General features: G+C 49.3%; 11 protein-coding genes and 1 long non-coding RNA gene across 23 annotated transcripts; 10 read left to right on the plus strand and 2 right to left on the minus strand.

Moving 5' to 3' along the window:
* The first annotated feature begins 14944 nt into the window (after nucleotides 1-14944).
* Nucleotides 14945-16385, plus strand: LOC146542803 (uncharacterized). The gene is made up of 2 exons (XR_014879574.1): nucleotides 14945-15328; nucleotides 16022-16385. It is a non-coding gene; the product is annotated as an uncharacterized LOC146542803 (long non-coding RNA).
* Nucleotides 16386-24917: 8532 nt separating this feature from the next.
* POU3F1 (POU class 3 homeobox 1) lies at nucleotides 24918-26789 on the plus strand. The gene has a single exon (XM_085208809.1). The coding sequence runs from the start codon at nucleotides 25020-25022 to the stop codon at nucleotides 26142-26144; it is 1125 nt and encodes a 374-aa protein (XP_085064935.1). The 5' UTR covers nucleotides 24918-25019; the 3' UTR covers nucleotides 26145-26789.
* An 18661-nt stretch (nucleotides 26790-45450) lies between these two features.
* Nucleotides 45451-50836, minus strand: UTP11 (UTP11 small subunit processome component). Of its 2 annotated transcripts, XM_003212546.5 has the most exons (8): nucleotides 50436-50836; nucleotides 50280-50341; nucleotides 49143-49245; nucleotides 48783-48896; nucleotides 48219-48312; nucleotides 47781-47911; nucleotides 46294-46404; nucleotides 45451-45725 (listed from the first exon to the last, which is right to left on the minus strand). In XM_003212546.5, exons 1-8 carry the CDS (start codon nucleotides 50496-50498, stop codon nucleotides 45642-45644), a joined length of 762 nt encoding a protein of 253 aa, XP_003212594.1. In that variant the 5' UTR covers nucleotides 50499-50836; the 3' UTR covers nucleotides 45451-45641. The 2 variants fall into 2 exon arrangements, with proteins under 2 accessions (XP_003212594.1, XP_085065139.1); XM_085209013.1 differs by lacking the exon at nucleotides 50436-50836 and having other exon boundaries at nucleotides 50166-50304.
* A 118-nt stretch (nucleotides 50837-50954) lies between these two features.
* FHL3 (four and a half LIM domains 3) lies at nucleotides 50955-76411 on the plus strand. 5 transcript variants are annotated; one of them, XM_085209012.1, is made up of 6 exons: nucleotides 50955-51112; nucleotides 73309-73493; nucleotides 73567-73741; nucleotides 74335-74504; nucleotides 74786-74972; nucleotides 75114-76411. In XM_085209012.1, the coding sequence occupies exons 2-6, from the start codon at nucleotides 73338-73340 to the stop codon at nucleotides 75263-75265; spliced, it is 840 nt and encodes a 279-aa protein (XP_085065138.1). In that variant the 5' UTR covers nucleotides 50955-51112; nucleotides 73309-73337; the 3' UTR covers nucleotides 75266-76411. The 5 variants fall into 5 exon arrangements, with proteins under 5 accessions (XP_085065138.1, XP_085065136.1, XP_010721668.1 ...); XM_085209010.1 differs by having other exon boundaries at nucleotides 50986-51112; nucleotides 73312-73493; XM_010723366.3 differs by lacking the exon at nucleotides 50955-51112 and adding an exon at nucleotides 60195-60381.
* Nucleotides 76412-79517: 3106 nt separating this feature from the next.
* SF3A3 (splicing factor 3a subunit 3) lies at nucleotides 79518-86365 on the plus strand. The gene is made up of 17 exons (XM_010723363.4): nucleotides 79518-79677; nucleotides 79769-79816; nucleotides 79945-79997; nucleotides 80402-80507; nucleotides 80917-80989; nucleotides 81379-81470; nucleotides 81767-81849; nucleotides 82158-82296; nucleotides 82601-82669; nucleotides 83018-83085; nucleotides 83431-83538; nucleotides 83816-83885; nucleotides 84195-84359; nucleotides 84487-84597; nucleotides 85001-85091; nucleotides 85680-85735; nucleotides 86066-86365. The coding sequence occupies exons 1-17, from the start codon at nucleotides 79582-79584 to the stop codon at nucleotides 86141-86143; spliced, it is 1506 nt and encodes a 501-aa protein (XP_010721665.2). The 5' UTR covers nucleotides 79518-79581; the 3' UTR covers nucleotides 86144-86365.
* Nucleotides 86366-86515: 150 nt separating this feature from the next.
* Nucleotides 86516-91259, plus strand: LOC146542804 (uncharacterized). Its single transcript, XM_085209009.1, has 8 exons — nucleotides 86516-88272; nucleotides 88619-89364; nucleotides 89441-89539; nucleotides 89700-89853; nucleotides 89999-90075; nucleotides 90550-90645; nucleotides 90756-91012; nucleotides 91141-91259. The coding sequence occupies exons 1-8, from the start codon at nucleotides 88068-88070 to the stop codon at nucleotides 91142-91144; spliced, it is 1638 nt and encodes a 545-aa protein (XP_085065135.1). The 5' UTR covers nucleotides 86516-88067; the 3' UTR covers nucleotides 91145-91259.
* Nucleotides 91260-92584: 1325 nt separating this feature from the next.
* Nucleotides 92585-108174, plus strand: INPP5B (inositol polyphosphate-5-phosphatase B). Of its 4 annotated transcripts, none has more exons than XM_085209005.1 (22): nucleotides 92585-92931; nucleotides 93047-93127; nucleotides 93238-93335; nucleotides 93696-93725; nucleotides 94308-94418; nucleotides 98336-98429; nucleotides 99610-99780; nucleotides 100250-100351; nucleotides 100703-100817; nucleotides 101429-101545; nucleotides 102322-102509; nucleotides 103025-103136; nucleotides 103295-103404; nucleotides 103591-103726; nucleotides 104281-104391; nucleotides 104954-105116; nucleotides 105272-105507; nucleotides 105961-106074; nucleotides 106469-106553; nucleotides 106946-107073; nucleotides 107302-107413; nucleotides 107744-108174. In XM_085209005.1, the coding sequence occupies exons 1-22, from the start codon at nucleotides 92876-92878 to the stop codon at nucleotides 107866-107868; spliced, it is 2595 nt and encodes an 864-aa protein (XP_085065131.1). In that variant the 5' UTR covers nucleotides 92585-92875; the 3' UTR covers nucleotides 107869-108174. The 4 variants fall into 4 exon arrangements, with proteins under 4 accessions (XP_085065131.1, XP_085065132.1, XP_085065133.1 ...); XM_085209006.1 differs by having other exon boundaries at nucleotides 98339-98429; XM_085209007.1 differs by lacking the exons at nucleotides 92585-92931; nucleotides 93047-93127; nucleotides 93238-93335; nucleotides 93696-93725; nucleotides 94308-94418 and adding an exon at nucleotides 94974-95096.
* A 1122-nt stretch (nucleotides 108175-109296) lies between these two features.
* MTF1 (metal regulatory transcription factor 1) lies at nucleotides 109297-127950 on the plus strand. Of its 2 annotated transcripts, none has more exons than XM_019622814.3 (11): nucleotides 109297-109345; nucleotides 109726-110187; nucleotides 114445-114683; nucleotides 114987-115118; nucleotides 115692-115765; nucleotides 116782-116915; nucleotides 117164-117241; nucleotides 119056-119158; nucleotides 119747-120303; nucleotides 120680-120746; nucleotides 121110-127950. In XM_019622814.3, the coding sequence occupies exons 2-11, from the start codon at nucleotides 109777-109779 to the stop codon at nucleotides 121502-121504; spliced, it is 2190 nt and encodes a 729-aa protein (XP_019478359.1). In that variant the 5' UTR covers nucleotides 109297-109345; nucleotides 109726-109776; the 3' UTR covers nucleotides 121505-127950. The 2 variants fall into 2 exon arrangements, with proteins under 2 accessions (XP_019478359.1, XP_003212596.1); XM_003212548.4 differs by having other exon boundaries at nucleotides 109300-109412.
* A 293-nt stretch (nucleotides 127951-128243) lies between these two features.
* On the plus strand, nucleotides 128244-130862 carry YRDC (yrdC N6-threonylcarbamoyltransferase domain containing). 2 transcript variants are annotated; one of them, XM_085208777.1, is made up of 6 exons: nucleotides 128244-128410; nucleotides 128578-128773; nucleotides 128890-129004; nucleotides 129253-129372; nucleotides 130027-130169; nucleotides 130522-130862. In XM_085208777.1, exons 1-6 carry the CDS (start codon nucleotides 128281-128283, stop codon nucleotides 130583-130585), a joined length of 768 nt encoding a protein of 255 aa, XP_085064903.1. In that variant the 5' UTR covers nucleotides 128244-128280; the 3' UTR covers nucleotides 130586-130862. The 2 variants fall into 2 exon arrangements, with proteins under 2 accessions (XP_085064903.1, XP_010721742.2); XM_010723440.3 differs by lacking the exon at nucleotides 128244-128410 and having other exon boundaries at nucleotides 128419-128773.
* Nucleotides 130863-131986: 1124 nt separating this feature from the next.
* On the minus strand, nucleotides 131987-134918 carry MANEAL (mannosidase endo-alpha like). The gene is made up of 4 exons (XM_085208776.1): nucleotides 134320-134918; nucleotides 133908-134017; nucleotides 133395-133471; nucleotides 131987-132947 (listed from the first exon to the last, which is right to left on the minus strand). Exons 1-4 carry the CDS (start codon nucleotides 134744-134746, stop codon nucleotides 132311-132313), a joined length of 1251 nt encoding a protein of 416 aa, XP_085064902.1. The 5' UTR covers nucleotides 134747-134918; the 3' UTR covers nucleotides 131987-132310.
* Nucleotides 134919-158960: 24042 nt separating this feature from the next.
* On the plus strand, nucleotides 158961-193326 carry EPHA10 (EPH receptor A10). Its single transcript, XM_085208716.1, has 17 exons — nucleotides 158961-159063; nucleotides 159509-159573; nucleotides 160387-161056; nucleotides 172241-172396; nucleotides 172919-173257; nucleotides 178511-178632; nucleotides 180181-180343; nucleotides 181373-181481; nucleotides 181780-181835; nucleotides 182418-182543; nucleotides 184032-184217; nucleotides 186078-186139; nucleotides 186261-186464; nucleotides 187492-187641; nucleotides 187735-187913; nucleotides 187987-188148; nucleotides 188672-193326. Exons 1-17 carry the CDS (start codon nucleotides 158961-158963, stop codon nucleotides 188784-188786), a joined length of 2967 nt encoding a protein of 988 aa, XP_085064842.1. The 3' UTR covers nucleotides 188787-193326.
* A 17913-nt stretch (nucleotides 193327-211239) lies between these two features.
* On the plus strand, nucleotides 211240-212887 carry AIRIM (AFG2 interacting ribosome maturation factor). Of its 2 annotated transcripts, none has more exons than XM_085208706.1 (4): nucleotides 211240-211544; nucleotides 211614-211793; nucleotides 211863-211981; nucleotides 212414-212887. In XM_085208706.1, the coding sequence occupies exons 1-4, from the start codon at nucleotides 211240-211242 to the stop codon at nucleotides 212452-212454; spliced, it is 645 nt and encodes a 214-aa protein (XP_085064832.1). In that variant the 3' UTR covers nucleotides 212455-212887. The 2 variants fall into 2 exon arrangements, with proteins under 2 accessions (XP_085064832.1, XP_085064833.1); XM_085208707.1 differs by having other exon boundaries at nucleotides 211908-211981.
* Nucleotides 212888-264342: the final 51455 nt, after the last annotated feature.

Below are 264342 nucleotides of genomic sequence, written 5' to 3' on the forward strand. Positions count from 1 at the left end.
CTTTGCAACTCTTTTTTTTTTCCCCTTTTCAAGACCAAAAAAAAAAAAAGCAAAAAAAAAAAGCTCAAACACCTAAAACTTATCTTGTTTCTTGGCTATTAGTGAAGGTGGAAGGAAAGCGCTGTAATGCTGGGAACAGAAAGGGAATGCAGTCAGTAAACTATCACTTGTAGGGTTAAAGTCTGTAGGCAGTGTCATCTAGATAGATGTGTCTGTAGGCAGTGTCATCTAGTTAGATATTGCAATTTTTATTGCCCAATTTGTAGAGAGTTGGGAACAAAAGTCTCACAAGTTTTCTACTTGCTGCCTTGTGCACACCCACACCTGCATGGGCTCAGTGCAACAGATTTATCCTTCAGTGCCCCATCTGGCTCAGCCCTGCTGGCTCACAGCCCTCTCCTTCCAGGCAACCTGTGCCTGCCTTGCTGTCATCTTGAAAGCTCTTAGGATTGCTTTCTCTTACAAAAAGTTTTTGTGTTGATAGTGATGATGAGTGCACTCCTACAGAGACAAACATTTCATCAGGAAGATTTCTCAGGGCCGAGGCAGTATTTTTGGGAAAAATGAGACCAGGAACATCAGAAATTGAAGGAGCACTGTCTTAGAATTACCTGAAGAGTAGAGTTCTCTCAAAAGAAGTAGGAAAAAAGGTGGTTTCCCCCACATCCCTGTGCTTCTGTAAAATAAAGGAAAACATCTCACAGGTGAGAGGGAAGTTACCTTAAATCTCTTCTTAACATGCAGAAATCTGTCCTGTATTTGATTTTTACCTGTATGCTCCTGGTCGTTTTTCTAATGCATTCAGCTTTATTCTCTGAGCAATATTCCACTCACAGGCTTGCTGCAGCCATTAGCAACACAGATTTTGCCATCTCCCCATCATATGCAGCTGCACTGATGATAATTGTGCCCACTGCTGTCAGTGCCATTCCATGTTCTCAGATGTGCAGCAAACAAGCATTTTCTTTTTTTTCCTCATGTGGGTGACAGTTCTTCAAATGCTATTATTGTCCCAAAGGCAACAGGGAATTCAGTGGATTATCTGAAAATGTGCCATAGTTCTCCCTCAATTTCTTCACCTTTGCCAAAGGACACGGTGGATTTCCTAACCTCATTTTTATGGAGTATTTCTTTCTTAACCCGATCTGGAAAGTAGAGAAAGTGATGTGTTGTTATGCTTTGCAAGAGGGAGAAGGAATTGCTTTTATTTCTATCATTTGTTTGGATTCCATTAGCAGACAGGTGAGCACAGAGAGTACTTAGGTTGACACCCTTGAAGGACACCAGATTTTAAAACAAATAAGAGAAGATCTACTGTGTGTTATAAGCAATAATCATTAATTAAAAGCCTTGTTAAAGCATTGCTGAAGAGTACTTCAGAAGAAAAGTAGTTATACTGCATTTCATGGTTAATTCAATGTCAATTAGCTGATTGTTAACTTCCCTCCAGCTAAATCTTGTTCAGTGCAGAGAAGAGAAATCAAAAGCATTCTAGCTTTAACAAGCCTAGTGTTTCAATCATTCATCTCTGGCCGCGGGCTCAAAATCAATGTCAACAGACGTTTCATTGCAATTTTATCAGCCATTTCTGCATGTCACTGTTTTCTTGGCTGCCCTGATTGTCCCTGAAAACCGTCTGTGAGAATCAGAAGGACGGACAGGCAGCGTTTGCTCCCCTTCGCTCATGGGTTCCTTGTAGTCAATGATCGCTGCTGGTGTCCGGCGGGCTCCCCTCGTTCCGTTCTCGCCCGGTGCCGCGCTCAGCACCGCTCCGTTCAGCACCACGGACAGCGCCGGGACGCGCCGTCCTGCGGGGAAAGGCTGGGAGGATCACAGAATGGTTGGGTTGGAAGGGACCCCAAGGATCACCAAATTCCAACCCCCTGCCACAGGCAGAATCACCAACCTCCACATTTAATACCAGACCAGGCTGCCCAGGGCTCCATCCAACTTGGTCTTGAACACCTCCAGGAATGGGGCAGCCTGTTCCAGCACCTCACCACTTTCTCTGTAAAGAACTTCCTGACTCTAATCTAAACCTTCCCTCCTTGAGCTGGGTTCAGCCCGCAGGAGGCTCCAGGGAGACCTCATAGCAGCCTTATGGTACCGAGAGGAGGGCTACGGGTACGGTGGGGAGGGGCTTTATCAGACAGTGTAGCAAAAAGACAAGGGATGACTAGAAGAGATTAGATTTAGATCATTTGTCAGGAAGAATTTCTTTACCCAATTCTTTATGCTGCTGCGCAGAGAAGTGTGGGTGCCCCATTCCTGCAGGTGCTCCTGGGCTCTGGGCAGCCTGAGCTGGTGGAGGGGGAACAGCCTACGGCAGGGGTGGGGTTGGGGGCATTTAAGGTCCCTTCCAACACAAGCCATTCTGTGATCCTGTGAAATATGTGCTCGCATTGTTCTTAGAAAAATGTTGTCAAAAATAACAGACGACCCTATAACATTTATAAGACATCACACGTTCCCATTTGCTTCATAATGACAACACTAATTGTGAGATTGGTTTCTGCGAAGAGTATCAAGAGCTAAACTGAAGCTTGAAGTCAGCTGCTGGTGGTGTCTGGGACTTGTCAGGCTGTTGTAGGACTTGAATTGATAACAGGCTGTTTTCCACCTGAAATCACAGAGCATCTGACTGCTGCACTCATACTACGAGCAATGTAGCGTGGCATGTTACACTCAGGAATGACACAGGTGGAATTTCATGCTTCTTGCTGATTCAAGACCTGGTCCATAGTGCTTTAGCTCCATTCCTGAATACAGGAGCACAGACAGTAGATCCACAACAATATTTCTCATCTGCTAAGACTGATAGGGTGATTGATTGCCTCATCACAGCAATCGTTGTGTAGGGATTAAAAGTCCATGGCATTTTCAGCTTTTTCTTGTATAGCAATGGTGTTTCATACCTATACACTTATATATCTATGTACGTATAGATGGTATCAAGCAACTAACTTTCTGGAAGCTTAAAATAATACAGGATGCAGTCGCTGTAGGCAGAGTAGCTGTCCTCACAGGATTTTTTAAGGTTTGCTTTACCATTTCAGATGCTGCTTTCCAGGAGGAGCAAACAGTTAGCATTTGACTTGGAGCTATCTGTATCATTGCATCTCCTGCCTTCAGTCTGTGAGGTAGAATTCTTTCTGGCTCTTTGCATTACACTTTTCCTCATTTAAATTCTGCCTGACAAACCTGCTGTTGTGAAACCCACAGTATGAGATTCAGTAGCACTGCCTGGTCTGCTTTAAAAAGCCATAATTGACAAAAACAGTTTGTATCAGTATGAGTCACTTATGGTCCAGTTGCCACAACTTTTATTTCTTCATTCATTATCAGTCATGACTAATGGTTAGACAGGATGCTCCTGGGTATGTGGATCTCTATGATACACATAGCACACAGAATCAGTTAATTTTAACAAGAGATATGTATAGGTTACCAGAAATAGCATTTAAAAACCTTTTCTCCTCAGCTCTTATACAACTTTTTTCTTAAGCTCATGGACAACGCTATAGGTTTCAGTTTTACTTGTGTGATGAATTTACAGAGTAAATCTTAGCAGCATTATGGTATAGATGCTCAAATATGTGGGTGTGGAATTACCACTCTTGAAATGATCTCTAATTTATATTGACAGGAACCTGCTTTTCAGTGCTATTGTAGATAAGGCTTTAGACTTTAGATTAATTTATAACTCACAGTGACCAAAGCTAATGAATGCTGTATTCCAGTTACTCTTGCCCCACTGGTTCTGTCTGTGTCTCTGTCAATAGTTTTTTTCATAGGAACCAGGAGGCACGAATGAAAAGCTGTGTCATACTAGCGTGCTGCTCATTAATACACTGAATTAATGTGAATTTGTAAGAAGGAGAAACCTTTATCTTCCCATCCTTATTAAAACTGAGGTATCTTCTCTATCACTCTGTGATTCATTCTGTTCTTCACGTTCAGCTTGAAGCCATCATCACACATCCACCGTGCCACCTCGCGGAAGGCTGAAGATAGGGCTGACCTACACACAGCTGTAGAAATCCGTATCAGAAAGTGCAGCAGATTTAACCTGAAAAGGAAAGGAAAGAAATTATTGGCCCTGTAGGATAGAATATACATAGACTCAGTGTGTCTTTATGTATTCCATTTGCACTTTTGAGGGAACTGATTCACCTTTGGGGTCTGTGGCCTTCTGCCTACTTGCATGGCTCCTGATGGGAAGAGAGGAGTCACCGCCATTACCCTTAACACTTGAGTTGGTTCTTCAGCCATTATCCCCATTCACCTTGGATAAAATGACTTCGAGAAGGGATGTGATCTAAATCTGCTGGCCAAGGTGAAGAGAAACTTGGCATCTCTCCAGGCAGCATTTGGTCAATGTTGCTACCAAGGTAAATGGGAGCCAAGCCAGCAAAGCAGAGGTGATTTCCAGCTTCGGAATTGTTTGTTAACACCAGATAAAAGACGTATAAATCAGGTAGAAGTTTTAGGAGTTTGGTGCCTGACAACAGACCCACTTGGTTGCTCCAGTTTGTGTCTTTTAGTTTACTGGATCTCCTCTTAGATGGCATTGTCCTTTCTCCCCGTGTTAGGACTGGAATTAAGCACATGCCATGAGATTTCAGGAACAAGGCAGCTTTATGACTTCAGAATGCAGAATATGTACATCTGTGTACCAATGTCTGACCCTAGAGTCAAGTAGGACTCCAGAATGGGAATAGAAGAGAGACTTCCAATTGCTTCTGTTCCATAAAATCTTTTATAATGGAAATTTTGTTTTAAAATACAGAAAGTACAGAAGACTTCACCTGTATACAGCTAATCTTAAATCTCTAAGCTAAGGCATGATATACAATACTATGGATTAGGATGAAAGCAAGGCATCTGGCTTTCCAAAGGATCTATCCAGCTGGAGCAGATTTCTTGCAGACTACAAGAAGTTTGTCTCCGTGGTGGCATTTCCTTCACACCACGCATCATCTCAGCTGTTGGTTCTGGCCCTTCCATCCATATTTACAGTGGTGGGGGAGGTGGGAGGTGAACTGGAGGTGAACCAGAGGTTGCAATTTCCTACTTAGATTAAAAAAAGATGCGTGACATGGCCCCTCTCTTGGAAAACATGAGTGCACATTAGCGAGGTTGTAGCAGCAGCAATAATGGGGCAGGATTGACAGGTAGGAATGAGTTAAGGAGGCAAAGCTTGGGGGGGGAGGGGGAGAATACAATTTGATCAGATATCACTGTTGTTTTTTCTCGTTGTGAAACACTGCTGTTCACTGGGTCATTTTACAGCTAATCCTTGGCTGGAGCAGTGTAGTACCTTAGCTGGATCCTGCAATCATATGATGCTGCTCATGCTTTTTTCTCAGATCTGTTTTCCAGTGTTTCATCACAGTTCACACTGTGGTTATGAGTTCTTTGTCAGAAGGACGTGCTGCTGGCATTGGTGGAGTTGAGCAGAACCTCGCAGGGTGAGAAATGGCCAGCTGGGGCCTGTAATGCCAGTAGAACCAGCAATAACCAGCAAAGGTGCACAAGTTTCACTGTTGGGGTTCTGTTTCTCCTTGCTTCTGTCTCAGAGACAGCTGCAGTCAAGACTTTTTCCAAAAGCTTATGCTGAGGAAGAGCTCAAAGTGCCACAGTACAAAACCTGAGCATCAGCAGGCTGAAAGTCAGCAGTGGTTTGGTTCAGGAAGATGCCAGTCCTGCTGCTCTCACTGGAGCCAGCAGTTCGCCCTGAACTTGCAATTGCTTCCACCTCTCTGCGGGCAGGTGTCTGTATCAGTACAAGTGAATCAGGACGAATGTTTGTTTTCCTGGCAGGAACTTTAAAAAATGAAGAACAGATCTCCAGCGGAAAGACATTCATGTGAGCTGACAAGAGCCATCTTCTCCTTTGAGGATCTAAGAAGTTTTCAGTGCAGGAAGGCAGCTCCTGTCCCCCAGGATCTCTTTCTCTCAGGGCTACAGGAACAACAGCCGACTTCTTCCCAGCCTAAATTAGCTGAAGATGGAGAGAATAAAACACTGTGGGGAAAATTTTGAGAGAAACAAAAAGAGGGGAAAAAAAAATCAGCCGAATAAACCTGAAACTTTTTAGAACAATATATTCTCCTATTTGGATTTTCCAGTTTCTGGGACTTCTAGACTAAAAAAATAAGTGTCTTTTCCTATTAAGAAAATTGATTTCACATTCCTGCAATGAACAGAGTTTTGTTTCTAATGATGGAAGAAGTTGAGTGCAGCTGCTGAGTAGCTGGAGTGGGGATCCGACTATCAATGCGTCACCAGCTAAATGTGATTTGAGATGCAGTTTGCTTTTCTGTATCTCAGATCTCAGAGCTAAACCACAAACTGTACATGACACAACTAAATTAATATTTAAAAATAATTACTTGCTGCCTGAAGGTAAACAGAAAAAGGGTAAATAATTGATAGCATTGGGACTGCCACACTGTAAGTCTGCTGAGCGTTTATGATGTGCTGCGAAGGTTCAAAGGGATTGCTCGTCTGCTGCCTCTGAAGGAGGGTTTTTGCTAATCATTCCAGGGCTTGTTTTGTCAGCCAGCAATGTTTTCAGAGTTTGAAGCACTGGAATAGAATGCCAGCTTAATTTAGGCGATTCTCTAACTTAATTTACCAACTTTCCTTCCAAGATTTGCATTGTAAATGATAAGGTGATTTTCATACATATGATTTTTTTTTTTTTTTTTTTTTTAAATCCCATCAACATCTGAAGGGAATTTTCATGTGGTCTGCTGCCAAGAATGCAGAGCAGGAGTGTTTACATAACATGCCACCCTGTGACTGTGCCCATCAGCAGAGCTGGGTGATCCCAAGCAGTTGGCTTCACCTGTATCCTTCCAGCACCAGGACAGCCAGCTTTCAAAGACAATGACCATAAAGAGTGTCCAATGGTTTAAAATTATTTTGCCTGCAGTCAGAAATGTTCTTGCTCTGATTATTGCATTGACAGTTGAAGAAGTATTCCAAAAAGGACTTCACATTTTTCTGACCTGCAGCCTCTTTAAGCAGGGTGCCATATGCCCCTATGGGGGCACCGAGCATTAGATGACTTATTTCTTTAAAAGAAAAAAAAAGCAGATGCTAGGATCCGTCAGCAATGCCAGCTGGGCCATGTGATCACATGCTTCTTGATGTTATCAGCAATACAGATTGTGCTGGGCGTGGGGATGTGAACATGGGCTCCTCTCTTTTGTGCCCCATCAGACCTACAGGGCTGGAGGTGCTTTAGTGCCTGGCATTGCGTCACACTCTGGTGCTTGAAAATGCAATCTAAGCTCTCTTTTTTTTTTGTACAAAACCAGTCCAACACCATGCTAAGGTGTACAAACATGTCACTGGAAGATGTGCAGTCATTCTTCCATGCTACTGAACAGCAGCAAAACTTGAAGTGGAATTCGTGAGAGATGTTCTCCAGCTGATGCACGTCTGGAAGTGAACAGTAAGAATGTCTAAATAGAAAGTTAGAAAGCACAGTTTGCAAAGAGGGACTGACAAAAGTGTGTTTGTGTTTTGTTTGGTCCGGAGGAGACAAATAGGCTACAGCAGAGCTGCTGCCACACAAGCAAAATGGTGCAGCGAGGAGGAGAGAGAGCTCCGTTCTCCCACACTCTTCTTATAATGGCTTAAACTGGGCCCTGGAGAGTCAGGGGAAAAAATAGGAAATCCTTCTGATGGTAGAGGTAGGTCACTGCTGGAGCAGATTGCTGGGGGGCTGTGGAGTTTCTGTCACCACAGATTAACAACAAGTCAAACAAAAATTGTCTGTAAGGGAAGAATTGCAGAGACCTGTGGTCCTGTCTCCCTGCCAGACCAGGGCTAAATCATTGAGACAGGAGGAAGCTGGGCACTGAGACTCCTACAGCACACGTGGCTCTGTGTCCATCCGCTCAATGTTTGTGTAGAATATGCTGAAGGGGTGTGAGGTGGCCAGTTCTCTCATTTCTGAACTAAGGTTATGGTATGTGGGTATTTCTGTGTGCTCTAGCTGCAAATGTCCTGGCTGACCTGAGGATCTCCACTCCCATTTGTAAAATAATGGCATTTCTTCTCCTCTGAAACCACGAGGGTGGCATTGAAGATGTGGAATAGAGACTCAGAAGGCAGAAGATGTGGTCCTGTGCGAGTTCCCTTCCAGGATCCCTTCCAGCCTCAGCCCCGCAGTGCTTCTGCTCACCAAGAGGCAGCTCAGCTCTGCGACGCTTTTATTCCATCACAGGTAGGAAAGGGAACTCCTTTAAGTGCTTGGGTTTCCCAGTGCAAGAGAAGGCAAAGCAAAAAAAGTCTGCTCTGAACTCCAACATTCAGGTCAGCCCCCCTTCCCTCCTCCCCACACCCAAAGACCACACACTCGCACCTCCAGGCGTGCACATCTTCTGCCAGCGCAGAGGAGGTTACCGATCCCATCACAGGGCTGGTTATCTTTCAAAGAAAAAAGTCCTAAAAGAAACCCTGAGAGTTCAGTGGCACAGCCCCTCCTGTACCACAGAGCAGGGCTGTGCTGTGCAGGGGAAGCTTTGCTCAGGGGGAAGCTTTCCTAGGAAGAAGAAGCTGGAGGAGAGTAATTGTTGTTAATGTGTTCCTTGTTTAAAGGGAAGGTGAAGCATTGGAGCAGGATGGGCATCCCTGGCCAGTGTAGGAATCGTGGGGGAAACATCATTGTTTCTTGTCTTTCAGAAAGGAGTTTTATGCTCTTTGCAGAAGTGTTTTGTCAGACTCCCTTCTGTATTGTGTCTCCAGCCTGAGGAACTGCAGAGCAGGCCTCTGTGAAGGCTGGTGTGAAGTGGCACAGGGCAGAGCTGCACCCAATGGCAGTGCTGCTGCTGGGCAGAGCCCATGCACTGCTGCTGCTCTGCTGCTCCCCGTGAGAGCCACAGCTCTGGGACAAGGTGCTTGTTAGTGTGGTCAACTTTCCTGGCTGATGGCTGTGGAAGAAAGCAGCTAATGAGGTGCTCAGAGCTGCTGCTGGGCTGAAGCAGAGCTGTCTGCTTTCCCAGGAGGTGCCGGAGCAAAGTCTGCATTTCAAACATCCGTAGCACATATGGCAGACAGCGCTTGGCAGGTACTGCACCAGCTCCAGCTTCCCCGGGTGCCAGGATTACTGCTTATCTTCAGCACCTAATGCATTTTACCTCCCACATGGGCAGACCCCTCCCAGTACTGCTGTTGTGCTGTAGGTGAGTCTTATGAAGTGCTGCAAGCGTGGAGAGCTCACTTGGAAAGAGACATAAGAGCTCTGCTTGGAAAAGAATGCACAAAGCATTGGCTTTCTTAAAATTGCCCCATTTCATTAGAGTGGTAACACTGTTTTGGACAAAAGTAAGATCTCCTTGAATAGCTGGGTTGACCTCTGCAATGATTTGTCTTTAACCAGGAATTGGCTTTTCTACAGACAGGGAACGGTGTTGCTAATGCAGGCTTGGTTTGACAAGCTGGGGTAGGATTTTGGTGCATTATGAGGCTGGTGATGTAGAAAGGACAGGAGCGAAAATAACAAGTGAATGTCAATCGGATCAGAACCTACAGGCTCTCACCTTGAGGAGAGCACAGAGGCTCTCCAAGGCGCAGCAATGAAGGCAGCCCAGGTTCTGCTGGGGAGGGAGTGCAGTAATACATGCAATGAGGAGATTTTGCTGGTGAAATACCCGCTTGAGAACCGTTCATGGGTAGAAGAAAAATGGATCTGAGGTCTTGCCACCTGAATTCCTTCCTCTACCTCGGTAGGTTATCAGCATGAAAACAGGAAATGAATTGGACACCATTAATAAAACATGAAGCCTCCGTGTTCAGGCTGTGTGCTCTGCCGTCGGAGTGTAGAAGCACTGTGAGAAGGAAACAGAGGAGTCAAACCCACAAGTTCATTTACTTTTTAACTGCACAGCAAACTTTGGCTCGGAGTCGGAGCTGAACCTTTCTTTTTTTTCCCCTTGAAATTATAGAAATGCTTTTAAACCTTCATACAGAAGTGGTGAAGGATTGTTGTTGAGCTGTGAGCGTTCTCTGAACATGGAAAATACTTCTAACAGATCTCACCAATAATTAGGTATTGCCAATGATATTTTTAACTCAAAAATGGCTTTCATGATGATTCCAGTATTTAGACCTTGGTTTTGTGCATCTGTTTTCGGAGCCGTTTTGTGGTGCAGTTTCTTCTCTTTGTGATGATCCCCTTTTTTCTTTTTGTAAATTGCCTATATTTGTGAATTTAGGAGCATCCTAAGATATGTACCTTGCTGTATTTTAGGGACTTGCTTTGCTGGAGGGGTTTACTTGTCTCATCAAAATGTGTTTCTACCAATCAAAAAGGATTAGTTTCAAGGAATAGACTGAAAGACCCACCAGCATTCTTTCTCTCTGTATTTTCAGACCATCTCATGAAAGCTTATGGTCACACCAGTTTGCAACCCGAGGATGAGAACTAGCAAAGCAGTTATGAAAAAGCCATGGGAACAAAAGCAGAAGACCCGGTTCAGCCAGAGACAGAGGCCTTCTGCAGCTCTCATAAAGGCTTGTTTTGCTCTCTGGGGGAGTTTAATTGCAAAATGTTTAGCATAGGTGAATCATAAGAAGCCTAACCATAGGAAGAGGTTAACCACAGTTGTAGGAAGGATTCATCTGAGGCTGCAGCAAACAAGTTCTTGGTGGGAAGAAACCAGAAGGCTCCTCAGCTGTGGACAGGCTTGTTCCTGAAACTCAAAGGGGGAGTTGGGCATCCAGGGCAAGAGTCCTCTTCCTGACCTGAGATAGGGCATAGCCAAGCATGAGGTCAGGTGCAGAGATAAGGGGTTGATTGCTAGCAGGGCTTTTGTCAGGCTGCTGTGGCTGCAACCACTGCTCATCTCCCACAGGAGGCATTACAATCTGCCTCAGCTGTGCTGTAACCTGGGGATTAACAGGGCTTCATGGTTTTGAACAAGCTGGTGGGTTTTCTCCTTAAATGTGGAAGATCTGCCTCCTGGGTCCTGTTGGGACCAAGGGGCTCTAATCTCATAAAGATGTTACGCTGGGTCCAAATTCCTTCAGGTATTTCTCATCAGAAAGAACCTGTTTGCTAGAATCTGAAATACAGAATTGAAACCTCAGCTTGGCTGAGTAACCTGGACAGAGACAATCCCCATCCAGCAGAGCTACAAACCCAGTGTCATAATTCACCTCAATTAACCATGATTTTCTTGGCTGCCGTCTGCAAGTTTGACGATAGGAAATTGGATTTGACTCATTACAATACAAAGGGGCAGTTTGGTGAACGTACATTTTCAGCCAAAATCATTAGTCAACCAGCAGAGCAAAATTACCTTTCCATTGAAGTTTACGTTACCGTTTGGTTACTTGTTTTTCTCTCTGGCTCGAACCACAGCAAGCACAGCCAAGTTCTAATTCTCAGCTGTTTGAAGATACTCAGCCAGGCTGACAATTCATAGCACAACACTCAAAGTCTTAGCAAGGTTCGGTCTAATTACACAGAAGGATCTGTATTAATCTGTAATATTAAAACTATCACACAATCAATGCATGTGCCAAAGAACAGATATTATTTTTCTTGGAAGTGTCAAAATACTTTTAGAAAACTTGTGATCCTTCAGAATGACAATCCGAAAAAAAACCCACCCACGTCAAAACCATTCTTTTCCCTTGGAATGCTTTGACAGAAAATGCCCATCTGCTGTGCTCCCATGCAGCTGCTGGCCCTGGTGGCACCCGAAGGCAACTGAGATGCTTGAGTTTGCCCCTCAAGGTGCTGGAATCTGAAACACGTGATTGTGGAGGTCCTTAATGGGATGGAGTGGCTGAGCATCATTTATTGAGTGTTCAGTACTGGAGCAGGAGCAGGATTTGCTGAACTCAGATTAGAATACAGCAGCACTCAGTCCTTGTGCATGTACATTTTCCCAGAGAGATACTGGTAGAAATGGCCCTCACTATTCCTTTAGAGTGTTTCTGACCACCACATTCTGTTCTTTTTGATATAACAGTATGCTAAATGCCCAGATGGTTCCTGCTGACAGTGGTGCTGCTGGTAGATTACTGCTGCCCATCCATTCTCCAGGCACTGCACACCCAGGGCCATTGGGAACAGCAAGGCTGTAAGACCACCAGGTCCCTCTGCTGCCGTCATCATTGCACCTCTCCTGCTCACACTGCACCTGGTTTCCTTGTAAGTGCATCCTGAAATTGAGTTTTCCAGCTCCTCCCTGCAGGATTCTGCTCTATGCCAGTTCTTTATGATTATTTTCTCTGTGTCTGGTGTAAACTTCTCCTTCCTTAGCTTCAGGTCAGTGCTGCTCATCTGATGTCTGCTCTCCCTCCCTCTCCTCACCCAGCTGCTCGTTCACATTAACTGCACGATAATTAGAGACTGATCCTGTCCCCTGAGCCTTTGCTTCCCCAGACTGTGTCTCCAATCCTGCCCTCCCGCAGCAAACCCCACTGAGATCCACAGGTTTGGCACATGTCCATTTGGGGCTGCTCCTGCTTTTCTATCTAGTTCTCAGCACACAGGTCTTTGATATTATAATGCAGGAATGGCAGGAGACCCTGGTTAAGCAAAAACAGAACCGGCCCTCCTTCCCTCCCTCCCTCTGGGGGTTATGGGTTATTAACAGAGCTTTCTTTGCTCAGCTGAGCACCATGGAGCTGCCAGGTCTCTGCCTGCATTCCTGTCTCACAGCTTCAGAATTCTCACCCTATTAAAAAAGGCAGAAACGAGGCAGCTCCTGCAGCTCCCTGTCCTGCTGTGGTCGCTGATCTGAAGGCAGTGGTTTGTGACATCCCACTGCCCACCTCTGCTGGGTGCCCGTGGGTCAGCTCTGCTGAGGAATAGAAACGAGTTCTGTCATTGGCGCCATCAGTGGCTTGAACGAAAGGGTCGTTTGGGCTCGTTAGGCTCAGCTTATATTTAAGAAGCCTCTGTTCCTTGGCTGCTGTTAGGCCTGATTCTCAGGGGCTTCAAGCTCGTTACTCCTCTGTGCTGTCTGGTTGAATGGTTGATAGTTGCAGGCTTCTCCCTTTCCTGGTCATCTCAAGTGAAGTTGCTTTGTGCGCTCGCTGCCAGCGGTTCCCACACGGGTGCTGGGTGTTCCTGTGCTGACCTCCCCCCCCATGCCATCCTCTCTGGCTGCTTTTCTGATCCCACAGACAGAGAGAACAGCTCTGGGACACTCCTCAACCCCACAGTGGGGACACAAAGCAGTGGCAGAGCCAGGTAAAGGCTTGATGCTTTCAAACCAGCTCTTGTTGTTTTGGGATCTTTCCATTTGAAGGCTTCTGGCACGTGAAGAGCCCTCCCCTGAGTTTTTCATCCCCTTTCAAGCTGCTGCAAAAACCCACGAACATCTCTTTCATTTGGCTCCATGGGTGCTGTATGTGGTGGGTCTCCTGCTCTGCACACACTCACGCCCTGAGGCCTGGACCAAGCATCCCAATCCCACTTTGTGATGCCCCGTGTGCAGCTGGCAGCAGCAGCCCAACCCTGTGAGCTGTGTCATGTATGCAACCTGCCCTGCTGCTGACGTGAGGGCTCTGTGCAACACCTGGCATCTGCCTGCAGTGAAACAAACCGTTCAGCAAAGCTCGAGAGCGCATTTTGCATTGCTCACAGCGTACACTGGGCACAGTCCAACGCTTCCTCCTCTGCCATTGTGGCATAACCCAGGGAGGAAATCCAGGAGGTTGCATCTCACTGAGCAACAGCACCGCTTGCAGCCTGGCTGCCAGCCTGGGGAGGAGGCTAAGCACGTCCTGATCCTCGGTGGCATCTTGGGCTGCACTGCTCTGTGCCAACAACAGTCTGTGCTGAAGAGCTCTTTCCTGCCCAAGGGTGTCCACAGGGCTCAGCTCAGGAGGCTGCCAGTGCCCTGGACCAAGCCTGAAAAGCCAAACAAACATTTGGGCTGCTGCTTAAAAACCAGCTCTGTGGAAAGCTCCTATTTGCTGTAGCAAAGCACCCAACTGACAGGAGGAAACAGAACTGCTCATATTTTGGTTTGACACAAATAATCTGGGATACTGGCAACGAGAAAAGCAGCCGCACCTGCTGGCTGTCACCTGGGCATGGTTCCTGGCAAAGAGCAGCAAGCTGGGGCTGAGGGTCAGGCTTCAGCCTCTTCCAGACAAGCCAGAAGCAGAAACTATCTGAAGAATCCCACAGACTCACACCCAATATTCAAGGGCAGCGTTTCTCCCAGCACACACAACCCTGCCCAGGAGGCTAGCAGGGTTGTATTATCTGCAGTTTGAATCTGGACATGAGGAGGCAGGTGCTGCAGCAAACAGGCAGGCACATGAGCAGCTGCAGTCAAAGCAAGAGCAAGCACTCCAGGTCTGCACACTCAGCACATTGCATCCCGTCCCAGCAGAGATGGGGTTGTGGAGTGAGACAGGGAGCAGCTGGGGATGCGTCGCAGAGCTGCTGCCAAATGGAGAGCACAGCAAGGCGAGCGCATGGGCAGTGGGTTTGGTGAGACTGGAGGACGTGTGGCAGCGCAGCGTGTTGCACCATGGCACCATGCTGCAAAGGAAAGAGAACTCCAGACAAGTCCTGGGAGTGCCAGGAGCGCGGCAGCCACGGCTTTGGGGTCTGCAGCCCGCTAGGGCTTTGCTTGTGCATGGGCACTGCTCTTCCAGAGGGTGTGTCACCAAATGGTTAGAGAGAGGTTTGTGATGTAAATGAAAGTTTCAGGGGTTGCTCTGTCCTCAGAAGGGGCTGAGGCCACGACTGATTAAGCATTGGGTGAGCCAGGGCAGAAACAGTGCTCGTGTGGGAAGCATTGCCAACACAAATCTCTTAATAGTCTTTGAGTCTCTGCGAGGCCTTAAAATCAATCAGAGGATTAACTAAGCAAAGCTGTCTTTATGATCCATGATCCAGCTTTGTGCAATTGGATCCGGCTTGCTTTTTGGGCCTTTCTTTGCGGGTGGGCTGTGATGGAGGAGCCCTGCAGGAGATCTGGGAATTGGGCATCTGCAGCACGCACAGAAGGGATACCAGAGAGACACGACACTTTGTCTTCTCCCATCCCTCCCACTGGCTCCTCGTGATCCAGTGTTTCTTTTTACAGAAGCTCACTGAGGAAAAGCCACCAACTGCTCCTGGTGAGATGCCAGCTTTGTGTGGCTGCTGGGACGCCTTCTGCCAGGGGTGCATCACACCTTCCTGTTGTCTTATCCTTCTGGCACCTGGACTTTGGTTTCAGGGCTGGGCTGAAGCCTGGGAGCTGCTGCACCCATCTGCTGCCACATGCAGTAGGAAGCATCACCTCCTGAGATGCACTTTGAGGAATTCACCACTGAAGATGATAAATTTCTGGTAGGCACAAACTGCGGGCTCCTGGTGCATCAGCAGTTGGATGTTAGGAAGTCAGGTTGGATATTAGGAGAAATTTCTTCTTCAAAGAGAGGTGACGCATGGGCTGCCCTGAGAGTGGTGGGTCACTGTTCCTGCAGGTGTTCAGAACCATGGGGATGTGGCCCTTGGGGACATGGTCAGTGTGCATGGTGGGGGTGGGGTGGGTTTGGGCTGGGGGAGCTCACAGGGCTTTTCCAACCTCAGTGATTTTGTGATTCTCTGATTCTATAGTGGTCACTGCTCAAAGCATTTCCCCACTTTGGGTGTTTGCGTGCTCTTGGTTGCCATCAGGTGAAATTCATAGAATCGTAGAATCATTTGAGTTCACAGAATCACAGAATGAATCACAGAATGGCCAGGGTTGGAAGGGACCTCAAGGATCATGAATCTCCAACCCCCCAGCCACATGCAGGACCACCAACCTCCCCATTTGAGTTGGAGGGGACCATTGAAGGTCATCTAGTATTGCCATCAAAGCATCTGTAGACCTTGGGAATGAAGTCGGTCCAGGCTATAGCAACACATCCACTCAAGGGGCAGCTCCACAGACAGATTCCTCAGTGAGGTGTAGGATGAAAGGACAGCAATTGTGAGCAGCGTGAAGAAGCCAACCAGAGGTGATGCACTGATTATTTCTGCTTCCCCAAACACCAGGAGCTGGCCCTCTGTGAAACGTTTCCCTTATCTGCCGCACACCGCCTTGGCTGTCGAAGGCTTCCATGAATTTCAAACAAACAAACTGGACGAAGCTGCGGGAAGAAAAAATAAAACAAACAAAACACCCTAACAGCTATTGAATAACAAACATCACTTCTGCCACGGGAAATCTCTGCAACCTGTCAGAGCAGAGCAGAGCTGCGAGGCGGCATTGCTTGGAGCGCAGTGCTGCTGACAGCCCAGTGCCGGACACAGCTCCTGTGGGCATCTGTCTGCTCTTCTGCCCTCTGCCTCTCCTCCCCATCCTTTCACATTCTAGCACTTTTTTAAATAAAACTCACAGATTTGTGTTACAATTATATCCTGCGCTGAATATATTTTTGCTTTGAGATGAGCCGGGACGATTTTATGTGAAGGCGCCTTCTGGCTGCCCAGGAGAGCTCCTCAGACAGCCCTGAGACAGGCTGGCATGTCACATAAACAGCAAGTACGTGCCTCTGAGAGTAGAAGTTTCCCTGGGAAACCTCAGACTCTCCTTGTGTTATGGCCTGATTATCAAACAGCCGATTTACATCTTTTTAGGTGTTTCCATCTGTTGATAGAAAAATGCCCGATTGCACAACATTCATTTTGCTCCTCATTGGGTTCTCACCGTTGCCAGCAGCACTGGGGCCAGAGCAACCTGCTGAAATGCCCCGGAGCTGGGGGCACTGGGCTGCTGGAGCTGTGGGCAGCACCCACCTGCATTTGGAGCAGTGTCTGCCGACAGCTCTGCAGACCCCCCAGGGCTGGCACCCACTGGGCTGCTGCCACTCACTTCTCCAAGTGCATTTTTCCAAGCTTTCATGCAAATCTCCACTTCTTCATCCGTGCACATGGTTTTATGCAGCTTTGGTGATGCTTGTCTGACAGACAGCCTCTGTCTGCACTGCAGCTGGAGCTCATTGCACAGCTGGAACGTGGCACACAGCTGGAGCTCAGCACACAGCTGGCTGCAAGAGCTGCCACCTGCAGTCACCAAAGGAAAGGAGCAGTGTGGGCAGGGCTGAGCAGGTTGCCGTATTCCTGTGGATGCTGCATCTCTGAGGGCTGAACCGAGAAGGCAGCAGTGCCAAGAGCAATGCATTTGGAAGCAGATGGTCTTTAGGGACCCTTCCTACCCAAGCCATCCTATGATTTGCTCACTGATAAATATTTGTATCGTCAAAGAGCCCTGAGAAATGTAATTACTCCAAAGCAACCCAGGATGTGTTGCTCTGTGGCAGTCACTGGGAGTCGGTTATCCTTGCACCTCAGAGAGCCTGGAAACTGTATTCAACAGGTGAGCAAAGCCAAATATTTTAATCAGCAAAAAACAGAAGAGTGTTGAGATGAGTGAAGAGAGGAAGGAAATCCTGGGCTTGGTGCCTGATTCCTAATCCCTGAACTGTCTCACTGTAGTGCTGTGAAAGCCAGGAGGAATAAGCCTGATACCACAGCATCTTGCCATCAAAAAACTGCATTAATACAGAACTGCAAAGGTAATTAACCAAATCAGACTTGGTCCAGTGCTGAAAAGGATTTCTTCCCCCAGGGATGAGCAGATGTCTCAATCTAATTATACAAGTTATTTAATCAGAACCAGAGGTTGGGTAGCTAATGAAAATATACCTAGAATGGGGGGAAGAGGTGCAGTTGGGGGGGGGGGAGGCATGACTTTGAGCTGGAAGCAATTCTAGAGCTCTTCTGCCCTGTTTGTAAGCACTACAGGAATGGGAATTTGGAAAAACATCAGTAGTGAAAAGAATATGTTCTGGCAAAAGATTGTTTTTGGCATGGAGAGAAAATATTCTGGTCAAAGTTATCAGCGCTTCAGGTCTCCTTTTTCCCAGTGCTTCTCCCTGCTGACTGCAGCAGGCAATGAATCTTAACCACATACTTTGCCCACTCTAAATAAGTTGTTGTGTTTTCTCTGCTGCATACAGTTAGAAGGGGCCACGCACACGGAGAAGGAGCACTCAACCATCTCCCAGATCCTTTGTTCTGCAGCATGGAGCATCTGTTTGTGGCAGCTGAAGTGGAGAAACGCTCTGTTTGTGATCGTGTGGCTGTAGACAAATGGGTTGTGATGTGCTGGGAGACCTCAGTAAAGAGGGGGAGATGCAGTGCAGGAGCCACTTGGGTTAGTGCAGGTATCAACTCCATTCTGCAGGAATCTGCTCTGCTGAGACACATTTGCAAAGCGTGGTTCCTCTTTGTTTGTGTGGAAATCCGCTCTCAAGCCCTTATGCAAAAGTGGTCAGCCTTTCTATGAGCCCCCACCAATGGTAAAACTGCAAACTGAGCGTAGGTTGGGGTGGTTGCATGGTGTTTTTTTTTTTTTTCCCTGTGAACTTTTATAGCTTTGCAGAAACAACTGAAGCTGAGCTGAGGCACTGAGGCCATTGGAAATCTGACCCTGAATATTAAACAACCTGCCTGCGAGGTCGTGCTCAGCCGGGGGATTTAAACAGTTCTGAATTGCCGAACCGAGGTCCCCTGAAAGAGAATTTACCAGGCAATAAGGAATGGATTGACAGAAAAAGGAATAAAGATGAAATGTGATGTCTGCCGAACCCGTTTTTCCTCACTTCGTCGTATATCCTGGCTTCTTTAACCTCCCTGTTAATGAGAGCTCTTCCACTTTTGTACCCCCAGGTGCTCGGAGTGCCACTGAACCCCCTCCCCACCCCTGGAAGGACAGACAGACAGACGGCCGTGCATGTCAGTGGGCAGACCTGCAGCTGCACGGCTCCTCCTGCAGCCTCAACGCGGGGTTGGTGGGGTGCTGGGAGCTGCTGCCCTCAGAAAGCGGGATGGGAAGAGAAGGTGACACATCACTGTGCTGTGACTCAGGAGAAAGGCCGAGCCCTGAGGGCCTGGTGAGTGCAGTGGGTGTTTGCTGCCCACAGCGTGGCTCAATTACAGGAGTGACAAGCTGCAGCACAGCTCACAGCCCTGGTAGACAGTTCTGTCAGCAGCCTGAGCAGTGCTGGGCCACTGCCAGCCAACGACTTGCAGCACAAGAAACAAAGCAAAACTTGACTTTGAACTATGCTGCCCTATATCCAGAATGGTTGCATTGGTTGCACGCTGAGTAAATAATGCACTGCTTTCATTGGTGTCCCTATTCTGCACTGAGAACCTGAGCTACCCGTGAACTAAAAAAACACAGCTGAGCAGTGCTTTCCTAAGGTTCGCCCACTTGCAGGAGCTGTGATTTGGTCCTTGTTTGTGAATATTTCTCTTCTGGGAATGCAGTTGTGAGCTCTGGGAATGAGCCAAAATCTATCACCGAAGATCTGGTCATCACTATTTCAAAGTCCAATTAATTAAGTCCATTAGGCTTGGAAGGTGAGAGGTGTTGAGTCTTCCTTTATGAGGTGAAGAACGATGAGATCCAAGAGGAAGGGTTGGGTGGTGATGGGATGGCTGGGACCAGGAGGAACGGTCACTCCAACAATGCCACCCCCAGGGCAGGGGCTGCATAAGGGACAGCATTGGGAAGGAGGAGCACCAGCTCCCAGTGTGGCCATGCTCCAGGCTGAACGCAGGCGTGGAATCACTGCCTCCTCCCATCCACGTCTGTGGAGAGCTTTTTACTGGCGTCAGTGGCAGCAGGATCAGAGTCGAGTCTTAAGGCTCTTCCCCTGGAGCTCACAGGAGTTTAATAGAAAGAAAAAAAAAAAAAAAAAGCCTAAGTTGTAATTAATCAGCTTCTGCTTCTCCTGCAGGAAAGAGTTAATGAAGGAAAAGCTTGTCTGGCCAAGGAGCTGGTGTGGCTCCAGGAGAGCCGTGACTCAGAGATGGAGCATCCTGCCAGAGCACCGGGCAGGCTCCTCATCCTCAGCTCCTCCTCTCCCAGCACAGCAATGTGAATGTGTCCAGCATCGTGGCTAGGAGGGTTTGTCCCATACAGCACCTGCTCTTCCCACTCAGCTCCACACTCTTGGCTTGCGTAAGAAACTCCTTACCTCATAGTCTGTGGGTAGGACCTGGCACATCTGGCTGTATCGTGTTGGTCAGCGGTGCACAGCCCTTTGTTATCTCATTGGGGCTCTCTACAGGACAGAAAAAGGTTAACAGGACGACTTACAAGTGCAAGGAAAAGGCCAAAAGAAGACAAGAACAGACGGACTGGGTGAGTTATTCAAAGGTTTGACCAGATTGGGCTCAAAATGAAGCGTGGAGCAACGAGATTTGGTGGCAATGTCACAAAGCAGCCCATGCTCAACGACACACAATCCTCTGTCCCAGGTGCATGTTAATAGTTTTGTATAAAATGGATGTTTTCCTTCTCCTCAGTCTCTTGCCCCCTGCCCAATGACCAATGAGGGGTCCCACAAAGACCAACATGAAGGCAGCAGCGGTGCAGCAGAGCAGGGTAGGATGTGTGGTCCTGGCAATAAGTGGAATTACACCGCTTTGAACCCTAGGCTGGCAGAGCATAAACATATGGATTAGCACCAACGCAACAGATCAAAACCCAAGGAGGAGGGCTCAAACAAGTCATAATTTGTAACAATAACAAATCTGCAGGGTTTCATCACTTCAGCTCCCAACCCTCACACCTCAACCTCGCCGCAAGGAAAACAGCTGCCTCCCTTTTCTCCCACATCTGTCCTAAACATCCCATTGGGGCAGCCAGCCTGGGAAGCACTGCCTGTTGGGTGGAACACCGTTGTCTGGAGCTGTGCGTTGTCAGAGCAATCACTGTGGGGTGGGGACAAGAAAAGGACAGGGTGTTCAATGCTGGATCTGTTTGGAGAGTAGAAAACTGTTCCCGTGCAACCCTTCTTTTGCAGCAGCCAGGCTGCAGGGTGCTGCATGCACAGAGCTGCAGGGCCAGCTGCAAATGGCCCAACGTTGCTGTGCTGTTTGGCTGCAGCTGCTGCTGCATCACAGTTGACTGCAGATCGACAAGACAGGGCGACAGCACAACTGTAGGCACCTTCATCCGCTGCATGCATAATCCTCGGTGCTGAACCCACTCCAAACTCATCCCCAGGTCTTATCTTTTCTAACCTGGGTATTTATTCATGTGGTTGTTTTATGTAAACTGCAAAGAGCCTCATTAAATGGAAACCTTCCCTTGTGAGCTTCATTATTAAGGTGGAACGGCACTTGGAACGCGCTGAGCAAAATCCCTGAGCTTTGGGGTTACTTGGGGAAGGAATGCTTGATGCTGGCAGCCCAAGGCTGAGCCCCCTTATCTCGCCCATTCAGGAGCATGCTCTGCTCTGGGATGAGGCACTGCAATGGGCACTGTGTGCAGGAAGCTCCCAGGAGAAGCCCTGAAGAACAAAATGGGAACCTGGGACCTGCCCTGCCCTAGCAGTCCAGCACTGGGCCCTTTGGATTCTGGAGAAGAATGGAGCAGCAGTGAGGCTGACCTGGGCTGTAGCTCCAGGCTTGGGGCTGGCTGACATGGAGCTGTGGAAGGGGATGAGGTTTTGCAGCTAAAATTTTCCATTGCTGGAATGCTGGCCAGATAAATCCCAGTGTTTTTGTGGGTCCCTGTTCTCATTTGTATTATAAATGCTCATGGCAGAGTTCACAGCAGAAGACACATACACATGGTTATGGATGTATGCATCAATCTGAGGCTGGAAATGAATTGGGTTGTGTGTATTTTCCCTTCCTTAGCCCAACTGAACTCAATCCTGTTTTCCCAGGACTGAACACCAATAGGAACCACTGCAGACGAGTTGTTTCCCTTTGGTAGCAGTCACACATGATGAAGCAGTGTGATATTGGGGAACAGGCTGAGAAAGCAGAGAGGGACTGGATGCTCTTGCAGTGCCCAGTGCATGCTGAGCCCTTTGCAGTGGTCACCCCAGTGCCCCACTGGGAGCCGTGCATTGCCTCTGCTGTGCTTGGTGCCTCTCAGCCCCCCCATGCATCTCCAGCTGAAGGACTTGAGAGCTGATAGAGCTTTTTAAAGTGGGGATTATGTAAATGCATATTATGGCACTTTCATAAACAGGGATTATTTGTCGAATGCTTTCGAGTGCTTCCTTCGCAGCGATTAAGGTCTGTTGTGTAAATAGGAATTTAGTGGCTGCTTAGCCTAAGTTCCATTGGTTCAATAAAAGATGAGAGCAGCACTTCTTGCATTCATCTTGGCCTCGTGAGAACATCTTTGGGGCAGTTTTCAGATAATTACATGAACATCTACACCTACTGCCCATTGCAGGCAGCATACCTTGCATGTCCGTATCGACCATTCTCCGTTTCCCTTCCTTGCTACTTTTGTGATTAAATCCGTTGTCTCAGCTGCTATTTTGTTGGTTATCTCTCCCTAAATTAACAATTCTGAAAGTGTGGATGAGCAAAGCAAAACGAGTATTTTGCCATTGTACCATGGATTATCCGTGCTGCAGTCGGGCAGTGTGGTGCTGCCAGTCACACAGAGAATGAATCACATCGAACATCACCCATGGGGCTGTTCATTCCTGGAAGTGGGAACGGACCAGGGGGCCAATATTCCTGATGGGGCTCGATGAGGAAATGAGGTTTTGCTACAAAATTTGAGTGCCCTCCTATTGGGATGTGGCCACATCTCAGCCCCTCATTGCTGAGTGCTTTGGGTCACTGCTCTCTTTTGCATCTCCTTTCAGTTAGAGCAACTTTGCCACTCAGTTCTGCTACCAAAGAAGGCATTACGTGGGAATTTCTCATCTTCCTCCATTCGTTGTTATTTCCAGTCTTTAAATTCAACTTCTATCAAGTTAAGCAAGCCTAGAGCACAATCTGTGCACAATACCTTGCTTTGAGAAGATCATTTGTTTGAGTATAAACCAATATTTCTTTCTAATTCAGCTGTGATGGGGATCGAGTTATCACATAATGCGTTTTCTCCTTTGGTGAATTCTCAAACACATAAACAGGAGTTTGAAAGGAGATCTAATCCTCAGCCTTTGGAAATGATTAATTTCTACTAATGATTTACTGATGTACACACGGCTTATTTTGCATAAAGTTAGAGCTGAGCACATTTATTCATTATGATTCCCTTAAAAATGGATATAAATATCAAGAGCAATTGGCTACCAAAAATTTGAATATTGCAGCACTGCATCATGGGGAGCTGACATGAATACGAGTCGGGCGAGAAAAAAATATACAGAAAATGCTTATCCAAGTGTGATACTTTACAGCATGTCACTGAATCATCAGAAAGGGTTACATTCATTACAAACGTATGCAGTATTTGCAAAGGATTCCTTGGGAAGAAAAAAAAAAAAATAAAGAAAATAAAAGAGCAATATTTTCCTTAGTAAATGTGCTCTGTGATCTATGGAACCCATTTCTCCTGTGAAGTCCAAAGCCTGGGCTCTCTGCAAGGCTGGAGCACCTGCACCATGGGATGGTTCACTGCTGGCACGGAGAAAATGAATGGGATGGGGGGCCTGCATGGGGCAGCGCATCACAGGTGAGGATGCAGCCAAACTGTGCAACAGAGAGCAAAGGGCTGCACACCTTGGAAGGAAAAGCCTTTGAGAGGCGGCTCCCGGTGTCCGTATCCACCAGGAGAGCAAGAGGGCACCTGCATGAGGCCATTGACATGTTGCACTCGTCCCTGTATTGATCTGCTGCTTCGGCGGCCACCCGAGCCCTTGGCAAAGGTCACTGTCTCTGTTCCCGTGTTACAAATGGGAGCAAGGAGGCGAAGAGATTAATTTTCAGAAGTGATTAATGTTCCCGGTGCCCATCCTCATTCACGTTGGGCCTCGAGCCCCAGTGAAGTCTGGAGCTGGGTTAATTAAGGTGTCCCCTGCCCCTCTCCCAGCCCTGCCAGACACGGCCGTTGCTCACTGTCATTGCCTTTTCCCACAAACTCCTCCGCCCTTCATCCCGTGCCAGCCCTCAAACCGGCTCAGGGACTCCCCCAGGGCTGCTCCCTCTCCTCCCTGGCCTCACATGTCCTGTGACACCCAAACACTCACATCCTCTCCGGGCTTTGTCCAATGGCTCAGACAGAGCTCCCACATCCCGATGATTTGGGGCACCTGCTGCCCTTCGTCTCTGCTTCACCACGGGCAGAGCATCATTAAACAACAGTCAGACAAAGCAGCTGCAGGGGAAGTTTCTCCCAGCACCAAATAACTGTTACAGAGCCAAACTGCACTTTGTTTGAGTGCAGCATTAGAACAAAAACGCTTTCTGACAGAGCGAGAGCAGCGAACCATATCTCCAGAACAAGGAGACCCTTCCAACCCTGGGAGCTGCAAAAAGGGGTCGGGGAAGTGGGATGTAAAGTAGACAACAGACAGATGTGCACTGCTAATGTCTGCCAGTGCTGAAAGCAGTAACTGCAGCTCTTGATGCCCCTGCGGCCATACTGTGCCATATGGTGCAGGATGTATACATCTCCACAGTGCCATACAGTGCCATGCACACTGTACTGTACAGGACTGCGCTGGGCTTTATTGGGCTGTACAGTGCCAAACACGACTGTACCACACCACACCATTCTGCACACCACTGTACCATGCCATATAGCACCACACCATGCCATATAGCACCATACTGTGTGCCACACAGTACCATACTGTGCCATATAGCACCGTACTGTGCCATACACCACCGCGCAGTCCCGCCCACGTGCTCCTCTCCCGCCACCGCCCCGGCCCGCGCCCCTCGCCCGCGCCCGGCCCACGTGGACGCCCGCCGCCCGGCATGAATGAAGCGCCCTCCTCCAATCGGCACCCGCCTCGCCGCCGGCCGCACGCGGGCCGCCCCGCCGAGCGCGTCTCCGGCCAATCGTGCGGCGGCGGCTGCCCACCCGCAGCCAATGGGAAAGGCGAGCGCTGGGCGGCGCCCCGGGCCGGCGGCGCCCAATGGCGGAGCGGCGCGGGCCGGCGGTGGCGGCGGGCGGGCCAATGGGACGCGGGGGCGTGGCCGCCGCGCGGCGGCGCGGCACCCGGGCGCGGGGCTCTAAAGCGCGGCGCGGCGCCGCGTCCCGCAGACGGCCATGGCCGCCGCCGCGCAGTACCTGCCGCGCTCCGCCGCGCTGCTGCACCCCGACGGCGACCGCCTGCATCAGGGCACCACGTACCGCGAGGTGCAGAAAATGATGCACCACGAGTACCTGCAGGGCCTGGCCCCCGCCGCCGCCGGGCACGCCGTCGGGTTGGCGCATCACCAGTGGCTGCCCAGCGCCGGTACGGACTGGGGCAGCAGCGGAGGAGGAGGAGGCGGCGCGCACCTCCCGCCGGCGGCCGAGCACGGCAAGGGCGGCCCGGGAGGACCCCGCGAGGAGCTGCCACCCGCCGCCGCCTTCCACCCGCGGCCGCACCTGGTGCCCCAGGCTGGCGGCTGGGCGCAGGGCGCGGGGCCGCCCCCCCACCTGCCCCCCATGTCGCCGCCGTCGGGGCAGCCGCTGCTTTACGGGCAGCCCTACGGCGGCCTCAACGGGATGCTGGGCCCACCCGGCCCCGCGCTGCACCACGGGCACGGGCTGCGCGACCCGCTGGGCGCCGAGGAGGCGGCGGGCCACGAGCTGGCGGCCTCCCCGCCTCCGCCGCTGGGGCCGCCCGAGCCGTCGGACGAGGACGCGCCGAGCTCCGACGACCTGGAGCAGTTCGCCAAGCAGTTCAAGCAGCGGCGGATCAAGCTGGGCTTCACGCAGGCCGACGTGGGGCTGGCGCTCGGTACCCTCTACGGGAACGTCTTCTCGCAGACCACCATCTGCCGCTTCGAGGCGCTGCAGCTGAGCTTCAAGAACATGTGCAAGCTGAAGCCTCTGCTCAACAAGTGGCTGGAGGAGACGGACTCCAGCACGGGCAGCCCCACCAACCTGGACAAGATCGCGGCGCAGGGCAGGAAGCGCAAGAAGCGCACCTCCATCGAGGTGGGCGTCAAGGGCGCCCTGGAGAACCACTTCCTCAAGTGCCCCAAGCCCTCGGCGCACGAGATCACCTCCCTGGCGGACTCCCTGCAGCTGGAGAAGGAGGTGGTGCGGGTCTGGTTCTGCAACCGGCGGCAGAAGGAGAAGCGCATGACGCCGGCCGGGCTCCCGCACCCGCCCATGGAGGACGTTTACGCACAGGCGGACACTTCGCCGCTGCACCACGCGCTGCCCGGCGCCGTGCCGTGACCGCCGGCCCCGCCGCTGGGCCCCGACGGCGGCGGCGGAGCGGGCGCGGGCGGCGGGACGCGCCCCGGTTCCTTCCTTCCTTCCTCGGACTGGCCCGGCCCGGCCGCCCTCCCCAGCCCTATTTATTCGGGCGCCGGAGCCGCTCGCGGCCGCAGCAGAAGTAGCCAAAGGTTTGCGATCTCTAATTTATTCCCTCCCGCGGGGCCCCCGGCTCCGGCCCGGCCGTAGGACGCGGCGCTGCCCGTCCCGGCCCCTTTCTATTTATTTTCTAACCGTTCGCGGAGCTCTCTCCCTCCCGTTGGTAGGTTCGGTTCGGTTCATTCCCCCCCTCCACCCCCTTTTTTCCCCTTTGGTTTCGGTTTTTGTTTGTTGTTTTTTTTGTTTTGTTTTGTTATTTTGTTGTTTTTTTTTTTTCGTTTGTATCTTTATTGCAAAACCAATGTAGACTGCGAGGGTACGTTTCTATTTATGTTATAGTAAATATTTTATTACTTACATAAACCATTTACCCAGGAACCGGTCTCGTGTCGTCTTTCGGGAGCGGGGCGGCCTCGGGCCGGGGTCCATCTGGCCCCCATCCCCCCCCTCTCCCTCAGCATCCCACCCTCGGTGCGCTGCCGTTCGGTCCCACCCCGCGCTCCGGAGCGCCGAAGGAGCGTCCCGCTGTGCCGCGAGTTCGTTACGCTGCGCCGAACTTCTGCTTTGCAGCGCGATTAGGAAAGAAAACTTCTCTCCGCTTCTCGCAGGGATAACAGACGTCCGTGAGCAGAGCTCGAGACGCCGCGTTGTTGTGATTTTTCTTGTCTTGTTTTGTTTTTTTCTTCGCTCCGAGGTGTTCCTCTGTCCCCAGTTCTCACGGCTTCGTGCCCCGATGGGTCGCGGTTGCCGCAAGGAAGGCTGCAAACTGAGTTCTGCCGTGCTGTGTAGAGGGACCGACCCCCATCTCCTAACGCTCTTCTCTTTCAGCACCGCCGGGACTGCGGCGGCCACTGCGTGTCCTTTGGGTCCAGCGGTGTTTTATGCAGAGGGAACTGTGCCATGTGTGCCTGCACTGCTCAGATCCACTGCTCGGATGTGCGGTTGAGAGCTGGGGGTAAAGCATCCAATTTCCTTTTAATTTGGCAGAGAACTTCCCGTGGTTTCAGCTTCTAGCATGGCACTGCTGGAGTTCGGGCACCAATTCCATCCCACGACCCAGCAGCTTCAGATGGGATTTTCTAGGGATAAAGAAGAGATATTCTGGGGGTAGCCCTGCAGGTAAATTCAGATATGTTTTTTTTAATATGTAAAATATAACTTATGCTTGGGAACTCACACGTGAAAACTCTTGCATTTATTGCAGCTTGATTTATTTTTTTTTTTGTTGCGCCTTTGGGGCGCGTATGCGTGCCGTGCTTCCCAAAGCAACACCACAATATTGGCAATATTCACATTATAAATTACCCCATCCCCAACACTTCCGTGTAGGCACTCTATGTTAGCAGATAGAAAAATATCACGGCGTTGCTCATCCCAAATTCCAGCAAGTGGTTTTCTGAGACTTTAAAATAAAGTCACTTGGTGAGGTGCTTTTGCTGCACATTGGAACGGCTCCCAGTGTGTTGCTGGGCTGGGAGTGCTGCAGTGCGGGGCAGTGTTGGCTTCCCCAAATGGAGAGCATTTAGGGGGCTCAGTGTTGGCTTCCCCAAATGGAGAGCATTTAGGGGGCTCAGGTGTGGGGCTGTGTGTTTTCAGGTGTGATAAGGGCTGAGGTGCCTTCATGCTCTTGCAGGCATGACTTGATCTAAAAGCACAGAATGGTGGGGCAGTAAAGTCCTGAATTCCAGAAGTTTTGCTGTATTTACTGAATTGTTCTGTATTTGCTGAATGCACGCTGCAGTTTAGAAATGAGGAAATACGAGGCTGTTCAGATCGTATGCTTTAAAGAAAAAAGTGGAGGAGTATAATGATAAATTCTTGGAAACAGGAGTTTGACTCAATGTGTCATAGAGGAATTTAAATTTATTATCAACTCCGCACTCTCTCCTCTCTGTTCTTTTGTGCCTCTCGCACACACGTACCATTGTGCTCCGCTGCAGCTCTGCTGCCTTCCTCAGGGCTCTCAGGGAGGAGGAAACAAAAGGGGAAACGAACCGACGAAAGCAGAGGTTTGTTTTTTTTTTCTTACTTCTTTAAAAAGCAACTCTTGTTTGCACTGAGCACTTTTAACTGCGCCGCTTTCCCACACCGGGAGCGACTGCAGCATCTCCTGCCCTCCGAGGCAGCGCGGCTGGCAAGCAACCCCGGAGTTGGGGAGGAAGGGGCAACGCTCACATTGCATTGCTGTAATGGATGAGATGCGCTGGGAGGGCGCACGGCCCTGGGTTGTGCGGTGTCAGCTCGGATCAGGCGCCGGCAGCGCTGCTGTGTGAGCTGTGTGAGCCCTCCTGTGCGAAGAGAAACCCTGCTCCGTGCTTCTGATTTCTGCAGCACTCAGCTATGTTGCAAAGCAATGCCACCCCCCCCCCCCCCCCAGGGTCGCCTGGCTGAGGTTTTGTTGTTTTCTTGGTCAGGGATTAAATGGCGATTACTGCAGGCATGGTTACTTTTTTGTTTTGTTTGACTTCTTCCATTTGTTTGTTTGCTTTTTTTCCCCTCAAGTGGGAGCGTGAGCTGCTGTGGTTGTATCAGAGTTCGGCGCAGGGGTGTGGGATGGTGTTGGTGCATGAAGGAGAAGCAGATGTAGAAGTGCCAACAAATGCAGCGGAACATTCAGTGCATGGAGTGCAGATATGGGAAGGGAGGAATTCTGTGCACCCTGGAGCTCTGAGCACAGCGCTGCCCTGTCCACGCTGGCATGGAGCTCTTGGTGTACGGAATGGGGCACTGTCTGTGTGCTGTTCTGTTTCATGCTGGCTGTTGGCAGAGGAAAATTGCTCCTTTCTGTAAGGTGAGCAATATTCAGCAAGCCATCGGTTTTTTTTTGTTGTTGTTGGTTTTTTTCCAAATTATTTTCATTTTTTAGTAGATGAAGGCGGAGGGGTGCTGCTCAGCTTTCTCTGTGCTCGGGATAAGGCTGTGTGGTGCCAATATCCAACTCATTTCTGAGATTTTCTACCTTAGAACATGACTGCTGCCAGTGGGAGAGCACCGAGGTGTGCTTGTCCTGCAGCAGTGTGCCTCTCCAGGCAGGCTTACATGGAGCCACTGGTGCTGTGTCCCTTCATCCTTCCAGCAGAGCCTGTTCTTGTGCTCACCCTGATCCCTGCCCAGCACCTGCTGTGCCCGCAGCCCTTTGCTGCCAAGCACAGCAGCAGAAACAGTCATCGATTTGCATGGAAGTTGGGAGCATTGCTGTTAGCACCTTGCCCATTCCCAGCCTTGCTCTCCTGTAAGGATATTCAGCACCGTCCGGTTGAGCAGATATTTTAATTCTGTGCTAACGCCGCCGTTGTTTGCATGTGTTTTAATTGAGTGCCAGTGCTGCTGTTGTTTGGCTGGAGCTGCTCAGCATCCCCTGTTTTATGTGTGTGTGTCTAAGTGGGAAACGCAGAGCTCGTGAAGTCCTTCGTGCAAACCCCACAGAGCTCTGCAGAGCTGGGGCGCTCGGCGTCGCTCCCATTGCTGCTGCATGCAGCTCTCACCCGCTGCAGTGATGCACACAGCACGCCTGCAGCAGGCATCTGCTTTTGGGGTCCCTGTAATAAACTCATCCGTGAAAGTTTCCCTTCCTTTTAATTAGGACTAAATGTCTCCTGGCAGTGGGAGGTGGGGGCTGCAAAGGCGGGTGGAGATGCAGTGGCACAGAGCTTGTTGTATCTCCTACTACCCACTGCCACGCTGCTGCTGTTGGTTGGGCTGAGTGTCACTTCTGGCTGTGCGGGGAAGGGTTGTTAAGCCCTGATGTACATGGGAGTGCTGTCCGGGCCAAACTTTCAAAGTGCTTTTATTAATTTTCCTCGTTGTTGCTCTTTTCGGAGCACATCAGCCCATTCCTGATCACCTGCCTGCTTCTTACCCCCGGCTCTCTTTGCTTTTATTCCCCACAAGGCCAAAAAGGACAGCAGTCGATGCTCACACAGTGCAGCGTCTTTCTGTGGTGTTTGCAGTCTGGCTGCTCCATCCCTGTGCTCAGGGAGGTCTGCCGGGGGCTGAAGCTTTGCAGCCCGTTCCCTCCTTCATTTCTTTGCGTATTTCTTTGTATGGAAATTCATCCAGTGGTTTTCCTTCACCTGTAGCTCTGTGTGTTGTGCCTCTCAGCTTTCAGATGATGCTGAGCTGTAAATCTGCAGCTGGCCAAAACTCCGGGAGATCAGAGCGGAGTTGTTCTTCTCACATTTGCTGCAAACGCATCGGTTTCACAGAGTCTGGCCACTGCATGAGCTGTCTTTAATTGCATATATGCTTAGTTTGAAAACGGTGAAGGTTAATTTTAAGACAAACCGAGGTAGGGACAGGTGATGGCTTTTCAGACTGGGAACTGCCATGCTGATAGTGGTACGGTGGTGACAGCAGCACATTTTCCTCTAGACCACACTGGAGCTGCAGGGCTTTACTCCTGGTTCTTCTGCTTGCTTCCTTGCAGACAAGAAGAAATGCTATTTTCTGGTGATGTTAATCTCTACGGTGTCATAAATGTTAAGTCACAAAAAGTGAGCTCCCCTGAGTGCTCGAGGGCTGAAGAGCAGGGGAAGCTGCTGGGGCTTTGCATTCCTGTGGAGTGGGGGATTTCTGCTTTGTCTTTCTTTAAACATTATCACAGAGCAGAGCTGGAATGACCGCACAGTGCTGCGCCGAGGAATCCTGCTGCCCTCCCAGGGAGCATCTCCTGCATCCACTTCAGGTGGCCGCAGCGCTGGGTCCCCTCGGTCCCTTCTGCCCCATGTGGAGCAGAGGTAGGTGGGAGAGCTGTGTTCTCGTTCATGGGCGTTGCAGCACAAAGGGGCTTTGCTCCTGGTAGAAGGACTCTTAGCATTTTGTTTTCCGAACATGACTTCACTGACTCTCAGCAGCAGGGTGCAATTTACTTTTTCCAGTGAGAACTTTGTGAGCTGAAGAAATGAGTTTCCCAGCTCTGGAAGCATCCCATCGTTGGCTCTCGTTCCATTGCTCCTTCAGGTTATGGGGCTGTTCTGGCTGCACAGCACCACGCTCTGCTTCACCCAGGGCCCAGCAGCAATCCTATCCCACAGCACAGCATCGCCTCACCAGGTCTGTCAGCTGCATCCCAGAAACCCACCAGAATCACACGACCCAAAACCCTTTCCAACATCACCGAGTTGCTTTTGCTGATCCAATGCTGCGTTACAAGCTCAGCTGTTTCTTTCCAGTGCAGATAGCAGATCCCGTGTGCTCAGCTCCCCTCCGCAGGTCACCTCTGGATGCTGTATTTGGGTGCTGGGGTGCAGCGTGGGGCTGCATTTGGGTGCTGCAGGGACCTGGTGGCTGGACCAACTCCATGGGGGAATGCAGCCCATCCCAGTGCCTGCAGCTCCCAGCTGATGCCAGGGATGGACACAGGGCAACAGCACTGAGAGGGAGAGAATGGGATCGATAGCAGTGGTGCTTGATATTCCGCTTAGCAGAACGCTTGTTATGTCTTTAATTACTATTTCTAAAAGCAGCACGGGATGGTAAGCAAAAGCTAGAAATAAATAGCAAGGGGTGATCAATTGGGCATGAAACCCTTGTTATTGATCACCTTTAACCTCTGCTTAAACTAATGACAGAGCTACCATTTAGCTGTCCCCAGGCACAAAGCACATCAATTGCACGAGTGCCACATAAATCACGGTGGGATGCTGCAGAGGGGGGAGGATGGGGCTCCCTTTGGGGTGCCTGCAGCACCCTTCCTCCCTGCTGCTCCCCCAGGAGGCTCCACCAGCAGACCCCCATCCCATGCACTGGCCATGGCTTCATGGCAGTTCTGCTTTCATAGCAGTCCCTGCCCGCCTCTTTCTCCACAGAGCTACAGCGTGATTTATGCAGTTAGAAACCCTTTTGATGCTCCTTTGCGGGGTTGGGGGTGGTTATGGGGCACGATGAGTTTGCAAGAGGAAAGGCAGATAGGATCCAGGCAATGAAGATCTCAGGGCGTTGCTGGAAGTGTCAGAGCTGGGTGTGATGAGGGTCACCTGTTCCCATCCACCTTTGGTTGCTTCTCCTGAATCATCAGCTGTGCTGGAATTGCTATCAGTTACAAGGGAGGGGAAAAAAATAATCACCATTTGCAATTGGCAGCAGAGTGAAGTCAGCACAGCCTTTCCAGATAACAGCAATAATATTCATTAACGTTCGATCTACAAATTCTCCCTTGGAACCTCAGCCTGGAGTTGTGCCAGATCCCAGCACGGAGCTGCCTGCTGGCTTTCAGGGCTGTGCCCAACATATGGCACTGTGGGGCTGTGGCTGCCCCTCCTGCTGTGCTTGGGGGGTATTCCCCTTTCCTTAGAACAGGGCTGGCTGATGCTCTGTAAACCCAGCCTCCCAGATTAGAAGGTGATGTTCTATGATGTTCTCTATTTTTAATTCTGGTGACTCTGGAAACCATTCAGAGAGGATTCAGGTGGTGAAAATCTCGGAAATTTGGAAGGGTCCCACCAAGCTGTGTGTCACTGTGTGTATCTCTAGGGGTTGTTCCCGACCCCATGAGGACAAGGGGAATGTCTCCTGCCTGCAGTGCAGCACAGTGAGGGCACATCTCTGCGGGACTCTCTCAGGAGCTACAGTTAATCCCAGCTTTGCCCTTACCGTGCCATTTGGAAGGCTTCTCCTGAAACCTTAAACAGTCATTTGGGTGTCCTCATCCATCAGCTCCTGGAAGCTCTATCGATAACGCAATCATTTCCCCTTTGGTTCCTCTGTTTCCCTTTTTCCGTGCTGCAGACTCTGCAATTTGTCACTGCCGTCCCCCTGAAATGCTGGAGGCTGTGCAGGAGCTCCATGGCACAGGGAGGACTCCTGCACCCCCAGCAGCAGGGAATGGCCATGAGCCACCCCAAGCCGTGTGCTGACCAGGTGATGTGACAGGGATGCTGCTGGGCTGTGCTGGGTGAGATGGCTCCTGGGTGGGATGCTCAGGGCACCCCAGATCTGAGCTTCCCAAAGTGCCCATTCCAATGCTGTCCCCGTGTCCTAGTCTGGCTTTGGGCTGACCCCACATCTGCCTCACACTGTGTGGGACAGCACCTTGGAGCACGTTGTCCCCTCGCTGCTCTCAGGCCATATTTTCCCTTCTGCTTCCCATCCGTGGGGCTGGTAGGGACACTGCAGTGCTGCCCCATCCATGGGGACACACAGCCCTGCACGGTGCTCTCTGGATCCCCAGAGCATCCTTAGTCCAATCGCTGCAGGCAGCGCTGCTGCTCCTTTTATGACCGAGGACAAAATAAGCTGCAGCTGTAATTAGCGTTAAGCTGCTAATTAGCTTTCACTCTCCAGGGGCTTCTGTGAGGGCTTTGCCTGCAGTCCCTGCACAGCGAGCAGAGCAGAGGGAACGCGATGCAGCTTTCCCTGTGTTGGTCAGATGGCTCTGCTAGGAGCTCAGTGTGGAATGGCACTGCTGAAGCAGTTCCTCCTGCCCTTCATTCAGCCATGGCAGCGGAATCCAGGCTCCACACAGAGCGCATTCAGCCCTGCTCTGTGCAGATGTCCCTGAGCAATTCCATGAATTGTTGCTCTATAGTCACTACGCTGTTTGGGAAAACATTTCGGATAACTGTCCTACGCATCGGGGTGACTGAATGAATGGCATTTGAATGGTCAAAAAGATAGTGTGAATTGGGAACAATGCTGTCCCTGTGAGGGGTGGCAGGAGAATTCCAGCTGGCATTTTCCTTGTGAAGCAGCGAGCCCAAGGCCGCGCTACCTTGGATGGAGCTGGAGGAGCACACAGCTGCCGGCATCTCCCCCCTGAACTCCCCAAGTGCCAGGATGGAACACATGGCAGCTGTGTGAGCACTGTGCTGTCGCTCTGGGGATGCATCAGTGGCAGTCCAGGTGAGCACTGCCCATCTCTACCTCCATCCAGGGGTGGGAGAAAGCTCTGCGGTATTTCCAGATACGCTGCTGTGCCTCACTGTGCAGGATGACACCAGCGCCCAGCAGCTCCCATTCCCATGAGAGGTGTCCCTCCCTGAACCCCCAGCTCGGTGTATCCACGTGGTGGTGGCACTGCTATAGGACAGCATATGGCACCCAGGGGAGCTGCACTGCATCTGGACTTGGCGGAGCACGGCGATCCCGGCCATACATCATCAGGACGAACGCGTGCTTGGGTAACGCATTAGAATAATACATTATTAGAGCCCTGTTGCTATGGTGATGTATTAGGGCAATATATCATTAGGTACCTTCCATTGATGATGTATTGCTTACAACAAGGCGTCTGCCAGCACCAACACGAGGGGAAAGTCTCAGCTTTTTGCAGAAACTCCATCCCTTCCTAAGGAAGAAAATCCCCATGCAGTGGCTTCATTCGGGGATGTGGAGTGGAGGTTACCAGGGCCCCCCCCCGTCCCCAGACTCAGTATGGAGAGGCTCGTTCTGTTCCTTGGCTCGTTTGCAGCACGATGAGCTGTGTGGATGCTGTGCTGATGCTCTTCCTCGCAGACTGCCTGACCCCAACCTGGCTCAGACTTGAAGCCTGGAGTTTTGGGTTCAGAGGGCTCTGGTCAGATGCATCCTTGGACGCCTCCACTTCCACAGGGCCGCACCGTGCTCAGCTCAGCAGGTAGATAAAATTGCTTCTGATGGAGGTTTCACAGAGCAGAGCAGGAAAGCAGGTTGCTTTATAGCTGCAAAGTATGCAGCGTGCATCAGCTGTAGTTTGATTTTAATTAGCGGGGAAGAAAGTAGCTGAGTTAATAAAGTATGCACCTCCTTCTGCAGAGCTGCTAGCACCGACTGCATGAAAAACACAACCAAAGGGGAAAGATGAGCACAAGGTGAGCAAAAGCTGAGCATGCCTGGGCAGCAGTGGTGAAAGCAACATCAGGTGAGATGTCCTGTAGTGTTCTGCCACCCTGCTCAGTGCATGCTCATTCATTTGCGCAAGCAGAGACGCTGCTTGCAGTGCAGCATCCCAACTCCCCGTGCTTCGAGGAGCCCAGCATCTGTCCCTTCCCTCGCTGGGGCCGGCTGTGATGGGGGCTGATCCCACATCTCCCTGGTGCTGGGGCAGCAGGGCTCCCGGGCTCCATGCCCGTGCTCTGGGCTCCAGCTCAGAGCACTTCAGAGCCGGCTGCCCCCACATGGCCCTGCAGATGCACACTTCCTTCCCTTGAACTCTCCGTGGGAGCACACCCCGCCCACCGGGGGCAGAAGGGGCAAGAATAAGAGGTTGTTTGTGCAGGCTTCAGGCACGATAAGTAATGTTCCCCTGGAGCTGCCCTGCTGCTGCTGGTTCCCGTTCATAATAATGACATGTGAGACAGTTTAGGAGAGCAAGTCTGCGTCTGCCCTTGATGCCAATGCTTTTAAGGGTTCAGCGTGCTGCCCTACTCCCAGGCACCATCTGCAACACTCTAAGCCAGGGCTGCTTTTAGCTTCTCAATCAATTGCATTCAATTAAGTGATAACGTGAGCTTTGGGTTGGAGAGTGATTACTTATCCCTTAATCAGCAAATCCTGCCCGGGTGGGGCAGGGCGGTGTGCACCCAACACAGTGTGGGTTTGGTGCAGATGTGCTCCAGCTGCCCTGGCCTACAGCTGCTGTCTGCTGTGACCACGGGGCATCCTGAGGACGTTTGCAACCCTGCTCTGGGGCTGAGGGTGGACCCTTTGCCATTGGGATTTTGCCCAACAGCAGCAGCGCTCTGCCCAGCTGGGGATGCTCAGCACTGCCTGCAGAGATGGCTCTGCTTTGGGAGGGAGGGGTGGGTTTATTTAAAGGAATCTCTTTTTTACCCTGTCCCTTGTGGTGTGTTTCAGTGGGAGATGATGCCAACGGCCACCCCGACACATCTGGGCACAACGTGTTAGAGGGGCTGCGGGCAGCCTGGCTGAGCAGAGCCGGCTCCACGGCCGCGGGATGTGCGGCGCTGCGAGGGATCTCAACCATCAATAAACATCAGTGTCAAAAAGGACAGGAAAAGGTTATTTATCACAAAGCAGGCCAAGGAGCAGGAATGCAGCAGGGGTGACATGGGCTCTGGCCACCCCGCTGGGGCCGTGTCCGGTGGCAGCTCGGGGTCAGAGCCGCCAGCCCAGTGCTCTGCGTCCCCATGGTTCGCCTGGGGCTGGGCTCTGTGCTGTGCCACCAGCCAGGACAGCAGCCTGATGTTTCTCTTGCTTCCTCCGGTGTAATCGGGGTGCTGGAGGAGTGACAGTCTCCTTGGAGCGAACCAGGCTGGGGGGATGGAGGTTTAAAATAAGAGCTGCTGCCCCATAGCACTCTGCGTGGCTCTGGGAGCTGTTGGTTCTGAGGTCAGAAAGCTGCAGGAATGGGGTGTTTGTGTGTGCACGTGGAAGTGGACACATGTAATGTGATGGAGTCTCAAGAGAAGGGGCTTCTGCAGTGCAGAGGATGGGCACTGGGTGCTGGTGATGCTCCTGCTGCTGGTCCCCACCAGAGCACATCCTGCACTGAGGTCTCAGGGATGCTGTGAGCACACCCCTGGCATCCAGAGAGCTTCTGCAGCCTCCCCCCACCACTCCACATCACCTTCCCCTGATTAGAGCCTCGGAACAAACCTGCTAATGCCTTTCCCAAGCTCTCGCCCCCACACTTTTGCCTTATAAATCACTGTAATTAAAGTGTTTGGAAAATGCTCCGGGAGCCCAGACAAGCATCCTCACATGCTCCACACCCAGCTCGGCAAGCCTGACTTCCTGCTGTGCCGGCCCCGGGCTGCATCCCTTCCCTTCCCTCCCAATGCCTGGCGGCACAGAGAGAGGATGGTTCCCAGTCTGCACCCTCCTGGTGCTCTGGGATGGGTAGGACACGGTCACAGCTTCCCCATCAGCTGCACCACGCAGGCACCACTCCCAGCCCATCCTGATCCAACGTGCGAGGAGTTGTGCTTCCGTCTCACGCAGAAGGGTCCCTGGGGGTTGCAGGAGTGCTGCTGCTCAGCGTCCATGGAACGTGAATTTTTCACAGTGATCCCCCGCAGTGCAGATCAAAGTGATTGTGCAAGAGGAAGAGGCGAAGGGAAGGAATAAGGCAGAGAGCCATGGGGAGCATTCAGGCCTGGGAAAGCCGTGGGGCAGTTTGCTGACCCCAACTGGTGCTCCTGACCCCAGGGCAGAGCGCGATGTCCTGGGGCCGTTCACTTGCTGAGCCCACCTGCAGTGCTGGGGTCTGGGCACTGGCCATGCAGGGCTGCAGGCACAGCTGGACCATTAAGTACCTCTGTTCTCATGTCCGTTCCTCTTGCCTTTTTGGAGCAGCAATATCTGCAGCTTCTGCTCTCACCTCCTATGCACCTGTTGCTGGTGGCCGTGCCCCGCACCTCCTTAGATCTCCATGGGTGCTACCAGCCTTAATCCACTGCTCCAGGTCTCTGCCCAGGAGCACATCCCTGGCTGTGCTCACCTGGAACCACTGTGCCCATGCCAGGGAGCTCTGAGTCACCCAGACTTTCCTGTTCTGTTCCCAAGGGCCCCACTGCCAGCACTGCCAGTCGGCACTGGGATGCTGCAGGCTCCCAAAACACCCAGCTCTGCCTCCTGCTGCTGCTTTTCCTTTTGTAGCAGGAAGGTTCAGCTGCCTTGCTTGCTTTGCAGGCAGAGCAGCCCCTGCTTGTGCACCGTGTATTTTTCACCTTTAAATGAAAACAACCGAATTGTCTGAAGTTGCCTCCCGACTCTTCTCATGTTGCCAAGAAATGATTGACGCATGGAATGGAGCAGTGGGTGCAGAGGAATTTGGCAGCAGCCCAGCCCCGAGATGCACAAAGGACACTGCTGATTCCGCTCAGGTTTTTGGAGCACCCTGGGAACAGGCTGTCCCACGCGGGGCGGTGGCAGGATCTCACCCTGGGGATGGGACAGTGGCCGTGTTTGGGGAGGAGGGGGTTTGCAGGGGCTGCAGGACGAGCTGAGGACATCCAGCTTCTGCCAGTGCCTTTCTGGGCTTTTTTCACCATTGCTTTGTAATGCAGGAAATCTTGAGCATGACTGCAAATATCACATACCTGCGTGTTCTGATGTATGTGTGTGCATGAAGCTGCACCCCAGGGATTTTTGCCTGGACAGGACCCCCCCCCCCACTTGGCAAGCACTGACCAGAGCTGCACAGAGCTAGCATCCATCCCTGCACTCCTGACACCCACATGTGCTCCGAGGTGCACCAGTGGCAGAGTGCCTTCCTGGGCAGCAGGCTGATGGTCTCCTGCTGCACACGCTGTGTGCATCACTCATCCCTAGGAGCTCCCCATCTCCTATAGACGGAGAGGGCAATTTTGTGAAGCTTCCGTAGGCTTATTAAAATATCATTGTGAAAAGGCGATGAAAGTACCTGAGCAGAAAAGATTTGTTCCATTGGAGACTTCTGAGCCGTGTTTCCTCTTCCTTGTGCCTCCTTCCCATAGGGGTACAACAGCCATTTATTATCATGTACAGGAAAATAAAGCCCCAGCTCTTGGAGGATGTGTTGGGTTCTCGCGGGAGCGCAATGCGCTGCATCTGACGGCGGCGCTGACGCAGGACAAGGCAACATGCCTGCTGCTGGATGCCTGGCACATTCCTTCAAATAATGCCAAATGAGCAGCATTATTCTGAGAGCAGAGCAGCCTGAACCTTGTTTGTGTGGCCATGGCAAGTGTGGGCTGGAATACAGCTCGGGCCATTATCATGTAATGAACACAACAATTACTCTGTAAGGGGGAGAGAGGGTTAGGGCCAGATAGAGCCTTAAGAATAAAGGCTTGTTTGGAGGAATTATTCACTGGGTCCCTGCTGTAGGTGGACGGCAGCAGATTAGAAGGAAACATTATCTCTCAGGGCAAGTTCAGAAGGACAAATGAAGCCAAACTGGCACGGGCTGAGAGTCTCAATACATTATTCTCTCTGCTCTACAAATCTGTGAGAACAAAGTGCTCAGTGTAAATGCTCACCAGGGCCTTTTCTTCCCTTGCAGGACCACAAAAGTTCAGCATGAGACGAAGGGCCACGTGTTGGCTATTAGTCCACTACAAAGAGCGTTTGAGGCTAGAATTTAGAGGCTCATAAAAACATTATTGTCTGCATCCTGGGACATTTGTTTGCTGGGGCAACACGGGGCTGAAAAAATGTGACCCCCATGCAGCTGTGTGCCTCATCGTGTCCGTCACACACTGGGCACCTAAGGGCCACCTCAGGCCAGATCCATGTCCCCAGTGGGAACACCTGGCCTGGACCTGTCCTCTCCCACAGCACCTCTGCAAGGAAGCAAAGAGCTCTGCCCTACGCCTGTGATCACAGCTGTAACCACAGCTGCTGCTTTGGAGCTCTGTTCTGTCCTCTCCGGAAATGAGGGTGGGTTTTTGTCCCAGTGAGACTTGGCCTGGTGGCATTTGTTGGGGCAGGATGTTGCACCTTGCCTGCAGGCTTTCCACGCTACATGGAGCCAGGCATAGGACACGCACGGCACCCTGTAGCCCACATCTGATGTTCCTGGCTGGAGTTTGGGTGTTCACCAGGCCAGGAAGGATGTTTTATGCCCAAGTGAAAATGGCAAAGACTGGAGAGGTCCTTCTGTGTCATGATTTTACCGGTGGCATCGTTCCCTCTGCACTTCTCTGCCATCACTGCAGCTCAGAGTGGAAAATCTCAGAGCACAGTTTCAGGGAGCATCTCTGCAGAGGGGATGAGGACTGGGCAGGACCATGTCAGAGCTGTCCCAGGACAGTTTCATGGGATGAGATGCAGACAACAGCTGTGGTCCAGGACCACTTGCATCTCCCGGATGGCTCCAGCCCTCTACACAACGCTAACTCCAACTGCACTGCAAGGAGGAATGCCAGCTTTCAGAGGGCTAAAGAAAATGGAATATATTATCCACTCACAAAGTCAGCGTAAATATTAAAGAGGCTGCAAGGGGAAATGTCTCTGGTGATGTCTTTTCAGGCATGGGGGGAGAAAATCTGTCTGAGGGCTCTACTGAGGGCTATGGCCAAAAGGCAGAGGGAAGCAACGCTTTGAACTCGTTCAAAGCCACAGGTCAGCGCCATCCTGGGACTGCTGCTGCCCACCTCCCCTCGGAGCCAGCAGAAAGGTCACTGCAGCAAACCCACCATTTCAATAAAAGAAAGCGAATCCCAGAGAGAGCTGCTTGAGAATGCAAGGCATCAAACAGGAAGATGGATGTGGCACAACCGGGGGCAGGGGATGTGGGGAGCACAGGAAACTCATCCTATCATTGAGAGAAGGCTTCGGCGGTGTGAGATGCACTGGGGAGGGCTGAGCTCCGTGCTGGGCTCATGGACTCCTGGGTGCTCCTGCACTGGGTGGGGAGAGGGGGTCAAAAGAGAAGCTGTGATTGATGGAGGTGAGCAAACAGTGAGCAGTGTTATGTAACGAGGTTCTGTTGAAACCGCGCAGGAAAAGTCGCCCTGCGCCAATAAATCAGGCGGCGGCCGCGGAGGAGCAGATGTGAATCACACCTTGCTTCATATGCCCCGCAGTGTTTTCACTTATTGTTCCAGTTTTAAAGATTAATGGCACTCAGAGATGAGTATTATCTACGCTTCCATTCCGTACTCGTTATCAGAAGGGCTCCTTTCAGCACAATTAATGCGGATCAAGTTTTCCGAGTGGAGGAATGTCCTGCTGCTGTCGCCCACCTCCCTCACGCCCTGACCCCATGGCAGGGACAGGCAGGGCTGGGAGTACAGGGGCAGTCCCTCCTTGCAGGGCAGGCCACTGGCTGGCTCAGCAGCAATGCCCACAATCACCGTGGGTGCCACCCACAGGGTGACCCCCACCAGGACACACAGAGGTGCACCAGGGCAGCGAGGCAGCTCAGAGATGCAGGAATTCCCATCTCTGTCCTTAAAACAGGAGAAGAAAAGATGTTCACATCCCTCCCCGTGGCACTGGGTAGAGCAAAGCCAGGTGTTGGCATTTGCCAGCCCTATCAGCCAAACCTGCGAGCCCCTGCCATGGGTTGCTACAGCAGACAGTTTGCTATATGGGGCTCAGGCTCTCCCAGCTGGCTTACCAGGGGTGCCAGACCATGCTCAGGATTGTGTGCACACCAAAGGGCAGCCTGCAGCGCACTGGGCTGGGGGTGCCAGTGGGGGTCTCTCCCCTTCTCAGCTGCAGAGGCCCAGGGAGAGCAGTGCTGAGCTCCCTGCTACATGAGATCAAGCTGTGATCACTTCTATCATGAAGATAAACTGGCCATTGTTGCCAAAAATAAATGTTAGTGTTCCAAATCCACACTTCAATAGCACCAGCTCATTAGAGATGCATATCATTTGGCTCCAGTCCCACACCTTCCAGCTCGTTATAAATATGCAGTTGCTGCTGGCTCTACCCCAATCATCTCTGCAATCAGAGCTTTTAATTAGGTTAATTAAATTGTATCAAACCTCGCAGGGACGCAGTTCACTGATGCTGATGAGGCAGCCAAAACAGACCTTAACTCTAGCTCTAATGAAGGCCCTGCTGCAGCTAATGACAATGCATAATAAATTAGAGCTTCCCTAGAAAGGTGCACCAGGGCTTGTGCTTCAGTAAATGATGATCTATATGCACTAACTTACTGTTTCAGTCTTTGGTATGCCAAGCCAGGGATGTCTGGGAATATGCTTTCACCAAATAATGTGCTTCTTCCTCAGAGCTCACTTCCCTGCTCTCGAGGCACCAAAAGCTGCTGGGATAGAAATCCAGCAAATATTTGCTGTTTTCAACTGGGCCTGCTCTGATGATGCTCATCTCCCAGCAGAGGGATAGCAGGTATTTATTTGGCCAAAACCCTCTGTAATTGAATTTGAATTGAATTGGATAGGAGTGATGTCTAGGGGAGGGGGGAAATGTACGCAGGTGTTGGGGCAATGCTCAGACCTGGGGGGAGGAGCAGTCGTGTCCTGGTGGGCTGGGAGCCTGTGGAGTAGAGCTGGAGGCCAGCTGTGCAGAGCAGCAATTAGTGCCTCCTGATTTACATCCTGCTCTTTCAACTCCCTGCTGTGCTGAGCAGCGAGGAGCTCTGCCACCCTTCTCTCCTCGGTGCCCTTGGGCTGCTCACCTTGGCTGAACCCCACAGGAGGACAATGAGCTTTGGGGGTGGCTGTGTCCCCACATTGCTGCTGTGGGGAGCACTGGGACATCAGCACCTGGAGCAGAGCCCCCCCAATACCTGGGCATGAGGTAGGTGATGCTGCACTGACTGGTGGGTGCTGGGGTGGGATCTCCTTGCTGATAGCACACAGAGCATGGGAGCACCAGGATCTGAGCACTGTGACTGCTGCAGACCCATCAGCAGCCCTTGGGCATGCTGGCTTCTGGTTCTGAGTGGGGCAAAGTGTCCCACTGTTCTGCCCTCCAGGCCAGTTTAGAACCCAAAGATGAGGTCTGCAGAAAGCAGTTCTTAAAGCTGAAAGGTCGGTGGTGGCCCTCCTGCTGCTAACAAACCGTTACAGTTGCCTAGAGATAATCCTACAAGTGTTTTAATGTAGCCTGCTATTAACTTTTATAGACAGCCATTACCAATTGAGTTCTTCAGCTTGAACAAGGAATTACATGAAATTATTAAATAGCACAATATTACTCTGAGTCACCTGAAACCCGAGCTGAATCTGTGGGGTATTTGGATATTTGTATCTTGCAAGCTGCAGGGAATCTCCTTGCTAAAGAACCTGTTGGTTCAGCCTTTTGATACTGTAATTATTGCAGGCAGAAAATTGCTGCAGGCGGTCCTGGTCCTATGGGGATCCCATCAGTGGGGCCCTTCAGATCTCCCACTGTGGTTGGGTGGGCAGTGGGTTCATGTCTGGGGTTGGCTCTCCCCAGGCTCTTGCAGAAGGATTTCACTGCTTGGGGTGAGGGCTTGAGGCATCAACAAGGGTGAGGTCTGGGGGATGAGCTGCAGGGAGGGGATTGGTTCCTTGCAGGGATGGGGCTGCCTGCTGGCATGCACAGCTGTCCTGCAACCCTCATCACAAAGGATGTTTTTGCTTCAATCTCTTTTATCAAGAGGCTTTTCCAGAATCTCCTAGAAAACTTGATTTCCAGCCCAGATTTGTTCCTGGGCAGCTTGTGTGCGCTTTTGTTGGTGACAGCTCTTCTCTCTGCCATCAGCACATACATGCTGCTTCCTTCCCAAGGCGCTTGTATTGCCTTTATCTTTCTTGGCTGAAGGAGCAGCTTCTCCGTCCTGTCTGTAAGGCTCCCTGCTGCCCTTCTGCATCTGAGCAGCTCTTTCATCCATCCCAGTGGGAGTTCATCTTGCTTAAGTCTGAATGACCTGTTTCCCTTTGGTGAGACTTCCCTGGTGTCCCAGCAAAAAGTAGCTGAGGATAAGTACAGCTTTTGCTCTGTGTGCCCTGTACAGAGAGCACAGAGCTGTTGTCTCCACCAAAAGCTCCTAACACCTGTGTGCAGGCTGAGGGCAGCACCAGGAGAGCTGTTGTTATGGCACCCACCTTAGGTAGGTGAGCAGCACTGATGGTTCAAAGCCTTGCAGCTACCCGCTACATCCCATAATATCTCACCCCTTCACTGGGGAGCAATGGCTGTCTTCCAGGGAGTGATCATTTGTGCCCACTGCAGCACTCAACCTACCAAAGGGCTCAGAGGCACTCGGAGCATCAGCTTGTGGGCTCTTGTTCAGGTTGTTGCTCTCAGCCCCTGCCAGGCAGCACCTCTTTCCTGCCTTCCCCACCCTCTTCAGCAACTCTCAGTGTAGGTAAAATATTTATTCTTACAAATCTCAGTCCAGCCAGTGTGCTGGGACCTCGATGTGCTTCTCCAACACAAGAATATAAACACAGAAATATAGCTGACACCTACAGCTTGCTTTTTTCCAGCGTGCTTTTCATCCCTCTTCTTATCCGTCTCTGAGTATTGCTAACTGAAGCTTTCAAAGTTCAGAAATTACACTGCTCAAATCCTCACGTTTAGTAAAAATCTCTGCCAGAGAAGCAAAGCCTGCCCCTACTGCAGCCTTGAAGCCAAGAAACCTTTGTAGTAACAGAGAAGGGCTGTTCTGCTGCTCCCCCCGCAGCCTGGCCGTGCGCTGCTGCCGCCCTCTGCCGGCCCCGACCTCGTTTCCTATCGGGAAGAAGAGGAGAGTTGAGTTTTTCCCCGTGTTTTATTTTTTCCTGGTTGTCCGATGGGAGATTTCCATTATGCCATCAATGGAGAATTAGCAAAACTTCTTGCTGCACGTGGAAAAGTCTTAGTTGCTTTTAAGGGCAAAGCACAGCCCCTCCCTTCGTGCTTCCCAGAGAAAAACCAATATTGCGGGGCTCTTGCTAGATTTGGAACTTTTGCAATGGCAGAAATAACAGCCAAAGCTGCATTTCAGCACCTAAAAGAGTCATGTTTGAGCCTATATGGGAAAACTGAATGGGATGGGCTTGGGAAGAGCTTTTTTTTTTTTTTAACCATCTTGGCATAGGCATATGCTTACTATTGGCAGCTGTATTCCAAGCAAAGAGATAAGAAAAGGAATGTTTACGCCCAGGCTCTCCTACTTGCCTGAACTGCTCCAGGACACTCTGTGATATGTCTTCATTGTTTTCAGTTGAAACCCCCTCCCAACTACCAACGCTGCAACCAGCATAACATAAACAGCACAAACTTTTGTCCTACATTTGGTTTTTGGATCTCCTGTCCTTGTAAGTGAATCTCAGCGTTGCCTCTCTGTTAACACTGGCTAGTTGCGCTGGCAATTTGGTTACGTGGGCACTGCTCTGTTGTAAGGCACAGGGTAAAATAAGCACAGCTACACCTGCATCTGTGCTCTTCTCAGCTACAGAAAGTGTTTCTCTGTTCTATGGAGTGAAGCATTCCTCTGCTTCCAGTGCCATTCCAGAAGTCTTTGCTAAGGCTGCATTGCAGAACTCAGGTGCTGTCTTTAGCTGATATCTTTCACCTCTCAGATTTCAAAGTGCAGATAGACAAAGCAGAAGAGGAAAACAAGAAGGATGTGGGGCAAAAATGGTCATTAGGAAGATCGTGATTCAACTTTAACCTGTTTGAAAACTTAACTAAGAACTGCTCTGAAGTCTGATGGTTTAGGCACTGCAATGGTCCAAGATCTTAAACAGAAACTGTTCCAGCATTTGTTACTTTGTGTGCTGCATGCATCTCCCAGTCTCTTTATTCTGACCTTGACTTCACAAGGATGGTTTATGGTGTGTATTACTAGGACAGACAGGCACCTCTTGTGGCTTCCCACTGTAAATACCAAGAGAACAAACTCTTTGATTTATTAATCAATTAATTAGATAAAATATATTTATGGCTACTGCAGACCCGTGGTAATTTGTTTTAACCAAGTGTTAGGCTGTGATGAAAAGCAAACAGATCCTTCACCATAAGGATCTCTTTCTAAACAAGGGCTGTAGCAGTGGTTATTCAATGGAACCATCAACGCTTCCGCTGAAACTTGAATTTGTAAATAGCTGGGCCATTTGTTGTCTCCTTCTTCACCTTTACTTTATGAGTTTTGTCCTGGAGAAGGGGAGAAAAGAAGAGTAACAGTTTTATCTGCTGTCATGTTTTGTTTTTTTTTAACCTTACATTATGAAGTCCCTGCCTGGAGGATGACAAAGCACTAATGGTCACTTTCCACTGTTTAGATTGGAATTACATTTCCATCTGCTCTTTCTGTCCTTAGTTTGTCAGGCAGAAAATCTGTTTTGTTCAAAAGCACCAGTGAGTGCAAATGCCAATTGAGAGACTTCTTCTTTTTGGTCACTGGGTTAAGAACTTGGAACCAAGAGAACTGCTTCCTTTCCTCTACTGGTTTTTAGTATTTGAGAGGTGATGACAACGTGTTAAAGATGACTGTGGTCAAGAGTTGAGTCTTTGTTGTTGTTGACGTGATAAAGTTGGATTAGCAGACATAAATTTAGTCATGTCACAGTCTGAATGCTTCACAGAATCATCCCCTTGCTTTCTCCTTATTAAAGAAGATGACATTTCCAGGTAACTGCTAAAAATAAGTCATGGCAAAACAAGAAACTGATACACAGACAACCAGACCCAGCAACCTTAACAAAACAGCTAGAGCTCTCACCAAAAGATCTTTACGTGTCTGGATTTTCTGTGCAATAACAAACATGCTCTTTTCTCTCTCAATGCGCTGCTTCAGGAGGTCGTACTGATTCTTCCTTTGTTGGTCTAATTTCTGGAAGGAAAAAAAGAAGCATTTCTAAGAACGAGGAACAAGACACTACAGTTCACAGCTGACCTATTCTGAGGCACTTGGACCTCACAAACATTTTTTACATTTCAATCGTATTAAAGAATGCTGCTTCAGTATTGTGGTTGGATTCCAGAGAACTGTTTAATATCCTGATTTTTTTCAGACTGGTTTTTCAGTTAGGTCTTTATTCTTCATACTTGTTTTAATCTCCTAAATCTAAACCATAGGAAAAAGAAAAAAAGCAAATAAAAAGCACCACACGTTTTCTAGCTGAGATGCTGTGGAACATCATTTGGTAAGCAGTCAGAGTTTCAGTTTTACAACTCTTCTTAATTCCAATGTGGAGTGCAAAAGAACATTCAACTCCGTAAGGGAAAACTCACAGATGTCTTTTTCACTCAGGATAAATGAGATCAATTCCTGAAGTGCACAAACACTGCAAAGAGGCCTCCCAAAATGCAACTTGTTTGGTCATGTTTACCCACCGGGAGCTGATGGTTTTCCCAGCATAAAAAAGGTGTTACAGCAGGTGTGATTGAAGTAATTAAATTAAGGAGAACAGATCCAAACCTGCTTACAATGTGACTCAGACATTTAGAGAGAAAACTTGTTCAACTGCTTTACTGACAAGCCAAACCAAGAAAGCTGGCAAGATGGAAGAGACCAGAGGGTGTTTGTTATCTGACATCTGGTTCAGAAAACAACAGGTTACAAATTTACCACATGGCAGTTTAAGACAAGTTTATTTTTACCTTACACATACTGGTTTCAGCTTATAGAACTGCCCAATATCTAAACTAATTAAGAGGTGTTTCCACTGTTAAAGCCAAGTTTAGCTACTTCTAGGGCAGAGTGCTGTAATATTAAAACATCAGAATCAAAGTTGATTGTGCAAGTAATTCACCCTGAAGAATTATTACTTCTGCTAGAGTACTGTTACTGTTGGTAATACAGTACAGACAAATACATTTTACAAATGACTTTAATAGAAACATTTGCTTCAGGTTCAGGGATGCAGGTTTTTTTTTGTTTTGTTTTTGTTTTGTTTTTTTAACAGGAGTCAAGGAAGCATCCTCATCAGGTATGTACCACTCCTTTCTGGCCCAAACTTTACAGCTCTTGGTTTATCATCCCCAGTGGACTGAGACACAACCAAACAAGTTCTCCACTTTGGTCCAGAAGATTTGACTGCAATCTCCAGGTAAGTGATGACTAAATGACATCCACTACAGCCTTGTGTCACCGAGAAAAATTCCAAGATAACAGAACAACTTTGTTCACCTACACAATGGTCCAATGAACGCTTCTCACTGCTTATTATATCTATTAAAAAAGTAAAGCATTAAGAAAAAAACTACCTTTAAATGAGCAAGATCAGTAGCTCCTTTCAGTGTCTCTTTCTGCAGTGTTTCAATGGTTGGTCGGTTGTAGACTCTGTCTACCAGCTCTGGAACAGTATTCAGATGAGTTGCAATATCAAACTCTTGAACTATAAATTTATAAAAAGAATAAAAAACATTTTAGGAATAAACTCACACAGATTTCTTGGGCTAGCATTCAGCAAACCTTCCAAACATGTAGCTTATGTACAGCCAGCAGCAGAGAGAGACCCAGCTAAATAGCTCCTGTAGAACTGAGGTCTTCTCTAGTAATCAAAATAGATTTCCAGAGCTCCTGAAACAAAATGTTCTTTTATAGTAGCAGCATAAAGCAAACACAATACTGCCTTAGAGATTTTACACCGCCTGAAACAAACTGGGGGAAAATATGTCTGGCAAAGTCTATTTACATCTTACCTTCTTTCTTAGTATCAAAAAAGAACGTGTGCTTGTTGGGCTGCTTCCCCTCAACATCCAGCAGATGGAGCTCCGACTTCAGCCTTTCGATTTTCTGCAGGAAACGACAGGTAAGCAGTTTTGCCCAAGATCTCTAACAAGGTGCAGCGGTGCCTCTTTGAAGGGAATTCCTGTTTGTTCCTCGAGCTTACGAGTACCTGAACTCTTCCTTTCTTTTTAATATTATAAAATGCATTCAGTTTGTGTCCTATTTTCAAGTCCTTTTCAAATCAAGGTTACCCACTTCAGTACCAATAATATTGACATGTATGTGTTTAACATCTGAAATGCAGGCAAAGGTTTGCTGTGCTTTCTGATGATGTACAGCATTGTCTTTAGCAACTTTCTGTAGTTCCATATACAAAATTCTGCTGACATTTTCATTTTTAATTTTCACTATTATACAAATCAGGTATCACTAAATGTAGACACAGTATATATCACCACTCTTTTTTTTTTTTTTTTTAAAGTAAACAGAACAATTCTGGGCAAACTGGGAAACACTGAGAAAATGAAGTGTATTACCTTGGCTTCTGCCACTCTTTTCATTTCCACATACTTAAGATCCTGTGTCTTCATCAGTTTCATCTGTTCAGGGGTCACTTCATCCTTTGGCTGCTTAATTACATGAACTCCATCCTAAAAACAGAGTGCAGTGTGTAGATGCAGTTCTTGGTACAGAGAACTATGGGCTCTGATTTAAATTAAATAAAGGCAGAACCTTTTTGTCTGTTACATCTTGTTTTCTTCAAAGACTGCAATGGGCACCAAGCCCAGTCTGTTGGTTTATTTACTAATTCTTAAATTAAAAACATGAACTAACTTTAAAAAAGTGTGACTCGGTGCAGCAGTGTCATCTTACTTTAAGGCAATCTGCTTTCTCACCTTGAGCTGCGTACGGATCATTTTGAAGTAGAACTCATCAGGGTTCTTGTCCAGAGCTTTCTTCTGAAGCGCTCGGAGGGCATTTTGCTTTTTGTGATAGTCCCTGGGAGGAAGAGCAGCACAGAGTTCTCCTGAGCCCACATTCCCTGACAGGAAGCACAGTGATGCAGAGCTGCCATGTGCTGGGCTGCTCAGTTTGGTCCCAGTCTGAAGGATCATGGAATGGGCTGGAAAGGACCCCAAGGATCACCAAGTTCCAACACCCAGCCACAGTCAGGTCCACCAACCTTCAGATCTGGTACTAGAGCAGGCTACCCAAGGCTCCATCCAACCTGGTCTTGAACACCCCCAGGGATGGAGCATCCACAGCCTCTCTTGGCTCCCTGTAAAGAACTTCCCCCTGACACCAAATCTAAACCTTCCCTCCTCGAGCTTAAAACCACACTCCTTGTCCTATCACTACCTACCCGAGTTAAAAGCTGATTCCCTTCCTTTTTATAACCCCCCTTTTAAATACTGCGAGGCTGCAATGAGGTCTCCCCACAGCCTTCTCTTCTCCAGGTGGAACAAGCCCAGCCTGTCACAGAATGGCCCAGGTTAGAAGGGACCTCAAGGGCGATGAATCTCCAACTCCCTGCCACATGCAGGGCCACCAACCTCCACATTTCATACCAGCTCAGGCTGCCCAGGGCCCCATCCAACTTGGCCTTGAACACCTCCAGGGATGAACAGGGCATCCACAGCCTCTCTGGGCAGCTGTTCCAGCACCTCACCACTCTCTCTGTAAAGAACTTCCCCTGACATCCAACCTCAATCTCCCCTCCCTCAACTTCAAACTATTTCCCTTTGTCCTGCTGTTATCTCTCCTTTCAAAGACCTGATTCCCCTCCTGTCTGTAGGCTCCCTTTAGGTACTGAAAGGCTGCAATGAGGTCACCCCGCAGCCGCCTTTTCTCCGGGCTGAACAAGCCCAGCTCCCTCAGCCTGTCTTCACAAGGGAGGTGCTCCAGCCCCCTGTCCTTACAGTGGAAGTGCTCCAGAGCTCTGACCATCTTCGTAGCCGTTCTCTGGACCCTCTGCAACAGCTGCAGCACAGAGATAAAGCCGTTTAGCCCGCATCCCCCGCTCCCCGACTCACTGTGCCCGCAGCCGGTAGTCCTGCTTCTTCTCCAGCAGCCCCAGCTTCTTCCTGCAGGCGGGCTGCGGGGACAGGCAGGGAAGAAGATGAAGGGAGGACCGAAATCGCACCGAGGTCCCGCGATCCGTCCGGGAAGCCCCGATGCCGCTCACCCACCTGTGCCCGCTCGCGGTGCTGCCGCTGCCTCGATTTAGCGGCTTTCCTGAAGGCGGCCGACATCGCGACAGGGCGCGACACGGCACAGCCGCGTGCAAAGCTCCGCTCTCGCCGCGCCGAGGGGCGGGGTCTGAGTGCGTGACGTCACCACGTCGACGCAGCGTAGTCACGTCGCCGCGGCGTCATCACGTCGACGCAACGTCATCACGCCGTCTCCATGGCGACAGCGGCGTTCATCCCGCGCTCTGCTGCCGCCCTCGGCTCGTGCGCTTTGCTCTCCCCGCGTCTCCTTCGCCGCCCGCAGTGCGGGGCTGGGCCCGACCCCGTCCCGAGGCTCGGTCGTTGCCCTCTGCGTTAAGCCCCGGCCCATAGTTCTCCGTCCCATCACCGGGCAGAGGCCGTTCCCGCTCCCGTTGTGCGCCATGAGGGCCCCGCAGCGCCGTGCCCGTGGGGAAACGGAGCTCCAGGCGGCACGCGGGGCTCCTAAATCTCCTCACGGCGCACGGACCGCCCTGCTTCCCCCTCCTCACCGCCCCCGGCCCGGCCCGGCCCAACCCACCGCCCCTCGGCTGCGCTCCGCCCCGGGTCGGGCGGGGCCGCGCTCAGCGCTGTTGAGCAGAGCAGAGCCGTGCCCAGCGCAGCCCGGTCGACGGGGCGAAGAGCGGGACGGCGGGCAGGTAAGGCTGGGGTGGGAGGTGGGGAGGTGGGAACCCGGGGGCAGCGGCCCGCTTCGGGCTTTCAGTCCCCGGTACGGCGGTGAGGGGTGGTGAGCATCTGTGCGGGGTTTGCATCGCCCCAGAAGGAGCCCCTTCGGATCAACTCGGTGGGTTTTGTTCTCTGAAAGCACCAATGAAATCTTTTCGCCGCTTCGCTTTGCCAGGCTGTAAAGATGCGGTGCTTAAGCTGCGTTTCATTAAGAAAACGCTGAAACTTTACCCGGCTTATAAACTCTGAAGCAAAGCAAAAGCCAATGCTCACATTCGGTATAGAGGAATGTTCAGTGTGCAGGGAGTCCTGGGGCTGGTTTGGGGTAAAGCTCCTCCGCTTTCTTCTGTTAAACAAAACCTCCAGCAGTCCCAGCTGGCACCTCGCTGCTTTGTGAGACGGCTCCGTGTCGTTGTAAAACGCCGTCGTTTTACTGAGCACGGTTAGGTTTCGGCTCCTTATGTTTCCTTACAGGTAAGGTTTTCTGGTTTGGTTTCCAGCTTCGTATGTGTCTTGTACTTGCGGTTATGTTAATGAATTTGTCTCTGTTATGAGAATTCATGGGAATATTGGTTTAGCTGACAGTTAGCCTGGATGGAGCACGTCATCCGAAGGAGATGGCACCTGGTTGTGGTTTCTCGTCTTCATAGTGCAGGCTTTTGTGCTGGTGTCTCCCTGCTGAATTGGAGTTTCATACATTCATTGTTTCCCTGTTTTGAAAATCATAAATCAGAACACCTACTGTAGGAGCACAGGTAACACCCTGTCCAGGGTGGCTTTAGAAACCTGCAGTTCTTCTAGCTGCTATAAATAAGTGACTGTCAAATTCTGTTCTCTTTTGGGAAGCCTTTTCTTGTGCATTTCCTCAGGAGCATCCAGTTTTTAAAAACCTGCCTTTGAAACAAATAATATTTTCCTGGTGTTCACAAAGGTGTTGAAAACTGCCTAATTTATTTCCCTAATTTGCTTTGTCAAAGTGTGGTTTAACTTCCTGATGCGCCATTAGCAGGATGGTAGAGAAAGGGAAGTCTGACTTTTCTCCCATCTTATTTTTGTGCCATTCTTTTCCTGGGATGGAAACCACATGGTTTCCTCCTTCTCTTGTTCTCTTCTTCCTTAGAAGTTTTAATAGCTCAGAGTTCAGAGCTCTGGTTTCATTCTTACCAGCTAGGACTGTAATTTTGTATACTCTTAAGGCTGGTGACACAGCCCTGCCACAGCTGAAGGCAGGGCGGTGCTTGGAAACACCTCCAGTTCCCCAGCAGGATGCCCTGGGAAACAGTTCCACGGTCCCACCTGCTGGGGCACCACTGTTGTTCCATGTTGGATGTCTCTTGGTGGAAAACCTGGGCATCTCCCCTGCCTTCAGAATAGCATCTGCAGAGCTTATGTGTTGAGGACCAGTCTGGTTGCTGGGTCTGTAGGAGAGTGGGAGGTCACTGCTGTTCCCTGTGAAGGATTTGCAGCCATCTGTAGCACGTCTGCTGTCAGCTCAGCTTCCTGTTTACACTGCAGTTGGTTTGAGAACAGGCTCTGAAGCAGCCACGCTGACTGAGGACACTGCTTCAGCTGGAGGCTCAGAGCTCCGAGGTCCCCATGGGGAAGGAAGGCAGTTGCCCTCCTCACGTGTGCTTTTTTTTTTTCCTATAGAGCATGAGCCTTGTCTGGCTGTAGACAGTGGTCACTGGACAGTAGGTTTCTGAGGGTTGTACACGTTTTGGACCTGGCAGCTTCGAGACAGCAATGAACCTTTAAATGTCAGACTCAGGAAGAACATCTCTGTGGGCAGGTTACTGGAATTCCCAGTGCACCACTTTTGGAAGCACTTGGTATAGTTCACAGCCAGGACTCGCTCTATTGCTTGTGCTATGAGGCAAGATGCTTTCTGCTGTGTTCCCAGTTGTAGCCTGGCTGATGCTGTTACACGACCTGCTGTTTTCTGCAGTACTAGGAGGAAAATGGAACAAATTGGTTATTCTTAGTGCTCAAATGATTCCTGCTCCCCCTCTCCCAGGAAAGGGACTTTTATGGTAATCACAGCAGTGACACGCAAGGTTTTCACAGTGGCCTTCTGGGGTTCTTGTTCGTGTCTGCGGGATTTTCGCTGTGCTTAGCTTGCATGAGGTCATGCTTGAAGAACCCTAATTGCATCAGTAGCCTCAGGAGAGACACAAGTATAAACCTTTTTTCCTCTGCCTCACCTTTCATGTCAGAAAGTTTCCATAGACAAATATATATATTTACAGAAAACTGGGGACTGACTGGCTGCTTGGTCTGAATAGAAGCCAAGCTTTTTTTACTGGACGAACAGCTTCATAATTTCTGGTAATTGCTCATATAAGGAAGTCATTTTTCCCCTGCTGCTTGGTATCCCTGGTTGACACTCATTGCCTGTGCCCACTGCAGAGCACCAGCTTGCTCTGGCACTGCCACTTCTGCTCAGCTTTCCACTTCGGAGTGCAGCTCATGGCTCCTCATTCCTTATAGGGTTTTGACTGTTTCTGCTGATACAGCTGCAATTTTGAGACCCTGGCTGGAAAAATTGAGAGATTGCAGCATTTTGTCTGTTGGTGCCATCAGAACAACTGTAAATGGATGAGAACAGAAAGAGCACCTCTAACAATAGCTACCAGCTGCAGCAAGGAAAAGACCAATTGTCAGAGGGCAGAAAAACTTTGCCGGTATCATTTGATCTTCAGGTTACTACCGAGAGCTTAGGCTTGCTTTTGAAGCCTAGGATGTTCAGGGACAAGGGCTGAGAGTTTGGCAAGTGAAGGGATTCAGCTGCACAGATTTGCAGGTTCTGGTGGGGATGCTGGGTTTGGTGGCTCAGTAATGCACTCTGTGCTGTGGGTGCTCAGTAGAGAAGAGGTGACATTTATTGTAATGACTAATGGGTCGTTACTGGACTTTATCCATTAATAAGTAACGTTTTTCCAGCAGCAGTCAGAAAGAAAAATGTTCCATTCTACGGAGATGTAGTTGCTGAGAAAAGTCCTTGTTCTTTGTTTCTTCTTTCCGTTTTGCTCTGGTTTTGCCAGGTGTAAAATACAATTGTCAGCAGTTTACAGGGAAGGGGGAGTGTCAGTTTTCCTGTCGAAGAAAATATCAAGGGTCTGATTGCAAAAAAAGGGAAACCGAAGAATGCCACATGGCTTCCACCTTCCTGTATTTCATCCTTGCAGAATTGCCTCTGCTGTGTGAGTCACTTGGTGTCTGTTGGTGTTTGCTAAACAGGACGGTTTTAACAAATGATTCTGCCCTTAGTCCATAGGAACATGCTGATGGGATAGTATTACTCTGGGATGAAACAGGACAAGGACATTAGGAGTAAGCTAATAGTCTTAAAATTCTTAAGAGAGAGTTATTTGGAAATAGCTTAGCATGGAGTCTAAGTAGTGATGCAATAAAGATCCTAAATTCATGTTCTTGCTCTTAGCACAGCATCTCTTTGACTTTCTGTTTTGGCTCTTAATGTATCACTGCATATGGTAACAGGCTTGCAAGTTTGAGACTTATTTTATATGAAGTATTTTGAAATTTTCTAATAAAAAACAATCCTTAAATCAGCCACTTCTGATTAGGGTCATTGCTGGACAAAAGCTGGGGGATGTTTATGCCCAGCCTGCCCAGTGCCACTCAAGTTGGGAGCATAAATCAGCTTCCAGCACCATCCAAGGACATAATCTTAACTGCTTTCTAGCTGGGTTCTGAGCACCTAAGCTGTAAGCCAGAGGAATGTGCTGCATCCAACCTGAGCTGTTAGCAGCCCCTAAGCTCATAAATCCTGTGAGCAGAGAAGCCAGTGCAGGTGACTGGACAGCTGGAGCCATTCTCTGCTCACAAGGAGGAAAGGGACCTCTGAATAGCTCAAGGAAATGCTCAGTGTTGATGGAATGGCTGCAGATCTGCTTCCCTAGTGCTTCCTTCACCACATGTTACGCTTGACCCTGCCAGTACTAAACACCAATAGGAGGCAAGTCATCGTCCCCAGTGGCAGATTAAACTGCTTGGCCATTGTTAAGAGTCCAACATTTTCTCTCTCACCCTTGTTAAATGACTGCTTGGATGTGCAGCCAAAGAAAACATGAGCTAATAAAAAATGTAGAGATAGTAGATAGCTGTTATGGACTAAACAGTCATGCTGCAGCACAAAGATGTGTGGGTTTTGCTTGCTTGTTTTCTCCTTTTGTGTTTGAAGCTCAATTTACCTGAAAATGAGGTGGTACGGATCAAGTATACCTCCTTTCTCCTGTATAGGAGAACTATGAAGAAGAAATTGATCTCCCAGGATCCGTGTGGCAGCTCTGGAGCCCTTTCCTGTATTCTCCAACAATACGTTTCCTTGTTGACAAGAAATACATTGTCAATGGATTTTTTTTACTTTTTCATCTATTCAGTGCACAGCCTGTGAAGGCCATTGCTGCAAGATAACATGTTGATCAGAAATCTGGGGTGCTGCAAAGAGATGGGATATCTACAGTGCTATCACAAATGCTTGAACTTGTGGTAGAGAAAGAGTTCTGGAGAGGGTAAAAAAAAGCTCAGCGTGAAACAACCACATAGTGATAGGGGTTGGATTCTCCCTGTATTCCTATGATTCCCATGGAATGCTATGTTCTTTTACAAGAGTTGAAATTAATAGCTGGACAGGTAGAATAAGTGCTTGGACACGCATCTGCTTCAAGTGCTTGGATGCTGTTAGCACATGTAATCGCTTTGTATCTGAAGCTGACTGAACTGCCCAAGTTGCAGTGTAACTTGCTTTGCTTTCCTTTCTGCGACTGGGGCCGGTGTGTCTGCTGCTCTACTGGGTCCTGCACTCTGATCTTCAGCCTCTTCTGGGATCAAAAGTTTGTAGAGAGAGACCCAGGGCTGAAAGTGCGATATGACATGAGAAGATTACAGGCTGCTGGGCAATAATTACCATAAATGATGCAGACAAGTCCAGATCTAGGAGCAGCTTTTTCCTCTTTCATCCCAAGCCAATCGTGGCTCAGGCTGACAGCACACCTGGAAATGAGGTAATTGAATACTCTGCCCACATTGTTCAGATTAGCTGGGGCTTGGGCACAAGCAGCACAATTGTTTTCTGTGCTCCTGGGCAACTTTTGTTCTCCTGCAGCCAGGAAGCCTTACTGGTGCAATGAGACAAGACAGGATGATTCTCTTCCTTTCTTGGGAAAGGCACTCATAAGCCACCTGTGGTGTGACTTTCCTGAGCAATACCCTTTCCAGATGTGGAGATCTTGCTGCTATTGAAGTATGAGGCGGAAATACTTCCAGCGCTGCCTGAACATGTTATTTAGGTCAATTGGAAGGAAGGTGGCAACATGAATCAGAGAAAGGGTTGGAAGAGGAGGAAGATTGTTAAATAGTGCCATGCCATCCCCTGCCAGCACAGGATTTTTCTCTGCTGGTGCAGGAGGAGATCCCGTTTGTTGTCCCTGTACTCTCTGCATACTCCTGTGACTATGAGTAAGTGGACTGGAAATGAAAGAGAAGATCTCAGACAAAAGCCTCGCTGTTATCTCTATGCATCAGTATGTCTCTTTCCTGATGGATTAGCCAATCTCTCTCAGAGATAGACAGAGCACGGTTTCCTCTTCATTCCTCTGGAAAACAAGCTGCATCAGAATAATTGCTCTGACTTCATCCATTTGGGGTGAATGAGTCTCCAGAAGATGCTTTTATGGGGGTACAGCAATCCTATTTTCGTGGTAACTCTTGCTGGTGGAGAGCTGGCAAAAGCGGCTGGGGGGTTTCCCAGCAGGTAAGTGGCCAAAGGGGCACGAGGGGTCATGCAGAGCAAAGCTGACAGGGTGGGCTGAAGAGATGGTGGGAAACCTCCTAAAAACGTCCCATGTGAGCAGGGCTTTGCTGAGCACCTCGTTTCCCTTCCCAGAGGAAGCAGCCTGAATTCACCCGTTGCTCTGTAGAGACCTGCAGGCTAAAACAAATTATTCTTACGCAGTAGAAAACACTGGAACCAACCTTAACTGATAAAGCAATTTGCCAGCATTTAGCCTCGAGGTCCCTATTCCCTCAGGGCTCTCCAGTGCAATGACTGGAGCTGGTTTCCCAGAAAGATTCTCTTGGATATGTGCTGTTGGCAATACTCTGGCTTATTACTGGCCTTTTTATTTTTCCAAGAGCCAGCTCTTGTTAGCTTCGTTCTCACAGTATTGTTTTCTTTCTAGAAGAAGCTTTTGCTGGCTCTTCTGAGCCATCACATGGGAATTGCTTACTAGCTTAGATTTATTTTTTTTTGTTTTGACCCAAAGCTGTGCTTCTCTCCCCTCTGTAACACTGCCAACATCATTTCCAGTCTCTTTTAAGCATATGTTTTGCAATAATATCTAAACTCTTGGCTCCAAATAAGTGCCTTACAGAGAGATCCGTATCTTTTAACAAAGGAATTGAGAAGCTAACAGTGAGAACAAAAGCAATATCTTGAGAGCCTTTAAGCCTCTGCTGACCTTTCCCAAAGGCCTCAGCTGAGGCTCCTGCATCTAGCGAGCAGATGGCAGAAAGCAGGGTGGCCTTTGGTCAGTTTGCACAGTCCTCTGCCCCATCCCTGCGTTTGCTGGAAATGTGCACTGCATATTGTTGCCATCTGGGATCAAGCGTGCTATTCTTGCTGTCTCCAGGGAGCCTTCTCCAGCAGAGCCCATCTCTGATGGAAGTCCTCTTTGGCTGACCTTGCACTTGGGCTAGTGTTAGCAGTGTGGATTTTTGAGATGTGACAGCAGCATTCTTCAGAGGACGACTTGGGAGATGTCTTGTCACGGCTGGGAGAGGCCAGCGAGCTGCTTGCTGGCTGAGTTCTCCAGGTATCCATCTGGGTACCTGGTATTAAACCAGGCAGCAATGAGATCACTGTTAACATTTTCAAAACTTCAGGATAAACAGCCGCAGCAATGCAAAGGCCCTCACCAAACCAACTGAAGAATTGCCTTTGCTTTAGACAGTGGAAAGACTTGGACATATAGGAAGCAAGACCAGTCAGGAAAAGTAGCAGCAGAGCTGGAAGAATTTTCTGTATCTTCCGACATTAAGAAGCTTCTTCTTGGTTTGCATCAGTGCATGAAATGGAGGCTGTCTGACCTGCAGAAATAAGGGTTAAGGTTTAGCAAATTGGCACTTCTGGGAGTGAAGTTTCTTTAATTAGCACATTGCTCAATTTAGGTTGCAGGTGAGTTGAGAGAAAAGTTGGAGCTGCTCCATGTATTTTTATAGGTTTGTTGGCTATTTCTGTCCTCCTTGATTCCTGCTTTGTATTGCAGTAATGTCACAGATCTGGAGGTTGTGTATTTCAATTAAATTTGTGCAAGATGGCTTTGGGGCAGTTTCAGCTTGGGAATTTTTGTTGTTGTCCTTGTAAATATAAAACCTGACGTACCAGACTAAAATAATGCAATCAGGATGGATTTTTCTGTAAATATTTCCTAATCCCTCTGAATTGACATTCTTAAAACTTGTGCTCAGCTGCCATCTGTCGCACAGGCAGAATGAAGGATCCGAGTGGGATGAATAAGAGCCCTTGGCAGTGCTATTTACACAAGTTGGAGCTAAGCTGTGTTCAGGATGTCCTGACCTGCCCAAGTTGCTGCTCGTCCATTCGCACCAGCTGCTGCTGTGTTCTGGCACAATTTCCTGCATTGCTTTTTAAAGACTTCTGTATGCAGGGAAAGAGGGGAAAAAAAAGAAAAAAAAAGAAGAAACATAACAGAAGATCAGAAGATTCACATAACTCCATAAAGCTTCTTTCCTGATGTTGCATGCTGTGGAGCCACCTCTCCCTCCAAGCTCACCTGTGCTCACTGCCATGCTGTTCTGAGGGTTTTACCTTTGCACAAGGGAGCCTTTTGCTGTGTGCTCTCCTTCCTTAGGCAGGGTGGATGGCCAAGCTTCAAGAGACGGGAAGGAATTGGGCACAGAGACCCCCGTTGCTTCCTGATGGGAGGCTTCATGGGACTGCGTGAAGGGTCTGCCCATAAGAGGAGCTGAGCTGACATGAAACAAATGGTGCTTGGTGCTCCTGGAACTGAGATGCTGGGTTATATACAAGCTGCCAAATGCAGGAACAAAGCAAGAGAAGAACCCAAATCCTTCCTGCCCTCTGCTCTGAGGCTCAGCTCAGCAGTTTGGTGTGGAAGGAACAGCCCTGCCCGCATGGTGATCCCTGAAGCATTTTATTGTGGGGAGGCTACGTTTCTGTTTGTGCTGTGTCTTGTAATGTGTGCTCAGAGACCCACATTGCTTCCAAACCCCGGTGTTCCGTGTGTCTGACTGCGTGTGATGGATGGCTGACCACTGAACCCCCAGCATCCATCCGCCTTCTGCTCCAGCCCAGCTTCACTGAAAAGCCTTGCTCCTTCCTCAGCCCCTGGAGACATCCAGCTGTGCTCTGCTTGAAGCCCATCCGAGGCTCTTTTTGCCACCGTCTCCCAGCAGAACCAGTGGGGCAGTCTCAGGAGGCTCTGCTCGACGTCTGTCCCTTTGTCCCTGGGTGTCTGGGACACCAGCCTTGTGCTTGCTGGCCCCGGGGCCTCACTCAGCCACGCTCGGAAGGAATCATAGCAGAGTTAGACCTGGCAGATGGAGGCCTGTTACCTCACCCCACAAAAATGCTTTGTTATTGAGAAAATGGAAACTGTCTGAGGTTTGGGAGCTGAATGGAGTCATTGGTGTCTGTTTTAACCACAGTTTGGTGGTGGCTGCTGAAAGTTCCCCTTGCTGAGCATTCCCTTTTCCTACACCCATAATCTTCAAGTCATCGGAGAGCTGCACTGATTTAACTATTAGCTGAGCAAACGCTGAATGCTGCTGCGTGCTCTGCAGAAACTTCACTAAAGCATCTTCCAGCAGAAGTAAAATGAGTGGCTAATAAATAACCCTTTGCAAACTGTTGCCCAGAAAGGTGATCCCTGTGCGTACGAAGCCAAATTCAACTTCCTTTTATGATCTCAGCAGTGCCCCTTGTTTACTTGATTTATTTTTAAAGCTGCACTAAGATTAGGCAGGAGCTTCTTGGGGAGAAAAAGCATGCACAGACACTGGTGTTCTGGGTATCTGAATCCCAGCTCAAAAGAGAAGTTTCATCATGTCAATGTTTGTTTTTTTTTGTTTTTTTTTAAGATAGATTTCAGTGTTGGGAACTTGGGAACCTAGGAGAAAGAATACAACTAGGGATTCAACTATTAGCAAGCTGGTTTTCCTATTGCTCTGCATGATTCGGGTGAGTCAATACAGACCAGCTCTAATTAAATACAAGACTTGTTTTAGTTAACAGATAGCTGCGTGTGTTTGTGCCACTGTAGGATCTGATACATCCTGCCAGTATTAAGCATTACTCACTAAGCACCCTAATAAAGCTAAACCAAGCAGTGTTAGCTTTTTGGAAATAAAATGAACGTTTTATTTATGTGTATTTCAACTAACAAATCTTCGTAAGCCAAATTGATTTCTTCCAGCTGCTACAGATGTTTTTTACATGACAGAATATTTTGGTGCTTAGAAAAACCTAGAATGCTGGAACCACAAGATATTAAATATTTAATTATTACACTGGAATGTAAATAGGGTCTTGATATTTAAAATCCGTTTACTCGAATTTCAAGTGCTTACTTAGAAACTCTTAAATTAATGTGGTTCTTATCTTCTTCCGTGGGAAGAAGAGTGATGACTTGGCATCTTCTCCAAATTTCTTTCAATGTCAACATGGGTTTTAGTAGCAGTAATTTGGTTACCTGGAGAGATCATCCCAGCTGCTTCAGGCAGGGCCAGGGAGCGATGTCTGCTGTCATGGCCTCTTTCCATTTGAGATCCCTGCTTTCCGGGGGTTTGCAGTGCAACCATAAAAATCCTTTCCGGGCTGAGCTCTGGCTCCAGAAGTCTTTGGGAGATTTTTTAATATAAAATGCAAATAGCAGAAACAACTGGCAGTTGATTTTTTCAAGCTGTATCTTAGCAGTGCGGAGCCCATTCTGGACGTGTGTTGTTCCTGTAGCTGTAAAGCAACCTTATTTCTGGAATGATCCAAGCCCACAGGATTTCCCTTGTGTGAGTATGTTTGAGGTTAGGTAATTTCTCTTGCTGTTTGGATGGTGGATGCAGATCATGCCATTTCCTACCAAAACAGTGTATCAATAGCTCAACGCTACAGGGGAGAAATGTCAGTGGTTTTTTGTTGTTGTTGTTGTTGTTGTTGTTTTTAAGCTCTTCTAATGAACCAAAAGAAAGGAAATAACAATGTAAATGTCTATCTGAAAGGACAGAAATTCCTCTTTGAGGTCCACAGCTGATGGCAGGATTCCTTTGTAGCACTTAGGATACAAGGATGGCAAAAAAACAACGGGGAGGAGACCCTAAGCTGCCACTGAGCACTATTGTCAGAGTGGAGCTCTCAGGCACTGCCTCAGCTGCTTTTGTTGGGCTTTTGACCTCACCTTGGAATTCCACTGCCCTCAGTTAAGGAAGAAATGGTTTTAATGGTTCTTAAGACCTAAGACAGTCTGAACTGGGGCGTAGCTCTGTGTGCCGCATTGCTGAGATGCTGTCCTCCAGCTTCTTGCTTTGAAAGCACAAAGTTCCAGTGCTGGGAGCTGCTCACAAAGACACCACATCACTCTGGTGAAAGGTCTGGAGCCCAGGTTCAGGCACAGTGCTGAGTCTGCTCACCTCAACCTTTCTTTCTCCCCTGCTTCTCACAAGGAGAGCAGTCTGTGGGCTCTGTTTGGAGATAGGTCTGTAGCATGGATGAGTAGGCATCATGTTTTCCATGCTGCTGCGTCTCAGGAGGAGAAGGAAGCTTTTTGGTTCCATTGCTGGCCAGCAATATGGATCTTGGTTCCTTTTTTTAGCTCTGCCAAGCTTGCCCTGTGCCAAAACCCTCTGAGGTGCAAATCCTAGGAGGGAGATAAATTAGCTCCATGCCCTGCAGGTGTTGTAAGGGTAAGTAGTGCTTCTGCTGATGACAGCTGCTGGGGAACTGACCAAGCAAGAATCCTGTGAGAGGAACGGGATGTCAGGTCCATGGAAACTGAGCACTCTGGTGTTTATGGTCTTGCACTGGGTCATCATATGTGTTTGTGTTGTTTGTGATGGGATGTCAGGGAGCTAAACCACCTTCCAAGCAAACTAATCTTCAGTTTGTGTCCTGGGTGAGTGTTAGTTACTACCTGCCTCTTTTCCAAGCACATAAAACTTTTCAAATAGAAAAGACAGCAATTAACATTTAAGACATTTCAGTGGCTACCTTTAATTCAGTGAATGCTTTCCTACCAAGAAAACTGCTGTGATGCCTAAATAAGAGGTTTCTGGAATATGTGGAGTGTCAGAGGTACTTACTGAAGTCATTAATAGCAGAAAGAACACTGTGTTGCATGTAACTCAGCCAAGAGAACTTTTATTTCTAGTATTTCTCAACCCTGTGCAAACATCATGTAATACACAGGAAGATTAATTCTGGCCCGTTGGGCTTGTATAGAAGTCTTGGATGTGTTGCTTTTGGAGAGCCTGAGCAGCTGTATGTGGAAAATTGTAAATGCACTTGGTGTTGGCAGAGGTGTTGGACCATAAGCACACACTGCATCATGCTTCATGCTCCGAAACAATGACTCAACCCAAGAGTGATGAAATACGTGCTGTCAGATCCTTGATAACTCTGAGCTTTAATTTCAGAAGGAGATGCAAAGCAGAGCTTGGAATAAGAAGGGAAAAGAACAGTCCAGGGATTTTGAACAGCTGGCCCCAAGTGGATGGTGCTGTACAAATTGCACTGACCATTTCCAGTGGAAATCAGTGAGCGCTGCTGTCTTCAGGAGGTCGAGAAGCAATTTATATCCACCAAATTGGAATCAGGGATTCCTGCGCCCCTCATGAAAATATAGAGTAACTCAAATTGTAAGAGTCCAATTTCATGTCACAAGTAATGAAATCTGAACCCGTGCAGGAAATGCAATCCCAGTGCTGATGTCACCCTCTGGTTTATGATGTGGCTGCTTTTGTTCCTGAGTGAGCACTCCAGTGTTCTGCGAGCGAGGTGCTGACTTACAGGAGAGAGTCCCTTGCTCTGCACCTGCTGTGAGTGCCTGCACTGTGAGTCAGTGGGAGCCGCCCTAACTCATCCCCAGGCTCTGCACAGATCCTTCACTGCCACAATGCAAGGTAACAACAGCCCGGAGGTTTGGGTTCCCAGCTCTGCCAGCTTGGGACATGTCTGTGGGTTGATTGGTTTTTGGTCTGACTCATGAGGAGAGCAGAGGGAGGGTTGTAGGGTGCTGATGTTTTCTTGGTGCAGTGAAGCCTGAAGTGCAGGAGCATGCAGACAGCCCTGGGAGCTCTGCAATTCTTGGCAGAGAGCAGCTTGCTGTTGCTTCCTTCAAGGAAAGAGTTTGGAGCATCTCCTCTGCAGCAAAGAAATGGGACATTGCTTTGCATTTTCTGCTTCATGGGCTGAAACATCAGCTCTTCTTGGTCTTTGTGCGGAAGCCTTGGATGTCTCCCTTTCTTTTTTCTCTGTTTCACGTGGGTCTCCTTGTAAATCTCAAATTTAAGCAAGAAGATGAGGATCAGTGAATGAGCCACAGGCCTGGACCGAGGGCTGATTACTGTTGCTCTTTCTCATCCGTGTGTGTTTGGGCAGTCAGCACATGTGCTTTGTGGTGGCACCTGCCAGCAGCAGGGCATGGGGCTGCAGCACAGCTGTGGGGTGGGCTCCTCCACACACTGGGAACTCCGTGTTTACTGTGTGAGTGATGCAGAAGCATTTACACTTCATTTTGTGAGTGTTTGTGACCATTTATAATAGCTGCTTCCACTGCATCTTTTGGACGTGGCGAGTTTTCGCTTACCAGCAAAGTCTTCACATCTCAGTGTATGGCAGAAAGTGCAAAGCACGTGGCTTCCTGCAAATTCATCTTTAGTGTTTGCAGTGGGTTATTTCTAAGAGGTTTTGTGTAGAATGTGTATTCACATAATAATCACAACTTCTACAGCTGAAAATGTGCAGTGCTTCAGATTAATTTTAAAAGGTCTCGATGAGAAGTGCTTTACCAAGGAGACCAATCGATGACCAGATCACTTAGCAGAGAGATCATTAGCTGTAGAAGATTGAAACTTACTTCGTGTCTACGCTGGCAGGAGAGTGGCTCCAGGAGGCCTCCCTCTTCCCATGCCATGTCCTTCTCAGCTTGGCTCGCCGTCCTTGGGAGCGCTGCCTTTTTCGGGATGGCTGCAGCTGGCACATGCAGCATCTCCCAGGCAACAGAGGATCTTAGTTGTGTTTCGGACCACAGGCGAGCGGTTCTTGGGATGGTAACCTGAGACAATTTGCCTCTGCCAGGATTCAGTCCTTCCCCAGATTTAGAAGTGTTCACATGCTGTGGGTTACAAAGCTGTAATTGCCTTTGCTTGCGAGGGACACAGCAGCTGTAAGAAGCACGGTAGGCAGGACTGCAGGCTGTTGCAGAAGAAGTGAGGGCAAAGAGGCCCGTGGCTGGTGATCAGACAGCGAGGAGGCAGCTGCGTGGCATGCAAGTGGCAGTGCAGTGTCTCCCTTCTCACACTGGCTTTTGCTTTGCTCTGCTGGTTTTGTGTGCAGATGCAGTGCCATCCGCCTTCCTCAGCATTGCTGTCATGTGCAGGAGGCTAACTATGAATGCTCAGAGCAAGGAGACAAGGAATTGACTCAAAGAGAATATTTAGACCAAATTTGGTGGGGAAAAAAAAAATCCCTTTGTCCTTGAAGCAATAGGCATGTGTTAAATAAGATGTGTCTGTTCTGGATGTATTTTCCTGCTCCTGTAGATCAAAGTTACTTTGTGTATTAAAAAAAACATCAACAACAAAAGCTAACGTTGAGTGGATCCTTAATCAACAAAAGAGCTGCCAGGCTCTCGGGTGAAGGTGATTAATAAGGGATGGGCTCAGACCACGCAGGACTGCTTTTCAGCTTAGGTGCACAAAGCATGCACGTGGCTGCAGGCTGCAAGGGACAGATGCCAATGTGGACACATGCTTAGAGTCAAGCTTGAAGCTCCCGTGCAAAACCGATGCGTAATCTTTTATTCAGGGACTACAAAACACTTTGTAAAAAGAAATTTAAATTATTCATCACTTCTGAACTAAGAGTGGCTTCATCTTCAGTGTAAGAAAACAGCTAGGGGAAACAAAAACTACAGCACAGAGCTGGAATTGTAAGAGAACATTAGGGAAATAAAGCAGAATGCCTTTGTTTTGCAGTGATGTCCGTACTGAGATGCACAGACCCCAAAGCAAGCACCTCGAGCAGCCTGATTCTTTTTTCCTGCATGGAAGCTGTGATGTCTGTTTGTATTGCAAGATCTTTGTGTAGTGGGTAGATCTAAGACGAAGGTAAATTGGCCTCAGTGTGCAGTTAGTCATTTCCTGTCATGTTTTCATGTTTGAGTTGTAGTGTACTGGGTTTGACCTTTATTTCTTGGGGCAAAGAGATTTTGAAACATTACTGCTGGAGCCCTCGTCTTGTGCAATTGGATAAGCAGTTAGGCATCTACATGGCCATGGACCAAGTCAGCTGGGTTTTATGGGCATCAATCAGTTCAGTCCCAAACTAAATGTTCTCTGCTAGATTATTATCCTCCAATGTGCTCAGTCCTTGGGACTCCCTTTTTGTTCCTCTCACAGCCAGGGTGCTGTATGGATCTCACAGTGTTTCTGCACTTAGGAGATGTAGGACAGCCTGCGTCTGCCACAGAGTTCTGCTGAGTTGTGGTATGAATGTGGGGTTGGTTTTGTTTGTTGGTCTTTTTGTGGGTGTATATTTGATATACATTTATTTGGTGGAGAACGCTGCCTCCATACAGGTGACCCACTGTGATCCTGATGGGCTGGGATGGGGCTGCAGCAAACGGAGGAAGAAAAGCATGTGCTACAACAGCGAGGTAACACGAAGCCCACAAACACCACTTTGCAGTTTCATGTGCATTTATATATACTCTCTTTATGACTTTCTAGTTGAACCCTCATCCAGTTACGATCCTCCACCACCTTTTCTTGTCCATCACTTTGTAACGACAAGGGCAAAGGAGGCTTACTGATAGATTAATCCACCTCTAAGCAACAGGCACTTTCCAGATTAGCTCCTGCCTGGACCTGGTATGAAACCTGGGGCCTGGAGGCCAGCTGCTGCCCGTTAATTTGTTTTGATGACTATCTTTAGGGTTTGTTTGTGTTCTTGCATAACTGTTTGTTGCCAGTAGGACAGCGGTAAGCATATGGTCTCCTCAGTGCATCTGAAAGGTTTATTCAGCCCTGCACAACAAATATATTCCTTATTCTTGCCTAATTTTCTAGTTGAAAAAGGGAAAGAAAAGGAAACTAAGGAAGAGCAGGAAGGGATTGTGAATGTTCCCATGCTTGGAGTTCAGTGGGAGATGATGAAGGAGCAGTGCTATGGCTGAGCCACACAGTGCCTTCAGCAAGGCGAGTCTTAAGACTGCGTGTGCTCTCAGCATGCGTGTTTTTGGTATCCCTGTTCCCGTAATCGAGTGGAAGAATACCCTTCTTTCAAATGGCATTCAGAAAGCAGTTGCATGTTTGATTCTTACTCCTCTTTTAGGTTTTTTTTAAGCATCCAGCAGTCGCTGCCCCGAGCAGTGAATCCCCACTCCTCTCATCACGCCGAAGCTCCCGTGCTCAGTCACGCTCCCTGAAACTTGGCTCCAGTGTCTTTCTTCCTATTATGGTCACCCTGGCCATGTCTGCAGCTGCTGCCCTGGAACCAGTACCAGCTCCAGCAGCAATCCTTGTTGCAAGCTGCTGCCAGTTGGGGCTCCCCTGGCTCAGTCGGTGTGGCACAGGGTCAGGTACCTGCCGTGGGGAGCTTGGGCCGTGCTCTCTCCTCTCCCAAACCTTTTCAGAGACCAGCAAGAATCTCCGCTGACACGTTTTGAAGCCCCACGTTCCCTGCCCATCTGGTAAATGAGACTTCATTTCACTGGGGAGAAGTTTCTGATGTGTTTGGATCTAACTGCTCTGCTTTTGGACTTCCTCCTCGAGTTAAGCGGTTGGTTTGAATCATGAGGGTCCAAGCAGACCAAGTGGTTTCAATTCCTGACTTCCTGTTGCATGCACAGAATTTGCTTACTTTGTATACATTTTAAGTAAGATTAACAGCTGATCTCTTGAACGAATGTTGGGTTTCCATGCGAGCAGAATGACATGGTGCTCTTGTTCCAAGTGGATCCTCGCAGCTCTGCTTTCCATTCAAGGCAGATTTGTTCAGAACATGAAATAATCCTTACAGATGTTTAGTGTCTTAACTCTGAAATTGTCTCCTTTCTTCCTGGGCAGAGCTTTTCATTTTCTGGTTGCATAGGAGGGACTTATGCCTCTTTTTTTCAACCCAGTCAGGATTCATTTTCCCTAAGAAAAGTAAGCCTGCAGCAAGAACTGAGTGGGCTATTGCCTTTCTCCTTGTCTGCTTGAGCTCTGCTGACCTTTTTGGAGGGTGGGGAGAGGCAGTGAAGATGAGCATCCAGGGGAAGCCTGCATTTCTCACTTGCATGGATCTTGTGTTTCTCTGCCTCCAAATGCTGGCTTTCATGCTCAGCCCTGGAGATGCTTCCTCCTGTAGCTGAGGTCACTGGATCTGCTTAGATAGGAAAGGGACAGAAGTAGCTTAAAGACAAATGTGAAACAAGGTCCTGACCGCAAACAATTACAAGTTGAATCTCAGATGGGCCATCCTGCCTGCTTTTCCACAGCGGTGTGGAAAGTTGGATTCCCTTGCAGAGTGGCCTCATTAAAAAGAGGTTCTCTCTGTAAAGGACAAATGTCACAGTGTGTACAAACACTGGCTCGGAACTTTGTGCCATTACCTTCTATGGGGATGCTGCTTTGTGAGAGCCTGACTTAGCAGCAGCAGGTTTTCCATTCATGTTGGAAAAGTTTTGTTTCCTTATCTTCAGAGGAAGAATGAGGATTTTATTACCAGAGAGTGAAGATCTATGAACTCAGTAGTGCTCTGAAACCAGAACAGTGTCTTGGAGTGCCTTAGAACCCTGCACGTCCTGACAGCCCTACCGTGTCCCTGTGGGCGTAGCAGCTTTTGGGGAATGAAGGACTCCTACCAACCTGTCCAGGTCTGCTGGAAAGCCTGTAAGCGCATAAAGGGTGAGGCTATTTCCATGTGCAGACTGCAGATTCTGCATGCAGTCTCTCAAAGCGGGTTGGCCTTCCTGGGAAATCTGGCTCATGACGTATAGTAGTCCGAAAAATTAATCTCAACTAGGAAATAATTTGTTTTCCAGATCTTCTGAAGTGTGTCTTGTCTAGCAGAATTCAATGGGTACTTAGGTCATGCATTTCGCTTCCAGAATCAGCACTGCTGATTCTGATGCAAGAAGGCATAAAAGGAGAGTCCTGGCCTTGTAGAGATGGGGCTGAGCTCCCACAAGCTGTGCCTGTTCTCCTCCTCCTCCATGGAGTGATGCTGTTGCAGAAAATAAATAACAGCAAACATAGTGTGCTGTGTCACTATGTATAAACTGATGAGGATGCCTCCTTTCTGCTGGTTGGGGCACTTCTTGTTGCATACACCAGTGTGGGGCTTTCTGTCTGTCAGTATGTGAGATTCTCTGGGTAAGATCAGATCATACGTGGGACATTTGAGTCTCTGCTCTCATCTAAAAGCTGCTGTAAGGAGCCAATGGGCTCTGGTTTTGCACTCTGAGGTCTTTTCTGAGCACTAGGAAACCCTCAATTTACCATTCAAAGAGTGTACTAAAATTATGCACAGCCTCAGCTGCCCTTATTCCTTGTCAGATGCTTTAACAATTCCTGCTGCTTCTTGCTCTTCAAGAAGCTGCCTGCCGTGCTGAGCAAAATTCAGTTCTGCTGGCACAGATCTGATGGCAGTGCAGGGTGTTTCCTCACAGCTGTGGCATCCATCTCAATGGATGCATTGCAGAGCTCCAGGCCAGCAGTCAGTCTCTCTGTGCTTGGAGAAGCAACGGTGCTCCAGGTTTTGGGATGCCTGCAAACCAGGCACAGCACCCCAGTGGTGCAGGTGAGCTGTGCTCACACCCCGCTGCTCCAGGTATCCACTGCCTCTTCCAGGCAGCCCGTGGAGCTGGGAGGGAGCTGGGAGGTGTAGCTGTGAGCAGGATGTGACTCAGGGGTGCTCGGAGCAGGCGGGGCCCTGTGCAGGCAGGATCCAACTGGCGAAATGCTTGGCACCCTCTTGGCTCCCCCAGCTCTCACCTGGAGGCAGATCCAGCAGCAGCACGGATGCATCTCACAAGTTTGGGTGCATGGGGGCAAGAGCCATCCCCACGTGGCCCCCAGAGGTGGTGTAGGGGAAGGGGATGGCTTTCAATCCACAACCTCATGCAGGGGCCAGCGCTGCTCCCCTAAGTGAGCAGCTGGTTTCCCTTTTAGGGTCGGATGAGAGGCAGAAACAATGTCACGCGGATTCCAGCACCTATAATGGTTCTGGAAAGCCAAGGGGAACAAAGAGCGTTCTCCTCTGTTGACCTCAAAGCATGCTGAGGACCATCTTCCAAAGCTGCCTCGCCAGGAGGTTTCATCCTTACATGGGAGCCCGTCCTGCAGTGCTGCGCTGTGCCCACCGCGTGCCTGTAGGTGTGAAGTGCGAGCGCCAGGGCGAGGAGAGGCAGGAACCCAACACATAAAGGCAGCTCTATTCCTGTGTCCTGGGAAGATTAAGTGTTTCCCTGGGAATAGCCTTGTTGGATTGCCTGGTGGAGCAGCTGGTTGTGACCTGACAACGAGCAACAAACGCATATGGAGTTACACAGGACTGTAGGTTCACTGTGTGTGTGAGACCTTGTGGTAGCCTGAATTGCCTCCAAAAGTGATTAAACTCTAAAGTGATTGCATGCAGCAGAAAGTCCGGCCCTGGACCTATTCTTTGCATAATAGTTCAAGACACTAAAACGAATGTAATGATCTCCCGGGGTTGTTGCTAAGTCCTCTGAGGTGTTGCTGTGCACAATGACACTGGTGTGGTGTTATGTGCCTGGTACTCTCTAATTAGAAAGCAGCCTCTGCTGTGCGTCCTTGGCGATCCGCTGACCTTTCCCATACGTGCAGCTATTCTGAGCTCTGTTCCGGACTGATCAGGTTTGCATCCCGGAACACTTTAAATATTGTTTGCGAGGGGAGCTCTTGTTGCCAAAGCTGTTTGTTCTTGGGCATGGGTGAGAAACTGAGCTTCCTTTCTTCCATGAGCACTACTCTGTCAGGCAGAACGACTGGGTGGGCAGCTGGCAAGGCAGAGAACTGCTGTTATTTCTGCCCTCAGACAGCTGCAAGAGTGCCCCAGTCTGACAGCCTTTGTCCTGAGATGGGTGAGTGGGTGAATGATCTTTGCAGCTGGAATCCTATCAGGTTGGGGCAACACCTTGGCTGTTGTCTGGAGGCGTTGCTGATACCAGCCTAGATCACAACTGGTGTTTACAGGGTGGTGCAGACTGCAGAGTATCAGCACATGCTGATTAGCACGCATGATGACTGCCCAGAAGTCTCAGCATCAATTTAAAGGATCCTGAAGTCAGGACACATTTTTAATACGTCTTCAAACTCCACTTCTTGTCTTCACGAATTGAAACAATTTCCCAGATCCTCATTGCAATCACAGTAAGAACTGGGGACTTTTGACCTATTCCTGTGTTTCTTTTGTCTCACCTTTCTCTGCGCCGTGACCTTGGTGCCACATCCGTGGGTGAAGATGTGGAGTTTGCTGTGGTGTTGTGCAGGATTTGTCACTGCTGCACGACACTGTATGCACGACCAGAACAAAAAGAGCAAACAGATCACTTCCTTGCAGCTTATCTAAGTCAAATAACTCTGAGTAAACTTCCTGGGCCTGGATTTTATTCTCTGCAAAAGGCAGCACAGCGCCTGATCGTGTGTGCTCTCGCAGCAACCTCAGCCATGTGATGCTTGGCTCTGCTGACCCCACACCCCACAGCTAGGACCAACGGAAGCAGACTGCATGTGGGGAGAATCTGCTGGAAGCAGAACTGCCCCAGGGAAGCAGCGCTTTGCTTCCAGTGCACCCAGTTCTCCCAGTCTTCATTCTGGGGGCTTTGGCACACCAGCACAGTGCAAGCCCCTTGTGAGCAGGGTGGGTATCGAGCTGGCGTGGTACGATTTGGGGCATTGCTTTTGAGCAGAACTTGGAATATCGTTTTCAAAGGGTTTCTATGGGTTTTGTTCCCTGTTCCATGCGCTCTCGCAGCACTACCCACCTCACTGTCCTTGGCAAAATGCTGTGACTTGCTTTGTGGCTGGGGACAAGGAGGGACAGCCTCCAGGCTGGGGCCAGCAGCGCTCAGGGACTGAGTGCGTCTCACCAGCAGAAGCCAAGGCTTCTCCCATCATGTTTTTTTTTTCCTTCCCTCGTGTTTCCTGATGTTCTCTGACCCCATATTTTAGGACCACAGAGATAGCACAGCCCATTGAGCAAACACAGTAGCTCCGAGCCCTGGCGGTATCGTGGTTCCCAGGGCAGGAGTGCTTATTAGAGGCCCTTTTATTACAGACACACCTTGGAAAGTTCTTCTGTTCAGCAGGGCTGGGAGGAGAAGAGTGGTAATTTCATTTTCTTTCTTCGCCAGAGAGAAAGGTCCCAGGTAGCTGCGGCAGTTGAAGGCAAGCTGGGGGGGTGCTGGGGGTGTGGGAGCTGCTCCTTGCGTGGGCACCACAAAAAGAAGGTGTTTGGGGACAGAGCTGTGGCAGCAAGGGGAGCACTGGCACAAGCACCACCTGGCTCATTTGAACAAAGCTCCAACCCAGTGCCGAGCTGGGAGCTGTGAGGCAGAGCAATGGCCCTGAGCTGGTGGTGGGGATGAAGCCATCCCCTGGGGCAGGCGGCAGCTGGGTAATGAGCATCTGAATGGGGACTTTTTTCCCCATCCGCTGGTCACGTAGCCATGTGGGAACGCTGGATTTATTCCCCAGCAGTGCTATCAGCACATACCAGGCTTCACAACAGCTGGGAGCCATGGAGCTTGACCAAGAATAGCACTGGGGAACTCACTGCCTGACTCAGAGCTGTCTGGAGCAGATCCTGCCTTGCACCAGTGGATTGCTGCTGCCCCAGGGGGGAACTTTGGGGCAGCAGGCACGAAGTGGGGGGCTCCCGGCCCCCCTGGGCACTGGGTTGGGGATGGAGCTGTGTGGCTCCTCCTGGAGCAAGTGGGATCCTGGAGGGAGCTGCAGTGCGTGGCTGTGTCGTGACTGCTCAGATGTAATTCCATGGGCTTGTCTGCACTTGACAGTAAGCTGGTATTACAGAAGGGTGTGAATTTGCAAGCGGAGAATTCCATATTTAGGAATAACCAGGTTCAACCAAACAGCAGGAAGATACTCTCATTCTGGAATTAGTGTTCCAAAGAAAGCACCCGAGTTCTGCACCCTGCCTGCCTGCAGGAAGACGGGGCAAGGAGCGATGTCAGATTTGCATGCAAACCCCAAACACCTCTCTTGATTGTAAAGTACATGCCCTCCCCTCTGCTTGCTCCCTGAAAAGAATTTGTAGCTGGAGCAACATATGCGTGGAGCAACACGTGCAAGGAGGTTTGGTGGGATACGACTGCAGCCGGGTGCAGCGTGAGGTGCCCGATTCCAGCTCCCCTGCTGAGCAGCTGCTTTAAAGTCCTGGAGCTGTTCCAGCTCTGAACACTGCAGCTCGATCGGGCAGCAGCAACCCGGGGCCATCTGCAGGGGCCCTGCCCTTGGGGGGCTGATTAGGGATCTCTGAAGGAGGCTGGTGGCGGCTGTCCCTGCTGGTGTCTGGCTGTGGTATAGCAGTAGGTGCACGCACACACAGAGTGCTTGTGGGCCTGCTCTGGGTGCTAAGTCAAAACTTCCCATGTGGAAAAACATTCTTTTTTGATCCTCATTTACCTTTTGTTTCCCAGCAAGGAGCCAAACAGTGCAGAGCTCCCTGTGCATGTATCTGTATTTCTCTGAGTGTCTGCGTGCTCATGTGGTTAGATCCATCCCAGCTGTCTGCAGGCGGATTTGGGGAGGCTGTTAAGATGCAGGAGCTTGGTTCCCTGTTCTGTCCTTATGTCCCGGGGACACGGAGCACTGCAGGCACGTCCCAGGCAGTGCAAAGCAACTCTGAGTGAGCACTCTGCTGCTCTCTTAGCAGGTGAAGGTGGCCCTCAAACCGGCACCATGACCGAGTGCTTCGACTGCGACAACTGCAAGGAGTCCTTGTATGGGCGCAAGTACATCCAGATGGACAATGGCCCATACTGCATTCCCTGCTACGACGCCCACTTTGCCAATACATGTGATGAGTGCAAGGAGCTGATCGGCCACGACTGCAGGGTGAGTATGGGAACGTGCCGGGCAGTGCAGTCCACTGGTGCCCATCCCCATCTCATCCTACTGTCCTCCCCAGGAGCTGTACTATGAGGATCGCCACTACCACGAGCACTGCTTCCGCTGCTTCCGCTGTGACCGCTCGCTGGCTGATGAACCCTTCACCTGCCAGGACGAGGAGCTGCTGTGCAATGACTGCTACTGCAATGAGTTCTCCTCCAAGTGCATCGCTTGTGAGAAGACAGTCATGCCAGGTAGGAGAGGGTGGGCACTGTGGTTTGCTCCCAGTCCCATTGCATGGAGCTGCAAGGTCCAATGCCAGGGCAGCAAGCGAGAGCTGAATTTCTGCTCTCCCACTGCTCCTTCACTGCACGGTGTGGGCTGGGCACAGTCTGGTGGGACAACAGGCTGTGATCAGCACAGCCATGACTGTGTCTGTTTCCCTTTCTTGTGGGGAAGTGAGCTGAGGAGGAGAAAACAAAGGGTTTCCTGGGCATTTTCTGGTATGTGCTGACAAAAAGGGAAGGAATGGTTGAAGGCATGTGAGTGGCTCCGGAGATAGCCTGAGGCAAAGGAGTGCCTTTGCTTGGCCATTCTGGCATTCTGCAGATATGGGTTACAACAGACTGCTCTGCAGTGGCCATATTGGAGCCAGAGGATTGTTGCTACAGCCCCCACTCATGGCTGCTGCTGCTCCTGGGGCTCTCCCCCAGCTGCCCACACAGCCCCACTCACCCACACCACTCTGTTGTGTTGGGCAGGAGCCTGCATTGTCCTACACAGTCTCCATATCCTGTGTGAGCATACATGCTCCCCACTGCCTCTCTGAGCACAGCTCTTCTTGCAGGATCCCGCAAGCTGGAGTACAATGGACAAACCTGGCATGAGCACTGTTTCATATGCAGCAGCTGCCAGCAGCCCATCGGGTCACGATCCTTCATCCCAGACAAGAAGGATTATTACTGTGTCCCCTGTTACGAGAGCAAGTTTGCTCCTCGCTGCACTCGCTGCAAAAAGGTATGTCTGTCGTGGCAGGCTGAACCATGGTCCTGTGCTGGGGGGTCGTGCTTCCAAAGCAGGGGGATCTGTTGGCTGAGGAGAGAACAGGGTGCCCCTGCACAACCCAGCCCTGCTGCAGTCAGTGGCTGCTCTGCTCTAGCAGTGCTAGGGATGGGCAGACTATGTACCACTTCTCTCCACACCCCATCAGAGAATGATTCAGGTGCCAGCACCGTGGCCGATGGCTGCTCAGGTGTGGCACTGCCCCTATGTCACACGTGTGCTCTCTCTTCCCACAGACCCTGACCAAGGGAGGAGTGACTTACCGGGACGAGCCGTGGCACAAGGAGTGTTTTGTTTGCACAGGCTGCATGACTCCCCTGGCTGGCCAGCAGTTCACCTCCCAGGATGACAACCCCTACTGCATCAAGTGCTTTGGGAACCTCTATGCCAAGAAGTGCAGTGCCTGCACAAAGCCCATCACAGGTGAGCAGGATGGCCCTAGGGACAATGCGCTTCCTCCTGGCAGGCCGTGGCTTGGAGATGAACCAAGACCTCTAGCTGTGCAAACAGCTTGTCCAAATTGCTCCCCGAGGGTTTTAATGCTGTACTCTGTCCCTCCCACAGGCTTCGGTGGTGGTAAATATATCTCCTTTGAGGATCGTCACTGGCACCATAACTGCTTTAACTGTGCCCGCTGTGACACCTCGCTGGTCGGGAAAGGCTTTATCCCTGACAATGATGAGATCCTGTGCCGCGACTGCAGCAACGACCTATGAGCCTTGGAGGACACTGTGGGACAGGGGCTTTCTCTATTCTTCAGAGTCTTTGTGCCAGTTACCCCTGACAGCGTTGCAGGGGCAGGGCACAAAGCATAGGAGATGAGGGCTGACCCCTAACCACTGTGTGTTCAGGAGGTTCCTGTGCCCCTCCTTGAAGGCTAGAGTATGCTACACTGTGGCTCTGTGCAGAGCCAAAGCTAAATAAAGTTGAAAAGGAGCTTCAAGATCCCCATTATTTACTCTTTCCTTTTGCTTACTGTCTGTCTGGCATGAGCTGAGCAAAGGGCAGCAGCAGCAGCTTCAGTGCAGGGCTGCTGGATCTGCATGCTGGCAGCATGCATTCGCTCCCCTGGGCACGGTGCTCATTTTTCTTCTTTTTTCCCTGCTCTGCATGCTGCAGGGCAGCAACTCCCACTCTTTGCCCTGTTTGGGAGACCTGGGGACACCGGGCTGGAGCGGGAGCACGTGTCACCACCATGGGATTCCTGCAGCCACTCTGCCACCTATGTGCTGCACCCTTTGCTCAGCGTGGCTCTGCGACAGAGCTCAGGCACTTGCAGGGCTGTTGCACTGCCCCAAACCCCTGCCTGTCCTTAACTGTTACAACGAGGTGTTGAAAGGCTCTCGCAAGGGCATGAGCCAGCCTTGCCCGGTGGCTTGGCTGGCCCTGCCCCCCCAGAGCTCCTCTGCAGGGGGAGCTTGTGCTTCTGCCTAGTCTGCATCCCCCCTTGCTCTGCCCTGCATGGGGCCCTTCCCCCAGCCCTGCTTTCCTGCTTTACCCGTGCTTCTCTGTAGGCATCTTCTTGTGATGTTTATTCGGGTTTTTTTTTGTTTTTGTTTTTTCCTCTTTTTGTATTCTTTTGTCATGATTATCTGTTATTCTGTAACCAGCTGTGGGATGAAGGGACTCTCCCGCCTGCCCAGGATTCAGTAGGAGCAGAAAAAATTATGCATGTTGAAGTGTTATTAACTCTGTATTCAGATCCTGGTTGAACCCTCGTTTGAAAGCTTTGATGCAGGCAAATCAGAGTTTGTGTGTTTGCTATTCTGAGGCGCTTGGAGCAGTCTCTAGAAGGAAGTGTCCTGAATGTCAGCCCCTTATATGTTTCCTAAGGCTTTATATAATAAACCATTTTAGTGACACTCGTTCCTGTGTGTTTCTCAAGCAGCAGGCACAGGGCAGTACTGCAGTTCCATGCTCAGCCCTGTCCCCATTCCTATCCCCATGTAGGAGTGGGGCTGATCCCCCACCACACTCCTTTCTCCTCTTTCCCAACCACACCAGCTGTACCAGACCCTCTGGCTGAGGGCAGGGGAATGGCAGCTCCCTCTCCCTACAGCTGCTGCCTGTCTGTCCATGCCCACTGTCAGTCTGCAGCACCAGAGAGTGATGCTTTCTGGCTGATCACAGCCCTGCCACTGCTCTGGGTACTGCCTCGCACCCCACTGCACACAGCAGCTTCCCCATGCTGCGCCCCACGCTCTGAGCTGTGGGGAGCTTTGCTGGGGATGTGGCTGCAGGCTCCTCCTGGCAGCCTGCCCCGCAGCACTGAGTGCTTGTTACTCACTTTTATCAGCTGGGGAGCCAGTTGTTCCCCTAACATCTGAAACTGTTTTCCGCAGATTCCATTACATTTACTAACAGCTGCCACGGCTTCCTGCAGGCTCGCCAGCCCCCCGCACCCCACGGGTGCTGCTGCAGCAGGACCACGATGCTGGCTCTGTGCCTGCACACTCCTGGATCAGCTCCTGCAAAAACTATGGTTTTGTTGCTTTTTTTTTTTTAATTTTTCTTTTTCATGTAAGACTTTTGCTGCTTGTGACCTGTGCCAAGCTCTGGTTTTGCTGCTGTTTGGCCTCAAACAAGGAGTGAGCAGCTCAGGCCCTGGAGGTTTCTGGCTGAGCCTGTCCTGCAGCAGCAGCACCACGAGCCCTTGTTTCTGCAGCGCTGTTTCCAGGGATTAACCACAAAAGGTTTCTGTACAAAGGGCCCCTGGGCTCCTCTTTTGCTCAGCCTCAAGAGCCTCACGTTTTTAGCCAAAAAAGGAAATGACCCAGCTGCACGTAGCGCTGGAACATCTGGATTTTATCCCTGTCATGAATGGGTCATGGCTGTGCGCGGCCCCGTGCCTGATTTACGGGAGGGGGAGGGTGATGTCATGCACAAACCTCCCCTAGGCTCCCGGAGCATGGTCTGAAGCAGGCACGGAAATACTCCTCAGCACGCAGCCAGGGGAGCAGGGCCCTCGCTGGGAGCCCAGCATTAACCAGACACTGAGCTCAGCTCTCCTGGGGAAAAGTCACCCCACAGAGGGACATGGTGGTTCCTGCCACATGCTTTTTGGGCTCGCTGTGGGCACCCCTCTCTGCCATGTGGATGAGGGCTCTCTCTCCTTCCAGGCAGACTTTTCAGCTCCCTGCTGACGGTCACCCATTTCCCAGCTGCATGCATGTACATGCAGTATTGGGTCACGGCTTCAGCACAGCCTCTCCTGAGCTCCTTAACCCAGCATGGACCTGTCCCAGCAGCTCCTGCAGCCCTGCAGGGATGGGTCTGGAAGCCAGGTGCTGCTGGAGGCCGAGAGTTGGCCCCGTGTGTAGTAACAAGCCCTGGACCACTACTGTCCATTCTGCCTGGGGTAGTGGGGAATCAGAGTTGAAGGTGAACTTTCTCCTTTGCCTCTGTTGCATAAGGTTAGGGATGTGGCTGAGCTCTGTAGGCATCCTGCATGCTCCTCCTGGTGTTATCCCTTCTCCCAGGCCCCCAGAAAAGGTCCAGGGAGGTGGGGAGGCAGCAGAACTCACAGAACCACCTTTATTCCCATTGTCCCACCTCTCTTGGCAGGAAAACTGTCCCCCCATCTGCACCAAGCACCGTGGCTGCTCCCACATTGCCTTCCCAGCCCTGCACAGCTCAGCCCACACCCTGCCTCCTCCCATGGTGCTGCTTATGGGCAGAGGAGGAAGAAGAGCAGCATCAGGCTCCCGGTGCACCAAGCCCACATGGCTGGGGGTCCCCAGTGGGTTTCAGCTGCTTACCTTACTGAGGATGAAATTTCACTTGAAGGGAAAGGGAAGAACACCAAGTCCAAAATCTTATCTCCACTTGTATTTTTAGGTGGGCATTCATGAGGAAGAAGTGACATACTTAGGGGAAGACTTTATTACCAGAGTAATTAAATACAATGTTCCTACTATCAGTATCATCCCCTCAGTGCAATGAATGTTCCCAGGGCAGGATCATCTTTGTCTGCAATAATGAAGCCAAATTTTTTTGTTGTTATAGTTAAATAAATTTATTACTCATAGTAGGAAAAAAAAGAAAAATTTATTGATGAGTTTAATTATAGTTTTGCATCGGCAAAGTGGGGGCAAAGCACTGACACGTTCCTCAGCATTTAGAGTGGGTCTGAAGGTGGTAATTAAAATTCGAGAAGAAGTGGAAGGCCACAACTGTGACCTCTTCAGGAAGACATCCTCCAGAGCCACATCCTTTGAGCACTGATGCCCAGAGCCAACAAAGCACGCCTGTTTTTCTCAGGAGCAACGGCTGTGACCCAGGGCAGGCGGGAAGGAGGCAGCACCAGGCTGGACACGTTTTGTTCTGCTGGGCCTGTTCCTGTTCGGGCTGTGATTCACAACTGTGTAACGCTGCCCACAGCCGCCCTCAGGCTGGAGGTTTTCATCCCATCCTGGGGCCACCTGCAGTGCTCACCCATCCCCAGGATGAGCAGGAGCAGAGCTGCAGGGTCCTCACAGCGATTCTGAGGGGGGTAACTCAAGCTGTGGCTTTTCTAATCGCTGCCTGGGCCCTGTGACAAAGGGCAGCGTGTGAATGTGGGCACTGATTGACCCTGCTGGATGGGCAGGTTAGAGAGAGGCCATGCGCTGCCCGTTTGTGTGGGGACATGGGTGTGTTTGGGAGCAGCTGTGCCCTATCAGGGGTTGGCTCTGACATCCGTGCTGATCTCCTGGCGGCCCAGAGGCTGTTCAGGCTGCGAGCACCTCTCCCTTTCAATGCACACGGGACAAAGCCGCCGTGCTGGCAGTGTTTGGGACAGGACTTGTGGGCGTTCAGCCCTCCTCTCCCACCATCTGATACCGGAACGGCTTCCCACCGCTCCGCACCGCCTCGAGGCTGCACGAGATGTGGGCGAGCGGCTTCATAGCTCTGCCTCCCCCGCTTCGCAGCGGCGGTCCCACGTTCAGCCCGGACCTTTTCGGCGCGGCTCAGGGCGGGGCCGGATCCTTCCGGTAGCGCACAGGCTGCGCCGGAAGTAGCGCGCTTCGACTTCCGGGCGGGAGGCGAGAGGATGGAGACGATCCTGGAGCAGCAGCGGCGTTATCATGAGGAGCGGGAGCGGCTGATGGACGTCATGGTGAAGGAGATGCTCACCAAGAAGTCCACGGTGCGCCCGGGGAAAGGCGGGGAGTCCGGTGGGGTCGTGTGGGGGATGGGCCGGGCCCAGGCCTTCGCTGACGCCGTTCCTTTCCCCGCAGCTCCGCGATCAGATCAACTCCGACCACCGGACGCGGGCCATGCAGGACGTGAGTCGGGCGGGGTGGGCCGCTGCGACCCCGGGATCCGTATGGAACGGCCCCGGAGGCTGCCGAGCTGCGGGGCCGGGCCCGACTGAGGTTCGCGGTGGCAGCGCGGGGTTTGTGTTGTGTTTTAGAGGTACATGGAAGTGAGCGGCAACCTGAGGGACCTGTATGACGACAAGGATGGGTGAGTGTGCGGCCTGCTGGCTCGCGGATAGAGGACCTGGGGCTCCTCTGGATCTGCTGTAGACACTGCACGGATGCTGCAGTGCGAGGCTGGGGGTCAGCCCTGAAACTGCTGGAGGAGGAGCCAGACTTCACATTAAATGTGTTCGTGCACAACGCAAACATTTCATTGTTTTCTTGGATTGAATCATTGAGGGAAACTTGAGTGTTTGTAACTGAGACTGCAGCATTTTCAGTAGAGATGTGACCCAGATCTGCAAAGCATGGGCCTGACTGCCTGTGGAACATCACTGGGGCTTTGTGGGAGCAGAATTCAGCATTACACTTCCAAAAAGATTATATCAGCATAAGCATGGTTGGTTTGTTTGTTTGTTTGCAATCTGTCTTCTTTTCATGAACCTGTAGCTTACGGAAGGAAGAGCTCAGTGCCATTTCAGGGCCAAATGAATTTGCAGAATTCTACAACAGACTGAAACAAATTAAAGAGTTTCACCGGAAGCATCCCAATGAGGTGAGTAATTAGCTGCTTCGTAAGAATAACTGATTTGTGGTGTGTTGGGCTTCACCTCTGCTGTATTAAAATGTCACTCAGGAAAACAAAGCGTTCAAGAATAGGTGGTGCTCTAAGGCTTTATATAGGCTTCTATCTGAGTAGGAGAAAATGCAGGATGCTCACCATGTCCTCCACACACTCTGTTAGTTTAAGAACATTCTGCTTCTGAGCTAGTATTCATTCTTGCTTGCATAATTCTGTCAGAGTCACTGGGTTGTACTTTTTTTCCTTAGTGCAAATGTAATCATGAAGAAGTGCTTTGAACAGCTCTTCTGTTACCAGTTTTACTGTTTGCAGTCTGTATGAATTACTCCTGGACATTAGGTGAACTGATCACTTTTTCTGTATCTTCTGTCTGTTCTTGAAGATTTGTGTTCCCATGTCAGTGGAGTTTGAGGAACTGTTGAAGGCCAGAGACAACCCAAGTGAAGAAGCTCAAAGTAAGTCTTTATGGTTTTGTTTGTTTCTTTTTTGAGGCCAGTTTAAGTGAGAATACATTGCTTGCTGTGATTTAGTGACCTGTCTCATCTGTTTTGCATAGGGTTCCACCTCCCTTTTCCCACATTAACCATGACAAATGTTCTTATGTCATTTAAATTCTTCTGAGCTGCAGAAATATTCCATAGTCGTGATGATTCTTTTGAGGAATGTTCTGATAGAACACAAGGAAGCTGGCAGACATCTAGGCAATGAGTATCCATTTGCATTATAAACATGCTTAGGAAAGATAAATTGGTCTGCAGTTAATTATTTTCAGGTTCTAAAGCACGCATATAATAAGCAGAGAATGTTAAGTTCGTAACAAAGCTCTGCATGCTCTTTCCTGCAGACCTGGTGGAGTTCACAGATGAAGAAGGATACGGACGATACTTAGATCTGCATGATTGCTATCTCAAATACATTAATCTGAAATCATCAGAGGTAAGTGGTTGCATTGGTGTGGGCACTCAGTTGTGTTATACGTCAGTGCTGAGGGCTCTTTCTTTTGTTGGTTCGTTGTTGGTTTGTTTTAAATGTCATTTATTTCCAAATAGCTGTTTCTCAGTGCTTGTTTTGCACTGTCTTTGAAAGCACATGGTAAACCCCAGCCCTGTGCAGACCATGCAGAATAAAGGCATGAGCTTTGTGCTTTTCTTCTGGTCTGGTAACTGGAAATTGGATGTTGATTTGGCTGCATGTCTATAAAATCTGACTCAAAGTTTTTTTTTTCTTCTTAGAAACTGGATTACATCACTTATCTGTCTACATTTGACCAACTCTTTGACATTCCCAAAGAGAGAAAAAATGCTGAATATAAGAGGTGAGCCTTTTGTCCTGCCTGCTTCATTTATGACAGTTGATGAGAAGGAATTTGCTTCTCAAGTATCCAGAAACAGAGTTAGCAATCAAGCATAGGTGATATAAATTGAGCTGTAGTAACTCAGTCGTAAATGTGTTGAGCCCTGAGAGGACATGAAGCACAAGAAAATGTAGAGAGCCATTGGGCTTCTTATTCTGTGGAAGTACTTTAGTTTATTGTATTAAAAGCTACTCTAATCTTGATGACTTTGCTATTGTTATATCAGTACTTTGATATGGAATTGTCTGTGCTGATAATTACTCTGCCAGATATCTCGAAATGCTTCTTGAGTACCTACAGGAGTACACAGATCGAGTGAAACCGTTACTGGACCAGAATGAGCTCTTTGGGAAAATTCAGACTGAGTTTGAGAAAAAGTGGGAAAATGGAACATTCCCTGGCTGGCCGGTGAGCAGCTGTGAATTCAGAGTGAAGGCTTTTGTATTTGTGATGGATTTCTTATGAATTGTTTGTGTTAAATCGTTGCTGAGGTTGTCTGATAGCAAGATGTCACAAAGGTGGAGTTTGAAGTGCATTTGAAAGAAGCCTTTTTAAACGTTTGCTTTTCATCTTTTCTGTTAGTTTGTTGCACGGTTCACTGATAGAATGTTTCTGTGTGTGAAATGAGCTGCTTTTCTGTATGCTGGGTAACTGTATTGCTTGAAAAGTTGCAGAGTATCACACAGATGTCCCATATGTCTTCTCTTGGCAGAAAGAGACCAGCAGTGCCCTCACTCATGCTGGAGCCCACCTGGATCTCTCAGCGTTTTCCTCTTGGGAAGTAGGTATTCAGTGCTGTGCTTCTAAATTTTGGGTAGATGAGCTTAACCATTTGGTTTCTTTCCATCATCTTACTTCTTCAGCTTTTGTTTTTGGCTCTGTGCTCTCTGGATTAAACTTTGGTCATGCTGATGATTTAATTTCTCCCACTAGAGGGCTGCAGCTTGAAAGGTCTATTGAGATTTGGCACATTCCTCATTTTTTCAGTAAGGAGTGGCACACACTTGACAGTCATTTCTTTAGTGCTGTTCATATTCCTTCTTCCTCTTTTTTTTTTTTTAAAGTGACATACATCCTTATTATTTATATTTTTTATAGCTCTTCTCTTACTGTGATTTGTATTGAATAGGAATTGGCCTCCCTAGGACTGGACAGACTAAAATCAGCACTGTTGGCACTGGGACTGAAATGTGGAGGGTAAGATGCACTCTTCTCCTAATTCCTTTTCTGTTTTTGAGGTCTTTCCACCTTGCATTCCTTTATGGGGTATTTGTTTGGCTTCTCTACTGTACAAGAGTTACTTTAATGATGTTCAACATGTTGAAAACCAGTCAGGGAATTCTGTATCTACAGTTTTGAAGAGCGTGCTGTACTGAAGTCTCTTGTGTAGAAGAATTTGGTTTAAAAAACAAAGACGAAGATCGTAGAAAATCTCTTCACCTCTTAAAAGCTGAATATATGATGATGTTGCATGAATTCAAATAATATTCTGGAAATAGAAAAACTGTGATCTGAATTCATCTCCTCCCTGTTTCTCCACAGGACTCTGGAAGAGCGTGCTCAGAGACTTTTTAGTACCAAAGGCAAGTCCCTGGAAGCACTGGATCCTTCCTTGTTTGCTAAGAATCCAAAGACAAAGGGAATCAAAAGGTGAGTTCATAAAGGTCATTCTCAGGTCGGTGCTGATCCCATCAGTGGGATATAAACATCACCACTATAGCTGTGTTAGATTCCCAGTGTTGGAATCCTTTTATGTTGGTCCTGAGCCAAATGTAAGATATCAGAGCTGAATAGTTTACATGCAGTTTAGCTTATGTCAGCTGTTTCCTTCAGCTGCACGTGAGTCAAACGTGTCCTTAGGAGTTCCACATGTTTGGTGTTTGCAGTTCTGGAATGGACTTAGTGAAATTTCCTTATCTGCTTTCAGAGACACTGAAAGAAATAAAGATCTTGCATTCCTGGAAGCTCAGATATATGAATATGTAGAAGTTCTTGGGGTAAGAATTTTATTTTGTCTTTGAGCTTTTGGTTACAGACCTGTCCAGCAGTGACCAGAAGATCATTCTTGTCTTTACCCAGTGTCTTTACTATAGACTGAGTGTCCAGAAGAATTGCCTTTCTTTCTAGAAGTTTACATGTTCCTGTGGGGAAACCTGCCTGCCTTTATTTCTTTCTTATTCCTCCTTAATGCTTGCCTTAAATCCTTGACTCAGTTTGGGGTATGGTGGCAGCTGCCATTGTCTTGCCATCTTATTTTATTGCTGTTGTGTTGTGTGAACAGTTCCTTCTATTTTCTCACACTCTAGGAACAGAGACACCTTACTCATGAGAATGTGCAACGTAAGCAAGCACGGACAGGGGAAGAGAGGGAGGAGGAGGAAGAAGAGCAGATCAGTGAGAGTGAGAGTGAAGATGAAGAAAACGAAATCATTTATAATCCTAAAAATCTGCCTCTTGGTTGGGATGGCAAGGTAACTGAGACTGTTAGGTCTGGATTTAGCTCTGAACAAGTGGGGGATTCCACTTAACTCCACGCTTCTCTTCTGTTTGAACCTCCCTTATCACTTGGCCTAATGTTTCTTTGTATTCCCTTCTCAGCCAATCCCGTACTGGTTGTATAAATTACATGGTTTAAACATCAACTACAACTGTGAGATTTGTGGTAACTACACCTACAGAGGGCCCAAAGCTTTTCAACGCCATTTTGCAGTAAGTAAGGTTTTGTCACCAGAACCATCAGTGCCACATTAGATAATCTTTATAATAAGTAATGAGTAAATGACACGAGCATCCGAGTGGCATTTCTTCCACTTACAAAATGTGTGTTTGCACTGATGCTGCAAGGCCATGCTATTGAAACTGGAAATTATCCAGAGCATATGAAGTAAATTCTGCCAATTTATGTCCAGTCTCCTCTTGTTTGAATGCTGATATCCAGGTCTGATTGATGCAGAGCACTGTCATTGTCTTGTTACCATCAGAAAAAAAATGTTTGGGAGATCTGTGTTTTGTTAGTATTTGTTTTACACTGTTTAGCTTATAATAGGTCTTGTAATAGGCATTGTGGGTGAGGTGGCATTCCCTCTCAGTGACTTCTGCCTCTTGTTCCCAGGAGTGGCGTCACGCTCATGGAATGAGATGCCTGGGCATTCCCAACACTGCACATTTTGCCAATGTCACACAGATTGAGGATGCTGTCTCACGTAAGTCTTGATGGCATTTCTTTGCACTGGACTGGGAATGTGCTACGAGAACGTTGGTTTTGCTAGCTCTGGCCAAGAATGTATTACCCCATGACTGGTGGCTAATTTAAGGAAGGCGTGTAAGAAGCATGATGCTGGTGGGATTACCCTTCATTGGAACATCTCTCACAGCTCTTAGAGGGAGAATGTCTTTGCTTCTTGTTGAATGCCTACAGAAGTGGATGTTTGCTAGGAATGCCAGCCAAGTGTCTGTTTGTTGCCAGCTGTTTTGTCTGCAGTGCTTTATGTATGGAATCTCAGCCAAGTGTAGCAGGCCACCATTTATTCAGAGTGTGATCCCATGCAACTGTTACTGAATTGATACTCATCACAATCTCCGTGGGGAAGCCAGCAAAATATTCAGAAATGGTGGAACCTCTAGGGAGATTTTGCAAGCCTGCAGTACTTAGTGAAAGGCACAGAAGTGACAATGGTTGGGATTTATTTTATTTTATTTTTTTATTTTAAAAGCTGATGTATTTTAGTAGTTTAAAACCCAGTATTTGAAGTGAAATGGTGTTCATATTGTGAATGCCTTTGTATTTACAGTGTGGGCAAAGCTGAAACTACAGAAGGCTTCAGAGAGGTGGCAGCCTGATACAGAGGTAAGATGGTAGAGGCACTGGGATGTTTCTAGCCCAATGTACTTGGGAGCCTTCATCTACCTTGCATGAAATGGCTCTGGCTGGAGAGTTTCTAACACAAGCTGTATCACAGACTGAGGTCTCCAGTGCACTTCAGAGCCTTCTGTAATTATTCTGAGTCTAGATAAGATCTTACTGAGCTTGCTGGTAGATCCACTGCATATCTTCATGTAGAGAGGCTCCTGGCAGAGTGGTTGTGCTCAGATGCAACTGGAGCTAAACTGTGAATGCTGTAGCACAACCTGAGTCAGGCTGCATGTAAGTGTCTCTAAACTGTTCATTCCACTCTAGGAGGAATATGAGGACTCCAGTGGGAATGTGGTGAATAAAAAGACCTACGAAGACTTGAAACGTCAGGGGCTGCTGTAACTTTTCCCAGGTGAAGGATTTCACATCAGAAAAAAAAATGGAGAAGTGTCACCAGCTCCAGTTCTTCTTCAGTTTATTGATTTATTTTTTTTTTTCTATTTGCATGAACATAGGATACTTTATAGAATCGCTTTCTAGTAAGCCCTTTGTGAAAAGCAGTCTTGTGATGTTATTTTATACTAAAAAAGAAAAAACCCTTGAAAATAAATTGATTTTAACTTAGGAAGTGCTGAAAATGTGTCTCCTTTTGTATGCTGGAAGGAGGAGATCTGATAATGGTACTTTTCAGAAACTTTCTACACGGTTTGAATTGTTAGAAACAATTACTTCTCTCTTATTCCAGTGCTGATGGAAGTTTTTATGATGAGGACTGCCTTCTTTACAGCACATACGAACATTGCATGCTGACAATCTTGTACTATATAATAGTTTAATGTCTTTGTGCTCCTTTGCAGAGCAGATATTTGGCTTGCATTGCTGCTTTGGCTTCAAGTCTGGCTTCCTGTGAGGCTTTGGCTACTGGGAATTTTTTCAGGGAACAAATAAATGAGCTTTGTTTAGGATGGGCTGCCGTGTGGGTAGTTTGTGTTAGTTTGTCCAGCACTGGCACTGACTTTGGTAGATGCTAGCACAGATCCTTCCTTTGGTTCTCTTGAACTGTGGTCCTGCCACATGAATTAAAGTCCTGTGTAGAGAAAAGAGGCATTGGGCAGATTGTGCTTTGTGGCAGCCCTCACACTGCCTATAGTGGGCTTTCATTTTGGTATAGATGTTCTGGTGTGACATCTCTAGCCTCAAAAATCCCTCTCCCTGCTTATGCTGCACACATTTGCATCTCCAAATCCAGCAGAGCTGCAGGTAACAAACCCTTCTCCCTGGGTGACGGTTTGTGCAGCTGGTGGTTGGCAGGGTAGGGCTGCTCACTGGCACCAGGGTGTGAGCTGTGCTGCAGGTGCTGCAGCTGCTCGGTGCTCAGAGCCTCTCCATCTCTTGCAGCAGCTGCAGGCTTCCTCTGGTGCGCAGGGGCTTTCAGGGCACGGACACACAGGGTGAGTCTGTGAGCAGATTCCTTTCCCTGCTTTGGGGGGAGAAGCTTGTTTCAGGGTGAGCCTTTTCTGGTTTGTTCTTAGCCTGTTCTGGAGGTGAGCCTGGCTGTGCTGGAGCTGTACCCTCCTCTGTAAGGGCTGCTGTGGGTGGGGGGCTGCCCTGCTCTGAGAGGTGAGAAACTCCAGCCTGTATTGTTTTCTGTCATTCTGAAAGAGTGCCCTAGGAATGCTGACTGAGCTTAAATGCTAAGGCAGAAGGGGAGTATTTGGAAAACAGCCTTGGAGCCTGTTTGGAGTTATCTCCACTGTTTTCTTATTTATACTGGCAAAGATTTTGCAAGGAAAATGCCTGCTTTCATTCAGTGGAGAGTAATGTATCTCAGGAAACACCAAAGGAGGTAGAACTTCCCCACCTGCAGTGTGAGCAGTGCAGGGGTCAGCGCTGGGAAGCAATGCAGACAACTGGATTCAGAATGAATCAGACAACTGGATGCAGAACCATGCAAGGGAGATGTGTGTGCCACCATCCTGAGCTGAGCAGCTTCTTCATTTACAACAGCATCAGCAGTTTGCTGTGCGTGGTGCCAAGCTGGCGCAGCTCAGAGCTCTGTGTTACACGAGGGTGGAAGGTTACCACACCAACAGCAGCACATGGCCTCCCAGGGGGCTCCTGTTTGGCAGGGCTGGGCTGAGCCCGTGGGGAGAAGTGCTCCCAGGGTTCCTCAGTGCTTGTTCAGCTTCTGCTGCTGCAACTGAGACTGGAAGGGCCTTTGGTCCCTGATGTCAGACCCAGATAACTTCTGGGTGATGAGCTGCTTCTGATCGCCCAGTTCTGATTGCATCTGTCTGCCAGGTCCCAGCTGAGGTTGTTGGGGACGATGGCAGCTCACCGGCAGCTCCTCTCTGCTCAAGGTAAAGTGTGCTCTGAGCAGAGTCCATCCCAGAGCTGGTACCTCACAGCCTGCACGGATCCTTGCTCTCCCAGGGCCTTTGATGGTCCCAGTTGTCTCTGCTCTGTTTCAGGTCTGCTGCTCTGTGTCTTGGCTCTGCACTTCTGCACCCAGGGCCCTCTTGCCATAGCAGGTGAGTGCACAGGAGAGAATCCTCTTGGGAACGGGGCAACTGGGTGTGATGGGACCATGTCCCTGTCTTCTCTTGGCTGTAAGCTATCAGACAGAGCTGTGTTTAAGAAACTTTTCTTGAGGTTTTTGACCCCAGAAATGGGTGTATCTCCTATGCAATGTGCCTTGAAAAGGAAGGGAGACGCTGTTGTAACATTTCCATGATCAGTGATTATCTCTGACCTGCTGGGCAGGCTCCTCACTGGTTGCAATCGGGTCTTTGTTCTTGTTTGGGATAGGGAACCACAGAGCTTGTTAAGCACATGGATGCTATTTCCTTCACCAAGGGGGAACTTTATGTTTTTCAGGGCGCAAAGTGGTCAACATGTCCACAGCCACCAACCACGCCTCGGTGGCTGCCACCAAAGCTTCAGTGGCCACAAAGCAGACCTTGGTGGCTGCTGCCAACACCTCAGTGGTCATCTCCAACCAGCCATTGGTGGCCACCAAGCAGACCTCAGTGGCTACCACCAGTGCCTCAATGGCCACCTCCAACCAGGCGTTGGTGGCAACCAACCAGACCTCAATGGCCACCTCCAAACAGCCATTGGTGGCCACCAAGCAGACCACAATGGTTACCACCAGTGCCTCAATGGCCACCTCCAACCAGGCGTTGGTGGCAACCAACCAGACCTCAATGGCCACTTCCAAACAGCCATTGGTGGCCACCAAGCAGACCTCAATGGTTACCACCAATGCCTCAATGGTTGCCTCCAACCAGGCATTGGTGGCCACCAAGCAGACCTCAATGGCTACCACCAATGCCTCAATGGTTGCCTCCAACCAGGCGTTGGTGGCAACCAACCAGACCTCAATGGCCACCTCCAAACAACCATTGGTGGCCACCAAGCAGACCTCAGTGGCTACCACCAATGCCTCAATGGTTGCCTCCAACCAGGCATTGGTGGCCACCAAGCAGACCTCAATGTCTGCCACCAGTGCCTCAATGGCTCCTTCCAACCACACCTCAATGACCACCACCACCACTTTGGTGGCCTCCAGCCAGGCTTCAGTGGCTGCCAATGCCTCCATGAACCATACAGAACAAACCCTGGTAAGGAGAGGGAAGGGGGATGCTGGCCATGCAGAAGCTCTGCTGCGCTGTGACCCCTGGCACGTCCTCCCCCCAGCTCAGCTGTCAGAGCTTCCAGTGCTTCGGGGAGAGATGTTACCAGGATGAGGTCCACAGGAACACGACGGCCACCTGCCACAATGAGACCTTCTGTGAGGTATGGAGTTTGCATTGGCTGCTGGGGGCTGCAAGCACAACGCCTGATTTTCCTTTGCCTCTCTCACAGTCTGTCCATTATTTTTGCTCCTTTGCAACGGCCTCTCTTCACACTTCTAGTGTTTTGTTTTTTTTTTTTTCCTTTGGCTCTGCTGTTGCAGCTTTATCGTTTCTCCAGCACGAACTACACTGCCAGGTGCAGCAGTGTGTGCAGTGCAGAGCTGTGCAGGACCAATGGCAGCATGACCCTACAACAGTGCACCCTGGAGTGCTGCAACACCTCACTCTGCCTGCAGCTCAATGCAAGCTCCTATGGTAACTGCTCCATTCTTTATCCCACTGCATGCGAGAGAAATGGGTGTGCAGACCCATCATGCTGGGCTGGCTGCATCGCTGCAGTTCCTCTGCCCCATGGAGGCTGCACGTGGGCTGTGTCCTCAGGGCTCCTCTGTGCCCACAGGTGATCTTCCCCCCACCACTGTGCCACCCACCACCACCATCACCACCACTACGACCCCGCGCCCACCCCCACGAAATGTAGGTACCCGATGTGATCTTTGTGCAAAAGCTGCCTCGAAAGGGGAACAAATCCTTAATGAGCTTTGCAAGGACGGAGATGTAAGGGTGCTAAGCACACCATCTGCATTGCTCCAAGCAGCCCGAGCTGGCTGTCAAAGTCTCTTCAAGCCACAGAAGGGGTGGGGTGGTGCTGGGGCACCCAAGTGATGGGCTGGAAGGAGCTTTATCTCTGCACAGCCTCACTGAGAGGAAGGAAAAGGAGGTTTGAAACTTGTGGTGGTGTTGCAGTGAGGTTTCCTGCAGTGGCAGATGGGAGCTGTCTCTTATCTCTGAGTGTGAAATGCCGGAGAGAGATGATGGCAAATGCTGAGATGCAGTGGAGGTTTGGGAGGGCACTGTGGAAGGAAGGGCTGCCCGAGGTCCAAATCTGGCCCTGGGCATCCTGCTGCCTGCACCATACCTGCACAGGTCTCCTCTGGTCTTGTCTTGCAGGGGAAAATCTGTGCAGCGTTTTCCTGCCATGGGGATGGATGTTTCAAAGGCAAGAAGAGTACAACTAGATGCTTTGTTGGGCATGATTTCTGCGAGGTATGGCTGGGACAGGACAGGTGGGATGTGCTGCAGTCTGTGTGCATCCCCTCAATGCAAATGCCAGAGGCTGAGCAGGACCAGCAGATGAATCTCTCTCCTCCTTCCAGATGAAGAAGACGGGCTTCAATTACGTGGCAGGATGCAGCAAAGCCTGCAAGGCTGCCAAGCCTGTCTGTGCCCAGGGGGTGAAGGTTGCCTGCTTCCAGGAGTGCTGCCCCGCCACCCTCAAGGGCAGCTGCCTGAAGCTGGATGGCAAAGTTCATGTGAATGGTGCTGGGCAGGTGGCTGTGTCCCCACTGCTGCAGTTCCTGGTGTGGGGGGCAGTCTTCCTCCTGAACTGCAAGGCCTCCGCTCCCCTCCACGGGTAAACAGCAGAGCTGCAGCCTTTCCCCTCCTTGATTTCAGCTGAGGTCACTATCAAACACCCTCTGTTGCATCCCCATGCTTGTAGATCCCTGGAGTTTGCAGATGGTGACTTCTCCCCCCATGCAGGTGATTCCCACTGCACGTCATCTCCAGGAGCAGTGAGCTGCAGCATTGCACCTCTGTGCTGCAGGGATGCTGGATGCTGGAAGGAAAGACCTCAGGTATAGGGTGAGGGTGCTGAGCCAACTCGGAACCCAGGAACCTCTGTCTTGACCCAAGGCACAGCTTACACAATGTAGTTACAACATGTTTGCAGTACAGCTGTCTGAACACCCACTCAGTTTCTAAATAATACCTCCTGTCCCAGTAGGCTGTGCTGTTTTCTTTCCAGATCTTAGGCAGGGAAATGAGGCTGAGCTAGAAGCGTCGTGTTAGACCATCCTGCTTCGTATCTATGGTTCTCTATGGGTAAAAGTAGAGCAGAGACACAAGCATGAGTCTGTAACAGGAGCTGATCCCAATGCTCCCAGCCTGCTTCTGCATCACAGGCAGCTGATAATGGCTCTGTGGTGCCACTGTGCAAACACATTCTGTCCTCTTCCTGCTCTCTTTTAAGAAAATAAAATAATAATAAAGAAGCATCAGTCCCTCGGGTCGATGTCAGGCTGCTTTGGGCACAGCTCAGCACGATGGGAAGGGGATGCCAGCCACAGGGCTGTGCTGGGACAGCAGCAGGAAGGATGGCTTTGCTGGGAGCTCCATGCAGTGGATGTGGGGCTGAGGGCAGGCAGCGTGCAGCCATCACCGGCCCTTCCACGCTGCAGTGACGCTGCACCAAAGCCATGCCATAGGCTGGGGCGTGCTGTCACAACAGCGTATCAGCAGAAAGTGACAACGGGATGGAACTCTAAGATATTTCTGTTTCAGAACTGACTCGCAGCACCACGTTTCTTGCAGGAGCGCTCTGGAGTTTGTAGCTGTTATTTCTCACTGTTCTCCTTTCATTTCCAATTTGCAGTCTTTTATCTGCTCAGCACCATTGCCGAGAAGGGAGCAGAAAGCACGGGCTGCTGCTTTTTCCTTCCCTATCTGCCCGACTTTTCCTGTTACTTCTACAGCAGTGGAAAGAGCTGAGTCACACCGAGCTCCCCTGTTCGGCACGTCAGCGCCCGCTGACATTTCCCAGCACCTGCTTACACCCTCTGCACCAGTTATTTGCATAATTAAAGCTCGGAAGTCAGCTGGGTCACGACATTTAACAAAAATTCCAGGTGCTACCGCAAAAAAAAGCTCCTCCTGATGGCAGTAGGAAGTTAGCGGCTCCGCATTGCCGCAGGCCCGGCTCTGTACACGCAGAACCCTCAGCCTGGGGACGCTCCGTGCCCCCCCCCCCCCGCCCGTATTCCGCTTCTGCTCAGCCTTTCTCGCTGCTCTCCCGGCTCTCCGCCTCGTTAACCCAGCAGCATCCCGTTTAAAAATCCTTCCCGGTCCCATCTAGCGGAGAGGGAAATGATGCTCGGTCGCTTCCTGGCGCTTTGCGAGACTCTGTCCGGTCGGAGGGCGGCGGTTCCGGCCGCGGCGAGGAGCCCCAGCAACGGCTGCCGAAGCCCAGAGAACCTCACGGGGCCGCACCGGCGCAGCTCCGACCCTGCGGCCGGAGCCGAAGGGTTAACGGAGCCCTGGGGCAGGCCGGGAGCACGGGGCGGGGAGAGGGGCGACGGGGCGGCGGCGGCGGCTCCTGGCAACGGCGGCACCGAGCGCGGCCGCATCGCGGACCCGACCCCCATCCCCGTCCCGACCCCCATCCCGGTCCCCCCGAGCTCCTCGCTGACCGCCGGTCCCCACCCCGCGGGCACGGAGGATGGACCAGTCGGTGGCCATCCAGGAGACGCTTCTCGATGGGGCGACGTGTCGCATCATATCCTTTGCCCCGTGCGCGTCCAGGGAAGGGCTGGCGAGTTCGCTCTTTTTCTCTTCCCTTTCTGACCCCTCGACTCCCATCTCGGTTTGCCGTTCCTTGACCCACGCCGCACGCCGTGCAAGGAGCCGTGACTGCGGGGCAGAGCGTGGAGAGCCGGCTGCTGGGCCTGGTGGAGCGCGGCGGGCAGCACGCGTGGGTACCGAGATGGGGCAAACCGGGCTTGTGCTTGGGGGGAGGGATTTGTGTGGGGTGGGGTCTGCCCGGATCCAGGCATTCCCTCCGCCTCTGCTCCGCGTTTGCAGGATCTACGTGTACACCCACCGGCGGATGGCCATCACTGCGGAGGACGTCTGGCTGGAGAAGGTCATCCCCATCGCAGAGGGGTTTGCAGTGGAAGAAGGTATTCACACGCTTCGGGGCTCAGTGGCCACCTCCAAAGGAAGGGATGTGGAGTCTGTATTTCGTTACTTACTTGCTGTGCTTTGGGATCTACTCAGCCCATCACGTTTTCTCATCAGTTTGTAATCCTTGGAGAAGCTGATGCGTCTTGTGGCACAGCTGAAGGGCTCTGCTTTATCAATCCTTCTGCAATCCACAGCAGCGCCCTGGGCTCCTGCAGGGCTACACGACCCACCCCTGTGCCTTCAGGGAGCAGATAGAATCTGAAGGCCGTGCTCAGTAATCCAATCTCAAAGTGTTAAATCAAATGTTACAATCCTGTTACTCAGCTTTGTAACGGAACTTTCGTTTCTGTTTGCAGTGATACCTGATGGTGACCTTCATGTCATTGGTGAGTTTTGCTGTTGCTGTTATGCCTGTGCTGCTGCAGCCATTGAATGAATCACTGAATGATTTGAGTTGAAAGGGACCCTTAACGGCCATCTGGTCCAACTCCCCTGCAGTGACTGAGGACACCCACAGCCCAGCCAACCTTTTCCTGGTCTGTTGTCACCAGCCTGGCTTTGTTGCTCATTAAGGGATGGTACATCCTCCTGGACTTTCCTTTCCCAGTTGCTGTACCTATTGAAACCCATCTTATCCTTCTTTGTGCCCCTTGCCAAATCCAGTTCCAGCTGAGCCTTGGTCTTTCTGACCCCCCTCCTGTGCAGCTTGGCAGCATCCTGTGCTCCTCCCAGGGTACCTGTCCCTGTTTCCATTGCATTCCCAGAACAAAACATATTCCAAACAGTGATTTTTGCATTTTTTTAATTACATCCTCACACAAAATGTGAAAGTGAAGTGGTAAGACCTGGGAAAGACCTGTTGATGAAAGCCTGCAGAGGCATGCTCAGCAGCAGAGAGCAGAGATGGGGCTGTTCCTGAGCAACGGGCAGCACTGATACATACTCCTCTCCTCCTCCTGATGTCACAGGTTCAGATGTGACCGTTCGGATCTGCTCAGAAGGCGATGGGCTCACGGTGCAGCTGCCTTTTGGTTCACACACCCGCACGTTCCTGCAGGAGGTCAGCAAGTGCAGCACAGGTAGGTGTGAACACCTCCCATCCCTGGAGGTGTTCAAGGCCAGGTTGGATGGGGCCCTGGGCAGCCTGGGCTGGTATTAAATGGGGAGGTTGTTGGAGATTCATCATCCTTAAGGTCCTGTGCTATGATATTGTGTGCTCAGTGGTAGGGATGCAGGAACCCAGGCTGCATTTGTACTCACTTCTGAACCTCACGCACAGCAGCGATGCTTTGCGTCACCGTTCTGCAGCATCAGGTGGCTCAGCAGGGGGGAGCAACACTTCGAGGCAGTGCTGTGTTACACACCTGCATGCTGTGCAGGCAGAAGGCCAAATAGAGATTTGCTCTGTGTATTCTGGGAGACCACAAGGAGAAAGCTGTCTCCTCCCACACTCTGTGCTCGCCCTGTGCTCTCAATTCCTCGGTACCGGCAGCACGTAGCCCGATGCTTTTCCCATCACGGCTCCCTCTGGGTTTTTTTTCTTTGGGGGGGGGGGGTGGAAGCCCGCTGCACGCTGCTGCTGTCCCAAAGACTTCGTGCTGCGGTCAGGGCCTCAGGGCCGGCCCCGGCTCCTGCGTGGGGCGGGAGGGACAGACAGCCGTCCTCCGGCGGGCGGAGCGAGGCGGAGCGGGGCCGGGGCGGAGCGGGACCGGGGCGGCCGGGTGCCGCGATGTCGGCGGGCGGGCGGCCCCGCCGAGGTGAGCGCTTAGGGGGTACCGCAGGGAACTGCCGGGGCCGGGATTCGAGGTCCGTCCCGTCCCGTCGGAGCCGCCGGGCTCGGGCCGGTCGCGGTGCTCAACCCGCGCCGACGTTGGGTCCGAGCGATGGGAGCCTGATGGGTTGAGGAGGGAGGGTCAGGAGGGGTCCGAGCGCTTGCTTAGAGCGCGGTCGTGCTTTGGGGAGGGCACGCTGTCCGCTCACAGCCGTAGGAAGCTCTCCCTGCTGCCCCGAGGGCTGCGGTGAGGGGTGAAGGGTTCGCTCCGTGCAGCAGCGGCTCAGCCCACGCTCCTGGGCAGGGCGGCTCGGAACTTCTGTGCGGGGGGAGATCGGCAGCGCTGGGACCCCGAGGGCCGCGTTGCTGGCCTCGATTCCGGGCTGCGCTTTCCTCGGTGGTGAATCCGGTGTCGGTTTTCATGTGCTGTGGCTGCGACCTTTCAGCTGTTCTCGGCCCGGCTGTGGGGCCGCCCCGTGTTGTGTTGTGTTGTGTTGTGCTGTCCGCCTTTTCCCCTCCTGCTCCCAGGAGCTGCTGCTGTGCGAAGGGAGCGAGTGAGAAAACGCAGAGAGCTGAGCAACGCCAGCACTCAGCGTGGCCTTCAAAATAGAGGTTAATCCATTTCTGCTTTACCTGCCTTTGGCTGGGCTGTGGCTGCCATTCCTCCTCTCTGTTCTCTGCCGAGAAGAGGTGAATTCTGTAATTCAGATGTGAGCCAGAGGCACAAAATGCACTGAGTTGGGGATGGGGGAGCATCTGTGCAGCTGTGCTGTTTAACACAGGGCTTCAAAGCAACTGGGAAGGACCTGGGTGTGTGTTTAGGAGGAAAAGCACCGAGTGGCACCAGCTGGGTGCTGTGCTGGGATGTTTTTGTTGCATCTGGAGCACAGGAATGCCCTTTGCATTGTGAGCATTTTGGGGAGCAGCTCTCTTATAAAACTCTGCCTCTGAGCTGTGACAAAATTGCCTTCTCAAGGTTTTGTTGTGTGTTTCTCCAGTCTGAGTTGTTCAGGGATCTCTCTTTTATTCTCTCTCAGAAGAAGAGAACACCATCACACAAGGTCTTTGGGGACAGAAAGTAATACAGAGTGAGGGTTTGTCTGCTGTTTTCCATAATATCTCCCACTCTGTCATTACGGGATCGTGAGCACTGAGCGAGAGACTCCCATATGCAAACCAAAGCACATTTAAATAGTGTGCAAATGCTGCCATTTGCTGATAGAGCACTGCTGGTTCCTTCTGTCTCTTGTGGATTAAGGCATCAGGGGATCTGGGGAGGGATTTTAATGGGCTTTAACTTCTGTGGTCGATGTTCCCTGTTTGAGTTAGGCCCTTGTCAAGAGCCCTGTCTGTGTTGCAGATTCAGCCTGTGTGCTTCTGTGCAGGGAGAGGTGGGCTGGATGCGCTGCTGCAAGCAGTGCATGGCACAGGTAGTTCTCCCTTCTGGGTGCTGAGCTGGATCTGGCTTTATCTGAAGATAGGATACACCTTCCTGCTGTAGGATGGTGTTGGAATGTTGCTGCACGCTTTTCACAGCAAGTCTTTGTTGCCTCTGAAGTCCCTTCTAACTGCAAATCCTGGTTCAGGCTGTCTGTGTTCTGTTGCTCTCTTATCCCTGCACGGAGCTCGTTGGTTCTGTGCCCCACTCAGGGATTACATGAGGTTGTGTATTGCTAAAATATTCCACTTTAGGTTGCCAGATGATGGACCCCTTTGGCTCGAGCAACATCTAGTTAGATACAAACTTATCTGAAGGAAACAGCCCGTTTCCAGGGCTAATCTCTTCCTTAGAAGAATCCGACATAAAAGTTATTGCTGTTAATGAGGTTAAAACGTGAAGGTGTGACACGTGGCCATGATCTTTGTGTCACACAGTGCTGCACGGCACACAGCAGCCTCTGACATCTCCCGTGCTGCCCAGCGTTGTCCTCTGCGATCAATAGAGCCCAAACTTCTGCTCCCTGCTCCAAAAGCAGCAGCAGTCCAATTGCTGCTCCCTTTACTGCCAAAGTTCAAGTTGGTTCACATCACTGGCGAGATGCACAGCGTGGTGCTTATCACGAGCAGTGCAGAGGCTCAGGCAGCTCTGAATAAGTGCTTAATGCATGCAAGGAACACACACGGCTCCATCCCAGCGCACGCAACTGGGGCACTTTTGGTTGGATGGGCTCTGAGGGAGCGTTGTGCTGCAGTGGTGCTGCTGGTGGAGGTTTTGTCTTATCAAAGTCTGCTCCTGCTCAGCACTGTGGGACTGCGTGTGATCCGTAATGAGGTTTGAATCATGTGCTCATGGAAGCAGCCACTGATTAATCCTCTTAGACAGCCTTTCTTCTCAGAGGGCTCTTTGGGCAGAAGAGGTTTTCCAGGCTGTGAATGCGACCGCTTCTTGTCAGTGTGTTTATACTCAGAGTTCTGTCTGGGGATGTGCTCGTGCCCCAGAGGATGCACTACAGCAGCAATAATACTTAATCATTTTTCTGAACTGTGCTCAGCTGAATGAATGGAACCTTATGAGCTGAAGAGCATCTTCTGTGTCATCTTTAGATTTGTGTGCCACGTGTCGTAGCCCTGAGATTGCCTTTTGTGCATGGACATATGGAAAAGCTATGCAAAATTCTGTTTTGTCCCTTGTAGGAGCAGGATGTTGTAGCTGAAACAAGCGCTGCAGGCTCCCTAAATTTTGCTAACGAAGTGCCATGTGATTACTGTTGTACCTGAATCTAATTGCATTTGCATAGGGTCTGCCCTCTTGTTTTTTTAGGGAGCGTGATTTGCATTGAGGCACTGTTTCTGCTGCAGTGTGGTGGGTTTGCACAGGGGCTGTACTGCACTGCTTTGCAGGAGGGGCTCCAGTGCTTTGCTGTGCTGCTGCAGACAAGCAGCAAGCCTTTAAATAGCAGTGTGCTTTTTATTTTTTTCTTCCTTTCTTTGTACTTCCTGCCTTGCTTCAGAAAGGGAAAGCTTATTATCAGTGCAGCTTTCTGCATGCCTGGGATAAAGCCCAGGGGGGGTGGGCAGCTCTGCAGCCCTGTGCCACGCTGTGTGTCCCTCCTGCCTATCCCTGTGCCCCACCAGCCCATCAGATAAGTGACAGATCCCGAGATAACCGAGGTGCTTTGGTTCTCTGTACAGACCAAAGCTACGTTGGTTTCCCTTCTGTTTGCCTGTGGTTGCTAAGTTAAACGCCACTTTGTTTTTCATGTGAAACTTTTTTTTTCTTTTCAGAAGCAGTTGGTTCTGAAGGCATCAAGCAGAATGGAAAGAAGCTTGCAGTCAATCCAGGCTGGAGCCAGGACAGCACTGACAGGAGTGCTCCCAGGTATGGATTCTCTCGGACTTCACTTGAATCACATTCAAAGTGATTCTTTTCTGGGTGCCTCTGTGGAACGGTGCCTAGCAGGAACGAGCTGCAGTGGGCAAGCTGATGGTGTTCTGGTGTTGAGAGGAAGAAGGAGAAATTGCACAGAGCTTTCTGTCTGGTTTCCTGGTTTTCAGCTGGAAAGCAAGAGGGGGAACTTGTCTCTGTGATCCCAGTGTGTCTGTGCAGGGCACCAGCACAGGGTGCGTGGCTGCTGCATTATCTGCTTCTATCTGCTAGCATTCACCACAGGTACCAGGATCTAGAGTGGCTTTTTGAGAAGAGAACCCTAAGATTCTATTTAAGAGAGGAAAAATGAAGTCCAGCGTCAGCATGCTATCAAAACTGGAGTGGGAATTTCTGCACTGCCTCTTGGAGCCAGTCCTGCCAGTCCCCCTATTTGGGCATATTTCGCTGCGTAGTGGGACAGGACCAACTGCTGTTGTTTGTTTTGAATTCAGAGAGCTTTGGCTTAGGGCCACCACATCTCAAAGATACGCTCCTAGAATGTTAGAGTTTCATTTCTCAGTTCCCAGGACTTTGTGGACCCTGCTGTATATCCTTCAAAGTCCGTCTCTGTGCCATCCTTGGCACTCACGTGCAGGTTGTTGACCTTACATTTATATCACATACTTGCTTGTGGGAACTCCTGAGCTGTGTCAAAAGGAGCTTGCAGTAACCCACAGAGCCACAAGATACTAAAGAAAACTTCCATCCACCCCTTGCTGCCTCCTTACTGGACAGAAATGGGATTTTTCTGCTACAAAAACAGTTTTTCATTCTTCTACTGTCATCTGAAGGGCTGAGCAGAGGGCGGTGGAATTGGCATCCGCCTGTTCCAGGGAGCAGGAAATGTGTATGGTTTTATATCAGCATCCAGGCGGGCAGAATCAGCCCTGACCCGACAGGCTGCACTGGGTGAGCCAGAAAGATTTGTTCTTTCACTTGGTTAAACTGGTTTTATCTAGAGAAGGTCTGAGCTGTCATAAGAAGTGCTCGTTTCACTCTTGTCTGCTTGTTCTGAGCATTGGCTGGTGAAACAGAGAGGAAGATTTGGATCACGTCCTCAGCAGCAGAACGAAGTTGGTCAGGGTGTGTGCTTATCCTGTGCTTCATCTCACAGTTCTGCATTCACTTGCAGACAAAGCAAACTCAAACCGGAGGTGACAACAGAAATGGTGCGGTCCTCCAGCGTGATGGTCTCAAACATGGCTTCAGTCTTATCAGAACCAAAGTTTGGGCTACGAGATACTATTGTCAAATCTGAGCTTGTGCAAAGGGAGGATTCCTACACGTACATCCAGAACTTCAGGTAATGATCATTCCTTATTTTGGAAGCTGGATGAGGTTTTCTGTGCCTGGAGGTGCATCGGTTCCGTGCAGCCCTGCCATCTCTCTCACTGCTTCAGGTCACTGTTTAACATTGTTGCCATTCTAATGAGCTCCTAAGGGCTTAGGAGGAATAATCTAATGATGAGCAAAAACTTTTCTGTGGTCAAGATCCATCCGTGTTGGTGATGCAATGAATTTGTCATTTCAGACTGCTACTGCACAGCTCGATCTGTGTGTGTTTTTACACTGTATGCAAAAAATGTGTATTTTTCTGTAAAACAGGCACGTAAAGGTGCTACTGTAATTAAATCACTGTCGAAATTTCAGCTTTGCCACGTTGTCTTAACTCCCCCTGGAAACAAGTTACTCCTAAATAATTAGTAATTACTTGGGTTAAGAATAGTGATATTTGCAGCTTTGGGATTTAGGAAAAGCGAATTTCTTTGCAGGTTTTTTGTTGGGACTTACAATGTGAATGGTCAGTCTCCCAAGGAAAGCCTCCAGCCTTGGCTGAGATGTGACTCTGCACCTCCAGATGTTTACTGTGTGGGGTGAGTGCCTCCCTCCTGTTCTTCCCTCCAAACCTCAGCCCTGGGTTGCTTTGCTTGTGAAGCCGTAGCATGGAGGTGTTCAGCCAGAACACCTGAGGACAGCTGAGGAATGTTTGCACTGCCTTACTCTGCTGCGTTCTGGTTGGGCTCTTTGGCACTGCAGTTTTACATCATCTTTAATGCAATTCAATATAACTTAGCTTTACATTTAACATACTTCTGAAATGAGCATATCTGAAAATTCAAATTCAGTTATAATTTAGAGCATAAACTGTTTTAGTTCTTTCCTGGAGGAAAGGGCTGGAGTTATAAACAAGTGTGTGCATCCACGGGTTCCTCCCTCTAATGCAGTTTCCAGGAGCTTGATCTGAGTAAAGAAGCCTTCTTTTTCAATGACACACCGAAGGAAGAAGAATGGTTTAAAGCTGTAACTGATAGCCTTCATCCAGATGCCAAGTATGCAAAGGTAAATGTGACTTCTGGGGAGGTTTGAGTGTGGAATCGTTTTCCAGTCTGGCCTCTTTTCACCTTGTTCTCCTGTTTTCAATCGCTGTGTCTTTCAGAGGGGCATTGTCTGCAGGCTTTTGCTCAGTCAGAAGGTGACGTAGGCAGTGTTACTGTGCAGAATGCCAAGGCAGAGGGCAGGCAGGACAGCTGGGCGCCATGCCTTAGTGGAGCTCCTCCGGTTTGGGGGTAGAGAATAGGAAGCATCTCATTGTTTGCCCTGTCTGTCTCCTGGTATGCATGCTTGAATGAGCTGTCAAGGCATCTTGGAAGGAATACTGCTTGTGTTTTGGCTCCTTCTGCTTTGTCTCTCATCAGTTGTCTAAGGGAAGCTCCTTCTATGGGCTGCCTGTGCCTCGGGCTTTGCTTTGGGCTTCTGCTTCCTTTACTGCAGCATTGCTCCCTGGCTCCCTCCTATGCTGTGCTGCTGGAGTGCCTATAACTGTGTGTCGAGGTGGTCTGTTGGATGAGCCTGCAACTCTCCTTTGTGTATACTCTGACCTGTGGTCTGGGCTGGGAGGCAATGTGCCTTCTCCTGTTCTGGTATTTAATGCAACGGGATCTGTTTTTCAGGTGAAACTTGTGCGACTCGTGGGAATAATGCTTCTGTTGTATGTGAAAGCAGACCTTGCTTTGAACATCTCTGAGGTGGAAATTGAGACTGTGGGAACTGGCATCATGGGGAGGATGGTAAGAATTGACAACAGTGCATGAGACTTTGGAGAACCTTGGGAGCCTCTCTCTTTAGATGTAGAGGTTATTCTTCCAGCTGCCTTTAGAAATGCATGTGGTGGCTCAAGGTGTTGCTGGAGGGAACCACCATCTGCTCTCAAAGCCCTACAGACCTTGAAAGCTTCTTCCCAATTGCATGTGTTGGGCTGTATGAGGCCATGAGGTTTGATGATGGCTGTGGCTTTGCCTAAGGCAATCAATGTGAGGGAACACAAGTACAAGAAACCTGTCCTTCCAGATCACAGTTTTCCTGAGGGGAACTCAGTGGCCTCTTGCCGTTCTGCTCCATTGGAATGAAGTCTATGTCCTTTCACTGTCATTTCTGCAGCTGTAACTTGGCAGAGGTATTTTGGACCAGCTGAGCCACATATTTCCTCCTCCACTTCCAAATCTTTACGTTCTATGTTGAAAGATTTAGTTTGTTGCTAGACAGGTTTCAGGACTCGATGAAGCAACTGACCAGCACTCTTACTGATTTGAACTTCCTTTAGTGTTAGCTAAATCCTAAGTTACAAACTGGGCTCTGTGTTCGCTTGCCACCTTCTGATGCTGTGTGTGATCCTCACGTGAGCTAAAATTCACAAAGCAGTTATCAATTGGGTTTTCAGCCTTTTTCTTCTTCTGGAATTTGCGGTCTGCCTCAGCATCTTCTGGGTTTTCTGCTGCTATTAACTCATTTCTGGATTCATCTGTTGTGTACAGAAAAGTTTCTGAGCGCTGTATTTCTCTTTCAGGGTAACAAAGGTGGTGTTGCCATAAGGTTTAAATTCCATAACACGAGTGTGTGCGTTGTGAATTCTCACCTTGCGGCTCACACGGAGGAATATGAGAGGAGGAACCAGGACTTCAAAGACATCTGCTCTCGGATGCAGTTCTGCCAATCGAATCCAAATTTGCCACCTCTCACTATCAGCAAACATGAGTATGCTTCTCGTTTGATTGTGTGGATCACTGCAGGAAGCAAGACAGAGCGTTATGAATGTGGTGGGCTGTTCTCCAGGCAGGGGTGTGAGGAGGGTGGCTAATGCTTTAATTGCTAGCCTGGAAAGGCCAGAAACACTTCTCTATAACTCTGGTTTTGATAGTGGTCACCTGTATGGTTCTGGCAAGTCACTTGCCCACTGATGCTCTAACAATCCTTGTTTTAGTTCCTGCAGGAAGGGGGCAATAATACACATGAATCTCCTCAATGTGTTTTGGAGTTTAGTGAGGAGTATAAAAAGCACTAGCTATGAAAAGATGGTGACAAACATGCAGGGTGGGAATTAAAAACAGCAAAAGCAGAAGAAGTGGCTTCTCATTCAAATTCCAACTCTTGCTTGCGTGTTGTGGTGCAGAAAGGCAGACACAACATCCACCTGATCACGGGGAGATTAGAGAGCTCACATGGGCATCTTTGGGCCCACATGCAGACTTCTGGTCTACGTTCTCTTGCAGTGTGATCTTGTGGTTGGGTGACCTCAACTATCGGCTGGAAGAACTGGATGTGACGAAAGTGAAGCAGCTTGTAGATGAGAAAGCATTTTCAGAGCTTTGCCAATATGACCAGGTACTGATGCCTCAGCCACCTGCAGGTGGTGCTGAGGGTGCTAATTAGGGACTGCTCACGTCCTCCTCAGCCTTCTCAGTGCTGAACATCTCCCCTTTAGCTCATATGGGAGTTGTGCTTGAGCTCGTTCCGATTTTCTTCTTTTTTTTCTTCTGTAGCTAAAGAGGCAAATGAATGCAAAAGCTGTCTTTGAAGGCTTTACAGAGGGAGAGATTTCTTTCCAGCCAACATACAAATACGACGCTGGCTGTGATGAGTGGGACACGAGGTACAGTGATTGCTTCACATGTGACACTGATGTTATCCTCAAAGGCAGTAAAAATAAAGTGAAAAAGAAATACAGAAACGGGCCTCATTCAAAACACCTGGTTTCTGGGAGAGCAGTGTTCTGCCTTGCATTGTTATTCCACCTGAACTGTACCTGGAAGCTGTAATTTTCACCTCTCTGTCCTAGTGAGAAGTGCCGTGTTCCAGCTTGGTGTGATCGGATACTCTGGAAAGGCCAGAACGTTGCTCAGCTGAGCTACCGCAGCCATATGGCTCTGAAGATCAGCGACCATAAGCCAGTTAGCTCTGTGTTTGATATTGGGGTAAGTGTGTCAGTGCTGAAGGAAGTAAGTCTGCTGACCTTGTCGTGTGTGTGGGTGGAGGAGGGAGGCTCTCCTGCTGGATTGTCCCCACTTTTATGGCATCCACATGGAACGAGGGCTTGTAAGGTGGGCTGGGTAATATACTGAGCATGATAAGATAATGTTGTATTAAGTGATGCTTCACTTTGGCAGAATAACTTAAGAGTATCTGCAGGCATTTTTTTAGACATATTTTTTTTTCCTCCATCATTTTTTCAGAAGCTTGCAGTGCAGGAATGCTACATCACTGGCAGCCCAGGAGTGTGCTGTCAAACTTCATAAATAACAAACAAATGAGCAAAAGCCCTGACCAGGTGATTCTCTTGCTGGCTATAGCAAGGTCCTTTCTTGCTGGATCCTGAGGAGATCTTAGAGCAGTAGTGCTCCAAGGAGCTCTGTTCTTCGAATACATTGTACTGCTAAAATGGAATCGCTTCATGTTTTGGGCCCATATGTTATAGCTCACCTGTGGAGGCACAGTAAATATGAATTAGTGCTGTGTGTGTCCTTTTCAGGTGAAAGTTGTGAATGAGGAGCTCTACCGAAAGGTCTTTGAGGAAATCGTGCGCTCCCTGGATAAGATGGAGAACGCCAACATTCCCTCGGTGACCCTCTCCCAGAGAGAGGTAGGATCTGCTCATCTGCTGTCAGCTGCTGGACAAATCAAGCATTCCCAGACCCTAGATGTGTTTTCTTATGGTAGCAGTACGTTATAGATGGATGTTGGACCTTATGGTCTGGTTCCAGTCAAGTACAGGCTACCGAGCTGAAACATACAGCTGTGTTATGAGGTGGAGAATAAAAGGGTACTTTCAAGTAACAGCAAGTTCTTGGAAACATAAAATGTAAAATTCTGAGGGATTTGGAGAAGGTCACAAGACCAGCATTTGCTTTGTGTGTTGGGGACTATAAAAGATAAGTAACCGAGAGGCTTACAGATACCTTGTTCTCAAATTCCACTGAGGTTATTTGAGGGGAGCGTTTGTTTTAAAGGGCACCCTGCTGCATAGGGTGTAAATAAGTGTAATCCTTTTTAATCCTGGAAGAGGCGGGATGTGGGAGCAAGAGGGTTAATCTGGATATCTTGCTGCTTAATGATTAAACTATGGGACAGCAATGTGAGGAATTGCTGCTGGTGCCTTGGCGAAGGGGGATTGGCTGATGATGTTGGCTGACGTTTGTTTCTAGTTCCACTTTGAGGACGTCAAATACATGCAGCTGCAGGTAGAGAAGTTTACAATCCGTAATGGACAAGTGCCCTGCCAGTTTGAATTTATCAGCAAACCAGATGAGGTTACCTATTGCAAGGAGTGGCTGATTGCTAATCCTAGCAAGGGCTTTCTTTTGCCAGGTGAGCTCCTCGTTATTCATTTCATGTTAATGAGCTAATATTGTCACATGTTGGCTTTGTTCTTTTTGCTATTTTGAGAGTGCTATGCTTGTTTACAGGCTTATTGGTTTAATGCCTTTTTTAAAACTCAGTATTGTTTTCTTATCTTCTGTCAGGTTCTGAGATCACAATTGAGTTGGAACTGTTTGTTAATAAATCAACAGCTACACGCTTAAACTCTGGAGAAGAAAAACTTGAAGACATCTTGGTCTTGCATCTCGACAGGGGGAAGGATTATTTTCTGTCTGTAACAGGAAACTACTTGCCCAGTTGCTTTGGGTCTCCCATTCATACGCTGTGTTACATGAGGGAACCGATCCAAGACATGTCTGCAGAATCCATTCGGAATCTTGTGAGTTAAAGATAAGCTTCCCTTCTGAACCCACAGACACCATTAAAACTAGGTGATTGTCTTATTTATTGCCACAGAGCCTTCTTTCACTCCCCTGGTCCATAGTCTGAAAATGCTGATACATCTCCACACCTTGTTTTAGTGCTTAGTGTGGATGAACCAACCCATTTTGGGTACAGCACTGAGAGTAATGTGCCATTTGCTCTGCTTGCACGTTTGAAAAAAGGTGTGTGTGAAGTGTGATTGAGAGCATCTTTTTTGTTTCTGCTTATGATACAACTGTGCCTGACACAGCAGTCTGTGAAAACTGGTGAGTGCAGCTGCACAGTTCAACAAATCCTAGATCTCAGCTGTAAACTCTGTGAAGCAATTTGCAGAGTTGAACAAGAAGCTGGCTAGCTCACTTTGTTCCTTGTTTATTTTTTCCTCCTTACCTCTCTCTCTCTCCCTCAGACCCTGATGCCACTGGAAATGAGCGATAATGCTACTCAAGCTGAAAAGCCTCTGGAAATTCCCAAAGAGCTGTGGATGATGGTGGATCACTTATACCGCAATGCTTCCCAGCAGGTTGGCACTGCTTGTGCTGGAGCTGCAAAATAATTTGTTTGCATTAGGTTAAGTTTTGGAGAAGATGCTAGTAGTGGCAACCATTGCTAAGTGTGGATGTTTGGCTCATGGTAAAGAGTGAAAATGGTTATTTTTGAGATAAGAGATCCTATTAGCCTGGGTTGCAAAGTTTTGTGAAGGTGATGCAGTCTGTGTGTGGCAGACACCAGCAGCTCTCCTTTTGCTTTGCTCTTTACTGAGGTCTCACAGCCTTCCTAAAACTGCTCATAGTGAGTTTTGTGCTGATAATTATCAACTTAGGGATATTTTTCCTGCCATTTTATAATAGCAATGCTTTATTTACCCAAATAACTTCTGTTTTCCCCTTGAGACTGATAAATGATGGCCTTTGCAGGAGGACCTATTTCAGCAACCAGGCCTTAGGTCTGAATTTGAGCAAATCCGAGACTGTTTGGACAAAGGAATGCATGATACCCTCCGTATCCTTTTAGACTGATGTCTGATTGGGCTCACTATGCCCAAGCAAAAGATCAAAGCTGAGAAAGGTTTGATCAGTCTTCTGTGCTCCGTCATGGTTTTTAAATGCTCTCTCTCATCTCGTAGTAAATGAGATGCGCTGCTCTTTGCTGCTATTTGCAATCAGTCCTGATGCCTCTGCTTGAGTCCTTGTTATATTGATATATGATTGTTGATTAACTACATCAGTATCTGATTGCCAATGGGAACAGTTTGCTATGTGGGGCCAAGCGATTTAACTCAAAGCTGTGAACAGTAGTTCTTGGAGACCTTAGCAAAGATTAGTGTTTCAGCAGAAATACTGCCAAAATAGACCATGCTGTGCTTACCTCTTCCTTAACCACCTTTGGACCAGTTGGCAGCAACCACTCAGTAGCAGAGGCATTGCTGCTCTTCTTGGAAAGCCTGCCAGAGCCAGTCATCTGCTACAGGTTCTACAGCAGCTGTTTGGAGTGTGCCAACAACTACCTCCTGAGCAGCCAGGTAATGCCAGCTTCAATGGGAGACCACTTCTGGAAGGAGGTAGACTGGTTTACTCTAGACAAATTACAGCATTTTGCTATGAGAAATGTAATCTTATCATAAAAGAAATGCTCCAGAACTTGGGTTATTAAGAGCTGTTCCCATATACAGACAGTGTGATGGTGGTAGTAGACAAAGCTTTCAAGTTATTGTCATTTCTTCAATATATGTTTTTTTTTCTCCACCCAGATTATCTCTAACCTGCCAGAGTGCCATAAAAATGTGTTTGAATATTTAATGGCATTTCTACGAGAACTACTGAAAAATTCAGGGAAGAACAATTTGGATGTGAATATTCTAGGTAAGGCAAGCAAAATAACCATTCTGCTCAGAGGGGTTTTTCAGTTAGTAGGACAGAACATATTTCTCCAAAGCAATTGCAGTAATGTCTCTACTGATTTGAAGTATGTCATTACTAAAATCCATAGAAAAATGGATTTTGCATCCTTGCAGTAGCCAGGAAAAAGTTTTACGGTGTCACAGAGAGGTCAGTGTGTCATCAGCTTTATCTAACCCCTCCTAAAACCAGGCTCTCTCTTATTACAACTAATTGAGATTGGTGGAATTACACTTAATAGCTTGCTGTTGACTGGTGCTCTCTTTTCTCTCTCTCTCTCTTTTAAAAATGCAGCTAGTATATTTGGTGGCTTGTTACTTAGACCTCCTCCTGGACATCCTATGCCTAATATAATGGAAAAGAGGAAAGCTCAGCAATTTATCCATCAATTCCTCCTGAAAGAGAACAGTTTATCGTGAATTTCAGATGCAGCTAATCTGATTTTTAGATATGAAACTACTGTAAAGAAAAAAAAATGTACAGTATATCAGTTTTTTTTTAAATCACAGTATTTTATACAATCTTTTGCTATTGAATGCAGCTCAGGCATTTAGAATCAGGTGTCACTGTTAATAAGCTGTAAAGTATATTGAATTTCTAAATAAGCTGTACGTAGACAAGCAAAAATATAAAAGCTGATATTTACTCTTGTATTTAACTTGTATTAAAGCACAGAATTTTTAAGTCCTTATTATTTAAATAAAAACATCTCAGTGCATTTTCCAGCCTTGTCTGCTTTGGGCTCTTGGTTTTAAGTGTGCTTTAAGTCACACCTGTTACAGGCAAGGAGCAGCCCTACCTGCTGTAGGATACGAGTGTTTCCATGCCTTCCCCAGCATGCTGTAACCCTATGGGAGCATGCAGCACCACGAAGCAGCACTGCAGTCAAGGACAAGACCCTGGGCTACAAAAAGATGGGTAGTTTTAAATCCAGCTGCTGGCGGTCGGCCCAGCATTGAGCAGCACCACGGGCTTCTGCCTCGTGTGGGTGGGCCTGGGTGGTGTTTCAGGGCTATTCAACATTCCTAATCTCTTCATAAAGACGCAGCAGTACTCATCGTGCAATGGTGGAGCAGTTTGTTATCTGGTGTCTGATGATCAGGGGACTGGAGCACCTCCCCGATGAAGATAGGCTGAGGGAGCTGGGCTTGTTCAGCCTGGAGAAAAGGCGGCTGCGGGATGACCTCATTGCAGCCTTCAGTACCTAAAGGGAGCCTACAGACAGGAGGGGAATCAACTCTTGGAAAGGGAAGATAACTGCAGGACAAGGGGAAATGGTTTGAAGTTGAGGGAGGGGAGATTGAGGTTGGATGTCAGGGGGAAGTTCTTTACAGAGAGAGTGGTGAGGTGCTGGAACAGCTGCCCAGAGAGGCTGTGGATGCCCCGTCCATCCCTGGAGGTGTTCAAGGCCAGGTTGGATGGGGCCCTGGGCAGCCTGAGCTGGTATGAAATGTGGAGATTGGTGGCCCTGCATGTGGCGGGGCGTTGGGGATTCATCATCCTTGAGGTCCCTTCCAACCCTGGCATTCTGTGATCCTGTGATGTGGCCGTGGGGGATCCTGAAGGTCAGTTTGGACAACGAAGCACTGAGGAAAACCTCGTTTTAGCTCTACTTCTGACTTTGTCAAGGGAGGAAACCGCACAAACGGGTACACAGTTGCAATTTGTTCCCTACTGTGCGACTGGTTTGACGCTACGAGTTTATTTTAAAAAGAGCTGAGCTCCGTGTCCGCTCTCCCCTGCCGCCTCTCATCGCCCCGCACCCCGTTTTCCTCACATTGCCGCCAAGCCCAGCGCAGCGGCTCACTACGCACGCGCGCCCCTTCCCCCTCGTTCCCATCAACTCCCGCGGCGGGCGCGGCCCTCCCGTCGTACCGCGCGCGGCCGGAAGCGGAAGTGAGTGCGCTGGTAATCATGGTGCCGCTGGGGTGGGGAAGGAGGTGCCGCCGCTGCCGGGAGCTCGGTGAGCGCGGTCGGAGCGAGACAGGGCGGCCCCTGGGGGTTGAGTGTGGGGTTGTGGTGGGCTCTGGCGGCGGGTGGCAGCGGAGCCGGACGGACTGAGGCATGGCTAAGCTAGGGGTGGGAGGACAGGCCTGCTTCTGCCCGTAGGGTGCGGGCTGCGGCGCGGTGCCGACGCCTGGGAGTGCTGCGGGGCCTTTGAGCTCCGGGAGGAGTTGTGTGGAGAACGGGGGTGTGCGGAGAACGGGGGTGTGCCCGCACCTGAAACGAGGCACGAACCCTGCCTGAGCCTCTGCCTTCCCGTCCCTCTGTTGCAGATGGGTTGTTACGGTCCCGCTTCAGGATACCGCAGTGAGCGGCGGTGAGCCATGGGGGAAAACAGTCCCGAAGGCAACGTTATCTACTATGAAGTGGACGATGACGAATTAACCCAAGATGACAATATGATGAGGTTTGCTGATAAAAACGGACTGGTTTCTTCATCGTCTGGGACGGTCTATGACAGGACAACTGTTCTCATAGAGCAAGACAGCGTGCTGGAAGATGATGAGGATGAAGGACAATGTGGTGATCACTTGCCTTTTTTACCAGAGGGTCATGAAGAAGGATTTCATTTAATAGCAGATCATGAAGGAATGTCCCAGGGTTACGTGCAACATATTATTTCTCCAGATCAGATTCACCTAACAATAAATCCTGGTTCAACTCCTATGCCAAGAAACATTGAAGGCGCAACACTCACTTTGCAGTCTGAATGCCCAGAAACCAAGCTTAAAGAAGTAAGTAGTTAAATATATTTTTAAATTCGTGCTGCTTGTGCTTAGTATTCATCTGATGACCTCAAATGCTTTGAAAAATATGGTGACTAAAAGTGTATGCCAGGAGGCAGGTAGCAGCTTTTCCTGTTCTTAAGGATCACCATATAGCTGGTTCTTATGAGTGATTCCGTCAAACCCACTGTTACTGTTAGCAGCAGTAGTGCTTTGTGTAGGGAGGAATAGTTGTGTTCTATGGTCCTTTGGTGCATCAGCAGCATAGCTGTGAATGTCTTCAGTTTTTAATCTCATATCTTGCTGTTTTCTTCTGAAGCAGCAGGAAGTGTTTTTTGACATCTGCAAGCTAGAGGAGAGTATGGCAACAAAAATACATTTACAGTAGTACTGTTTCTGTTAGTACTAGTGCTGTAGTACTAGTTCTGCTATTTTATTGTTTGGATAATTATTTTTTGAGTTCAGCTAAAAAGAGCATGAGCTCTGTTATTCTGTGGTGAACCACACTCCTGAGAAAAGTGCATCTAAATTGCAGGTTAAAATCTACCCTCTCAGAATTAGCTAAAATACGAAGCTTAAGATGCCTTTAAAATTCCTTTTTAGCTTTATTGTGTCACTCACAGGGAAACTGAGAAGAAAGCAAGAGAAACCTCAGAGTACCATCTGCTATCTTAAAAGCTTAAGTTAGCTTCCGTGTTAAGATGGAGGCTGCTTCTAATTCTGTTTCCCTGATGAATTCTACTTGCATGCAAAGTGGTGATGGCTTGTAGGTTTGTTACTTCTTAGGTGCAAGGCCAAGTGGATTCAAATGCTGACATATTTCTAACAACTTTGCCCTACTTTCTTGGCCCTGCTGAGTTAAACTCTTACTGGTGCCTTAGCGAGTATCAGTGGCAATAGTATCAGCTGCTCGTGTAACTGATATTCAGTGTGAGTGAGAATTGCAGAAGTGAGCCCCTGCTTAGGAAGGAAGCTCGGTTTGAATGGTGTGAATAATTTAAATTAGCAGGCAGCCTTGATTATCGCTCACTCAGCAGCAAGGATACGGGGCTGTAGGAGGTCAGCTTTGCAATTAGTTGTGAAACTTCTGGAGCAAGGTTTGTGCAATGGACCCATCCAAGGGATTCTGTTTGCTCAAATATTATTCACACTCGTAGCAGGTGTATCCTCCCTTCGCTGCTAAAATGTTTAATTTTGGTATGTCAGTCGTGCCAGTATTTTCCTTTCTTTTAGAATAACAATCAGCTTGCAGTCTGCAGTGTGTGAGAACAGTAGTTACATTGGTGTTGATGGCTTTACATGTGCTGTTAAACTGATTTATTTTTCTATGCTGCCTTTTAGAAAAACGCTTATAAGACCTGGAACTGCTTGATTCAGTTCTTTGTCTGAATTTATTTCCCATCTCTTGGCTTAATTTTCAAGGTGGGAGGGGAGGAATTGCATTATAACTTGAGTGCAGTGGAATCGAGTGTTGAGCAGACAGAGCTGTTTTCCTTTATTCAATGATTTCAGATGGTTGGTGAGTTTTTGGAGGGGGAAAAAGAAGCTTTAAAACCTCTGAATGCTTGGGTCAGTTCTCAGTGCTACCTGTCCAATCCTTTTGTATTTCCAAAACATCTGAGGAGGTCCTAATAATGAAGATAAATGTTTTAACGTCTCATACTTTCAGGTCAACCTTAGACATTTGTGAAGGAAAGTTTTACACTCCTTTAAGTCCCTTTAACTTCCTGGTGTTGTCATAAACTTCTCTCGCTGTAATTGTCTGCATGACAATAAATGCAATTGCAGTCTTCTATTTCAGTTCCATTGATGTAGTTTTAATCGGTGGTGGTAGACAAAATGTAAACCTAAGGGAAAAATCCTAAACTGAAGACAATTTAAAGACAAACTGAGCAATTGGAGTGGCCTTTGGTTCAGCTTTTGTGAGTGGTGTTGATGATTGGACAATTTAGTTCTTAATTCTGGGGTAAATACTTAATGAAGACTTCTAGCTTCCCTCTGGTGTGTGAGGAGCGTATTATCTTCTGCAAAAAGCTGATGTGATACAACCACAGCCTTTGTCTTCAAAGCAGCTTGTTTCTCTACGCGTTGTATCCAGCCATCCCTGGCTTTTCCTGTAGCTGTCCTGTTTCTCTTGTGTTGCTTGCACATGGCAATGGTCTTTAGTACTTGCTGCTCTGACTGCCAGTCTTTCATGGTCAGTATCTACATCATTTCATGTGCATAATGTGTATGTGATGTGCTGAATTTCCTAATGTGAAAAGAGAATTAAGTGCTTTGCTGCTGTACGAGGAGTTTTATTTATTTGTAACAGTATTACTTCTGTCTCCAGCATCCTTCTAAATCTGCAGAATAACAATTTAGTCTTTGAAGAAAAGGAAGAGCTCTTCAAGGCCTTCCAACTGAACGTGTCACTGCCATCTTCCTTTAAGTGGGTACATGGCAGCTAGGGACCAAATCATTACTATGTAATAAACATTCTCCTTTTCCTTTCACTTTCTAGGCCTAACTGTAACCACAAAGGACTCTTCACCTAATAGTTTCTAGGTAGCTCATGTCTCTGTCAAATCTCTTTTATTATGGGAAGCACAGTGGAAAACAGCCTATAATGCAGCATGTAAAACTAATTACCAGCTGCCTTAAATTTCTGAAGGGTAAGAATTGACTTTCAAACTGATACAAATTGTACTGAATCTGGAGATCTCTGGTGGACATAATGTGCACTTTTCTTCTAAGAAAAATGTGCTTTCTGACCTTGTATGGTCTGTATTTTACAAGTCTGTAGTTTTCCTTCTGTTTTGGTAGGCTCAACATACAACCAAATTTATTAATTATCTATATTGTAATGCCCTTATATTTGTTGGTAACTATTAGTGTAATATATGTGTTCCAGATCCCATTAATTATCCTTGTGGCACCGTATTACATCAGTGAGAGCTTACAGAGCACAGGTCAGGGGATGCCATGTTGTTGTGTTTTGAGCCCCCAAGCTGTGGTAATTAAAGAGCAATGAGTTTCAAGTTTTCTGATGGATGCATACATAAAGCAACAAGAGAAGAACAATTGTTGAGACCCATACATGTTACATGCTGGTTATCTATAGGTTCATCTACCTCCACTATGGCACCAAACTACAACTCAGTGGGTTTTTTGTTTGTTAGTTTTAAATTTTCTTTTTGAAGGCGGTCTGAAGTGTTTTCTAAGTAGTAATGCTGTGTGCTGTGAGGTAGGTGTTGAGTGCCTTGGTAAAGAGGAAGACTGCTGACCATGACCTGCTAGATTATCTTTCTGTCTAGTTGTTAGAACACTAAATCTGATGGTTTCTGCTCCTCTGTTGTGACTTTGCATCACCTTTCTAAGAATTTCAGAATTAACATAATCTGGAATGCTTCTTCTGTTTCTTGCCTGTCAAGCATCACGTTCTCTCCTGGGCTGTATAATTACTTTTAGATGTTAAGGATTCTCAGCTGAAACAGTCAAATGAAAGCCGTCAGTCTGATAATTAATGTTGGAGGGAGATTACTCAAGCATATCAAGGCCTACTCCTTTTTCTTCACAAGAGAGAATGAGATTTAATTAAGTGTTACGACTTGCACGCTGGAAGTTTCCTGACGTGGTCTCTGCCTGCCTGTTGCAGAAGATGGGAAAGCTGTCAAATCTAATTCATATGGAACTGTTTCCTGGTGATCTAAATGGCTGTGAAATCTGTGGCACCCATGATGTGAAGCACCCTGTTTAATTCAGTATGCTTCAGGCATGAGCTGTTTGAGTGAACACAGGAGAAGAACATAGCACGACGAAGGCTGCTTTTGAGAGAAAATTAAGTAACACCGTAGGAGACTTAAAAATTTGTAGATTCCTTCAGGGTGTTACTTCAGCACACAGGCTGGTGTTTTGAGGGTCAGCTTGTGAAAGTACATCCTTCTTTGTCTTCCTCCTCTGTAAATAGCTCTGCTATAAGCAGTGGAGATGCTCTGGATGGGAATAGTGGGTTGGTTTGATATAATTTTGGGGATCCTTTCCAACTTTTCTGACTATATGGAATTATTATTTTTTTCCCTTTTTTCCTTTTCAGTTAGTTTCCTGTTCTGTAAGGTCAGCCTGCTTTCCAGTGCATGTCACTCTTTACGTGGTACAGCAGATCTATTAGTCTGATAATTAAACTGTTTGTTATTTTTTTCTTTCCTTTCACATCAGAATCCATCACATTGTCTCCAGATTCCAGGAATGATTAAAAATCAATCATGCAACATTTATATCCCATAGGTTAAGAGATACCAGTGCACTTTTGAGGGCTGTCCACGAACCTATAGCACTGCTGGAAACCTGCGCACTCACCAAAAGACACATCGTGGGGAATACACTTTTGTCTGCAACCAAGAAGGCTGTGGCAAAGCCTTTCTTACCTCTTACAGCCTCAAAATCCACGTTCGAGTGCACACGAAGGAGAAGCCGTTTGAATGTGATGTGCAGGGCTGTGAAAAGGCATTCAATACACTGTACAGGTAGGGATTCTCTGTGTATTTCTTTTGGAGAAATGTGGGAAATGGGTGCCAAAATGGCACAGATGTCCAGGATGACAGAACTTGTAATTATGTACTTAGCTTCTTTATTTTATGGTAGTTTTGAAGGTGGTGCACAGGCACGAGGAATTCTCAGATTCTATGAGGACTTCAGAAGTGATATCAATTACATACATTAAGCATTTGATCCTGTCTTGTACATTGGAGTGGATGGCTTGCTTGCCTTGGAGAGAGGCTGGCTTGTGTGACAAACCATAAGAGGGATTTGTTTTTAACTCATTTCAGGTTGAAAGCACATCAGAGACTTCACACAGGGAAAACATTTAACTGTGAATCAGAAGGCTGCAGTAAATACTTCACAACACACAGTGACCTGAGGAAGCACATTCGAACACACACAGGAGAAAAGCCATTTCGGTAAGTTACTGGATGGCAATCTTTACTGCTCTGGAACTTCTGTAATGGATTGCCTGTGCCAAAAGACAACCATTGCTGTCATTAATGAAAACTTATTTTTGTACCAAAAGACAGTATTACTGCCACGAATGAGAACTTGTTTAAATAAAATGAAGGAGGCTAGCATTTGAGCATGTTTGTTCCAGAACACTCTCAGATGTCTGTAAAAGTGGATGAAATAACTGTCTTCAAATGACCAGAACCATCAGGTTAGAATATTCTTTTTTAGACAGAAATATATCCCAAGATGAACACGTCTGTGAAACGCATTGCTGCTTCTCTGTTGGGATGCAGTGTTTATTCCACAACAGCTCACCAAACCACCAAATGATGAATTTGTGTTTGAATTTTAAAGTCACAGTCAGAATCCTGCCTACATAGCGTGCTTAGCAGCAGGTGGGAGTTGTAAATGACTAGCAGAGATTAGTATCAGGCCAGCCCTTTGGAGTCCTGTGACTATTGCAGAGCATGACAAGAGGTGGTAACACGTGTGAAAGAATCTTGATGCTAACTCTTCCCTGATCTTTTGTCCAGGTGTGAACATGACGGCTGTGGAAAGGCTTTTGCTGCAAGCCACCACCTCAAAACACATGTTAGGACACATACTGGTGAGTCTGAGGGGTTTGGTTTTGCTTTAATTGAGTCTCTTTAGTTTGTACTAACTCTTAGGATCCTAATATGTGTTTATCCTTGCATATAAAATAATCTAGCAAGGACATTTAATTAGATGTTTTACCTATCAGGCAAGGTAATCATGTTTTTTACCCTTACATGTAATTCATAAAAACAAAAACTCTTTCATAGCAGCACTGGCACAATTGCTTTTATTCTTTAAGTTACACAATACATTCAGGATTGCTAAACACAGCTATTTAAATAGATACAACTCAGTGAATCTGCTGTGAATCATTTATTTCCTAGATATCTCTAGGAATATATCTTTCAACCTGTGTTGAGCAAACTGGTAACGTGCAAACGTAGGTGGGCAGTCAAAAATTCAGCTCATATTTCAGATGAGAACAAAGAAACAGAACCACGAAGAAAAGTCACCTCTATTTATGCTTCACAGGTCTTGAGTATCATCAGCATGTTTCACAAATGTGTCAGTAATGATGCATACGAGTTAAATCCTGTGTTCGTGTGTCAATTCACTTGATAAAATGGGAGCTTTTGTTTGCAAGGCTCTTTCCAAGAATGCTGAGTGTACGAAGTGGCATTATAATGACTCTCAAATCTATTCATGCAAGTTCCAACATGCCAGGTAGTAATTACTCACTGTTTTCCAGAGTATCATTAAGAGCATTTGTGGGATGGGACCCAGCCTTTTGAATAGGGCACTGTTATGGCAGGTTAAGGTACTGTTTGTTAGCTGTTACTGCTGCTGGCTTGGCTGTAAGTAGCAATTTGTATAGAGAGAAAGGTACTTCTTTTTCTTATCAGTATGTGCACTAGTGCAGAAAGACTTTGAAGTACCTGACCTATGTTAAGTTTTTGCCTTTTATACTAACTGAAGTTGTGTTTTGGAGAAAAACGTGCTTCTATGTATATAATGCTATTATTATCCCATGTAGTTTAAAAATATGTCTCATATAAGTTTGTCATGTGTGTTTCATGCTGCCTGTAGGGGAGAAGCCCTTCTTCTGTCCCAGCAATGGCTGCGAGAAGACTTTTAGTACGCAGTATAGTCTCAAGAGTCACATGAAAGGCCATGAGAAAGGACATACCTACAATGCACTTCCCAATAACAACGTGTCTGAGGTTAGTAGCAGTCTGTAGGCAATTCTGTACGTGGTCGTGCTGTCCCCTGTGAACTCTTTATGTTTCAGTCAGCACTCTGTAAATACATGTTTGAAGTAAAAGAAAGGCTGACTATGAATGGCTGGAATTTTTATTTTCCACAGGCTGCTTTGCTCGTGCTCCTTTAAAATTCTTTGTTGCTTAATTTTTTGGAAAGCAACCTGCCCCCTTTTTTAAGTATTTAACTCAATTTCTTTTCTTCTTTACAGGATACAAGCCACTCGCTTTGTCTGAGTGACTTAAGCCTCATATCAACAGATTCAGAGCTGCGGGAGAACTCCAATCTAGTGAGTTATTGTCTCTGAATTGCTTCACTTGTAATTTGAGTTAGGTGGTTTTTTCCCCTAACAATGTGCTTCACCTGTTGACTGGAATACAGTAGATGAGATATGTATGAGTGGTTGCTTCTGTTTCACTTAGTCCAGCCTGCAGCATGCTCTCCTTTCATTCTATTACTAGGAGAGATGTACTCTGCCACAGAATAATTGATGAGAGTTGCTTTAGGTGTACTAAATACTGCCTTTTTGGTGTGCCTTGTTGCAGTTTGCAGGAGGCTGCCCTCTTGACAAGTATGTGTGTTTCCTACACGCTCTACTCAGTCTGTCAATCTGACATTCTTGTGTCCTTTTTGGGATGTTGGAACAATATTTGTGATTTGGACTCTGGGTGAAGTTTTTCCTGTGATCGGTGCTGTTCTTTCTTTTAATGGTTAGGAGACAGTTTTTTTCTCTCAAGAAAAAGAAAGTCAACAGCAAATTCTAGCATTAACTTTTCAATATAAAAACAAAATTGGATTGGTTAGAAGGAAGAAGGTTGGAGTGAAGAGTATATGCAGATGACATATTGCATTAGTATCTAATGTTTGTCAGAGGTGCAGCTGTGATAAGCTTTCAGCTGTAGGATTAGAGCAGACCGAGCAGTAAATCAAGGAGGTAAGCAGTTGATATACTGTCCAGCATGTTTCATCTGCCTGGGTGGGGAGTTTTGTACGTGTCCAGACTAAGCATGACGAGTTCACCTCTCAAAGAGATCAGACAGAAATACAGAGAGGCAAATATTCAGGCAAGCTTTTGGTTTTGTACAGTTGTGTAAGGTCTTCATTAAATCTGCTACTGAGAGAAACCTTATTTGGGGCAGAACTAGTATTACGTATTTAAACTTTCAGGATATTTTCCATAGCCTTTTCTGTTTAAATTTGGGTTTTAGGTATTAGTTGGATCACTTCTATAGAATAGTTTGTTGTATGACACAGTCACTTAATTAGGTTATCAAAGATTAGCTTTCAGGTGCTCCTTAAATAGATTACATCTTTATGCAAGCACATCAGTGAATAAAGCTGTAAGTGCTTGAAGAGCCTGTTCAGGAAGTAATTGCACTTTATTGGCTCTTTTAACTCAGAGCTGATATAAATGACTCCAAAGTCTAGCAGCAGAATAACCAAGTGAAAGAGAATGATTATTCTTAGAAAAAACTTAGTGATTAAATCATACCGTTTTTAAAAGCTCAGCATATGATTTTACTGTAATTCTATTCTTTTCTTATTGGTAACTGGTGACTGAGGTTAAATTTTACATGGAGGAAAATTATACACTGATAAGACTGTGTCCTTATTGTGTACTTCAATAGGGAAGCAGCATGTAGGTTTTTAATATATTTTATTGCTTCAGTAATGTGTCAGTAGTGCATAGTCCAGGTTATTATCTAAGCAAGCTATTTTGTTTCTGCTCCAGAAAAGGTTTTGCAAACACACCAAATTAGTGTCTTTTTCTATTTCTAGCCAAGTGTTACAAGAAGCAATGTTTAAACAAAGTATCGATGCAGAAGAATATATTATATAAAAGAAGAATATATATATTTAAAAGGACTTGCTTATTTTTGTAAGGATTTCCTCATCGTGTTGGTCAATTTGATTGTGGGCAATAAAAACTAAATGTAATTTTATGTTTTATGAATGTATGTGACGTGCAGTATGCTCTGTTTCCTGAAGTTGCCTGGTTAATTGGGCAGAGGTTTCTGATGTTGATATGTTACCTGACTGGGACTTGTGCTATTGATGGAGACCCAAGATATAACGTCTTCCTCTTTTCTTTTTATTTGCCAGACACATGGACAAGATCTTAGCACAATCTCACCAGCAAGCATCTTTGAGTCTATGTTTCAGAGCACAGATCACACCACAAATCAGGAAGACTCTAAGCAGACAGGTACAAATTGTATCTGCAATATTTTAAGGAAGTTTTTTGACAGCTTTCCCTCTCTGCACGCATATGCTTGGTTCAGCAACTCAAACTGAAGTCTGCTGCCCTACATAAGTTTAAGTAGCAAACAGGAAACTTCAGCTTCCACACTGCAGTGCTTTGGTGTTGAAATACATTCGCAGATGGTGAAACACTTGTGCAGTGGCAGGGGAATGGACTGTGTATTTACAGCATGCCCTTGTTCAGTCCCAACACTGATGCTCTTGGATGTCTCATATAAATATCTTCTTTGAACTTTCTCTTGATGGAGCTGCACAAATGTGCTGATGGAGAAGGCTTTTTAGAGAGAGCTAGTGGGGGCAATCAGTTTGTGTGTAGTGGTCAGTGTTACCAGCTTCCTGAATTTGGACCTGCTTTTAGATTCCACTGTCTAGTGCTGTATGTTCTTGAACACTAGTCTGAAGACATGAAAAATGCTAGTGCTTTACTTAGCAAAAACCTGTTAGCTAGCTGGTAACTGTATTGAGGGAGCTGTTTATTCAGGTATGATGAGAACTGACGTATGTATACTTTTTTCTTCGTTTCCTTTGACAGCTGCCTTGATTGAAGCTTTTAATGGTCATGCAGACTCAGTCACTGCTGTTCCGCCTTCTGCAGGAGATTCAGCATCGTTGTCACTTCCACTTGTACTGCAGCTTGGCATCTCTGAGCCTTCACATTCAGCACTACAAGCCTCAGCAGCACCTGCTGCTCCCTCCTCCGTAGGAACCAGCTCACAGCAAGCTGCATTTGGAAATCCTGCAACTGTTTTACAATCCCCAGAAGTGCCTGTTCCTCACAGCACACAGTTTGCAGCCAGTCACCAAGACTTCCTGCAGCACACTCAGACACCACCGCAGCCCATTGTACAAGGACTTTCAGTGGTTGCTGGGGCACCTGCCCCAACAGCATCAAGTGCCACTGAGCCCCTGCCAGCTGTAGTTCAGACTGTGCCTGTTGGTGCGAACTCTGTTCTGACTAGCAATCCAACCATAACAATTACTCCTTCTCAGAGCACCGCTATTCTGCAGTCCAGCATCGTCATGGGAGAGCAAAACTTGCAATGGATATTAAATGGTGCCACTGGTTCTCCACAAAGCCAAGAACAAATGGTTAGTATACTCAGCGTAGCTTTGAAACAGCTTGCACCATCCCTGTTCCTCCTCGAGTGAATGAATGGCTGCAAGTAGTATGAGCAAGCATGGCAGCTTCTTAACAATTCGTTAATTCAGTTGTCAAAAACCACAAGCTGTGTTGACAGGCATGTAGTGCAGAGGGAGACAACTCATCATCTTCAGGACTACTGAAATAATATGCTTAGTTTTGGAATAGCCAGAACCAAATAGAATGTTAATTAAATTAGTGTTTTCTTATGTGTTCTCTTTGGAGTATCTGCTGCTTTTGCATGCAGATATTTAGAGTTTGAACAACAGAAATTTGTTGGGAATCGACTCTCACTCTTTCTTATTTATTTTTTTTTCCTTTAAGCCACAAGTTCCAAAAGTAGTAGAAAAGGTCTTTTTTACCACTGCATTACCAGTAGCTGGCAACACAGGTAAGCATGTTTGATACCAAACTTCTTTTTGTCTCTTTCTCTGGTAATAGTGTTAGCTTAACCAGGATATGTGGTGATTTTAATTGCTTCTGCAAGCAGTCTGCCTGTCAGAAAGGTGACATACTGTTCTGTATAAAAAAAAATTTAGACCAGATTTCTAAAATCTGGGCTCAGCCTGTTCAGGTTGGCCATCAGCAGAGAGTACCTGTCTATATTTTTTTCTTGTTTACTTTCTGCTGATGGTATTCATTGTGCTTGAAAAATAAGAAGTAATCTCTGCTTTGAGGTGTCTAACGATTTGTCTCTCGTGTGGTGAGATCATGCTGTTTAGTTACGTGTGTTTTAATTTTGTTTCACCTTCAGGAAATCCTGTTCAGCAGATTGGTCTCAGCGTTCCTGTCATTATTATAAAGCAGGAGGAAGCCTGCCAGTGTCAGTGTGCCTGCCGAGACTCTGCCAAGGACAAAGTCACCATTAAGAAGGAGAATTCCTCACCTGAACCGAAAGCTTCGGAGCAGCCAGCTCCCCAGCTGCAGCCTCAGACCTTTCCTTCCTCTTCCTCTTCCCCTTCTCCCTCACGTGGGCAGAGCAGTCAAATAGTTAACCCTTCAGACTTACAGACTGAAACATTAAGTGCCATGGATGTATCGGACTTCCTGTCCCTCCAAAGTCCTGAAACCCCATCTAATATAATTCCAATCGAAGCACTACTGCAGGGTGAGGAAGAAATTGGTCTGAATAGCAACTTCTCTAAATGAAGATGTTCTGGATTTTCTTTTGCACCTGGAGGGTAAAACCTTCCTCTTAGAAGCAGAAACTGAAGGATCGATTCTTTTTCCTTCCTCTTTGGAAGTTTTGTGGCTTATTTCTGCTTCACAGATGTCATCTTAGTCACGTCCCAGGTACATCCATCTTTAAGAATCTATCTAAAAATAGAAAAGGCAAAAAAAAAAAAAAAAAAAAGCTAAGTTATATATGAACTGTTTCGGCTGCACTGTCTGTCACTTTTGCTTGTCATATGTGAACACGGAAGTTAAGGTTACTCGTGTGCAAAAAGATTTTAAAAAGAAAAAGGGGGGTTAGTTTGTCTCCAATTGCACATCGCTTACATTTGGGTTTAAGGTACTGGCAGCGAGTGAGTCTTTGTTACAACTCCTTGGGTCTATGATTTTTTTCTTTTGTCTCTTATGTCTGATACTAACCATGCACTATAAGGGGAGCCCAGGACAGGAATTTGCTGTAGGAGAAAATGGTTTCGTTGTAGTAGAAGGTGATTTTTATCTGCATTTTTATTGGAATGTGATTGTCACGTCACTGAGCTGGGTGTTAATGCCTGGGTTTGCGTTGTACTGTGGCTATTACTGAAGCCTACAGAAGAGTTTGGGGAGCTTATTGCAGGAGAGCACAAAGTACTTGTGCTCCTGATAGATCTGTTCATTTAATTTAACTAGGACTTAAAATGTGGTGGCAGATGTATGGAAACACTATGGGAGCCCCTGCTCACTCAGACTCGAGAGTCTGTTTGCCTGTCTTTGAAGGATGCAGTGAGTTCCAGTATTGTCAGATTGGTGCCTGCTGCTCTTTTGATTCATTTGGCTCTCTTCAGAAACGAGTCATCCTCTTAAACAAGCCCTCCAATCGATTAATCAGGAGCACGGTGCCTTTGCTGATTGCTCTCATCTTTTGTCAAGAAGAACTCTAGGAAAATTTTCAGAATGATTTGATGTAACTTCAGTTTGGGTTCAGTGAGTTTCTCCTTCAGCTGCCCAGAAATGCTTCCTCTTTTCTGTTCAGCTATATAGTTTCTGCCTGAATCTGCCTCCAACCTAATGCAATGCCAGCTTTTTGTGCACGGGGCTATTTCTTGACTAAAAAATGTTACACAACATAGTAGTTTTTCATATCAAACTATATTCTAACCTACTCAGGGTAAATAAAACACAAACCCCCCTTCCACCAAAAAGCCTGTAATGTTGCAATAAATGCAGTCTCATTCTAAATGGTTTATTTATGCTGCATTATTTTAAAAGATGTAATTTTATAGTATTTTATCCATCTTTCTGGCTTTGGCTGTCAGTCTTTTGTGCTAAAGGAAAGAATATTAAATAGTCTTTATTCAGTTTACAGTGTTGTCATTAGTGAGATACAAAGATAACGACTATAAGCCAATTAATGTGGACTGTCTCTGCGCACTAAATTTAGGAATGCAAACTCCTAGTGGATAGAGATCTTTTCACTCTTCTTTGCTCCTATCTGATCGTAGCCGCTGTCTGCACCTGTGGGGGGAGTGATATGAATGCAGCCAGAGCTCCCCGAGATAACCTGATGATTTGAAGGCTTTTTAACTCTCTTGTGATGTTCTCTGTGCAGCCTTACCACACCACTGTCAGTCTTAGCTGAGACAGTGGCTTAAGCTATCTCACTGTCTTGCAAATGCACTGCCATGGCACAGCTGGAAATGGGCTGAAAGGAACTGGATTTTCACCTCTCTGTCAACTTACTTCCAGTTGTTAAATGCAGAAGGGTAAAACAGGGGTTGTCCGTTCAGGTGAGTGTGAGGGAGGAGAGACTGTGGGAAGTGCTGTGTCGCTCTGCTAGGACAGAACACTCTTGCTAATTGCAGTGATGAGTTCAGAGGCATCACCTGAACTGGAAACGTGCTGCTGATGTTTCCTGTCTGGGAGCACTGGCTCACATTGCAGTGCTATGCAGTCTATTACAATGGGGATGTGGGTCCTGCAGCAATAAGGTTTGCATCCATGGAACATGGATTAACGAAGCATCTGATGTTTTGTTCTTGTAATGGCAATCTCTTGAGGACAGTGCGGTGGTGTGGTCCCCTTTGTTTTTCTTTTCCCTACAGTATCATTTTGTGATGCAGTCTGGTTGTGTGACAGCAAGAACTGCTTTCAACACAGAAGAAACAGCCTCAAGTCTGCGTGAGTGGAACTGTCCTCCCTTGAGTGAGTCTCCTTGCCCCTTTCCTTGGCATAGTGTGGCAGTGGTGCTTGAGGGTGTGTGGATGTACTTCTGTGTGCGCATGTGAGAGTTTGCTAATGCAAGAGCACATAGATTCCCCTTGAGATGTGGGGTTTTCTCTGATGGGGACAAGATGTGCCCTGAAATGTGACAGCTGAGAGGTTTAGCAACCTTTTCTGAGCCTTTCCATCCTTCAGGGAAGCATTTTTTCCTTTCTAGCCTGGCTACTTATGACTTAGTTCACATAAAATATGCTTGTGATTAGGCCAGGTAGCATCTTCAGAAACTCCCTTGTGGTAGAAATGAGTGAAAAAACATCTGCCAAAGGCTTTGAAATTAGAAGTTAATTTGGAGGTGTGGTGATTGGCAGCAGCAAGATGCTGCATACATCCTTTCTGAGTGGAGATAAGAGGTTAACCCCTCTGCTTTCTCTTCACAGCTACTGTTTCATATTGGTGTTTTAGGAGAAGCAATGCGTTCCAGTTTTATATTGACTTTTAGGTGTGTTGGGTTTGCAGTTTTCCTCTTTATATGTGTGTCAGACAGGTGTTGATTTAGGTGAAACTAATTAAAGCTTGTAATAAGGGAAGAAGAGTGTGATTCTGAGCACACAGGCTGTGAGCTGTGCATCCCAGCTGTTGTGTTGTACAATACTTGCTTTTGTTCTTTCACTGTTGATCTGTTTTCCACGCGCTGTGTATCTGATATGTTTCACAGTGAACATTTGCATCATCCCCAGTGCTGTGTGATCAAACGTTGTGCTGCTGGGTGGTTGTGAACATGCTTGGAAGGGAAGTAGGTGTGTGAGCAGCTGGCATGAGAGGACAATCAATCACAGCAAAGCCCTGTGATTCCTTAGTGCCAGGGAGCTTATCATAGGATCGTTTGAGTTGGAAGGGCCTCTTAAAGGCCATCTAGTCCAATCCCCTTGCAATGAATGGACATCTACAGCTCCATCAGGTGCTCAGAGCCCAGTCCAGCCTGACCTTGAATGTTTCCAGGGGTGGGACATCCCCCACCTCTCTGGGCAATCTGTGCCAGTGCCTCAGCACCCTTATTGGGGGGAAAAAAAAAAAAAAAAAAAAATTTTTTATAGCCCCCCTTTAAATACTGGAAGGCTGATATCAGGTCTCCCTGCAGCCTTCTCTCCTCTAGGCACAGCCACAGCTGTCATTGCAGAGCAGTTTTCCATCCTTCAGATCACTTTTTGTGGCCCTTCTCTGGACGTGTTCCAACACAGGTCTGTGTCTCTCCTGTACTGGGGGCTCCACGTCTGGACACAGCACTCAAGGTGAGGTCTCACCAATGCAGAGCAGAGAGGCAGGATCACCTCCCTTGTCCTCCTGGCCACGTTGCTTTGAATGCAGTCCAGGATACAGTTGGCTCTCTGGGCTGTGAGGGCACAGTGCTGGCTCGTATCCTTTACCTCCAAGCCCTTTTCAGCAGTTTGGTGTCATCTGCAAACTGCTGAGAGTGCACACAACCTCACTGTCAGTGGCACTGCTGAAGATGTTTAAGAGCATCGACCCCAGTACTGACCTCTGAGGGACAGCACTGGTTGCCCCAGCATTTAGCATATTCATAAAATTTTATTAAAAAGTGTGGAGCTTCTGTCACTGTAGATCTTGTAAGACATAGGATTTCCTGCTAGTGTGCTGGAGCCTCTGAGAGCAGTGTGTCCTCCCTCTGCAAAATCTGTACTTCATGAATTCCTTGAATGATCATCAGTCAGAGAGCACGACTGCTCGAGGTCCACCTGTGTTAAAGGATTTGCTGTTTTGTGGCTTGTGGGGATTTATTGGTTACTTACACTTTCTGTATGGGTGCAGAAGCTGAAATACGTAGAATGGGTCTGGTTACCAACATCGGTGGTTTTAGTGGCCAAGCAGTGACCCAAGCAAGCAGACTTGGCATGCAGTAGAAGGCTGTGGAAGTTGCTTTTCATGCTTCTAGTTGAATGAGGAATGGGAAATCAGCACTGTTGAAATGCTGGTACTGAATTACATAGAACAAGTACGAATTGGGCACTTCTGTAATGCTGACTGTGTCCAGAAAGACTAGTTCGCAGAACCTCATACTGGTATCTAAAATGCACTTTAGGTTATTTTATCTTTAACCCAATTGCTGCAATTTCTTTTGTATATACTTTCACAAAGTTTATTTTCGCTCTGAGTAAAAGTTAACAGGGGTGTGCAAAGATGAGCACTTAACTCGGTGCAATACTTGTAGCTAAAGATCATTGTCCCACGTGGTCAGTCTGTCTGTGTCTGTCTAATTGAATATATATAATAACTACTAGCTCAGTGACATATTGCCCTACCCTGTCTATACCCACGAGAAATTATGCATCGTTAGCAAATGTCCGATCTATGCAAATATTTCACTGAGAGCACTGTGCTTTAGCAGGCCTTTTCTCTCACGCTTTCTGGTGAGCTGCTTGTCACTTCTGTTGGAAATCAGTACCTTCTTGCAGCCACGATCCTGGCTTTGTCCCTTCTCCTTTCTCCTCCCTCCTCCTGTCCCAGGAGTGCGAACAGAAGTGACAAGCTGTTCCAAAACAGGCATGTTGCACCTTTAAAATTTGTCTTTGCCAGATCAGTTTGATGTCATGTTATCTGCCTTACTGCGGAGGGTGGCACTTCTCTGTCATCTGAGATGTTGTGTTTGCAACTGCAGCAACGTTGTTAAACTGTTTACAGTACTCTTCCCACGACAACTATAATTAAGACACTGAGAATGAACTAATGAGTGGCGTGCTGGTTGTGGAACTTTAGTTGGGCTATAATTGACCTTGAAGTTGATTAGAGATGAAAAGCTGTTCTTGATGGGTTGGGGTTGGAAGCACAGGTGGTAACTGGAGCAAGGGGCAGCCAGGGCTGTGCTGCAGCTTGGTGCCATGCTCTTCATGCTGCTGGCTGGCTGTGTGACCTCAGGTATGTCGCTCAGCCTCTCCAGGCCTCAGTTTCCTCCCTGTAAAACGAGGATGTTGAAACCTGTCTTTGTAAAAATGACATCGGAGTGAGAAGTCCTTTGCATCAGTGATCTGAGCTAAGTGGGCAGAAATGTGAGAGTCAATTTGGACTGTAAGGCAAAAAGGAAGGAAAAAAAAAAAAAAAAAGCATGTCTTTAATAAACCCTGCAAATTTCTGGTTGCATAGTTTTTAATTGGTATACTATTTTCTCCTTAGCGTATTTTGGAAACAATGTCAAGTTTTTATAAATGTTACCTGTAGCTGATCCTCATGGACAGGGCTGAACTTTTAACTTTTTTGCGTCTTGTCTTGATATATATCTCATGTTCTAGGAGTTGGAATCTGTGTCTGCACTGAGAAATGCAAATTAAACTGGATATTTATGTAGTAGTGTACATAGTCTAAGTGTGTGTGTTCTTGGAACTAGTTTAAAAATCCCACACCATGCTTTTGGTGGTGTGCAAGCTGGCCAAAATTTGGTTCATTATGCAGTGTACACTTTCTCAAATAAATGCCATTTCTACTTTTTCTTACAAGAAATTTTTTTCATACGATCTTTTTCAGCAAAATCAAGGGTATGTTTCTGCAGTACCGTAGTTACAGTAGCTGGTATTTCTTGCTGTGTCGCTTTGTGTCTTTCCACTTGCTTCTAGAACCGGAGCTGTGTCTGACCCTTGTTGTGGAGAGTGGCAGTCGTTGTGTTTCACACCAACTAGCATCAATAAGGCAGGCAGGGATGTGTGAACCTCAGGCCTGGTCAGTTACCCACGTCGGCTTCAGCATTGATATCTGCGTAACAGCCAAACCGGGACGTCCAGGAGAACATAGGCTGTCTAGTGACTGCTTTTGTTTTGTTTGACACATATGGGGAGCTGGGCAATGATCTTGGAGATGATAAAATAAAAGAAAACCCCAGTTTTTCAAGAATGTGTTTATGGTATTAAAGGAATTTATTTAACTATGAAACACGGGAACAAATGTGCTTACATTGAGCAATGTGAAGATGTTAGTTACAGGTACAGTACTTCCAAAGGAAGAGCATCTCCAAAACCCCCCAAAAAAGAGTAAATATGAATTTGTATTTTTTGAAGAATGTAAAATGTGAAATAATGGTGTTTGCTTAATTGCTCATTTTGTATGAAGTTAATATTGTACTTTGAAATATCTACAAAGAAGTGGAAATTAACTTTTTTTGGAATTGAAAGCAATATTAATACTAATGGAATCCTAATTAAATGCTTATTTAAACACTGTGTTACAATAGTCTTTACTCAGGGTCCTGACAAATTATTTGGGAGATAAGCATGAGCATCGTTCCTTCTGATACACGTCAGCACTTTCTAAGTTCAAAATCAGTTTATTTTTCAACATTTGCTTTTTAATATAATATCACAGGGCTTTTTATTGGCCCCACTCCCCCTGGAGCTCTCATCTTCCTCCTAGAACGGAATGAGCGCTATAGAAACGCCTGCCCTTCCATTATTACAATGGCGGCCGGAAGTGCAGAGCGGCACCTCCCTATGGCGGCCGGAAGTGCAGCGCGGCACCTCCTTCCGGTAGCCGGAAGCGGAAGTGGCTCTCACATGCTGAGAGTGCAGCGAGCGGCCCTGGCGGGGTTGGTTCGGGCCGCGGAGGGGCTGCCGGGCCCGGGCCGCGCCTGCAGCTCCTGCTTGCTGCCTCTGCCCGGCAGCGCGGCCCGGCCGGAGCCGCGAGGTGTGGGGAAGGGACGCGGGGGGGGCTGATGAGCGGCGGGAGGCCGGGCCTGGGGGAGATGGGAGGAGGGAGGCCCCCGGGGTGGGAGGCTCGAAGCGCGGAGGCCGCCGATGAGAGCTCCGCGCGGGTTCGGTTGAGGCTCCGGACTGAGCCGGCGGTGTCCGCAGGCTGGAGGGAGGCGGTGGCAGCCGCCGTCGGTGCCCTGCAGCAGGGCGGGCTGGTGGCCGTGCCCACGGACACGGTGTACGGCGTGGCCTGCTTGGCCCAGGACTCCCGCGCCGTGCGGAGCATCTACAGCCTGAAGGGGCGGAACGGGACGAAGCCGCTGGCCATCTGCCTCGGGGACGTGGAGAACATCTACAGGTGAGCTTCCTCGGGGGGCTGTGGCCGCATGCAGCCTGGCAGGGGGCCTCTGTGTGCTTTCACCAGCTTGTGGGACCTGTGGGGTAGGAGCCGGCTGCCCCTCTCTTGCTCTGAAGGTACTGCCACGTGAATGTGCCGGATGAACTGCTGCAGGACTTGCTCCCGGGACCTGTGACCCTGGTCTTGAAGCGATCAGAAGAACTAAATAAAGACTTGAACCCTTTTACATCGGTAGGTCTTTGCCACGGCGTGCATCTCAGTGTTTATTATGGTTGATATGCTGTTGTGATGTTTCTGCTGTAGTAGCTTTAATTCAGATTTGTAGTTAGCAGTGATTATTTCTCTTGTTATTGCTTGTGTGGCAGGTGTTGGTGTATAATTCTCTGAATTGTCAGCTTTCGGTCAAGAGCTTTAGGCAAAGCAAGACGAAAAAGGTCTGCGGTTACTGCATGTAAAACATGCTCTCTTTTTCCTCGTAGCTGGTTGGTGTTCGCATTCCAAACCACCCTTTTATTAGGGAGCTGGCACGAGCTTGCCCTGGACCATTGGCTTTAACAAGTGCTAACGTCAGCAGTCAGGCGAGCACTCTGACGGTTTCGGTAAGGCTGCTTTTGCTACTAAGTGAGATTTTTGTGGCAGGTTGTCAGAGCCCGAGGCATTCATAATTGGAAGCCGGCTTTAGTAGTAAAACGAGGATTTCTCTGCTGTTGTTTCCTTTTATTTGTTTGTTTAAATGTCAGTCTGTAGTTAAAAACAGCCTGCAGATCTGCACTGTGGGTTAGCTGTCTGTGATCCTCACCTTAAAAAGCGTGGAAGGTGGGGCTTAAAAGTAATATGTACATGCTCATACTTCCTTTTGAAGTGAGTGCCAAATCTGAAAGAGAGGAAATTGCTGTAGGAGGGTTGGATGTGGAATGAGACTACTGCTATCTGCACAGCTCCTTGCAGCTTGAGAACTGTAGACTGTAGACCCTGGTGGGGATATAGGTGAGCATGGTACCAAAAGGACACTGTTTTGTACCGAAAGCGTTGCTAGTTTTTTGTGTACGTGCTCTTAAATAAACAGTGCTGCCACCATACAGTTTTGAAGCTGAGAAGCGTTGTAGCTTTTCTATAGATGTAAGGTAAATCTGTTCTCAGATGTCAAACTGGGATGTGTTTGTGACAGACAAAAGAGAGTGACAATAGAGAGGCCGTCTCCCTGACAACAGACTGTTCAACAGGACTGTTAACCTGACCTCTTATTTCTCCAGGAATTCCAAGACCTTTGGCCTCAGTTGTCCTTAGTTGTTGATGGAGGTCCAATAGGGGATGTCCAGAGCCCAGAATGTCGTTTGGGGTCAACTGTGGTTGACTTATCTGTGTCGGGGAAATTCACCATCATTCGTCCTGGCTGGTAAGCACTCTTTGCTATATATACATAAGCAATGCTTTTTATTTAAATGAAATGAAGCTTTCAAGTTATGGTGGGTCTTACTTTACTTGTTTCCTGGTGCTGGTTAAACCTTCAGATTAAAGTCATTTAGCTAAATTACCAGCATACTCAGAAATCCTGAAGGAGCACTCCAAATGCTGAGCCCAGGAGACTCCTTTCTGGAAGCTTCTACACAAAACATCCTTGTTTCTGCACTCTGTGTTCTCCTTAATTCAAAACGACTGTGTTTTTTAGCTGGTTGCTCTTTCACAAAAAAATGCAATTTAGTCTTGGAAAAACATTTTTTCTGACAGCTGTGTTTCACCCCCCTCAGTGCACTGACATCTACAGTTGAGATCCTGAGGCAGAAGTATGGCTTGATCCCAGAATCATCTTAAGACTTTGAACTCTGAGGCTCTACAGAGCTGGTAAAGCTGGACACTATGTGCCTGTGCATTCAGCAGACAGTGTTAACGGCCTTGTTTAATGAGGTTGATGAGTTGTGTCAGGTCAGTAAACAAAGGTAATGAGAATAACAGTTGATGGGTGTCTGTTAATTAGCGTTACCTCTACCGAATCCTGAGAAACTATTTATGCTAAACTCTTTATGCTGCTGTACAATTTCCAAATACCTGTTTCAGTAATGTGATCTAAAATAAAATAATTTGAGTATTAGACTGTTTTCAGGATGGCATGATATCTCTGATCCTTCCTGCCCATAAAACTCATTCCGTGTTTCTGTTTATTGCATCACTTACAAAGCCCAGGAGCTTAATTAGAGTGTGTGGAGTCATCGTGAGTAGAACCCTGTTTCACATCCCGAGCTGCTGCTTCTCATTTTATTGATGCAAATATAAGCTAATTTATGGCTCATTTAGAAGGGTGCCAGCATATTTTAAACCAGAAGTAGAGGTGTAGTGGAAATGCTGAGTCACAGCTTGAAGCAGTGATGGAGCACCTGGTGGGAAGGCAGGGCCAACCCAGGGAGCTCAGCTACAAGCAGTGCACTGAGTGACCAGAATGAGTAAAGCCAGGTTGCACCCCTTCCCAGCCCTCATTTCAGGGTTAGGAGGGGAAGTAGGAGATTCCTGCTGAAGATCCCTGCCCACCTGAGGCCTTCTGAAGGTAAGGAGCTTCTTTCTTTTATTTCTCTGCCTACATCTGTTGCATTTGAGCAAATCCTTGCTTGCTGCAGCCTGTGACCTTGCTGCTGTGCTGTCACTGCTGTGCTTTCCATCATGTTACAAGAAGGAAAGCTACTGTGAGCTGAACTTCTTTCAAAAAACAAATGAATGGTGTTTTCAGCAGCATTTTTATTGCAAGTGGTTTGGTTTTTTTTCTTTTTTTTTTTCCCCCCTTGATTCTAAAGTCAATAAAGCAACTTCTGGTCTAAATTTTCAAAACATGGAGCAGTAAACAACCACTGAGAAACTTTTAGTAGAGATATGGTTGCATTTCCTTGGTTTCCAGCATGTAGAGTAGTAGGGGTAAATAGCCACTAGCATTTGGGCTGTAATTATTTTGAGTTATTTGGATACAGTGAGCCATAGTAACAACACCTAGCACAGAACTTCTTGGTGTAGAAGAGCTCGGATAAACCAGAAGGTAACTGCATGGATTAGTTTCATCTACAGTAAACAATTTAGAGGAACTTTTATTTCTTTTTTGCAGCCAGCTGGTAAGGAAATGCTTTTGAAGTTGCTAGTGGAGTGAGGGATCTGTAGTGGCAGCAGACCAAGGGTAAAATGCATGCTGGAACCCAGCTAACTATGTCAACGTCATCACAGAACCACACAACATAAGAAAAAATGGATCTTTGGCCCTGAAGCCAGCACCCCCATGCATTGCAGAAGAGCTCTGAAAAGGTCACCTCTGCTACATCTGCAGGAAGTTAGACTTAGCTGCTGCTTAGAGATTTCCTACTCCTTGTAATTTTTTCTCCTGTGGGTTCAGAGCTGGGACTCTTGCAGTCCTTGGGGTGCTTGCAGGCTGCTGCAGGCTCAGTGACCTGCCTAGGCTGAAGGTTCTGCAGCTGTTCTGTGTTTTTTTTTTTCTTTTCTGAAGCACCTGTCTGTGCTGCAGCTCTGTCAGTGGGATGGCTTTGAATAAGGCAGGGGCTGAAGTCACATCAGCCACTGCTCTTTCTCTTTGCTGAAATGTTCTGCCCACCTGCGGGTCAGCTCCAGGTACATGTTGGGCTGATGAGGAAGGTAGTCCAGGTAAAGGCGTGTCAGGGTCTTCTTGGGAACAGCTTTCTCGATCTGGGTGCCTTCGTGCCATTCGTTGAAGGATGTGATGGAGACAATCTCTGGCCTGACCATGAGAGCAGCCTGCAGAGCTGTTTCATAGTACTTCCCATTGACTCTGTTCCGAGTGTTGTGGTTGTTCCAGGGGCGAATGCTGGTGTCAATGTAGCCTGGTCCAACACTGGGGATGAACATCAGGTTGTTGGAGTCGCAGAAAGTTTTGATGGCTTTCCAATTCTGGTGGGATGAGCCAAAAGAGAAACCATTGGATGCAAAGTATGTGTACATGCCATCATATCCTGCAGAGAGGATATCCTTCTTGTGCCCTTCCTCCACCAGCAGTGCTATGAACACAGCATCGTAGGCGGTGTTACGGAGAGAATGGGAACCTGATGGCGTGAGAAGGTTGGCCCAGGATTCAGCTGGTGTCAAGTAGGAATCGTAGATATAAAACAGCGGGAGGCTCCTGCCAGTGCTGGTCTTGTATTTATAAAAAGCAGCGTGAGATCCGTATCTACAGAGAGAGCAGAAAGCTTTTTCAGAGGCTGGAGTGATAAGCCCTCAGCAGGTATTGCTGTCGGAAGGCAAGTGTGATGTGAGACTTGGTTTGCCAAGTCTTTGCTCAGGACCTTTCTCTGGAACCTTCATCTCCTCCTTTCTGGGAGTGCTTTGTAACTGTGCTGTTTGTTACTTTATTTCCCTTTTGAAGGAAAGAGTAGAGGTGACAGGCTTAGAAACCTGAACAGAAGAAAGCAGCTTTGGGCTCTAGAGGCAAGAGAGTGGAGAAAGTGGGATTTGATTACAGCTCCTGCTGCTCAGCACTGCTTTGTTGGCTAGCTGTAGGCAATTCTCACTGTGCAGTGCTTTTTGGATACTGTTCTGATGCATTTAATTCAAAGCACGCTGTTTTTGCTTAAAGCAGCACTCCACAGCTGGATTCCTGCCTACATGAGAGACTTACTTGTCCACGATGTATTTGATATTCTCATGCACTGTGTGGTCATCACGCCCTTTGTACGGCTGGATGTGGAAGGCGACCTTCAAAAGAGGAGGTGGTAGAAGGGGTTATTTTCAGCACAATCCCATTGCTCCCTTTTCACCCTGACCTCCCAGATGGTCCCAGAGCTGTTGCAAAGGACTTCTGTCCCCTGCAGGTGAATGGGCTGGGGGGACCCCTGTGTGACACACGTGGGCAGCCTGCTCAGAGATGTCAGAGCTTTCACTGCTTTTCACTAAAGTTGGGAAGTAAACTGAGAATCCTAATTATTAAGGGAAAAAAAACCAACAACCCTTAGTATTTAGCTGCTGAAAAATTGTTCCCATGAAATAAGGAGAGCTCTTACATGGAAATGCCCATTTATTTTACTACTACCTGAAGCAGAGGAGTGGGACCTTTGCCCAGGCATAGCATCAGCTTCACGTTGGAGCTGAACAGTGAGTTCAGTGGCCTCAAGGCAGCAGACAAAAGCGTTACCTTTATGGCATACCGTTGTGCAGCATCCAGTATGAATGGCACGAGGCTGTCTGATGGTTCCCCATTGTCATCTGCTAGGCCGGGTGGGTACCACGACAGAACCAGCACTCCTGTGGGAACACAATCACGGTTTGCTCAGACGTTTTGTTCCTAAACTTTTCCTCCTCCCGTGCAACGGCAGCGAGGTAACTGTTTCACGGCATTGCAATGCTTGAGGCGCTCCGTGCCGGGCGAAGTTTGGTTGGAAGAGCCTCTAAGCGCTGCTCTGTGGTGTTGGCTATGGGATGGCAGAGGGCAGCGGCAACGGCCGTACGGGATGCTGAGCCGGGGCGGTGCGGGGCGGGGGGGCTGAAATCCGCATCCCGGGGCGCTGCGGGAACGGATCCGGGCTGCGGTGCGTCCCGCTGCTTACCGATGGCGGCAGCGCGGAGCTGAGCCATGTGTTCGTCCACCACGGCGGGGTCCCGGGAGCTGTAAGGGCCGAGCGCGGGGTAGAAGCTGGAGCCGATGTCATCGGGCGGGCGGTGGCGGCCCCGGGGGTAACTGGCCGACACTTTGGGGTCCCAGTGCGGCACCAGGGCGTGATCCCAGTGCAGGTAGCGGCCCTCGAAGCGCGGGCTGCCGTACCAGGCGTAATAGAAGGCGTGCAGGTCGTAGGACGGGCCGATCCCCGCTGCCGGCTCGCGGGCTCCGGGAGGAGCGGGCGGCTCTGTCAGCCCCGGCGCTCCGGCGGGGAGAGCATCGGCGGCGCGGAGCGTGCGCAGCGCCAGCACCGTACCGAAAACGAAGAGAGCGGCCAGCAGCAAGGCCAGCCCACCCCGCCGCCGCCGTCTCCGCATCGCCTGAGCTCCCGCTACCGGATCCCCGGCTCGGAGGAGGCTGCTCGGGCCCGGCTCCGCGGTGGATGCTCGGCCCGGCGGGGGACGCCTCGCTCCGGCCGGGCGCCGTTCCGATTCTCGGCTGCCGGCCCCGTTCGGTGGCTGCGTGCTTTCTGGTGCCCCCTGCTGGCGGCGGCCGGGACTGCAGCGCCTCCGCCCCCCTCGGTCCCGGTTCGGCCGCCCCCTGCAGCGCTGCGCCATCGGGACCCCGCGCTGCCCTGCGAGGAGCCGGGAGCTCCTGGATCCCCGCTCGGAGATGTGGTGACCCAGGATGTGGTGCTGGGAGCGGTGGTGATGCAGCATCCCGATCGCAGCCCCGGGTGGAGAAGTGGCTGCCGCTCACTGCGGGAGGACACGGCTTCTATCTGTGCTCAGTCTCCGAGTGAAACACTTGAAACGAATGGTTGGTGAAGGATTAAACTTAAGGAAAGGTGAACGCGCCCCAGCGAACGCTGAGATGTGACTATCAGGGCTGCTAAAGGAAATAACATTTTAATTGGGTGAATCTGTTATGCACAAATGTTACAGGCGATAAAACTCCTGCTAAATGGAAACCCAGTAATGAGATAAACCTGTCGAGGGAACAAATTGCCCGTAAACCACAAATGGGTTTCTGAGGCTCCTCAGCAGGGTTGGGCCTTCCATTATTTCGCTCGGCTGAAGCTCATGCCGCCCCACGGAACTGAAAGCTTCTGGCAGCAGTTCCTACCTCCATCCATCCCTGCACGGGGCTGTGCTCTGTGGGTGAGCAGCAGCAGGAGTTTGTCCTTCAGACCTGGATGTGGGTTTTGGCTGGGTCAGGTGGGGGTGAGGGCTCACTGCAGAGCTGGGTGTGCAGGATGCTGAGTGCCTGGCTCACACCTCTCTGGCCTCTGTTTTGGCTCAGTTAGAACAGCAACACAGCTGTGTTTTTTTAAGGGAGTTGCTGGACCTCCTGGTTGCAGGGAGAGACTGGAAGCCATGGGCTGAGTGTACTTTAATGACTCAGAGACTCTAAGGCGAATAAAAGCCTGACCTGCTTTCCCCCATTTAGTTCTCAGATCCCTCAAGGACCCTTTGTGTTGTGATTTGGGAGGCCTGGTTCAGCTTGGGGTTGATGCTCTGTGTTTGTTTGCCAGCTGCCACGTGCCTGGGCTCTGCAGGCACACGGTGAGCCCCCATCTGCCCTTTGCCCCTCACATGCTGCCATCTGCTTGAGATGAGGACCCTTTCTCATGTCAACTTCACACATGGATGCAGGGTGTGAGGTTCAGGACATCAGCTGTAAAGTGTTCTCAGCCTTCTGCTTTTTCAGAGTCGTCGTTTTCATTTGCTGACATAGAGGACGTGGGAGTTTGTGCCTTTCCAGGTGTACTGGAACACTGGGAGCTGCAGGGCTGTGTGGCTGCTTCTGAATGGACTGTATAAACCAGGTCCATCCAGCCCATCATCCCACAAAGTAGCTGCACATTTTCTTCCAAATCGCCACCTTCAGGCTATCACAGAGGTCAGGCTGCAGAGAGGGATGCTCCAGGGAGGCAGGAAGAGCCTTTTCTTTCTGTGTCTGGTGCCAAGGATGAGGACACTGGATAGAAATCTGCAGACCAGAGAATCTGCTGTCACTTTTCTCCATCTGCGAGTTCAATGTCTTTTGAAACATTGACACTGGATTTCTGAAGCAGCAGATGAAAGGGCTGAAGGTGGGGCAGAACCATCTAGAGACCAAATACTTGGAAGCAATGAGCAGGAGGGTGTGATGTGCCAATCGGGGTGCTCAGGTCCCACCACCGGTTCCCATGCGGTGCAGCTCTGGCACGGCACAGTCAGAAGCTCTGTGCTCCCAGTGGGTTTTGGTTCCCAAATTCCCCAAAATGATTTCACCAGGGCACCTGTTTCTTCTGTGCTGTGATGATACTTGTTCCGGCCAGCTCTCCTGCTGGTTTCATCCGATGCCATCCATCTGTAGATGGATCTGTGCAGCGTGCCTGCAGCCTTCTGCTCCCTGGAGCTCTGTCTGACCACTAGATAGTGCTCGGCCACCGAGGGAGTGCTGGAGCAACCCAGCAGCGTGCTCTGTGCTCTGAGCATTGAGCAGTGGGCGCTGAGTGGAGCACGAGGCAGCAGCTCTGCTTGGTGCACGCTGAGCCCACGCTGCGATGATTTTTCCCGGTGTCTGAATGCTGTGGTTATGTATCTTTATTGCTCGCGAGCAGCTGTCTCTGTTGCCGCTAATGGACTGTAATACTCACAGAGCTGACCCCAAAACGACGGCTTCAGAGAAATTGCTGTCTGCCGAGCTGCTGCCGGAGGAGTCAGGGAGCAGAGGGATGTGAGGGGCTGCCGTCTGCCGAGCGTGTGCGTGAGGGGTCCCCTCCTCTGAGCCTTTCCCCTGCTTTGTCTTTCCAAATCAGATCCCTGCAGCAGAGGGAAAAGAGAGAAGGATCGCTTCTCTTTGTTCTGCTTGCTCAGGACCTCTTCCCTACTAATTCTGCTGCTTTCTGTATTTGCATAGGGAGCTTGTCCCCCCCCCATCTCATTCCTCACCTCCTCAGCTATTCATTGATCCTTGCCAGCCTCCTCCAGCACTCATTCATCACTCTCGCACCCGCCATCCACTTTCCAAATGTTTCCTATTTTTCCAGTGATGTATTTCCCTGCTCAGACAAGCTAATCTCGTGCCATCAATAACCCGGGTGCAGCTGCGCTCTGACCTCTGCACTGGGCCAGCATGGAGCAGCAGAGCTGTGGGGACCAACAAAGCTGAGCCACATCCCCTGGGTGCAGGACGTGTGTTGGCTGTGTGCTGGGTGCCAGGTGCCTTTGCTCCTCCAAGACCAAAAAGGCCTTTAAGGAGCTGTAGAAAAGCCATGAGACAGAGCAAACTTTAGAGAAATCCTCGCTTTGCTGTCTGCTGCGGGGTGCCCAAAGCCTTGTCCCCTCTCCTGGCCTCTGTGAGAGCCGAAGGGAAATGTATTGATGTCAGTCTGTTTGTGGCTCATCCCAAGCTGCTGGTGCTCAGCGTCCCTGCAAGTGACAGCTTTATTTGTGCTGCCGGCAGCAGGAGGATGAGATGTGTGTCAGGAGGGTGGGATGGTTGGTGACCCCTCTCCTTCGCAGGAGATGCAGGCACTATCAATTACTGGCTTCTGGGTGTCCGCAGGCCATCGTGGCTGTCATGATGATGTACTCAGCACCAGCTAAGGCAGCCGGCCCTTGTGACAGCATTTGGGCACCGTCAGCAGCACGGAGTGAACCCAGGCAGATTTGGGGCAGGGATGGAGGGGGGTGGATGTGAGCAGGAGCTGCTGCTGGCTGGGAATGGCTCAGCGGTTTCCCGTGAAATCAGATGATGCGATGTAATTGCAGGAGATGTAGCAGAGCTCAGAGCCCACGGACGGGAGGTGCTGCCTCTGCAGGGCTGTGTGTGAGGTGGAGGTGCTGCACAGAGCATGCATGCAGCTGGGGCAGTGCAGAGGGCTGCAGTGTCTCAGCACGAGGTTGTGCAGGACAGAGCTGCCTTCATACTGAGCCCCAGATCTGGGGATTCCCATCACAGGATGGCTCTGCACTGAGCTGAGGCTTACAGGGGGCAGCCCTTGTTTTGCTCCTGGGCAGCATGAAGGCATTGGTTTTGATGCTTATTTGGTGGTGTTGGTACATCCCTGAGCAGGGACCTGCTGCTGGGCAGGCTGACTTCCAGCCAAATCGCGGTGCTGGGAGGTGAGGGGACGTGGGATGATGGTGACCAGAGCACTGCAGGTGATGAGATGTTGTGTGAGGAGAGGAGATGAGATGTGATGAGCACTGCTCACGGTTAGGACACGCTGATCAGACAAACAGCTGCTGGAGTTGGGGGAGCTGCTTATTTAGATCTTGTAGGTGGAACTATAAACACTTCCCTGAGCCAATTCACAGGAGCTGTGCGGAGTCAGGGTGACTCTTGTGTTTGCAACCCTTGTTGAAATCGCACTGGTTGAGCACTCGGAGCAGGAAATACTCAGCTTGCATTTTAATGAGCACTTGACCTCCAAATCAAAACGCATCTTCGGAACCTCGTTAGCAGAGCAGCTTCAGACTTATCCAGCACAGATCCCAGGAGCTGCACTGAGCTCTGGCCCTGCTGATGGCAGAGGTGGGGGTGTGAGGTACCACTGCAGCATGGGGGTCCTGAGGCGAAAGGCCTCACTTTGCAGCTCTGCAAAGCCTCAATTCCACTCAAAGCAGAGCAGCCACAGAGCATGCTGTGCTGCATTAGTATATGGGAGGTCTTGCAAGGGGTCTTTGGTGGTCGTGGGGCCCCAGAGGGGACCTGCTGTCACACAAGCCCTTATTTGGTCAAGAAATCACTTACGAATAACGAGGCAGTTGATAAGTTTCTAATTAGCACTTAACGTTTGCTGTGGTGCCTATGTTATCAACCTGGCAGGGCACTGTACACCTCCTCACAGCTCGTGGGTTGTTGAGATTGCTTTTAGGCTCCATACGTCCCAATCACCTAGGAGAAGCAGCCTTCCCAAGGCACAGTGTCAGTTTGCTGACGAGTTTGGATTTGAAGGCCCTGAATTTATTGTCCAGTGTCGTTGCCACCAGTGCTCAGCAGCACTGTGCTTCCAGAAGGAAGCAGCCTTGACTGGGTACTGCTGTCCCAGACAGCTGCCAACGCTGTCCATGGAGAAGTTCTGCTCCTCCTCCACCAACCAAGCTCTGAAATGCTGCTTCTCAGCACCCTCATTTCACAATACAGAGCAAAGAGAACCAGGCTTGGGCTAATTAAGATAGAAATGTAACGTTACAATTTGTAGCTGATTAAATCTTTCAAACAATATTTATGTTAATCTCCTTCTGATTTATTTTCTCTTAATGCCTCACGTAGGAGACAACCCAATGTGTGGGGAAATGGCTCCAGATGGAGCGTGGCCCGCCTCGCCAGATGCTTGGAGCTGGGGATGAGGATTTGTCACTGGTGGCTGCAGCTGCAATAGTCAATCCTGTCCGTTTAGGCCATTTTTTGCACGTAGGGAGAGATGCTGAGCTGCAGTTCTGCTTTTGTTCCCCTCATGTAAGATGCTGTGAGGTGCTCTGGTGCTCACGAGCACAGGGGATGAGGACAGGGATGCATGCAGAGCTGTGCCTGCAGGCAGGGTGGCTCCAGAGGTCAGGAGGTTTTCACTGTGGAACTGTTAAATTAAGTATTCATTTAATTATATTGTGATTAAATTAGATTCTCTCCCTTTCCTTTCCTTTCCTTTCCTTTCCTTTCCTTTCCTTTCCTTTCCTTTCCTTTCCTTTCCTTTCCTTTCCTTTCCTTTCCTTTCCTTTCCTTTCCTTTCCTTTCCTTTCCTTTCCTTTCCTTTCCTTTCCTTTCCTTTCCTTTCCTTTCCTTTCCTTTCCTTTCCTTTCCTTTCCTTTCCTTTCCTTTCCTTTCCTTTCCTTTCCTTTCCTTTCCTTTCCTTTCCTTTCCTTTCCTTTCCTTTCCTTTCACCACCTAATGATTCTCTGTATAATTAATGCTGGCTGATGCTGCTAATTCCCTCCTTCCTGCTGTGGACACAGAGGGCTGAGGGCAGTGCCTGACCACCCCCCTCCCCCCCCACTGCCTCCAGGGAAGGGGCTCAGCCCTCTGTTTGCAATCAGTTATCAGTTCTTATCCACGTGCCATCCCTCCCCTGGGTGCATAAATGCTCTCTGCTGACTCTGTGCTGGGAAGTGGGCTGGCTGTACCTCTGTCAAGCGTGATTACTTCGTTACACAGTGATGCAAACTGTCACCAGCCCAAGGAGGAGGAGATGTCTGGGGCAGGAGGAGCTGTGCAGCTCGAGCAGAGTGAAATATGTGTAAGAAAAAAACGGTGGCGGTGCCTGGGAGGACGCAGGGGTGAGACAGTACCTGGGGATGGGGTTGTGGGAACACTGCTACCTCCTGCTGCCTTCAAAGCCCCAAGCCCAAGGACCTGCAGCAGCCTGCACAGCCATCTCTGCTGGGGGCTGAGCTGTCTCCCAGCGAGATGCAAATTTAGTTAACCTCAAATTAGGCGGGAGAATGGGAGGCTCTTCTTTCAAAAGATGTCATTCAAACGGTTGCACCTGAAATTATCCCCACTAGAAATGCGTCTGGAGATGGTAATTAATTCACCGTGCTCCCTTAATTAATTCCACAGCCTCTCTCTCCGACGTGCTATGGCTGAGCTGTGCCAGGCTGAGCCCTGGGCTGAATGCAGGTGTCCGCAGGGCCCGGTGCCTCTTGCATAGCTCCTACCAGCAGGTGATGCTCAGTGCCTTTTTCCCTTGCTCTGCAGTCCTACTCTTTAAACGCCCTTCAGACCCAGACAAGTTCCCCGAGGTGCAGAGAGCAGCTCCCTGCTCCGGGTACCAGAAGGGAAAAGAGGCAGCAAGGCCACGGAGATGCTCAGCCTTAATGAACGAAGCTGATCTAAAGCCTGCAGGGTGGTTGCTTTAATGCTGAGTGATCCATAGAGCTGCACTCTCAGCTGCCCCAAACCCTCCTCCTGCTCACCCCCAGCACCTGCGTGGTCCCGAGCAGCACAGCCAGGGCAATTGCCCAGCACAGTGCTGAGCCCGTGGCTCCTGCATCTCTGCTCAGTGCTTCTGCAAATAACCTCCTCGAAATGATGCCAATTAGGCCGGCGCAGCTCTGTAATCCGGATCCCTGTTGTGCTGTCAGACTCGATTCAAATTTAATTTGCAGAAGGTGTATATCGGGCAGCTTTTTTACTTAGCACAAAGCAGGAAGATAACGTTGATGGAAAAAATAATAGGAGTTCATATTCTTTTTTACCTTAAGGAAGGAAAAGAGATGCCAGAAAACTTGGCCGCATTTACATTTTAATGGGAAATGTTACGACTGCCTGCTCTGGGAAACACAAATTGCTTTCTGGAAGGGACCCGATCTTTGTACCAAAGTGTGGGGAATTAAGTGCAGCAACCCCCGAGGAGATGGAAGGGATGGGGGGGGTGGGGCAGAAGGGATGTCGTGGATGGCTGTGTCCCATTGTGACCACTGTGTGTGCTGGGCAGGTATAGGGGGCAGCAAGCAGGAGCCTGTGGGTAAAGGAACTGCTCGACTACATGTGGTGCTGTTGGGGATGTTTCCAATCCAATAAAGGAAGCAAAAGCATCCCTATTAGAGGTTCAGCCTGAGCAGATGCTCTGGCACCCATGAGGCTGCTTCCCGGTGTCACTGTCTGGAATCCAAAGCAGTGATAAATCGTAGGTGACCTTCAGTAATTTATTACTGCCTCGTGCAAAGCGCTGCTGCGTCTCAGGGACGGATGCTGGGCATCTGCCTGGGATCAGAGTAATTCCAATCTTTAGCATCATAATAGGTTTGTCATAGGTTAGATAATGATAAAAGGCTGTGGTTGGAGGCAAGTGCTGGAAGGAGCATCTGCTGATGTGGGAAATGCTGTGGGCTGCAGCACTGGGCAGGATTTCACTGTGGTTCTTCTGCGCTGTGAAGGAGAGAGGTTTCCACCCGGCTCGGGGTTGCTGCTGCACGCTGCTCACGGGAGTGATGAGATGAGTGCTGTTAGTGAGAAGTGATGGCAGAAGTTCTGCAGCCGCTGTTTGCTGTGTGCCAGATGTTCTGTTAATGACACAGCACTGCTTGTGGCGTGCAGTGGGCTTCTATTTCACAGCAACACGCTGAACCCGTCCCAAGCACGGTGATGTTAGGCTGAGGGAACTGGGCTTGTTTAGCTCAGAAAAGAGAAAAGTTTCGAGGAGACCTCATTGTGGCCTTCCAGTACTTGAAGGGAGTGCATAAACAGGAGGGGGAACGGCTGTTTATGAGGGTGGATAGTGATAGGGCAAGGGGGAATGGTTCTAAACTGAGACAGGGGAGGTTTAGGTTGGATATTAGGTTGGATATTAGGAGGAAGTTTTTCACCCAGAGGGTGGTTGCCCAAGGAGGTTGTGGATGCCCCATCCCTGCAAGCATTCAAGGCCAGGCTGGATGTGGCTCTGGGCAGCCTGGGCTGGGGGTTGGTGACCCTGCTCATAGAAAGGTGTTGAAACATGATGATTTTTGTGGTCCTTTTCAACCCAGGCCATTCTACGATTCTATGATGTGGGCATCTGCATTCCACTGCATCACTCTGTGCTACTGGGAATAGCATGGACTTGGCTGCATCACGGTGCTTCCTCCCCAGAAAAAGTCACAGGGAGAAAAAAAAGGAGATTCTCAAAGTAAAACTTCTCCCAGTGCTTCAGAGCTGAGGCCGCATTTACATTTTGATTTTGGAAATCAATAGCCCCTCACAAATAGTTCTCCTGTGCTGCTGCAGGTCATCCATCAGCTCTGAGGCTGTGCTCGATTGGAGCTCTGCGTCGTTTGTTTGTTTGTTTGTTCGATATTAGCGGTTTGTTCAGCTATTCTCCAGGTCTGTGTTATAATGGCAAATTACAGATTTGTTTTTTTTTCCCCAAGCAGTCTTAGAAAATGTGGATGGACGACACCATCGTGTGCTGCTGAGCCAGGGAATGAGAGAGCAGAGCCGGGGCGGTGGGACTGTGGCTGAAAGCTGTTGTTAACCATCACTGCTGGGCTTCCTTTCTGCATACCAAACCCGTGATTTCTGTTCTCTGAGCAGGATGGAGTGAGATTAAGGCACTCGGGTGTGTCAGAAGACTTTCAGGCTCTGTAAGTTCGGCAGTGAGGAGCTGGGATGGAATTTGCTCGCTAACATGGCTGCAGATCACAGCAACCCAAACCATCTGAAGGCTGCGCCTGCATGGTGCTGCAGCACTGATCCTGCAGCAGTGGGTGATGGCTTTGGGGTCCACTTACCCAAGCGAGGGTCACCTTGATGTTTAAATTACCTCCAGCATCTGGGTGCTGGAGTCTGCTTTGGGTCTGAGACAAGAACAGCCAATCTGAGCTGCTCTCGGGGTTCCTTTGGTGCAGTGAGGGAGAGGATGGAGTGGGCTGAAGCCATCCCGGAGCTGCTGGGTTCTGTGGGTCGGTGGCTGCTTGCCAGCACCAGGCCCTGCTGTTATGGCAGTTTGTGCTGAACGTCTTTTTAATACCGCGAGGAATAACTTGATTAGTGATTATTGGTGCAGAACACTTGGGGAGTCTCTGCAAAAGGCAAGGATGGGCTGTTTCACCAGAGCTGCCTGTCAGTTTTGTCATCTCATTATAAGACCGTTCATTGCCACAGCTCTGGACAGAGAGAAAGGGAAAGAAAAAAACCACCTTGGGGTAATTATATTGGTCACATTTTGTAGGCACTAATGACTCGCTTAGCAATTAATGTTTCTATGGCTGGCTGGGGAGATGTCATGGCTCTGGTTGGGGGACGTGGCTCCGTGCTCCCAGGCTCTGTCACAGGTGGGGATTGGGGAGTACCAGGGGTGGGAGGTGGTGGGATCGGGGTGGGTGGATGGCTGATTTGATGGGAGGAATGCAGCCCTGAAGGAGGGAGAGCACTGCAGCTAGTTGATGTTTACTGTTTGTTCCTAACAAGCATCATTTTCAGCTTAATAAAGGTGGTAGGACGTGAGCTGGGTGAGAATTACTTTGGACCCTGCCATCCGAGTGGTCAAACAGTCAAGTGCTTATTTTACGCTCTCTAAACAGACATGGTAATTTTTTCCCTCCACACTCTGTTTTACACCAGCTTAATTCCACCAGTAAATTGAAATCAAATGAAAAACTGCTTTCCTGGCACAAGTGCAGAGCAGCAGCCCTGCGGGGGAGGGAGGAAGGGATGCTGTCCTGGGGCACCAGGTGGGCACAAAAGGACAAACAGAGCCAGCAGGCAGAGGGGTGCAGTGCTCACATCTGTATCTGCTTGCTTGTCTTGCTTGCTCTGCAGCTCAGAAAGGAGCTCCAACCCTGGCTGTATGCAGTGCTATTGCAGGATGAGGCCACAGGGACAGCAGCAGAGTGGGACAGGGGTTCATGGCCCCCATAGGGCAGGTGAGGGCACAGAGGTGACCACGTTGGGGCACAGTGTTGGGCCAGGGGTTGGTGGATCCACCTGAGCTCCGTGCTCTCATAAATCAAAATCTCGCCGTGAACTTTAGCGGCACCCATAAATTCTCCATTTATCATTATTAAAGATATGTCAACATTCCAAAATTGATTTATAGCTGGTAATTTGGATGGCGAATTGTCTCTGATACGGTAAACTATTCGTACCCAAAGCTCATCGTGCAGTTTTCTACTTATTAGGAATTAATGACTCGTAACACAGGCGGTTGGTGTGGATGAAGGGGCAGCTGTGGCTGTTGGCCAATCCCTCTTGAATATATCTGGAGGGGCCCTGAGGAGCAGGGATGGGGCGTGCAGCCCTCTACCCACACTGGGGCTGTGCCATCAGGTGCTCTCCTCTCCCGTTTCTCAATACGTATATCAGAGCTCCAGTTCTCAGCACTGGCAAAGATCTGAAATCCTTTATCTCCAGGAAGGGCCATCTGCTGCTTCAACACCATGGAAACAGCTTTCGGCGGATAAAAACTTCGGTTTATCATTTTAATTCAGCACCAAACGCTGTAAATTCAATAATTCATTGCGTGCTTTACAAGGTATTTCTCTCAGTCTCTAGTGTGGCTGTTGTGTTGTTTGTTTGTTTTTTTTTTTTTCCCTCCTCCTTCTAATGTTGTAGTGATTTTTACATTTGTGTAAGTGCTGCGGAATTGACTTTATACAGTGAGACAGATTGTCCTGTCCTACACAGCGCCTTGTCCCAAAGCAGCAACAGCTGCTTGCTGGCTGTGTTGCATGGACGTACCCACCTTTGTATCAGCGTGATATAAAAACCAATAACAAAGCTATTCTAATGTCTCAATCGAACAGGATCAAAGCTTAAATTGGTTTGGGCAGAGTGGTGGGATGATGACACAGGGTCCTGAAGTGGGATCCTTATGGGGCCCTCCCAACCCAGGATGTCAGATGGTCACTGCTGTACCATGGGCTGAATCCCTCCAAACACAGAAAGAGAACAGAACTTCAGGAATGAGCTCAGGTGAAGGCTGTGCTAACAAGTCTCACGGCCAACAGCACGGCTCCCTTTTTATTTATGTTCCTCTATTGCCACGTGGAACCTCTGCAGTTGGTGCTGCTCCTGAGCTGTGCTTTGAAAACATCTCATATCTTTTTGTGGAATTGTCAGCCCTGCTCGTTTCTAAAAGCATCACCAGGAAAGCTCCCCACTCTGCAGGGCTGTGGTGGTGTCTCTGAGTGCGTGCGGTGTTGCAGATCTTGGCCAAGGGAGGATTTGGGGTGGGTGGATGGTGCTGGGGATGGGTCGGCAGATGCAAGCCTGGCTCCGTCTGCTGATTTCTTGCCTTGTTTTGGCTTCAGAGAGGCTGTTTGGCATCCCTCTGCCTGATGAGTGAAACTGCTGCTCGCCCACTGTGACATAAACGATTGTATTTTGGTTAAAAAGCTACAAAGAGATACTGGTGTGATAGAATGTGCAACATTACCTCTAATGAGCAATTATATTTCATAATGTGGATTAATTGAAATCTTACACTTAAACCAAGTAGCTAATTACAGAGCTTTTAGCTTAATAAAGATAGAGAGCAGAAAGGGATAATAGATACGGTAATTATTGAGTTAAGCAGGACGTAATGTGCATCCGGGGCTCACTTAGGACGTTCTCAGTCAATATTTAATTACTTCTCTCTGAAGCCTGCATGGCTGTGAGCTGCTCACACTCCATCCCCATGTCCCTGCATCCCCATATCCCTATGTCACCATGGCTCTGTTTTTCCTTTTGCTGTGTCTTGGGGCCCAATGCGCTCAGGTTCAGCTTCTGCCAGGTGCTGGGCTGTGCTGGCAAAGCAAACCACAGCAGCGGTGCCCTGAGTGCCCCTTGCTGCTGCGGCTTGCCTTGATGGAGCATCATTCCCAGCACTGTGCAGCCCTTACGGTAAAAGCGAGGCGAAATTTCGTTAGCGAGACTTAAGGTCAGGATTTGAGAGTTAACAGCCTCAAGGTTGGAAATAGAGAGCTGCAAGAGAAAACAAAACGTGAAACGTGGTCCTCAGGCGAGCTCTGGGGCAAGGATGGTGCTCCTTGTGCTGCGATGGAGCAGGACGTGGGATGCAGGATATGGGATGAGGGATATGGGATGCAGGATGAGAGATGCAGGATGTGGGATGCCCTGAGTTGGTAATGTTCATGTAATAATGGTACAAACGCTGTTCTCCTCCTGCTTTTCTATGGGGAGGAGATGGATGGATGGATGGACAGCCATCCTGGACTCGATTTCCACACTCTCATGTGGTGAGGCCAAGCCTTCCTACAGGGTCCCAGAGCTCCAAGAGGTATCCTGGGCTGCTTTGGAGGGACAGGCAATGCTGTGAGCTCTAATGAGTGGAGTTAGTGGGAGCTGCTGGCTGGGAAAACAGTGCTTGACACAGCGCCAGGGGTGTCCGGCCAGAAAATTTTGGCTGCTCTGAGAGAGGCCACTGCAACGCTTGAGCTGGTTGGATTATAAACAGCTATTAAAAAATAGCAGTAAATGGAAAGTGGGATAAAATGTACTGTGGGTTCCTCAGCAAGCAGTCCGAGCAGCCTGTCCTGTGCACAGCAGGGCAGGGCAGGTGTGGAAGCAGCGACTTGCTGAACAGGAGAGCAGGAGATGCAAACTGCATGCATTCCTGTCAAATGAGAGAGAAATAAATAGGTAAAACTAGGCAAAGTGAGACTGGAATGAGAAAGGTGAGAGCAGCAAGAGCTGATGGGGAAGATATCTGCAGACACAGGGCTGGGAGGTGCTGGTGGCTTGGGAGAAAACAGCAGGAGTGAGGGAAATGGGATGAAATCTGCTATGAAGTGCAATGGCACACTTCAGACCTGGAGACAAATTTTTGCTGCAAAGGGAGTTCAATGGCCAGAACCTGCTGTGCTGGAGGCAGACCTGAGGCTGTCAGTGCATGGGGTGGTTCTCCATGATGTCCCCAGCACTGACTCTGGCCTTAGGAGATGGACCTGCACATAACCCCCCATCCCTGATATGCGATTTGTGGCTCATGCAGCACCAACCGTGAGGGGCTTTAGAGAGGCTGAAAGTCCCCTTTTAGGAGGAGAGGCCGTGGGATTAAGCAGCTCTCCTCCTTTTCATCCAAGTGCTGCACTGTTTGGCAGCTGCTCTGTGTCTGTGATAATTATGTCAAAGCATGAGGTGCCATCAAGGGTCTCCGACCATCTGCAAGTGAAGAGTTTCTTTCCAATTACTGACACTGGCATCTCATGTCCTCTTTGGTCTGAACCGATGCTTGCTGAAGGATATTGGAAGAATTAGGAGATATATTTCCCTCTAATCCTGTCCTAAGTGACAGTGAAATCAAACTAAAAAGTGCCAGATCATGTGCTGTTGTTTTAGGCAATAACCCAGTGGTATTAATGAAGGGTTTTATCATTCTGGGGGCTGCATTGATTTAGAGAACAAAATATCCAAGGTAACAAAGCCAGATGAATTAAAAGCTTAGCAGCATGAGGAGGTATTACAGCACAGCCCTGGCTCTTCTGGAGCTGTCTGGGCTGTTCTGCTTGTGCAGACAGGATCTTCTTGCAGCACTGGGTGTGTGGGGCATTGCTCCTCCAAACAGGGACCCTCAGGAGCTGAAGCACACAGACTGTATCCATTTGAATGTGTGAATGTTCATACAACTTCTATGGAGTGCCTGCCTGTCCCTGGAAGTGCTCTATATGTTAAATTCTAATGCTATGCATGTGCTGCGTTAGTATAGGGCTCTTGCAAGGGGTCTTTGGTGGCAGTGGGGTCCCACTGGGGACCTGCTATCACATAGGGCAGGTCCTTTATTTGGTCAGGAAATCATTTACAAAAAAGCTTGGCTGTTGATAAGTTTCTAATTAGCACTTTGCTTTTGCTATGGTGCCAACATTATCACCCTGGCAGGGTGCAGTGCACCTCCCCATGGCTCATGGGTTGTTGAGATTGCTTTTAGGCTCCCTGCATCCTGCTCACCTAGGAGAAGCAGCCTTCCCAGGGCACAGTGTCAGTTTGGATTAATTGCTAGAGGGCCTGAATTTATTGCCTGGTGTCACTGCCCTGAGGGAGAGCTCATGGCCTGGGTTCCCTCTTTCTAGGCAGGAGGCTTTAGGGGAAGGCAGACTTGATGGACCAGATAGTACAAATGAACGGAGTGGATTGTTAGCAATCGTGGTGCTGCCACATTTCTGACTGGCTTGGACAGTCAGAAGAGGGGTGGGGAGAATTCCCAGTCCCACACTGCCAGGTTGGTGCAAGGCACTGCATGTTCCTCTACGCAGAGCAGGATGTGTATACAGGGAAATCCATATTGAGATGAAATTCCTGTTTTCTCTAAACCTTATAATGAAAGCTGATACAGCAGCTCACCATACAGCTCTTTACTGGTGCTTGTATTCATTTATGAAGGGAAAAAGATTTTCAAAGGATGCAAACAGCTGCTTGAAATCATAGGGAAAAATAAGAAGTGCCTGTGGCCACAGCACTTACGAATGTCAGCTTTGGGAATGGAGTTCTGCTCCTCGGGGGCTCTGAGCTCAGCATCTCACTGGCTGTCCTGGGGGGCTCTGTGCTCCCATGGCCCACACTGTGGTAATGGTAACAGTGATATTCGTCCCCTAAGTGTGACTGCAGAGATCATGGCAGCGTGCAGACCTCACTGGAGGCAGTATGGGCAGATGGGGGCTGGGGACTGCGCTTAAACCTGGTCCTAATGCCGCTCTGCTGCCTGGATCACACGTGTTTGTCAGGCAGGAACCAGCCTGGATGGTAATGCAAGGGAGATTTGATTAGTTCTGATAATGCTCTGCTGTTAAAGCTCATGTTATGGGAGATAATGTTGCTGTATGTCCAGACGGTGCCGCCCATGGCAAAGCTCCAGCTTGGAGTGCAGCCCCTCTTCCCAAAGGCAGGAGATGGGCTTCTGCCTCCAGGCTGGGGCTGCTGCAGGCAGGGCCATGGGGCTGTGGGCTGTCCCAGGACCCTGCCCCATTGGGAGGACCATTCAGACACCCCTAAGGCAGATCAGGCACCTGGGGTGAAGCTGCTGCTGTGCCATGTGGGCATCAGAGATTGTGCCATACCTCGGTATCACAGACATACTAGTGGGATAGCATCAGAGCCCCTGCACCACGCTCCAGGATGGGGTTTCCTGGGGGATTTATGAGCGGCTCCAAGCTTTTCTTTTCTTTTATGGTTCTTGATGAGTAGATAAGAGGTCTATTTCTTCTTTTAATGGAGTCTGCGATGTTAATGGCCTCTCTCCAGTCAGACGAAGTCTCTTTGGCCTGTTTCAGTCTAATCAGGGCTGATGGGGAGCGTCTGGCTGTGCCGTGCTGCCCTGCCCAGTGGGAGCTTCCTGGAAATTAAAACAAGCATAGGCTGGAGGGGCTCCTCCCATCGCTATCATCCCCCCTCCATGCTGTGGGCACTCTGGGACTGGCTGCAGGCTGGCAGAGGGCAGGGACATGGGAATAGCACAGGGAGCCCCAGTGTCCCCAGTGTCCCCATCCCTCCCGTGCAGCAGAGATGGGATGGGGCAGCTCCTACACTCACACTATATGGACAAGGCAGTGTTTGTGCATGTTAAGTGTGTGCTCCCCAATGTTGTTCTGCCTCTAAATGATCCTGGAAATGTATCGCCCGCTTAACTGCCTTTTAATTAAAAGTCAGAGATATTAGAAAAAGGAAATCAATTCCTGTCACAATTAAGACTTGGTTTGAACAATTGCGGTGTGTTTCAGCAAAGGATTGTCTCTGGACGTATTGATCTGTATTGTCATAACGGCTGCTTTATTATCGTGGCTCAGATGGTCTTAAATGAATATTATATCTGAGCGTGCCTGGTGCTGGGTATGTCCATAGGATGGGTCCCTCCATGGGGACGGGTCTCTCTATGGGGCTGGAGGGACACCAGAGATCCCAGCAGAAGGGAAGGGAGAACTGAGGGCTGTTTCATCAGCACGTGATGTGATGTGATGTGATGGAGAACCTTGGCCACGGTCTGAGGTGTCCCACTGGTGGCTCCTCTGCCCTTTGGAAGTTCTTTGAGAACCAGGGGGAATCGAGGAGAGCAAATGGATTTCTCACGGTTGCTTTTGTAGCTTGGGGCAGGGAGTAAATTCAAAGAGGCCCCGATGTGAGAGGTCAGAGCCTCTGTGGCAAAGGCTGATAATGAGATGTCTCAGATAAATCAGAACACTTGGGCTCTGCTGCAGAGAGGTTTTCCCCAGGATATTGGCATGAGGAGGGACCGAGTGCTGAACGCTGCTTGGGAGCACATCTGGCAGTTGGAATGCCACAGCCCCATCACCCCCAGGTCAGGTCAGTGTCTGCCTGCTCACCCCATTGCATCCCCATGGGGTGGGGAAGGAAAAGCCCCACTGCTGTGACGGTGTTCCTCGGAGACCAGCGGTTGCTGCAGGCTGTTGGATACAATTTGCTTGGTGATAAATAGAACTGCTGTAATAATTTTTGGCTTTTATTAGTGCTTTTAATCCGCAGACCTCAGGAGCACGCAGGCATGGAGAGGTGAGCCAGGACAAGAGAGATGCCGAGGGGAAAAAAGGAAAGCAGCAGAGAAAAGGGAGGAGGATGAACTCTTTACCTCTCGATCCCATTAGCACATCCACTACAGGCTGCAAAATCGTGTTAGGAGCTGGCAGAGCCGGGAGGATGCAGGGTGCCTGGGGGGAGGATCCAGCCCTGCCAGCCTCCAGGATCTGTGCTCCTCTATTGCTGGGTTCAGTGACCCTCAGGCTGTGCCTCTGATGTATGACTAATTGGAGAAGTGTCTAATCTTGTCCTCTACTGATGTTGCCATTGCGCAGCCCGTGATTAAACATGCTGTCAGTCTCTGCTGCTTACAGATAATAACGCTGCTTCCTCGCCATCCCGACGCTATCGGCCTCATTAGGATGGTTTACAAATAAATGAGGATGGGGTTGAAAAAGAAGTCTAAGAGCATCCGCTGAGCCCTGGGCTGGGGGTGGCCCCAGGGGGCTCCAATGGTGGCTCTGAGCTGCAGCGCTGTTGGGACCAAGGTAAGCCTTGCCCCACTGCTAACCTCTTCTCCTCCATGGTTTCTCCTCCTTGCGACCCTTGGTGTTGTCCAGGCCTCTGCTTCTGCCTCTGGGCTTTCAGCATCGAGCATAGCAATAAGTGTCTGGGCTGACAAAATTCCCTCTGATGCCTCATTATAGGAGAAATTGCCATATAGGCAGAAAGCTGTTCTTTTTTCCCCACTCATTCTGAATGGAGCATTCACACGTTCCCAGCGAAGGCTCCCGGTGCGGGCGATGCGTGGCCCTTCAGATGCACCAGGAACAAACTGCAGCTGCAGATGGGAACAGGTTGTTTCTCCTATTTGTTACTCTTTCCCTTAATTATAATGCAGATTGGACGCTCTCTCCTGCGTTTCCTCCCTTTCTGTTTATTTAAGCAGTATTTTTGCAAACCTACATGGCAATCTCACTCTGGGACACGAATGCAACCTTATTATCAAAGTGAATTAGGATTTGTTGCTTTCCAGGGCTGCTGGCATCACTCTGCATCCTTATCCTAGGGCTGGGGAGCTGGGTGGCTCCATCAGTGGGATGCAGCCAGTAGAACTTATGCAGTAGGGACCAATGGAGGGGGGTCCCTGCTCAGGGGCCGGATCCAGCCCAGAGCTTTGGCAGCAAAGCAGCTCCTGGGGGCTCGGGAAGGATTCCAGCTCCCCACTGCACACCCAGAGCTCTGCAATTAGCAAAGAGCTTTAATGGAGCTGGACATAACGTGCCGGTGCCTGATTTAGAGTCTGCCCAAGCGCTGAGTCCTGGAGAGTAAAATGCATCTAGGAATTAGCCCCAGCTGCAGCAAATTGCTAATTGTCATTTGCAAAGTGTATTACCCTCCTTTTTTTTTTTTTTAATGGCCAAATGAAAAGGACTCGCTCTGCACGCCCTCCCTGCTACCCTCACACTGTGACTGGGGGATAATTGGTGAGGCTGGTGCTGATGGAGCCACAGAGTGAGCATCGTCCTTCAGCATCATCCACGGTCTGACAAAGAGCAGCCAAAGCAGCTCTTGCCCCAAAGGATGGGACTGCAGAGCCCTGTTGTTAAGGGACCCTTATCTCCACATTACTGAGGGGGCAATGAAGTTAGAAATCTCAGTAATTGATTTTATACGGTGATGCAGTGCAAAGACTTAAGGTGAAGGGGCTGTAAACACCATAGGAAGGGACATCCAGACCTGTGAATGCTGGCACTTGGAGGTTCCCCAGGTGGGGGACATGCAATAGAAATGGGCACAGTGCAGGGGACAGCCTGGCCCATCACCTTCTGATTTAGAAAGGTTCAACATTGAGCACAGCCATCCTGGAGCTCACTGTCTGCTCTGTGCCCCATCCAACCAAAAGTGCATCCGAATGGGGATGGTGGCCCACACGCTGCAGAGCCCTTTTTGAGGCATAAACAGCCCAGTGGGAAATTATTCCTGACGCCACTGAAATGAAAATCCTAATGACAGCACTTCAAACAGAACTGCTGCAAATCTCTGTAAGTGATTTTAATGAAACCAGCCAGGAATACAAGGAGAGCAAATCAAAGCTAGGACAACTCCTTTGTTCAAATTACGTGTAATTGGTATCAAAATTATGATAATGGCTGTTTGCACCATTATACTTGAGGTGTATCATCATTTCTATCGCAGAGCTGAGCTCTCAGAGGCTCAGGCATCTGAAATGCTGTGTTTCAACCAGGGTGAGGAAAAGCAGAGAGGGTCTGCTTGCCTCCAGAGAAGGCTCTCTGTGCAGGGGGGGGGGGTCTGAGTCCTGTCCCATGCTCAGCACCACCAGCAAAGCATCTCTGCAGGGCTCTGCCCCAGGGAGGGCTGCAGGTCTGTGTTCTGAGCTGTTCCCATTGGGTTTGGTGCTGGGAGGAGAAGGATGCTGCTCCCTTCCTCCCCCCCCGAAACATGGGGCAGCAAATCTCAGCTCAGGAGTTCGGTTGTTTCTGATCCTAAAGTCTGGGTGGGGGGGAGAGGGGGAGAAGAGTATTCGGATCTAAATTCAAACTGTTTGCTTTAAGTTGTTGGATGCTAATTATCACTGAGTTACACACGGGTTCCTCTGGAGCTCTGATAACTTTGCTGCTGGTGCTGAATGGTTTCCACTGGGCTGATGCCATGCAGATGAGGGTCAGAGCCTCAGTTGTCAGGGAGAGGGCTGCAGTGATGTGTGCTGTTTGCATCTCCTGTGCTGTTGCTTAGTGAGTGACTGCTTCCAAAGTGCCCCAAAACACAGTGCCTGTGTGCTGCCATGGGTTTGCTGGAGCAAGACTGGGTGTGTGAATGCAGCCTCTTTTTCTCCTGGAGAAAAAAGTGTTTTTCCAGCATGTGTTTCTCCCGTGCATGTTGCAGCCCAGCACTGTGCGTGGATCTGTGTTGCTGCTGGGACTGCGCTGGTGCTGCTTTTGTTGCCAGTGATTGATGCTCCAGGTGTACCTCTGCTTAAAGCTCCTCTCACATCACCCATTCCCTTTCTTTTCTTTCCATTATCCTTTGAAATTTCCTTTCTGATCCCAATGCTGCTGCTCACCAGGCCCCGGCTGCGGATCTTCCCCCCGTGCCACCAGAACAGAGCCATCCCCGGGAGCTGGGAGCCTAATTAAGGCATGTAATGAATCTACAGAAGGAGATGGCCCGCCGCACTCGTGCATCCTCCAGGTTCTTCCTCCACAGAGTTAATTGCATCAGACAGCTCTTAAAATAGGGTGCTGTGCCTCCTGGGGGTGGCTCAGGGCTGAGTCCTGGGGAGGTGCTGCTCCTAAAAATACATTCTTTGCTCCCTCTGACCTTCCCATAGCAAAACCCCACGGTGGCATCGCCCTCCGTGTGCTCAGGTTGGTTCTGTCACCGATTGCAGAGCTCAGGTCCCTCCTCTCCGGCTCTAATTAATGGTAGATGATAATTTGTCTCCGGTTGAGTTGGAATTGAATGCTAAATGGATGCTTGCCCCCATGAAGAGGCTGGGCTTCACGCTGATTATGACAGAACAGAGTATTACTTATATAAGTGTGATGATTTACGCTGCCTGGAGCTCTGGATTTTCTCAATATATGACAAATCTGAGGCATTTAAAAAAAAACGAGACGCTTACTATATTTTACATTATTTTCTAGAACGCAGATCCCTGTGGGCTGCCTAGAAATCCATTAGCATGGAATGTAAAGATGCTTAGAGGCATTTACCCGGATTAGCTGCCGTTATGTAGTCAAGGATCTTTTATATGATTACCTTAAAAGCTAAAGAGCTGCTGCAAAACATTTATAACCCAGAGATTCTGAAGCAAGGAGGGCGCATCTGACAGAAAAATTAAGCTGTTCAAAAACAAACGCTTTGACTTCCAGACAAACAACATGGAAGGTGAAGGCAGTGAGCACACTGAGTAGCAGTCCCTTTGCAATCCATGGTCCCTGAGTGGGGACAGCCCCCGAGGAGCAGGACAGCAAGACCTGTGCTGGAGCATATTCCTATGGCAATGCCCCACGCGGCACAAAATCGCACGTATCTCTTGTTTTCAGCTGTAGGAAAATCCTTTCAAGTGTGGAAGAGGAAGGGAAGGTGCAGAAAAGCACCGGTGAGCTTTTTGCTGCTCCTTCTTCCTTCAAGGGCAGCTTTGGCAGCCGCACATGGAGGCCGGCATCCTCCTGCTCCTTTGTCCTTTAGAATAAAAAGTCATTTGTCAGCAAAAGAAGCAAAGTTTTGTTTTTCAGCCTGGATCTGGCTGTCCTCCCACTGAGACTTTCAACTCTTTATCTCAGGAATTGATGGTCTCGGGTTCTGATCCTCTTTCCTTGGTGTTTGTATTGATTTTTTTTTTCCAGGAGTGTTATTTTCACTGTGGTTTCAGAGCCATCCTTCTGTCTCCACTTACAGTCAGTAATAGCTCAGCTCGCAGAATTACCCATTTTCTGGGCCGTGTTGGTCCCAGCTCTTTGCAGAAGCTCCTGGGGTGGCCTGAAGCCGGGTCTGCTGTCCCCATATTGTCACTGGGGCTCATCCCCGTGCCTGGTGGGGCTGTGACCCCTAAGTGCAGCCCACGAGGGCTCAGGGGACTCTCCCTGTTCTATGTCTGAGCCCAGTAATGAATAAATCCCAGTCTTGATTCAGAAAAGCTGCTCCGTTTCCTCACCCCCGCGACGGTTTTCAGTCATCTCGTCTTGCCAAAGAAAAATTCATGAGATCATTCCCCCACAACAACATGATGCTTCAAACCCGTAATTAAAATACCTCTGGCTGTTCTAATATTAAGCTTTTATAAGTGCTTGGAATAATATTTCAGAGAAATGGGAGAGCTTTGTACTCTGTTAGCGTGACATACCCTTCTACCAGTGAAATATCTCGAGCATCAAATCCTCCGTATATGCGGAGGATACCCTTCCCTGTTGACTTCCTCTATGAAGGGAGAGCCTACACCTCCCCAGGGCTCTCAGTGGTGAATGAAGCTGTCCCAAGGGTCCATATTGATTCAGTGGATGACATTAATACCTTCCAATGTACCAGCAGCAAAATCCGGGCCATGAATGCTAAGCGGGCAGCTGCTGCTCCCCAGAGATGGGTAAGCAAGATCCCATACATTACACCACGTGAGTCGTGTGTCATATTAGAGCAATCTAGTTTTAAAGGGCATCTTTCAGGCACAAACTAGCTTTTTCTCACACTTGACTGATCACACAAATAACTGTGATTAAAGGTCAAGTGCCTGGGTTTTTCTATTTTACTCCTTAAAAATTTATATGCGAAAGAAAACCTAGAAGTTAACATAGCATGAAATTGTTATGCAGTTATGAGTCTTTAACGACAACTAAATATCACTTTCCTTCCTGGGTGGCTGGCAAAACCTCCAGTAATAATGGGACGGTTCTTCTGGTTTCCACTCGAGGAAGATTATAAATAAACCCTGTCCTTTGCTTCCCTGCCCTGTAAAGTGATGGAGAGAGGATTTATTTTAATCAGGTGAACTTTTAAACTGACTCCAGGGCTGAGAAAAGGCAGTGGATGTGTTCCTGATGTGGGTAAGAGATGGGGAGGGCTTCTGGCTTTGAGCACCCAGTGGGGAGGTCTGTACCGGTACAAATCCGCACCACTGGGTCTGGGTTGCAGGGCTGAGTGTGGGGTCGGTGCTTTGGGATGAGAGGGGATTGCTGGCAGGCACGGAGAGCAAGCAGAAACACAGGTCTGTATTGCTGAACCTGAGTGTGAATTCTCATTGGGCTGGAAAAATGTTCCCTCCGTTTGTGCAGAATGGCCACAGCAGCACTTACCAACAGCCCCCGGTTTCCAGCAGATTGGTTCTCTATTGCAATGCTTCCCAAACCTCCCAAAAAGCAAATGTGCCTTAGGTGTTTAAAATAAAACACTCAGAAAGATGAGATTAAAGCAACGTTGCCCTCAGGGACTTGAGCTGGTCCTTGGGTAGCTGAGGATTCCCAATCTTGCAGAGTCTGCTTGAAGTTACTCACATAGGTGGTCTCATTGACTTCAGGAAGGGCATATTTGGAAGCCAGGGCACAAGGCAAATAAACTGCAATCACCATATCTAATTAATCTAATTACGCAGTGTGCAAATCTGAGTTTGATTGGCAGCAGGCTTCAATGGGATACTTGCTCCGGTAAACTTATGCATGTATGAGGGAAGCACTGCAGAACTGAGGCTTTGGCATCTGGCATTTGGAGATGTTTCAGTGCAGTGTGTGTGGTTACAAACCACTGCTCTTCCTGCAGCACTGTGCCCCCTTTCCTACGGGCATCATCGCTGTGTTCCTGCTCCGACAGACATCCCCACACCTCTCCCTTCATGCCCAACCCAGCCCCAGTGCTGGCTGCCGTAGCTGCAGACTCAATGTTTTTATTCCAGGCTTACAATGTTTTACATTTGACAGCACATAATTACGGCGTGGGGAACAACCCACAGGAATAAGTGTTGCTACATAAGCAGACTTCAGCATTGGGTTGTACAGCCATCAGATGGGAGGCTGACGGGTGTTCAGCCTGTTGAGATTTTGCAGGGACCTGTAACACCTACAGTTAGCAGGAACTGAAGAACGCTGCCTTCTTCCTTGGCACAGGCAGCTGCACACCCATGGCTGTGCTTTCCTGGTGCTTTCTTTTGGCCAATCTGAAATTTATGGCATATACAGGACCTTGAAATGCAGCTGAGAATCCAATTCCAGCCTGGAGAGGCAGAGCCTGAGGCTCGATGTGAACTTGACACACCCAGGCATGATTCTCAGGTGGTGCATTAACGAGGTCTGCAGGTTTATGCAGAGCACAGACCTTGCACATTCAGGAGCAACATGGGACTGTGGTGCTGGTGTAGGAGGTCAGAACAGAGGGATCTGGAACACCCTGGAATAGGTTGCCCAAGGAGGTTGTGGATGCCCCATCTCTGGGTGCATTCAAGGCCAGGCTGGATGTGGCTCTGGGCAGCCTGGTCTGGTGGTTGGTGACCCTGCACATAGCAGGGGGTTGGAACTGGATGAGCATTGTGGTCCTTTTCAACCCAGGTCATTCTATGATTCTGTGATCTACTGGACACCTCTCATTTCTCCAGCAGTGTGCAGGGGGCAGAGGCTGTGCAGCCACCCTAGCATGGCAGGACAGTGGCAGTGTTGGGACAGGGACGCCATTCATTCCCAGTCTGTCCAGCTAGGCTGCAGGAGAGTGCATTGCTGCCCGCTGAGGCCCTCTGCTTTCCCCTGCCCCCATGGCTATATAGCTTTGGGGCTGCCCATTGTGTGGTGCAGAGTGAAGCTGACCCCTCAGCCCTCCTGCACTGCTGAACAATGGGAACACGACAGTAGGAGGCAAACATCACCTAACGGGAAAGCCTGCAGCACAGTTCATTAGGGCTGCGACCAGAGGCATCTCAGCTTCCCCATTGGCCAAGCAGTCTATCAGCTAACATCAGACAACAATCCCTGCCTTTGACACCGAGGCCGGGAATCCCACTGCCCATTCCAACCCCGCGATCCTCTCGACGCACAGCCGTGCCATCAGTCGGCTTCAGAGTGAACGCAGCTCGCCCCGCCCCCTCTCTCCCCATTGGCTGTTAGGCGCTCTAAGCCCCGCCCCCTCGGCGGGGGTTGGCTGGAGGTGGGGGGAGCGGGGCGGAGCGCGGCGGTCGGAGCGCGGCGGCGGCGCGGGGCGAGCGGAGTCGGCGGCGTCATGGAGACGGCGAGCGGCGGCGGCGGTTTCCCCCGGGCGCTGCCGCTGCTGCTGCTGGTGCTGCCGGTGCTGCCGGTTTTGCCCCGCGCCGCCGCCGAGCAGGGTGAGCGCATCCCCGGCACCGCCCGCCGGGTTGAGCGCTTCGCCTCCGGTGCGGTGCCGCTCTGTGGGTTTCCCTTTCCTTCCCGGTGCAGCCCTCGGGGATCCGCCGTGAGCTCGTTAAAAGGAACGGGATGGGGAAGGAGGGAGGGCGCGGGGTACCGCTGGATCCGCAGGGCGGGAGGAGCGGGCTGGGATGGAAGGCACGGGCGGTGCGGGGCGCAGTGCGGGCACGGCACGGATCGCCGGGATGCTGTTTGCTACCAGCGAGCGACTCCTGAAACTGAGAACGTGGGCAGATGCCCCGTCCTGCCGAAAGAAACGGGCTGTTCTGTGCGAAAAGAGTGACTTAGAAGCTGGGATGTATTATTTAAAGGAAATTCGGGCTGAGATCTTTGCGGGGTCCGTCGGGCGGCAGTGGGCTCGTTAACGTGTGTTCCTCTCCGCAGTCGTCCTGATGGACTCGAAAGAATCCCAAGCGGAGCTGGGCTGGACCTCACACCCGGCCAACGGGGTAAGGGCAGCCCTGGGTGCTGCGTGGGGCTTTGCGTGGAAATTCTCGCTTGTGTGGGGCTGAGAGAGCCGGCATGGCCATGGGGGTGGTGTGGCAAGGAAGGACACCTCCCCAAAATGCACCTTGTGCTCCTATAGAGCGAATTGTCAGCAATCTGAGTGGCACACAGCTCCGGTCCGTTCCCTGCAGCAGGAGCTGCTGTTGGCAGAGTATGGCAGCAAAGTCAAAGTTTGTGTTCCTCACTGCTTCAGATTTGTTTTCCAGAAGGCAAACAGTGTTTAGAGGGGAAAGTGAAGCATCTTGGAGTCATCTACCTTCCCTGGCTGTCAATCTGCAGAAGGAACGGTGTTTTGGGTGCATTTAGCAAGCTGGCATAAATATACCCACAAAAAGAATTGCTTTGGGAAGTGTCAGGTTCATCCTTAAAGCTTGAATCACCAGCTTGCTCAGAATCTGTGCTGCTGATTCTGGGAAAAACCATTGCACTTGCAGGCAAAGGACTCATCCTGTCCCAGCTCTAACTTCTCCAAGCAGAGAAGCTGCTGCTGGTTGTGATATTGTCACTGCACGATGGCTCTGTGTGTCCTGAACCATCTGTGCCTTCTGTGGGTGGCTCTGGGAGCTCCGATGTGGGGTGGTTCCACAGCCCTGTGACCACAGCGTGTGGTTTGGGTGGCTGAGGGATGCTCAGTGCCTGTGCTGTGCCGTTTGTAGGTGGAGAGGCGGCTGGGGGAGGCACTTATGGTGGCTGTGCTGTGTTCAGGCTTTGGCTCCAGCTGCCAAAACCTCTCAGCCTCTATATTCTTTTCACAGTGGGAGGAAATCAGTGGTGTGGACGAGGAGTACAAACCCATCCGTACCTATCAGGTGTGCAACGTCATGGAGCCCAACCAGAACAACTGGCTGCAGACGGGTTGGATCGCCCGGCGCGACGGCCAGCGGATCTTCATCGAGCTGAAGTTCACCCTGCGGGACTGCAACAGCATCCCAGGTGTGACAGGCACCTGCAAGGAGACCTTCAACCTCTACTATGCTGAGTCCGATGCCGATCTGGGCCACAGCATCCGCGAGAGCAAACACACCAAGATTGACACCATTGCTGCCGATGAGAGCTTCACGCAGGGAGACCTGGGCGAGAGGAAGATGAAGCTGAACACAGAACTGCGGGAGATCGGGCATCTGAGCAAGAGAGGCTTCCACCTGGGCTTCCAGGATGTGGGTGCTTGCGTGGCCCTGGTCTCTGTGCGGGTTTATTACAAGAAGTGCCTCAGCACCGTGCAGAACCTGGCGGTTTTTCCAGATACGGTGGCAGAGACGGCTTTTGCCACGTTGGTGGAGGTGAAGGGCACGTGTGTCGAGCATGCCCGGGTGGATGTGGATAATCCCCCCCGGATGCACTGCAGTGCTGAGGGAGAGTGGTTGGTACCCGTCGGGAAGTGCCTCTGCAGCCCAGGCTTTGAGGAGAGGGACGGGAGGTGCAGAGGTAATGGGGCTGTTTGCATCTTTTTGGCTGTGGGAGCGCTGGGTGGACGTGCCAGAGCTCTGAATACCACCAGCATTTCCCCCCAGCTTTATTTGAAACCCTAAAATTACCCTCTGTCATTAATATCCCCATCGCCGTGCTTTAGATGCAAGTTAATAATTTGGTGACTTTACAGCTCTCAAGGTTGCTTTTAATGACAGCTGTAAAAATGGATATAACCCTGACTTTCCCTGGGGTCTTCTTAATGAAGCCAGTGCTGGGACCATTTTGGAGCAGGAGAGGTGGTGGCTGTGGGTGTGGGGGATGCCTGGGAGCCTGCGGGAGGCGAATGTGGGCATCCACCTGCACATCTCTGCTGACGTGTCCCTGGGCAGTGCCATGGGCTCTTGTGAGTGGAGCAGCTTGAGCTGTCCTGATGTGAATGGGTTTTGGTGTGAAAAAAGCTCTTGTTTTCATGCGTTGGGTAGCATCAGTGCTCGTTCTGCAGCATGGAGCCTGCTGCCTTCAGAGCAGCACAGGCTGGGGTTGCTTGAAAGCGGGCAATGAAGCACCGAGGCCAGGGGTTGCCAGGACCCAAGTGCTTCAGCTCTGCAGTAGGAGAGTGAGGTTTTCCAGAGGGAGAAAATCTGCTTCAGTGGGACTGCTTGAGGCTTTATGGGTGTGAACGGTTCTGACTTTCCCCTGAGCCTGGAGGGGGTTTTTATGGTGCCCCAGCAGTGACTCTTCATGCGCTGCCCTCCTCTAAAAGACCTTATTAAAACTATGGGGTTGAAATCTCAGCATTGTTGACTGCTTCAGTGGCAGCTCACCATTCTTTCCCCATCTGTTTGGACTGGGAATTTACATAGCGAGTCCCAGACGGCTTTTGCTAATGTTTCAGGTTTCTCTGTGTTGAGTTTAAATAATTCATATTCTCTAAGGAAAAATATCTGAAGTAATTTAATGGACGTAATTAAGTTTTTCCCCCCTCGCACAGAAAGCAGGTCATTAGTCACTCTCAGCGGAGCAGCATCTTATGTCTGGTCAAATATCAGAAAACAGTTTTAAGAGTTGAAAGTTTTCGTGTGTGTGTGTGTGTGTCTTATTTTCTTCTTCTTCTTTTTTTTTTTTTTTTTTTAAGCTTTGAATAACTTTAGAAGATTTCTGATGAAAGCCTTTCCGGGCTGCAGAAATTGCTGTGCAAGGACAGGAGCCCTTGAATTGGAAGTGGATAAAGGGAAGGGCTGTCTGGGGATGCTCTGTGCCCAACAGTGCAGCCAGGATGCTGGGCACCAGCCTGGTGCTGCCCCTCATAGCCTGTCCCATGCTTGGCAATGGGATGGCAGAAGTGATGGAGGGCAGAGCTTAGAGGCGAAGGAAAGGCAGGGAAATTAGCTTTATTTCCTGCTGAATGCGGGTTTGAGTTGAATCACAAAGCCTCCTTGCTCCGGTGATTTAGGTGCTGAAATCACCCTGCTGCTGCGAGAGCATTTGTATCCTCACACTGAAATTAGGAGAGATGAGAAAAGACTAATAGGATTTACGGCGCTGCTAATTAGTGCTGTGATAAAGCCAAGCCTTTTTGCTGTCCATCTTCCCACATAGCACCGTTCCTCTGAAGAAATCCCAGAGCACCCGACAGCTTTCCTGGGTTTGCACATTTCTGATGAATCATTTTGGTGATCATTGAAACGCAGCCATCTCTGGGGTGGAAGTGAGCAGCTTTAGCATCTGCTTAACATCTTCCTGCAAATAAGAGGAGAGGTTCTGTCACTGTAAATACATTTAAACTGCTTTTCTTGTCTAATATACACCTCCAGCCAGCTGCTGGCCTGTGCTTACCCTGATCTTAAAACCTATTTCCAGCAGATGCACGGTGGGGGGGTGGAAGGTGCTGCAGAACTGTGGGCCATCTCCTGCCCATCCCTACCTTGTTTTCAGTTGGCTTCTCAGCACTGATGTCTTTTTGCCCTTAATTTTGCCAGGTGTGAGCTGCAGCCCCTCCATGCCATTCACTTTGCAACAGCTGCTGTGTAAATGAAAACTGAGATGTGAGGGATCTGCCTGACGTTTGCTGTGAAGTTGTCTTTTGTGCTTCATCTTTCCCATCCAATCCCTTGTAATACCTGCAAGGAGAATTTCGACAAAGCCCAAGGTTAATATTTACCAGCCAGTTTTGTTGCAAATGAGACAACTTCAAGCAGACGTTGAATTAATATGACGGAGATCCGCTTCCAAAAATAGCTGTCAGCCACTCTTCTTTGACAGAACCGTAAATTTGTGCTGTGGTTAAGTCTCATCTATTTGTTTCCCTCTGCTTTTGACAGGAGTGGTGGGAGCTGGCGTGGAGCTGCTGGGACAGCAGTGCTGCTGTCACCTACATGGGGCTGAGTGGCAGTGACAATCAGGTCAGGCGGTTGTGTCCCTTCTGTGCAAGGATCATATATTGCTGATGGTAATTTTAGGGAGAAAACAGTTTCTAGTGCTTTGTCTGGGTTTTTAGAGTCTGTTCTCAAGTGAGTTTGATGGGGGTGGAAGGGATGGCTTTGCCCTCTGTGGTGCAGCAGGCAGGGTTGTCCTGGTGTGTCCATCCCTGGTGGTGTGCGGGGGGATGTGGGGGCTTTACAAGGTGAGCAGCTGTGATCTTGAAATGCAGAGGTGAGTCGAGGGGTCAGCAGCTGCTAGAAGAACACGGTCTTTGCTAATGGCAGCTGCTGGTGGTACAAAACCTAACTCACGCTGGATGCTGTGCAGTTAGCAATAAGTGAGCTCTGCTTGGATCCATCAGGATCTGCCCGTTGGATCCACCAGCAGAGCAGTGCCTCTGCCCCAACGCCAGGTCCTGTTTGAGCCAGTTTTGATGAGAATGGATCTTATTTTGCAAAAAGCAAGGCTGCATTAGTAGTCCTTGAATTTGATTTTCCGAAGGGGAGCACTGCAATAGAGGAAATGTTTACTGTTCCATAAAAGCAGCCTTCCCCCTCTCGTCCCACCAGACCTCCCCTCTGCTCCTGTGCTGCTGAGTGCTGTGGACTGAGAGTGGAGGAATGCCAGCTCTGCCTTCAGCCCCTTTTTGCTGTGCACACATCTCCTGGGACTGCCACAAAGAGCTTTTGTTGGCCAGCTGCTCGTGCTGGATGGCAGCACTCATCTCTCCTCTTCTTTGCTAGGAGGGAACGAAACCATCCAGTCCCCTTGCCCAATGCAGGATGGGGATGCTGAGAGAGGGGCTGCGTCGAAAGCAAAAATCAAAATTAGTGATCCTGAGAACCACTGCAGCATCTTGTGATGGCAGAGCACTGGAATATTGCCACTGCTCAGCTGTTCACTGCCCTTCTCTGCAAGCTGTGGTGTCAGTGCATCATTTTCCTGGCTGATTTATGTGTTCTGCCCCCCCTCCCCCCCCAGATGTGGTACAGCAGTCGTGTGTGACTGGGGGTGGTGGGAAGATCCCTTCCTCTGTGGCTCATGGCCCCATCAGAACATCGTGTCTCTACAGTAGTTGAGAAATAAAAAGTTTGAGTGGGAATTAAAGAAATTTAGAGTAAAAAGTTGCAATATGCTGTGGGTTATTACGAAGATACCTCCTGAAGCCTAAGGTCTACTTTTCCATTTAAGCACAAAGAAGATGGATCCAAATGCTCAGCGCTTGGGGCTCCTGATTTGTTTCATCTTTTATACATTAGCTTACAAACCTGTATGCACTCCTGGAGTTTATTTTATCTCCTGACTGATGCCAGGGTATTATGCATAATAAATTTATTTTTTCTCCTGGGACTCTGCACTGAGCACCAGGCTCTCCTTTCATCCTCAGAGCATCCTGTGCTGCCTGTGGGATGCTCAGCTCTGAGGCTGGAGCTGGGCATGCCATAGTGGTGTGAAATGAGGACAACACATTGAGAGGGGCTGAGGGAGTAAATCCATGCTGCAGTTGGAGGATTAATTGGTGAGGAAATTTAGATTTGGGCTTCCTCCCTGAATTATTGGCTTTCTCCTCCAGGGGGTTGTGCTTTTTGCTCCTTTTTAACCTGAGCAAAGTGACTGTTTTTAAGGTGTGGGGAGTGTGGCACTGAATGAATTCTGAGTATCTGCCCATCAGCAGCCCCTGGGGAACCTGCAGTTCTTCTGGTAGATGCTGCTCTCCTTAAGTCCTGCAGACGGACCACCCATATAAAATATGCTTTCTCTTTGGTCTCTTTTTGGAGTAATGATCAAGCTCGGAGATATTTATTATTCTGGATTGCATGTTATATTGCTGTATTATAGTGTGTCTGAAATAATTATGGCTGTGGAAATTGTGGCAGAGCCAGACACAAATTACTCTATGACACTTAATTTTAGATCAAACTACTCAGAAAATTGCAAGCATCACAGTTGGCTTGCAGTGTTCTTGTCATGCCTAAGGTTATACAGACCTGGCTGCTGGATGGACACGGTGGTTGTTCTGCTGAAATACAAAGGGAAACCCACATTGCACCCAGCTCAGGGGGCATTGCAGGGACTCGTGCACTCAGCAGGAGCAGGGTGAGCTGAAGGTGTGGGTTGGCCAGCCCTCAGCATGGGAGGAATTGGCTGGCTGTACTGGGGAACTGTAAGGGACAGCAGTAAGCAGCAGTTGGCTCCATGGATGTGCCTGCATTAGTGTGTCCTTGAGGAAAATTCCTGCATGAACAGCAACGAGTTTCTGCTCGGTTCTGTGGCACTGAATTCAAGTGAATGCATTCTTGATGCTGAATGGATTTTGGTATTTCAGGGCTGCCTTACTAAATATACTTGGGTATTTAATTTTCCTCTAGACTAAATCACAGAATTTAATTTCAGCTATTAAGAGCTCATTGTTGGAGATGCACAAAGATCTACCCTCTGGACACAGGTTTTCATTTCAGTCCTTCTCCAATTATTTAGCGAGGACTGAAATCATAGGGTAGCGTTGTCTTACAGCTTTCAAGGATGCTGGAAACGACCGTGGGCTGTTTGAAAGTATTACTGAAAAAACGGTTATTAAAAAAGAAGTTTTCAGGAGAAAAACTGCCTTTGAGTTCTCCTTGAGCTGACACAGCCTGAGATGCCCATCCTGGTGGGCAGCACTGAGCCCAGAGGAGCGGAGACCCGACCCGGTGCCACATTGATCTCTCCCTCCTGCTGACTTTGTCCCTCCTGCACGGGCACAGAGATTGCAGAAGGTCTCTTTCCCTTCCTCACGGCAGGGCTCTGTAACGGTATCGCTCGCTGCCTGCAAAGTATTGATTACAGCTTTTGCAATAAGACAAGGCAAGATTGCAAACCCAGCGTGCACGGGAAGGCAGGAGCCTCTCTATTACCCGAGGACATTTGTTGACAAGGCTCTTTCACCAGCTCAATATACTCCCGGAACTTTACTCTGATGCTATGTTTTGCACAAGGTGCCCTGTCTGGTTTGGGGCTACCTGTCCTCATCTCTGTGTGCTCGGTGGCAGCTGTCCTTCCAGGGCACCAGCACGATTCTGATGGGAAGAAAAAGCAATTGCAGGGCTCTGGGGGATGATGCAGTGCTTGGAGAAGCTGGGTCTGAGCTAGGAGAAGCTCTAAAGTCTGTGACTGGGGTTTAATTTAATTACATGCTATATGAAGAGAATATTTTTGTTTGTTTGCTTTAAGCCTGCTGCTTGATAATTTCATTAGCTGCACCCGCAGCCTTGTGTGTCGTGAAATGGCAAGTAACAATGCTCTCTTCTCCACGCTTTTAGTGATGGGATGGAGTTCAGCACTGTGTCTTTTCGGGGATCTCTTCCAAGCTGAGCAGCCCTGCTCTGCTGGGGCCCCATTTCCTTCTTCTGGCAAAACATGAGGGTTTTAGGGTTCCCTTTTTGGAGATCTGCTGCCAGATGTCACAGCAGCCAGAGGCTCCCTGAGGCAGGCAGGGTGCAGGCAGGCATCATCCCACATCTTGCACCCACCCTGCCCACACAGATAGATCATCTGGTAAAGAAAACGGGAGAAATGATGTGCTTACATGAGCAGAAAACCCGGCTCTGTGGAAGCTGAGCTCAGGCTGCTGCCTGTTGTCCCTTCACCCTCCTGGAGAAGATTCTCTGTGCTCTTTTTTTGGAACTGGGAGGCTGGTGTGAGACCCTGAGGTCAGCTCTGGGGGTGGGAACTGCTGACACCAAGTGCATCTTCACAGCATTTCAATGAAATGTTTAGGATGTAATAACCATTGACTTGCTCAGCTCGATAATGGCATTAAGATGGATGGAAGCTGGATGTGCCCACCTGATTCGAGTGGCCAGCATCACTGTAGCTGCTGTGGGAGACAGCGGTGTGAGCAGTTCTGTGTTTTATCCCATTGCTGCTAACAGAAAGTGAGGCAGCAGGGACTGATGTGGTGCAGGCAGGGCATGTTGAGCTGGTGACCTGTGCTGGGAGCAGGGGGCTCGTGGTGCTCAGAAGGGCTCCTTCATACCTTGATATGCATTAGTCACAGGGATGGATGTGCTTCTTCTTGGTGCTCCTGGAAATGATGTCTGTGTGCACCCTGCTGAAGGTCTGCAGGGAACGAGGGATGCAGAGGAGCCCAATGCTGTGATCCACACGCAGCCCCTCCGTTTGGCAGTTCCAGCAGAGAAAATTAACGTGCATTAAAAGAGAATGGACTTTGTCAAATACAAATTTCATGACCCAAAAAAAAAAAGAAAAAAAAAAAAAAAGAAAAAAGAAAAAGGAAAGGAATTGATTTTGGAAGACAACCGAGTTGTAGTGTTAATTACAAATGACTGTATAGGCGTTTTGGGTGAATCTGCAGGCGTTATTGATTCCTGCTGGCAAGCACACAGCTCTTCCGCCGTCTGCAGGAATTCAGCAGCATGAATAAGTTCAGCAGTGCTCGTGCATACAACGTCCTCCCTGTTTTCCCTTTGTTCTCAGAGATCCGTGAGGTGTGTGAGTCACCAAGCTGGCTTGAGACAGTTGGGGTAGGAAAACCAAAAGGCAGAACTCATCAGAAGCGTTCAGGCGGGGGGCAGAAACACGCTGCTGGACTGCAAGGGAACTTTCCTTCTGGTCTGGCACAGCTCAGTGTGATTGGAGAGGCAAAGCCATGGGAACACGTGTGCACATGTGTTTCCCAGTGATGGAGGCAGGCAGGAGGTGTTTGATGGGTTCTGTCTGATTTCTGTCTTGATGCTACCTGGAAGCTGTGTGGGTTAAGTAGCTTTAGTCCTAAATCCACGATACAGTGCAATTTCCACCTCGTATTTAATCTTCCATCTCTGCTCATCCTCTCAATATTTTATGCTAAGCTTCAGTATTTGCTAAGGTCTCAGCCCCATCCTCTCTGCAAAATGATGAGCGCTGTTTAATTAGGCACCGATAAGCTGCAGGAAATGGATTTTTGGATTCCTCAGGCCCTGCTGAGTGGCTGGGGCAATGTCAGCGAACATCTCCTTACTTGGATTTGTCTGTTCAAACCCACCTGTCCCATCTTCCCTGCTTGAGTGTGGTCAATGTTCCCATGCTTCAAAAAGAAAACAAAGGTTAAGTGAATTGTTTGAGGTAATCAGCTGTTGCAGCGATGGATGTCAACATCACACAGGCTACCAGCCAGCTGGTAAATAGAGCTGGGGTGATTAATAACTTCATTTTACTGCTGCATGCAAAATCCTGGCCGTGCTTCACTTGAAAAGAAATGCAATCAGCTCCAAAGCTGCAGAGCTGCAGTCAGTTGTCCTGCTTGGTGCACTTAGCGAGTCGCCTCTAATCACTGCTCATCAATTAACAAGATAAAGCTGCTCGGATGCTGATGCCCCGCTGCTGATAAATCAGGGTTGCAGCCAGGGATCTCTTGCTATTTTTTAAGGTGAAACGTCTATGCCCAGCCTGCTGCTGCCTGGGGAATGCTGAGATCCGTGCTGGTGACAGAGAGGCTTCTGCAGCCCCTGGGGCTGTGGGGCAGAGCCTGGGCTGCAGCAGGAGGAGCAGTGGCAGCAGTGTGGTGCTGCAAGGTGGATGCTGCTGGGGAGGGGGAATTAAAGCTGTCCTGTGATGGCTTAATCAGAAACCAGGCCTTTTTCGTGCTTCTCTGCATCCTTAATTGCTCCAATCTCCCTATGGCTAAGACTGTGTGTGGGAAAGGATGCTGCTTTTTGCTCTCCATAGTCACCTGTTCGTGTCCAACAGTGGCAGCAGATGTGTCTGCATGAGAAACCCATGGGGTTCTGCTGCTGGCATGCAGTGTGGTGACAAGGAGGGAGTGTGCCCTCTTGGAGAAATGAATGGGGAGCACAGGGAGCATCTCACGTGGGCAGCAGTGATGGAAACGGAGTGAGGCGATGAATTTGTCTGTCCCACCCAGCTGCTCCTCCTCCAGGATGAGGGATTATAGGATTCCATTATTTAATAATTCAGTTGTGGTGGTACCTGAGAGGCAATTGTGTACCAAACAGAGAATTTCATTCTGTAAATGGATGGTCTGATTGCTGGAGAGCTGCCACGTACCTTCTGCAAAAATGAGCACTGCAAAGTAACAGAACTGCCTATAAACTGACTGGGGACCAAGGAAAACACCTGTGGGATGAGGAGGAGTGAGGGGGAGTTTGTCTCAGAAACTGAGATGCATCTGTGATGCATCAAATGTCGTGGGGTGCTTCTGCACTCCTTCTGGAGCATCAGAACAGGACAACCAGGGGACAAAGTTAAAAACAACAATGTGTAGAAAGCCAGGAGGCTGCAGCACTCCTGTTATTGGCTGTGATTTCAGTGAAGGATTAGGCAACGTCTAAATGTTGTTTTGTCAACTTCCTTCTCCTAGCTATTAGAGACGGGGAGGAACTGCCTGAAAGATGCTTCTAATTGAAAACGCTCAATTTCCTACCATGAGATGTCAAATTTATGTGACTGCTGGGCTTGCCTTTAGCTCTGGGGGATGACAGCAGTATATTCCCTGGTTTTACTGCTTGAGTCCCATCAAGTTTGTAAACAAGATTGATTTTTCTGTTCTGCCTGACAGAGGCTACGAGCAGGAACCCGGTGCCAGCGTTGGAGCTTTGATGCTGTAATGAGAAGCTTCTCCCTGCAGAGCAGGACATGCTGTGCTCTGGGCTGGAATGGCTGAGCAGGAGTGGAGCCCATGGGAGCTCAGGATGTGCCTGCAAGCACTGCGTGCCAGTGGCAGTCCTACTGGCCTGTACTGTGGGCAGTACAAAAGGAAATGCAAGCTGAATACATTGCCACACGTATTGGTGTAACAGTAGGCTTGTTTTGGTTTCTCAAATAAAAAGGGGAGGCTGGAAGTTTTGGAGGTGGTTTGAACACCCACTATTTTGTGTGTGTGTGTGTGTGTGTGTGTGTGTTATCCAATGCCTGAAGTAGGGGAAGACATTTATCGTGTGTTGCACACTGCCTCTATGTTGCTTCTCTGTTTGTGTGCCAAGCCCGTGCTTTGAAAGGTCAGCATTATCTGGTCCTGGAGGTGTGCTGGGAACTGGCAGAGGAAAAGGCAAAGCTGCAGACTGTCCAGTCCCACTGGTTTTGAAGGCTTTTCTTTTCTGATTCTCCATTTTTACCACTTTTCATCTTTAGCATAGAAAAGCAACATTGAATCCACATCTATTGCCCAGAGAGGCTGTGGGTGCTCCACCCCAGGAGGTGTTCAAGACCAGGATGGATGGGGCCTTGGGCAACCTGGTCCAGTACCAGATCTGGATGTTGGTGGCTCTGCCTGTGGCAGGGGACTGGAACTTAATGATTGTTGGGATCCCTTCCAACCCAAGCCATTCTATGATTGGCAAATTCTGATTTTCATTCTAGATACCAGGAAACCCCTTGTTTGGGCACAACTGGAATAGGCTTGGGTGGCCAAACCTTCTGCTTTCTATCTGCTTGCACTGTGTGACAGAGACTTTGTGTGGAAAGGAGCAAAGCTTTCAGGTGACTCTTGAAAGGCTGCTTCTGTGACATAAGAAAAAGCAGAAATCTCCCCAGCAGCTGGCTGTCCATGTGCTGGGACAAAGCAATCTCACCCACCCACAATCACAGCAACTGATTTATTTAACGGCAGTGAAATAATGTCCCCTGTAAACATTCACCCATTTTCAGCATCCCATGCAAGTCTTCTCTGCCCCGGTGCCTGGTGCTTTGTCCTCAGATCACAGCCAGAGCTGCCAGTTTTGTGTCATGCGAAAAAGTAATGAACCGGAGTGCGCTGGAATAATCTTCATTAAAAGGAACAGTCTCAGCAGCCAACTCCTTAAAAGTGATGAGAGAGGGGACTGCGCTTGGGGAGCTGTTTGTGTGGGGACTTCACAAGGCTGCATGCTCAAGGAACTGATGGAGGGGCAGCAGGCAGCAGCCCCACATCAAGAAGATGAAGCCAAGCAGAATGTATTTGTTTGCAGGCTGCTGCTTTTTCAGATGTTGGTTTAGGGCTAAAGTGAAGCTATTGTGAACTGCTCTGTGGGGTTTTACAGCCTGTTTTTTTGTTGTTTCATGTGAAGTAATGTGTCTTTCATGCAGAAGTAGCTCCTAGGTGTCCTGCTGGGGTTGGTAGGTTTGTACACTGTGCTGACTGTGGTCAGGATCAAGCAATTCCTCGACCAGCGGATGAACCACTTTCTTGTTTGAATATCAAAGATGCTTTCCAAAGGATAAAGGCAGCCTGTGTACGGCCTGTAAAAGTAAATTGCTGCTGCTGCTGTTTGACTTCAGTACAACCCCACTGCCTGCAGTGTCAGCTGTCAATCTGCAGTGATGGCACCACGGCAGCCAGCACATGGCCTCGTGTGCAGCTTTGTAGCTCTTGTGGCCAATGAGTTCTCCAGCTTCTTGATCTGCTCTTTTGGGTTGGTGCTAAGTCTTGCTGTGACTCCCACTTCCTTTCGCTCTGTTTCCCGTATCCCACATTTTTCTGCTACCACCTCCTCCTCCAAATCCGTCTACAGCTTCCAGCATCACTCTGGCTGATGTCCTGCCAAAAGCCATCATTCTTTCAGTGCCTCCATAGCCCACTGAAAGGGTCCCACAGCACCAAGTGACAGCATCAAAATGTCCACTCTGAGTCAAACCAAATGGACATTTCCCTTGGTGCTAGGATCCCAGCAAGGAGCTTGGAGAGTGATGTGGTCTGGCCAGCAACAGGCAGAGGAAGCCCAGGGAGCAGGATGGTGCAGTCACTAGCTGTGGCCCTGTTCTGTTTGTGCTGTTCTTTCAATAACTCCCTTTCTCTCTTTCCAGCATGCCTTCCAGGATTTTACAAGCTCTCCCTCCGCCTCCCTCTCTGCTCTCCTTGCCCTGAGCACAGCTTCACGCATGAGGAAGCCTCCACCTTCTGCTCCTGCCAGAAGAACTACTCCAGGTCCCCGTCAGACCCTCTGTCTGCCTCCTGCACGCGTATGTCTCACTGAAACAGCAGCTTTGTAGCACCAAGGAGGGCTGGGCCTGGGGAGGGCGATGGGCTCCCCTTGTTCCGTGGGGGTGTGAGGTTCAATACATCCCACGTGTGGTCGGGCATGCAGGCACTCACTGGTAAAACTAGGGCGGTTAGTTGTTCAATGTAGTTTGCAGATTTTAATTAGTTGGCCTCTATTTAATTGGATTGGACCTCAGCTCTTTCAGTGATGGATGGGGTAGAAGTGCCTGCTTGGCACTGAGAGGCTCAGACATGGGTTGGATGGCAGGGAGAGGTGCTGTGGGTGCTCCTCACACCTTGTGTGAGCTGTGGCTGGCTGCGTGTGGGAGGTTCCTCCAAAGAGAAGCCCACTGTGCAGTCCTACGTCCTGCATTCCCATCCTGTGAGCTGCCATGGCGCCGCTGCCTGAACACAGGCCTTGTTCCGTCACCACCTGCCTCCCCAAGCGCTACCAGTGGGAGCCTTGAGCAACCTCAGGCACACGGCTACCCTTCTCCTCCTAGGCCCACCATCTGCCCCAAGGGACCTGGTGTACAGCCTGCGGCGTTCCTCGCTGGTGCTGCGTTGGAGCGCTCCTGCCGACGCGGGCGGCCGCAGCGACCTGACCTACAGCCTGTGGTGCGGCCACTGCCCGGCACCGAGGGGCGGCTGCGAGCAGTGTGGCAACGGTGTGGGCTTCGTGCCGCAGCAGACGGGACTGGTGGAGCGCACCGTTACGCTGGTCAACCTGCTGCCCCACGCCAACTACACCATCCGCGTGGTGGCCCTCAACGGCGTCTCGGCTGGCAGCCCGCTGGCAGGACAGCCCTACGCTGAGGTCAACGTCTCCACTGGGCTTGCAGGTACTGGTGGAGTGGGGATGTGATGTGTGCTGGGGGTTCCTGGCTCGTTTGTGGCACCTGCTGCTCTCCTTGATCCCGAAGGCACTCTTTCCCCACCCAGGGACAACCTGGGCTGGAAGTCACAACTCCTTCGAGCAGCTGTAGGTTGTGTTTGCAGCTCATGGAAAGTGTATTCAAGGAGATGTGCTTGTGAAGCCACTTAGAAAAGGAGTCGTTGAATATTGGTTATCCTTTGGAAACAAAAATCCTTTTATCTCTTTTCTCTGCTGGTCCACAGCAAGATTTTTGACTGTAATTATCTACTTTATCATAGAATAGAATCATAGAATTCATTCACAGTATGGTTTGTGTTGGAAGGGACCTTAAAGCATGTCTAGTTCCAAGCACTGCCCTGGGCTGGCTGCCCCCTTAGGGTCTCATCTGTAGCCTTGGACACTGTAGTGGAAATGCTAAGTCATGACCTGAAACAGTGGTGGAGCACCTGGTGAGAAGGCAGAGCCAGCCCAGGGGAGCTCAGGTGCATGCAGTGCAGCTGAGTGACTGAAGGGGTGGAGCCAGGATCCACCCCTTCCCAGACCTCATTTAAGGGTTGGCAGTGGAGGTGAGGTTATCTCTTGCTGGAGGTCCTTGCTTACCTGAGGCTTTCCAAAGATAAGCAGCTCTTTTCTTTCATTTCTGCACCTGTGGCTGATGCATTTGGGCTTGTTCTTGTTTGCTGTAGTCAAAGATTTTGCTACCCCGCTATTACCATCCCATTATAGCATTACAGGCACCTCCAGGGATGGGGCACCACAGCTCTCAATCCTCTGAGCATCCTCATGGTCTACTCTGGACCCATTCTAGCAGCTCTGCTCTAGGTTTGAGTTCCCTTAGCATGAGGGGAAGCTGGTGTCTGTGGTCCTGGGGCTGCTCTATGCTCAGCTGTTGGCTGTGCAGCACTGCCTTGTTGTGTCCTTGTCTGCTCCTCTGTGGCTATGTTATTAATTTGCATGAAAGCCCTTTGCCAAGCCACGGTTAATGGAGACAGATGATCCTCACATACCTCTTGGCAGGAATTGGCCAACAATTTCATCAGAAAGGATTAAACTTTGATCTTGTTATAAATAATTTTCCCACCACTTGATCAAATGGTTTTGCCTGTGTTGTTGCTCTCTCTCCTATCCTAATTTCTGTGAATCTGCTCGGTGGATGCTGTGCCACAGACCACCCTTAGCAGAGATGTCACTCCTCATTAGGGCCATGGCTGCTCAGGGAGGAATTTAGTGCTGGAAAGAGCTGTCCCAAAGCTCAGGCTAGTCCTGAGCCAGCAGCACATGTGCTGGGGAGGGTGGGAGCTTAATTACATCTGATAATGAGAGGTCGTTGCAGAGGTTCCCGTGTGGGTGGTGGGACAGAGCCTGAGGCAGGAGGTCCCTGTGTCCATAGAGAACATAGCAACAAGTCCATGGTGCCAGCCTGTGCCAAATCTGTAAGTCTGTTCAATGCAAGTTTTCATCTTGGTAAGTGGGAATCTCACACCCTTACTCCACGCTGTATACTCCTGAAGGAATTGAAGTATGCATAAAGAATATGGCATAATTAATCTTGTAATCTGCTCAAAATCAATGTCTCTTGTCGAGCTGTCAAGCCTCCGGATGCAGATGGTGGCACAGATTTAGCTGAGCAGCTGAGGTTCGGGAAGCTGCTTGAAACCCTCGAGTGTTTTGCTTCTGAAGGTGTCCCTGCCCAGGCTGGAGCTGCTCCCCGTGTGCTGGGGCCCCTTTGTTTAAATCCATCACCAAAGTGCTGAGTGGGGCCAGAGATAAGCAGAGAGCAAGGCCTCAGGGATGCCTGGAGCAGAGGCAGCTCCTTTCATGGCTGCGATATGATGGTCTTGGGGATGTCTTTGGCAGCATCAGGAGAGCTCTGGCTGGAGATATGCAGATTCAGAGGAAAAATTAAACAAAGAAACAAGACCCTATTTAGCTGTCAGATCCCAGCTCCTCTAAATATAGCTCTAAGTGCATCTTTCACGCTACCCTTCCCCTTCAGCATTCACAAGAGGGAATTAGCAGTTGCTCATTGTATTTGTGAGGAAAAAGAGAAGATGCTGTTTAGTCTGCAGGAGACAAAATTAATACTGTGTTTTTTCTAATCTGGCCCCAGCATGGGACTAAACAAAAGTGTTTGAGGAGCGAACGGAGCTGTTTACCTGCAGGAGCAGATCAACATCAGCTATGTAAATGTACAATGTGGGACAATGTCGTTTGTATTCCTGGCAGGGATCAGCTCCTGTCTTAAAGGGCTTTTAAATCTGTTGCAGATTAATAATGCAGCCAGTGCCGGAATGCATTCTGCTCTCTGAGACTGGGAAGTGCTTTTTGCTGAATGAGGTGCTTTGAAGCAGCTGCTCTGTGTGCACATTGCTGCTGCTCCCTTGGCTTCCCCACACTTTGCTGCCTGCAGGGGTGGCATTGGAGACTTGCAGCAGCTTGAGTATGGGCTGCCTTGGAAGATCCCTGCTCCATGAGACTCTCAGTGCTTTGCCATGTGCTTAGGCTGTTCTGACTGCCCGGGCACCTCAGATGCTGGATCTACAGCTTGTGCTGCCAGTTCACAGGAATTAACAGGTGCAAATTGCTGCTTCTGCTCTGCTGAGTGACCCTGCAGTTGGTTGGGCTTTGTCTTGGCTCTATCACAGCAGCTGATTGCACTAATCAGGGCCCTGGTGTGACTGATTGCACCGTGGGGTGGAGAAGAAAAGTGATTTGCAGCAGAGCTGCTCTCCATCAGCTGTAGCATCTCCCTGTGTCTCTGTGCATCTCAAGCTCTGCCCAGGTGGAGATCTCCCACTCCTATGCTCTGACTCCATCTCTCCTCTCTGTCTCTGACTCTGGGCATCACCTTCACCCGTGCTGCAGCTGTAGGTTTGGCAGCGCTCATCTCCTGAGCCCGATCTGCCTGCTGTCTGCTGCTCACAGGGAGCGATACTGAATTACTGTATAATTAATGGGTACAGAATGGACACTTAAACTGAGGAATTCAAGCTCATTTCTTAATACTAAGATCAGCCAATGGGCTGCAAACCCATCGTCCATTTGTCCTCAGAGCATCCATGTCCCCTCTGGATGCCTGCTTAGACACCTGGGGTGCTCAGGGCACAGCACCTTTGTGCCATCACTGCTGCCCCACCAGTTAATGGAGAGGAGCACATCCACATGCAATGGAGTGGAGTTTATAAAACCAGGCAGAGCACTGAATAATTTAAAGTTTGCTTTTTCAGAATAGAGACAACGTTAGGGAAGCTTAAAATATTGATGGGAAACATAGTTGTGTTTTTTTTTTTTTCTTTTCCCACAGTATGAAATGCTTTATAGTCTGTGTGATTTTCTTTAATCCCTTTTAAGCATGGTGAAGGCTGGTGCTCGCTTTGCTGGCATGTTCCACGTGTGCTGCTCTCCACTGAGGCACTCGGAGGGCACGATTTCTCCTGATGGCTCTGTTAACAGTCAGGAGAGCTTGTTCATGTTTTCTCAGTCTGTTTGCTGGATTCAGAGATACAGGGAGACATCTGTGTGATATCTTATTGATGGGGATCATATAGCACAGCAAGGAGCGCTTAGCTCCGTTTACAGGAGCAAAGCCCAGGCTGGCTTTGGGAGCATGCACCAGCAGGGCTGCTGCCAACCTTCTTGTCTTGCTTTGTGCTCCTTCTTCTTTATGCATGAATAATTTGATATGCCCTTAAAGGTCAGCTCTGGGGCCAGTGTGTGTGGACACAGAGGGTTATTCTTTAAAATGTCAACCCCTATTTAGGCACTGGGTGGTAAGCAGTGTGCAAGGGCTGAGCCTGATGCCCTCGGAGTGCCCAGCTGTATTCTGCATCCTCGTGCTCTCAGAAGAAGCTGAGAGGACTTGGAATCAAGGAACAAATCATCATGAATAAAACATCAGCAGGACGTTTTTCTGCAGTGGAGATTAATGAGCTAAGTCATAAATATAAAATTTCACAGATACTTAAGTTTACTTTCCAGGGACTTGTTCCTCTCTGCAGGAGTCCTGGTGGAGCAGTCAGGGCTCAGCGCGTGTCCTGGTTTGATGGAGAAGCAGCACGGGCCGGGAGCAGCCAATTCCCTGCACAGCTTTCCCTGTGCTGCCATGTGCGGGTGTTGAATTGGTCGCTGCAGACCCTTTGCTGTGATGTGTTCCTTGGCCTGGGGAAGTCGGGCTTTCTGATCAATCCAGAATGAGAAGCTCCAGAAGAAGCATTTTTCACATTATGTTTTCCCTACTAAAACATTTCTTGGCTGTTTTAAAGAGCATCAGAGCCACTGCTGTCATAGCATCTCTCACCTCCTCCCTGCTGCTGCCCAGTGAGTGGTGGGCGCTGCCTGTGGGCTGAGCATCACAGCAGTGCTGCTCCTGGCTCAGGGGGAGCATTGCTTCCTTGGTGAGCTCCTGTGATGCAGCTGGAGCTGCTGGAGCACCTGCAGTGTGTTTGCTAGTCTGGGCATTGGGATGAACTGCAGCTATCCTGGGCAGGATATGGCATGGTGAAAGCAGGAGCTGCCACATGCATCCTGTGCAGGGAGGTGAGCTAACCAGGAGCAGAAATGCCAAGGAGGACGATGCAGCATGCAGTGTGTGCTGATCAGAAATAACCAAGCAGCTTCTGGAGCACAGCTCAAGTGCTGGCAGCAGGCAGGGCGGGCAGCTCTGCCCGATTCCCAGTGTTGGGATGGGATGGGATGGTGAGTGGGGCAGCACTGGGGGGCTCAATGTGTCCTGCAGCTCCCACACACCGTTAGCAGCAGGCACAGAACACCTGACCCCTGCAGCACTGTGGCAGAGGCTGCAATCAGGGCTTTTTGCTTCTTTTAGGACAGAGCCTTGCTAGCTGACCAGATCACAAAGCAGTTGTATTTTGGATGATCACCAGCTTGGAGTTTGCCCTGTTTCAGTCCTGATTCAGAGAGAGGAAACCACAAACTGCACAAGATGAATGCTCTTCAGCCATTCAGATTATTAAAAGCTTTTACTTTGGCATCAGAGGACAAAAGCAGAAACAAAGTGACCACGAATGTGAGGACAGTGGTAAAACCCCCTCTAACTCATGCTCTCCTAGCTATTAATGTGGCTGTTGGTAACTGCAGTGCCCCAGACTTGCTGGCAGGGTCCCCAGGCGGGCAGGCTCTGCTGTGGGGTGGCTGCTGGGGGCTTAGAGGGATGCTCTGCCTCAGCCATCACCCCCTGCTTTCCCCTCTGCCCTTCCAGTGCCAACCCCTGTCACTGACATCCGCACCGATAAAGTCGAGCAGAAGAGCATCTCCTTGTCGTGGCAGGAGCCAGGCTTCCCAACCAACAGCACCGAGTACGAGGTCAAGTACTACGAGAAGGTATGGCTCTGGGGATGGAACCAGCACCCATGAGGCTCTGTTCCTCAGCACCTCATGGCTCAGTGGTGGAAAATAGGGGATGTGAATGCATGGTGAGGGTTTTACTGGCGCCTGAGAGCAGCAGAAGCACTTCCAGTGGGTGCTTGTAAAGGCTTTTCCTGTCCACCAGCCTTATGAAATCTGCTTATGTAAGTTTTTGGAAATTTGGGTTGTTTGGAGGGTTTATTTTAATTAGGGTGGTTTTTTTTTTTTTTTTTGTTCCCATCTGTTCAGCTAGATTTCTTCCAGTTCTAATGTTGACATCTCCCTGGGAAGAAGAGTAAAGCCAATAACTTCCATTCATTCATTCTTTGGATGGATTTTTTTCAAGAATAGTAGAAATCTGAGGTTTGGGTGCTTGCCATCACCCAGCTAGACAGGAACTATAAACCATGTAGTGCTTCCTGAGCTGTGATGAGGTGACACCTACGTTCGTAGCCTGCTTTTTTGGGAAGTTTTGGACCAGTGGTCTTTGGTTTAGGATCAAGTGCCACACGCCCCAGACTTCAGTAAGCTGTGAGTGGCCTTGCACGCTGGAAGGCCCACCAGCAAACATTTCTATGACAGCCTCTTAATTCAAAAAATAGCTGTTATTTGACAGACACAGCGGGATGAGAATTTTAGAAGAGATACCAGTGGGCAGAGAGCGGAGACAAAGCTCTAAATCAAAATAAATGCATTTTATGACACAGTTCCGCAAATTACCTTATCTGCGTGTGCTCAGGCTCGTTATGAAACTGATTGCATGTCAAGCAAACTGTGCAGGTGACACGTTGGCATTCTGTATTTAGAAACAAGCTACCTTGAAGCTGATTCATATTAATGTGATTTTCAGCATCTGATAGATTTGAAAGGAGGAATCTGTGGGGGAGGGCGAATGCTGAGAGTAATACGGTAATTCCTTTGCAAATGGGCTGCAGCAACAAGATACTCAGGGTACGTGCAACAAGGAGACATCCTGCTTGGGTGGAGAATTTAAACTATAGTTTAGCAATTACTCACTGGAATGAGGCTCTTGATGCTGACAGGAAAATCAACTTGGTTCCTAGTCTGTGCTTTCAAAGCAATACTTTAGCTATGGAGATTCAAGGGGAGGAGTGCATCCAGCAGAAAATCCTTTTGGTGGTGCCATCCCCAGCCCTGAATGCATACTGAGCCGTGGGGTGTGCTGTGCTTGATGCCACCTCCCTTTGTCACACAGAGGAACCTGCAGGTTGTTGGGCAGGTGGATAGAATCCCAAGGAGCCATGCTGGAGTCCTCCCCACCCGTCTGCCCTCTGCTTGTCTTCATAGCACCTTGTTTGATTCTAGCTGTCCTTTCACGTGACCTATCTGTGTAAATCCAGTGGCCGAAAGATCAGGTGAGAGTTTCCTTTCTGGTGAAGGTCGCGTGTTTGCTGGGTTGTGCTGGTGAGAGCTGATGGGAGGGTGGGGGCATGGCTGTGACACTGGGACTCTGTGGTGCAGCCGTTGGTCCCTTTTGACCTCAAGCAACTCTTTATTTCACAGGATCAAAGAGATCGAAGTTACTCAACTGTGAAAACCACCTCAACAGCCGTGACAGTCAATAACCTGAAGCCTGGAACCCTCTATATTTTCCAAATCCGGACATCCTCCTCGCAGGACTACGGCAACTACAGCCCCAGCATTGAAGTGGAGACATTGGCTGAGCGTGAGTCTTGCATGTGAAGGCTGAATCTCAGAGCAGGTGCTTTCAGGACTTAGAATCATAGCTTGAGTTGGAAGGGACTTCGAGGATCATGAAGCTCCAACCCCCTACTGCATGCAGGGCCTCCAACCTCCACGTTTAATACCAGACCAGGCTGCCCAGGACCTCTTCCAACCTGACCTTGGACACCTCCAGGGATGGAGCATCCACAACTTCTCTGGGCAGCCTGTTCCAGCCTTATTTTTAATCGCATTGTCCTGTTTGCAAGACAATTGCAAAAAAGCACTGGAAGGGAGCATGGTGAAGTGGCAGTAGGGGCAGCTGCCTCAGGGGACAGGAGCAGTTCAGAGACAGCTCTGGCCCTGGGTGCCTGCCCAACACAGGGGCAGCTGCCTCCACCCGCTGCCCCCTGGCTCTCAGGCACTTCTCCATCCTGTGGCTGGATCGAGTCAGCCAGCATCAGTGTTATTTGCTGGGTTTTACTTTTCACAGTTTCCATTCATAACTATAGTCCAGAAGCATCTTATTTCACTGACTAAAAGTGGGCTTGGAGAGATGGTAGGGTTTCAGTTTAATAACCCACCCTGGCTGGAAATGAAAGCCCTGAGATGGCTGGCTCAGTACGACTCGCACAGATTGTGTTTAACAGGGCTTTAAATTGCATCCATTTACCACACAGAAGACATTTTTGGAATGAATTGAAGCCAATGAAAATTTTATATAGAATGTAGCTTTCTAATACCCCTGTTTGCAAAAGCAGGAAAGGGGAAGGATGAATGGAAAACAGTGGGTTAGCCATCAATTTTAAATTGTTGTTCCCCCCCCTCTCCCCTACTAAACTGGATCCTTTGCTCAGTATTAAGTGGTGTCCAGACGCAGGGTGTGAATTGTTGGGAGGATGGGGAGAAGCAGCCTGACACTGCAAGTGGGTCATCCCCAGCCTTACTGGAGGACACAGGCTGGCACAGAGAGGTGTGGGACATGGGACGTGCCCCAGGCATGATGCTGATGGCTCTGCTTCCCTCCTGGCAGTGACAGTGGCCTCAAATGAGCAGAATCCTGTCCTTATCATCATAGTGGTGGCCATCGCAGGGCTGACGGTGTTGGTGTCCATGGTGGTCGGCATGATGGTCTGGAGGAGGTGAGCGGGTTGGTGGCTGTCCAAAGATGTTCCTTGAACCACAGGCTCATAGAATGGTTTAGGTTGGAAGGGACCTTAAAGTCATCCAGTTCCAACCCTCTTGCCTTGGGCTGGCTGCTCCCACCACCTTAGGCTGCCCAGGGCCCCATTCATGGCCTTGGGCATCTCCAGGGATGGGGTACTCATAGCTCTCTGGGCAGCACTGGTGGCTCTAAGCATGGGCACTGGGCTCTGTTGACTTTTGTGCCCAATGGGAGGCTGCCCCAGGCAGTGACACGTATCCTAATTTTCATTGCAGGCAGTGTGGGTACAGCAAAGCCAGCCAGGATGGAGATGAGGAGCTTTACTTCCACTGTAAGTGCAGTCTGGCCAGCATGGTTAGTATGGCCAGTGGGGTCCCCGTATCAATAGCAATTCATTGCAGTAAATAAGCCAACTCTCCACCACGCAGCCCTGATTCTTTGATGTTAAGTGTTCCCACTCACATTACCCAGCGCAGGGCTGGGCACAGCAATGCTCTCTGTGGGCGGTGGGCTCAGCAGCTCCCATCCTCTAGCAGGGCACTGGTGTGCCCAGGGGGTGGGGATGCTCTTGGCAATCCCTGGGTCACATGAATTATTCCATCAGCTTTTCACAAATGGCTGTGGGAGAATGCAGCGTTGTTTTCTGGGGCTATTCCTGGTGACTGAGCAGCAGTAATTTTACAGATGATGAAATTCCAGCGCTGGAATGGATGAGTTTCTTTGATGCCTGCTCAGCACACAAAGGCTTTTCTGCTCCCTGGAGCATTTCAGGTGCCCACGTGCTGTTGGGATGCACTGGGGTTTCTTTCTCGTGATCTTGATGCTGCCCATGGGGGGGTTCCTGTGCAGAGCAGAGCCAGGGGAGCACGGCGTCGCTCTTGTTAGCTCTGTGTATTTCCCTCCTTTGCTGCAGTCAAAATACCGACCAGGAGGACATACATCGACCCGGACACTTGCGAAGATCCCATGCAGGCTGTGCACCTCTTTGCCAAAGAGCTGGATAATGCCAGTATTAAAATCGAGAGGATCATCGGGACAGGCAGGTTTCCCCCATGGCCTCTAGCACTGTGTCCCTGTGCATCATCCCCTACTTGGCCACTGCCTGCCAATGCTGTCCTGGGCAGCTCCTCACCCTCCATCACCATCATCCCTTCCCACAGCTCTGGGCATGGGGTTGGTGTGTTGTCCTGCAGCTGGATTTCCCCTTCTGCTTTGTTTTGCTGTGGCACTATGTACAGCCAACAGAGTGAGGCGTGCACCAGAGGCATCAGCAGTGATCTGCATCTGGGCAGGCTGACAGCAGCACAGGAGCTATTTATAAATATGTGAACTTAATGATTTATTGATTTTCATCACCGTCGGTGCCTAAAACTTAAAAGCAAATTAAAATCCCCACGCTGGGCCCTAGAGCTTTAACTGCTAATGTGCACCAGAACACGGGAAACACGATTATTCTTTGTCATTTTTTTTTTTTTCCCTAAAGATAAATTCAGCTGCAGAGAAAGAAGAGCTGGGGGGGTTGGTTGCCCTCCAGCTCCGAGGGCCATGATGGAAGGAGCAGTAGAAGTCATCTGGGTGCTGCTGGGCCTGCAGTCCAACATCGCTTCCAGAAACAGATCAGTGTTTGAGAAGATCAAGAAAGAAATTAGTCGGGGAGATGTTTAAATATAAAGAATTTAAGAGTGCATTAGTCTTGCTGCTGACCTAACAAGCACCTGGCTTTCAGATCGATAAAGCTTTTCAGATCTACTCCTTTTTTTTTTTTCTTTTTTTTTTTTTTTCTGTAAAGCCAATATTGGCCTTTTGCTATGAGTTGGGTAGCTCCTGTTTCTGAGCACATGGCTGTGAGGAGCAGGGTGCTCAACCCCAGGTGCTGCTTGGATGCTCCAGGTCCTGCTGTGCTTTTTTTGCTGCACGAAGCAGAGCTGTGCTTGGATGCAGAAGGGGCTGGAGCCAGAGAGTGTGAGCGTGGCGGCTGGGGGTTGATCTTCTCATGGAGAAATGTCCAATATGCCCTTGAGCAGAGCATTGTGAGAATGTAGCTTGGAGACTGAGAAAGAAGAGGCATTGCGTTTGTGTTTTTTAGTGTCACATGCTGATGCAGAACTTGTGTGGGGTCAGGGAAGGCAGCGCAGAGAACAGCAGGGGGAAAGCTGCATCCAGGCAGGGCTCTGTGCATGGCTAAGGTCTGGCAAATCCTCTGGTTAATGATGGGAAGGTCTGTCTTGTGGGCACAGTGAGACTCCTGGCTTGTGCTGGAGAGCTGCACTGTGTGTTCCCAAAACAAAGGAGGAAACTCCTACAGGGAAATCCTTCAAGACTGCTGCCCTCTGCTTTGCAGTGGGTGCTGTAAATTGTCCTTAGAGCACATTCTGACAGCATCACTCTTGCACAGGGCTGCTCCTTCCTTCACAGTCTGCAAATAACAAAGATCTAGTGCAGTGATGTGTGAGCTATGGCAAGAGGCCCTCTGGAAACGTGGGGGTGTCCCAGTGGGGATCCTGCTTATCCTCTCTGTGCCATACAGGAGAGTTTGGTGAGATCTGCCGGGGGTGCCTGAAGCTGCCCAGCAAGAGGGAGCTGCCAGTGGCCATCCAGACACTGCGGGCTGGCTGTTCTGCCAAGCAGCAGCGCTGCTTCCTGGCCAAGGCGTGCACCATGGGTCAGTTCGACCACACCAACGTCATCCGGCTGGAGGGAGTCATCACCAGAGGTAAAGGAGCTGCGTGGGGCAGTGGTGGGCTTTGAGCTTCACAGAGGGACCGAGCAAAACCCACCTCTGTGCTGCCTTATCATCCTGTTTGTATCTGCTGTTTGCAAGGGATTTCTGTGTAGGATGGCATTTTCATTTCAATTGTTATGCATGTGTGTGTGTGTGTATATACGTAAACTTTTCTTCAGTATGTTCAACCTAAGGTGGCTTTACCATCTGCCCTCTCATTTTCAGCCCCCAAATCCCAGTTTGTTCCTTCCTCACTTCGGAGAGCGAGGTTGCAGAGTGTGGAAGCCCTGCCCTGCCTGCATGCTGTCTATGGCTCCTCCAGCAGCCTGCAGGGTTCAGGAGCTGTGCAGACACCCTGCATGCAGTGCCCTTCGTGCAGGGCTGATCCAACATCTTTGCAGGAGGCACAACGTCAGCACTGCCTGATGAAGGCACAATGTGCAAACCAGTCTGTAGTTCTACCATGCAAGGCATTTCTGCACCTTTCTTTCCTTTTTCCCAATAACGTTCCCATGCAACAGGAGTGTCTATGCATAGTGGCAGCCATGCTGCTGACCCACAGTGCCCTGCACAGCACAATGCCAATGGTCTCTGGAACTCCATCAGCATGGAAATGATGGAGCCGGGTACTTTGTACTCAAGAAATGCCTTGTGCTGCTGGAGAAGCACAGAAAGGAGTGCTGGAATCTTTCACAGCAGCAGTGTGGTGTCAGGGGGCGATGGCAGCCTGGCTGCCCTCTGACAAAGTGCAAGGATGCTGATGTTGGTGATGCAGTGCTGATTTTTGGACAATGTGCTAAAGCTGATGCTTTGGAGATGCCCTGGTACTGTGAGCGCAATGCTGTTGTTCTCTGAAAATCAAGTGTTAGCTATTTTAGCATTCTGATGATTAATAAAATGCTTACACCTAGATTAATAAATCCAAGGAGTAGGACTGGCTTAGCAGCACAACAGTGTGCTTTTAATAAAAGCAAGTTGGAGGGAGGTGGTGTTGGTGAAACAGATGAGGCCAACTGCTCCCAGCCCTCATGGGAGTGTGCACTGAGCTGCTCTGCAGTGCTGCGTTAAGTGGGTATTGGTGTAAATCCAAAGGCATGTGAGCATGTATGGTCACTTGAAGCAGCCCTTCAGGACATGAGGGAGTATCTGTGCCCTGAGTCTGGCTGCTTTTGTGTAATTCTGTAAGTAATGTATTTATTTGAAGTGATCTCATTGTGTCAAGAGACACAGACTCCCCAGGAGCATCTTGTCCTGCTCTTGGATAAGTCTGTGTTATGTGAGTCTGTGCCCATATCAAAATCTTTGAAGAAAGTGCTTGACTTTGTAACCGGCTTTCCAGGACAGCTGGAGAAATGAGGACAAGTTCTTCACCTAATTTCCTCTTGGCAATTGTATTTCCAACCCTTTTAGCCAGATCTTCCCTTTGCTGAGCTTCATTAATGCTGGCAGAGCTCGTTCTGTAGCCACACTGTTGGGGTGCAGGAAGCCCAGCACTGTGCTGGAGTTCTGTGCATCTCTTAGTCTCGATAATTCAGAACAAGAAAATCACATCTATGCTGTGAAGCATCTTCCAACATGAGCTCCTTCCTCAGCAACGCTGCACGACTCTTAGTGCATGTGCTCAGCAGTGCCAAAGCACTGTTGCTTTCCATCAGCAAGCCTCCCTCACCCATCCCTATTGGTCAGATACATCGCCTCACCAGTGGAGTTTCTGACCAAAAATCCCACGTGGAAAATCTATCAAACAACCTATATTTGCAGGTGGGGAGGTTTGAGGGCAGGGAGTTGTGCTCTGTGCTTCCATTCCCCCTGCAGTAGCATTCATGCAGTGCTCCTTGTCTGTCCATGCAGGGAGCACCATGATGATAGTGATGGAGTACATGGGGAACGGAGTGCTGGACTCTTTCCTCAGGGTGAGTGCTGTGTGCTGACTGCTGGGCTCCATCACCTGCTCAGGCTTCAGCAGGCATCGCTCAGCTCCAGCTTTTCCTCCTCCTCTTTTCTTTCTTTCCTTCTTTTTGGTTTTATTTGCAGAAACACGAGGGCCAGCTCACGGCCAGTCAGCTCCTCAGCATGTTGCAGGGGATCGCTGCTGGCATGAAATACCTGGCAGAGATGGGTTACATACACAAAAGCCTGGCTGCCCACAAAGTCCTGGTGAACAGCAGCCTGGCTTGCAAAATCACAGGATTCAGACGGCCACAGGAAGATAAGATGGAGACCATCTTCTCCACCATGGTAAGGTGCCTTTTGGAATGGGATTTGGACATGGAATGTGTTTAGCTGAGGATCTGCCCCTCTGCATGGTGAGCAGCCTTGGGCTTCATTAGCTCTAGTTTGTCATTCATAATGAAGTTCATAGTTTTTAATTAAGAACGTGAGTCCTGCTTGCTTTGTGCTTGCACCTCGTCAGCTCACCCTGTCGCAGCTGAACCTGTTAGTGCATTGCATTAACAGGGCACAGAGGTTTTAAAAAGCCCCGATTGTGCACATAGCTGAGCCCTTATTGTTTGCAGGGAGTGTGCAGGCAGGTAGGCAGGCCAAGGAAATGTGGTGGCCAGTGGTATCTGGAGCTGTGCCCCAGTGCTTGGCACTGCTGTCCCAGGGAGAGAAAAGTCTGGGTGTGGGGTTCAGTCCATGATCTGTCAGGAGCTGCACTTTGCTGCCATCTCTAAAAAAATCAAAAATCATTGAGAATGTTTTTTCAGCCTTTATCATGGGCTCCAAGGAGACCTTGGGGAAAGCATCCCCATCCTAGAGAGAATGTGGTGAAATAGGACCAAGCACTGAGCAACCCACAGAGCTTGGGAGAAACCTTTCCATGGCATGAGGAGCCCAGCTGGTAGCTTGGGGGTTGAGGTTTCTCTGCTGTTAATTACAATTAGCTGCAGTGTCTGTCACCTGCTTCCCCCAGTGCACCCAGAGGGTTCTGCAGAGGTGGAGGACAGGGCTGCTAATTACAGGAGAGCAGCTGGGGTGGAGGAGCTGTGTGTTTGTGCAGCTTTGAGATGGCTTTCTTTAAATATTAATGTATAAAATGCCATCAGCTCTTCCCAGAGCCATTCTCCCTGCCATTAATATTTCAGGACTCGCCTTCCCATGCAGCATACCATTGCATGACCATTTTAAAATAAATGGAGGCACGAGTTGTCAGAGCTGCACGTGGTATGCAGGGGGAGAGGATGCATGAGATGGCTACGGGCATCACTGTGTCACTCTCTGTCCTCTGTGACAACCCCATTTCTCTCCTTTTTCTGCCTGGCAGCGTGGGAAGAGCCTGGTGCTGTGGTCAGCCCCTGAAGCCATCCAGTACCACCACTTCAGCCCAGCCAGTGATGTGTGGAGCTTTGGCATCGTCATGTGGGAGGTGATGTCCTATGGTGAGAGACCCTACTGGGACATGTCCCACCACGATGTGAGTGCCCCAGCTGCGTGCCTGATACTGTTACATGGCTCACCGTGTTTGGTGCAATTCACCATCCCCTCACCTCTCTGCCTCTCCATGCAGGTGATGAAGGCAGTGGAGGATGGCTTCCGCCTGCCTGCCCCAGCACACTGCCAGCCACCGTTGCACCAGCTGATGCTGGACTGCTGGCAGAAGGAACGCAGCCAGCGCCCCAAATTCTCCCACATCCACGACGTCCTCAGCAAGATGCTGCAGAGCCCAGAACCGCCTCCATGCACCAGGTGCCTGCCTGTCCCCGTGGGGCTGGGACCCTGCCATAGTCCCCACTGCCCCTCACCTCCCTTCTGCCCGCAGGTCCCGCAGCACCGTGCCCCTCACCGAGCGCTCCTTCGTGGCTTTCCCGGCGTTCAGCACTGTGGGAGAGTGGCTGGAAGCCATAGGGATGGGCAGGTACCGGGATAACTTCACTGCTGCAGGCTGCTGCTACCTGGAGTCCGTGGCCAGGATGACAGCGCAGTAAGTGAGAGGGTTAGGCTGCAGCCTGGTGTTGCTGGGTTCAGTTTAAGCAGAAATTTGTAAGGTTTCTAAATTACAGCCTCTTGTGGCGAATGGAGGAGGCAGATCTTCCCAAATGTGTCTGCAGAAAGCTCGCTGGTGTGGCTTTGGTTGCTTGTGCTGTGCAGTTCAGCTGCTGCATTTTGGAGCTGTGGTTTGGGATTTTAACCCGTAATTTCTGGTAGGAGTAGCACATTACCTGGCCCGCACACGAATGGGGTCAGAGATTTGCTGACAGATGGTACTGTGGGCAGCATGGGGCCTCCAGGAGCTATGTTGGGAACTGTTCTGTGCTGTGGACTTGTGTCACCCCCGAGTTCCTTGCCGTGGTCTGTACTGTTCAGTTGGGACAATGCACTGGGGACTTTCTTACTCCTGCAGGTAGCCCAATGGTCTGAAATTCATACTCCTAATTGATGGAGAGCAGCCAGCACGGGAGGCTGAGATTAGGGTTGTTCCCCTGACCATGGGGTGTATTTTGCAGAGATGTCCTGAGCCTGGGGATCACTCAGGCAGAGCACCAGAAGACCATCCTGAGTGGCATCCAGACCCTGCGGGCCCAGGTGATCCAGATGCATGGCCGGGGCGTGCAGGTGTGACGTGGAGCACAGACCAGTGGAGCAGAAGGAGGTGCTGGCCCATGTTGGACCAAATCTCAGAAGCCTTGCAGTTTTGGATGGGATGTGGGATCTGGTGGGCTGCTGCCAGATGTGTCGTTCCAAGTGGTAAGAGGGCAGGGCATGCCATCCCTTGTGCTGGGGAAGCTGTGTTCCCAGGCACCAGGTACAGTGTACTTGGGTGGCTATGGTTCTCCCCATTGCTGCTCTGTAAGATGAGTCAAACTGTAATGACACCATTTCACATGGTAACTAGATTAACAGGGTGGATGAACATTTCTGTGCTGTCTTCATCCAGAGCTGACAGCATTTTCCTATCTAGCATCCTACTGGTGAAATCCATGGGTATTTTTATACAGGCTGACATCTTCTACCAACCTCACCAGAAGCTTTTATTGCTTTTATTTTTAGAGGCTCACACCCAGCTTCAGGAAGGTGACTTTGCCCATCTGGCACGCTGGAAGGAAGCTCTGTCCCAGCCACGTCCCTTCCGCTCAGAGTCACCTTGCTGAATTCTGACACCACTGTCAGTGAACAGAGACAAATGTTCCCTGCCAAAGTGCAGTGCTGAATGTTTGGACGGTGCTTTTGACAAGACAGTTTCAGAGGGGCGAATGGAAGGCTTTGAAGATAGCCACAGCCAAGAGAGGGCAAGTAGAGAAGCCTTGGGCTACCCTGCTGATGCTTTCAGCCTTTGCCTTTTGTGCAGGTCCTGGTCCATCATTTCCCTGTGTGAGCCCACCAAGTGGGATGGAATTACAGAGCAGCAGCAGTGAGCAGGAACCTTCTGCCCTTGGAGGGCTGATGCTAAAGCAGTTGGTGCTCCTTTAGCCCCTTTTCCCTGTTTCTTGCCCTGCAAAGTCTTGCAGGCATCCTGTATCCTCATTGGCAGTGGGGGAGCGTGATGGCACCGGGAGATGCAGGAAGGCAATGGGAGTGAGGTGTGCCCATGGTGGCAAGCTGCTCCTTGCAGGTAGGAGACATCTTTAGAAGTCTGAACAAGTGGAGGGGTCTGATTACCCCCCAGTATTAATATAGACCCTGTGAGGTCTGCCAGCAGCTGCGTTTGCTCTGCAATCCCAACACTGTACCATAGCTTAGGGGAGTGGTATAGAAATAACCACTGGAAAAGAGGGTGGGTACAGCTGGATGTGGTACCCATCCTGCAGATAGAAACAGAGCTCTGCTGCGTGGCTGAGGGATGGAGCCAGGGGTGCTGCTGGGCTCCAGGTGGGCACACAGCACTTTGTTTTGTAGCAGCCCTGCACAGCGTGCCTCGTGCACTGGCGTTTCTGCTACAGGCCCAATCTGTGACAGAAGGCATAAATAGCATCTGCTTAACAATACGAGGTTTCTTTCAAGTTAGTTAATTAAATGGTCTTTGTAGCCTCGTACAGAGCTTTGTAGGCCTTTTATTCTCATCTGTACGTATTGCAAGTGAATTATTAATGACGAAAGACAAAGATTTACAAAAGGAATGAGTGCTGTGGAAGGTGTTCAGTGCAGTTGAAAATCTGTATGCGTAGGATTCAGATCTTCTGCAGCTAACCTGTGCCGAGGGGATGCATCTAAAAGGCAGTGAGCTGCAGGGCACTGACACAGCTTGCTTGCAGGGCTGGCGTGGCACCCACCTGCCCAGAATGAGGTCACATCTTTCCTGGCCCCACAGCCTTCACAGTTGCTTTAAGGATCCAGCAAAGCCCCGTTCCTGATGGGTTCCTTCGAACCAGCACAGTGCTGTGCCCGCAGAGCCCTCTGGCTTGGCTTCTTAGACCAGGGCTGTGAGTGCTCAGGACTACGTTTAACTTTGTTCAGCTATTTCAATGTGATTGCATTGGAGATCAGAGCTCTTTGGCTGAACTCCAACGAGCGGAGTCAAGAAGGTGCTGGCTAAGTATATTTTTTTTTTCTGCCTCATCTTGCCATTTGAAGGCAGAGCTGCAGTGAGCTGCCACCAGCTCTCGGTGCTCTTCTCCTGCAGTTTGGACATCATTCTCTAATGTCATGAGGTCATCTTTTGTTCGTTTGTTTACAGAATTAATTTGCCTTTAGGTTTTGCAGTTGTTGGGTCTGTTGCCAGCATCCTGCCATATCACACCCAAAAGAGTAATAATTACGAACTGAAACCTTCATTTGGTAGAAATGCCAGATCCCAAGGATCAAGTGCAATTTGTATGCTCGTTATGTTTACATTTTATCTATAGAGAAAGTATATTAAGAGTTCTCTGGGCAGGGAGCTGAACCAACGTGATTTCTGATCCCACATCTCCCACTCCTGTCCCTCCTGCATGGAGGTGGCTGTAGGATGGGCTGGGTGCAGGGTGATGTGGTGCCATGGTAGGCACCACACTCTGGAAAACTGCTGGCCATGAGCACACAGGCGGCCTTATCTGGGTCTGCAATGTGCAGGAAGGTTGGGATCATCCTAGTGGTCTTTTTGACCCTTCATGATTGTATGATTCTATGAAGGTGCTGAGGGCTCTGAGCATCACAAGTGCAGTGGTGAGGAAGTGAAGCTAGCAAAAAGGAATGGAACCATGGCAATAAGAACAGCAATCAGCAGCTGGGGAAATCGCTGGAGAGGTGCCCCAATCTCTGTAACACCTATCTGACCATTGGGGGAAGCTGAGGAGCTGCTGAAGAGGCTGAAGCCTCTGCCCACAACTGTGCATGGAGTCCAGTCCATGAGTGCTCATATCTGATGGCAGCACCTTGGAGCAGCTGGGAGGTGCTGGGTGCTCCTGTACAAGTGTTCCCATGTCTATGAGGGGACAGTGCAGGTCCCTGGGTGCCTGGTGAGTGAGGTCAGGTGTAGGGATGCGTGCACAGCTGCACAGAAGTGCCTGAGAGCAATGAATTCTTGGCAAAAAATGGATGAGAGAGTGAAGTTTCCTTTCTGGCAGATTAAATGTTATTCCTTGGGAATGCTCCTGGGTTTTATTTGTCTTTTAAGAACCTACAACCAAAGGCAATGCTGACAAAAGCAACAGACCTGGCGAGCTCCAGTGCGCTGACCGCATTCCCAGCAGAGGCAGAGGGGGATGTTGGGGTGAGAAAGGGGAAGTCCTTGTCCTCGTCCTTCCCCATCAGTGAGTTCACAAAGCCCCTTAATCCACATGGCTGAGCACTTGCATGCTGGCTTTGTGCTGGAGTACTCCAATTAAAAATGAGACCATTTTTCAGTCACTTCTTGAGCGTTTCCCCTGCAGAATGAGGCTCCTGCACTGCATTCTCTATCTGCTCCCAAAAGAAATTCTGTGTTTAATTACTTTCCTGACTTCCTGTGGTTGAAGGATGTGGTGTTTCACAGCTGTTTCTCCCTGAACAGCATCATTTGTGACCAGGGCAGGAGCAAGGAGTGCTTGCCATCCTGGTCTGTGCTTCATGGCTCACAGGTGGCACCAGCACACACCTGTAACTGAGCTCTCTCAGCCCTGAAGATAATCAGTTAAGCAGATTAAGTTATAAATTCTTGCTACGATTTTAAAATTAACTCATGCCCTCTCCACACCTCCTCTTAGGGGAAGTATTCAATGCCTTATAATTAAATTGATTAGCAGTGCTGTTGTGCAGCTGCTCAACCAAGGCAAACACTTCAAGAGGAGATGCTCTCAGCCCATCCATGCAAAGTGGGCAGAGCTCCCCAAACACATCGTGCTGGTGCTCAGGAAGGCACAGGGCAGAGCTCAACCCACCTGCACCATTAGCACCAGGTGACTGGGTTGGAGAAGGGTGAGGAAGCAGCACTAAGTGACCTGCCTGAGCTGATGGGTGTTTTGGGTTGGCATCTTTAGGTTTCTGCTGAAGTCATGCAGGAGGTCACCAGGGTTGGTGTCCCCAGACCCCCATCCCACCCTGAGCAGCATCAGCACCACATGCACACATGACCTCTGGGATCTTGTTCCCTTCCTTGTTCCCTCCCTTGTTCCCAGCACGCTCTGTTCTCATGCAGCCTCCTCTTGCTGCGCTGTTCCCTGTATTCCTAAGGAGGATGTCTCCACTAGATGTTCCTCTTGGCCAGGGAGAAGAGGCACAGCCTCTTCTTGGGAGTTCTCTGCACATCATGGAGAAATTCCTCTCTGCAAATCCTCCCCTATTGCAATGAACCCTGCATTCCCCTTGGGCAGAAGGGCAGCTCCCAGCAGTGCTCCTCTCTGGGGCAGTTTCCTGCAGCCAGGAGTCAAGGCAGATTTGGTCCAGATCACGTTGGTTCACCTCCAGCTGCTTTTTGATAGTCATTAACCACGTGTTATATACTGTAAATACATACTTGAGAAGTCAATATATATTTTTATAAGCTTGAAACAAATGTAATATAAGATCATAAGGGACACTGTGTACATTCAATGTTTGAGATATAGTCAGACATCTCCAGGGAATCACTGTTGGTTTGGAATAATAATAATAGATGGTAATAAAGATCTATCGACATTTTTGTTAATTTTGTATTTATTGAACTATGTTTGAAGATTGCAATAATGAGATGCCTAAATACCGAAGTAAAAACAACACTAATTCTGTCCTGGCTTGTCTCTGTGGGTTATTTCAGGTATCTTGATGGAAAATACAGTGCCAGCAGGGGTGCCAGGTGCCAGGTCATGCAGAGCTTTAGCAGTAGCCAGGTGTAAAATGATGCCCCGTTTTATTAAATAGCAAGTGAGCTCCTGCTCCTTCTGCTGAGGGTGCAGCAGTGCAGTGGTGCTTTCTTGCTTCTGATATTTCCATAAGGGGAAAAATAATGTTTAATGAGTGCAGCTGGTGCGTTTTGAGGAGGGAGAGGCTATAGGGCTGGCAGGGATCCCCATAGCCCAGGGAGCTCACATGGAGCAAAGGGAAAGCGCCGCCAAGTTCCTGCACTCAAGGCATGCAATAAATTGTTTAACTGGGGAAAGGCAAGCAGTGTATGGCCAGCACGTTAAATGCAAACACTGCACAAATAGTAATATTAAGAAATAACTCAGTGTGTCTAATTCAGCAGTTCCCGTTCCTTCTCTTTTTCTTAGGCTGCTTAATGCCAAGGAGTGCATACAAAGCCTCGTTGCAGCGTGCTGACAGCAGTGACAGCTGCTCTGAAAAGGGAACTGAATGGGTGCTTAAACCGGGTGAAGTCTATTTGCCTTCTGTCAATCAATTAATTCAGCCAATCTTCACTAGGAGCCCGGCCAGGGCTATATTGGCACTATAAAGAACTAATTAGAGCTCTGAAGTGGGGCTGTGAATAGCGGATCGCAGCACAGCCATCAGAGGTGCTTTTTGCTCAGGCTTTACCTGCTGTGCTGCCTCCTGGGGCTGTGTGTGTGATGTTTTCCCCTTTTTTGGGTGACTTTCCTTGTAGGGATGGGATTTGGATACCATCATGCTGCTGGGGTGGGGATGGGATGCCTCCAGCAGGAGGTAGAGATGTGCAGCAGAGCCCGGGGACTCCATCACCCCCTGGGTCACCCCCAGTGCCAGGTCCATGTGTCATCTATGAGGGAGGCAGATTTTTGGGCTTATTGGGTCACACATTTGCACTGCGTGGTGTCAGCATGTCATGCTCTGAGCTGGAAGCTCTGTCTGCATGACTTATTGCTCCCTGCTTTATGCCTGCCCTGCTGCAGTGATGGATTGCATGGGCTGACATTGAAGCTTCTGCTCCTTTCTTCCCCCCCATCCTCTGCTGGTGGAGCTGAGTGGGCTGAATATTTTCTGCACAACAGACCCAAGCAAATGTCTCATGATCTAATCCCAGTCCTTGGAGGTTTGAGGGGGAGTTTCCAGCCTGGGTTGCAGCTGTGTATGTGTCCGTGTATCCAGCAGTGCGTGTATCAGCCTCTGACACATGCAGTGTCTTTGAGGAAGCTCTGGAAAACATCTGGAAAACCATGTCCCTGCTCTCCAAGGACAGCAGCATCTGTCATCTTGCTGTTTGCCTTGTGTCCTGCCTCCCTTTGGACCACCGTTGCCTTCTGCTCCCCTCTGAGGTCTTTTGTGGGCGGATGGCAAAGCAGCCTTAGAAAGGGGCCAGGGAGGGCAGGGGAGAGCCGTGCCTAAGGAACATTTGAAAAAGCCTGGCTCTGGGGGGACAGTTTCATTTAAATAAGAACGACTGCTAATTATCAGGAAGAACCGGTGCCATCTATCATCGTAATCAGTGATCTGCCTCTTGAAGTGTCTCAGGAACGGATGCACCATCCCTCCTTGCATTAATCTCCCTCTGCTCCCCCACCTCTGCCCTTTCTGGTGCTGTGGCACATCTGGGGCTGCTGTGGGCCTGGGCCCTGCAAACAGAGGAGCAGCTCTGGGCATTGCCTGCATGTGGGGTGCATATCCCACAGCTCTGGGGTTTGCCTTTAGCAGGAGCTCACCTCTTCCCTGCAGCACATCCAGCTCCTGTGCTCTATTCTGCTAATTGCAAGCGTAGAAAATGCATTGTTAATGTATTAACCTCACAGTCGGTGGAGTCGTGTTAAGCAAGTCAAAGAGAGAGCTGTTAGGGTTCTGTTCAGCTGTTCAGGACTTTGTGTAGCATCAGCCCTGGCCTTTTCCTCCCTATTTCCCAGCAGAACTTGCTTACACTACACTGACTGAAGCCAGGGGATGCAGGCGCAGTGCTTGAGCCACCCAGCACAGAGCAGTGCCTGCAAGGACCCGCAGCTCCTCTCCCTCATGCTGGGGCTGGGACAGGGACACAGCAAAGGGACAGGGACACAGAGAAGGGATGTGACCCCATGAGGACAGCGGTGCCACCCGGTTGAGCCACAGCAGGAGCTGGCCATGCATCTCAGTGCTGTGCCATCAGTCTGTCATTGCTGGCGCTGAACCATCTACCCAGCTGCGCGAGACGCCTGGAAGGCACAGGAGCCATTTAATTACACAATTATAAATGTGTTTGGCCTTTTTATCTCACTGAGGTTGACAAGCACCTTCAGCATCAGACAAAGCGAGGCCGTTATCGCTCGGCGCAGGGGCTGCGGTCCCACGGCTGATGGGCACAAACAAAAGCAGCAGAACAGGGGTCAGGGGGTGCAGCTCCATCCCTGGGCTCTGCTGCACGGCTGCACCTCGGGGATCAGCGCTGGCCCTTTGCCTGCCTTGCTCTTTGCAGCATTCCAACTATCTGCCACGCAATGAGCCCTGACAACAGGAGCCCGTGGGATGCCAGCATCGTGCCCCCAGCGTGGCCTTTCAGCTCAGTGCAGTGTTTGGAAGCACAGCACTTGTGAGGTGGGGGCTTCACGGGGACACCCATCCTCCTCCAACTGCTTGCTGCAAGCTGGGGACACACATCAGGTGGCAAAGGGAGAAAGAAGAGGCACAAAATGTGGGTGCCATCACTGTGGGTGCCCCTGGGTGCCCTATGCCAGCAGCAGTGCCACAGCACCACTGGCTCTCAGCACCACACGCACTGTGCAGAGTTGTGCTGCTGCAGCAGGCGGGCAGCCCTGGCACTGCTCAGACACAGATGCCCCCTCTGGGGGCAAGGGACCAACTGAGACCATGAGGGTCACCAATGCTGGCAACCTCCCTGGGACAGCCCAGGGAGTTCCTGTTTCAAACCGATCTGCAAAAGCACTGAGCCATCCTGGAGGGACCCCATGGGTGCATCCATGTGTGTATCACACCGAATCAAATGTTCATTAGATGAGGGAAACTGCACGAAGAAGTGCAGGGAATTGGCGACAGCTGAGCAAAGGCATTCATTAGCAATGCTTCCACCTGAGGCTTGCGGGTGCTGCTAAGCACGGATGGTCATTAAGTGACACTTTGCAAATGATCAATTTAATATTTTCCCCCAGACATGGAACTCTGCAAGGAGAGACCCCCCCCCTGTGCCTGGGGCTGCGTGGCACTGCTCCCTCCAGCCCTGGCAGCAGGGAGTGAGCTGCTGTCACTGCACAGCAGGATGGAGCACAACTCACTGCTTTATGTGCAGGCATAAACATCTCCATTAACTTGCACAGTATTTAAATTCCATAATGGAGCTGAAATAAAGCAGCAGCATCTTATCCCCTCTAGAGCCCTAGATCATCTGTTACAAAGACCTGCTTCGGAGAAGCCTCGTGCATTTGGATAAGGATTTAGAACTGTGCAGTTCAGGCTATTTTGTGAGCATGTTCTCTGTAATGAGGTCTGTTCTGGTTCATGCTCTCCTTGGGGGAATGCTGTGTCTGTAGGCTGGGAGCTCAGGGCAGTGCTGGGGCATCACTGGGGCTTTTGCATTTGGTGATGCAAGAAGCAAAGCTCAGCAGTCTTGTAAGGGCCAGATGAGCAGCAGAGGAAGGGCACCATGAAACCAACCCAACGCCATGATGCAGGGCATGAGCATCTCCCCAGGGCACTGCTGGCCTGCAACAAAGCAAAAGTGTGCAGCCAGGAGGTGGGGCAGAGCCCTGGGAACACACACTGAGACACAGCAGCCACAGGAATGGCATTCAGCTGAGGGGGTTTATGCTGTTAAATATTTTTAAGTGAATTCTATTAACCAACAGGAGAGGAAGAGATGAATAGGGCAATGAAAATGCTTTTTGTGAGTTGTAGGTGCTCTGGGGTGATGGCAATTGGCAAGCTGGATAAATAGCAGTTTGCGACTGTAAATATGAGCTCCCTGGGTGAGTGGTATGTAAATGGGCAATGCTGTGTGTCTGCGGGGAGGAGCAGACACAGGGATTCACACTGCTTCTGCTGTGGCTGCTTCTGGGCAAAGTCAAATGAAGTGAAGATGTAACACAACTTTGCAGGAGAAGAACCAGAATTATTACAATGGTTCTTGTGAGAAACGGCGTCAGGGTTATTTCCTCTCCATCATTTCATAACCAGGGATCCTGATGCAATCATTCTGGCTTTGCTCTCTTTGGGCACGCACATCTCCTTGCATGTTGCTCCCCTGTGCTGTGCAGGGAGGTTCTTTATGGTCCTCCCGTTGGTGCATCAGTTCATCCTGCAGGGAACATGCGTGTCAGGGAGCACAGCACTGCAGCCAGAGGTGGTGTGGCACAATGAATCAAGCTCCCAAAAATACAACTCGGGCCTCGAAATAAACTCGTGGCTGTCAATTAAAACTCTTGCCAAGGAATCGTGATTTGATGTGAGTTACAGAAGTGGGTGTTTTCAATTACTATTTATAACAGGGGTAGGAGTCTGGAGAGGAAGGTGTCTCTATCTAAGTGCATGATAGCAGTACAACAGGAAAGCCCACATCCTTGACACAGCTCCAATATAGCAGAGAGAGAGAGAGAGAGAGAGAGTGAAACACAACCTGTGTTGAATAATAAGGGAAAGGAATGTTTCCTCCCTTCCCATTTATTGAAACATGAGGGGTGGTAGCAGCAGCACTCCCTGTGCCTCTGCAGGCACTGAGCATCGTCCCCTGCAACCCCAGAGCAGCAGGGAACAGGCAGGGCCAGGGTTAGGGTGCAGTCAGGGTGCCGGATGGTGGGATGAGGAGGTGGCAGAAGATGGCCCTTCTGCAGTCCGCTCTTGCACAAAGCCTGGAAACCTGTTGTAGAACTGCTGCACAGCCTGGCAGTCTCTGCTCCTGCTTTCTGCCCATTTTCTTTTGCCCAAAGCGCAACCCAGGTGATGAGAAAAGGAGAAAGGTGGAAACTGAAATAATGTGGAGCAGGACCGTCAGTACATGGACAACACCCCACAAGTCAACCAAGCAGCAGGAGTGCAGCCAGCTCACGCTCAGCAACCTGAGGAGCTTGGGGAGGGTTTCTTTTATTTCATTTTATTAGAAGTATTTTAGTTGAGAGATGTGAATTATTGAGCTGCTTACATTGGCCCAACTGCAATGGGAAGGTGAACTGTCACAGCCCTCGCTCAGAGCCCTGGTTGGTGGAGAGGTGCAGAATCACAGCGGGTGTGGGGCACTGCTGGGCCCTGCTGGCAGCAGACACCATGGAGAGTCTGCAGCTGATGCACAGTGGCTTTACACTGTCATGGAGACAGACAGTGAGATGGATGGGCTCACATCAAAACGTTGTCAGGGCTCCCCTGTCAGCGAGGAGCTGAGGCTGAAAGGAAATCGGTCAGAGATAGTCTGGAAGCCTAAAATACAAAGCATAGCAAGAAGTCGATGCTACTGATGGTGGAACTGAAATGCAGCTTGGTGCATGGATGTCTGCATTGGGAGATGGCCATGTGCTCCTCTCTGATTTAATCCTTAAAGAGGGATCCTGCAGAGCTGGGAAACAAATGGAGGTTTTGATGGAAGGGTTCAGGTGGGGAGGGAAGGGAGGAGGAAAGCAGGGAGGTGGGGAGCTCTGCCCACAGCCCCTCCTTAACTGGTGCACTGCCCCCATGCCGACCTCAGCCAGGACAGGCATCACCGGAGGGGAATGGGGCAGAGCAGCAGTGCCTCGGGCTCCGTTATTGATTTGAGGAATGCTTCAAACAGATCATTTATTTTCATTAGACTTCTGCCAACGTCCTCATATCAGTGTCCCCTACGTAGGTCGACATCTGTCCTCAGGAATGCTTTAATTGCATTTTCTTCGCTTTACGCAGCTCTTAGCTAATGCATTCTGGCTTCATTAGATTAGACACCTATTGTCCCAAGGATGTTGTCATGTTTTCAAATGGCTTCAATCAGCACCTCCCAGGCACTGGCTATTTCAGGAGATAATAAAACTGAAACCTCATTCAACCTGGGTGAGTAATGGAGGTGCATTTCCCACCCCCATCCCGCCCGGCTTTAAATTCGACGGGCTGACATCCCCCTGGATACTGACAGAACGCAATTAAGTCTCTTGTCTTGCAGGCATCGTCTGCGTGGTTACACACTGCTCGGGAGGAAGAGCTCTGCAACATTAACTCGGTTTCTAATGATCTTGTCATAGTGAACACCGCAGCGAGATTAAATGAAAGACCGGGAAGAGTCAAGAGCAAAACTCAGCCCTTCAGATGGACCGAGCCACAGGTCGGTGCTGCTCACTGGGGCAGGAGTTCCTACCAAAGGGTCTGCAGGACAGCCCTGGCTGCAGGAACCCAGCGGGGAACCTCCATGGGCAACTGCAGGGCTGGCACAGAGCTATGCTGAGACTGCCAGACCTGCTGAGCTGTTGGTGAAGGAGCGACACGTTACCTGTTGGAACCTCTCACAACTCGTTATGTACCATAAAAAGTTGCCATTTATGTATTTATGGAGATGGAAGTGAATTACAGGTGTGGCGTGCATTTTGCACAGCAGCCCCCAGTGGGGATTGGGCACAAATCTCACCAAGAGGGGCATGGCAAAAATTCAGCCAAGCACCAGGGAGTGCCTAAGGCGAAGTCGCAAGGCTCTTTGTACAGCAATAGCAGCTCTTCTTGTTGTCTGCTGTGCATCAACTAAACCCCATCATATCTTACTGTCATCTCGAAAATGAACTGCCCCATGTGATGCTCCCGTTTTGTATGTTGGCTTCTCTGAACCCTTCTGGTGATGTACACACACATGCACGTCTACCCTGGAGTTTTCTGCTGGAGAATGTCCCAGCTGGGCAGCACACAGCGTTGGGGCAATGCATCCAGCAACAGGGCTGGGCTCCATTCCTCAGCACCTCTAGCATAGCCCTCCCATTGCAAAAGCCTCCTTCCCCAAAGGAAACAATGCTCACAACACCTCACATCTGCTTTGCGCAGCCACAAAACATTCCAAGATTCAAGATGGGAACAGTGGGATGCTGAGGTCAGTATAGGGCAGGCTGGTGGTGGGCACAGTCCCTGCAAGCAGTGCCAGGACCCTCTGCCCCACTCACCCCCATCCTCTTATAGTGGGCTGCACCATGCCCACAACCATCCCCTTCACCCCACAGGCACTATTTTCACTTCACACCTACCAAGGGACTCTAAATATATCCTAGACCATTTCCTCTCCTCATTTTTAATAATCTCTCTCAGCCTTAAATTAGTTTTCGAAAATACGTATTGAGGATGATGGGCTTTTTATCACAGCTGATAGACAATATTCATCACACCCGTGTCCTCATCCTCACAACACGCACGCATTCATTACAGCAGCCCCACATCCATTTTACCAACGTTTAATTCACTCCATCTCTATCACTGCATGCACACACTCCCCACAGCATCCTCACGTGCCGTTTGTCATCTACCCCGAGGAGATGGAGAGCTCTGAGCCCTCAGCTCAGGGCAGGGACCACAGCGGGGGCTGTGCCAGCAGAGCCCTTGGTGGAGAGGTGCAGAATCCAGCAGTGCAGGAAGCCTTGCTGGAAGCAGAGGACGATGCATCAGAGCAGATGAGGAGCCACGATGATCTTTTTAGGTCTGAGCTGAGAGCAAGAAAAGGAAGCTACGTAACCTGGAGAATGGTGACAAAGTGGAAAATCACCAAAGCTGGAGAAGCTGAGCATTAAAATGAGCGTTGCAGGGAGAGTGAAGCTCTCAACATCTGTCACGTCCCAGGAGCGTGGAGTTGTCTGCTAGGCTAAAATAAATCCAGGCAGGCTGGCTGGGAGAGCCCAAGGACACGAAGACACAGTGCCCCAGCTCCTGGTGTCAGCTCCATTGCCATGCCATTAGGCAGCACACCAAGGAGCTGGAGCAGGATTTACGCTCTCAGCCTACGTGCCGGGAGGTTTATTACACCGTAAAATGGCTGGGCTCTAAACAAACAAAGCTGAACACTTCTGCACGGCTCTGTGGTTTTCAAAGCTCTTTTACGATTCTCCTTTAACATGACTGATTTCCTTTTACTGCACGGGCTGATTAAAACCATCATGAGCCGCTTCTCTGCTTGTTGGGGCACGGAGGTCTCCCTTGGGGGGGCAGGGATGGATGGCAGGGCTGGGTCCATCCCTGCTGTTTGCATTCAGATCTCTTCTCTTCTGTGTGTGGCCATGTCCCAAGCCCCAGTGGTTCTTCACTGAACATCTCATTGCTGCCGAGCTGCCGAGCTGAGCCCTCAGGCACTGCTTTAAGCCATAGGAAGGGAGCACTGCCACAGCCCACGGTCACGGAGGAGTTGGAGCAGAATGGATTATAGCCGCTCCACCAGGAAAGGAAACACTTCACGGCTCTGCTGAAAGCTCTGCTGTGGTCAGAGGAGCGTTGCTACTGAATACCCACAGAGAAATAGTCATATGTAATCTCTGGAGCTGAAAGGAAATTATGACTGTAGCAAATAATTTCAGTCTCCAAAGAGAGAGAGAACATTGTCTGTGCGAGGAGGTTGTGGGAAGCAGGAAAAGCAATGCAGTGGTTCTGTATTTGAAATAGTATTTCTACTTCTAAATGAAGATACTGCTGGTTTTTTTAGGACCATAATAGATACAAAGAGCAAGAACATTCTGACTGCAGCATCAAGGCTCAGCCAGAAAAAGGGGTGAGAAGGTAAAGCCAGGTCATTAGCAAATGGAGCTGAAGGAGAGAAGCTGAGACCTTCCCTGCAGCCTTGCACCAATCAGTTAATGAAACCCCCAGCTGTGGTCCCAGCACTGCCTGCACTGATTGCAGTGCTTGTGCTGCCCTGCTGCTGCAGCCAGCAGTGCCCTGCCCGGGGCTCCAGCATTCTGCACAGAGAAACTTCCTGCAGCAAGGCTCTGGTAAGGCAGAGAGTGTTGTGGAGAGCAGATGGCAAGTGCCAGATGGGTGAGGACGAAGGAGGGAGATGTTATTATGTGGAGTGAGCTGTAGGCTCCAATGAGCCCGGCTCCAAAGAAATGGCAATTAACATAGGCTATTAGCAATGCACTTTGTCTCTGAAGTTTCCTCCCCTTGCCATTGGGCCTCCTTGTTTCTAGGTGAGGTGGATATTTGATGAGAAAGTGAACCTGTAATTCATTCTCAGCAAGACGCCTGCTTCCTCAAACATGCAAGAAACCGCCAGGGGTGTTATTTGCCAAAAATAATGGGATTGCTATCAGTTGGCATCGTCCCAAGGGGAAAAAGAAATTGGTTCTATCTTGCAAGGGCTTTTATTTATAGCAAACAAGCAGAGCCTTGTTGCTGCTTTGTACTGTGCTGGTGTGGGACTGGGAGGCGTCCTTCTAGGGGCACGAGGTGACCCCAGTGGGAAGCATCCTCCATCCTCTCTTCTCCTGCCCTGCTCTTGCTGCTCCTGAGCAGGGCTGCGCACATGTGGGTCATTCCCAGCACTGGCAGGCGCTGTGTTCCCGTTAATCACACCATTTCCTAATCACACCATTTAACAGCTGTGGTTACTACATACCAGAACCCCCCTTGCTGCTTTTCAGCATTAATTCCACCCTACAAGAGGTTTGCTGCCTGACCGACACGTGGGTTCATCGGTGTGAGCAGACCCTGTGACTGCCAGCACTGCCCTGCATGGGCTGAGCTGCCTCTGCCCCTGGGATCAAATTAATCCACATGCTGGGAAAGGAAATTCATATATTCCAAAGCAATTTATGGTTCAGCACTTCTAATGATGAAATGCTGAACTGGAAGAACCCAGCTGCAGCCAAATGTCTGCGTACATCTATGGGAAAATCCTTCTGCAGCCCCATTCTTCTTCGTGGCTGCTCCTTGCTACCCGATTTTCCCTTCATATATTTTTTGGCTTTACCATATGCTGGCCATGATGGTGGGGGTGTGCTCCTGTTATCCTGCAGGTTTTCATTCTCTGAAGGCTTCTTGCATCCCTGCCATCAAAGGGCTCTATAGCACTAGCGAGGGATCTGCAAGGCTGGAGGAACCCCGCTCCTGACAGCCCCAGCTCCCATCCCATCAGGCACCTCTAATGCATTTCATGGCACTGACACTCTCTGATGGCCTTTTCCATCAGCAGAGCTCCAGGAGCTAATGCATTTGAATGTGCCCGAGGCAATTCCCTATAACAAACTAATGTGGGCCTTTAATTTTAGCAAGCATTTCAAATGCAGTGCTTGAATAGTATCCTTACAGCACTATTTTTCTGCTGACACACGCTACACCCCTGTTTCCTTCTCTCTGAGACAAGTTAAATCACTAAATTCCTCTTAAAAACGCCCTCATTTCCCTAGGAAACCCAGATTTCTGTGGGTTTCCTTAGGAAGAACAGCTTTCCGTGGGTTTTCCTCCACGTCTGAAGCCCTGGTCCCAGAAAGAAGCACAACCCCATACCATGTGCAGGTGATGTTCTGCTGCAATACAACGCACAGAAATCCCTTCTGCTGTCCAGTCCCCTTGGGATGCACAGCACTCAGATGCTTCCCTGAGGGAGCTCTGCTCCCTGTGGGCACACATTGCTCCTGGGAGGGTTTCTCTGCGTGCTCTGCTAAGTGCAAAGCTATCGTTTTCCAGCCTCCGGTGGGATAACAGCATCTCTTTCCTTATCTGCATGAGCTGCTCAGAGCTGGCAGGACTCGGAGCTGGCAGTGCTGGGCAAGCGGTTTCTTCATCCAGTGAGTTCCTATGGAGATGCATCTCCTGTCACCCTCGTGTGTGATAATTGAACAACAGAAAGGGAAAAGGAAAGCAGGAACGTTTGTGAGTGCACACGAGCTGAGCGCTCAGCGCTGCCCCAGCCAAGCTCTCCTCCAGGGCCACGCGCTCCAGACAGAAGGCATTTTCAATTGCACTTTCCATCTGGCATTGATTACCGTCCAATTTCTCGTGCCTTCATTTGCAGTCAGCAGAGGCAGGCTGACTGACATTGAGGGAGAACGACTCCTCAGATCCCATCAATCAAGTGCCATCAGGATTCGGCTTCCCAGGCTCCCGGGCCACAAGGTCACCCTCAGTGGGAAATAAGCTTTCTGTCTGAAGCAGAGCCCTCCCCATGCCTTTCTCCCACCGTCCCCTCACTGCAGTGCGTGGCAGCAGAGGGAGGCTGAGCTGTACACCGGCAGTCATCACTCACTGTCCCCTCACATCCCACTGCTGGGTTCTCACACGGAACATTCTGTGGGGAACTGGGAAGAAAACTCACGATGTTTTGTCAGGAAATTGTGCAGAAGCACACAGGGACATCCACCAGCTCTTCCTACACATGTAGAGGAAAGCAAAAAGCAGGACAGCTAAATCAAGTCCTGCCCAGTGCCCAGCAGCTTCTCTCATGCTCCAGCCTTCCTCCCGTTCTGTTTCCCATAAGCCATGTGCCTGCTCAGAGAGCCCCAGCACTCAGGAAACACGAACCCTACTCTTGTTCCAGCTCCAGCCTTCACTGCACAGATGAGTCAAAGCCACCTGACAGTAGGAAGAGGCAAAAAGGATGGTGCAAACCAGCTCTTCCTTGGTCGTTTGCACACTGAGGATGATGGAACAGAATGAGGTACGCCTCCAGCTTTAATGTGTGCTGCAGCAACAGGAAGAAATCCGCTCACTGCTCGCAGTGGGTATCATTAGCTGATGTTCATCATACTGAAACTCTCAGCATTCTTGGTGAAGGTGAATTGAGGCCCCTTGCAGAAGGGGACAGCCCTGCAGTGGCTGAATGCCACGGGAGCTGGATGCAGAGGGTAGGTAGAGACAACAGAGGAATGGTGGGCAGGAGAGGCACAAACCCCCAGATGCTATTTGCAGGAGTGATGCAGGACAAGGACAAATTGTCCTTTTCCATCATCCTTGTGCCCAGACACCTTTGCATCTTCCCCTCTCCCCCCCCCGCCCCTTCCCCCCAGTGCTGGGGCACATCTGTGTTCAGAGCACTGAGCCCACAGGCAGAGCAGGGCTACAACAGCAGCTGAGTTCTTATTAACATTTCCACTTGCTACTTCACAGCAAAGGAATTAAGTTCAAATTGTGTACGAAAAGCGCCGGCTTCCCAGCTCAGTGCAGCCCTGAACTGTGCAAAATCAGCAGGCTTTGTACTTTATAAGGAAGATTGACCCATAACTAGTAAATATTGATTTTTCCCTGGAAAGCTGCTCTCAGCCAGTTGCTGCGAGGCAGTGCAACACGGGCAATATAGCAGACGACGATGCCATGAGAGCATCTTCTGCATCCATGCAGATGGGCACAGCTCTGCCCTGGCTGCTCTCCTGGGCCCAGCCAGGCTTACAGGCGGCAACCAACTTTGAGGACATGACTTTCCTATTAACTGTCTCATCCTTATTAATAGAAATTAGATTAATTACACTGTTGCAGGCAGTAAATCTTTCCCTGGAGAGACGGGGAGGGTGCCTGGGATTTTGGTCTCTGTGTGATGTTCAAATTAGTGATTCTGCCTAATCCCATTTTTCAGTGTAATAATGCTTCTGGGCGAGGGATGGGTGAAGCTGCATGGCTTACAGGCACTGACTTTCTGGGATAAAGAGAATTTCATCCCCACCCTCATCAGAGCCAGGAATAAAATTGCACTGAAGTCCGCACCCCATAAGCCATGTTTCCCACCACTGTATTTTAAGAGGACATTTATGCTTTCTCCCAGCTCAGATGTGACAGCAGAGCAGTGGCACCCTGCAATTCCACAGTGAGGTCCAGCCACATCAGTTTTTTTGTATTATCTTACAGTAAATGAGAATCACTGGACAATGTGGATCTGATTTGCAGCACAGCTGTGAAAGAAGTCCTGCCTTTAAGAAAGCTACCATCTATGAATAAATTGGATATACTTACTTGGAACTCTTGATAGCTAAAACTTGCTGTTGAGAGGTTATAAAAGCAGAAACCCAGCCCGTCTCATGATTGCCTCTCTTCCTACACAGAAGGAAATACTAGATTTATGTTCCAAAAAAGGGCTTGCAATATAGCATCACAAGCGTGTCTTGCTGGAGGGGGCTTAGCACACCCAGCTCGAGCACCCAGCTCTCTTCTTGCCCCACAAGGACAGTTTTTCAGCTGGAGAGAAGCTGTGCCCACAATTCCCTTTTCAGAGAACTTGTCTACTTGGGCAGTTGGCCTCTCCCTTTCTCCTTTGAAGTGTTTTCACACTTCAGAGCCAGGCAGGGCGAAGTCCTTGTTGTTCTGCCAGCCGGCTGCAGGCAGCATGGACCAGAGAGATGGGCTGTGACCAGCTGCCATCCTCCTTGTGTGGGAGTGTGACAGTGATGGGACAGAGTGCAGCACACCTCAGGACCTCGCACAGAGCAATGCACTTTCCAGAAGTGCATCTGTACCATCAGGCTGTTGGCTTCTGTAATCCCAGGTGGAGAGAAGCACCTGCCAAGCCACTTTTTGGTCACCCACAGCAGGAACACGGCTTTGCCATCAGGTAAGAGTGAAGAAGGCATCTCCTGAACACGCTCCTGCAAAGGGGCCAGGTATATGAGGAACCACTCTGCCCCTGAACACACACACACGGAAGATGAGCAGGCATTACAGCAAGGCTCTTCTCTGCGGACACCTCCAGCATTCATCCAGAACCCTGCGGTAAAATCAATTAGAGAAAAAGAAAGCTGCAGCTAAATCTACGGCAAACAACATTGTTTGATTTGTTTTCAGGAGTCCCTGTAGCCTGTGACACATGACACAGGATCAGATAAAAGGCTGCAAGGTCCCACTGGGAATGTCACGTTGCAGCAGATGCTGTCCGGAGTGGAGGGGACGCTGCTCATCACTGCACAGCACAGCTTCCATGCAGCCAGATGCCAGCCCAGAAAAGCCACCATCAGTTAAGTCTTCTAATTAATATATTTTACCTAATTGAGTGCCCAACTGCTAAATTATATCAGTCAGGTTAATTAAATGTTAAATCTGTCCCAGTTAAGGGGAAAAAAAGAAAAAGAACAGAGAAAAAGGAGCAAAGTTACAGAAGCTTATATTGCGAAACACTTACAAGCCTGTTAATTTGAGTAATTGTTTTCACCTCCCACCCTCCACCACCCACATCTTAACATTAAATGCCAAACTTAAGACTCAGCAGTCAGCCCCCTTATCAAGGGGGAACATCTGGATTAATGCTTCATCCTCGGACTACCCCCACTTTGCACTGTAAGGCAATCCAACACAAGATCTGGGCTGAATTTAATATTTGAACATTTCAGTAGTCCCAATGAGCTGCTGGAAGCTGACCCTGGACACCAGCTGGGCGCTTCCAGGAGGGCTCTGCCTAAAGTGAAGAGAGCCTTGGCTGGAAGCAGGCAGAGAGCAAACACAATGAGCAGACAAGCGGTGCCGGCTGGAGCCTGCTGCAACAGGGTTGCAGTAGAGGGCCTGGGATCCAGGAAGAACTGTCAGTACAGCCCACGGACTAGACATCTTAATGGAAAAGATCTTTGTGCCTCATTAAAAACTGCTGTGAACTCTGCTGGAAGTTAGATCAGAGCTGGTGTAACATCCCCGCTGCAAGCAGCACACAGGTCAACTGCGTGGAAAAGCACACTGGGATGGGAGAGGAAAACAAACCCATCACCTCACCGCACAGACACCCTGATAAGGGGACAATTTATGCTGTTGGTGAAACAATGTTTTTTTTTTTTGAAAATACCTTTTCTTTGTTATTTCCCAAGGCTGTCATCTGCGTGCCGACGTTCTCAAATGACTCACAAGTTCCACAAATGGATGAAATTTCAGTTTGCAGAACATCTTTGCTGCTGGCAGCAGATGCTGCAATTGAATGTGAATTTTGGAGTTGCGGCCTGTTCAATGAAACTCAGCGAAATTGGAAGGGTGTCCAGTTATTCATTTCACCTTTGAGTCTGTGGTTCTCCCAGTCTCCAATTTAGAAAGGAGAAATGAATTACAGCTCCTCTGTTCTTTTAGAAATGCTGAGAAATGCTTTCCCTTCGTGTGCTTTCAGACGACCACAGAAAACATGGGGTTTTTGGTGGAATCGTACAGGTCAGCTGGAGGAGCTGCACGTGCTGTCCTGCACCTTCAAATCAAACGCTCCTCCATGAAAAAAATTGCCTAGAGACAACTCTGATTTGTTCTAAACTGTTATCTCTTCCATCGGCAAGCAGGGAATTGTTATCTATTTATTTCTTACAATGTCATTGAATCAGTGACCACCTGCAAGGTGTCCACGATGATAAACGCTTGCTTTGTGTACGGAGCTATTTCTGACAATGCTTGATAGTGCACATCTATCAAATTGCCTGGAAGAGCCACCTATTAGGATCATTATCTAACACAGTCCCATTGAACAGGGAGTTCAATGTCAGCACATCCCGGGGAAGGCACCTTGCTGGGTACCCATTCTGCTCATTATTTCCCTAGATTAATAGTTCCACATTTTCATTATGAATTTGGGCTCAACTTTGGAGTTTTCATGCCCAGAGCTGCAGTGCAAGCAGAGGCTCACGGGCAGACTCTCACACACAGCTTGCTGCTGCACCCACTTGGTGCATACAGGAACTCATAGCTGGAGGACTGCCTAAGCTCAGCCAGCCAGTGAAAATAAATGCTATTTCCCCTGCAGGACTGTAGTAATTCACTACTTCAGCCTGGTGAAACAGGCACACCCTGCTACTTGCTTGCTCCCCGCAGGGTCTGTGCTTCTGGAAGTACCACAACTCATCTTTCCCCAGCTTGCTTTGTCACTGAGGGGACTTATTTTTGAAAGAAGTCTGGTTCATGCCAATGGCCTTGATCTAAAGAACATCAGCATTCAGCAGTCTTTTAGCAAACCATGGCCATTACTCCCCAAATCACTCTTCCTACAAGAAAGTCACAGCTGGAAAATAGCTCAGGAAGCAATTAAGCCTCCTTACTGTTCAGAACAAACCCTACACTGATCTAAATGAGTACTACCACTCTTATTAGGAAAAACATTAATGGATTTATTAGTAACTCTACCATATCTCGGTGTTAAATAGGAGAATGAAATGGCTGACAAGCATATAAATTCTTGGCCATAAGGATTATAATTGGAACTTTTAAAAAACAGTATTAAAAGAAAAATTCTCTTGGCAAGCTAAGCATTTTAGATCCAACCCCAGTAGATTATTAAAGCAGAATCTGGGACTGCATATTTGTACCCAAGCGCTTCATGGCTTTATTTACAGTTGTTTGGGTTTTCTTTAAACGATTGCTCGCAGAATTCAGCAAAGATATCAAACCAGGTGTCCTAGCAGATTAGTAGTTCACAATATTGCCACCTGCAGTCAAGACCTGGAAGCTGCCACGACCTGAACAACCCTGGTGCTCTACAGAGTTCTGCTTTTCCAAGCTGCTACAAAGTAAGGCTGCGGTGGTTGCAGGAAAAGCAAATAAAAGACTTCTCTCTCCTGCCTCATTTCAGAAAAAAATAGATGAGTGTTCCCGTTTGAGTTTTGATATAAATCTAACTGCCTAGGAAAGGGCTCAAGTTTCCTGAAGTTGGAATGAAAAAATATGTCTCTATTTCCAATAAGCAATTAGAAAGTAATATATATATATATATATATATATATAAATGACTGAGGAATTTTTATTCTGTTTAAACATCATTTGCTGGATTTGTTTCTTTGTGAAGGAGTTGTAGTGAATCAATTCTATTTTAATGAGTATAAAAGGGGAAAAAAAGGTTTGTCTAGTCCAAGTTTTCTTCTTCTCTGTTTAATATCCAATTTCAGGAGAACAGCTTCTCCTAAAAATTTTGAAAGTGTATAAGGAAAGTTCTCTCTCATTCCAGACAACAGTGAATAATCTCCAAGTTACCAGAGCCAATTCAGCCAGAGGGCTCTCTGATAGACTGTCATTCACCTGTAATTTTCAGTTCTTTAAACCCAATAAAATGTATGCATTCACTTTAAAACCTCAAAAGCATGAAGACTGTGATTCACAGCAGCACCATGAACTCCAAGCAGCTTTCCTTCTGAATCCCAGGCACCAGTACCTTGCTTTTAGCTACGTCAGGTACTGCACTGAGTCTTGTCACCTCTTAAGTCTCTCAGCAGAGAAATTGGTACAACAGATCTGATCTGTTGCTTTCTTTTCCCAGACAGAAGCAAACTCCAGGCACTTGTGTCCGCTGCTAATGCCTTCTGCAAGATATCAGAATTGCCTTTCTACCCAGCTTGCTGGTCTGCAAGCCTAAGTTAAGTGTATATTGATCTCTGCCTTTGAGTAAATAAAGTAGCTGCCTTTTAATTATTATCCAGGGGAAAAAATATATGTAATGAAAAGAAGATAAATGGAGACCACGATGGATGGATGGACCAATGGTCTGACAGACGTTGAGCATGGCTCCATTCATTTCAAGTGCCCTCAAAGCTCTGCTATGAATGTATAAGGTGAACGATTTTACTGCAATTGCTTGATGCGCTTTTAGTCAAACTCTTTTATTTCAGGTTCAAAGGTCTGAAAAAGAGCACTCTGCATTCTGATGGCTGGTATGCAAAGAAATTAATGTAAGACATTAACAGAGAAGTTTAACAGAATGCAAACAACTTGGGTGCGACAACAGAGGTGTCTCCTTGAGCACAGAGATGATCGTTTCTACCAGAAGCTGAAGTGCTAAAGATGCTTTTGCTCCGTCTGCTTAAAAGAAAGCAAACCAGCAAAAGCCCAACAGCTCAGAGCAATCGCCTCAACGCTGCCTTAAAGCACCAACAGCCGCCCGCCCGCTGTCCAATCAGAACTCAGCGAGACTCAGAGCAGCCAATCGCAACCGAGAGCGGTGCGGCCAATCGGAGCTTGGCGCGTTTTGATGACGCATAACACAGCGACTGCTTCCGGGTCGGCGGTCGCCATGGCGGCGATGGCTGCGATGGTGGCGGCGCTGCGGGAGTGGGCGGCGGCAGCGGCGCGGCGGGACGCGGCGTGGCGGGCAGCTGTGGCAGCCTGTGCGCCGCTGTTGGCGTCGCTGGCCGGGCTGGCGGCGCAGATGCGGGCGGCGCAGCGGTTAGCGTGGGGCGGAACGCCGCTGGGCGCCTTCGGCGAGCTGAGGGAGAGGCTGTGGCGGAAGCAGCGCGGAGCGGTCGAGGCGCTGCTGGAGGAGCTCTGCGAGCGGCGGTGAGGGGGAGGCGGTGGGGCCGGGCCGGGTGCGGGGTGCGGGGCGCCGCTGAGCTCTGAGCCGTGCAGGGAGGAGCTGCGCGCCGTGAGGGACGCGGTGGGGGCCGGCGCTGCCGCTGTGCTGCGGCTGTACGAGGAGCGGGCGGCGGAGCTGAGCTTAACCGAGGTGCTGCGGCGCGGGCCGCGCTGCCCGTCGTTGGCCGACGCTCTGGAAGGACTGCAGGATGTGGAGCGTTACTACCGGCACCTGTATCCTTCTGTAGCAATGCTGGGCTGCTGGGCGTTCCTTTCTCTGTGTTGTCCTTATGCTGTCTGAAGGTACCTGGAGATCAGATTGTTCCTCCTGCTCATCAGCTGTGACAGCCTGGCAGACATGGAAGCCCTCCCACAGTCCTGGGAGAAGATTTTGGAGCGCTATGGGGAAGACACTGTGCAAGGTAGTTCTCCACACGTTGGACCTAAAGGATGTTTCTTTGAGCCCTGTGCTGATATCTCTTTCTTGAAGGCAGAAGGCCTTCATATCGCCTACATCCTGTGTTGCTTGTACTGTTTCTGTCAGTAGCAGTGGCTGAGCATGCTCTCTGCCCTTGCTCTTTGCAATCAACCAACTCACAGATCTTGTACACAATTTGGTGGTAAATGCCAGCTGTTGCACTCCAGGATCAGCTGGAGCAGCTTTCTTTCTTGCTATTTTATAAGGGACTTAGTAATCTGTTCCATTTGGTCTACAAACTTACTTTATATAAGCTTATATATATATATACACAATTTTAGAAATAATTTTCTGCTGATACAGAATACAGATAAAATGTATTAATTAATAGCTGTGGTTTTTGTTTTTGTTTTTTTTCTTTTCTTTCCCAACTCAGATTCTTTTCTTAAGATCTCTCTCTTTCTGGACAACCAGTGACAGCTGCACTGCTGGCAAGGCTTCAGATGGAGAGCAGGCAGGACTGATGTTGACCAGCTTGTGTGAACATGTGGTATATCCTGAGATAACCACTAAGAGGAAGATTACTTGAGGCAGTGTTTAGAAGGTGGATGAGGTGACCTCTATAGGAAGTGCTTGGAGTGTTCCATTTTCAAGCTGAGATGGATTGTGTTTGAGGAAGAGGTTGAGCTCAACAGGTCATGACAATAGAAAGAAATTGTCTTCAGCTACGGAAGTTGTCTTTCCTTTTTCCCCCCCAGTGATGTTTTATATGCTGAAAGAAATTTTGTGACTGACTAAGTTGTAAACAAGCGGCAAAATGCACTGCAAATAAAGGTAACATGAGACACAGCAGGTTGATGGGAAAGTGTTTTAGATAACATCCTTTAAATAAAAGATGTTGTATCAGGAATTATAAGTAGTTTGTACATTGTCCTTCTGAGCAATGTGTTTGCTTTCATCCCTCCTGGAACAAGGAACAAATTTGGCAACATAAACACTTGAGTTCTGATGTGGGCAGTTTGAAGCGTGTTACATCTTTCCGAGGAAGACATGTCTGTATAAGTAAAAATCACTTGCTGAAAAGAAATATCTCTACAAGGGCGTGTTTAACACTCAATCTTAAAACTTCCAGCAGCTGCTGTCTGTTTTAGGTTCACCTTTTGTTGGCAGTGAAAATGATGCTCTGTAATGTTCCGAGAAAGTGATGGGATATGTGTCTCTAGCAGCTGTAGTTTGCTGTCTCTGTCTTTCTCTTCCTCTTTTTTTTTGGCGGGGGGATAAGGGCACAAAATAAGTTTCAAACCCAAGGAATCCATTCGACCACCTGAGGGCACTGCTCGACCTGCAGAGGGCTCCGTGCGGCGGCCTTTGAAGACTGCTGATTGTGCAGGGCTGCTGCTGCCAGTGCTTCCCCATCAGCTGACAGCTCTTTGTGGAATGGTATTTAATATGCAGTTTTAATTGCAAAGAAAAATAACGTCACCCACTTGGCTTTGGTATGGCTTCAGGGTGTCATGAGTGATGAAATCAGCGTTTGTCAAACTAAGGGTGTTAAGCACACAGAAAGCCAGGCAGTTTCTGGAATGAGCACATACAGGGCAGGTGTTCCAGGCATCTGCTGGCTGTGGGGGCTGGGAGGCAATTCCTCTTTGTGTTTGCAAACCCAACATTGCTTCAGGGCCCTGGAATGCTTGCTGGTGCTGATCCTGTCCTCCAGCCTGTCCTGAAAGGGGCTCTTGTGGCTTCTGCTCTGTGCATGCCCTATAGACCTTATGCAAGAGTGCAGTTTAACTGCTGAGTCAAATTTCTGCTGCTGGGGAGCTTTTCACTTGGCCATCTCATTCCCAGGAAAGTGAGAAATGGGCTCCTCCTCCAACTGTTTCAGCTTAAGATAAAGCAGATGATGCAGTGAAGATACTGGTTTGGCAGATTAGCCAAGAATGAAGTTTATTTAGCTAATGGTTGTGTAGCAGTCTCGATGCAGATGCTTCTGCGTGCAAAGTATTTCCCACCCTCGAGCAGCTCTGTTTCACCATGACCTGTCACTGACTCGTTTTGTCAGTGTGCTTCTGGTGCAGTTGGTTGCATCACAGTATTGGTTCAGAATAAGGCATCTATTTTCTTGTGCCCAGCACAGTGCAAAATTTCATCAAATTTCCAAAACTTTGCTCCCAGCCCACAGACTCCTCTCTCAGCTCCAGATATTCACCTTCTACCTTTGGATTATTTAAATCCAAACATCCCCAGTATTTAGGATCTGGCCAGTGAAGTACCCTAGGTGAACGTTATTAGCTATCACCTGCTTTGAGTGTTCAGCCCATGCACCTTCCCTAGGGGCATAACTGAGTTCTGATTTGAAGGAAAGGATGAGTGTCTGCTGTGGGATGACAGGCTGAAGTAGATTTACTTGGATTGCCTCCTAGCTCTTTTGTGACAGCTGACTGCTGGTGTCTGGAGAGACTGTCGCTCTAAATCCACCTGACAAACAAGGTTGTATGTTGGGATACAGCAAAGAACAAAGATAATAGCAAGCTCTCTCATCCATCTACCTGTCCCTTTTCTGATAGCTAAGAGCCTGTGGCAGAAGTGAAGATGTATTGCTCGTGTTTGGAGCGTGCTGCCAAGCTGTTTGATTTGCAAATTTATAGTAAGGGTTTTGATGGGAGCGAAGAGACTTCAGTTTTCATGTCTGTTGACATTCCTTCAGCGTGAGCTGCTGCATTTTTCTGCTTGCTTCTGCTTACTGCCTGACTCTGCATGCAGCTGGCTGGTGTGTGCTGTAATTGTCACCACTCTCGATAGTCTGTCTTTGGTTTGCTGTCTGAGGGTGCTCTGAGCTTATGGCTGCTTCCCATGAACATCTTGAGTCTCTCAGTGACACAAGAATGGGCCAAAATGATCTGACCTCTCAACAAATGTGTGCCTGAGTTTTTGTTACTGTCACTTCTAAGCACGGTGATGTACTCTGAGCTTAATCACTTAGACACAGCTTGAGCTAAATCCTGAGCTGTTATACTTCAGCGTAGAGAGGACACAAGAAACCTCTCTGCTATAAAATGGCAGCGTAAAGCCAGAGGGGAGGCAAACAGCCTGATAGGGAACAGCTGTATGATCTTATGCTCATCACATACGGCACAAAGTGAGTAAAGACAGATGACTGCAAGGGGTTTCTTGGGGTACCATCTTCACTTGGGCCTTCAGGTTTCATCTTATCATTAGAAAATAGTAAATCATGGTGTTTGTGGAGGCAAAATTATCTTTACACGTGCACACAAAAGGCTGTACAGCCTTTTAATACTCCTCTGGCAGCCCATCTTCAGGCTGTGTAAGGAACAAATGGATTTAAAGTTTGGAAGGCCTTCAAAACAGTTCAGTGGTGGCCTTTCTCCTTCTCCTGGAAGCCTGGCTCTCTACTATCTGTCATTTGGGTTCGTGACAGTGCTGTGGGAGTGCTGAGAGGGGTTTCTGAACTGAAGGAAGCCATGATCCAACTCCTAACTCTTACTGAAATGGGGTGAGGGAAGTGCTTGTTGAAGTTTTGGTGCAATTAATTACCAAGAATGGTTTATGGCTGATAGGTCATGTCATCAGTTGTATTTGTCTGCAGCCTTCTGGAAGGGCACAAATGAACCTCTGCATCAGAGGGCTCTCATTGGATACAACTGTGGGTTTTGTTCAGTTTCAAGGTCTGTATGTTGCAGCTCAAGAAGGCTGCCAAGATCCCCAGTTGTTAACAAGAATGTCATTCCTTGTAGATGCCAGACTCCCTTCAGCCTGTGTTTGCTGGAGAATCTGCAGGTTCAAAGCATCCCACCATGAAGACAGTCAGGGTGGGCATTTAGCCTCCACGGGCTGAACATCAGAGCACTCAGGTGAGAAGGCCACTCCTCCTCTTTCCATTCCTGGGAGTCTGCACTGCTGAGCCAGATACCTGCAGCCAAGCAGAATGGATGCTGTTGTTTCAGTGCTGCCCAGCGTGCAGCTCCAAGAAGCAAGGACACCAGGTAGGTGTGTGGGGCCAGAGGCTTCAGCCCAGTGAGGTCAAGAGGTAAGAGCAGTACCAAAGGCATTGCTTGCCCGAAGACTAACTGATATAACACACCTAGCCATAAAAATAACTCTGAGTGCCTTTATTTTTGGAACAGAGCTCTTAAAGAGTTCTTGCATGAAGACCTGTCTCTTAGGAATGCAATAAAACAAAGTTAGCAGCTGGAGCTACCTTGTTAAAGTGAAGTTTTCAGGAAACACAGAGCTCATGCTTTGATTTTCAGCTTTACCTCCTACTAACTTAATTTGGAAATAGTTATTCTTCACTTATGGGGAAAGCACAAACTAAGATCAGTTACTAAATTTAAATACCCACAAACATTTATAGGGAGCATCTGACTTCTATCTGGTTGGTTTGGTTTTTTTCATTAGGGTGAAAGTGAGTTTCTCTACACAGTTCTGCTTTGGAAATGAGACTGTCTATGGGTAATTTTATTTTAGACACATTTATATCACCCCGTTCTTTCACTCTACAATAAAGTATAGGTGTGTTTTCTGACCCTCCTGCCATCATCTTGAAAACATGCATGTTTTATGCATCGTATCCCTCCCAACTCTCCAGACAGTGGTAGTGTCTCATGCACGTGGATATTCACCACTGTCCCAACATCTTTGTCCAGTGTCCATCTGGAACCAGAATCCATGGATTTGGAGTGTCAGATTCAGGACTCCAGACTTCCACAGGAAACAACAAAAGCTTTCCTTTAGCATAAGTTCATGGGTTATCAGGCAGATTTCAAAATCAAATTTCCATAACAAGGAAAAAAAAAAAAAAAGGTAAAGAATTTGGCACCCGATTTTAAGTTTGATTTTAGTTGGATGCAGAAATATGTGACAAAAAGCCTTGTGAGTCATTTAATAAACCAAGCATGAGTTTCACAAGCCCCTGCGGTTTCCATGCTAATTCTTTGAGACTTTCATCTTGGCCTGGAGCAGCACTCCTTTGTGATTTTGCAGGGCCCCAGAGCCTGCTCGAGTGCTTATCCACTCAGAAATAAAACAAACATTCTCCCATCTACATTAATTGAATGTGCAGCTCTCATTCCTAGCACTCGGCTCTCTACGCTTTAATGTTTCTCGAGTGCTCTTGACTTTATCACAGCATTTGCCCTGTTGAGCTGCTGGTGAGCTCCAAGGGGAACAAAATCTGCTAATCCTATAGACGTGAGTTGAAAGGGAACGCATCTGGCTACAAAGCAAGGAAGTGCTTTCCTGTGGTGAGGAAGTGCTCAGCTCAGGGCCCATTGTCTGGCCTTGCAAAGATGGGCACAAAAATCTCTTTGGTCGGTTCTTTGCCTCTGTGCTCCATCCCCTGATGCTGCACCCTGCCCTCTCTGCTTAGCAGACCCTCTGCAGCAGTCAGCAAAGTGCAGACTGCTCTCATCTCTCCCACCTTATCTGCCATTCCTGTGTAGGTTTTATTTCAATCCTCCCTTCCTGCTTTTCCCCTCAACCCTTTTTCTCCTCCTCCCTTTTTCTGTGGAAACAAATGTACAGTAGGTGTCTCTTGAACTTGCCTGAACTCCTTGTCCCAAGCACCTTCCTGACTAATCCTTTCCAGATGTCCAGGAACTTTTATGTTTAGCCGTTCTGCTCGAGTTCCTCATTCATTCTCAGATGGAGCAAACGTTATATTTCCTCAAATTATTTGGAAAATAAGGCTGATCTTAGCCTTCTGTGAAACAACCTCTAAGTATGGCATTATGAGCACTGCTGCAGCCCCCTGCACCCAAACTGGAGCAAGGTGAGCATGCATAATAGTGCTGTGAGCTTCATTTTCCACATACGACTCTGCTCCATGGCTTTCTATGAAGTTCTGAAAGCACTCAGTACTGCACTTGCACCCAACCAAGGGGCAGGGCTGTCAGCTTGCAACCTCCCAGTAGCAGCAGCATTACAAGGTCCGTTAGATATCATTGGACAACAGCAAGACAACAGTGGAAACCGTGTTTCTTGGCTTATCCTCTCATCCTGTTTCCCAAATAAGTTTGGTTTTGGGGAGGTGGCTGTTCCTTCAGACTGGGATAGGCTTGATGTCTCCCTTTGCTCACATCTCCTATTTTCAAGCAGCATGCAGCCTCATTGCCTGTACTGTTCAGCGTGAGCTTCTGAGGGGAAGCATGATGAGGTCTGTGAGGCTGGAAGTAATGAATGGGTCAGTTTGCAATCCTGGAGAACAGCTCTTCAGCACAGCCCCTGGTTTGCCTTGGAGACACATCCTACGCTTCCCTGTGGACATCCCTTGGTTCTTCTCCTTTTCCCAATCTGCTTTTCAACTTTTCTTCACGTTTGCTGTTCAGCAAAGCCTGCCTTGTGTTTGGGATGTTAGAAACCTTCGGACCATTCGGTGGCCTTGGGAAATTTCTGTCTTTTTCCTTCCATTTGTTCTTATTTTGGGGTTCACCTCAGCATGTTATGAGTTGACTGCAGAATGCTGGTGTTAGGAGAGAGGATTTCCATGAACTGGGAGATTTGATAGGATGTGGTTGGTGCCATTGGTGGTCCAGCAATGGGTAAGAGCTGGTAGGATGAACCTGTTTTGTTCTGTGCTCCCTGCCAGCCCCACATTCACCATTGCCTTTCCACACAACCAGAGCTTACAGAACAGTACGTAGATCTTTAATCTCACAGCACAGTGGGGTTTGGTGCTCCTCCTCCTGCTGCACCACTGCTCCTTCCTCACCAGGAGCTGACACAGGATGGCTCCCAGTCCTTTTTCCTGCAGTCCAGACAGTCTCTGGGCCACCTGGGGAAGGAGAATGAAGAATATCAAGCCGGTAAGTCTCCTAACTATTCTGCTATGTGAGGAATGAATCCAAGAGCCTTTGCAGACGATTAATCTTTTCAATCCTAAGAAAGCAAATGATCTCCTCCCGCTCCCATAAATTCAACCTCTCTCTCCCGCTCCCCCTCTCCAGTGTTTGAACTGCTCGCCAAGAGCTTTATTAAAAACTACAAGATGCAGTTTTGTTTCTAACCGAATCCCAAACAACTGCGTTAGGTGGAGAAGAAACATTTGGTGCAGTCAGCTTTAGAGCATTTTTGTGTATAGTCCATAGCCACTTGTCAGCCAGAGACCAAAGTCAGCTTTGCACCAAGCTTAATAGGACCTTTTCTCTTCTCTCCTGAGGTTAGGAGATGAATTCAAGCTGGTCAGACCTTATGGTCTCATTTCAAATAGTACCTGGCAGCGATTGCTGGGAGTAACCCACGTGGCAGTCACGGCACAGTGGAAGGATGCAGTCTGCATCGTGCTCCGATAACGCCCCATTCTTTCCCGACTCTTTGCTCCAAAATCAATGCTGCTCCACACAGCACAGCCAGCTCCAGGAACAAACTGTGCTGTGCAGCAGCGAGGTCCCAGCCGTCTTCCTGTTGATTCCCCTTTCTTGACTTCCAAGGGGGAGATTGCTGAAGATACCCCAAAGCCCGCTGAAGCCTTCCTGATGTCTGCTGGTGCTGTGAAGCAGAAAGTGGCCGTCCTGCTGGTGCTGAGCCCCAGGAGCTGCACCCAGAGGTGGCTGAGGGCAGTTAGAGGTCCCAGGGTGAGGTGCACTTCGAGCCGCCAGCTGCCGTGCGTCACCGCCATTCCTTGGCACCACGCACAGCGTGTCACAGCCTTCTCCATTTCATTTCTTAATGTTCCCTGGGTCTGAAATCCATCAACCAGTGCTGAGAAAAAACATACGAAGAGGAAGCCAAAGCAGAAGTAAGCAAAGCTGTTCTGTTGGCTGAATTCCCCCGGCTCGTTGTGTCCCACTATTCAGATTGAGTCACAGCAAGCACTTCTGCTTTGTGCACCTGAACGTGGAGAGAAGGCAGAGATGGCAACAGTGCTCTTCCTTGCTGTCACTGGCAGAGAGCACTGCATTCCTGTTTTGGGACCCATCGCAGTGCAGGAGGGATTGGAATCCTGGAATAAATCCAATGATTTTTCTTCTTTTGGGTGCCCGAGAGATAGCGTGCCATTGTTGGTTTCCTTTCCTTATCTGCTACCTGTCTTCCTCTCCTCATGGAGAAGTTGAAATGACAAAGAAATTTAAGCGGAGGTGAAAACAAAACAGAAATGTGGGGACCAGCCCATCAGGGCTTGTTCAGGCCTCATTGATTTGCATGGTCTGAAGATAAAAACGGTCACTAGATCAACTGGTTCGAGTATCCCTCTGCCATACCAAAACAGGCCCCATTTGCCACATCTGGCCCTTTTTTTTTTTTTTGCAACAAGTTGTAATTGGCTCTTCTGTGATGTTTCATGATCGAGGAACATTGAGATTTTTGTTAATTTTGGGGTATTTAAAATCAGCTTCTGCTTAGTGGTGTTTCTCGGAGGTCCTGGGAGTGGGGACAGAAGGGTTTCATTGAGAAAAAGGAGTGCAGGTGTGAGGGGTGAAGGATGCATGTGGCTGTGTGCCTGCAGGTATGGCACGCAGTGAACATGGGAAAGTCCGGGAATCTGTTGAGAAAGGGGAAAGCGGTTGAAAGAGGATTCCCGGGTTGTCCAGGTCAGGACACAGAACTCTCCTTCCTCAAGAGATCACCGTGTTGTTATGCAAAGGAAAGGGGATATCTCCTGGTGTGGCTTAGCTGGGAGAATTCTGCTTCATGGCACGATTTTGATACCTCTCCACCAAAGCCCTGGGAAAAAGGGTCAAAGCAGGTTGTGCAAGTGGAAAAGAGGCGGATGAGGCTGTGGAGTGGGGAACATGCTCTTGAGGCTTGTACAAGGAGTGCTTTTAAACTTAATAAATCTATCCGTGAGTCAAATGTCAGAAGCAGGGAAGGAGAGAAGGAAAGGATGGAAAAACTGTGCACATGAGGATGAGGAATCTGGAGCAGCTCTGAAACCAAGGAACCTCCAGGCTGCCCTGCCTGGAGCTTGAGGCTGGGGAACCATTGAAGATGGAGATGGAGCAGTTGTGCTGAGGGGGATTCCCAACCTGCTGCCATGCACCATCGTTCTGCATCAAGCTCAGCCTTGCAGAGCCCCCCAGCTCTGCTCCAGATGGGCACAGGGGGTTCTGCCTCCCCCACTGCAGGTGTGGGGATCCAACAGCAAGCACAAAGCCCTGAGGTGCCCGAGGAATAATCCAGACCAGCTTTTGCTGGACACTGCTCCCCCAACTCTAAAAGGCTTTTTGGTCGAGTTTAATAAGATTAGGCTGTAAGCTCTGGAGATGTCAGATCGCTGGCAGGTTTGCGTTCAGTAGTTTCTCGAGCGCCAGAGAATGTTATTGCTCATTTCATTGGCTTGCCTTGATTTCACTGGATCAGCCTGTTGCTTTGCTTCCCAATTAGCTGCATCTGCACAACAGTAATAGGCTGGAGAGCAGAAAGCCTGGTGAGGGGTGCAAAATATTTCTGCCACTTAGAAGGGAGTTCCTTGCATCAACCCCCTCGGGAAGGTTCAGGCTCTGCACCCAACCTGACAGCTGTCACTGCGTGAAGCCCCATGGGGGTCCCAGCCCCTCCTTATCGCTGCAGCACACAGCAGTGACATTGCACAACTTGGTCTGTTTCTGGGGAGTGTGTGTTCTCCAAAGCTCCAGCTTAGGTCTGTGCTGACATTATTGAAGCTACTGGTCATAAAACATGTCAATACAGGGGTCAGGGCCACATCTGATCCTGTAAAAGGAAAACAAAACAAAGGGAACCAACCAAAAATGGAAAGCAAACACGTATTGACAAGCAGGCCGGTTTTCCAGGGACACGGAGTGGAAGCTCCCCAACCTGCTGCAGTCACTGCATGGAAGGGACAAGTGGAGCAGAGGAGCAGCCGTGTCCCAGTGCCACATCATCGTGCAAGTGCAGAATGCTCCCAGCACAGCAAACTACAAATAAATGCTGTCGATGCCTTTGCCATCCCGTCAGGGATTAGTACATGCTGGAGCAATTTGCATGGGGATGAAACTTGGAAGAGAGGGCAATGCTGAGGGAATACGGTATTATTTATTATTGCCAGTTGCAAGGGAACAGCAGCAGCTCTAAGCTTGTATAACTTGGAACATGACTATTATTAGAACGGAAAGTTAGCAAGCAATTAGCTAATTGCAATTCACATTGTCTGTTGACAATTATAAGGAGAACAGTTATAAACCCCAACAGATGGAACTCAAATGGGTCAGTCTTTTTTTTTTTTTTTAACCATCCCCAAAGGGCATTTGCTACGAACTTGTAAACTATAGGTTCCAATCACAGCTGTGTGAACAAGCCAGTCCTATGAGTAAACACATCGGAGCGGTCACTTCAAACAACCTTCCTTGCTGAGGAAATGCAGTGCAGCACCTTTACCTGCTGGCAGAAGCTGTGCCCAGTGCTCAGGGCTGCTGTGGGGATGGGAGCCCAGGCGCTGGAGGTTCAGCACAGCGGGGTCAGCCCCACAGCCACCAGTCTATTGCTGAATCTGAGGTCTGGTTACAGCTGGCTTAAGCCCAAGCTGGACATCAACCGGGCTGGAAAATTCAGCTAATGTCTCTGTGGTTTCATTCATTTGCTCTGCTGTGATGACACTTGTCTGTATATCCCTAGAAAAAGGGAAGCAAATCAATGCAGCTACAACACACGTCTCTCTCATCCGTTTGTTTACGGCTCTGTACAACTTCAGGTAATACCTTCTCTTCTTTCTCCAGCAGATCCGCAGCGTATCCTGAACCTCATTTCTCAACCTTTGAGGGCTATTTGAGGGATCTTTGGTCCCCAGTGAGACTGTGTCAGAAAAGCCATCTCTGCACAGACAGGCAGGGGATTAAGTCAGGTCCCGCTTCCCCTTTTAAGCCGCAGGAGATACCAGCGAGGCAGTTCCCATGGGACAGAGATTATCTCATTGCTTTTGCTGGAAATATCTGAGGGATGCAGCGCAGGGAGATGATGAATGGCTGTGAAATATGAAGCGTGGATCCGAGGCATAGCTCTGCACACACTTTACGTTTGTTTAAGCCAAAGAAGGACGTGGATATGCTGACTACCTGATAAAGGTCTTTAATCCTACAGTTGGACTTTTTGTGGAGTTGCAGGGAGCTTTGCTCCTTATCTCGGAATGTTACTGATGCTGTGGACTCCTGCAAAGGTGAATATCCCAATTTCAGGTCAAGTTGATGCTGATAGGGGTGCAGCTGTGGGATCTGAAACAGATTAAGGCCGGCTATATGAATTTCATAAATAGTAATACTAAACCAGTGCACACCTTAGGCTGATATTAAACAGGGGATGAGTTGGTATTTATCCTTAATAGCGAATGCATTATAACGAAATGGAAACATCAGGTTTTACTTACAAAGCCCAGGTTTCCCATAGGAGGCGGTTTATGGAGTGACCATTTATTAAAGACAAATGCTATCATTCGAAACATATCTCACGTAGAGAGGAGGATGGGCTGATTCAGAGGAGTGGTAATGAGAGCTGGAGCTTTGCATTTACAAGGCATTGATGGAAGCAAGCTGAGCATCAAGGCAAGGTGCACTGTCCCCCTGCACCCCAGCAGCATTGCAAGGTGCTGAGCCCTGAGAAGCTGAATGGTAACAAATATTGAGCAGCAGGCAGAAAGCAAAGCCGGTTCTCTTGAGTCAGAGCAGTCATGTGCTTAAAATAAGTCCATCTTGGAGAGGTGCCATCACCCCAGCGGGGCACCGGGGGCTGAGCAGGGCTGGGGTGCTAAGCTCTGCTCTCTGCACTGGAAATCCCCAGAAATACGAGCTGGCTGCTGCTGAGCGGCTCCAGGTCTGAGTGATGCTGTCTGAAGGAGAAGGTAAGAGAGTGCCAGGGGTTGTGCTCCGTCCTGTCATTGCCACGTGGATGAGTAACTGCATCCTCACGTTTTGCTTGTTTGATCTTTGTGGTTTTGTCATTATTGGGAATTTCCAGCTCACACTTGCCCTACAAACATATAGTTCACAGTTCTGGTGTACTCTGAAGCAATTTGATTTGTTCAAGTGAAAGGAGAATGTGCAGAGCATCCTCAGGCCAGGGTCTAGGAGGGCTGATGGTAGCAGAGGGCACAGTGCCTCTTCTGCACATCCAGAGGTGTCTCTGACCCAAGGAGCATACGCAAAAAGGAAGGGAGATGCCCCACGTTTTAATCTGCTCCTGCTGAGGAACGCCAATATCAGCACCCATGGTCACAGCCCTTCCAAACCTGCATGGCTTCCCTTTCATTTCATGAGTAAGTGATTTGGAATTGCAGGGCAAATGTTAAACATTAACAACTGCTGGTAAAGTCACATCTGCAGATCGTTTTGCTATTCACCTGAAAAGAAACAGCGCTCATTCAATTAATCGAAGAAGTATATGGCAGTTTTCTGGATAGATCCTGGCACTGTGACAGCATGGTGCTGTTTGTTCTTTGGTTTTGAATCAGAAATCCAGGATGAGGACATCGTTTGGAGGAAGTGGCAGGTAAAATTACTTGCTTTCTAGAAGCATAGATTTGGTTTGTTGCGTGTAGGAAGACTTTCTGGCTCAATGTAGTATGACATTTGCAACCATTTAATTTGAATAAATTCCATTTTTATGTTCCATCCGGCTTTTAATATGTCAGCCAAACCATTCGTAAGGGACAGAATGTAAATCCTGCCTGCCCTCCCTTCTGTGCTATCATCAGGGATCGATCATGCTAACACTGCTTGTTCCTTGTGCTTCCAGAGCTCCCAGAGGTCAGCAGCTCCGTTTGGAAGGCCTGTGAGAAGCTTCAGGTTCCTTAAGGATGAAGAGGTTGGGAGCTCTGTCTCCATTCATCATGCTGTGCATAGGATGGGTAACCATGGACCAGGGATGCGAAGTGCAGAATGAGCATGGCCTGTGGCTGCAAAGGGAGAAACTTGGCCTGAAGTGGCTGCTACAGCGACAATGGGCAAGAGCAAAGAAGTCCTGAGCGGGGCCTGACTTCTGAAGAAGGAAACAACCAACAAAATGTGTGCCCTCCTGCCAGCCCTGGGGAGGTGGCTGTGCCAGCAGCAGGGTGCTGCAGTGCATCTGTCTCATTTCCAGATCTGTACCATCAAGAGGTGAGGTGCAGGCCAGCAACAGTGAGAGGCTGGCTTTGCTGCCAAGCCACAAACCAACTGCAATCGCTCCGGTGCGAGTCCCATTGCAGAGCTGCTTGGCTAAAATTAGAAATCCAATTGAGATCAGGCTAGAAAATGGATTGCTTTTTTCATAAAGCAAAACAGGTGTCAAGCACCTGTGTAGAAATGCGTGGCCATGAAGCGCTTCGCCATCTGCCTCCATCATCCAGTGCTGGAGAGGCAGGAGAGCAGATCCTGGGGGCAAAAGTGAGAGAGGCTTCTGGTATGCTCAACAGTCATTGCCTGGCATCCCTTAGTGAGAGCATGGAATTCTCTGCATGTTACAGGTGACTTATCCATAGGAGTGCAGCTGAGAACACCCATCCACCCTGAGCCTGCTGCCTCAGCATGGTGGGGAATAGGCCACAGTTCCCCGATGGGCAAACTGTAACTATTGAGAGAACTTCTTGATGAGTTATCTTCACATCTGGCAGGGAGAACAGTGGGACAAGGAAATGCATTGCCTGTCTGCCTCTGCAGCTCAAACAGGCTGGTGACAGCTCTGCAATGTAAATGATGCGCTTTAAGCCCTAAATAAAGTGTGAGGAACGTGTTTGGGATCAGTAAATCCATCCTGATGAAAAGAAGCAAAGGAATGAAATCCCTTTTGCCAAACAGACTGGTAAGTCCAGGGACTAAATGGAATCTAGTCCCACTGAAAAATGGCTTCTGGAGATGGATGGTTACGATCTCTCTGCTCTCATCAGTGGCATTTACCAGGCTGAGGGAGCAGGAAGACTTTGGCAAGGGTGAGGCTGGGGAATGGGGTCACATTCCCCTCCTCAAAATACTGAGTTTGTTGCATTTATAATCGTGTTCCCCCATAGGCATTAATCACCAGCGAGGGGTGGCTGCAGCCAAACATCCCTGCTGGCCTTCAGCAGATTGGGGCTTTCCTTCTGCTTGTAAGTGGTAGACTTAAGATAAGCCCAGGGCCTCTTAAACACGCCTGCCTCTGAATAAACAAAGCAGTATGATGTGTTACAGGCTGTACTGCTGCAAACTGGCCAGCTGAGGAGCAGGAGGGGACTCTGTGCATTTTGTTGCTGCTGAAAAGTCACCTGTCTGCAAAAGAGGGCAGGCTGCAGGCCCGCCAGCCAGCTTGCTCACACAGCATGGAAAGTCTCAAGGCAATAACTGAAGGCAGACAGCATTGGATCAGTGGAGGGAGCAGCCCAGAGTGTGTGTGAGCTGAGCCCAGGCCTGGCACTGCACAGCTCCTGTGGACCCTGGGCTCGATGGAAACCTGATGATATCCCTTTTCCCAGCAGGTTTCTGTGCCCACTCCCTCTGCTGTGTCACCTTTTCCAAGAGATTCCTATCTTGCAGGAAAGCTCTTCAAACAAGACAAGCATCTGGACAAAGCCTGTGGGCAGCTGCTGCCTGGCAGCTTAAGGGAGAATCAGCAGCTGTCCTCCCACACATGAAAGAAAGCATTGGTGATGAGGCTGAGCATCACATCTGAATCAGCTCATCCACCCTTCCTCTGAAAGATGCTCCAAGCTGCTCTGATGCCAAAGAGCAAACCTGGAGAGCATTTGGGTGAAAAGTCAGTCATACTGATAAGGCAGAAATGCCTGCAGACAGGGCACAAGCCAGGCAGACGTAGGCAGGGGACTGGGCGAGCAGGAGGCAATGGTTCTTCCTGGACCTAAATAAAGCCTGCGAGTTTTTAACCAGTCTGTTGCATGTTCTTTGTTGCCCTTGCATTTGAACAAGGGCAAAAATTGGGCTGCAGGCATTGCCTTGATTCACTGCACTGTGCTGCTACTCCCAATATCCATACACTGCAGCCTGACCCTCACAGACCCCATTCCCCCTCCAGGCTCTGCTGTTTCGGTGCTGTGGGTCAGCAGTTACCATCCCATGACACGAGGCCACGCTGCCAGCACAAGATGCAGGCTGGGTGCAGGAGGCTGCCAAGACACCTCACCAGATGCATATTGTCTCTTTGTTCCTCTGAAAACCACACACACACACACACACAAAAAAAAAAAAAAAAAAAAGGTTTCTCCCTTCACAGTTCAGTGATGCCCAGACAAAGATGACGTGAAATCTGTGGGAAGACTTATTTTATTACAATATAGGAATTCACAGAACCAGATGTTTAAACTTTGCCGTTGCTCCTCCATTCGAGCACCACTGCCCATGCTCAGAGGAACCATTCGCAATATAATTTACTGTGGTTTATATGTGCCCACTGCTGCTCAGGTGGCCAAAATTTGCTCTGGGTTGGGGCTGCCATGTGTCCCCTGTGCCATAGGAGCTAGTGGGGACAAGGTGGTGGTACTGAGGATATGGGGGTGGGGGAAAACCATCTATTGAGAGTGGGACAGGAGGAGGCACAGCCACAGGAGCAGCATGGGTCTGGCCAGGACACTACACAGCCTTGTGGGATGTGTTTTATAAATGATATTCCCTGGGAAATCTGCACTGCCCAGAACATCCCTCAGGGTCTCTCCCCTCTTGCAGGATCACGAGGGATGCCACAATCCTCTGGGAGTCAAATTCTGGGTTTCTGGTGTCCTCTGTTTCTCACCCTGGCTCCTGAAGCAGGGTTCAGAGCCCAGCTCCCTGTTGGAGCTGCACCCCTCCTGGGAGCTGTGCAGCCAGCAGCTGTTTTGCAGCAATACAGGACAGCCTTTTCAAAACAAGCCAGCAGCTGTGAGTCAACGAGCATGCAGTGTTTTAGGGTCCTTAGGCTGGAACAGAGACGCGAGGCTCACACGCACGTCCAGGCTGGCAGCATTGTTTATTTCCCCAGCATCCAGAATTTCATCTTTTCCACCTTCCTGCTGCCAGCACAATTCCTTATCCCTCTGCCCCGACACCTCCGGGGCTTATATCCAGCTGAGCCACACTGCCTCCATATGTCCTCCCACCATTGGCTGCTAGTTATTAGAAGCCAGTGCTGGTTGCTGGTCCTTCATTGTGTCCGTTCAGAGTTGGCAGTCCTTAAATCCCATTAAGCATCGGCATGATTGGTCCCAGTCACATCCTCCACCCCACAGAACCGGTGAAATCCTTTTCTCCCATTCACCTTAGGTGATAGGCAAATCACTGTTTCTCATTAAAGCAAAGCAGAAAATCATGGACCTTCCCTACATCAGAACAGAAGTGACCACTGAAAGGGGAAAGCCAGTGTAGAAACAGCAGTGCTCACATCCTGAGCTGGGAGCCTGCCTCAGTGTTTGGCCTCAGGCAGTGCCATCCAGGGGCAGGACTCAGCCTTTCACCGACCAGAGGAAATGTCAGGAAAGGGAAACAGCTGGGGGGAATCCCTCTGCTGTGATCCCACATAGCTGCAAGGGGCAGAAGTCAGAAGTGGTATTTCCCCAGCAGATCTTGTAAAAGCAACTTGTAAAAGTACGATTCGGATCATCACCCGCTGCCTCCCCACCCCGTGTTCCTGTCTGCTGGGTGAAGAGTTCCAAGCGTTTGCAGAGAATTACAGCTTGTGTTCATCAACACAAAATAGCGATAAACTCTGCAGAAGGGTGCAGTGCTCACGCTGGATTCACCTCTGTGCACATGGGCACCGTTCAACTAAAAATATCCCAAACCCAAAGCTCTGAGTTACCTCCAAGTTGGAGAAACTCCAATACGCACTGACTTTAATAACCAGGAAAAGGGGATTGGGACACTTGTGACCCCTCAGCAAGGAATGTTCACCAATCCCTTTGCTCCAGGAGGTTCTCCCAGGTCTGCAACTCATAGCAAATGCTACCAAAATATTTTTTATGCAAGATCAGCTCTGGAGTGAAACACAGAAATGCACAAAGAGATCTCAATTGACCATCTGGTTCTAACGTTCCCAAAGCTCGCAGCCATTTATCTCCGTCCAAAAGTGTGCTTTAAAGATGCAATAGGAATCTTCCTTTGTAGAGAGTATTTGTGAGTGTGTGTTTGGCCTCCAAACACGTTAAACTAAACACCAACGCTGATGGGGAGCACATAAACGCTAGAGAACATGCTTGCTTCATACCTGAAACAAGGCTTCATTTTGGATGCAGAACTGTGTTTATTTTCTTGGAAAGAATCAGGCCCTTCAGCTGCTGGTCTCAAGGGAATAATTTTTCTAGAAACCTTGTTCCTTCTGTAATTCTTCGTAACAACTCACCGACTTGAGCTGCCCTAGCTTTAAAAATACATTTTCAAAGCCCATTAGCAAATTCACAGGTTTTTTTTATACACTGAGAATTAAAGTGGAAACATAAGACTGAGCAAATTATTTTCACTTTATATACAGTCTCCCTAGTAAACAAGTGTTGCAAAAGTCTGTGCGCTGTCGGCAGAGCACTGAGGGATGGAGAACAGAATGTGGTCACATGTGGTTTTATTCAGGGAGTTATTTATATAATCTGAAGTATAGTAACAATCTTTTTGGATCCCCAGGCTCCCAGCTCTGCAGCCCATGCAGACGGAGCTCCTTGGCTTTTCCACTGTGTCTACACAGCCCCACTCGGCTCTGAGTGCATTGCATCACAGCCTGGGCACTCAGAGGGTTTTGGAGTCAGATCCTGACCCTGTAACCCTACGAAGTCATTGTGATGGGCAGGAGCTGTGTTATCTTCATGCCCCCATCCACACAGGGTCCCACATCTCCCCACCCATTGTTTTCCAAAGGCGCCATGGATTCATCTCTGCATCCCACAGCAAGGAGCATCATTGCTGTTCCTCTCCAGCATCCCCCTCCCCAGCACTGGGAGATGTCCACCCTCCTCACAGCCATCCCTGGGGGTGCACAATCCGCAGTGGCTGGATCGATAATGCAACATTGCAGACTAGTGGTGCGAGAGGAGAGCGGCTGGCGGGCTGCAGAAGGCCAACTGAGGTCGGAGAAACCCACGGTCCTCATAAACCATCAGCTCTGCTCACCCGAAAGAAATGTTTTTAATCTCGCTGGCATTAATGATTCTAGTTAGCCGTTGGGCAGGCAGGTGAATGGAATTCTTTATTGTGGCTCTTGGGCTCTATCTCAAATAGCAATAAGGATTATCCTCCAGATTTCTGCATCTCGCTCGGAGCCCCTAGCATGTGTTTGTAATTTTCCTCTCCCTTTCAGGCAATGCCAGCAATCTCCTGAAGTTTTTAAACTGAACCTGTGAAATTTAATGGTTGGCCAGTGTATCTGACATACTCTTCTAAAATACTGCTTCAAGTGTGCTTCTCATACTGATTGATGGTTTTTCCTCCAACAAAGTATCCACTGTATTTTATTACTGGTATTTCTTATGCCTTTTTTTTTTTTCCTTTGGTCAGAAATGAAGGTCAGACCAAAGATGCTTCTATGAATTTCCAAGGAGGAGCAGTAGGTGGCTGGCTTGGATTTCTTTAGTCTAATTTGTCTGTTTTGAATAGGCAAAGGCTTCGTCATGGCACCAACTCCTCAAGCTCTAGGACCAGCCCAGTGCTGAAGATGGTGGTGTTGCGTGATCATGGTGATCATGAACAGAAATTGGGTGTCTCTTGTGTGGCTGCTGGAGGGCAGAGCTCTGGGGACCCCATCCACACGGCCAAAGGCAAGCTGAACATCAAGGAAGCTGAGCTGGGGCGAGCTTTGCTTAGGGCAATGGAGAAGGAAGTCCATATTGCTTCCTTGGTCACGGAGATTTCAGCAATCCTTGCTGCCATGCAGGAGGTGGCCATGCAGACCCCAGTTTGGGACATTCAGGAGCAGAGGGACTCTATGATGGGCACCGGATGGCATCAGCCCCAGCTCCCCACTGCTACCAGCAGCAGCTGTGTCGCCTCGCAGCGCTCCCTGCTCTCAATTGCTTTGTTTTTATGAGCCAGTAGTTCGAAACTTTGAAATAAACAATGATAGTTGCCTAATTTGAGGGGAGGACGCTGTTTCTCTTTCTGTGGCAAAAGAATGAAAATTTGTCAGGACATAAAAATACCATAGGCTTTCCCTACACGCAAACTGCTTCTGTGGTGGCTCACTGGGGAAGGCGCATGTTCAGGCTCTGTGATGATTGTGGCTTCCAGCCCCGGATCTGGGTTGGTTCCTGGTGTCCCAGTGCCTGGTGTGGCTCAGGAAGGCGGGCAGTGCTGCCCTTGCCACGTGTTTGCAGGCAGTGCCCAGCGGCTGGTGGGATGCGGAGTTTCATCAATCTGCAATTGCAAATGTAGGGCTGTGGCAATGAGGGAATTCAGTGATCCCACAGATTTCATATCTCCGCTGACCCGCTCTGGCCCGTAAATGATCTAAATACTGATTCCTCTTGTCTGTGGCCAAAAGGGAACAGTCAGTTCTTGTGTTTCGGAGTGAGGCGGCATCATCAGGCAGTGGCTTTGAGGCTTTATGGAGTCATCCTTTCTGTTTCTCTAAACCTTTTTTCCGAAGTCGTTCTGCTCACTGAACCTTTCATTGCTGCCTCCATCTCATCGCAGCTCATGTCACACCCTCAGCCATCGCCTCTGTTCCGTGTGTGCTGCGATGGCTGATCTTCACCCACGAAAGTGAATACAGTGAGGAATTTAACATGAAGAGGAGCACCCTTCCACTCGCGGGCATCCTACAGATCCACCTTGGCTCTCCTCTCCCTGCACGCAGGCAGGAGATGAGGGAGCAGCGCAGAAACAAGGAGCCACACTGGGGAGTTGCTCAATCATGGGAGTTTGCAGGAGGAATCCAGCTGCACGCCGCAACAAAGAGAGAGCAAGGAGGCGGCTGGTGGAGGCGTTTCTTTTCTATCCCAGTTGTCATCTCACCCCTGTTGATGCAGCAGCCGAGAGCTGCTGCTCTGACATGAAGCAGCACAAGTGGCATGACGCTATGCACCGTGCCCCAGGGCTACTGCTGGGCACCAGCATCGGCATCAGCACTGTGGGGGCTGAGCCATGGCCATCCCTTGGCTGTGAGCACTATCCCCAGTCCACCCTGCGATGGGGGATGGCTGTTTCCCCCCATAGCAGCTCACTGTGGCTGCAGCCCCATTCAGAGTTCTGCAGCCCCGTCCCACTGCCCGGGACGGAGTGGCCCACATCCAACCTAGCAGAAATCCACGGCTTTGGCTCTCTGCTTCCTCCCATCTGCCCAAGTTTATTTTCCTTGCTTTCTGTTTATGAGCTGGGTGAGTATTGAATTTCCCAAAGTCATTGCCATCCATTGCCACAGGTCTTGCACACAAAGACTCCCTCGGTGCCAGGATCCAAGTTTTGCAATTGGACCGATTCCCTTTCCCTCCAACCATTGTGGAAACAGCCTTTGTTTTGCTTCTGGATCTTGTTCATCAGGCCCAAATCAAGGGCCACTATCCAAATCCTGGTGTTTTTTTGTTGGTTGTTTTTTTTTTTTTTTTTTTTGAAATCCGATTTCACCGCTTTAATGAAAACAGCATATTTTAAGGGACGGGGCTGAGGTCCTCAAACAGTAGGATTTCTTTCTGCAGGACATGTATATCTTTGTGAAAGCTGAGCTGTCCAGTCCTGCCAGTTTCCTCTGAATAGCAGGAACTGGAGAGACTGGGCATGAGCACTCCTAAGGGACTTGTTAAAAGAGAAAGCTAAAGTTCTGGTGGGGAAGCTCCATCCCAGCTGCAAGCTGACAGCCGAGCAGAGCACCCCGTGCTCTCTGAGGGGTTGGGGAGCATGGCAGCCGCAAAGCACTGCTCCCACGTGCTGCTTGGGGCCCCTGCTGTGAGGAACATGGCTCCTTTCCCTGCACCCGCTCATCTCCTGCGGTGAGAAACGCCTCTGCGTGGTGTCCTGGCAATAGGAAGCAGCGGTCCTCCATCCCTCACAAGGCACTCATACCGACCTCAAACTTCCCTGATGAAAACCCTATTTATTCCGGGTCTGTAGGAGAGGAATCCCCTTAACTGCATGCTCAGGCATGTGCCGCTGCTTCCCTTGTGTATGTCAGAACGAGAGAACAGCTCTGTAATCACCCATTTTTATTTAATTGTAACGCCCCTGTCCCACTAACTGTTCCAGATGCTCTAATGGTTCCTAGCTCTGGGCTCTAAAACATGCTGTTCTTTTCACTCTGGTCCCCGCCCTTCAAGTACAAACAATGGTTTTGCTGGTTTTTGAGCCTTTTGTGTGCCAACGGGATGTGGGGAGAGAATCCCCTCCATGCCAAATTCAGTTGATAATAAGAAACAGGAAAGGAGCTGGATGCCAGCTTAGAAAGAGCCGAGCAGCACTGGGCTGCTTGCTGCGGCATGCGGATATCGCCATTGCCCAGCAGCGGGGTGGGATGCGGGGGAGAGAAGGGAGAGGGCTGGGGCATGCCAGGGGGCTTCAGCCCCAGATCGGTCGAGCATTGTGAGGCTGTAGCACTTTCTGTGCATGAGCTGCTCCTGGAAAGCACCAGCGATGGGGTGAGGAGCACAGCCCACTGGTGTGGGCAGGGTGCAGTGTTGGGCACGCACTGTTTTGATGCACGGGGAGGTGCACACCAGCAGTGCTGCTCCCTGAATGCCCACTACCTGCACTGTCAGCAGCCTAAGGATGCTGCACCCACCCTGCTGGCTCTGCTCCCCTTGGGGATGGCCACCGTATGTGCACTTGCCAGCAGAGCAGCCCTAAGGGTCACACTTCCTCCTGCCCCTCTCCTGTCCTTGAACAGCTGTGCGATGCTCCCTGGTGCAGTTGTTGGGTTTTTTTTTTTTGTGGATAGCCTGGCTGCACCTTCCTGCCCACTGCACGACTGTCCTGAGGCTCTAACCATTGCTGTCTCCTGGGTACCAGCCAGCCTCAGCTCCCTTCTGATGAAGGAGATGAGGGAGAACAAGGGAAGGCTGCATGGTGAGCTGCAGGAGGAAGACGACCCCGGCTCCCAGGGCGGATAATTGCAGAAATCTCTGCAGGTTCCTACATCTTTTCTTTTATCCCCTCTTTATATATATTTCAGAATGATATAAATTCTCAGCTACGAGCCCCGCTGTTTGAGCACAAAAGAGAAGTTGCAGGCAGGCCCAAGAGAAAGGGAGGATAAAAAAAACCACAGGAGAAAATTAATAAAGCATTTGAGAAAGGGAGGGGGTGCCTTGCTGGGAAAGTGTGTAGCACACAGGGCTCCCCAAAGCACATCAAAGCCTGACTCTGAAATTAGCCCAACTGTTGGGAATGTAAAGCAGGGGATTCTCCCACTGGGCTATGGATTGAGAGTCCCCCCATGGGCTGCGAGGCACTGACATTTGTATTTATCCAGCCCCGAAGCTCTGTCGTGGAGCTTTTCAAAGGGCACTGCTGGGTCCCAGCAGGCCACCTCCCCTGCATGGCAAACACTGCACTTTTAATTACTGCTCCAAGACGGCACATGTGCCCGACCCCCACACTAATTCTTGTTGCAATTACAGCGATCTAATTGAGTTTATTCACTCTCCACAGCTTTTGTGCCTTTCTTTCTTGCACTCCCTGCCGGTGAGAGCTGGGGCCTCCATTGATCCCGTAGGTAGTAATATGGGCAATGTCAGCGAGCCTCCCCTCGGGCTCCTACCAGCTGTATTGTGTGCACTGAGCTGCCCACACTGCTGGGAAGTGCAGCCCTGTCCAGAGCAGAGCTTTGCCTGCAGCTCCTGACACCTCACAGCATTTCACCACGTCAGCGTGCAGCGCGTGCCCAACGTTTTGTTTGCAGAAGCAATTTTATATTTTTATAGGAAAATTACTTCCAATTAACAGAGAGTTCATGCCTTGCAAGTGGCACAGATGGCTCTCGGTGCCCAGGATGATGCGTTATCTGAGCAGGACAGCAAAGGTCTCCAGCTGCTCTTGTGCAGAGCTGCAACCCGCAGGCAGTGCCACTGTTCCCTGCCCTGACCCCTCTGCTCTGCAGATTGTCCCCAAAGCAGCAGATTCCCAGCAGAGATCCCCACATGCCCTTTGGGGAGGAAAGCATCCCTGTGCTGCCTTCCTGCATCCTCTTCCTCATAGCATTGCCTTCTCACTCCGAGCTGGCTGGAGGCTGCAAAGCATCCAGCAGCAGAGGGACTCCGCACCTTGCCCCCAGGAGGTGCCATTACAGTTTGGGACAATTCTCTTATTTCACCCCTGGGTGGGAGCTGCTGTTCCTGCAGAGCTGGGTGATGTCAGGCAGTCCAAAGTGTGGGGTGAGAAATCAGCCTCAGATTCTGCTCCTCTGGATTTTTACTGTTCAATTATTTTTATTCAGCTGCAGCGTTTCCCTTTGTACACACAGGCACGTGGGGTGTGTGGGGGGAGCTGGGACCCCCGGGTGGGCACTGCTTGGGGAGAAGCCCTTCTCAGTGGGAACACCTGCCCTGGCTTCTGCGGATGCTCTTCTAAAGGGAGCTGAGCAGACACATGGCAACTGGCAAAGGGCCCGACGAGGGAGGAGGGGGAGGAATTAACTCTCATTTAAGACCACTTTTGTTGTAAATAAACTATAATCACTTCAAACCTTTTTCTTAATCAGAAAGGGATGTTAAACATTAAGCAAACAGTCGGCAGGCTTGTCTTACTGCTGGATTAGAGATATTAAATGCCAGTGATACTTGCTTTTTTTAATCTGTCCTGCAGCTGCGTTATTAAAACAAACACATTTGTGGACCTGCAAAAAAAAAAAAAAAAAAAAAAAAGAAGAAGAAGAAACGAAAACAAAAGATGAGATTGAAGCTTTCCCAAGGGTGATATCTGAAATCTGGGCAATTTTAACATCAACGTTTAGTCTTCATCTTTTGAACCAAACAACGGAGGGAAATGATACATCATCAAATTAACCACCGGAATTAGCAGCGCATTCTTTAATGGAGCCAGGTTGAAATCCTTGGGTCAAATCCTTGTAACCTCTTTTTTTTGTGGGTACAGCATCTCCAGTGCCTGTGCACTGCATCCCTGAGCGTGGCCTGGGCCTCTCCCTGCATTGTCACTCTTGAGTTGGGAGGGAGAGCAAACAGCCTTTGTCCTTACAAAGATGCAATTTTGGGGGCATGGTGGGGATAGGTTGGTGGCTGGGTTTCATCTTAGAGGTCTTTTCCAACCTTTGTGAGTCTATGAAATTTTTGCAAATTTTTTTTTCCTTAAAGCTCCAACTTTTGGACTCAATTGAAAGCATCAGATAGAGGGAGGCTCTCACCTTTATCTGAGAAAAGATGAGGTGTCCAGATTCCTTGGAAAAGGAAGAAAAATGCTTGAAAATATGACACTCTTAAAGACTGGAACTGAGAATGCAGCTGGAACTAAGGAGAAGCACATCTCCATCAGTGTGTCAAACAAAATAAAGTTCTGAGCATTGCCTGGGGAGCACCATGATAAAGAAACCAAGCAGCATTGCAGCACGGTCAGGAAGAAGTAGTTGGGATCAGCTGTGTCCTGTGCACCCATGCTGCATCCACACTGCACTCACACTGCACCACTCACCACAGTGCCATGCAGGCAGCCCAGAGCAGTGACGCTTTGCCCCCAGACAGGGCTGCAAGCTGACCCCTCCTGTCCCAGCCAGCATTACACAGCTCCAGCCACCCTGCTCCAAGTGCTGGTATCCTTTTGTTCCTCCCTCCTGCCCCAGGGACAATAAAACAAGATTTTAAAGGGACCAAAGGAAAATGTCATCTCTGCGGGGCCGGGTAGGCTGGGACGTGCAGCAGTCTCAGGACAGCAGAGTTAAGTGAGTGTCCATTGCTGTCAGGGATGCCAGCCAGCAATTTATTTTCCACATTAATTTTGATTATGAGTCCCTACATGGTTACAAAGTTCAATTTTCACAGGGGAAATCTGCCCCTCCACACACAGGACAAAAAATCAGCTTGACCTAAAGTTGTTCTTTCCTAAATTTCTTGTGGAATCTTGGCTGGACACAAATTGTCTCAAATGCAATTACACTGTCATAAATAATTTTCCACCTCTTTTTCTGTCTCAACCATCCAGCTCCCCTGGGGTCAGTGGAAATTTCCCCCTTTTATTAGGTTAGACGAGTTGGCACAGAGAGGAACTCTGTGTTCATGGCATCATTGTCTGCTGTGAGCCAAATCCTCAGAGATCTCCCTCCTGCTAACACAAAGGATGTGGCTGGGTGGGATAAAGCAGCTGTAGTTGGGGTCAGACTGCCCCGAGCATCCCCCCGGTACCCCTGCCCTGGGAAACACCCGCAGTATTGCTGCAGAAACCCAGCTGGAGTTTGCAGACCTAGAGCATCATCTCTGCTGGGATGTGAAGGGACGGCAGAGTGCTTCCAGGAAAGTATGTGCTAGAAATGCTTTGCTGCATTTACACGTTAGCAGAGGGTTTTTATGCACGTATTTCTCAGCTCCTGCTCCATTTCCAAGCCATTCCCTGTCCCCTCCTGTTCTCAGAGCCAGGCAGTGCGCGACCAAGCCCTCCCAGACAATGGCTCAGCAATGTGACTAACAGCTGCCACATGTGGACACGTCCTCCTGCTATTTAGTACCAAACTGTGCTCTTTTTTTACTGTGCCTTTCATTCAAGCTGCATCCCCAAACCACTTCACAGAGCAGACTAATTAAAATCATGGGTACAAAGCCATGCAGGGAGAAAAAACCCTCTTGAAGGCATCCAAAGAGTGAAGGGATCACGTTCAGCCCACAGGCTCCTCTGCAGGGTGACCGATGGGTTCCTCCCTGCTCTCAGTCACACCCAAGTGAAATCCGGGCAGATTTCATTAATTCAGCCCCTTCGAGGGCTGGTAAACAATTTTCAAGGGTCATCAGAAGCACTGTTGGACCTAAAAGCCCTGTGCTGCTGTAGGAGCAGCAAGCTGCTGCCAGTGGGAGCCAGGGCACGTGGCAGGGCTGGGGGGAATACAGGGAGGCTGCAGCTTCCCTTGTGTCTTTTTGCACCTCCTGGAGCATTTTGGGAAGATGGGAGGATGCTGGCCCATAGGTATATGGAGCAAGAATCCCCAGCCTTCCCAAGCTGCAGCCCATAGGGCAGGAGCGAGGTGGCTCAGGCCATGTGAATTTGTGGCAAAGCCTCTGAATTTTGGATGCATTTCTTGCAGCAAGGAGGAGTTTGTTTCTTGGCACTCGTAGAGGTGGGACTATTTTACTTTGTCCTTACGTGGGCTCAGGTTTGTGTCCAGATGAAGAGTTCATCTCTTCCCTTTCCTGTGACTGCATGTTTTGAATTAAAACATATCTAAGGCACTCAGGAAAGTGTGAAGCAATGTTTATTTAGAGGATGAAAGTGTTGGGAGAGCAGAAAGAGGACAATTCAATGAGATGGCGTTGGCCAATATTAGTAACTGATGAACAGGAAAACACAGAGGAGCCCAAACCCATGAGCCAGGCCAGGGTGCTGCCAGGATTCCGAGCTGCATTACTCAATCAGTGGAAAGTCCAGGTAAAGCACATCCCCTGGCTGCACATGTGGTAGTGATTTGGGCAGATATGCTGTCAGAGCGACGCTGACATCATAGCAAGAGGTATTTACAGCCAACACAGAGGGCTTGGAGTGGACATCAGCCCCCTCTCCTTTTTCTTTCTTTCTTTCTTTTTTTTTTTTTTTGTTTTATTCTCAGCTGTTATTATAAAGTATTATTTATGAAGTGGTGAGAGCATGAGCAGCACAGGCCTGCCAAACTTAAAGCACTTTTCATTTAACAGAATGAAAATTATTTTAACATGAGTATCTAAAGCAAAGATCCGCAGATTCTGGACAGCTTTATGGAGGCAGGCTATAAATTCTGAGCTCACAAATGTATTTTCTGTGCTGTGAGTTCATGTCACCAACAGGCTCCTCTTCACCTCTGAGAGTTTATTTTCAATAAACACAAGCGAAACCCCCAGCAGTTTCCAGAAGAGGATGTTAGCAGCTATTACTGTATCTAATCAACGGCGATCCATGAAGTGTTCCAGTAGATGCTCAGAAACAGAGCTCAGTGCTGTCCCGGCGCTGTGTGCCTGCACAAGGCTCACCTCGAGAGTGGGAGGCATCACAGTGGGGCCCTTTCATTGCAGACCTGACCCACTGGGGGAAGTGGGACTCATTCTGGTCCAGGAGCTCTGCTGAGCTCCCAGGAGGGTCCCAGGATGATTCCCCACCTGCTGCCATGCTCCCAGCACAGAGCATCTCCAACCAGGTGCAGCAGCAATGTCCCTGCCCATGCTCACGCAGATGCAAAGCACCATCACAGTGTGCTCCTGCTCAACTGTTTAACCAGCAGGATGTTCTTCCCTTTCCCACTCTCCTTTCCTTTCAGCCCCCGTGATGCGGAGCAGCCCGGCCCCATGTGCTGCACAGGGTGATGCACCAAGCTTGGGGGCACAGGAACGCAGCCAGTGGGGGCCACGTGCAAAACCTCTGATTTTTCCAGATGAAAACCTCACCAAAGCCCCCTCCGCTTCCTTCCTGCCACCCACTGCAACCTGCCTCCTGCCAGTACCCGCAGGCAGGAGGAACACACCATGCTTTTCCAACATGCAATTGGCGTTTTCCACTCACAAGAGCCAGAGCTCAGTCGTGCAGCCCCCAGCCCACACTTGGCTGCACTCTGCACATGGATGGAGATGGAGGACCTGCGGTGATCCCCGTTTGTGACAGCTTGGAAGCGACCTGCTGACATTGGGACGTTGTGCTTTGCTTCCTCGCCTGGGCCGCTCAGCCAGTGGGGTATTTGTGTTTCTCTCTCGCATAGTTCAGAATGCCAATTGCTGTCATATTATTTTCATTGGGAATTTTGTGTCAGTTCAGTTTGCTACTGAAATATATCCTCCCCACAGATGAAGGCTGTTGGGAAACCACAAGCTTCGTGAAATTCAAAATTGGTAAGCAGCAAAATTATGAAACCACAGGAAATGGAATGAGCAATTCCTGCAATTCTTGCTTTTCCCCTCGACTCCTCAGTTGCTATTAGGAAAAAAAAAAAAAATAAAAGTGCATTAAATAGGGTGTTAGCAAAAGCTTCCTGTCCTCCAGTAAGATTTCTGGTTTTCCTAGCATACAGTGGGTGCTGAGAGGGATGGAGGGGACCTGGGGGGCAATGCTGACTCACACTACTGCCAATGCACGGCTCGGGGTGAAAGAGATACATCAGGGTCAGTGTGGAAAGGATGACAGGATACCCCACGACAACAATAGGCAGTGACAACGCACGGCCCGGAGAGCACCACGCTCTTTGCTTCTTGTTTAATGGGTGGGTAATTCGTCTTGCTGTTTGCATCGTGATACATGCTGCTGTTTCCAACAGCCTATGGGCCCTGGAGACCTGTACCGTGCCTGTGTCAGTCAGCTTGGCCTCACAGTTGGGATGCTGATCCTTCCCTTTGGAAGAAAACCACCAATTTTGGCAATGTTAATCACTGCAGCCCATAGAGAACTGCAACACAGCCCTGGCACTCCTCGTGGTTGTGTCTCACACGAAGCCCAGAGCCCTTCATCCTCTCTCAACCATCTTCTTGTTGCCATCTCAATTACAGGCTAATGGGACTCTGACTATGGTTGCGCTTCTTCGCTGCAATTTGGTTTGCGTTTCGCTGTTGACATGTTTATGGGGTGATGATGGTGGGGCAACGGCCCATGATGGTAAATGAGAGACACATCAGCATTTCTTCCCCCTGTTCGAAGAACGCACAAGTTGCAAGAATAGCCAGAAGCTGAAAGTTGTGGTATGATTGAATGCAGGAGCCTGCAATGCTCCGAGGCGTGATTCTCACAGCCTCACACAAAGGTCTGAGGCCATGGCAGCCCCAGACCTCTTCCTCTGATCACCGAGGTGCAGCTCCAGCCTGGCTTTGGAAACGTATGTAACTACCAATCCTTTAAAAGAGATCAAAGCATCAGGGTGCCTGTGGTAGTCATACTTTGTCTTGTTTTTGGAAAGGGAGGGGTGAATTCTGGGTCTGTGATGAGGATTGGGCTGGATCGCAGGCATCCACCTGTCTTCCCTGGACTTACAGCTTACAAAGGGGCCAGGAGGTTGCACGTTTACATTCCAGCATGCAGCTGAGTGGTCCCTCCTTCCAGAGCAGACTTGCTACCTGAGAATCATTTCAGCCATGATGTAGATGTCCAGGTGCCTGCTTGTACAACATGGTGGATGAGCTGTGGTGCCTGCTGGGTATGTGCTGCAGCACAGCTCTTGCATGCTGGCAGCCTGTGTGCAAGACATGGGCACCATCCCCAAATCCAGCAGTTATTTCACCCCCCAGGGCTGGGACTCGTTCCTGCCTCACACTCTTGCTGAATTTCACATTACACCATTCTCCAGCTTCCCAGCATCTTGATCTTGGCTGCCCTTCTGAGCCTACCAGCTCCCAGTGGCCACAGAGGTCCGTTTGGGGTGGGACAGGTTCTCCTGCAGCCAGGAGGGACCTTTCATCCCTGGTAGGAACTGCCCTGTGCCAGGCTCACTAATCCCAAGCACCTTCTTCAGGTAAGGCAGGCAATCAGTAAGACATGGGTCAACACCAGCTCAGTGGGATGAAATGAAACCATCACGATCCCTGGCTGGCAGACTCCTCCTAGTCCTTTGTCAGCTGGCTGCTCGAGGGCCATCTCCTTTTAGAAACAGGCTTTGCCATTCAGTAGGTTTTCGTGGCAATACCAATAACCCAGAAGCACCGCTGGCTCTTGGTGGCTGTGCAACCTGAGGCAGGAGCTAATGAGGCAGCCCTGACCGTGCTGCTTGCACAGCTGGTGCTGCACCTAGAAAGGAACAGATAAAACTTGGTCCCATGCAGGTCAGCATGATGCAGCTCCTGAATATTTGGCTGCACATCGTGGGGAGCACTGCTGCAGTGCTGTTGGCTCCAGTGGGACATCCCAGCACCTCGGATGGGTTATGAGTATCCATAGATATGTAGAAAATGATGCTTTTCAGTAACAAGAAAATATTCCTGAATGAAACCAGATCTGTTTATTTTGATTTCACTGTTGCAAATCATTGCAAGAAGAACCCAGTCCTGCAGAGTAGATCTGATATGGATGAGAACCACATGAAGTGCAGGTCTGATCCTGCACAGAAACATTCTGAATTTACTTTTTTTTTTTTTTTAAATCTAATTTCTTATTGAAACAATGTGGTTTGTATGAAGGTTTTGATGTTTTGTTTTAAAACCACACATCTAATTTTAAATGTTTAAGGCTTATAAATAATACAGTAATTCTGATGCAGCCAAAGAAGATCTCATGCGAGAAACAGATAAATCAGTAAATCAGTACCTCATTTACATGTTTAACATGTGCCACATTTTATTCCCTATCTTCCTTGGATGGGACTCAAAGGGACTGCAGGAAGAATTTGCCCCCACATCCCTGCTTCATCCTGAGATAAGTTTGGGAAGAAAAAAAAAAAAAACAACCAGCGGAACTTTTATCACAGATGTCAGCAATTAAACCATCCATTAAATAAAACATTTGCTCACCTTATTTCTCCCTTTCCCCATTTGCTGAGTAGTATCTCTCTGCATAGCTGCATCCAAGCCAGGGATGGGTGCAGCCCTGGGCAGGGGTTCAGGGTCCATCCCAGAGGGTGCATCGCTACCCTGCAGGAGCTGTGCCCGCATGGCACAGGGCACGCAAAAGCTTTAGAGAATTAAAGCATGAAATTAAATTGTTTTTAAGTGTCTGCATGCAGCTCTGCACCCACCTCCCTGGTGGGGATGAACACAGTGCTGCTGCAAAGCTGTTCATTTTCACCTGCTTTTGCACCTGCCATCAGTCATCCAGTCATTGCTGAGGTGTTTGCTCATTTCCTCCTTGCTGCCATCCAGGAGAGCTGCTGTCTCATGCAGAAGGGTTAATCTCAGGCAATTAATTCAGCCTCTCCAGCCGTGAAAATGAAATGTGCCCCAATTACTCTCTCCTCCTAGAATCTAAGATTGAAATCTCATTAGCACTTCAGCACAACCAGGAATGTTCTAATGGGGGTGTTAGATGTGTTAATGGGAAACATCTTCCTTTATCCTTTGGTGAATGAAGCTGCTTCCCCCAAGTAAGAGTGGGATTTCATCTGGAAGGGAGTGCATGGCCGGGCTTTGGCAGCATTAAATCCTAAAAAGAACAGAGCATGGAGAAATGCAATAACCCCAGGCTCGATCAGGATCATTCAGCATCACCTTTATCTGTCCCTCTTCTCTCATCATTGGCATTATCCAACAGCTGCCAGGAGCCATGACCTAAATTTGGAGCCAAGTTTTAGGCTGATGTGAGGTATACTTTGCCATGTACCTTCCCCCATGCAGATGCCCTACAAAGCCAGGTGAGGCACCCCACTGCCCAGGGCACGCACAGCCTCACAGCACAGCCCTGCTGCCTTGCTTTTTCAGCTATAGCTCCTCCAAAGAACTTACGGTCAATGCAAGCAGATAAGGATGAATCCCATCTGAAGCCACAGTGCAATTGCTTGCTGGCAGTGCTGTCTGCTTGGGAGCTGGGTGGCACGGTGAGGGCTGGCATCAGCAGGGAGCCTTGCTTTCTGGGTATCTGTTTCCAGACTACTGGTAGACCTTTATATTTCATTAAAATTACAAAACTACATTGTGTTGAGTCTCATGGTCTCTACTGAGTACAGCTCGTCTGAATTCCAAGAAGTAGCAGAAGTGCTGCTTTTATGGGGCCTTGCTTCATTGCTACATGCTGACAGGAGCAGCGCAGGGACCTCGTGGGGACAGTGCCCCTGAGCACAGGGCGCATGGGACATCCCCACTTGGGGGATCTTCTCCTTCAGGGACATTCCCACTGCAATGACTGACCTAGGAGACGTGCTTGTAAAACCTCAGCAGCAGCATTCTTCTTCAAGCGCCAACGTTTCAGGGGGAGTTTGCAATGAGAGTTTTACTTTGAGTGAAAAATCCAGTTTGATCTTAATTACAAAGCCGTCCCTGCTGCTTCATTAAACGGATAAAATAAATAATAATAGAAAGCAGATTTGCTTAATGTCACTGCGGAGTTAGTAAGCCAAGTTTGGTTTGACTTATGTGCTACATCAGTGTCTATGCTGATACTTAAAGCACAATAAACACCAATGGTACCAAATGCAGCAGATGTGATGCTGTTAGAGCAGGTAACGTTGCAGCTGGGATGGTTTGGCCTAATCCCATTTGAGCTTTTTGGCCATTTTCTCCTTGGCCAGGGCTCTCTGCCTTCTTGACTGGCTCGGTGGCACTTGCCCACATAAAAAAAAAAGCCTCTTTCTGCCTTACCCCATGGCAGCAGTGAGGTTAGCCCTGCCTCTGATACGGCTCAGTGCTCATAAGCTGCTGGAAGAGGTTGGTGAAATCAGGAAAATGCCAGATTACGAGCACCGCGCTGGGTCACCGATTAACAGCTCTTGGCAAATGGAGCAGTCATCGCAGCATGTATTTCATTTATGAGAGCAGAGCCCCAGGACTGCTGCTCGTAATTCAGCTGGGAGCTGAATGAAGTGAGATCTTTCTCTGCTTCAATCAAATTCATAAAAGCAGAGCACGGAGCAGAGCCCATTGCTGTGGCCACAATTGCAGCTTGGGAATCAGGCTCAGCTGCCCATTGCCTTGCTCAAACCCACAGGTTCCACCCTGCACTGCTTGGGGGCATGAGACGGACCCTGCTGGGGGGGGCTGGCAGGGGTCTGGAAACCACCCTGAGGGCTCAGCAGAACTGCTCTTGTTCAGCTTGGGTCTGCGCAGACATAATGGGAGCCCTCAAATACACAACTGCAGAGAGGATGGAAATCATTCTGCTGGGCATTCCCAGTTAATCACAGTGGGATCGTGGTGCAGAGGATAGGAACCCCAACCCTTGGGGCACTTCCTCCTTCCACCTGCCACCTCACAGCCCCTCCTGCCTCCCTGGTGCTGCTCACTTCTTCCCCACAGCCCCACACTGGTTGTGCCACCAGAGGAAGACAGGCACAGGAACCTCATCCCTACATCAACATCTAACCACACAGAGAAAGCAGCTCCAAAGAAATCACTGCAAGGACTGCTGCTCCTCTTTGAGATATTCTAATTAAAACAATGGGGCTGATTAATGCAGACCAGATTTAGAATCGGACAAATAGAAGGCAGGGATGGGATTAAACTGTGAGCCCTGCTGGAGCTTCCTAGGGGGGTGGGAGCCTCTGGGAAGGGTGGGAGTCCCGTGGCAAGTGAGCATCTTCTGCCCCAGGTGCAGGGTTGGAGGTGAGGGAGAACCTCTCTGGTCACACAGCTCCACTCTGGACAGGCTGTGCACATGGGTTTGGTTTCACTACAGCCAGACTTTGCTCTATGTGTGCAAGCTTGCAGTGAGGGGGAATGCAGGGTATGGGCAAACACAGCAAAAAGTCCAGCAGAAGTGGGTGAAATAGAGGAAAATAGCAATTTCTGACCTCATTCATTTAGTCATTGGAGGATTGTTCCAAGGTCTCGCCTATCTTAGCATGTGAAGTAACTTATAAATGCAACATGATTTTTAAGTTGATGACATCCCTTTAAGCAAACAACATTGGTATCTCCCTCCCAGTCAGCTCCTGATCAACTATCTGCATTTTCACAAATGTGCTGTTACTGCATGGTGTGTACAGTTCCCTCTGTGTATTGCAGGATCCCGAATCAAAGAAATCTTTCACACGAACATTGCAGGCTGAAAACAATAGAACCAAACACCGCTTCTCCAACTTAAATTGCTAACAGACCACAAAATTAAATAGATTTTTTCCATCTGAGAGTTCTCCGTAGCAGAGTCGATCATGGAGGACCTGATAATATCTCTAAATAACTGCACAGGAAGTGGATCCCACTAATTGCTGCAGCTTTCTCTCCAACATCACATCATACATATTGTATGATACCTAGCTAGTGCCTACTTACTGGAACTCATAGTTTACTGTGATACATTCTCTGTTTTGAACTTCTGACATTAAAATGAAACTCCTAGAAATCAACCTTTGCTATTTGTCTCATTGCTGGGATTGTTTTTTGGCTTCTTAATTGGAGATGCAATGCCCATGACCTGGAGGTGCAATGTTAAGGACTGAGAGCGTGATACTCAGGACATGGAGGTGCAATGCCCATCACCTAAGGATGCAAGGCCCAACAACCAGGGATGCAGTGCCTATTATCAAAGAAAGGGATGCAAAACATATCACCTAAGGATGCAATGCCCATCTCCTGAGGATGCAATATCCACAAACCAGGGATGCAATGCACATCACCTAAGAATGCAACACCCATCAACCAGGGATGCAGTGCCCATCACCTAAGGATGTAAGGCCCATCACCTGAGGGTACAATGCCCACCATGCAGGGGTGCAAAGCCCAGCACCCAAGGGTGCAGGCTTGCAGTGGCCACGTGCAGCAGCCAGGCAGGCTGTGGCTCTGCATGCCTGTCATCGCCCTGCGGGGAGCTTTGCGCAAGGCGATCCGCTGTGAGGATTTGCACATAAGTCACAGGGTTTAACTGAAATCCAATTTGCCGGGGAGGAGTGTTGGTTTAGATTATGGAAGAACAATTCACTTATGGCCTTCTCTGGAGAGGAGAGAGGGAAAGAGCTGGCAGGGCAGGGCAGCCTTCCCCTGCCTGGGCTGGGGTTTGCAGGGCGCTCACAGAGCCTAAATAAAAACAAATGTAAAACTGATAGGTACATTTGTAACCTATTACCACACGGGCTTTATGAAACTCTAAACTTGCTGGCAAGGGGAGGGAGGCAGCGGCTTCCAGAGTATTTTTTTCTTAAATGAGAAAGCTGCCTCAGATGGAGCAAGTTCTCATGCAGGCGCTGGGTTGGGGCTGAGCTGCATCTGAACGGGAACAGACGATGGGAAACAGAGACTGTGCCATGGAACACAGCAGTGCTGGCTTTGTTATGTGGGACAGGGATCTGTCCCCATGTAGGGTGTGAAATACTGAGTGTGGGATGCACAGTGCAGGGTGCGTGGCATGGGCTGCATAGTGCATGGTGCACGGGGCAGGATGGGTGTGTGAGAGGGTATTTCAAAGGCTTGTACTTTGACCAAACATATGTATTGTGTTTTTATTTTCCCAAAGGACAACAAAAAGTGCATCTCTAGGTCTGCTCCCTGCCAAATGTTAGTCCTCTGCTTCAGGGCATGAAAGTGTGGGAGCTTCTCAAGACAGGTGAAACCTTCCAGAAAACAAAGCAAAATGCAGGGAAAGAAAGAATGCATCCCAAGTCAAGGATACAGTAGAACAAACATCAGCCCATTTGACTTGAGCTGGAAGCAGCTGCATGTAGGTGCTCATAGTGCAAGGTGCCTGACAGCTATGCAATGGCCTCTGTGCAGCTGGCTGTTTGCTGTAAGGCCCAGGGAAGGGTTTTGAGTTTTCTAGTTGTAGAAATAGAATAGAAAAGGTGAACTGGAGAATAAGAAGAAAAATTAAAATGAAGTAAACCTAGTTCTCAGCCAGCACCACCCCAGCTGCACACTGTCACTGCTGCATCCCCAGAGCCTGGCTCCTGGCATGGCTGGTGGAGGGCAGTGCTGCTCATTGGGACAAACATTGGGCTGCCCAGCAGGTAATTAGCAGAATGGCTGATCAGTGCTCAGGCTCTCGAGACAGCCCTGGTGCTGTGCTATTCTGCACAGAGTGGCTGCAGAACCAGGATTGCCATCACTGCAGTAGAATCATAGAATCACAGATTCCTTAGAGTTGGAAGGGACCTTTAAAGGTCAGCCAGTCCAACCCCATTGCAATGACCAGGGGCACCCACAGCTCCATCAGGTGCTCAGAGCCCCTCCAGCCTGCTCTTGGGTGTGTTTTCAGGGGTGGAGCATCCACCACATCTCTGGGCATTTGACAGGAACAGTCCTGGGGAAGTTTTAGCCAAGCGAGCTGGAAGAAATGAGCCTTCCTTTTCAGAAGGGGTGCCATCATATAAGGCACAGAAGTGATGTGTGAGCAGCAGCATCTCATTGCAGAAGCTGTGCCATAGCCCCAGAGCTCCCAGCCCTCACTGAGCCCCCAACTCAAAATGGAGTGGGATGTTTTAACCATTCCGATAATGCATTGGTACAATAAAGTGCATGGCTGTTAGCTAACAGTGCGAGGTTCGTTACTGATTTGTGCCCATCCTTGGAGTGTGCCCAGCACTGGTGTGTGCCTGCCACCATGCAGAGCCCTGAGCTGCTGTGGAATGTGAACAGGAGTGAATTCCCCTCCTAAGTCGAACTGCTGCGAGGCAGTGAGTTGCTTTTCTTGTTGAGCACAAGCACATGTTCCAGTATCAGGTTCCTAAGTGTAAATGGTGCTACCTGCTGGCGCGTGAGTTCTTTATGGATGTGCTCACGCTCGAAAATTGGGCCCTCAAATCCCATGCAAAGCACATGAATTTTGAAGGGAGAAATATTGGGTTTTATTTCTTAAGGGAAAATAAATGTGATCTCAGAATAAATCAATATAACATGACTTTGCTCGGTGGAATAAGCCAAGTGGAGACATGGAAAAATAAACTCTTCCTGACAACTCCTGCTGAAAGATTCTCATCTCTCCAGGTCATGGGATCAACAGCGGGAATGACAGCCACTTGAACTTTGGCAGAACGCCCTCCACGGCTCTGACAGATGTTTCTGGTGCTAACCCACGAGGATGCTTTGCTGATTGCTTCTGGTCCTGACAGCGCTCGCTCCCAGACAGACTGTGAGCCCCAGCATGCAGGGACTGGAGCTACAGGAGACAGCCGTAGCCCTGGAGCACTCCATCATTTTGCCATGCACCAGTGCTGCAAAGTGCATTGGATGGATCTGAGGGTTCCATCTGTGTGGAGGCGGTGGGCAGCTCAGAGCCGTGCCTGGGGACCCAGGAGCAGCCCTGTTGTGTCCACAGAGCAAACAGGGAAGGCCAGCAGGACAAAGCTCGGAAGGTGACACCTGGAGTCCCGGGCAAGTCACTGAGAAGGGGAGAAACGCTCATTTAATTTGGTTCATTTGTTATAATGATTCTTCACCGTGGGCCGTATTAAACACTTCAGTGATTTTTGCCTCTAAAACCCTCTTGCAGGGATTGTGATGAAAGGTATATTTATTGTACTTCAGCTTGGAAAGTTGTTTCAGATGTTTCCAATTCATCAACCAGTTCAGACATCTGTTCCTGGTTGGGGCAGAAAAGCTGAACTCGCACACACGTACCAAAAAGCGTTCATTTTGAAGATTTCTCTGATGAGTTTTCTAATCCTAACACGTTGTCAGATAGTGCTAATTGTTGGGTCACCCCCAGACAGGTCGGGGCCACCCACAGCCGCTCACCCCCCCAGCCACCCAACACGGGGTCCCAGGGGATGGGAGGCACAAACCCTGCAGTGCCGGATAGGAGCCGGGTGTCTGCAATGGTGGGATCATCCTGAGACTGCAAAGTTTGGCTTCAAGGTGGAGCAAAACTCAAATATTTAGAAATTCTCCACTACAGAAAATAAAACCTTAAAGGAAATGCTGAGGAAGGGAGGGAGGATAAAATGCTTCACTGAGCCATAGATCACTTGTTTTGTTTTGGTTACGACGTTTTACAATCTATTCCATTCTAACCCTAAAAAAAAAAAAAAAAAAAAAAAAAAGAAGACGGTGAGGTCATTTCAAATAAAAAAATCCAAAATGATTCATTCAGAAAATGTCAAAACAGGATGTTTTGATAGCGTCAACAGTCTATTTCCAGATTTCTTTCGAAAGACCTTTTGGTTCTATCAACCAGGTTGCACAAGGTGCTGTGATTTTGGGAGCTGAGCCGCGTCCTTTGGCAGGATACGGGCAGACACATTTCCCACCACTATCACTGTTCCGATGCCTTTTTCCAACGTTCATTAACACTCAAGCTGAGAGAGCTCAGGTTGCAGCACTGCACATCCCAATGGCTGAGTGGCGGAGCTTCTTCTTGAGAATATATCCCCTCCGACCAGATCCAAGCCAAATCTCGAACCCAGAGCTTAGGCTTTTTGTTTTGCCCTTAACTTTGCTCCTCTTCCCAGCACCTTGGTCACTGGGACCTGGACCCACTGTAATCACCCCACCTGCTGCTGCGGAGGAATGGGGTTTAAGGATAACAGCCCAGTGCAGGATGTGCCTGGGGAGCGGTGCTGCCAGAATGTCTCTGAGCATCAGCAATGCAGCGCTAGTAATGGCATCACCGGTGGGCATGGGAGGCTGTGCTGCACACCTGCTGGGGAAGGACATGATGAGCTAAAGGCTGGTTTCCAACACATGGTAAAAGCTGTGTTCTATTGATACAAGGCCAAATAGAGAAGGAATAATTGAAAATGATGGACTGCAGTAGTCTTGTCCTGGTGGTGCAGAGAAATTGTTTTGTGCTGTGGCCCAAGAGCGGATGATACACTATGGGCATCTGATGGATAAGCTGCAGGTTTGGGGGAGCAGAGGAGCCCCCATAGCAGAGCCTGTCCTCCTCACTCACTCCCAAAGATGCCAGAGGCAGTGATTTTCAAAGAATAAGAACCAAGAATCATGACAACATATGGGAAGATACATTGCTATCTTTCTCTAATATTTTGTCAGTGATTTATTCTGCTATTTTCTGATGGCTGAGATCTGGAGCAAGCAGGCTGCGCAGGACCCACAGCAGTGCCAGCAACTTGGTGATGGATGGAATTTTCCAGCACCGTGATGGGGATGGAGGCAGGCAGCAGTGGGAGAGGAGCAGGAGGCGGCTGGGAACCGACAGCTCCCAGCACCCGGCGGCTTTCCTGGGAGAGCAGAGTTCCGGGAATGTCAGCTCTGTAATTAATCCCGAGCCCCATCACCTGCCGGGGGTGTGAGCCACCAGACGTACCCTGTGTCTGGCCCAAAGAGAGAGTGAGAAAAGTTAATTGAACTATGTCCTTCAAAGTCCCGCTTTTCTATGCCAAACAGCCTGAGAGTTTCCCGGAGCCTAATCCCCAGCAAGAGACAGACTGTCTAGCGGCTCGGTGAATGCAGCAAATCCTGGCTGGGGTGAATCTGCCCTCTGGTGCAGCGCGGAGATTCTTTAATTAAAGCAAATGTTGCCATGGTGGGGCATAGAAAGCCCTTGACAGATGCAAGCTGGGGAACGACAGACAATGCACAATCTCATTAGCACCTGCAGCTCCATCTGGTTATTGGATTGGGATGCTTTGAATTTTTATTGTGCAGACCTCATATTCCCCCAGTCTCGCAGGGCGGAGCACAGGTTTGGGGCAGGTTGGGGCACCCTGTGCCTCTAAGCATGGTGGGGCTGTTTCTGTGGGTGTTAACTGTAACAGGAGTTTTTGCTCTGCTCTGGGGAAGCAAGGCAGACCCGAGCAGTGCCCTGCAGGCAGCCTGGCCGTGCTCTGCTCCCTGCTGCAGGCAGGCTGGTGGGCAGCAGGAGGCAGAAAGCATGATGGTGCCAGAGCTGTGGGGCTACCAGTGGGGCAGACCCCTGGCGGTTGGCATGGAGGGGCCTCACTGACACCTCTCTGCCACCCTCTTTTGTGGCCTTCAGCTCACACAGCAGCATCTCCAGTGGCAGTGGAGCATCTCACGGTGGTTTTTGGAAGTGATGGGAGCTGCCCTGATGCTGAGGAATACAGAGGTGATGCTTGTCACAAGCTTGTGTGGTTTACTGACAGCTGAATGACTCTGCTACTGTAGTTTTCCTGCACAGATGGAATTTTAAGGCTTTAATCCATGTTTGGAAACTGCCCCCAAAGTCCTCCAATGTGTTGCTTCAAAGGAGCAGGCGGTGGTGAAGTTATGAAAGCAGCAGCTGCCAGCCTGCCTCACTGCAGCGTGCTGAATGGCTCACCGAGTGGTATTTATTAATATTATGAATATTGAATATCTGCAATGAATAATCTGGCAGCTCTAAGACTTGCCCTGACTAATGGAGCTGTGGTACAGCAAATGTTTTCCAGCAGAAAGGAACGCGGCAGGCTGGCTCCTCAACTGGTTGTAGGATGAGGTGTCCCATTCCATCCTGTCACATCCCAACCCCGTCCCGTCCCAGATGTGGCATTGCAGCAGATGTCCCTATCTGGCAGCACACGGCCCATCCACCGAGCACTGCCCCCAGCTCTGCCCATCCCAGCAGCAGTCGCACCCAGAATGGGCTGCTTTCTGCAGGCATCATCCTCTTCGCCTTGGCACAGCCAGCTTTATTTGTAAACCAAACAGAAATCAGAAGGATCCAACTTCAAAGCACAGCCGAGGAGCTGGGAGCTGGGCAGCACCTGGTGCTCAGCTGATGGTGGCCCAGGGCTGAGATGCTGGCTGAAGTTTGGCCTCGCCAGTTAGCATTCTCCATCCTTCCCTGGCATGTTTTCTCCTTTGCTGTTTCTCCCTGCGGCCAGTGTAATTCACAGATAGGGTGTGACAAAGCCTTTGTGGCTGCTCTCAGCCTCCAAAGCGCTGTGCAGCACTTGCTGGTGCTGCTGCTGTGCTTCCAATTAGCTCACATCTGTTACAGCTATACTTCCCTCCAGCCCCCACCTCGAGTGCCTGCAAGTGATTTTATGCAGTAATAACAGAAATCACGAAACCTGAAATGAATCTAAACAAAAGGAATCATTCAAATTACCCTTAACCCTTTGAAGACGGGGTCCTGCCCATAACAAAAGAAGCTCAGGTTAGATACAGTCCGTGACACAGATCCAGCATGAGTCTTGACCTGCCGGAGAACCCAGCTGCACGGCTGACTCAGGCTCCTGAGCACAACGGATTATTCATGCTGGCAATATCTGACCCAGATGTGTGGCGCAGCACCCCATGGTTCAAATGGCACGCACCCTCCCAGCTCTGTGCTCCCTGGCCTCTGCCTGCAGTGCAAGCTGGGGGTCCCCATCCGACACCTAACTGTGGTTTCTGCAGAGTTTTCCTCCTGTAGGGAGAAGAAACTTGGGAATGCTGCTGGGTTGTCCTGTTCTTCCTTTCCATCACGCAATGCAACATCATGTAAAGTAAGATTTAATTTCTCCTTGGCTTAGGTAAGCTGCTTCTGCTCTCCCAGTCCACAGATGGGTGCATGGAAGAACAAGCACCCAGCTGTGTGTTTCTCATGGCATGGCTCCCACACAGTGCATGGGTGCCTCAGGTGGAGCATTGCTGGGTGAAGAACTACCTCCTAGAGTTCAGCCTGGAGCTGCTGACCCATCAAGAGCTATTACTTGGCTCTCATCGTGTCCTGCTGGGGCCTTGTTGTAACATCACATCCCCAAAGTAAGAGCTCTGCTATGCCTGTGTGCATGCAGGTGAGCTCACAGCCCCACTGAGATGGGAGGAGCTTAAGTCTGTATACTGGAAGCCATGAGATGAAGGTGCATTTCTAATCCATAGTGTGCCCAAACTTTTGATCCCTTCAATGCTTTAATTGCAATTAGAACCATCTGCAGCAATGGTAGATCAGCTGTTGTGATAGAGATATATGGTGAGGATGCTTGTAGCTTGGGGTCAGGCTCGATCTAGATGTCCTGATGGCTCAGACACCAGACCTTGGTCATTGTTGGGTAGACAAGTACCCATGAATATATGCAACAGAGCAGACAGAGCCTGGAAAGCATGATTTCAGGCCACAAATGGGACTGTCCTACTATGGCCACCCTTGGATTCCTGGTCTGGGGGGTTGCAGATGTCCACAGTCTTTTTACTGCAGTACTCCCAAATTCTAAGAGGCCCGATAAGTAAAATAATAAAGGGGTTTTATCTATCTATCTATCTATCTATCTATCTATCTATCTATCTATTAGGAACCCACCAGCTTCTTTCAACATGGCCCAATTCTGAGGCATTTCTGCGGGTTGTTGTGAATGACCCTCAAGCAGGAGGTTCACGCTGGTGGTTGTGGTTAGCAGTCACCCACAAGCTGGAGGCTTCTGACACTGCTAATAAGGCACATGTGTGTGAACGGAGCGTGCAGCATGTGGCAGCACCAGGATTTCCTGTGTGTGGGGCTGTCTGAAGCTCTCTGGCATGGTGAGCTGCTGAGGCTCAGGTTCCCCTGGCCATCAGGCACCCACTGGTATTGGGGCAGTGCTGCCATCACTGTGCTCTGCTGCACAGAGAACACCCACCCTGGTGTGCAGGGGGCTCCCAATGGCACCAGGTGGGTGGGAAACAGCTTCCCTTTCCCTGCTGATCTCCAAGAAATGAAGGGCTGAGAGCTTGGGTTCTGATCCATCCACGTCTCCATCTGGCTGTCGTTCAGTTCTGGTTCATATCTTTTCTTCAAACAAGAGCCTTGCACACAGCATCCCAAACTCTTCCCATTTCCCAGTTCCCCTTATTTCCAGTCTCCCAGATTCCCCAACAAACTCAGGCCCAATTTGATCAGTTGATGGAGCCTGATTGCCCAGCAGAGAGCAAAGCACCACAGCTAACCATACTTTTTGGCTAACCATGCCTTTTGCATCCCCAGACAAATACTGATCCCATGAAAACACCTGGGAAGAGAAAAATCATTAAAGATGATGTAGCCAATGAACTTATGTTGGTCTCTTGGAAGAAATGTCAGAGAGGTGGGAAAGGTGCCAAGGGATGAAGAGGTGCAGGAAGATGGCAAGTTCCCCATGACACATGGGAAGGTGGCATTTGCTGGCTGCTTATCTCTCTACTTGCAAGGCCTGTTCTCATCTCTGTCAATCAGATTAATTATCTCAAGCCCAGAATCCTCAGGGATTTGTCTAAAAAGCTGTACAGCATTTTGAAAAGCTGCACTGCTAAAGAAATGCAATTTTCATAGCAGCAGCACCACATTTTGTTCTCATGCTGTAACATTTATTTTTGCGGAGGGGAAATCTACACTTCTCTTACTTTGCAGTCACAGTAAATGTGTTTTTCACTTTCTTACCATGCTTAAAAATAGCATGAAGTTTTTGCTGATCACATGATTGAGAAGGAAAAAAAAAAAAAAGAAGCTAATTGAATGATGCAGGGAGTAAAAACATGTGGCACAGTAAAAACAAATTAGGTTCACATATGTTTTGTGTAACCCTCAAGACTTGTCTGTATTAGATATCAGTAATGAAAAGAATATTAAACTCTAACAGCACAAAATGCCATATGCTTGGGAATTCAAAGAGGAACAATACATTTGTGTTGGATGCTCCTGAATGGAAAATGCCCACAAATAATCATATTTTTCCTTTGCTGTGGAAAAAATAAATATCATTCCTGGTCTTTTCAGTACGGTTTCAGAGAGTCTGTAGACACTGCTGTCCAGATTCTGAAAGCTGTCCCCATCTCCATTCCTGACTCCATCTCCACCCGCATCCCCAACTCTTTACCCGTTCCCATCCCCATTCCCATCCCAACACCCTTCCCATCCCCTTCCATCCCATCCAAACCCCATTCCCATCCCCATTCCCATCTCCATCCCATCCTTACCTGTTCCCATCCCCATCCCATCCCCATCCCACTGCCAACCCATCCCCTTGCCAGGCACCAGGGCACGCTGAGCCCCCTGAGCAGTCCCCTGGGAGGGCCGGGGGTGGCAGTTCACAGCCCCATGCCCAAGGCAGCAGTGTGTTTCTCCTGTTTACGAGCTGCAATGGGGATCCTCGTGTGACTCAGTGCCTGCAGCCACCAGGCAGTCGCGGCTGTAACTTTCCAGTGAGTGTTGGAAAAAAGGGGCGGTGAGAAAAGAGAGGAAAAGCTGGAAAACGTTAGGAAAAGGCAGCAAAAGCTCTGAAGGGAGACCAGAGAGAGCTGAGAAAAACAACTAACAGTCTTAGAAGGATATTAACATTTTAACGAGAATTCCTTTAATTTAATCACAATAAGATTCACTAAGAGGAAGAAGAAATGGAAAGCTTCATCTCAGCCCTTAACAAAAGAAACCTCATGCTACAGACCAGTGCTCCTGCAATTCATTCCCCTTCATGGAGCATTTCCATGTGCACGTCTGGAGTCAGAACCTTCATACCTTGGCACCCATGGAGCAGCTGGAGATAGGGAGGGCATTTCCTCACTGCAACCTTCTGCATCTCCTTCTAATGTCTCTGGCAACACCACAGCCACTCTCTGAGACTCCCCCAGTGTAATCATATGGGATGTTGCATGATGGGGACATGCAGGGTCCTCTCTGCAGCCCAGGGCCGTGGGGTACAACGGGAGCAGCTCGGTGAGTGCTCCCCTCACCCTGCCCTGCAAATAAAATAAACTCATTTGGGTTTTACGTGGAAGAGGGATTTTACTGCCGCTGAGATCAGCCGTGGTGCAAAAGAGCAGAAGGCAGACAATACAAATGACACGTCCTAAACGGCATTTTTAAAAGCTCAAGTCAAGCTTGTAAAGATTTTATTTGTATATGAGACTGTAATGAATAAAGGAATTGGTGTTGCCGCCTCCGCCACCCTCTAAGAGCCCCGTCTGCTTCCCCAAGTAAACACATCAGGGAGCAGCAGATGTGACGCCAGGGCTTCAGTACCCGGTGGCCGCAGTGCACGGAATGGCACAGGGCGATGGGCACGGCATGGGGCATGGCAGATGGAGGGATGCATGGCATGGGTATGGCACGGGGCAGGATGCATGGCACAGGGGATGGCACGGGGCAGGATGCATGGCACAATGCTTGGCCGGGTCAAAGCACAGGGCACAGCCCTGAAAGACACCATGCAACTTCCCCAGCTCCAGGAGGAGCTTCTTCTCGCCGTTCTGGCTCTGTTGGTGAAGATAGTGCTGCTAAAGAGCAATGCCATTGCCGGTGCTGCTGCTAGGGACATAGACGTACCCTAGGTTCACTGCTTGGGGAAGCGTTTTAAGGAAAAAATGTTTTACGTTTGCAAAAATAAATAAATAAATAGGTACCATTTAAAGGTAAGCTTTATTCCTGAGGAAAAACGAAGATAGGGACGTGCTGAAGGCTGTCCTGAGACGCAGAGCTGTGTGGTGCCCAGCACTGCAGGACATCCCCCCCTGCCCGCCTGCCCCGCGGCGATGAATTAAACCCCGCCACTTCCCAGAAGCCCTTCCCTGGGCTCCGTGGGGTGACTTCACTGAGCTAATCCAGGGCAACTGCTGAACCATTGTCTGCCCAGCGCTGAGCTAGGATATTATGGCTGGAAAAACTTCCTTCCGAATTGCAAGCTGTGTGAACAGACCTTGTTTAAAATAGCTGCTTTAACAAACAAACAGGGCCAGCTCCATTTTCATCAGCATCTCCTCTCCTAAAACGTCAACATTTACATTTCGGTAACAGGAGACTGCTTTTAGAGCAACCACAGCAGTTGCCACGCTGCTCGTCAGGGCTCCTGCCTCTGTTACTGGTAAATGTTGGGAGAGGGGCAGCCACCAAACAGCCGATCTGTGCGGCAGCAGAGCCCCAAGCAGCACAGCATCCTCAGCATTGAGCAGGGTAGGCACTGCAGGCACCTCCGGGAAGGGGAGAGGGGGTCTGGGTGCTTTCTCCGGACTCAGAAGGAGTCCTCCTTTCAGAAAATCCCCGAACCGCAAAGCATCTCGAGGACAGGCTTTGAAGCTCACATTGTTTTCATTTGGATGTTGTTATTTAAAAAGTCACTTGCATGTTTTCTGGTAAAATGGTTTGTTGAAATGTTTCCTCTTCTCTGGCTCAGAGAGAAGCCCCACGTGCTGCTCTCCCCCTGGGCTGCCCGGTGCCCTCTGCCCAGTGCCCAACACAGAACACCCAGATGAAAGCACAGCTGGATTTCTGCAGCACTTTCTCAGCAGCACATCCTACAGTATGAGCTCCTCTTCTTTTTGCTGCTCGTGGCAACTGCTCTACGATAGACCTGCATGGAGGCCAGGCTTGCTGCCACGCTCACACATTTTGGTGTTGGGACGAAAGCAGGCGGTGGTGTGATGGCAGCAACCCGGGGCTGCTGCTGCTCTTCCCTAATCAGACTGTGAGCGGAAGGGGGGGCCTGCACTTCGGAAGCCACTTTCACCAACTGGTAAACCAGAAGATCCCTGCTTCCCAGCTGAAAGCTACCCCTCCAATGGAGTAAATTAATCACGTCCCTGAGTAGTGAGGGAAGCAGTGAGGAGGCCAACTGGAAGCCACGCCAACCCCTTCACACCCAAGGCCGAGCTGCACTTCACATGACACTTTGAGTGCTTTGAGTGCAATGCCAAAAGCATCAGGGTCTGTCCCTGGTGCAGACAGCATCCTTCATGGAGAGGACAAAATGCAGGCATCTGGTGGTGCTCCCAGCTCAGGCAGTCCCCTCTCCTCTTTGTGTTTCCAACAGGATTTGGAGTGCATCAACCTGGAGCTGTATGAGAGCCTGACTCTGCCTGCAGTGGATAGGTGTGAGCATGGCAGGTGAGATGCTTCCAGCCCTGTGCCTGGCTCTGCAGGTGGGAGATGCAGCGGGGGGACAGGTGGAGAACAGCCCTGTGCCAGCCCTACAAACACTACCCGATCCCTTTGTGATTCAGCTCCCCGTGCCCTTCCAGCCCTGTATGCCTCAGGCAAAGGTCAGCAGGAGAGCAGGTGACAGCCACAGGGGTGGCATGGCAGGGACTGTCCCTGCGCTGCTCCTGAGTGCCACAAAGCCTTGGGGAGAACACGTGCTGCATCCGTGCCAGCGGCACTCAGGTTACACTTGACATAGCGAAGTGGCAGTGTAATGGCTTTAATTTATTTACTTTTTAAAATGCAGTGATGGAAAACAAAATATGTTGCAAAAGTTGTTTGTTTCGTACCAGCTCTGTGCGGACCCACTGAGGAAGGAGTGGCTCCTGGCAGCTCCAGCTCTTCAGGGACCGGCCACTGCTGGGCGGTCACGCTGTGCCAAGGACCAAACGGCTGCGGCGGATACCCACCCTGCCCAGGGGCTGCGAGGGCATGACCATGCTGGGGTGTGGAGCAGGAACCAGAGGGGACCCCAGGGCAGATGGATGCAGGCCAGGTGCAGTGCAGGCATCGAGCTTTGCACCCCTGCACCCCATGGGAGGAGCACCCATGAATGCAGTGCGTTTCCCCTGGCACAGGACTCAATGGCAGCGCTGCATTTTGGGCACCCGTTGGGGTCACGCAGGAGGAAGGTGACTGGCACTTCTCACAAACCCAGCCCTGAGATGTGCCCAGAGCCACCAACTCCTGCTTCAAAGTTTCCCCATGGCACCGTCAGCCACAAAATTTATGACAGACCACCAAGTGTGGGTATTGTCTAATTGCTCTTAATTGAAAACACAGTAAAGGCAGCGCAGCCCCACAGCAGCCATGAGGCTGGGGGCTTGGTGGTAGCAGTGCCAGTGGGGAGCTGTTGACCCATGCACCCATTCCTATCCCCATCCTGCTCCCACAGAAAGGCTGTGTCCTGCACGGGAGGGTGCTCTTTCCCAGAGCTTTGGATGGGAGATACTCATGAGTTAATTAATCCTTGAGTTTTTAAGCAGAGACATATTTATGAGCCTTGTAAGAGGCTGGGGCCCTGAAAGACATTTCTTTATTCTTCCTCCAGCTCAGCTGAAGGAAACCATAAGGGGAAAGAACGACCGAGCCACGAAAGCATGGAAGATGGATTTCGGGTTGGTGATGGGGAAACAAAAAACAAGTTGCCTGGGTGGGAACAGTGGCCAAGTGACACTTCCCTTCCCTTCCCTTTCCTTTGTCTTCTTGGCCTTTGTCTATGGGGTGCTTGCTAGCAGCCTGCCCGCTGGATGCAAGGCTACCTCCAGAGCTTGAAGGGCGGATGTAAAGCACACGTGTATGCTTCCCACACATCTATGCCTACCCTGAGCCTCCCTGCTCCAGGGCTACAGGGGGCATCTCTCCTGGCCCTATTGCCTCAGCAGAGCGCTGTGGTGAGCTCTGGGCTGTGCATTTGTTCTCATGAGTTCTGCAGCACCCAGCAGCTGGATCCACCCAAGGAACAGCTGGTGAGGATGGAGATGGATGAGGATGAGGATAATAATGAGGATGATGATGAAGACATTTTCTTCAACATATCTTTCATTCCATACCCAGCTTCATTTCCCAGCTGCTCCAGTCTGCTGAGGGACAGGCTCATCCCTGCTTTCTTTACCCCCCACTGCTGCATTCATGGACTTTGGGATGAGAAAGGTATTAAAACAGCTTCTAGTTCCTGGCAGCGCCAGTGAGCCTGCCCTATCCCTAGGCAGCCTGGCTGCCCAATGAACCTGGTGAGCTTTTCTTTTATGAGATCTGGGACACCACTGCAAGCGGGTAGAAATTGCCATTGATCTCTTGCCACCAGGGGAGCAGAGTTAACACAGCACTGCTGATTACATCACCCAAGAAGCTGATGGAAAATCAAGAATAGAATAAACATCCATCGTGCTTTTGCCAGGCTCTCTGCTTCATCACGAGTAGCATAGAAAGTGTGTAGTAGGTTCCTGCACAGGGCACACCTCCTCCAAACCAAGAGCTTGGGAGTGAGCGCCCTTCTGACCTATCTTCTCCTTGGAGGGATCTGCCCATGGCATTCCCTGCCTCTCCACAATCACCGGTTCATCAGTCCACCTCAAATGATGCTTCCTCGGCTTTGCAGAGCGTCTTGGCCAATAGCGGCCGAGAAATGTGGCCACCACATGTTGGCAGCAATTGAATCCTGGGCACATTTTTTCTCTGCACAGCCTTTAAGCTGTGGGAACCATTTCAAAGGAAACTGTTCCCCCTATAACATGCTTGTGATCTGAAGATGTCTATTTAGATGGCAGCCCGGCATTAATTTAGCAATTCACTACAGAGTTTGGCGTGATGTTTAAAGCACTAAAATAAATTGTGGTGAAGTCGTTTCCCTCAAACCAGATTGTGTGGTTTACATTATTTGTCAACCTTAAGTACAACTGGCATGTTTGTATCACTCATGCAAAGCCCCATTGTGCCTCTCTCGAAGGGGGAAGAATCCACACAGAAACTCAGTCCAAGTTCCTGCCCCGGCAGTCTCATGTCCCTGGGAGATCTGCCCCAGAGGCACGCAGCCCATCGGGCTGGAGGAGTGCCTGGGCTTTCCTCAGGATGATGGGTGTTAAGTGCAGTCTCATATAGGTTATATTACAAAGGCCTCTTTTAATCAAATGCAGATTTGTACTCTCTGCCTGCGGTGCCTGAAATCCACGGAGCTGCAACGCTTCAGACACGCACATAGGAGAGCGCACACATGCACACGGCCAGATGAGCCACACAGCATCATTTACACCCACTGCCCTGTGTCTGCTCACTGCTCTGTCCCCTGCTCCGGCCACTCACGTGTCCCTGCTGCCACCGGACCCAGTGTTTGGGATGCTGTTGGCTATCGGTGTACAGCAGGGTCATGCCCAGGGTCAGGTGGGGACAGCACGTCGGTCCTTGTAGCACAGGGCAGGTTGCAGGGCATGTTACTCTCAGTGTGATCCCTCCCAACCTTTCCCTTGGATGAGAAATGCGCCTGCTGTGCTGTCCCTGCTAAAGCTGCATATGGCCAGAGAGCAGGAGCTCAACTGCACTTCTTCTGGGGAAGCTCTGAATTGTAAGAGACACCCAATTTTCTGGAAGCTGAACGCAGACAATAAGAAACTCCATTGCTCTCCAGAGCTATCCACGTGTGCGCTGGCAGTGTGCATGTTTGTGCTTTCATTGGATGATGGCAGAAATTCCCTTCCTCGGACAGAAATTCAAAGGGACAGAGCAGAAGCAGGGCCAGGCTGCACAGACATCTGGCAGCACGGCTCAGGGCACAGATCAGCATCTGTCCTTACTCCCACCCTACGCCTGCATCCAGGCAGTGCCCAGGTGGGCCCATGCAGCACAGGTCCTCATCAGTGCCTCAAACCATTGCCCAGGACGAGCCCATCGTCCCAAGGGCAGCACAAAAGCTCCCAGCCACGGCATTCAATAATTGTCACCTTTTCCTCCTGTACGGATTAACGTTCCTGCTAGCCTTGCAAAGCATCATTGAGCCGCTGTCCCCCCCCGAAGCACGGCACAATCACCCGGGGATTAGGGTGTCTGCGGAGCAGCCTGTCCCCGCTATTGTGCAGCCCCGGCGGGGCGAGGAAATCCTGCGGCATCAGCCGATGAGTCCCCACGGCGGGGACACCAAAGGCAGAGGGGCCAGGCACAAGGCAGCCCTGCAGGGCCAGGAGCTGTGGTGGCACGTGGGAGCCATCCCCACGGCCAGCCTGGTGGTACCAGTGGCTGGGAGAGCACATTCCTAACTCTGAGTGATGGGGAAATCCTATAAAATTTTGAATGGGAAATGCAAAGCACAAAGGGAAGGGCTTTTCAATTCTTGCAGGCTCTTGGCCATGTCCTCAGCACTTTGCTTGGGCACCTGGCAGCAGCAAGATGGTGGCTGGGATGGGTTTTGGTGAGTAGTTTGTTGTGTTCCAGGAGGAGCCATTCCCATACAGTGGGAAGAGAGGGGTATGGCAGCAGCACAGACGCAGTGCTCCTGGGAGTGGGTGTTTGCAGATATCCATCCCACAGATAGACAGCACAGGCAGAGAGTGAGATACAAAATGCAAGAGAGCAAAAGGATGTTAAAGCAAATATAAGATTTACGCACGTAGCTCCCAGGAGAGACATGGAGTGCTTATAAATGACAATGTGTATTGTCATCCCAGCCCCCACGTTCAGTAGCAAAGGAAAAAACGTCTCCAGCTCTGCAGCCATTGCACAATAAGAGAATGGAAAACAACTTCATCTGCTTGTCTTCAGCATCTGGGCCCTGCATCCCTATTCCCAGGGTGTTTTCCCGAGAGGATTGTCTCCTCCGAAGAGAAAATGGGGGAACGAAGCCTGAAAGGAGCATGTGGTGCACGAGAAGCAGAGCCCAGCATCCTCCTGGTGCACCCGCTCAGCCAGCAAACACACAGTGCCTGTGCCAGCCCACTGCTCATTGTATATAAGGACTCCTCTAGCAAGGACCAAGTGGAGTCTCCATCAAGTCATCGGGCATTCATTTTTGGCAAAGGGCTTAAGCAGGCAGAGAGAGGTGGCTGAGTTGGGACCAGTCTCATGTAGACCTGCTCAAAGAGGAGCTGTGACAGCAGCAGCAGCATCTGGACCCTGCAGCCCAGCAGGATTGGTGCTTGCCTGCTCCTTGGCAGGGCGCTCAGTGTTGGAAGCCAGTACTTGCTCATTGTTACTGCTGTGCAATGGGATTTCATGGTAGCTTTTCATCAGCTATACACGTGCTTGATTGTATAAATAGGGACTGAGCTTCCTCACCAGTGACAGCAGCCAGGCTGCCTGGGCTCCACTGGGACTTTGGAGGAAAGATGTCGACCCTGTGCAGACACTCATTGTATTCTTGATGCACGTGGGCAGAATTTGGCTTCTCTTTTCTGGTGTTGTGTTAGTGAAAAGGCTTCTCTGCCCTGGGGACATGCAGGTAGCTGCATGTGGGAAAAGGGAACACCCCAAAAAGCCCAGAAGTTCTGGGCTCTAAACACGTGCCAGCAAAAACATGGAGAGAATCATCAGGTCACCCAAAGCCCAAGTGCTTTCAGCCACATCCACATGCCATGTCCCAACAGACTGATCTGTGGGGCCTTTCTCTCTGCCCTGAGTTTCCATTTCATGGAGCCGTGCTGGTTGCTGAGAGCAAGCATCCTGGGGAATGGCTGCTGCAACATCCCAGCATCTGAGAGAATGCCTGGGTGAGTGAGAACTCCTGAGGTTGCACCAGTGCCACTGTCCTGTGCGTGGATGCCATTGCCCTTGGCACCACCTCCTGCAGGCAACAGGAGTCCAGCTGCAGCTGGCCATGGCTGTGAACCCTCCTGCTATGTCCCGAAGCAGCAGCTTTCTCTGGGAGCTGTGCTGTAGAAATTAAGCAGGCTTTTAGTTGAGTAATATTGTGTCATTTGAAGCAGCTTTCAGAAATTATTCCTGCCCTCCAGTTGACTTTCAGAGCAATCTCGTGGAGAGGCAAAGAGCCATGGGCAGAGCAGGGATGGCTGGGAGCTGCTGGAGCCTCCAAGCTGTGGCTGCAGCCCCATGCTGCTGCGGGGCTGGATTTGTTAAATTCTTCCATCAATAGCCCCTGTTTAATTGCTTGTTAGCAACCTTTTGCCCTCAGCATGCATGACCTCTCCCCAACATGTGCACCCATGTAGGAGGGCTCTGGGACCCCTCTGCCAAACCCCACAGCACCACTGCGGCTGTGCAGCACCCAAAGCAGAAGCTGGTTGGGTTGCCAGGATCCATCCCAAGGCGAAGGGTGGCTAATTTCAGAGCCAGCAGCGGATGGGCGTAGCTCCTATTGAACATCAGCCATCTCTAAACCCTCATGAAGCTTCTAGCAGGTTCTGAAAGTGTGAGCAGTTGCCAAAATGCCCATCTCCTCCCGAGGCAGAAGGTGGCGATGGCTTTGCTGGCGTTTGCCTGAGGGATGCACGGATGCTGCGGTGACTCGGGAAAGTTGTCCTGGATTCATCTGTCACCAGAGAAGGTGGGGAGGTCCGGAATGGGCGTCCCATGCTGGGAGGGAGGAGAAGTGGCTGTGCCAGCACAGCCACCAGCGCGGCGGGCGGGATCCCTGCTCCGCTCTGCTCAGCGT

This window comes from Meleagris gallopavo, chromosome 25, assembly GCF_905368555.1.
Source record: "Meleagris gallopavo chromosome 25, MGAL_WU_HG_1.1, whole genome shotgun sequence".
NCBI lineage: Eukaryota > Metazoa > Chordata > Aves > Galliformes > Phasianidae > Meleagris > Meleagris gallopavo.

What these genes read in the sequence shown, in the direction of transcription:
- POU3F1 (XM_085208809.1), top strand. Translation starts at nt 25,020, where the DNA reads ATGGCCGCCGCCGCGCAGTACCTGCCGCGCTCCGCCGCGCTGCTGCAC.
- UTP11 (XM_003212546.5), bottom strand. Translation starts at nt 50,498, where the DNA reads ATGTCGGCCGCCTTCAGGAAAGCCGCTAAATCGAGGCAGCGGCAGCAC. An exon ending in AGCACCGCGAGCGGGCACAG is followed by an intron (nt 50,342 to 50,435) that starts GTGGGTGAGCGG and finishes CTGTCCCCGCAG; the next exon opens with CCCGCCTGCAGGAAGAAGCT. An exon ending in TTTTGATACTAAGAAAGAAG is followed by an intron (nt 47,912 to 48,218) that starts GTAAGATGTAAA and finishes ATAAATTTATAG; the next exon opens with TTCAAGAGTTTGATATTGCA.
- FHL3 (XM_010723364.4), top strand. An exon ending in TGAGAAGACAGTCATGCCAG is followed by an intron (nt 73,742 to 74,334) that starts GTAGGAGAGGGT and finishes CTCTTCTTGCAG; the next exon opens with GATCCCGCAAGCTGGAGTAC. An exon ending in CTGCACAAAGCCCATCACAG is followed by an intron (nt 74,973 to 75,113) that starts GTGAGCAGGATG and finishes TCCCTCCCACAG; the next exon opens with GCTTCGGTGGTGGTAAATAT.
- SF3A3 (XM_010723363.4), top strand. Translation starts at nt 79,582, where the DNA reads ATGGAGACGATCCTGGAGCAGCAGCGGCGTTATCATGAGGAGCGGGAG. An exon ending in GGACGCGGGCCATGCAGGAC is followed by an intron (nt 79,817 to 79,944) that starts GTGAGTCGGGCG and finishes GTTGTGTTTTAG; the next exon opens with AGGTACATGGAAGTGAGCGG. An exon ending in GGTGGCAGCCTGATACAGAG is followed by an intron (nt 85,736 to 86,065) that starts GTAAGATGGTAG and finishes ATTCCACTCTAG; the next exon opens with GAGGAATATGAGGACTCCAG.
- LOC146542804 (XM_085209009.1), top strand. Translation starts at nt 88,068, where the DNA reads ATGGCAGCTCACCGGCAGCTCCTCTCTGCTCAAGGTAAAGTGTGCTCT. An exon ending in GGGCCCTCTTGCCATAGCAG is followed by an intron (nt 88,273 to 88,618) that starts GTGAGTGCACAG and finishes TATGTTTTTCAG; the next exon opens with GGCGCAAAGTGGTCAACATG. An exon ending in GCTCAATGCAAGCTCCTATG is followed by an intron (nt 89,854 to 89,998) that starts GTAACTGCTCCA and finishes CTGTGCCCACAG; the next exon opens with GTGATCTTCCCCCCACCACT.
- INPP5B (XM_085209005.1), top strand. Translation starts at nt 92,876, where the DNA reads ATGGACCAGTCGGTGGCCATCCAGGAGACGCTTCTCGATGGGGCGACG. An exon ending in TGACCCTCTCCCAGAGAGAG is followed by an intron (nt 104,392 to 104,953) that starts GTAGGATCTGCT and finishes GTTTGTTTCTAG; the next exon opens with TTCCACTTTGAGGACGTCAA. An exon ending in CAAGGGCTTTCTTTTGCCAG is followed by an intron (nt 105,117 to 105,271) that starts GTGAGCTCCTCG and finishes ATCTTCTGTCAG; the next exon opens with GTTCTGAGATCACAATTGAG.
- MTF1 (XM_019622814.3), top strand. Translation starts at nt 109,777, where the DNA reads ATGGGGGAAAACAGTCCCGAAGGCAACGTTATCTACTATGAAGTGGAC. An exon ending in TGCGGGAGAACTCCAATCTA is followed by an intron (nt 117,242 to 119,055) that starts GTGAGTTATTGT and finishes TTTATTTGCCAG; the next exon opens with ACACATGGACAAGATCTTAG. An exon ending in ACCAGTAGCTGGCAACACAG is followed by an intron (nt 120,747 to 121,109) that starts GTAAGCATGTTT and finishes TTTCACCTTCAG; the next exon opens with GAAATCCTGTTCAGCAGATT.
- YRDC (XM_010723440.3), top strand. Translation starts at nt 128,439, where the DNA reads ATGAGCGGCGGGAGGCCGGGCCTGGGGGAGATGGGAGGAGGGAGGCCC. An exon ending in GACGTGGAGAACATCTACAG is followed by an intron (nt 128,774 to 128,889) that starts GTGAGCTTCCTC and finishes CTTGCTCTGAAG; the next exon opens with GTACTGCCACGTGAATGTGC. An exon ending in CGAGCACTCTGACGGTTTCG is followed by an intron (nt 129,373 to 130,026) that starts GTAAGGCTGCTT and finishes TTATTTCTCCAG; the next exon opens with GAATTCCAAGACCTTTGGCC.
- MANEAL (XM_085208776.1), bottom strand. Translation starts at nt 134,746, where the DNA reads ATGCGGAGACGGCGGCGGCGGGGTGGGCTGGCCTTGCTGCTGGCCGCT. An exon ending in CACAACGGTATGCCATAAAG is followed by an intron (nt 133,472 to 133,907) that starts GTAACGCTTTTG and finishes CCTCTTTTGAAG; the next exon opens with GTCGCCTTCCACATCCAGCC. An exon ending in ATCAAATACATCGTGGACAA is followed by an intron (nt 132,948 to 133,394) that starts GTAAGTCTCTCA and finishes CTCTCTCTGTAG; the next exon opens with ATACGGATCTCACGCTGCTT.
- EPHA10 (XM_085208716.1), top strand. Translation starts at nt 158,961, where the DNA reads ATGGAGACGGCGAGCGGCGGCGGCGGTTTCCCCCGGGCGCTGCCGCTG. An exon ending in GGCATGATGGTCTGGAGGAG is followed by an intron (nt 181,482 to 181,779) that starts GTGAGCGGGTTG and finishes TTTTCATTGCAG; the next exon opens with GCAGTGTGGGTACAGCAAAG. An exon ending in GTGGCCAGGATGACAGCGCA is followed by an intron (nt 188,149 to 188,671) that starts GTAAGTGAGAGG and finishes TGTATTTTGCAG; the next exon opens with AGATGTCCTGAGCCTGGGGA.
- AIRIM (XM_085208706.1), top strand. Translation starts at nt 211,240, where the DNA reads ATGACGCATAACACAGCGACTGCTTCCGGGTCGGCGGTCGCCATGGCG. An exon ending in GAGCGTTACTACCGGCACCT is followed by an intron (nt 211,794 to 211,862) that starts GTATCCTTCTGT and finishes TGCTGTCTGAAG; the next exon opens with GTACCTGGAGATCAGATTGT. An exon ending in TGGGGAAGACACTGTGCAAG is followed by an intron (nt 211,982 to 212,413) that starts GTAGTTCTCCAC and finishes TTCCCAACTCAG; the next exon opens with ATTCTTTTCTTAAGATCTCT.